Source organism: Rana temporaria, chromosome 1 (genome assembly GCF_905171775.1).
Source record: "Rana temporaria chromosome 1, aRanTem1.1, whole genome shotgun sequence".
NCBI classification, from domain to species: Eukaryota; Metazoa; Chordata; class Amphibia; order Anura; family Ranidae; genus Rana; species Rana temporaria.
Genome location: NC_053489.1, coordinates 500,703,493 through 500,991,850, shown reverse-complemented (window position 1 = coordinate 500,991,850; position 288,358 = coordinate 500,703,493). Strand labels below are relative to the sequence as shown.

Sequence of the window (288,358 nt, the reverse complement as noted above, 5' to 3'; positions counted from 1 at the left end):
GGCATCATGCCCACATAGGCGTTTTTGAGCTGCAAATGGCATAGGCGTTTTTGAGCTGTAAAAAAAACGCGGGACCAGGGCGTTCTGTGGCTCCAGCAATAGAGCTGTAAAAACGCCAGACATTAAAAAACGCTCAAAAATGCTACCGCATCGTTTTTAAAGCTCCAGCTCACAAAATTATATATATATATATATATATATATATATATATATATATATATATATATTTACAACATAAACATGGACAGGCGTTTTTAAGCTGTAAAAAAGGCTACAAAAAATGGCTGTAAAAACGCCAGTGGAAATGAAGCCTAATGCTTTTTTTGATGCATTTTGCATTTTGCAGAACGACAGGGAACATTTTTAACATGGTTTCCTATGGAACATGTTCACATCAATGCTTTTTTGTGCCTCTGCATTTTTGGAAAGGGTCAAGTACCGCGATTTTGCCGCGATTATGCCGCGATTTGCGTTTTCCCTTTTTTTTTTTACCTGTTTATAGCTGGTTGTTAAAGGAAATGTAAAAAAAATTAAAATTACTGGCAAAAAAAAACAAACGCAAATCGCGGTAAAATCATGGCAAAAAGCATTGCAAAAACGCTCAAAAGCAACATGCATAGGTGTGAATCGAGCCTTATGCCCCGTACACACCATCACTTTATGTGATGAAAAAAAACGACACTTTCTGTGAAGTAAAAAATGACGTTTTTGAAACTTCAATTTTCAAAGACGAAGTTGCCTACACACCATCGTTTTTCTCACAATGTTCTTGCAAAGTTCCACCACGTTTTACCATTGAAGTAGCTTCTGGGCATGCGTGGATGAAAAAACGTCTTAGAAAACGACGTTTTTTGCTACACACGGTCAATTTCTGTGAAGTAAAAAGTGCACTTTTGAAAAACGACACATAAAATTGAAGCATGCTTCAATTTTTTTTGGTCGTTTTTTACAAGACATAAAACGACGTTTCCCCCCACACACAGTCAATTAAAGTGACGTTTTTAAAAACGTCATTTTTTTTCATCACATAAAGTGATGGTGTGTACGCGGCATTAGCATGAGCTGTGACAACTGCAGAAGGGAGATGGAAGATAATAGGATCTGACACTCTAGGAAAAGTCGGATTACTATTTGCTTTGGAGAGTTTATTCATTTAGGAAACGGCAAGCAATTAAAAAAAAAAAAAAAACATGCATGCATCTGTTGCACAGGTTTTTTTAAAAAAAGAATCCAAATTAAAGACCCTAATCCAATGATAAAGTATTTTTTAGTGTACCACAAATAATGCCGCGTACACACAACCGTTTTTAATGTCCTAAAAAAAAAAAAAAGTTTTTCTCAACGTGATTCTTGCCTACACACAATCATGAAAAAAATGCTTGAGCAAAGCGCGGTGACGTACAACACGTACAACTGCACTATAAAGGGGAAGTTCCATTTTGATGGCGCCACTCTTGGGACTGCTTTTGCTGATTTTGTGTTAGTAAAAGTTTGGTGAGAGACGATTCACGTTTTTCAGTCTTCGCGCTTTTCGGTCTGTTACAGCGTGACGAATGTGCTATCTCCATTACAAACGCTAGTTTTACCAGAACGAGTGCTCCCGTCTCATAACTTGCTTCTGAGATTGCGCGTTTTTTTCCCGTCGTTAAAGTCTACACACGACCGTTTTTCACGACGTGAAAAATGACGAGAAAAATTAGAGCATGTTCTAAATTGCTCTGGAGCCTACACATGATTGTTTTTAATGAACAATTAAAAAAAAAATTCTCGTGATGAAAAACGGTCGTGTGTACGCGGCATTATGCCGCGTACACACCATCACTTTATGTGATGAAAAAAAATGACGTTTTTAAAAACGTCACTTTAATTGACTGTGTGTGGGGGAAAACGTCGTTTTATGTCTTGTAAAAAACGACCAAAAAAAATTGAAGCATGCTTCAATTTTATGTGTCGTTTTTCAAAAGTGCACTTTTTACTTCACAGAAAGTGTCGTTTTTTTTCATCACATAAAGTGATGGTGTGTACGGGGCATTAGAGTTTTACAGATTAATATCAATTTTTTTTTTTTTTTTTATTACATTCTTTCATTACATATACTTTTCTGCACACAAATATACACAGAGATGTAACACTTTGTCTGAGCCTACCATAAAGAGGAAGTAAAGTCTTCCTCTTTCATTGTACCTACAGGTAAGCTTTTTTGCCTTTGTCTTGCAGGTTGTTGTTTTTTGGAAATTGTTTTCGGAGGTTTAAAAGGGTTTTAAAGTCAGAAGGTTGTTTATCTTAATGCATTTTATGCATTACGATAACAAACTTTCTGTGTGCAGCAGCCCCCCTCTGCCCCCTAATACTTACCTGAGTCCCATCTCTGTCCAGTATTGTCCACGAGTGTCTCGGCCATCCGGGACTCTCCTTCCTGATTGGCTGAAACACAGCAGCAGCGCCATTGGCTCCTGCTGCTGTCAGCCAAATTCAGTTAGCCAATCAGGAGAGAGAGGGGGGCGGGGCCAAACCACAGCTCAGTTTCTGAATATACACATGGAGCTACAGCTCAACTTGGGTGCCCCCATAGCAAACTGCTTGCTGTGGGGGCACTTAACAGGAGGGAGGGGCCAGGCGCACAGAAGAGGGGGATCTGGCTTCTCTGTGCAAATCTGTTGCAACAGAGGAGGTAAGTATAACATGTTTGTTATTTAAAAAAAAAAATACGAGACTTTACAATCACTTTAACCACTTTAGCCCTGGAGGGATTTGACCCCTTAATGGCCAAAGCATTTTTTGCAATACAGCACTGTGTCGCTTTAACTGACAATTGTGCGGTCGTGCAACGTTGTACCCAAACAAAATTTACATCCTTTTTTCCCACAAATAGAGCTTTCTTTTGGTGGTATTTGATCACCTCTGCGGTTTTTATTTTTAGGAAGTCACCACTGTGGAAGGATCCACCACCATTAGAATATATGGAACGGAACATGTGGACCCCATTGGCTTATACCTAGTGGGTCTAAACAGGCAGTGGTGTTAAACACCTGGGGGCAGATCCACAAAAGGATTACGCCGGCGTATCTATTGATACGCCGGCATAATTTTAAAATTCCCGCGTCGTATCTTTGTTTTGTATCTACAAAACAAGATACGACAGCATCTCGGAGGGATCTTAAGGTGCGCCGTCGGATCTTAAGGTGCAATATTTCGGTGGCGTCGAATTCCGCGTCGAGTATGCAAATGAGCTAATTACGGCGATCCACGAACGTACGTCCGGCCGGCGCATTTTTTTATGTTGTTTTCGTTCGGCTTTTTCCGGCGTATAGTTAAAGCTGATATATGGTGGCGTACTCAATGTTAAGTATGGCCGTCGTTCCCGCATCTAATTTTGAATTTTTTACGTCGTTTGCGTAAGTCGTTCGTGAATAGGGATTTGCGTAGAATGACGTCACCATCGGAAGCATTGGCTTTTTCCGGGTTAATTTCGAGCATGCGCAATGGGATACCCCCACGGACGGTGCATGCGCAGTTAAAAAAAACGTTGTTTACGTCGGGTCACAACGTATTTACATAAAACACGCCCCCATCACAGAGATTTGAATGCCGCGCCATTACGCCGCCAAAGATACACTACGCCGCCGTAACTTACGGCGCGGATTCTTTGTGGATTTGAAAAAAAAAAGTAAGTTACGGCAGCGTAGTGTATCTTAGATATGCTACGCCCGACGCAAAATTACGCCGATGTACGTGGATCTGCCCCATAGACTTTTATTATTATTTGAGTCACTTTATATGAATATTACCATTATCAATAGATGTATGTGTGTGTTTCAACAACAGACACAGATTTTAACATTTCTCTGCACTATATAGTCCCAATTCATCAATATTGTGTTTATTGCATCATATACATTTTTCATATTTTTTATGTGTTTAGCGCTGCGCTGATTTTTATTTATTTCTATACACAAGTTGTCTTTTGTAGTGCTGGCTGCTTTCCATTTGGGATATTAGCGCAGTATTTTTTTATTTATTTATTCACTGGCCCCTGTATACACAACGCTAATCCTAACACCTTCAGGCATTTTCATACTTTGGGTCACTTCCCTAAATATCATTGGCCGCTTCAGGCAGCCATTCACCATTCTAGTCTTGCGGAACACTCAACATTTATTACAAGCTCCAATGGCCCTGGCGTTTGAGACATACAATTTTGTTCAGACAGAAAGGTCTTTCCAATGTGCCCAGTCACTAATACCACCCCCCCCCCCCAAACCTCATTATCAGAAGAACCTAAAGCCCCATACACACTATTAGATTTTCTGCAGATTTTTGTCTTCAGATTTACCAAAACCATATACTGCAAGGGCCTGCCTGATTGCATACAAATTGAAACTCTTATGCCGTGTACACACGATCAGGCTTTTGCCCGGCCGAATCACATCGGAATTCAGACGGAATTCCATTGGAGAAAAATAGAACATGTTCTCTATCTAAACTCCGATGGAGTTCATCGAAATTTCAGATGAAAAAACTCAGATGGGGCTACACACGATTGGAATATCGGATTGAAAAAGTCTGTCTGACTTTTTCCATTAGAAATTCCAATCGTGTGTACGCGGCATTAGGCCGGGTTCACACTTAGGTGAATTGAATGCGCGTTTTTTACCGCATTCAATTTGGCATAGCAGGAGAATGTGACTGGCTCCCTATGGAGCCGGTTCACATATCTCCGCAGCGGGTTCGGTGAGGTGTGCCAGAAAAACGTGTGCTTTTTTGATGCTTTCTAGGTTCGATTTAAGCCCAAAATTTAGGCTGAAATCGGACCCGAAGAGGTGAACCAGCACACACCGGACCCCTGCTGTGAGCCGCTGGCAGCGGCGGTGTGAACCTGGCATAAGAGCCGGTTCACACAGGGGTGACTCGTCAGGCGACTCAGCCGCCTGACATGTCGTGCTCCACTCTGTTCAATGGAGCCGTTCTAATAGGAGCGACTCAAGTCGCTCCGACTTAGAAAAAGGTTCTTGTACGACTTTGGGGGCGACTCGGGCCGACTTGCATTGACTTCAATACAGAAGTCATTTTGCAAGTCGCCTCTGAAGTCATCTTGAGATCGCCTTGCCGAGTCGCCCCCAAAGTTGTGCCGCCCCTGGTCTCAAGGTTTGACCTCATATTATATGGTTTTGGAAATCTGAAGACAAAAATCTGCAGAAAATCTAATAGTGTGTATGGGGTCTTAGTTTGGGGTTGAAGTGCTTAAAGCCTGGTACACACGGTTGGATTTTTCCCCCGGATAAAGCGTAGGACTTTTGTCCAAAAGGCGTTGGCCAGGAATTTGTCTTGCATACAAAACGGCACACAATTGTTGGCCAACAAACACAAAACAAGGTGGTTTTTCAGCTCTTTAGCGCCACCATTTGGGCAACTTCTGCTAATGTTGTGTTATGGTTAGCATTGCGTGTTTGTACTTTGAGGTTTTGTCAGACGGACTTGTGTACACTTGTGTACACACGATCGGATAATCCATCAACACACATTTGTTTGCAGAACATTTTAACCACTTCCTTACTGGGCACATTTACTCCTTCCTGACCAGGTGAAATTTCAGCTTGTGGCACTGCGTCACTTTAACTGACAATTGCGCGGTCGTGCGACGTGTCTCCCAAACATAATTGAAGTCCTTTTTTCCCCACAAATAGAGCTTTCTTTTGGTGGTATTTGATCGCCCCTGCGGTTTTTATTTTTTGCGATATAAACAAAAATAGAGCGACAATTAAAAAAACAAAACAATATTTTTTACTTGTTGCTGTAATAAATAGCCCAATTTTTTTAAAAAAACATTTTTTTTTCTCAGTCTAGGCGATACGTATTCTTCTACATATTTTTGGTAAAAAAAAAAAAAAAGCAAGAAGCGTCTGGTTGGCGCAAAAGTTATTGCGCTTACAAAATAAGGGACAGAATTATTATTATTTTTTATTATTTTTTTGTACTACTAATGGCGGCGATCAGCATTTTTTTCGTGACTGCGACATTATGGTGGACACATCGGACACTTTTGACACATTTTTGGCACCATTCACATTTATTCAGCGATCAGTGCTATAAATATGCAATAATTACTGTATAAATGTGACTGGCATTGAAGGGGTTAACACTAGGGGGTGAGGAAGGGGTTAAATTTGTACCCTGAATTGTGTTCTAACTGTAGGTGGAGGGGGGGTGACTGGGGGAGGTGACTGATCTGTGTCCCTATGTACAAGGGACACAGATCGGTCTCCTCTTTCCCCTGACAGGACATGGATCTCTGTGTTTACACACAGAGCTTCACGTCTTGTCCCTGTAGCCGCCGATCCCGAGTGCCTGGCGGACATCACGGCCGCCAGGCACGCGCATCGGCATCTCAGCGATGCGGCGGGTGCGCGCGCAGGCCGTAAAAACACGGCCAGTTAGAGAAGTAGAACCACCCTTGCGGCCGTATAAAGTCGTACGGCCGTCGGGTAGTGGTTAAAGCATGCTATCCAACATTTGTTGGCAGAAAATCCGACAACAATTGTCCGATGGAGCATACAAACGGTCGTATTTTCCGACAACAGCCTGTCATCGCGAATTTCCCGTCGTGTGTATGAGGCTTTACCATGGGCGTCCGCTGAAATTTTTTCAAGGGGGGGTGCTTCGGCAGCGGCAATACATAGTCACATTTAACCCCGTCTTCGACCACTAGCTGGGGTTTAAACCTCCCCCCCCCAGCAGCCGAATAGGATAGATGGTGTCAGTAGGGCAGTGGGCAGTGTTAGAAGGGCAGTGGATGGTGTCAGTCGTTTTTTATTTATTTTTTTACACATTTATTTATTTTTACATTTTTTAACAGTCTTGTTGGGGGGCTTTGGTGAAATATCAAGGGCTAAACAGACCCCTGATAGCTCACTTTCAAAAAATAGAAAGGGACTGAGTGTGAATTCTCCAGTTCATTTCTCTGAGGCATAAAACACATAGTAAATTGGAACAAATATACTCTCTGTGTACCAAACTTTGGCCGATTCCCTCAATCTCTGTGACTGGTCCCCTGCAGCTTCTGTGAAAGTTGTGACAGGCTGTGGTAGCACTCCATCATCCTCATTTTACCATACAGGGTTAATGTTCCTGTATGGTATGCAATGATGCTGAGACTTTGGGTTGAGGAGGAGAGCAGTGTGGCTGGAACATGGAAATATAGAAGTACAAGTGGTAATTTCCCCCCAGCAGTGCTAGGGTGGAATTTTCCCTTTCCTGGAGGTGGGCTGTACTCTGTATGTCTCTTTATACTTATGACAATGTCAGGAATATACTGGGACTTTTCAGGTTCTACATAGAAAGTATTCCACATTATTAAAAATAATAATTTTTGTTAAGATATGGTGTGAGGAATGCATCCATGTGGAGCCTGAAAAGTGCAGTCCACTCTGACTTCCAGGGGGGGGGGGGCAATTGACCCCCCTTGCCCTATGGAGCGGACGCCCATGGGCTTTACTTTGTAAGTAGAGGTCCTTGTTCCAACCACCCATTCTATCTAAATGTCTCCCCGATCGGTACAACTGCCTTTATTAGGCATGATTTAACTAAGACAAGAGACACCCATTACGCTTGTGCAAAACATCTCACTAAATATGCTCAGCCAACGGGGCCATCCGTCTCTATTACATTAAACTTTTACAGATCTGTGGAATGAAATGCACAGCAGTGAACAGGCAGAACAGAAGTCCATGGGAAGATCACCTTTTTTTTATAAACAACTTGTTTTTCCATTAACCTAAAATTCCCAGAGTTTTTAGAAATTATAAGAAAGTTTTAGAAGTTGAAAAGGTGTTTTATTAAGTGGGAGACAAGAGACAGACTAGAGCAAGTGCTGAATGTGCTGGAGAGATGGCACAGTGTGTGAGTAAGGTATAGTGTTTAACCTTTATTCAAGCTGATAGAGGATGATCTAGTATTCTATTATCCACACTGACACATGATTTATTGGGATAGTGCCTTTTCCAGCAAACTGTTTTAAACCATTATTTCCTCTGAAATATAAAGGCTTTTTTTTTTTTCTCCAACATACAGAAAGCGCGGTGGGTAAACATTTTTCAAGAAAAATTAGATGGCATCTGGAGAATTGTTTAGCACGTAAATTGCAGCTTGCAAATTTATCCAGGAAGATGGAAAATGTCTACTATGAATTACTCAGTTTTCTTTAATTGCTGGGCTAACCCTTTTTGGAGGCACGGTATAGTATCGTGGTTGTACTCTGATATCTTGCTTTTTCAGGTCAAACAGAGAACGCAATCAGTTTCTGCAATCAGGCTCTCTTTATCCAGGTAACGGCGCCGCTCAGACATCTCTCAAATATAATTGGATCCTGCTCGAGTCACATGGAGCTGCAAATTCAGAGATCAATGCACACTTTGGACCGGATCTTTCTGCTGGCGTAACGTATGTCATTTACGTTACGCCGCCGCAAGTTTTTCAGGCAAGTGCTCGGGTGACCACGTGTCCCGGATTGCCCGGGACAGTCCTGCATTTTGCAGGTCTGTCCCGGGCACCTTCATTCCAGGACAATACAATGTCCCAGAATGAAACTGACACAGACACCCCCCAAGCCAAACTAATGCCCCCAAAATAGGCCGCCACATCACTGCTTTACTCACTGACAGTACTTGTCCAGGAGGACAATGCCTGGAGGAGCACAGTCCCCGCCCCCTGCTTGTGATTGGAGAAATCATAAATCCCGCCTCTTGTGTCCAATCACTGTGCTGTGATTCGTTACAGCACAAGCTGATTTTTGGGAAGGGGGGATGTCCCTGAATTGTAGTTTGGAAATGTGGTCACCCTACACAAAGCACTTGCCTGTAAAGTTGAGGCGGCGTAGCGTAAAGCACCCGGCGGAATTCAAATTCGGCGGGTAGGGGGCGTGTATCGTTTAAATGAAGCGCGTCCCCGCACCAAACGAACTGCGCATGCGCCGTCCGCGACTGAATCCCAGTGCGCATGCTCCAAATCACGTCACTACTTGTCAATGAAAGCGGCGTGAGCGTAACTTACGCCCGGCTCAATTGTGAATCGACTTACGCAAACAACGTAAATTACGTCTGTCCCGACGTCCATACCTAACATTGGCTGCGCCTCACTATAGCAGGGGTAACGTTACGCTGGGGCGTAAGTCTTACGCAAACGACGTAAACAGATATGGCGGCCTGGCGTTCGTTTGTGAATCGGCGTATTTGCTCATTTGCATATTTAACCACTTAAGCCCCGGACCATTTTGTTGCTAAATGCCCAGGCCAGGTTTTGCGATTCCGCACTGCGTCGCTTTAACAGACAATTGCGCGGTCGTGCGACGTGGCTCCCAAACAAAATTGGCGTCCTTTTTTCCCCTTTTGGTGGTATTTGATCACCTCTGCGGTTTTTATTTTTTGCACTATAAACAAAAATAGAGCGACAATTTTGAAAAAAATTCAATATTTTTTACTTTTTGCTGTAATAAATATCCCCCAAAAAACATATATATTTTTTTTTTCCTCAGTTTAGGCCGATACTTATTCTTCTACCTATTTTTGGTAAAAAAAAATCGCAACTACTACTTACTACTATTGGCGGCGATCAGCGATTTTTTTCGTGACTGCGACATTATGGCGGACACTTCAGACAATTTTGACACATTTTTGGGACCATTGTCATTTTCACAGCAAAAAATGCATTTAAATTGCATTGTTTATTGTGAAAATGACAGTTGCAGTTTGGGAGTTAACCACAGGGGGCGCTGTAGGAGTTAGGGTTCACCTAGTGTGTGTTTACAACTGTAGGGGGGTGTGGCTGTAGGTCTGACGTCATCGATCGAGTCTCCCTATAAAAGGGATCACTCGATCGATGCAGCCGCCACAGTGAAGCACGGGGAAGCCGTGTTTACATACGGCTCTCCCCGTTCTTCAGCTCCGGGGAGCGATCGCGACGGAGCGGCTATAAACGAATAGCCGCGCCGTCATCCCGGATTGCTCCCTGAGGTAAGCCGCCCGCGTGCACGCAGTGGAGGGGGTCCCGATCGGACCCCCGACCCGCGGAAAGGCGGGGACGTATATATACGCCCATCTGCCTGTCCGTGCCATTTTGCGGACGTAAATAGTCGTGCGGTGGGCGTTAAGTGGTTAACAACGGGAACGCCACCTAGCGGCCAGCGTAAATATGCATCTAAGATACGACGGTGTAAGTGCCTTACGCCGTTCGCATCTTAGCAACATTTAAGCGTATCTCATTATGAGCATACGCTTAAATTTGCGCGGGCTCAGATTAGGACTTACGACGGTGTATCTAGTGATACGCCCGTCGTAAGTCTTTCTGAATCTGGCCCAGCATGTTGTGATCTGTCTGTGTATTACAATATCTGGGTAAAACAATAGCATAAGAGCCTTGATATTGATACATCTTCAATTGGGCCTATTGATTTTCATAGATAAAAACGAAAAATAAACTGCCTTTGGCAGCCACAACAGATTATTTTATTGGTCTCATATGTTTGACTGTTTTTATTTTATTGTTTCCTTATTACAGCTAGTCAAGATTACATTGTCTTATAGATAATAGCTTCTAAAAAACGAGAAGCAGGGAGGCTTTTGGAACAAAAACAGCCTTTTGACTATCAGTTCTATAGCACAGGGCCAGATTTAAACTGTAGGTATGTATGTACAGTAAACAGTGTACCCATGAGACTTAAAGGAGTTGTAAAGGAAAACATTTTTTTTGCTGAAATGACTGTTTACAGGGTATAGAGACAAAGGTCCAGATTCACAGAGACAGGCGCATCTTTAGTTAGGCGTAGCGCATCTCATATGCGCTACGCCAATGTAACGTAGAGAGGCAAGTACTGTATTCACAAAGCACTTGCTCCCATATGTACGCCGGCGTAGCGTAAATGGGCCGGCGTAAGCCCGCGTAATTCAAAGTAGCAAGGCAGTGGGAGTGTTGTATTCCAATGAATCCTGACCCCATGTGAATGCATGGCCGAACGAATGTTGCATGCGCACGCATGCTCAGAATCACGTCGCAAATACTCCCTACGATACAACGTCACAATGCGTACGACGTGAAACCTCACTTACGCCCAGCCCTTTTCACGTATGTCTTACGTAAACGACGTAAAAGCCGCCGGCAGTTCCGACGTCCATACCTTGCATAGACTGCGCCACCTATAGAGGTGTTTTATCTTTACGCCGGCGTATGTCTTACGGAAATGGCGTAGCTTACTGCGACGGGCGCAAGTAAGTTCGTGAATCGCGTATCCAGCTCATTTACATATTCGACGAGTAAATCAACGGAAGCGCCCCTTGCGGCCAGCGTAAATATGCACCCAAGATACAACGGCGTAGGAGACTTACGTCGGTCGTATCTTGGCCAAATTCAGGCGTATCTGGTTTCCAGAATACGCTTAAAGATACGACGGCGCACATTCGAACTTACGACAGCATATCTACTGATACGCCGTCGTAAGTTTCTGTGAATCTGGCCCATAATAGTTAACTGATTCCTTTTAAAAATAGATAAAAATCAATCATATAATGTACCTACAGTTTCAGTTTTGTTTTTGCATGTTTCCTGCTTCTCTGCTGCACAGAGCCAATACAGGGCAGTGATGGTTTGGAAAACGAAACTGATTGGTGTTGAGGGGTTTTAGACACACAGTAATCACACCTCCTTGATTAGTGACCACAGAGAGAAAGCTCCCATGACTTTTTTCATCAGGAAACAGACAACCAGGAAGTGTTCAGAACAGAGAAGGATTAGAGCAAAAACGAACAATGAGGACATGAAACCAGGACTGCAGTAAGATAAAGGAAGCTATTTAGCTAAAAAAAAAAATCCTTTAGTGTCCCTTTAAGGCCCGTACACACTATCGGATTTTCTGACGGGAATTGTGTGATGACAGGCTTGTAGCTGGCCTAGGGTGACCACGTGTCCCGGATTGCCTGGGACAGTCCCGCATTTTGCAGATCTGTCCCGGACACCTTCATTCCAGGACAATACAGTGTCCCGGAATTGAACTGACACAGCCACCCCCCAAGTCAAACTAATGCCCCCAAAAAAGGCCACCACATCACTGCTTTACTCACTGACAGTACTTGTCCAGGAGGACAATACCTGGAGGAGCACAGTCCCCGCCCCCTGCTTGTGATTGGAGAAATCATAAATCCTGCCTCTTGTATCCAATCACTGTGCTGTGATTCGTTACAGTACAAGCCGATTTTTGGGAAGGGGGGTGTCCCTGAATAGTAGTTTGGAAATGTGGTCACCCTAAGACCTGTCCTAGGTTAGGCTGACCAGACATCCCCGGTTTCCAGGGACAGTCCCTGGATTGAGGACACTGTCCCCGGACCAAGTCTGTCTATGGTTTTGTCCCCGGATTGGATTTGAACAGGGGCTGAAGCAATTTCAAAGACAGTCAGTGCAGAATTAAAAATTCTATATGACCAAATGTATATGATCACCTAACCATATATGGTCACCTGACCATCGTATCTACTATATGGCCAAAGGTATATGGTCAGCCTGACCATCAAACCTAAATTCTGAATTACACACCCCCTCTCCACCGTACCCATTAGCTTAGGGGGTGTATTTTTTTTCCATTATCTGTGCCCCTTTCTGATGATCATGTGCTGGTCGGAGCGGAGGGAATATTTCTTCAGTTTCGGGCGCATGCCCATTCAGCTCCGCTCACATGTTCTTCTGCCTTGGCTTTACTCCCAGCCAGCCGCCTGCCTGCTTATCTCCTTGCCTTCCTTGGCGGAGTGATCTTCCTCTGCTCCCTGCCCAGTAGTAGTCGGGGTCCGGAGAGTAAGACTTGACAGGCTGTGAGGTGGGGGGCAGAGAGTCGCTGATTGCCGCCGTCCCATAACAGGCCTAAACGTTCTCTCAAAGGTAATGGAAAAAGTAGTGGTACAACAGCTGCAACAGCATCTAGATACCCACAACCTACTTGATTCATTTCAATCGGGCTTCCGTCCTGGACACGGGATGGAAACAGCATTGCTCAAAATATGGGACGACGCTCTCGAGGCCGCAGACGAAGGAGAATCTTGTCTTCTGGTTCTGTTGGACCTAAGCGCAGCCTTCGACACCGTAGACCACAAGCTACTTTTGACTCGGCTAGCTGAAGTAGCCAAAGTCGCAGAAGGCGATTTATCTTGGTTCTCCTCTTTTTTGGACAACCGATCGCAAACAGTGAAGTTAGGACCTTTCACCTCTGAGAAACGCACATTATCGTACAGAGTCCCTCAAGGATCGCCTCTGTCGCCGGTGCTATTCAACATCTATCTTCATCCGCTTTTTGAAATCATCAGCAGCCAAAAACTGCTTTATCATTCATATGCAGATGACACGCAACTATATTTCCGCATTTGCAATAAAAAGGATCACCACCTCAATCTAGAGACATGCCTCTCTTTGATAGAGAACTGGATGACAAAGAGTTATCTTAAACTCAACGGAGCGAAAACAGAACTTCTCCTGTTTCACGCCAAGCGTATGAATCAACCTACAACAACTTGAACCCCCCGCCCATTCTGGGAAAAACCATCACCCCTAGCGCCAAAGTCAAAAGTCTCGGGGTCATCTTCGACTCCTACATGACAATGGATGCACAAATAGGGTCAGTAGTCAGCGGATCGCACCATCTGCTGCGCCTACTACGCAGACTTACTCCTTTCATTCCCAAAGAAGACATAGCAGTCGTGGTGGGAGCAATTGTAAACTCCAGACTGGATTATGCAAATGCCCTTTACCTCGGACTCCCCAAGTACCAAATCGCTCGTCTACAAGTCGTTCAAAATACGGCCGCTAGACTTGTGACTGGGAAAAAACCCTGGGAATCAATCTCACCTTCACTGAGAACCCTTCATTGGTTGCCAGTAAAAGACAGAATTGCTTTTAAAGCACTCTGTCTAACGCATAGATGTATCCATGGGAATGCTCCCCATTATCTATGCGAAAAAATAAAAGTTCATAATCCCAATCGCGTTTTGCGATCCACCAATCAAAATCTTCTTCAGATACCGAAAGCCAACTACAAGTCCAAAGGAGAAAGGAGATTCGCGGTCCAAGGTCCCAGACTATGGAACGCTTTACCAACCAGCATTCGGTTGGAGGAGAACCACTTGGCGTTCAGGAGAAAGATCAAAACTCATCTCTTTTGATATCAAAGGAGACAGGAACAACAAGCGCCCAGAGGCGATTAAGTTCGCATGTGCCGCGCTATATAAGTTTTCATTCATTCATTACTAGTAAAAAGGATTCATTTAAAAAATCTGGTCACCTTATCCTAGGTTGCTAATGTGACTTACATGTATATACAGATAGACCTGCTAATAACCTTAATACAGTTTATATGTTCATATGTGAGAGATAAAAGCAGAGTCTGACTATACAGTTTCCTTAACAAATTATTTTTGTGAATATTTTGTAAATTTTGTGACATGTTACCTGGAGATCCTGCCAAAAACAGCACTTCCTGTTGTAGGTTTACAACATTTAGGCCCCTTTCACACTGGGGCATTTTTCGAGCGTTATTCGAGAGTTATTCGAGCGTTATTCGAGCGAAGCCTCATCTGCAATCCTGTGCTGGTAAAGCACCGCTAAGACCCTTACGTTTTAGGCCCCTTTCACATTGAGGAGTTTTTCAGGCGGTACAGGCCGGAAAATAGCGCTGCTATCCCGCCTGAAAAACTCCTTTACTGCAGACTCAATGTGAAAGCCCGAGGGCTTTCACACTGAGGCTGGCGGGAGACAAAAAAATCTCCTGTCAGCAGCATCTTTGGAGCGGTGAGAGGAGCGGCATGTATACCGCTCCTTCACCGCTCCTTCCCATTGAAAACAATGGGAAACCGCGGCAATACCGCCCGCAATGCGCCTCTATAGAGGCGCATTGCGGGCGGTATTAACCCTTTATCGGCCGCTAGCGGGGGTTAATACCGCACCGCTAGCGGCCGAATCCCGCGGCAATCCCGGCGCTATTTTTAGCGGCGTTATACCGCCACCGCGGCTCCTGTCCCAGTCTAAAGGGGCCTTAGGGAATTTTTTCAGTGCCTCAGTGTGAAAGGGTAAGGCGTTTTTACAGCGCTTTCAATTCATTTCAATGGAGAGGGGCGTTTTGGAGTATTTTTTTCAGTGCCCAAAAGCTGCTCCAAAGATGCTGCTTGCAGGACTTTTCTCAACGCCCCGCCAGTGCAACGCCTCAGTGTGAAAGGGTAAGGCGTTTTTACGGCGCTTTCAATAATTTCAATGGAGAGGGGCGTTTTCGGAGCGTTTTTTTTCCGGGCCCAAAATCTGCTCCAAAGATGCTGCTTGCAGGACTCAGTGTGAAACGGTCCATTGAGATGCATGGAGAGCGTTTTATGAGTGTTTTAATAGCGCTATTGTTAACGCTAAAACGCTGTAAAAACGCTTCAGTGTGAAAGGGGTCTAAGCCACTAACTTACAATTAGCAGTAGTGTTGCCAGACTGCCATGCACACTTCTCCAGTCAATATGAGTGATCCATTTGATCTTTATATGAACGAGACACCTGAGCAGTGAAAGTCTTCTTCGGATTTTGTGTGCATTGCAAGCCCCCTTAAACTTTATTTTGAACACACTTTATTATCTTGACACAGTACAGTACAGTGTCAATCTTGACCATATGTTTGCGCAGCCTATTGCATTAGGGTGTGCACTCCAAACTTCAAACACATACTACCAATCACTCACTGTGTTCATTCACAAAGGGAAGGGGCAGGTCAATTACATATTTACAGACCCCCTTCTCCCACTCATTCGAAAACATCCCCCTTTGTGTGCCCACAGCAGCAGCCAATAGGAGAGAAGAGGAAGGAAGCCAGCAGCGCTGGAGGGGGAGGCAGGGCAGTAGGGGGAATCTGCGCTGCATGGGGTGATTAGGGTCCAGACACCCCTATGATCATGACATTAATAGTGCAGCAATCATGTACAATCTTGAATAGACATGAATTTCCAAAGCAGTTCACAATATGAACAAAGCTCAAAATATTTGTCATTAGTATGGTAGGTTAACCTCATGTTTCCGTGGGGACCTGGGTTGACATTATACTAATTGGATTGCGTTTAACATGTCAATAAACACTGTGGTGTGATGTGATTTTTTCAATGTTGCTAAGCATGAATTATGTTGAGAGGGTCTGTCTGTAGGTTGGCTTTATGGCAAAATCTATTTTATTAAACCTCTAAGGAATCCTTAGATAATGTGATCTTTGATGGTTTGTATTTTTTCACGACTGGGTGCATCTCTAGCAAAGATTGTGCTGCATATGGATAGCCTAAGAAGAGACCACAGCAGAGCATTCAGGAATGTGCAGAGTATGTGGACAAGGATGCAATTATGGTCCTTTTCACCCATTCTGCAGCACGCCCCCTTCCTGCCATCTTGAGTAGTGTTGCCACCATTTATTCAAGCCAAACCCGAACACTTTAGTGGTGCACAGCATTTCTTTTTTTTTTGTATACACTACACATATATTTTGTGATTAAATAACATTTCTAATCATATGGATTTAATCACAAGAGTACCCCTTTACATCTGAACTTGCAGAGTTCCCTTAAACGTGTCTGCTTGTACCTCGTACAGGCAGGCAGTTACACAATGACAGAAAGAATCAAATAACTACCTAGAGAGCTCAACATCGCCCTGATAGTTCATTGACACCTACAGGCCACAAAGGCTGTCAGTACTTGTAGTTTTTACATTCGCAGAACTCTATGAATGAATGATACAGCCAGGCAGGAGAAGCCCCACATGACTGTGTTTTTTTTAAACTGTGACAGCGAGCAGGGGGAGAAGATCCCCTGCTCGCTGACAAAATGCAGGGGCTGGTGCTTCTGTAACATGTTACCATGGGCGTAGGAACCGGGGGGGACGGGGGGACGCATCCCCCCCAGGAAATAATGCAGGGGGGACAGGTATGGTAAAATCCCCCCCAGGTTAGGAGGACTTGGTGCAGTCCGCCAATGAACACAAGCAATAACGTCACCGCGGGGGGGTTGGTGACGGCGCCAGGAGCCACGGCCGCCTGCTTACAATTTTCTTTTTCCCAGTGTACTCTCTCCGACCGTGTCACTCATCTGTCTTGGAGGCAGTCTGGGCTAGCTGACGTCAGTGACGTCACGGCCGCCGCCAATGCTTCTGGGAATTGTAGTCCGCAGCTGCGCACACAAGCTCTCTGCTCCCGGTGAATATAGTGAGTCTGGAGAGCAGCGCAGCCAGCAAGCCTAAGAGGAGGACCTGTCCTGAGCTGGCAGCTGCCATAGGCAAGTGAATCACTAAGAGCCATCTCACACTGGGGATCTAATCACTTGTAAAAACTTGCCAGCAGCAGGATAGCTTTGAAGGACACAGCAGAGAGAGAAAACTCATGCTTGCATGTGAGTATTCCTTCACTGGTGAATCAAGTTTTGTAGCATTTTTGTCAGCAAGGAAACATCTCGCTAACGAAGCAACACATACAAAGCAGATGTGTCCGAGTAAATCTGTAAATTATGATGTCTTGCTAACGGCAAGTTTGCTAGTGTGACATGGGACTCAGTAGTGAAGCAATTGTAAAGATAACAGCCCTGGAGAATGCACCCTAAAGCAAGTCAGTTGTTCAGGTTCCAAATTTCAATGTTCCCTTTAAAGAACATCTGCCATGAGGGTAGACACCAATCAGAAGCCTCTAAATAAAGCAACCACTCTGAATCAAAGGTCTGTATTAGTTCCTGGGCAGGGACAGCATACAAAATCATCATACAATATTGTCCTGCTGAGCTGGCAGCTGCCATAGGCCCATCGCTGAGGTGAGAGACCCTGACCCCCACATGATCATCCTATTTATTTTCCCTCCTGCTGGGGGCTGCTCATGACCTGTGGGTCCTGCTGGAAGCTAGCCATGGCCCATAGGCCATGACCAGCTCCCAGCAGGATCTGCAGTCAGCTCCCAGCAGGACCCACAGGTCCTCAGTCAGCTCCCAGCAGGACCCACAGGTCCTCAGTCAGCTCCCAGCAGGACCCACAGGTCCGCAGTCAGCTCCCAGCAGGACCCACAGGTCCTCAGTCAGCTCCCAGCAGGACCCACAGGTCCTCAGTCAGCTACCAGCAGGACCCACAGGTCCGCAGTCAGCTTCCAGCAGGACCCACAGGTCCGCAGTCAGCTCCCAGCAGGACCCACAGGTCCGCAGTCAGCTCCCAGCAGGACCCACAGGTCCGCAGTCAGCTCCCAGGAGCACCCACAGATCCGCAGCTAGCTCCCAGCAGGATCCACAGGCTGTAGGTCTTGCTGGGAACTGGCCACAGACCTATGGATCCTGTTGGCCACTGGAGTGGGCACTGATGAGCTGGATTTGGTGGGAACTGTTTGGTTGCATTTGATGGGCACTGATGGGGCTGCAATTGGTGGGCACTGGTAGGCTGTATTTGATGCATTGATATTATTATTATTATTATTATACAGGATTTATATAGTGCCAACAGTTTACGCAGCACTTTACAATATAAATCTTTATAATATTAATATTAGTATGATTTCCGCAGTCTCTGAACATCTCTGGTATCATGTCTGCAGTCTATGACCATCTCTTGTATCATGTCTGCAGTCTATGACCATCTCTGGTATCATGTCTGCAGTCTATGACCATCTCTGGTATTGTGCCTGCAGTCTCTGACCATCTCTGGTATCATGTCTGCAGTCTATGACCATCTCTGGTATCGTGCCTGCAGTCTATGACCATCTCTGGTATCATGTCTGCAGTCTATGACCATCTCTGGTATCGTGCCTGCAGTCTATGACCATCTCTGGTATCATGTCTGCAGTCTATGACCATCTCTGGTATTATGTCTGCAGTCTCTGACCATCTCTGGTATCATGTCTGCAGTCTATGACCATCTCTGGTATTATGTCTGCAGTCTCTGACCATCTCTGGTATCATGTCTGCAGTCTGTGACCATCTCTGGTATCATGTCTGCAGTCTCTGACCAACCTCGATTTGTATTATGTCTAAAGTCATTGGCCATCTCCTGTAGTATGTTTGCAGTCTGTGACCATCTCTTGTATCATGTCTGCAGTCTGTGACCATCTCTGGTATCATGTCTGCAGTCTGTGACCATCTCTGGTATCATGTCTGCAATCTGTGACCATCTCTGCATTCTCTGGTATCATGTCTGCAGTCTCTGACCAACCTCGATTTTTATTATGTCTAAAGTCATTGGCCATCTCCTGTAGTATGTTTGCAGTCTCTGGCCATCTCCTGTAGTATGTTTGCAGTCTCTGACCATCTCTTGTATCATGTCTGCAGTCTGTGACCATCTCTTGTATCATGTCTGCAGTCTGTGACCATCTCTTGTATCATGTCTGCAGTCTGTGACCATCTCTTGTATCATGTCTGCAGTCTCTGACCATCTCTGGTATCATGTCTGCAGTCTCTGACCAACCTCGATTTGTATTATGTCTAAAGTCATTGGCCATCTCCTGTAGTATGTTTGCAGTCTCTGGCCATCTCTTGTATCATGTCTACAGTCTGTGACCATCTCTTGTATCATGTCTGCAGTCTGTGACCATCTCTTGTATCATGTCTGCAGTCTCTGACCATCTCTTGTATCATGTCTGCAGTCTCTGACCATCTCTTGTTTCATGTCTGCAGTCTCTGACCATCTCTTGTACCATGTCTGCAGTCTCTGACCATCTCTTGTACCATGTCTGCAGTCTCTGATATCACGTTATAAACAACTCCCAGTTTACTGAATAAGAATATACCTGGCGAGTAAAAATGCTGTCCCCCCCAGATTTGTAAGGGTTCCTACACCAATGCATGTTACACCCCGATTATGGGTGTAACATAGGGTGACCAGACATCCCCAGTTTCAGGGGACAGTCCCCTGATTGAGGACACTGTCCCCGGACCAAGTCGGTCCCTGGTTTTGTCCCCAGATTGGATTTAATAGGGGGCAGGGGCAATTTCAAAGACAATCAGTACAGAATTAAATAAAAAAATTTGAATTACACACTCCCGCTCCGCCGTGCCTACTAGCATAGGGGGGTTGTATTTTTCCCATTATCTGTGCCCCTTTCTGATGATCATGTGCTGGTCGGAGCGGAGGAAATATTTCTTCAGTTTCGGGCACATGCCCATTCAGCTTCGCTCGCATGTTCTTCTGTTTTGGCTCAAATCCTGGCCAGCCACCTGCCTATCTCCTTGCCTTCCCTGGCGGAGTGATCTTCCTCCGCTCCCCATCCAGTAGTAGCCGGGGCCCGAAGAGTAAGACTTGAGAGGCTGTGAGGCGGGCGGCGACGGACAGAGAGTAGATGATTGTTGCCATTACTAGTAAAGAAAAAATATGTCCCCGGATTTCATTTAAAAAATCTGGTCACCTTAGTGTAACATGTAACATCTTACAAAAGGTGAACTTTTCTTTTAATCAGGGTTCCCATAGCCCTCCTTACATCAGAATCTGTAGACTTGAATGTAAAATGGAACTCTGATGTGAGGAGTGCTCTGGGAACCCTGATTTAAAAGAGGGCTCTAATGTAAGGGGGAACACTGTGGACTTTGGTATAAAGGGAACTCAGATGTAAGGGGGTCTCTGCTCACCAAACATCAGAGTCAAAACAGCACCCCTTACATCTGAGTCCCTTTTACATTAGTGTACACAGAGGCAGGAGAGAAAAGGGGAGGAGGACACTTCAGTTATCACGGAAGGGTGGGCTCACTCAGGTAGGAGGTTTAGGCAGTCTGCATATTTTCTGCACAATGTAGTTGCTTCTGGGCTTTCCAGAGGCACACACAGGAGGAGAGGGACAGTATGAGGAGGAGCAGATCCAGCTCTCTCTCTCTCCTCACCCATCCATGCGAGGGGGGGAGTGGGCTATCAGTGCTGATTCTGGGCAGTGTGAGAGAGACTGTACCAGACACTCTCTGCTTACACCTGCAGCCAGCAACCTAGCTGAGGAGCCACAGTCCAAACTCTTGCCCCACAGTGGCAGAACACCAGGGACCAGTCGCAAATGCAACATTTGCGACCCTGGTAGTTCCGCCACTGGTGTGTTTACTTCAACACTGTTGTTGAAATTTTTTAGACCAGATCAGGTTTAAAATAAATTAAAGCTCCTATCCATGCATCAGCCCTTTCCCCCTTAATGTTTCCCCTTTTTTCCAACTAATCATCATTTTACCAGCAACAGGAATACCGTATCCAAAGATGCAAAATTATAATCTTCCTTTATCAAAATAGGCAGTGGGAATATGTTTCATTTCTGATGTATTTCATGCTAGCCACATTGCTTTCTATTTTAATAAAGGAAGATGTATGGCTTCCTGTTGCTTGTATAATTGATTTCTTCAGTGGAGAGGAGCCAAGCCAGTACCTGAAAAATAATCATAGAGTATGGACTTTAACCCTACCTGGAGCAGCGTGTGGAATGTGTAAATGCAAAAAGTAAAAAAAAAGGTAAAAGCTCATGTAATATACTTAAAACACCTTATGGTCATGTCCTGGGTTTTCTTTTTTCTTCTGCAAAGGGGAGCTCATAATTGGTTGCCGGTGTCGCTGGCTTTATGATATAGATACTAGACATGTGCACACTGGAATGTTTTGTTTTTGAATTTTGGTTTAGTCCGAAAAATAAATTTATTTAGTTACTCCCGAAACTTGTTTTTATTTATTTTGTTTAAAAATGCATTTGTATGAAAATCCGAATTAAGGTCAAATCTGTCAATTGAAGTCTTATGGTGTCTGTCGAATGTCTCAAGAAGATTCGACGAAGCAATCGTACATTTCCAGTCGAATGCTCTGCCCTCAAGCTGTAGTAGAATTCTTATGTTGTATGACACTAGTAATAATTATATTTATTAATTATTATTACTAGTCAACCAACATTAGAATTCTTCTATAGCCTATGGGCAGAGGATTTGACCATAAATGTTCGCTCGCAGCGATCGTATGTTTTTAGCTGCTTCGTCGAATCTTCATGTCTCTATAATGTTGAATCTTTTCTCTCTATGTCGAATAATCTTGGACTAATAGGCCGCGTACACACGATAGGATCGCCAGAGGACAACAGTCTGAAGGACCGTTTTCATCAGTCCAAACCGATCGTGTGTAGGCCCCATAGGTTATTTAACCTTCGGTCAAAAAAATGAGAACTTGCTTTAAAATTGAACCGATGGACGCCTAACCGATAGGTCAAAACCGATCGCTAGTATGCAAAAGCATCGGTTAAAAACCCGTGCATGCTCAGAATCAACTCGACGCATGCTTGGAAGCATTGAACTTCTTTTTTTTCAGCACGTCGTTGTGTTTTACGTCACCGCGTTCTGACATGATCGGTTTTTTAACTGATGGTGTGTAGGCGCGACGGACCATCAGTCAGCTTCATCGGTTAACCGATGACAACGGTCCTTCGGACCGTTCCCATCGGATGGACTGATCGTGTGTACACGGCCTTAGAGTTAGGTTAGGCACATTCGACCGCAGATTCGATAGACATTGATCGCTATTGTCACCACCATGTCGAATCTTCTATCTATATCGAACTGTTGTCACAACAAAATGAAAATAAAGCATTTTTTATGTCGGATCTTTCGGAGTTTGGATTCTGCACGTTTGTTATCGTTTGTTAAAACAAACACGAAAATCCCCGAAATTCGGACAAAAATGCATTCGGACAAAAACAAATGCACATGTCTAATAGATACTTCAAATTGGCTGTTCAACAGCAGGGTGCTCTCAGGCTCCAGAAGACTGCACAGCAAGAAGACATCATTAAGAGGGAACTTCTTGAGCACTTGATCAAATGTCTTCAATGAGCAATGCACTCGGACAGTGGGCTCAGGTTAGTAAAAAAATACTTTTTTTTAAAGAGGTTGTGAATAGTTGGGAGTGGGGTGTGAAAGGGGTTTGTGTATGCCCAATAATGGTATTTAAGGTTAATGGGAGCTTTTTATACAAGTGGCTTAACAACCACTTTAAACATAAAAAGGTAACAGAAAGCTAGGCCTGCCTCACTGCAACAGGATACTAGGCATGTGCGCCGTCAATAAATTAGTTTTGTTTTGTTCTGTTCCGTTTCATATTAGACACAAATTCGTATTTCATAATTCGTATCCAAAATTAAATTTGGAATTTTTTTGTACGAAATATGAATTTACGTTAGATTCGTTAACTTTTCATCACAATTACGAACATTTGTTATGAATTTAAAAAGCAAAAAATACCTTTCTCAATATGGCAGTCGTTGACTCATTATGCTCATTATGAGGGGCTCCCACCATCCCTGTGCTGTGCTGACTTCCTCCTGGGGCTGTACCCCTACTGTGCTCATTATGCACATTATGCTCCTAACATTCCTGTGCTGTGCTGTGCTGTGCTGACTTCCTGGGTTTGTAGTAGCCTGTTAATTCGTATTTCGTAATTTCTGTCCGAAATTCAATTTGGATTCATACGAAATACAAAAGTTTGTTACGATCGTTAACTTCTCATAACAATTACGAACATTCGTTATGAAGGGCTCCCACCATCCCTGTGCTGTGCTGACTTCCTCCTGGGGCTGTACCCCTGCTGTGCTCATTATGAGGGGCTCCCACCATCTTTGTGCTGACTTCCTCCTGGGGCTGTTCCCCTGCTGTGCTCATTATGAGGGGCTCCCATCATCCACGTGCTGACTTCCTAGGTTTTTAACTTCATCATAACGAACAATCGTAATTATTATGACAATAATAAAACGATATTAACGAACATTCTTATTTTTTCCAATTCTGAATCTCCCATCAACTACCAGTACCAGTCTGAGCAGTCTCCCACTCCCAAAACGAAATTCGTCAACAAAATTTCGTATTTCGTATAATATTCGTAAGGATAGAAATTCATATTTCGAATGCTTCCGAATGTACGAATTTTCGGAAATTCGTAAGAATTTTCGATTCATACGAAACAAAACGCACATGTCTACAGGATACCATTATACAAGAGGTATAGCAATTAACTTGTAGAAAAAGAAAATATATTAGACAATATATGTATCATTTTATGTGCTCCCCTATTTTTTTCTATACGATCAAAGATACGGACAGTTATCCCATCCCGTGATTGGCAATATTGATGTAAACATGCTTTATGATATTCAAGGTTACATGTGTTTTTTTCTTCTTGTAACCACTATGGTCTCTATTGGACGTTATGTACCTTACTGTACATGATTATGTTGTTTTACGTCTATGTAATGTTCTGTTAAACCTAATAAAATTATTGGAAAATAAAGGTCCAATGAAGACTAATTGAAACAAAAATAATACACTTTAAATTTTAAAATTACATATATTAGCTTGCTTTGGAAAACTACTGGGGGAAAAAAACAAGCTCACTGCACGTGTACTGAATGTGTCCTCTTGCTAAAACCTAGCGATAACAAATTTTCTTTTCTTGCTAACATGACCTAAACTTTTTAATGATGTTCCTTTTATGTCATAGCAGCCCAGAAAGCACTAGCAGAAAAAGGTATCATGGCACCTTTTTCCTGAAAGGTTTGAACTTCTTAAGGCTTCTAGAGTTCTTCGTGTAACAAGTCACCAGCATCACAGCATTTATCTGAATTGCAAATCTGGAAGATAAAGAGTTTCATGATTTTTAATCACATACCATATTTGCTTTAATCAGTTTTATGCAAGTCAGGCTACTGAAAAGTGTTATTGTTCAGCATGTTAAAATCCTGAGACTATTGCCTTTCTTATTTCCCCTAGTCTTACATCATTAGGAGATTTTTTATTAGAAGTGCTGCCAAAATTAACCAGCTATAAATTGTAATTGGATGTTCACTCTGGACATGCCGTTCCGGTAGAAAATAACAGTCTTCATTAATGTGGTCTGTAATTCCAAAGATGCAATGTTATTCCTTAACAAGAATTTTAATGTAAGAGAGCAATACAAAACTGTAATGTATACTGTATTGAGGCTGAATTTTTTTCTGCTGGTAGATTTTAAACAGTGAAGGGGAATTAAGTATGTTCTCCCTGTGTAGGTTTTCTAAAGGCGCTCTACTTTCCTTCCACAACTCAATGTAAAAGCACTTTGGAGCCTTCTTAAAACAGATGGTATCTGCATGTTTTACATTTATCACAGATACATAGTTACATAGCTAGTCAGGTTGGAAAAAGATACAAGTCCATTTAGTTCAACCAAAAAAAAAAAAATCATACAATCCCATTTACACAATCCTTCACCCACAGTTGATCCAGAGGAAGGTGAAAACCCCCCAGAAAAGCATGATTCAATTTGCTACAGCAGGGGACAAAAATCCTTCCTGATCCCCCAAGAGTCAATCGGATATTCCCCGGATCAACTTTAATTATTAATGTTAGTACCCAGTTATATTAAGTACACCTAGAAAATAATCCAGGCCTTTTTTTAAAGCAATCTACTGAGCTGGCCAGAACCACCTTTGGAGGGAGTCTATTCCACACTTTTACAGCTCTTACTGTGAAACATTTCCGTATTTGGAGATTAAATCTCTTTTCCTCTAAACGTAAAGAGTGCCCCCTTGTCCTCAGTGATGACCTTAAAGGGAATAACTCAACCCCAAGTTCACTATATGGACCCTGTATGTATTTGTACATGTTGATCATGTCCTTTAATCTCCTCTTTTCAAGAGAGAATAAATACAGTTCCTCTAATATTTCCTCATAGTGGAGCTCCTCCATGACTTTTATCAGTTTGGTTCTCTGCACTTTCTCCAGTTCCCTGATATCCTTTTTGAGAACTGGTGTCCAAAACTGAATTACAAATTTCAGATGAGGTCTTACTAATGATTTGTACAGGGGCAAAATTATATGTCTCTCTCTCTCTGGAGTCAAAACCTCTCTAGAAAGGACTTTGCTCGCTTTGGAAACTGCAGCTTGGCACTGCATGCTATTATTAAGCTACAGTATAATCTACCAAAACCCTCAGATCCTTCTCCACTACCGACCCCCCCCCCCCCACAGTTGTACTCCCCCTAGTATGTATTATGCAGCATGCATATTCTTAACCCTCAAGTGCATAACTTCACACTTATCAACATTAAACCTCATTTGCCACATAGTCGCCCAATTAAACAGAGCATTGAGCTTGGCTTATAAGTTTGAGACATCCTGTAAGGACGTTATTCTGCCCATAGCTTGGTGTTATCTGCAAAGACTGAAACTATACTTTTAATCCCAGACCCCATATGATTTATAAATATAAGTAAGGGTCCCAACACTAAACCTTGGGGTACACCACTGATAACCTTAGACAATGCAGAGTAAGAGTCATTACCCACTACTCTCTGAATTCTGTCTTTTAGCTAGCTCATTATCCATTTACAAACTGATCTTTCCAAGCCTGTAGACTTTACCTTAGGCCTCGTACACACGACAGAGTTTCTCGGCAGAATTCGGCGAGAAACTCGGTCAGAGCCGGATTCTGCCGAGAAACTCTGTCATCTGTACACTTTTGGCCCGATGGAGCCGCCGAGGAACTCGTCGAGAAAATAGAGAACATGTTCTCTATTTTCTCGTTGTTCTATGGGAGAAGGCGGCCCGCCGAGCTCCTCGGCGGCTTCATCCCTGAACTCGACGAGGAACTCGATGTGTTTGGCACGTCGAGTTCCTCTGTCGTGTGTACGAGGCCTCACACATTAGCCTTACAAAAGGAAATAAGAGTTTATTCCTTATTTCAGAATAGTGGGCAGAACTATCCAAACAATTATTTTATGCCCCGGGCTGGCTGTACATTCAGAAGCAGTTGTTTACGGTACTGATGTATGAAAATTATGGCTTTTATGGAGAAGCAAGCAGATTGGGGGCCACCAAGAAGGTTATGGTGAGGTAGATTTTTTAAATCAGCTGTATGTAGTTTGGAATAAATGACACTATGGGGGTTATTTACAAAAGGCAAATCCACTTTGCACTACAAGTACAAACGACAAGTGCAAAGTGCATAGAAACCGGCAGATCATGCTGGAAATTTTCTATATTTGAATAGTTTTTTTTTGCCTTAGCTAAAAAAAGAGTAATAGAAAACAATAGTACTGGTTGCAAAATGATCCAACATACTAGACTGTGTAAGAAATTAATAGTGTAGCACCCTCCAGAGTGCTACTACTGGTAGTGTAGGTAAAATATACTTTAGCTCAGGGCTAAGCCTGAAGCCATGGAAACTGGGTCAGGGATCATTAAAGTTCAGGGCTGGGTGACTCATCCAGGTAGCTCCTTGGTGCCTCCCCCTGGTTCTAGAATGTTGGAGAATGTTCTAGAAATCAGTGAGCAGAGGCTATAAGGGTTGTCCTGCATATTTAGGGACATTTAACCAATCCCCAGGAACTAAGTAAGCCCTTAAATATTGGATGATTCATTCTGGTAGAAAAACGGGTGGAAGATGGAGATGCAGTGCTGAGGGAGACTGTCAGTGGCCCTTGAGGGACTCCTGCCAGGGAGGGGTTTTACCTTGGGTTGGGGCTCAGGTGGCTGGTCTGGAAGAATCCCACCACAGAAGAAGTTGGAGGAGGCTTTTCTGAGAGGCAGCGGAAGCAAGGAAGGACAGTGTGAGTACATCAGCACTGTGCAGGGACAGACAAGGGGAGAGACTGTCAGATGTAGCAAGTCTCTCTTGAAGACAGAGGTGTGCTTAAAGAGGAAGTATACACACTGAAAAAAAAATACACCCTGCAAGACAAAGGCATAATGAGCTAGTATGCATAGCATACTAGCTCATTATGAATTACTTGCCTGACATCGAAGCCCCAGCAGCGGTCCTCATTCCCCTCCTCCATCACCGCCATCTCTCCCAGAGTGTCTTCCGGGTATCGCAGCTTCGGCGCTGTGACTGGCTGAAGCCACGATGACGTCACGCAGGAGCCGCCAGTCATGGCATGATCGCCATTAGAAACGGCATGCTCAGTGTGCCTGCGCCGTTGTCTACGGCTTATGCGCTGTAGACATTGGTGCCTGTCTTTATTGCAAATATCTTCTAAACCGTGTAGGTTTAGAAGATATTACTTGCACCTACAGGTAAGCCTTAATCTAGGCTTACCTGTAGGTAAAAGTGGTCTGTAAGGGTTTACAACCACTTCACTGCACATGTGCTACTTTTCCTTCGGACTGAGAAGTTCCTAGCCTGTAAGAGGCTGCTAAGCTAACAAGAGACTGTTAGTTTCCAATAAAGAGTAAATCAAGCGGAGCTGTACAGAGGATGAAGTTATTGTGCAGGATGATCAAAAGGAGCTGTAAATAGGGAATAAGTTGTCCCTGGTTTTGTTACTGTCAAACTGGACATCCCAGAATTCCCCTAATTCCCATCCAAGTTGATATCCCCCCAAACAATAGCAAAAACAAAGCTCAAGGACTTATTTATGTGTCTGGATGCAAGAAGGAAATGCTTTGCAGCAGTGGGGAACCCTAAAAAATTGAAACTTCTACGGGGGTAGTGCTACAATAGTATATATTTTTGGAAGTATATGCAATTAATATATTTATATGTGATTAATAAGAGCTATAGGCTAAATTACGTACTGGATGTTTGTATGCATGCCACCTGGTCTATTATTTACAGGACCATCAACTGCCTCTCAAGAGCATGAAGGATTTCCTATTGCTGCCTTGATTAGTATGCTAAAGCCAACTGTTGCACATTATTATTAAGATGTCCACTTTGTCTCCAAGGCCGGGTAAGCTGGTTTGCTCAGTTATTAGGCCAGTGTTATCTCCTTAAGGGCACATGGCTTTGGTATGTTAAGCCAATCAACTGATTGTCCAAATGTCCATGTGTGATGTCAGGAGATAACTCCTAATAAACTTATACTTGCAAGAGAGGTAATGACTCAGAGATTGCAGTTAATATTAAATAGTTTATCATATCAAAGAGGGCTTGATAATGGTCGGCGATACACAGAGCAAATTCATTTCCGTCCCCGCTGGGAGATGACAGTGATTATTGGTAGCGGTTTTAGCAGCCGCTAATTATAACTATGGTTAAAACCATGCATCAAATGGAAAAAGAAAATATGGACAGCCGAAATCCAAAAAACCTTGATGGTTGTCTTTATTTAAAAAAGGAAAAATGCACTACAAGTCACAGCACACCACACGAGAGTAAAACATCTGACGCGTTTCGCGCTATAAATTAGTGCTTAATCATACCCTTGATCGATCAACTTTGTACATTCAGCCTGCCCATACACGGTTTGAATCTCAGTCGGTTCCTGCTGAACCAGCCGAGATTAGAATTCTGTATGGCCTGCCTTATCACCCAATAACTTTAATGAGAAAGAATTGAAGGTTAATTTTGGACCAATCAATGGGAAATGAGAGTAACTAGGTCAAAAACGGGAGCAAGAGAGGCACACTGAGGGAGACCTTACAGGGACAGATACACGGAGGTCAGGCCCATATGGGGAGCCTGAGAGAGGAGCCAGCCATTGTTCAATTTTTGATATGCTTTGCTGGCTAGAAATCTATCCAGTGTCTGATGGTTTGAGTGTAGTGTCTTTGGTTCTATAGGCATTTGTCCTCTATGGTGCAGGGGCTTTATTATTTGATAGTATCAAGTGTTGCTGTTAAAGGGGAAATCCACCCTACTACTAAAATCGCTACATCCACAGACATCCATGATATAAGCCTATCTAGTCCTATAAAGAAGAAATCAGTATACATACGTTTTTTGAAGCCGATACGGTCCGATCTTCGGCGGCGGAAGCTCTGCAGCGGACTCAGACGATAATGGCTGTGAAATAAATGGGAAGTGATGTCACCCATAGAGTTACTATGGGGCTTCCGTTGTTCGGTATGCCCTCTGCACCCACCTACACAGCAAAGCCGCAGCTGACAGCTCAGCATAGGATCAGTTGGATGGGCTTCAAAAACTATATTTTTTCTTTACAGGGTTAGGTAGTTTAGGGTTAGATCCTGGATGTCTGTAGATATAGAGAATTTAGTGTAAGGGTGAACTTATCCTTTAATCTTTGGATCTATGGGCCAGATTCACAAAAGAGATACGATGGCGTATCTCCTGATACGCCATCGTATCTCTGAGATACGATTGTCGTATCTATGCGGCTGATTCATAGTATCAGTTACGCATAGATAGTCCTAAGATCCGACAGGTGTAAGTGACTTACACCGTCGGATCTAAGGCTGCAATTCTAGGCCGGCCGCTAGGTGGCGATTCCATTGCGGTCGGTGTAGAATATGTAGAATATGCAAATGACTAGTTACGCCGATTCACGAACGTCCGCTTTGCCCGTCGCTCTAAATTTACGTTTCCGTAGAGATACGTCGCGTAAAACTAAGCATGCCCTCTAGGTGATCTAACCAATATTAAGTATGGCCGTCGTTCCCACGTCAAATTTTTAAATTTCACGTCGTTTGCGTAAGTCGTCCGTGAATGGCGCTGGGCGCCATTTACGTTAATGTCGAAACCAATAACGTCCTTGCGACGTCATTTAGCGCAATGCACGTCGGAAGATTTTAGGGACGGAGCATGCGCAGTACGTTCGGCGTGGGAACGCGCCTAATTTAAATGGTCCCAGCCCCATTTGAATTAGGCGGGCTTGCGCCGGGCGGATTTACGCTACGCCGCCGCAAGTTTACAGGTAAGTGCTTTGTGAATCAGGCACTTACGCTGTAAACTTGCGGCGGTGTAACGTAAATGGGATATGTTACGCCGCCGCAGCGTAACGCATTTGTATGTGAATCTGGCCCTATATACCTAAGGATTTAGGTATTTATTTTTGTAGCATATATCCTACTAGTTACTAGGCTGTTCATTGTGTATAATTCTATGTACAACATATACTTGTTCACCTACAGTTAGCGATGTGTGCTTCATTGCTCCCCTATTAAATGGTAAGAAGTGGTTGTTGATTCATAATTTAGTTAATATGTATTAAAGTGGATGTAAACCCCAAATGTTTTATTTATTTTTTTGATGTCACAATGTAGAGTAAAAGATTTCCTATCATCTGTGCCCAGTTTTGCTACACAGAGTTAATCCTGCTCTGAGCAATCCTCTTTTTTTGTTCAGTAAAATAAAACAGACTTATGCCGCGTACACACAATTGTTTTTCGGGTTCTAAAAAAATGATGTTTTTAAGGGTCTAGAAAAAAGCGACGTTTTTTTTCAACCCGATCGTTAAAACGGCCTTGCCTACACACGACCGTGAAAAAAAAAATGCTCTAGCAAAGCGCGGTGACGTACAACGGCACTATAAAGGGGAAGTTCCATGCGGATGGCGCCACCCTTTGGGCTGCTTTAGCTGATTTTGTGTTAGTAAAAGACGATTCGCGCTTTTCAGTCTGTTACTGCGTGATGAATGTGCTTACTCCATTACGAACGTTAGTTTTACCAGAACGAGCGCTCCTGTCTCATAACTTGCTTCTGAGCATGCGCGTTTTTTTCACATTGTTAAAGCCCATACAAATGATAAACAAGCGCGCAACCAAACCAAATTGTTAAGTGAGATTAACCAACTCAATATGTTGGTGCATATACAATGCAAAAAATAAATCAATGAAAAAAATGTTACCAAAGTAACAATATATGTTTGTACATATAAATGCACAAATAAACCAGTGAACAAAATGTTACCAAAGTAACTAAGTCTTAGATAACCACTGTGTAAAACAATATAATTATAAAGTCCCAAACATGAAATGAGGAAATTGTTAACAATAGGACACTTCTAGGGATTATTCCAATGATCGCTGTAATATTGGATGGAATATCTAGAAGAAGCCTGGATCTTATTTTCAGCCAAAAGAGTGTCATTTTACTGCCGCTTACCAGACTGGAAGGATCTCGGTTTAAGGAGATCTGTAGAGCGTGTGCATCAGCCTGCCGGCTCCGTTAACAGACCACTCTGTTCAGGGAGGTATGCTTCCGTCTTGCTATATGAGGGAAAAACACCTTCAGCTGTTCTTCAGACCGGATCACACAGGGAAAAACAGGCAAAATCCACTTGGCTTTACCAGGCACTAGATCTGAGAATGGTAACTCAGCAGGAAAAAAGCAATAGTCTTCATAGTGAAATATGTCCAAAATAGAGATTTATTTAACCACTTCCATACCGGGCCTATTTTGGCACTTCTCTCCTACATGCATAAATCATAATTTTTTTGTTAGAAAATTACTCAGAACCCCCAAACACTATATATGTTTTTTTAGCAGACACCCTAGGGCAGGGATATGCAATTAGCGGACCTCCAGCTGTTGCAGAACTACAAGTCCCATGAGGCATAGCAAGACTCTGACAGCCACAAGCATGACACCCAGAAGCAGAGGCATGATGGGAATTGTAGTTTTGCAACATCTGGAGGTCCGCTAATTGCATATCCCTGCCCTAGGGAATAAAATGCCGGCCATTGCAACTTTTTATCTCGCACAGTATTTGCGCAATAATTTTTCAAACGCCTTTTTTTGTGAATTAAAAAATAACAAAACAGTAAAGTTAGCCCAATTTTTTTGTATAATGTGAAAGATGAAGTTATGCAGAGTAAATAGATACCTAACATGTCACGCTTTAAAATTGCGCACACTCATGGAATGGCGCCAAACGTCAGTACTTAAAAATCTCCATAGGCCTTGCTTATTTATTTTTTTTACAAGTTACAAATTTAGAGTTACAGAGTAGATCTAGTGCTAGAATTGTTGCTGGCGCTCTAACGCACGCGGCGATACCTCACATGTGTGGTTTGAACGGCGTTTACATATGTGGGCGGGACTTACGTGTGTGTTCGCTTTTAAACGCGAGCTACAGGGCATAGGGGCGTTTAAAAAATGTTTTTATTATTTAATTTTTTATTTTACTCGATTTCTTTTATTTTCACACTTTTTTTGTCATTTTTTTTTATCACTTTTATTCCTATTACAAGGAATGTAAACATCCCTTGTAATAGGAATGTTTGTGACAGGCATGGGCGTCCGCTCCATAGGGCAAGGGGGGTCGTTTGCCCCCCCTGGAATCACCAGGGAGAGCCAGGAGCAGGGCCAAACTGGCCCTGGGGCCGATTTAAGCGGTGACTGCAGCGCTCCCCTCCCCTCTAGTTGTCCCTTATTTACAGTGCCTGTCCCTCTTCTGGAATCAAATCAATTTGTCCCTCATTCCAAAAGGTTCCTTTTTTAGACCTGAAATAAATATACTGTCAATATAGTGTAGTGTAAAGAGGTCCAGTGATGCAGGGTGCTGTGTAATGTAAAGGGGTCCAGTGGTGCAGGGGGCTGTGTAATGTAAAGGGGTCCAGTTGTGCAGGGTGCTGTGTACTGTAAAGGGGGCCAGTGATGCAGGGTGCTGTGTAATGTAGAGGGGGCCAGTGATGCAGGGTGCTGTGTACTGTAAAGGGGGCCAGTGATGCAGGGTGCTGTGTAATGTAGAGGGGGCCAGTGATGCAGGGTGCTGTGTAATGTACATTCACATGTACCTTTTTCATATTACATTCATATGTACCTTTGCTTGACTTAAAAATACTTAGTGTGGTGTGTGACCACCATAACTAAAATTAAATAAAAAATAAAATACAATAAAAATTTGTGGGTTAATAACTTCATGTGGATGTACTAGTATCGTTTATGCACCCCTACATCAAACTTTTTAAAAATTTGCTTTTTTTATAATTTTGTTTACTACTATGTATGTATACATGTGTATCTGTTGGGATGAGAAACATTCATATAAAAAAAAAAAAAAAAAATAGATAAAAACATATAAAAATATAAAAATAAAATAAAATAAAAATAAAAAAGGAAATATAATATATAAATATAAAAATTCCCCAGATACGCATGTACACAAGATATCTCTCTAATAGTTTTCCAAGAAACAGTTGATGTCCAGCTCTATATTCATTCCTTTTGACTTAAAAGTGTCTAATTTAAAAATCCAGTAGGTCTCATTTTTTGAAATTTCCCTTTTTAGGTTGCTGTTTCTCCAATTTTTTTCTATTTGGTCTATTGCATAAATCTTTAATTTGGTCGGATCTCGGTTATGCTTTTCCCTAAAGTGCATAGAAACGCTGTGGTATTTGAACCCCTTTCTAATGTGAATAAATTGTCCCTTGGGGATGGCCTGCTTCCATCCTCAATGGAAGCAGGCCATCCCCAAGGGACAATTTATTCGCATTAGGCAAAATTGTACCACCATTGAGGACTTCGTCACACAAACAGATACATTGATTGAGAGATTTATGGATAAGGGATATGAAAGAACCAAACTTGAGAAAACCAGAGACACAGTCGGACTAATGGACAGGGGCAACATACTGAAGAACAAGGGACGGAGGGACGAAAAGAAAAACGGCTTTTCCTTTATAACAGGGTTCAACACAGCGTACAAAAAACTTGAAGATATTATACATAAGTTCTGGCCAATAATCCTGGAGGATCCGCACTTGAGGGACATCGTACCCAGTAAGCCAAGATTCCTGTACAGAAGGGCGAAAAGAATCAGGCACACCATCGTAAGAAATGTCCCTGATCCCCCGAAAAAGATATCAACATTCCTAGACCAGAAGGGTTTTTTCAGATGTGGAAGGTGTAAACCTTTCCGCACAGTTAAGGGACCTAGGAAGACCATGGAATTTAAATCAAATACAACTAATGAAAAATATAAAATAAAGAAACTAATAACCTGCAGTAGCACTCATGTAACATACATGCTAGAGTGTGACTGCGGTTTACAGTACGTGGGCAGGACCACACGAAAGCTATCAATAAGACTAGGAGAACATATCCGAAACATTAGAAAGGCGTTCAAATACCACAGCATTTCTATGCACTTTAGGCAAAAGCATAACCGAGATCCGACCAAATTAAAGATTTATGCAATAGACCAAATGGAAAAAAAATTGGAGAAACAGCAACCTAAAAAGGGAAATTTCAAAAAATGAGACCTACTGGATTTTTAAATTAGACACTTTAAAGCCAAAAGGAATGTATATAGAGCTGGACATCAACTGTTTCTTGGAAAACTATTAGAGAGATATCTTGTGTACATGCGTATCTGGGGAATTTTTATATTTATATATTATATTTCGTTTTTTATTTTTATTTTTATTTTATTTTATTTTTATATTTTTATATTTTTTTTATCTATTTTTTATTTTTTATTTTTATTTTTACTTTATTTTTTATTTTCATTTTTATTTTATATGAATGTTTCTCATCCCAACAGATACACATGTATACATACATAGTAGTAAACAAAATTATAAAAAAAGCAAATTTTTAAAAAGTTTGATGTAGGGGTGCATAAACGATACTAGTACATCCACATGAAGTTATTAACCCACAAATTTTTATTGTATTTTATTTTATATTTTTTATTTAATTTTAGTTATGGTGGTCACACACCACACTAAGTATTTTTAAGTCAAGCAAAGGTACATATGAATGTAAGGTTTGTCCACAGTCACTTGCCATACCACAACAAAAATGACGCTGGCGACACTTCCTGTATTGGATGGACTAGAGCTGTAGTTTACCAGTTCCAAAATGGCGCCGGCGCCATTTCCGCTGCCGACGACGCCATTTCCGGCCATGAGTAATCAGGCTTGGACTACAGCTCTTGTTTACCATTTGTAAAATGGCGATAGTGGCACTTCCGGTTTTGATTAAATCACTTCCGGTCGCGAGTAGTCAGGCATAGACTACTGTAATGTAAAGGGGTCTAGAGCTGTGGGGTGCTGTGTAATGTAAAGGGGTCCAGAGCTGTGAGGTGCTGTGGGTCCAGAGGTGCAGTTGTGGAGAGGGGGTACACAGTAGTGACAAAGAGATATTGAAAGATGCAGGGGGCACAGTGGGGTGTTTTTACATTTTAACATGGGGGGGCGCTTTTAACCCCCGCTAGCGGTCAAAAAAAGGGTAATATGCAACTGTGTATCGCAGCTGTCGAAGCGCCCCCCTCTGAAAAAAATTCAGCGGACGCCCATGGTGACAGGTACTCTTTATGGAGAGATGCAGGGTCAATAAGACCCCACATCTCTCCTCCAGGCTGGAAAGCATTAGATCGTGAAAAAAAAATTCACCGTTCTAATGCTTTCAGCCGCGATTGCGGCTGTGTTTACATTCCAGGACCCGGGCGTGACGTCATAACATCGCGCCCGGGCCTCCGACGATCATAGAGATGACTGGTGACCATCTGGTCACCAGTCTACTCTATGGTTTCCATCGGACGCCGGCGGATCGTTTCTCCGGGTCTCCGATGGCAAAGGAGAGCCCGGAGAAGCACCGGATGGCGGCGGGAGGGGGAGTGTCCCCTCCCGCCGCCTATAAGAACAATCAAGCGGCGGAACCACCGCTATGATCGTTCTTATGGTGCAGGAATTCGCCGGCTGAAGAGATGGATATCTGAATGATGCCTGTAGCTGCAGGCATCATTCAGATATCCCCACTGAAAGTCCAGGACGTCATATGACGTCCTTGGGCGGGAAGTGGTTAAAAAAACACACTCAAGTGTCACAGCAAATAAAAATATGTAAATTGCACAGCAAGTGTCCACGACAGAATAGTAAAAATACAACACAACGTTAAAAAAATATATTGTCAATCAGCCAAGGATCAAACCTAAAGGCTGAATATTATGAGCGTGATGGCGTTAGGAAATAATGCTCCACCCGACGCGTTTTCCCAAAAATGGCTTCAACTGGGAACCGAGCCCACACATGACCATTTTTTACAACCTTAAAAACGACAACGTTAAAAGCGTTGTGAAAAAATAGAGCATGTTCGAAATTTTTAATGCCCATTTCTTAGATCGTGAAAAATGCTCTGGAGCCCACAGATAGTTTTTAATGACATTAAAAACAAACTTTATTTTTTAGAACCCGAAAAACGGTCGTGTGTACGCGGCATTACAGAGAAAAACCTTAGTCCGTTCCACCCCCTTGCTGTGAGTGACAGTTTATTTACATATCTCATGCACTAGCCTGGAGATAGGCATTATTTTTTAATTCCTACCCCCACTCCTTTTCTGAAGTCATGTGGTTACTTTTCTGGATTTTGACTGGATGTTAGTGATCGTAGCAGAATTCAGTGTGAGGTGAGTGTAGAGGTGGGAGGGGAGTCTACTGACATCACGACTCCACCCATCGAGCTCCAGACAACAGATCAACCCACAGAATCTGATGTTTTTCAGTTCTTATAACAGACAGAGGGGAAACATTTGACAGGTAAGGATACATGCAGGAGGCATCTATATCCTTATAGATCAGCACTATGGCAGTAGTTTAGAAAGGATGAGAGTGGGTTAACATCAGCGGTCAAGTCCTGGGGAAAAAAGTGTGGGAACTCTCACCCAGGATGCACTTCCCCGCCAAAAAAATAAAAAATGATACGCTCATATGCATAATTACTAAACCGCATGTTTTTTTGTTTTTTTTGATTCACTGTACCTTAGTAATCCTTTATGTTACTGGCCGCTTCCTGTATATGGAATCATCGGGTAGTGTGCGGGTATTCCGTCACTTTCTCAATGCTGCAATGTCTCCTGGGAGCTTTTGTCATTGTTCCCAGGAGCAAGCAAGTTCTTTCTAAATCCCGCGATAACTCGCGGCAGACCTCCGCAATGTCTCCTGGGGACAATGACAAAAGCTCCCAGGAGACATTGCGGCATTGAGGAAGTGACAGAATACCCGCACACTACCCGATGAATCCATATACAGGAAGCGGACAGTAAAATAAAGGATTACTAAGGTTCGCCTGCCCCTGACAGTGACTCGAGCTGGGCATCGCCGCTTAGTGAAGGATTGGCTCGGATGGCTCGGCTGCTCTTGGCTGCTTTAGTCCTGCAAAGGTAACTGCGTTCCTGCTGTGAAAAAAGTGCAGAGACTCCGTTCCCACGCGTTCCCGCAGGACTTGAGCCCTGGTTTACATCCACTTTAATGTCCATAATGATATTATTTGCTTAATCACCCGTATTTTGTTATAACTGTGAAAGAATCCTACCATGCAGAATCTAAGGACTGCTATAAGTATTCAGCACACTAGAAAAAGAAAGGCTGCTTCATTGTGCATAAGCACTTAAGAAAACAAAAACAATCAAAAGATAAAAAAAATAGAAACAGGGTGTCAAATGTTTAGTTAAATGTGTACCAGACCGTCATAAACTGCGCAGGTGATGAGCTTTTGCTACGGGGACTATTCATCTATAATTACACCTTCTCCTATCTCTGACATTCTACATTCTCACACCTCTGGATATAGACAAGCATCAAAACTCCTTTCATTTCTCTCGCCTTTCATTCACACATTATACCAGTGGTTAAGCAGATACAGGAGTCACTTACAAGTGTATAAAACTAAACAAAATGACTTTCTTACTTCACTTACGATTAAATTAGACATTTGTACATCTTGATGACAGGCATATATTAACATATCAGATTTTGACAACGCAAAGTGCACTCCATAATAAGGGAAAAACATAGCTGTTGGGTATTTTTGTTACATTACAAATTGGGCATCCTGTAGTGCCAAAGTAAGTAGCTTGAGCTTTTGCTATATTGTGCCCACTTCTGCCGGTTACATAGAGTATTTCCAGCAAGTTTAAACCACTTAAATCTGTGTTTATGTAACAGTGCAAAGGCGGCAATACTTTCCTATTGTAAGATGTAACTAGATTTTATTATCTGCAGGCATGCCTTGTTGGCTCTGTACCAAATGCCCTCTTACATTTGGTAACATGAAATCCAGATTATTAGGTCACTTCCAGCTTGTATATGAATTACTTGTCTCTGACAGGTTACATTGGAGGCTGTGTGTTTCTAATCTCATTCCAATAAACTTACAGATAGAGAGGTAGAGTGGCCTTTAATGATCTTATGCACGGGTGGGAAAATACAGACACTCATCGTTGATCTTTTTTCTGCCTTTATTATGAATCCCTACACACAATGAATCTGCTGGAAAACCAACACACCTAAAAATGTCAATCTCCTTGGTCTTCTGCTCCCCTCAGAGGTTCCTCCTGCTGACCTCCTTGTCCATACAGGACACAGTAATGACGTGCAGACTGTTGGGAATAATGAATGAGTGCAGTGGAGGACCAAGAAGATCGGCACTGGACACATCGTTTTCCTCATGGACTTTAACCACTTAAAGGGGTTGTAAAGGAATTTTTTTTTCCTAAATAGCTTCCTTTACCTTAGTGCAGTCCTCCTTCACTTACCTCATCCTTCCATTTTGCTTTTATTTCCTTATTTCTTCTGAGAAATCCTCACTTCCTGTTCTTCTGTCTGTAACTCCACACAGTGATGCAAGGCTTTCTCCCTGGTGTGAAGTGTCGTGCTCGCCCCCTCCTATGGACTACTGGAGAGTCAGCACACTCTCTACGTTGCAGATAGAGAAAGGAGCTGTGTGTTAGTGTACGTCCTGACTCTCCTGTAGTCCAAGGGAGAGGGAGGAGGCGAGCACGACACTCCACACCAGGGAGAAAGCCTTGCATTACTGTGTGGAGATACAGACAGAAGAACAGGAAGTGAGGATTTCTCAGAAGAAATAAGGACATTTAAAAGCAAAATCGAAGGATGAGGTAAGTGAAGGAGGACTGCACTAAGGTAAAGGAGGCTATTTATGAAAACAAAATGTACCTTTACAACCCCTTAAAGCAGAGGTTCACCCTCAAAATGAACTTTTTAGCTAACCTATCTCCAGCCTTAATAAAGGCTTGTAGCGTTGTCATTTTTTTTTTATCTGTACACTTACCTGTCTTTAGCCTCACTTCCGGGTCTTCTTCCTTGCGGGGAGTGGGCGTGTCGCTCCTTTTCCCTGACGGGGAGCTCTGCGCAATGTCTCCTGGGAGTGAGTGTTGATCCTCCCAGGAGACGATTGACGTGCGGGTAAAGCGCGTCACGCCTTCCGAAAATATCTGACGGGGACTCGGCTCTTTACGGCGCTATACGGCGCCTGCGCCTGCCGTGTAGAGCTGACTGCGCAGGCGCCGTAAAGTACCGAGTTCCATCTCAGGTATTTTCGGAAGGCGTGACGCGCTTTACCCACACGTCAATCATCTATGCCTCGTCTTAGGAATGCCTACTCCCCGGGGGAACAAGAACCCGGAAGCCGAGTGAAAAGAACGAGGAGAAAAACGAGAAAAACGAGAAAAAAAAATGTAAGTACAGCGGAAATAAAAAAATCCAGCATACTGTTGATGTCAGCAGTATGCTGGAAGTAACGGTATATAGATATTTTATAGTGAAGCCTTGCTTTAAGGACCGAGCCTGTTTTTTAAACTTGTTGTTTACAAGTTAAAATCATTTTTTGCTAGAAAATTACTTAGAAAAAAATATATAATGTTTGAGTGTTCTAACACCCTAGAGAATAAAATGGCGGTCTTTGCAATACATTTGAAAAAATGGAAAATATCTGCGCTAACTTAAAATACAAAAGAAAAAAGCCGCTAGCACAATATGTGGATCAAACAAGCAAAAAGATAAAAATTCAATAGTGCAGCGCTACAATGAAATAATAAAATGAAATAATGTCCAAATAAGTGTACTCTTCAAAGTGTTGAAACCGAAGAACCTCCACCAAGATTTCAGTGAGCAAATATGGAAACACACCACATCCTGTGTAGTCAAACTGCTTACCAGAAAGACATCATAATAGGCATGTAGGATTAAATAATGCAGGGGTCAATGACAATCACATCTCCAATCGGATGTATAGATGGAAGGTAATAATCCACAAAGCACACCAAGGATAAGGAAGCATCCAAAACTCATAAGGATCCAAAGATATATTGCGTTCATCAGCAAAGGGATAACCAAAAAAATGCAGAGAGGAAGCACAATAGTAAAGCCCGTAGGTATAAGCAGCACGCAATTTATTGTATTGTACAAACAAGACGAGAAAACAGGCATCAAAAAACATAGAAAGTTCCATGTATCATAGCGTACATGTGTCAGGCCAGCCTTACATGTTTCATCCAAGAAGGATATCATCAGAGGCATTGAGTTGCAGTACATTTTGTCACACCGTATTTGCGCATCGGTATAAGCGCACTTTTTTTGGTAAAAAAAAAAATCTTTTTTGAATTAAAAAATAAGACAACAGTAAAGTTGGCCCAGTTTTTTTTATACTGTGAAAGATGATGTTACGCCGAGTAAATTGATACCCAACATGTCACGCTTCAAAGTTGCGCCCGCTCGTGGAATGGCGACAAACTTTTATGCCGCGTACACACAACCATTTTTCATGTCATGGAAAAAAACAACGTGTTTCTCGACGTGATTCCTCTCAAGCCTGCCTTGCATACACACGATCGTGATAAAATGCTCGAGCAAAGCGCAGTGACGTACAAAACGTACGATGGCACTATAAAGGGTAAGTTCCATTCGAATGGTGCCACCCTTTGGGCTGATTATGCTAATTTCCGTCTTATAACTTGCTTATGAGCATGCACGTTTTTCCCGTCGTTAAAGCGTACACACGTCCATTTTTCACGGTGTGAAAAACGACGACGCGATAAACAACGAGAAAAATAGAGCATGTTCTAAATTTTTAATGGGCATTTTTCGAGAAAAATGCTCTGGAGCCTACACACAACCGTTTTTAACGACCAATTAAAAAAATTGAATTTTTCTCGTCATGAAAAACGGTCGTGTGTAAGCAGCATTACACTTAAAAATCTCCATATGGGTAATTTAAAAAATTCTACAGGTTGCATGTTTAGAGTTATAGAGAAGGTCTAGGGCTAGAAGTATTGCTCTCGCTCTAACGATCACGACGATACCTCGCATGTGTGGTTTGAACACCGTTTTTATATGTGGGCGGGACTTATGTATGCGTTCGCGTCTGCGAAAAATTACATTTTTTATAAAAAATTAAATGTAATTTTAAAAAAAATGTTGCTTTAAGAGCTATGGGCGGAAGTGCCCTTTTAATGTCGCTTCTGCCCTGCAATGGTATAATGATGGGTGGGGGCCATCTTCCCCTCACTCATCTCCATACCAAGCAGGAGAGCGGACCTGATTTTCGGCGGCTCCGGTAAGAGGTGGAGGGCACCGGAGAGCAGCGGGAAGGGGGGGGCCTATTCCGCCGCCAATAAAAGTGATCTTGCAGCAAATCTGAATTGTTATCTGAAAGCGGACCGCCCGCTGAAGAAGAGGATATTGGGGTTATGGTAGCTGCCATAACAACAGTATCTCTCTTCAAATAGTCGCTGTATAATGAAGGCGGTTCGTAAGTGGTTAAAGAAGAACTGCTCACATAATTTGTAATAAAAACATCTTTGCCATTCTGAAGCTTCCCTCCAACCACTTTGCATATTATTTTATATATACTGTGATTCTGTACTTGCCAAATATGCTGCAGAAATCTCCTTCCACTAAGTCTGGCTGCATCCATTTTAACTGTGGGCAGCTGAAGCTTCTGCCTGTTCACTTCCTGGATTTACACAGACACACACCTCCAGCTCTGCAGCTCTCATTGGCCCTCCTATGACTCATCTCCCTTCCCTTCCTGGCAAACTCTCACGAGAGTGAGAGTAAAAGCTGTGCTTGATGTCATAAGCCTAGGCTAATGACCAGACAAGAAACAGGAAGCAGGTTGTATAAGGTATTTACTGGCAGCAAAAAATTACTGAAGGTCCACTTTAACTGCTTGCTAACCACATAACTTAGTGATCCGGCACTTCCAGATAGGGGGCGAGCGCCGCCAGCGTCGCGACTGTGCTGTGATTAGACACAGCACAAGACGATGAGCGGGTGCCGGCCAGTGGAGGTCAGGCGGCAGTCACTGATCGGCGAGGAGAGACACAGGACAGAGCTTTGCCTATGTAAACAAGGCAAAGCTCAGTTCTGTCAGCAGGGATGTGATGGATTTTCTTTCCCTGTAAAAACAGCACCCATAGTACACAAAAACTCTGGTTAGGCACACATTTACCCCTTAGATGTTTAACCCCTTCCCAGCCAGTGTCATTAGTACAGCGACAGTTCATATTTTTAGCACTGATGTAAGACATTAGTATTAGTGTTTACTGGCTCCCACAAAGTGTCAAAAGTATCAGTTAGTGTCAAACTGGCCGCCGCAATATCACAGTCCCGCCATGAGTCGCTAATTGCTGCTATTACTAGTACGAGAGAGAGCTGTGCATGATGTCATAAACCTAGGCTATTGACCAGACAAGAAACAGGAAGTGGGCTGTATAAGGTATTTACTGGCAGACAAAAAAAATACTATCCAAAGTTAAAACAACAAGGGGAGAAGATTTAATAGATGGAAAGATGAAAAAATGACTGAAGTTCCGCTTTAACCACTTATGGACCTGCGTACGACTATATACGTCCTCTTTTTGAAGAGGGATATCTCGGTAACGGCAGCAGCTGCTGCCACAACCGAGATATCCATCTCTTCAGGCACCGGTCCTTTAAACGATAATGGTGGTCTCAGTGGCAGGTTCACCGCAAGATCACCGTTATCGGCGATGGGAGAGGGCCCCCCCTCCCGCCACTCTCCCGCGCCCTCCGCTGCTTACCGGAGCCGTCGGCAGCGTCTGAGGTGATCGGGTCCTGTCCGTGGCTTGTCATGTATTCGAGTGAGGGCATGATGGCCCCCACCCGTCTCCATAACATAGCAGAGCGGAAGTGGCGTCAAAACGTCAATTCCGCCCATACGTCTTAAAGAGACAATTTATTTTTGTAATTTTTTCAAATGATAATTTTATTTATTTTTTATTGCATTTTAGCCCAAATATGAGATCTGAGGTCTTTTTGACCCCAGATCTCATATTTAAGAGGACCTGTCATGCTTTATCCTATTATAAGGGATGTTTACATTCCTTATAATAGGAATAGAAGTGATCCAAATGTATAAAAATAAATAAAATCAAGTAAAATAAATAAAACATTTTATTTTATTTTTTAAAAGCGCCCCGTCCCGACAAGCTCAAATGCAGAAGCGAATGCATACATAAGTCCCGCCCATATATGAAAACAGTGTTAAAACCACACATGTGAGGTATTGCCACGATCGTTAGAGTGAGAGCAATAATTCTAGCCCTAGACCTCCTCTGTAACTCAAAACATGCAACCTGTAGAATTTTTTAAATGTCGCCTATGCAGATTTTTAAGGGTAAAAGTTTGACGCCATTCCACGAGCGGGCGCAATTTTGAAGCGTGACATGTTGGATAACAATTTACTCAGCGTAACATTTTCTTTCATAATCTAAAAAAAAATTGGGCTAACTTTATTGTTGTCTTATTTTTTTATTAAAAAAAGTGTTTTTTTTTTCCAAAAAAAGCGCACTTGTAAGACCGCTGCGCAAATACGGTGTGACAAAAAGTATTGCAATGGCCGCCATTTTATTCTCTAGGGTGTTAGAAATAAAATGTATAATGTTTGAGGGTTCTAAGTAATTTTCTAGCAAAAAAAAATGTTTTAACGTGTAAACACAGATTCTTAAAAACAGGCAAGGTCCTTAAGTGGTTAAGTGTAATCCAGCTGCAGTATACAACATACATACGCCTGGAGAATGTTACTTGTTGATCTGTAGAAGATATTTCAATGCCTCTGACTAATCATTTATGATGATTTGTCTAATGGCATGCTCACTGGCCAGCAATTAGAATAGTCTCATTGATAATCTGTCAGAGCTCAACAGCTCAGTACAATTAAAATTGCACTTACTGCATAGAGAATGTAGTAGAAAAACCACTTGATACATAAAATCTCTCATCATTAATAGCAACAGTATATTACAGTCTGTTGCCTAATGCAAAAGATCTTTAGACTGTAGAAAAATAGTATGTTTGCAGTCAAAACACATCTCAGCACATGATAACATATCTGCAGTTTGGGCCCTTACATGTATAAATGTATCCTGCTTATGCTTAATAACAGTTTACCAAAGTAATACTTACAGTGTCACAAGCTCACACGAGTAAAGGTCATAAACACACAGTTTCTTAAATTGGAACTATAGTAACTTTTCTGAGTTTATTCATATCAGATTTGCTGGGCAAAAAGCATTAACAATAATCCCCATATTTTGTCTAATAGGTTTATTTCCTGAGATCCTCAGCTCCATCTAGTGGCCATAATGCAATATTTAAAACACCCCAATCAGGAAGATGCCACAATAGGGCCATTAGATGGAGATGACAATCATATGAGATAAACATAATAGATATATGGGAATTATTTGTGATAAAAGTAAAAAAAATAAAAAACACCAAAAGCGCTGAAGTCCAGAGAATCAATGAAGGCAAAACAGCTGATGGCAAGATAGATATAAAAGCCAAAACAGTTCCATAATAATCCATCAATAGAGTATATGTATGGAAAGGAACCGTTAAGATCCTAATAGTGGGGGTTCAATCAGTAGGGTGTAACACAGGTTTAGCCGTGCTGCTCCATCAACCAGCGGGAAGTACTCCTATGAGACCACATGATAGACCTGAAGAAGGACGCCACGCCCTCTGAAACGTGTAGTCATAGCAACCATGAAGCGTCATTCATCAGCTGGGTTCTGAGGATCGCGTGCACGTGTCCTTGTGTGGAGTCTCTGGGCCAGATTCAGAAAGGACTTACGATGGCGCAGCGCCATGTACGCCGCCGTAAGTCCTAATCTGGCCCGTCGTATCTATGCGACTGATTCTTAGATTCTTGATAATCAGTTACGCATAGATGACCTTTATATCCGACAAGCGCTCTATCTCTTACGCCATCGGATCTAAACTGCAATTTTTTTTCCCCGCTAGGTGGCGCTTCCGTCGATTTCCGCGTCGAGTATGCAAATTAGCTAGATAAGCGAATTCACGAACGTACGTGCTGCCGACGCAGTAAAGTTACGATGTTTACGTTAGGCTTTTCCCGACGTATAGTTGCCCCTGCTATATGAGGCGCAGCCAATGTTAAGTATGGCCGTCGTTCCCGCGTCGAAATTTTAAAAAGTTACGTCGTTTGCGTAAGTCGTCCGTGAATGGGGCTGGACGTCATTGGACGTCAGAGGACCTGTCATTCTTTTTCCTATTATAAGGGATTTTTACATTTCTTGTAATAGGAATAAAAGTGATCCAAATTTTTATAAACTGTATAAAAATAATTTTATAAAGTACAATAAATAAGAATTTTTATTTATTTTTTAAAGCGCCCCGTCCCGACGAGCTCGAATGCAGAAGCGAATGCATACATAAGTCCCGCCCATATATGAAAACAGTGTTAAAAACCACACATGTGAGGTTCACGTCGAAACCAATGACGTCCTTGCGACGTCATTTGGAGCAATGCACACTGGGAAATTTTAGGGACGGCGCATGCGCAGTTCGTCCGGCGCAGGGACACGCTTCATTTAAATGATACACGCCCCCTACCCGCCAAATTTGAATTCCCCCGGGTGATTTACGCTACACCGACCGCAACTTTACAGGCAAGTGCTTTGTGAATAAAGCACTTGCCTGAAAAACTTGCGGCGGCGTAACGCAAATCGGATACGTTACGCTGCCGCACAGATACGCCAGCTGTACCTGAATCTGGCCCTCTCTGCGTTCCAGGATCCTCGCTGAGAGCGGGCGGCTCTCGTGCAGTTTATCGGTGGCTGCTCGTGGACTATTCAGACAGAGGTTATCCAGCTTGGATTTCTGGACTTAGGAGAGCAACCACAGCCTCGATGAATGCACGTCTTTATATCAACTTAATGTGAGTTTGCTACATTCATTTGTCTATATCTTTTTTTAATAAACATTGTCACACTAGGGCCAGGGTGCTCCTGTACTCTTGAATTATTTGTGATGGTTGTGTGAATGTTGGAATCAGTTGCACAGCAAATTTTAAAAAAATGGACCACTACGAGTCTGCATGTCGCAATATCCATCAACAGTATATACAGGCATACCCTGCTTTAAGTACACTCACTTTACATACACTCGCGAGTAAGGACAAACCTGCGAGTGTATGTAAAGTGCCTTACAAGTACTAGACGGACATTTTGCAGCCACAGTAGAAGGAGCTGAAGCTCCGAGAGCATACACCACCCTGTTCCAGTGTGCCCCTGACACCCCCTAAGACCTCAACTACAACTCTTGACACCCCCACTACAGTCCCTGACCCCCCACTACACCCTAGAAGTGAAAAAGGGTATTGTTTCACTTTAAGTACATTTTCGTTTTACATACATGCTCTGGTCCCGTTGTGTACTTAAAAGTGGGGTATGCCTGTATATGGTTTTTAAAGTTCTATCTTAGTCCTCAACCGCCTGAATACAGGGAGACATGTTTCAGCTTTCAGCTCTGTCACACTTTGAATGACAATTGCGCGGTCATGCTACAGTGTAACCATGTAAAATTGTTATCATTTTCTTCAGACAAATAGAGCTTTCTTTTGGTGGTATTTTTGTGTTTTTTATTTATTTCTAAAAAAAAAAAAAGAAGAAAAAAGACAGAAAAAAAATAAAGTTTTTCATAGGCCCCGTACACACGATAGAATCCATCCGCTGAAAAATCTCAGCGGATCGGTTTCAGCGGATAGATTCTATGGTGTGTACAATCCAGCGGATCTGTTTCCGCGGATTTTTATCCCCTGGGATGGAATTCAAGCGGATATAAATTTGAAGACATGCTTTCAAATCTATCCGCTTGAATCCATCCCAACGGATTGATCCGCTGGTCTGTACAGACTCACCGGATCAATCCGTCCGAAGGGATCCCCCGCATGCGTCGTAATGATTCGACGCATGCGTGGAATTCCTTATATGACAGCGTCGCGCTCGTCGCCGCGTCATTATCGCGGCGACGGCGCGACACGTCATCGCGAGGGGATTTCGGCGCGGATTTCGATCCTATGGTGAGTACACTCCATCGGATCCAAATCCACTGAAATCCTCTAGAGGATTTATCCGCGGAAACAGTCCGCTGGACCGTATCCGCGGATAAATCCTCTCGTGTGTACTAGGCCTTAGTTACTGTCAGTAAATTTTGTAAATAAGTAATTTTTCTCCTTCACTGATGGGTGCTGATGAGGCGGCACTGATGGGCACTGCTTGGCTACACTGATGGGTACTGATGAGGTGGCACTTATGGGCACTGATGAGGCGACACTTATGGGCACTGATGAGGAGGCACTAATATGCCACACTTATGGGCACTGATAGGTGGCACTGATATGTGGCACTGGTGGGCACAGATAGGCGGCACTGGTGGCATGGATAGGCGGCACTGATGGGCATTGATGGGTGGCATTGATGGGCAACAGTGATGGGAATTGATGGGTGGAATTGATAGGCAGCAGTGATGCACAGCACTGATAGCCAGCACTGACTGGCATCACTAATAGCCACTGATTGCTGGCACTTGTGGGCACTGATTGCTGGCACTTGTGGGCAATGGTGGGTACTGATTGCTGGCAGTGGTGGGCACTCATTGCTGTCGCTGGTGGGCACTAAATTGTAATCAGGGCACTGATGATCAGTGCCCTGATTACATACCTACATGTCCCCTGTGAGGAGATGCCGCTAATCGTCTCTCCTCTCCTCACACTCTGTCAGTGTGAGGCGAGGAGCTTCGATTACCGGCATCTCCGTGCTTACATGTGACCGGCTGTGATTGGACACAGGCGATCACATTGTTAAAGAGCAGAAAAGTGGAACCTGTCCTGGTAAACCCCTGTATGGTCTTGACCACCGTGCTACAGTTCAGTTTCAGGGTCTTGGCCATCTTTATGTAGAGCAACAATTATTTTTCTCAGATCCTCAGAGAGTTTTTAGCCATGAGGTTCCATGTTGAACTTCCAGTGACCAGTATGAGAGAGTGAGAGTGATAACAAGAAATGTAACACACCTGCTCCCCTTTTACACCTGAGACCTTATAACGCTAACGAGTCACATGACACCGGGGTGGGAAAATTGCTAATCGGCCCAATTTGGACATTTTCACTTAGGCGTGTACTCACTTTTGTTGCCAGCGGTTTAGACATTAATGGCTGTGTTTTTGTTATTTTGAGTGTACAGCACATGTACACTGTTATACAAGCTGTACACTAACTACTTTACATTGTAGCAAAGTGTAATTTCTTCAGTGTTGTCACGTGAAAAGATATAATACAATATTTACAAAAATGTGAGGGGTGTACTAACTTTTGTGAGATACTGTGTGTGTATATATATATATATATATATATATATATATATATATTTTTTTGTTTTTGTTTTTGTTTTTATATAGACACACACCTATTGTCGCTGGCATCGGGAGGTTGCGATTCTGTAAGAGTTCTCATACTGCACTGAGCAGTCCTATGAGACTGCAGGGCTCCTGACCCTCTGTCTGGACAGTGCTGATTGGCCTTGTGCTGATCACATGCACTCTCCCAAGAAAAAAACTCTCTAGCAATACGCAACAAACTGAGCATGTGCAGCTTGACTCCAAAGGCTCTTATCCAGACTTGTCCAGGGGGACAGTGGAAGGAGGGGAGGATCTGTGCATACAGGATCAAGCAGCCTTTTTACACAATTCGAAGGATTACCCTTTTAAGTTCCACAGTGAGCTTTACTGCATTTACAGACTGATTTTACTGTTGTGGGTTTAGTAACACTTTAAGTTCTACTCAAATGACTTTGCTTGCTTTTTCCCAGTTATCAGACTGCAACATTGTAACATTTAACCTTTATAGCAAGTCATAAGGTGACAGTCTGCAGAAGTGAGCTGCACTATGTGATGCCGCGTACGCACGATCATTTTTCGGCATTAAAAAAACGTTGTTTTTAAAAAATGTCATTTAAAATGATCGTGTGTGAGCTTTACATAATTTTCCAGGTTCTGAAAAACGACAAAAAAAAAAATTCGAACATGCTGCATTTTTTAACGATGTTTTAAACTATGTCGTTTTTTGGGTTGTAAAAAATGATTGTGTGTGGGCTAAAACGACGTAAAAAACCTGCGCATGCTCAGAAGCAAGTTATGAGATGGGAGCGCTCGTTCTGGTAAAACTACCGTTCCTAATGGAGTAAGCACATTCATCACGCTGTAACAGACAGAAAAGCGCAAATCGTCTTTTACTAACACGGAATCAACTAAAGCAGCCCCAAGGGTGGCGTCATCCGCATGAAACTTCCCCTTTAAAGTGCCATCGTACGTGTTGTACGTCACCGCGCTTTTCTAGAGCATTTGTTAAAAATGATGGTGTGTGGGCAACGTCGTTTTAATGATGAAGTGGGAAAAACATCGTTTTTTCTACATGCCGAAAACGTTGTTTTTTTTCATGCCGAAAAATAATCGCGTGTACGCGGCATTAGATATTCATGAACGCAGTCAAGAGCTGGAAAGCCATTGGGATTTACATGATTGTATCATTTCTGAGCTATCATCACAGGCCGGGAAGTAGATTCTGACCCTGATAATCCCTGCACAAAGATGGTGCTGGCCTTCTGAAGAGAGAAGCAGATGAAAGCATAATCAGGGGAAGTACTGTGATTTCTGTGAGAGGTAATACATATCTAAAAGTGTTACACTAACATATTACTTTGATCAAAGGGGTGTAGAACTTCCGCGCTAGGACTGGGTAGATGAGCTGCTGCCCCCTGTGTGGCCTCCTAGAGAGAGGCCGATTGGAGCTGAGGTAAGATAGGTATACAGGGTGGTGGCGCTGCTTGGGTGTGGTATTGGTGTGTCCTCATGTTTAATCCAACCAAACTGGTAGTAAGTGAGTGATAAAATGTTGGGCACCTGTGTGCGGTAGGCTCATATAAGGAGCCTCCAATTGTATTTGGTCCCCTTATAATGAGTATTGGTGATAATGAGAAAAAAAGGTTAAAGTGAGCCCTCCAATGGGCTTATAAGCAAAAATGGAGAGTGTAGACAGTGGTAGGCTGGGGGTGTGTGTATCTGGGGCAAGTCAGCCCACTGGCACTGGGTGTCCCTCCTAAGCCTCCACTGAGGTATAGAAGTGGAAAATGGTGAAAGTGGTAGACCACAATAATTGAAAAAATCACAATAGTGGAAAACAATATAAAAATAAAAATAAATTAAGGTAAAAGTGAAATATGAGTCCTCCTTATTGTGCACTGTTGTGAATCAACCTTGTGTGAATTGTAATGCAATAAAAAACCTGAAATTATGAGGAAAAAACTGTGAAAAAAAAGCAGCGAAAAAAATGCCACTCTCAGCTAATTAAACAAGTATGCAGTTCATATAAGCAGTGTTCCCTATAATTGGGTGACCAGTATTAGGGTCCCTCCAAGCTTTCAAGAAATATATGACAATCCCCAGTCTAATATATTAACAGTGGCTGATGCAGTATGTGACAGTATATGACAATCCCCAGTCCAGTATATTAACAGTGGCTGATGCAATTTATGAGGGATGACCAGCTTCTCATAACCAATTATTGACGGCCTCAATTCCCAACTGGAGACATCAAGCGAGATCCGTGTTTCCCCCACTTGGATCCCCACTCACCGGATAGTAGTCCCCACAAGGGGGTGTAGAGCCTTATGGGATCAGTGGGCCGTGTTGGTCGCTTACCAGCTGTTGCCAGGCGGGGTCCTCAGCAGGTCGCAGAGGTCTCGTTCAATGTTGCAGGTGATGAGCGTGAGAGGGGAAAAAAGCCCACATAGAGTACTAATCCCGGTACTCTAGGTATATTTATTTAAAAAACTTTGTCGTTCCAGAAAAGAATTGAAAAATAACCGAGCTGCAGCATGGTGGCCAAGACCATACAGCGATTTAACAGGACAGGTTTCACTCAGAACAGGCCTCGCCATGGTCAACCACAGAAGTTGAGTGCATGTGCTCAGTGTCAAATCCAGAGGTTGTCTTTGGGAAATACACGTACAGTATGAGTTCTGTCAGCATTGCTGTAGAGGTTAAAGGGGTGGGGGATCAGCCTGTCAGTGCAGACCATACGCCACACACTGCATCAAATTGATCGTTCCAGAAGGAAGTCTCTTCTAAAGATAATGCACAAGAAAGCCTGCAAACAGTTTTCTGAAGGCAAGCAGACTAAAGACATGGATTACTGGAACCATATCCTGTGGTCTGATGAGACCGAGATAAGCATATTTGGTTCAGATGGTGTCAAGCGTGTGTGGCGGTAACCAGGTGAGGAGTACAAAGACAAGTGTATCTTGCCTACAGTCAAGCATGGTGGTGGGAGTGTCATGGTCTGGAGCTTCATGAATGCTGCCAGCACTGGGGAACTACAGTTCATTGAGGGAACATGCCAAAATAAACTGTGACATATTGAAGTAGAGCATTATCTCCTCCCTTCAGAGACTGGGCCGCAGGGCAGTATTCCAACATGATAACAACCCCAAACACACCTCCAAGATGACCACTGCCTTGCTGAGGGTAAAGGTGATGGACTGGCCAAGCATGTCCCCAGACCTTACCATTATTTTGCACATGTGATTTTCTCAGTTTCACTGCCTTAGTAATTACCACAGCCATTTTATCTGAGGGAAATCCTGAAAACATGACCTGTTGGGGGTACTTGGGGACTGAGAAACATTGATATAGAGCATTATATCACAGTCTCCACAGGTCCCCTCCAAAATCCAGGTCTGTTTGTAAACATCGCCCAGGTCCCACATACTGATAAGGAAATTCAGAGCAACTGCATAGTGCTCACTTTATATTTATTGAACTCCAACTGTTAATATTGAGCTTTCATGTACCTAACATAATAACATAAAACTATGCCAAAAAATATTATCCAGTCCACAGTTGTTACCAGACCTATAGGCTCACTATGCAAGCCGCTTAGGGCCCCGCAAAGCTGCGAAGGGCCCCCCAAATTACTAGAGGCCCCGTCTGGTGAGAGGTCATTTTCGCCCCCTCACCCCGCTTCTCAACTCGCTGGCTGCATGGGAGAAGAGGTAAGAAGTCAGCACCCCCTGCTCCTCAATTTAATGTAAGATGTCATTTCCGACAGCAGAACACCCCCTACCCCCGCTTCTCAACTTTCTTTAATGTGACATGTCACTCTCGTCAGCGCCCCCCGCTTCTCATTTTTAATGTGCCATGTCATTTTGCTTAGGGCCCCAGGGAGGTCAGGATCGGCACTGCTCGGAATCCTCTGAAAAAAACAGCTAGCTCCAACATCAAGATGTCACAGATCTCTCTACCTGTTGCATCCTCCTAGACTTTCTCAAAGGTTTGAGCTAGGTATGTGTCTGAAGATTCCGAGTCTGGTAAAAACCATGGACTGGATAACATTGATTATTGTGTGCAAGTTTTACTATGTACATGTAAGTGCAATTTTAACAGTGTAGTTCAATAAATATACACTGAGCACTATGCAGTTTATTTGTATTTCCATATGAGTATTTGCAGGCGATGTTTACAAGTGAACTCAGATTTTTTTTATGACCATATGTTTGTTTTTATGTGAAGTTACACATATTGGGTAATATGTACTGTATTTGCTGGCGTATAAGACTACCTTTTACACTTAAAAAAACTGGCCAAAAATGCAGGTGTCGTCTTATACGCCGGGTCACCTGCTCGGATGCCTGCTGGATGTGCGGTAATACTGTATGTAGCTTCGGCTACATACCGTATATATCGCTTAGCCAATCCCGGTGAGCGATGTATTCAAATGAATACAGAGCCTTCTGGGATTGGAGTAACAACCTCTGGAGTACAGTAGCCAGATTGGATTGGCTTTGAGAGTCAGAGAGACGTGGGCTAATGATGTTACAGCCTTTGCCAATCCAAGCAGGCTTTGTATTCATTAATAGAATACATCGCTCGCTGTGATTGGCTCCAGCAAGATGGAAGAAAAATATGGCTCCAGAAGGAAGAAATATGAAGCGTCAGTAGCCTCGGAAGGGGGGCGTCTTAGACGGTGAGTACAGGCAAAAAATCTTAAAAAACTGTAAAATTAGGGGGTCGTCTTATACGCCGGCAAATACGGTATATTCAATTAAAAAACTAGCTTAAAGAGAAAGTAAACCCTGTTTCTTTTTTTTTATATATTATTATAGAACAATGTAATTACATGCCTTGCACATTAAACATAATTAAAAAACGTTTCGCAATTACCTTTTTTTACTTTTATAAAGTATATTTTCTTCCAGTTATTGGCAACTCCATCTTAGCTGGTGTTTTCTGTGTCTTGTGTGGACATCATTTCCTCTCTTTCTTTGTTCCCCTGCCTAATTCTTGCACATGCGCAATTGTGTGTAATCCAAGACTGTATCTTGATCACTGTTACTACGGCAATAAAGCTATGCTGTTCATAGCTGCCAATGACTTCCATAGAGGTATGGACGTCTCTGTGATGCCCTGGTTCACTCATCCTGTGTGACGTCTCATACAGTCACAAGGGGAGAACCAGGAAGCTGAGGAGGAAGGCACACTATCGCGGTGCTTTCGTGCTGTGCAATTTACTGGGGAAATGAATGAACCGGCATGCTGATATAACAGAAACGGCACACATAGCGTGCCGGTAATTATATGTCAGACTGCGCATGCATGATGTAATCAAACATTTCAGGACGGATTGTGAGAAGACTGTAAAAGTAAGTGGAGTTTCACAGGCACCGATCAGTAGCCTTATTAACCACTTGAGATCCGCGCTATAGACCAAAGACGTCCACAGCGCGGCTCTCAAGTGCTGAGTGGACGTCTTTGGACGTCTTTTTCTGTGCATTACCCCTGCGCGCCACTGGGGGGCGCGCAGCGGGTAAACACTGTGCCCAGGGCCGGATTTGCTCTCCCTGCCGCCCCAAGGCCAGGTTCCGCAATGCACCCCCTCCCCGCCAACCAAACTACCCCACCCCCCAAATCAACAGAGAATGGCAACCGGATGGCAGGGGCGGCACGGTTAGTTCAAATATTTTTTGTTTCTTTTTTTTTTACTTTTTAATCACTTTTTTATTTATTTTTATTTGTAGCTTGTCATTTACTCTTTCTTATTATTGTATAATTTTCTTATTATTTTTAATATTATTTTTCTCATTCTTTACTTTTTAATTACTTTTTTATTTTATTAATTTAATTATTATTTCTTAGTATTTCCCCCACACTACATTTAGTCCTGCTAGAAAGCAACTTACCGCCATCAACTGTATGTTCCGGGCGTTGGGGGACTCCATGCTGCTGCCGCCCCTTGGCACCCTGCCGCCCCGAGGCCTGGCCTTGGTGGCCTTGTGGGAAATTCGGGCCTGACTGTGCCGGCGCATCGCTGGGAAGCCGATGCGTGTACCTGGCGGCCGCGATGTCCGCCGGGTACACGCAATCGGCGGTGACAGCAGGGACGTGGAGCTCTGTATGTAAACACAGAGCTCCACGTCCTGTCAGGGAGAGAGGAGACCGATCTGTGTCCCTTGTACATAGGGACACAGCATCGGTTACCTCCCCCAGTCAGTCCCCTCCCCCCACACACCCAGGGAATACATTTAACCCCTTCCTCACCCCCTAGTGTTAACCCCTTCCCTGCCAGTCACATTTATACAGTAATTAGTGCATTTTTATAGCACTGATCGCTGTATAAATTTGAATGGTCCCAAATTTGTGTCAAAAGTGTCCGCAGATCGCCGCCATTACTAGTAAAAAATAAAAAAAATAAAAAAAAAATCATAAATCTATCCCCTATTTTGTAGGCGCTATAACTTTTGCGCAAACCGATCAAATTCGCTTATTGCGATTTTTTTTAACAAAAATATGTAGAAGAATACGTATCAGCCTAAACCGAGGAAAATTTTTTTTTTTTTTTTTAAATTGGGATATTATTATAACAAAAAGTTAAAAATATTGTTTTTTTCCAAATTTTCTGTCTTTTTTTGTTTATAGCGCAAAAAAATAAAAATTGCAGAGATTATCAAATACCACCAAAAGAAAGCTCTATTTGTGGGAAAAAAATGATAAAAATATAATTTGGGTACAGTGTTGTCATTCAAAATGTGTCAGCGCTGAAAGCTGAAAATTGGTCTGGGCACGAAGGGGGTTTAAGTGCCCAGTAATGAAGTGGTTAATGTAGATTGCAATGACCTAAAGTGTAACGTGAGAGTTTACAACCACTTTAAAGTGGATGTAAACCCTCTCCTATACCCAGTGAAGTGAACAGCCTCAGATGATACACAGAAATAAAACAAATCTCCCTACATACGTTTTACATGTATATCTGCTGTCCTCAGCTTTTTATATTCTTTAGAAAGTGCACATCGGGTTAGAATGTTTTCTTCCTGTTCCACTACTGGGTGTGGAGTCTTGGTATACACTGTGTGACAGCTGATTGGAGGAAAAGCACACACTCCTTCTCCACATAGGCAGAGGAATAAAGATACTTGCAGAGCTCTGTCCAGCTCTCTGCTAATCTATGTATAGCACCCTCCAGGGGAGGGCTGGCAGCCTTAGGCCTGGGGGGCAAGTCCAGTCAAGTGGCCCATAGAGCATGGAAAAGTGATGGATCGAGGAAAACAGTCTAAGATTTTTCATGATCACAAGAGTCCGCACAGAGGCCCCCCTTACATCAGAGTCCGCACAGAGGCCCCCCTTACATCAGAGTCCGCACAGAGGCCCCCCTTACATCAGAGTCCGCACAGAGGCCCCCCTTACATCAGAGTCCGCACAGAGGCCCCCCTTACATCAGAGTCCACACAGAGGCCCCTCTTACATCAGAGTCCGCACAGAGGCCCCCTTTACATCAGAGTCCACACAGAGGCCCCCCTTACATCAGAGTCCGCACAGAGGCTCCCCTTACATCAGAGTCCGCACAGAGGCCACCTTTACATCAGAGTCCGCACAGAGCCTCCCCTTACATCAGAGTCCGCACAGAGCCTCCCCTTACATCAGAGTCCCCACAGACCCCATATACATCAGAGTCCGCACAGACCCCATATACATCAGATCTGATGTAAGGGGTGTTCTGGGAAACTTGATTTATGGGTGCATGCTGTAGACTATTGTGTAAAGAGGGTCTCTGCTCACCAAAGCATGCCCACCCTCCCCTTTAACAAGGTCCACAGAGCACCCCTTTTTATACACTGGGAGGCAGGAGAGACTAGAGAGGGTGAGCTTTCCAGGATGGAGGCTGAGGCGCAGGCAGGCTGTCTGATGCTTTTTTGGGTTCCAACTTCCTGTCCAGTGCCCACACATGCCTGGTGAGTGTGGGCAGGGCCGACTCAGAAGGAGGAGGAGCAGATGAGCTCTATCTCTCCTCGTGTCTGTGCAGAGAGAGAAGGGGATGTCAGCGCTGGTGTGTGCTGAGGCTGAGCTATGTGTGAGACGAGACATAGCTCAGCTCTGCAGCCACCTACCTCGGAGCTGACGCAGGCACGGCTGCACAGTGGGAGGTGAGCAGCGGCCGTGACCTGTTAACAGAGCTCCAGCAGGCATATTCCTGCTCTGCAAAAACAGCATTTGGTAGTGGCGGCCGGTGGCTGTGCATAGTGTCACCAGCCCGGGGGGAGATTTCCACCCTGCCCCCCCTGCCAGCCCTCCCCTGGCACCCTCCCAGATACAAATTTCAGGCTGTTTTTTTCTTGGTTGCATGAGAACTTGTGAGAAGTTATCATGCTGATAACAGAAGAACAGGGCAGCATAAAGACACGGGACTTAGGGCTTTGGAGAGAGATAGGAAAACGTTACAGATATTTGTGCCTAGGTCTGATTTCATGAATCGGGTTTACATCCACTTCAATGAACACTGCACTATTTATCATAGATATACTGTATATTTTTGTGTTTTGTGATTTAGCTGCTCCTGGTTTATATCCAGTATATGCCATATTATATATGGTATATTATTTCTAGGGGTAGCAAGTGGATATTTTCTTTAATTTGAAATCATTTATATACAATAGCATAATCTTGCTTTATCTGGTAAATCAACTTCAGGATAGTAATTGTGTTAACCCTAAAGTGCCAGGAGGTTAAAAAATTAATTTTTGTTATAGATGGCTCCATACTGTCAATTGTGCATTTCCCATGAATTGTAAATGACCTAAGACTCAGCATATTGGATGCAACCACAAAAGGGGTTAACCTTGTCCACATTCTATATCTAGTATGCTTGAAACATCATTGTGCAAGGTAATGTAAGTAATGAACCTTTCATGTGAAATGATGTAGTGTCACAACTCATTTGCATCCCACTTAAATTGTAATTAAGATTCTCTGACAGTGTTGCTCATCGCCGAAAGAACATGTATAGCTGCTAAATGAATCCAGAATCCCTTTAGTTAACAGCGTGCAAGAAAAGCTAGGCAATTTTCACTTGCGAAAATCCCCTCTCAGGTGACAGTTAATCATTTTTTTTTTTTTTAAATCTTAATGTATAATTGTGGCATTGTTATGCCGTAAGCTCTGTGAGTGGCAAAATGCTATATTGCAATGATTTCTTGGATATAGAACAAAATAGGAGTTACTGCAAAAACGCACAATACAACAGAACATTCTGTTCAGCCGTCAGATTGAGGTGTGGTGTATCCAAATGAATAACTTAGTATTAACTGATTACAGCATGTACGTTGACTGGGGGATGAGTGATGTCTTCTCAAGTATTCATCAAAGCCATTCCATCATACCTAATAAAGTACCTCCGAGAACAGATCTTTTGGCATTTTTACTTTGTTGAATTTTGTTTTACACCTAGAAATTTGAAGAAAAAAAACACACCAGTGAAATGCATATTGTATATATTTTAACAATGACATCATAAAACAAGCTAAGTTTTAGTTATTCCTCATATGACTACAAAACATTGTCAATTTAGAAAACGTAACCTCTTTCCGTGGAGGAATCTGATGTGTCCGCTTGCCTTTAACTTCCAGATATGGAGACATTTCCCATTTTTGTTTATACATATGGCCACCGCTCCTCTTCAACGTGATAGGCAGTTCAGTTTTGGGCACCAGTTCTCAAAAAGGATATCAGGGAACTGGAGAAAGTGCAGAGAAGAGCAACCAAATTGATAAGAGGCATTGAAGAGCTGAGCTGTGAGGAAAGATTGAAGGAACTGAATTTATTCTCTCTTGAGAAGAGGAGATTAAAGGGGATGTGATCAAACTGTAAAAAAAAAAAATAAGGGGCCCATATAGTGAACTTGGTGTTGAGTTATTCACTTTAACCACTTAAGGACCGCCGCATGACTATATACGTCCTTAGTTTGAAGAGGGATATCTCGGTAATGGCAGCAGCTGCTGTCACAACCGATGAATTTATCTCTTCAGGCGGCGGTCCTGTAAATGATAATGGTGGTCTCTCGCCGCAAGATCACCATTATCGGCAGCGGGAGAGGGCCCCCCTCCCGCCGCTCTCCCGCGCCCTCCGCCGCTTACCGGAGCCGTCGGCAGAGGCGGAGGCGATCAGGTACTTTCTCGCGCTGGATATGGATACGAGTGAGGGCAAGATGCCCATACGTCTTAAGGGGACAATTTATTTTTGTAATTTTTTATAAAAGAAAAATTATTATTTATTTATTTTATTGCATTATAGTCTAAATATGAGATCTGAGGTATTTTACCAGATCTCATATTTAAGAGGACCTGTCATTCTTTTATCTATTACAAGGGATGTTTATATTCCTTGTAATAGGAATAAAAGTGACCCATTTTTTTTTTTAAACAGTGTAATTAATAGATAAAATCTAGTTAAAAAGTGCAATTTTGAAGCGTGACATGTTGGGTATCAATTCACTCGGCGTAACATTATCTTTCACAATATAAAAAAAAATTGGGCTAACTTTACTGTTGTCTTATTTTTTAATTAAAAATGTCACAAGCAGGGAAGGGCTTAATACTAGGGGGCGATCAAGGGGTTAACTGCTCCCTATCGTGTGCTCTAATTGTGGGGGGAGGGGACTCACTATAGGAGATGACAGATTGTGGTTCCCAGCTTGCAGGAACTCATGATCTGAATCACCTCTCCTCACAGAACAGGGATGTGTGTATTTACACACACACGTTCCTGTTCTGCCTCTCGTGCCCGCGATTGCTTGTGGCCGGCAGTCATTGTGACTGCCGGTCACGAGCATGGACACCCCCGCAGTGCGGCGGCATACAGTTACGAAGGAACCACGTACAGTTACGACGGTTCATGGGATTGTGCCGACCTGCCACAGTATAATGACAGTGGCAGGTCAGCAAGTGGTTAGAACTGCAAGTCAAGCCCTGTACCCCCCCCCACCGGGATTCCCAGCAGGGGGAAAACCAAGAACCTGCTCGGTAACTTTCCCCCTATACACACCAGTGGTTTTCCCCGTCGGGAAAACTGCGGTGAGAGCTTTGGCCGTGAATCCCGGCCTCTGTCTATAGCTGTAATCTGGTCTATCCCCACTGATAGCTGTCACCACGCCCCTTGGCTCAAAGGAGTCCCCAAGAGCCAGTACCTTAGGCTAAGGAGAAACTGCTCGGACCACCAGGAGTTTTTAGATCAAGCAGGGGTCCTCACGGAGCGTTTTTTTAGAGAAGGGGTACAGTGAGGGATCTTTAAAAGAAACCCTAGACCAGATTACAGCTATAGACAGAGGTGAACTATTACAGGAAAGAGAGCGAGTTGAAGGTAGCCAATATTTTGAGGGTGTGCCTTTCATTACCTCTTATTCCATCCAACACCGTTCCATTTCACATCTAATTCATAAGCATTGGCATATTGCCAGAAGTGATCCGGTGTTGAGGGAAATTCTGCCATCGAAACCTAAGGTGATCTTCAAAGGAGTACAGTCCCTTAGAAGTAAAATTTCCGTTAATGTAATCGATCCTCCCCTTAGAAGCGTGGGTTTTTATGATCAACTTAAAGGCTACTATAAATGCAAGAAGTGCCGAGTATGCGCTCTTAGTAGCAACCAGCAAAGATGTGTCACAACATTCATTTCTACAGTTACCCTGAAAGAGTTCAAGATCGTGCTGTGCATCACCTGTGCCTCTACGGGGGTGGTATATTTGGTACAATGCCCCTGCGGGCTACAATATGTAGGCCGGACCAATAGGTCCTTTCAAATAAGGGTAAATGAACACATCACGAATATCCTAGCAGGCTTTAGGAATCACTCTGTGTCCAATCATTACAGGCTCAAGCATCATAAGGACCCCTCCAATACCCTATTCCTTGGGATTGACAAGTATAAGGCGCATTGGAGGGGTAGTAATTTGGTTAGGGAAATTTCCAAAATGGAAATGGGTTGGATCCATCGTTTGAAATCATACAGCCCCCATGGCCTTAACATTGAAACTGACGTGAATGCTTTTATTAACAACGCCTGATGTGAACCGCTGGAAAGGGTCCTATGGGAACAGATGCAGGTTTTTTAGTTTCATGTTTTTGTTTTTTTAGTTTTATACTTACATTTAGGAGTTTCTCTTCTCTAATTTTATATAAAACAAATAATTCAAATAAAGTTTTCCATATAGGAACTTTATAGAGAATGAATAACATTTTTTACATATATAATTCACATTATTATTTTGTATAGAAATATATTTATTCATACTGAGCACATTTGTTTAGGTTTAATTTAAGGCCTATGAGCCTATCCCCCTTGGGGTTTTTGTTAAACCCGAAGGAGGGCCAAATATATATTTGTAAATTTAAATTTATTTTTCACATTGAGTACATTTATCTATGTCCAGTTTATAAAAATATAATAAAAATTTATTTTCCCGTTTTAGCGGGGATCTATTAATCACACGAATCACATAGTGCTTGTTTTAAGGCACCTTGTGATTTGTCTGTTTTCCTTATTAGTATTTTATACTACTATAAGGTCTTACATCACTTAGTTAATATGTAAAATAATTAGCACTTTATTAAATTTCATTTGGTAACTAGGGGGTTTCGTACCCTTTCTATATATATCTGATGAGTTTTATGTACTAAATTCTTTTTGTCAGGGCAGGAGGCCTTAGTGTCTCCTTGGCCCTTTAGTGTTTTAAATTGTTTTACCTTTCTCAAATAAGTTTCAATAATATCCACAAGATGGCCACACTGAGGTGAGGGGATTACTATCCTGTGCCGGATGTATAGACTTTTCCCTCAGCTCACCTGTCCGTTTTAGGATTTTATTTACCACATAATCAATACACCTTATTCTGAATTTTTGTTACCAACTCCCAGTGAGTAAAGCTCCACTCCGTTGTGAAAACAATTGTGGATGCTGTGTATCCTTAGTCCTGGCCGCGCTAGTCATGCGCGGCTGTATGGGCAAAATTTCCCTCAATAAAGATGGCGAGGTCTGTTCCCATGGATCGCCCTTTACATTGAGTGGCCGCTATATTATGGTGCCTCACTGCTGCTAGCCCTACCCCCATTGATAACGTCCAATAGGACGAAACGCGTCTGGAGGCAGCGTCAGTGACGTCACCACGCCTAGGAGGAGGGCTCCTCAAGCCGGCCGGCTTTTATCTGTTTGCTACATGCTGTTTTTTATCTACCTAAGTGTAAGTACACTATCGTTTTAATAAATTTGTTATACCTTACGGTATCACGCTATTGCGTCCCTCTCTGTTTCCCGATACATGCAATTTGGACCGCTCAATTGCCGCTGCTCTGCTGACGGGTTGTGTTTGCGTCTCAAACCGCAATCACTCATCATTTTCCATTTGAGGCTGTGTTCTGGTTGATATCCTCGGAGTGTCCTAGTCCAGGGGATTGAAAGGCCGTGGCTGGGCTATAGCCAATTGCATCAAAGGCTTGCCATCTGGTAAGCTGCTATATGTCTCTGGTGGTGGGATAACACAGACTGCATGCATGTCACCTGGTGCATTGAAAATTTGACCAGCTATTGTCCCTGCATGCAAATCAGCCTTGGATCCTTTCACCTGAATTATTTGTCTGATGCTGCTCGGAATTCATTACTCCTCTCATCTTTTATAGACTTTTTTAAACGTTAAAAAATAATTTGTTTTAATTTTTGGCGCGGCTTTTCTATATTGTAATCAGACAGATATGGACAACATTTTTCAACCCACCAAGTCCTTGTGTTTCTAGCAAAATCATATGTATCACAAAACAGTTTCTTTCTATGCATTTCTTTCCAGCATCATAAACTATTAAGCAAGTAAAAAAAAACGCATTTTGTGCACAAAGGCTCTCAAAGTATGAAGCGCTGACCTCTAATAATGTCCCCATCACTTTAGACAGTGCTACACGACAATATAATTTACGTTTGTCCAAAGCCAAAACCCCTTGCAGGCAAGGCTTATATTTTTCTACTGGTTTTCTGATCTCTTTAAACGAGCCAACATTACTGGATACTTCGGTTCAGAAGTTTTGTTTCTGCAGAGTTTTGTTCATCAGATTACAATAAAAGAAAAGGATTTCCTTTGACAAAAAGCTATAAAGTGATATGTCAAACGATCTTAGTTCCCTCATGAGCCAAAACATATTGGTAAGCTCTGTGTATCTCAGCTTCCAGTTATCTCCTCACTTCTGCATCTTGTCTGTGCCTTTTATTTTCCTGTCTACATCTCCTCCTGAGATTAAACTGTCAGACTTTTCACAAGTACATATGAAGTAGACATCAAGGCAAAAAGTGAGGTACATCAGCCCATTGCACAACAGGATATTTATTTACTGAATGGGTGTGAAATATGTCTGCTGATCAATACACAATACGTAGCTTGAAAGAAAGCTCTCACTTTGTAGAGTTTTTGTTGTTTTTGTGTAATGGTTTTATTATAAAGTACATCCTTTTAAGTATCGCTGGATTCATACAGTGTGCTGTGAAATTAATTAAAACAACCAGTACACTGGCCAGAAACTGTACCAAACAAAGTGCTTCTTTTTCATCTATAAAAGAAGACATTGGCCCGGATTCAGATAGGAGTTACGACGGCGTATCTCCGGATACGCCGTCGTAACTCTGAGTGTGCGGGGTCGTATCTATGCGCCTGATTCGTAGAATCAGTTACGCATAGATTTCCCTAAGATCCGACCGGCGTAAGTCTCTTACATCGTCGTATCTTAGGCTGCATATTTACGCTGGTCACTAGGTGGCGCTTCCGTAGATTTACGCAAGGAATATGCAAATTAGGTAGATATGCCGATTCAGAAATGTACGTCCGCCCGGCGCATTTTTTTACGTTGTTTACGTTAGGCTTTTTCCGGCGTAAAGTTACCCCTCATAAAGCAGGGGTAAGTCATTTTAAGTATGGACATCGGAAACGACCGAACAGCGTCGTTTGCGTAAGTCGTTCGCGAATAGGGCTGTACGTAAGTTTCGTTCACATCGAAAGCATTGGCTTTTTGCAGGTTAATTTGGAGCATGCGCACTGGGATACTTCACGGACGGCACATGCGCCGTTAGCCAAAAACGTAATTTATGTGGGGTCAGCCATCATTACCATACAACACGCCCACTGCATGGAGAATTTGAATTCCACGGGCTTACGCCGGACCACATACGCTACGCTGCCTTAACTTAGGGCGCAAGTTCTTTCTGAATACCGAACTTGCGCCCTAAGTTACGGCGGCATAACGTATCTGAGATACGTTACGCCCGCGGATAGATACACAATTGTATCTGAATCCGGGCCAGTGACAGTAATTCTGGCTTTACACCTGCCGAATTTAATTAGAAAATTATTGTTTTCTCTTTGAATATTTTATTATGTTTTCATAAAGCATATACAAATAATACCATTCACATAAGTACAATACAATGAAAATAATAAAATGCAGAAAAGCAGTTATAACTATGCTTCTCTCATGAAGTATATAGAACCAAATGTAAGGAGTATTCCATAAGCCCCGTACACACAATCGGAATTTCCGATGGAAAAAGTCAGACTGACCGATTGTGTGTATGCCCCATCGGAGTAATTCCATCGGAAATTCCGACCGTGTGTATGCCCCATCAGAGTAATTCCATTGGACATATTGAACATGACACATTGTTTGAGAACATGTTCTATTTTGCTCTGATGGAATTCCGTCGGAATTCTGTCGGAATTCCAATGTGAATTTGGTTAGACAAAGGTCCGATCCTGTGTACAGGGCATAAGTGTAATATTTCAGTTATCATAACATTTTAGTGATGTTATTCACAATAATAATAATAATTCACAATATTCTAGCTATCATCAATAACAATCATATATAATCAAGATAGGAGAATATAAAAGGTAATATTTAGTTATATTTAGAGAAAATGGAAGAAGATATCGTTTGCTCGATATTGCGGGTCAAAGTAACCTAAACTAGTTAGGATAAATTAATGTACTATTCCAGGGCCAAGTGCCTGCTAATTCACTTGGCGTTATCTGGAGATTAAGTTATATTCCTAACTATCTCAGATGACACTTGTTTTGATTGGTTAAACTTGTTTGTAAAAATAAATAAAGTAAAACTAAACCAGTTTGAGGTAAGGGAACGATAGAGTGGAGAATGAGGAATATTTCCAGAGAGGATATTTATAGGGCAAACTCCCTCATAGAGACAACAATGTTTTATCAAAACCCCGAGGTAGGAAATGCTCAAACCACGGTCTCCACAAGGCTTCATATTTGGATATATTGTCAAAAAAGATTGCTTCTGTTTTTGCATGAATCATGGATTGAGTAATCCTGTTTTTGACTGATAAAATACTTAGTGAGTCAGTTTTTCATGCTGTCACAATAGTCTGCTTTGCTGATGTGGTCACGAAGAGCATTCGTTTAAATTGACGATGTGATAGGGTGTGGGGGTTTACTGTTCAGGAGTACCGTAGCTAGATCAGGCAGTAGAATAGTGTTGAACATCGTGTTAAGGATTTGAAACACTTCCGACCAAAATGATTTGACTATTTTGCACTCCCATCATATATTCGCTTGTGTACCAGGGGTAAGGCAGCCTCGGAAGCAGTGGGAAAGTTATTGTGGAGAGAATTTCGAAAGTCTGGCAGGAACCAGGTACCACCTAGTGAGCACTTTGTAGTTTGTTTCAAGAGCCACTATATTCGGTGAGGCTGATTTGGTGGCTTGCCAGATTTGGGTCCAATTTATGTCGTCTGGTCGTTTTCAGAATGTTAGTTAGATACAGGGGATGAATCAACAATTGGTTTTGACCAAAGCTAGTGAAAAAATTCAAAGTACAAGGATGGAAAATTTCTACCACATCTAATAGAAAGGAAAACATTTCTAATCATTGTTTTCTCTACCGGACAAGAAAAATCATAACTAGTCCAATGTGCATACACTTGTCAAATTTAATATGGAAGCAGAAAATTTGTTGTCCAAAAATCGAAGTATTGACAATGGCCCAGATTCAGGTAGATTTGCCCATTACTTACACCTGAGCCGCTCAGCTGAATTTCTCTGCGCTGGAGCAATTTTGCCAAATTGCCACCTGATTCAGGAATCGTTTGTTCAGTTAATTTGCTCCTGTTTAAGGCAAAGCTGAGGGCGCAAGGCCGTGCAAGTCAAAGTGGGTGTGCCCCTATGTAAATGAGGAATTTTCGGCTCAGCAGAGGTTTGCGCCGGGCGCGCGCATGTGCAGTTATAGCGCTGCCGTCTGCGCATGCGTCAAACTGCGCCTAGCATAATTTCAGGGCAAATCCTGCTCAGCTGCTTGCACTGAGCAAATAAATAGGAGCAGACTTGCGCAGGTTCTTTGCTGAATTTCATCCTGCTTTTTCCAACCCCCCCTGAGCAAGGAAATTCAGCCCATTTGCAAGACATGGCACCTCCCAAAGGGACCAAAAAAAGGAAGGCCAACTTTGTGGCTGCGGAGATGGACATCCTGATTGCTGCACTCCAGCAGCATAAGGAAGTCCTATATGGTGCCCAGCGGGCAAACACCACCATTGCCCAAAGGAGGGCTATATATGAAGCCATTGCCCTGGACATCAATGCCCTGGGTAATGAAGTGCGTACCTGGGATGACATCCAGAAGAAATTAAATGATATGAGGCGCAGGGTCCGGGATAAACTGGCCCTTATCAGGAAACATACTGGTGGCACGGGAGGTGGGCCGCGATGTATGATCCGGCTCAATCAGGAGGAGCAGCTTATTGCACAAACGTTCGTGCAGGAGCAGGTGGAGGGACTTGAAGGGTACGACTCCACTGTTGGGAACTTGGGGACTGGTAAGTTATTTTTCTTTCATATCTGCTGTGCATCATGGGAGGGGGTACAAGTGAACATATTTGTGGGTAGAAGTGAAGATGTAAGTATTATTTTTCTTTCATATCTGCTGTGCATCATGGGAGGGGGTACAAGTGAACATGTGAGAAGTGTGTTGCACCAGCAAAATATTTCGTTTTGGTGTCATCCACAGGTGGTGATGAGGAAGAAGAAGCTGGGCCGTCTTCGGCTGCGGCTCGACCCAGCCCATCCAGACCAGAGCCAGGGGTCCAGTCAGGCCCCATGGACATTCTGGCTATGCTGGTCCAGGAGGAGATCATACCGGGGCCAAGTATGGAGGAGAAAGTGGTATTGGAGGAGGATACCTTTTTCCTCATCCAGGAGGACTCTGGCTCCCTCCAGGAGGAGACCACCATCCCTGACCAACCCACCACCCCCCCGCCCAGCACGTCATCCCCCTCCAGGGCAAGCCCCTCCAGGGCAAGCCCCTCCCTTGTGGACCCCTCCCCTTCTCCCTCTGTCCGTGGCCGAGCCTCTCCTCCCAGGAAGGCTCTGTCCAAAACGAGGCATATACCCTCCACCCTCCGTGACGGTCTGCTGGAGGAGCAGGCCCTACAGACCCGCCATATAGGGGCCATGGTGGGAGAGGTGCGTCGTCTGGCGGACAGCATGGCATCCACCTCCACCTCTATGCAGCATGCCCTCACCCTGCATGCGGACCGGGACAAACATGTCGCACAGAGCCTGGGGGAAATTAGTGGCAACTCTAAGGCCGTAGTCACCTGCTTGGTGGCTCAGGAGACCACACCAGCTTTGTTAAGCAGGATGACAGCTGCGGTGGAGGCCAATACCGCTGCTGTGCAGGCCAACACCGCTGCAGTGCAGGAGGAGGCGAGAGTTACCCGCCGGCATCAGCGGGATACCACCACCCGCCAAATGCGGATGTTGGCCCAGACCAACACCATCCTTGCCCGCCTGGCCAACGCCATGGAGGGCATGCAGCCACCACCTGCAAGGAGTGTGGAAGTAGGGGTTGATGCTCCTCCCCCCCCTCCATCCCCACCCCATGCCTCCTCTGCACCACGGAGATTGAGGAGCCGGAGCCGGGGCACCCTTGGCCCAAAGAAAAAAACAAAAAAATAATTTAATGTCTACATTTTTTTTCCCTAAAGAATATGATTTTTTTATTATTTTTATATATGCTCAGGATATGAGTTTCAATTTTTTTTATATGCTCAGGATATGAGTTTTTATATTTATTTGTAGTCCCTACACACGGTGAGGAGTGTATACTACAGTGTGACTGGTGTGTGAATGGGGGGGGGGTGGCACTCCTGCTGGAAAAGGGGTGTCACCCTCTGCCATGTGAAAGGTGTATGAATGGACAGCAACATAATTGTAACAACATAAGCGTTGCTGCTCCCTAATACCATGGGGTATTGTTGGGTCTAATCCAATTTGGGGTGCATGTGTCGTGTGTGTGCTAGGGACTACAGTGGTGTACATACATGCATTATACTTGTGACAAGATCAGGGTGTGTTTAATGTGCAAAGAGACGTTCCACAAGACCATTCCGGATTGCTCTTCCCTCAGAAGATCCGGTAGTGTTTCTTGGGGGGGGGGGTTGCGTGGTTCGGGGGTAAGGTCATTGCATAGCTCAATGTGCATGCCCCTTCTTAGAGCAAAATTGTGGAGAATACTACATGCCCCTACGATTTGGCATACAAAGTTGGGTGAATACAATAGGGTCCCCCCTGATTTATCCAGACATCTGAATCGAGATTTAAGAATGCCAAATGTGCGCTCCACCACCGCACGGGTACGTGCATGGGCTTCGTTAAATCTTTCCTCTCCTGGTGTTTGAGGGTTACGAAATGGGGTCATCATGTGACGTCCCAGGGCATATGCAGAGTCACCTGGAAGGGAAAAGACAGGAGAATGTTAGTCGTGCATGTGCCCCTTGTGATGTGTGCATCATGGGGGGAGGGGCAGTCATACCTGACACCCATGTCACTCACCAATCAGCCAGCTGTCTCCATACATGTTCTGGTCAAACTCAGTTGGGATGGGGCTGTGTCGGTAAATAAAACTGTCATGGCTTGACCCTGGGTGTTTGGCACGGACATGCCATATGAGGCCATGTGCATCCACAATCATCTGCACATTTATCGAATGCCAATGTTTCCTGTTGCAGTAGATATGCTCGAGGAGCCGGGGGGGGCGTAGTGCCACATGGGTACAATCTATTGCACCCACAGTGCGTGGAAATCTGGCTAATGCATAAAAATCACTGATTGCCTTCTGCCGCAGGTCAGCCATGGTTGGTTTGATAAATTGTGTGCCCATTCGTCTGAGTATTGCAGGGATCACTTGGTGCACACACCTGCTCATGCTGGATTGGGACATCCCCGCCACCACTCCACCTGTGCGCTGAAATGAGCCACTTGCCAAAAAATGAAGGGTTGCCACTACCTTCACCAGTGGCTGCACTGCCTGTCCCCGATGGGTCGGGCTGCTGATGTCATCCTGCAGGATTGTTACCAACTCAAGGATGACCTCAGGGCTAAAACGAAACATGCGATACACCTCAGTATCAGTCATCTGAAAAAGGTTGTAGCGCCCTCTGTAAATCCTCTCCCGTGCCCTCCTACGAGTCGGCTCAGTCAATAGAATATCAAGAACCATAGCTGCCCCTGGCATGTTGGTGCACAGATGTGAGGTCCCGAAAATGTGGGTGCTCTGCTTGTTCAGCTCGTCTGTCTAGGTGCTGCTGAAGTTGCGCGCTCCTTCAGATGACATTTGGCCATCTTTTGCTAACTTGCCCCTGCTTTGAGCAGAAGCAAGTTTGCCCAGGGAAAAAAGCTTGCGCGCTTCCAGCGCAAGATGCGCATCACACGCGCATGTTTCTGAATCATCGGCAGTACCTAATTTGCATATTCGCTGAGGGAATTCCATGAAGGCGCAACTTACACCCCGCGCAAAATTGCGCAGGAGCAGCTAGGCGGGAAAATGGCCGCATTTCAGGCTTAACTGGTTTACAGAATCAGCAGCAAATTTGCATGGGAGCAAATCAGTACTTGCGTGGCGCAAATCACACTTGCTCCCGCGCAAGTGCTTCTTGAATCTGGGCCAATGTACTTGAAAGAAAAGTCATTCAAAACCAGTCCATAAAGACACCATCAAATGGCCGAGTGAATGATTTTTATAATTGTTTGTCCAAAAGTTCGAACGAAACACTAGAGGTGTAAAGCCAGCATTACCTAGTTTTGTGGCATCCACACAATGGAGCAATATAATGTGCACTGAACTCAACATACTCTAGTTACAGGGGTACAACCACTTCCTAATCTTAAAGAGCTTTTAGCTCTTACAAAAGGCATTCCTTCTAAGAATTTAAAAACAAAATCTGGGACACACAAAGCCATACTCTGCTTCACGTGAACTCTGTTTTAATCTGGTCATATGTAGACAAGTCATCCTTGACATTCTCTGTTCTTTTCAGGGCCTCAAGGTCTAGATAATCCTGTTAGGAATAGAACAGTTAGGAGTGATGTGTAAAGGCCCGTACACATGATCGGATATTCCGACAACAATTAACCGACGGATATGTTTTGTCAGATAATCCGACCGTCTGTATGTTCCATCGGACAATTGTTGTCGGAATTTCCAACAACATGGCTGTGCATGCTCTCAAATTGTCAGACAACAAATGTGTTCCGTCCGATTATCTGACCGTGTGTACACAAATCCATTGGACTAAAATCCAAAGTATGCTCCGAACCAATGCTAACCATCAGACAACAATAGCAGAAGTTTCCCAAAGATTCTTGGTCCAAGGACCACGGCTCTGGAATGCCCTACCCACGACCATCCGCTTGGAAGAAAACCATCGGGTTTTTAGGAAAAAACTGAAGACACACCTCTTCTGAAAGACCAGTACAACTCTGGATGCCAAGCGCCTTGAGGCGATTAAGTTCGCATTTGTTGCGCTATATAAGTTTCTCACTCACTCACTCACTCAAAGAGTAGCGGTAAATAGCTGAAAAACCATGTGGTTTTGTGTTGGTGTATGTTGGCATTGTTTTGTTTCTCCCCTATGACCCCCCCCCCCCCCCCTCCAAACTTTTTTTTTTTGTTATTTCGCATTGTATTGTGGATTCTAAGTCTATCTGCAAAATCTATAAATAAACACCTTTTAAGAAAATGTTCTGCTGTCTGTATGCAGAACAAATTCACGGACAACACCCTTCGGACAAAAATCCACGGATTTGTCCGACAGAGTTCTGATCGTGTGTACGAAGCTTTAGATGTCTGGGTACTTTCGGTGAAAATCCTCTGTGAGCAAGGTTACCATACCACAATCCTCCCGATATATATACTGTATGTATGTCTTTAGGAGGCACCAGGTTGATATATGAGATGATTATTATGGCTTGTTTTATGGCATCTCTGTTTTGTAGGCCTGTAGGATTAAAAGCAAACAACTGGAAATAGCAACAACAACATGGAACATGTTTCTCTTTGCTTCTCTATGTTCTTTTCTTTGCTGAAGCTATACCGAAAACAATAACTTTCTCCATCCCTTGACTGCCATATATTTAAACCCAGCAACAGCAATTTTGTTCCTGTATAAGAACTTCTGTTGTGCTTAAATTTTTTTCTGTCTTCTCGCTTAATTTTGTATATTAAAGGGTTACTAAAGGAAAAAAAAATGTTCTTTAAAATAACAAACATGTTATACCTCCACTGTGCAGTTTGTTTTGCACAGAGTGGCCCAGATCCATGTCTTCTGGGGTCCCTCAGCGGCTGTCTCTGGTCCTCCCCACAAGGACTCATCACATTAATGCGAGAGAGCTCGCATGGTGATGAGTCCTTGCGGGCGCGCTCCCGTGATACAGCGAGCGGCCATAGCTGCTCACTGTATCACTCGGCCCCGCCCCTCGGCGCGCCGCATCACTGGATGTGATTGACAGCAGCACCAGCCAATGGCTGCGCTGCTCTCAATCCATCCGCTCTAGCCAATCAGCGGCCAGGCTGAGCGGCAAAAAGGATCTCGGGACCTAGTGCAGAACTTTCGAGGGGTCAGGTAAGTAAAAACGGGGGCTGGGGGGGGGGGGGGGCGGCATCATCAGATGTTTTTTCACCTTAATGCATAGATTGCATTAAGGTGAAATGTTTTTTTCCTTTACAACTCCTTTAAATGGTTTGATTCTCTCAGAAAATTTTTTTTTTTACAATGTTCTAGGTGGTCATCTAACCCCATGTGTGTAATTGCATAGTCACACCTTCCGATAACAGAGAGGCAATGCACATGAATAATGCTTACAACTGCAGTCCTTAAATGTGGTGGCTGCCTTTGGTTTCATATTTTGCAGGACTTGTTCCTTTATCTTCAACTGGTGATCCTGCCAGTAACTGCCAGACACTCTCTCACTGTACTACATCTATGGTGATGCAGCTGTATTCCTTTGGAACAGGAAGTGTGGTAGGAATACAGAACGCCACCCACTCTTCTCATCTCTGTAAAATGGGGGAGGTGTCCAATAGCACACAGAGGTGAATTAAGCAGGGCTGATAAGACAGCAGAGTGCATAGGACATGGAAGAGATATAACAAACCTTTTTCAGTGGTATATTTAACAACTTGAATCAATAACCTTTTTTCCCTAAATGCCCTTGGATGTTTTTTTTTTTTTTCTAATTTGGCAATGTCTCAGTTCTGAAACACTGCACCTTTTATTTTTTATAGTCTATTCAAATGTATTACAAATGGGTATTTTCATCACTGATCTGGCTCCAATTTGGTAGCAAATGTAACCACTTTCCACCGGCAGGGCGTACAAGGTTTCAGTGATTATTCCCGGATGATGCCTGCACCTACAGGCATCATCCCTATATCGATCTTTTCAGCCTGCGATTCTGTACAAGGCAGAAGTGATCTGAGTGGCTAATTAGCCACTCAATCACTTCTGCGGTTGTCGGAAATGGGTCCCTTCCACCGCTGCCTCTTCCGGGGTCTATAATCCCATCTCCCTGGGCGGTGTTCTGTCAAAAGAGCCAACTCATCAAAATCTCCAATTACGTCACTTACAGTTTCTCTCTCCAGTAACAGACAGTTCAGATTTTAATGACATGCCTCTTTTCACAGAACGCAGCCGGCATATACACTACGGTAGATGACGAGATGGCTGTTTTGGTACAAAAGCTAAGCAGTATAAAAGTTATTGCAACCTTGGAGGCGTCCATCTTGTTGGTTAGTAGTGGGTGAACAAACAGTACCCACTCATTATATTGCTTACTGTAGTATATATGGTGGGTGTGTTCTGTGTAAACAGGCACATTGTTAAATTCTGCAATTACTGGAGAGAAACGTAATTGGAGATTTTAACAAGTTGGCTCTTTTGACAGAACACCAGTGGCAATGGCTGCCCTGTGCAGAGAGAAAGGAACTGATGTTGTTTCCCTCTCTCTGTAACCCCCGGAAACTGGGAGCGACAAGTAGTTTGTCACTTTCTGTTCCGCCCCTTTGTTTACCTGGCCACCAACGGTCTGTGTAATCGGCTACATGGGAGACCAGAGGAGAGATTTCAATCTCTCCATAAAGAGGACCTGTCTCAGCCCATGCTATCACAAGGGATGTTGTTCATCCTTAGTCATAGCAATATTTTTTTTGGGGTATAAATTAAATAACTATATGTAAAATAACTTAAAAATGTAAGTGCCCCCATTTTAACACCCACCATTTTATTCTATATGGTCTCTGCTATATATATATATATATATATATATATATATATATATATATATATATGTATATAAAATATTTGAGAATTTTAAGTCATGTAGGAGCAAAATATAAGAAAGGGCCCTGATGGCAAGTAGTTAAATCTCTTTTTTTTTCTTTGTACTGGAAATAAATAGTAAAAAAAATGAAAAAAATATGAAAACTTGTATTTTCCTCTTATTTTTCCCAACACAACATGTAATTTTAACACCCCCTATATAATTACCACAAAATACAATCAACAGGTCTTCCGATTTAAATTATATTACATACATTAGTGTAGCTTTTATGTAGATGAATAGGATCAAAGTGAACACATTATTTCCCATGCAACGCTACACTGCAACGTATGAAGGGGAAAAAAAGTGCAAATTGTTGGCATAATATTAAGATATCGACGAGGGCACAAATTAGCATTTTTTGCAGATCTACATGTAGCACTACCCCTGAAGGAGCTGCTGGTTTGTTTTGAGTGGCATGTTACCTCTGTATCCCTGTCGTCTAGGGTACTTGATGAGAGTTGTAGTAAAGGGAATGTCCACACGGCAGGTGCCTTTCTTTGATCGTTTTTACCCGGCTGGGTAATAAAAGCAAACAGTGGAAAGTTGAAGGCATAGCAAATAGAAGACAGCAGACCGGGTGTAACTGCATACGGGGAAACAGTCCTGCTTCCAACAACACTTTACTTCGCCACTCCAGCAGGAGTGGGTGTAGCGCACCTGGACAGGCCTCTCTCACAAGCCTGGCAGCCAGAATGTCACTTGAACTCGGGATCAAGTCTCTGCCACAGACCCTCCCAAAAGAATGGAGACAATTATGGTCCAGAATCCTCTCTCAGTAGATTCAGCACCCGGATCTCCTTCAGGTAGTTTTTTGCAAGTTAGCGACTGACAGGCGACCAACATCCAGCCTGTCAGATCCTAGGTAGTCCCCAATGAATGGACTGACCCCTCCTGGAACACCAGCCTTGTGCTTGGTATCCTTCGGACAGGCTCCCAGGAACACTGCTACCCACGCACACCACGGCCAGGAGGGCCATATGTGGGGGTGTCGTGGAATTGAAGAAGAAGACCTTGAGGCAATGGCGTCTGCCCCCTTTATACCCCCTCCCAGCATGCACAGCGGGGCGACCCACCCTTGACTGGCCAACAAGAAGTGGTACTCAGAGCACTTGACCCCACTGCTGCCACCTGCCGTCCGGAGGGTGATCTGAGTCCCCGGACGAAAAGGTTAGCCCACAGTACAGCCAAGCTAGAGCAGAGACCCAAATTTAAACAATCAAACTAATTCAGAGCCAACTATTTCTCTGAATTCTCCCCCTAAATTTAACATAGCACCGGCTCTGAAAGTAGCCCGGCACTACATACAATTTCTAGAAATTTCAGTGATATTGTATTCACTTACGTGAACATCTAAAGCTTGTACCGTAAATGTCATTCCACAAATGTCATCCAGTTCATAAAATGTCATTGTTGGGACCTGGGGATGAAAATGTTTATTTATTTGTTCTATTTTTTTTACACTTTTTTTCCTCACGGGAGGTCTGGATCTGACCTGTGAAGGCCTTAACCAGAATCCCCATGCAGCAACAGATCTCTTCTAATAGAGATCTATTGCTGCCTGCATTCAGTCTGCAATAGATCTCTATTGCAAAGATCTATTGCTGGCCAGAGCTGCAACAGAGGAAGTGCTGTGATGTCACTCGTGAAGTCACATTTCTTCCAATGTAAACACAACGCAAAGCATTGTGTTCACAGCTGTCTCCTACATGGACTCCTATGGAGTGCCTTGTAGAAAGAACCAAAGCCTGATCATTTCAGCTCCTAGGCTTAGTTCTGGACCCTAGCTGCCACTGACAGATGTTGGTTCTAGTAGCAGAAACCATAAAGGCTAATGGTATGAAAAGCCACTGTCCCTATGCTGACTCCAGAGATAACCAGCCAGTTAGAATATTCAGAAGGAGTTCAGCAATGGCAGCCTCTGTGTTTCTATTCCGTGTTTCCTTTGATATGCTGATTATGCATAGTCCGAAGGTGCCCTCTTTTATCATTCATTTTATAATCCACTATTGATGTTACCTTCACTGTTCTGCAAAAATGTAATGTAGCCAGTCTGTGGAAAACCACCATGTACTGTACCCATGGACAAACAGCATGTTTCATCTTCTGCCGGCGAGGAAAATGCTACATTTGCAAATACTATAGCTCCATGTGTTATGTCCCATTTTAATATACATAACACAATTCCAAGATAAAATAACCAGCACACTTTAGATGACTTGAAAGAAGAAGAACATCTGTTCCCTGATGACATCACATAATCCATGGTGCAGTAAAATAGATAGCGGTAACACTTTGCCAGGGGCAATGTGTGGTTTAAATTATATTCTGCTTTTATTTTATTTTTTTAAGATCGTTCAATTCCCTGTTAGTTGTCCTTTAGCCCAATGTATATTAGATTATATCTGGAAAACTTAATCCAAACAAGAATCCATGGCATTTACATCTTTCACCTCTGAAACATGCATGCAGTGGACTGGAAATATATAATTTGAAAGTGAGAAAAAAAAAAAAGATCCATTCATCTCAGCATTGACAGCATCTATCCACCCTCCCTTTCTGAAGACTAAACTGTGCTGAGACATAATGCCGTTTACATTATACATTAATGCATATGGCCACCTACAGGATATTAGCAGCAGCATCCAGCAAATATTAAGTGCATTCTCCTGCTGCCAATTTACCAGCCCTACTGCTTCCTTCCAGTTTACATGACAGTGCCGGAAAAGAGGGAGGGTTACACCTTCAAATCGTAAAGGTAATCATCTCCACCGCACAAGCTGTCATTTCTGAGAGCACAAGCTAAGCACCATTACCTTGACTGAATGAAATGTATTCGGGGTAGTGACTGATATCTATAAATAAACAGCAGGTCATCTGCCATTCTAAGTGGCTTTGCATAAACCTTCCCTTCCTTTGGTTTATTATAACTTTCACTAAAATAAAATCACACCATCATACCCAGTATATCATGGCTGTATAGATATATTTATTCTAAGTATAGTTCTTTCAATGATATTTCAAATATATGTGTAACTGTAGGATTCACCTCAAGTAAATCATGATTTTGTTTTGCTAACGTTTAAAAAAAACTTGGTGCAATCACTGTAAAATCTGAGGGGTAGATCTAAAATGAGGGAAAGTTCTGCTGATTTTATCATCCAATCATGTGCAAGTTAAATGCTGTTTTTTATTATCCTTGCATGTCCCCCTCCGATCTACAGTGACTGCACTTCCAAGTGCACTTTCAGTGCAATTTCAAGTGCACTTTGCACTTGTAGTGCAAAGTGGATTTGCCTTTCGTAAATAACCCCCAATGCATATCATTTACTACTTAATCTCACAATGCAAGTCATTATGGCGGTCAACAATCTAAAAAAATCTGCTCCCTCTGTAGCTGATATCTATATTTCTTTATTTATTTATATATATATATATATATATATATATATATATATATATATATATATATATATATATATATATATATATATATATATTGTGACAGGAAGTCAGGTAAATATGTGGGTGTTGTCACAGACGGGACATACATGTCTGCCTTGTTTAGACAATACACCAATTGTTATTAGGCGTCTGCTGCAAAATGTAGCCAGAAAAGGTCTAAGGGCATTGGAAAACTTCAGCTGTTCAGAATGAGGCAATTAAGGCCTCTATAAGTAATCCAGAGGATTACCACTGATTTGCTGCATCCTGAGGCTTTCTGAGTGAAGGAGAGCAGTAGCTGAAAGTCTTCTGAGGAGGTGAGAGGTGATTGATTTTTCTGTGTGATAAAAATCAAAAAGAGACTATTGTTTTTCTGCTGTATGACCAGCAGTGTCTGCCCAGCACTAGGCTGTGCCAGACTCCCTAGATAGATTCCTGTGTGGTGAAGGTAGACGCCCCAAGTGGCCAGGGTTTATTTTATGTTTGATTTTGTTTATGCTGTTTGGATGCTTGCACTTGTTTCCAGCAAGATGGAAGAATAAACTAAAATCGTTGTTTTCAACCGTCTTCGACTGCCTGTCTGTATAGATTCAGTGTGTGGTGAACCCATCCAGGGGGTCACACACCCCGCTACCGAGCTAACCCCTTTTTATATATTGTAAGGGGTTAGCTCGGTAGCAGGGTGTGTGACCCCTTGGATGGGTTCACCACACACTGAATTTATACAGACAGGCAGTCGAAGACGGTTGAAAACAAAGATTTTGGTTTATTCTTCGATCTTGCTGGAAACAAGTGCAAGCATCCAAACAGCATAAACAAAATCAAACATAAAATAAACCCTAGCCACTTTGGGCGTCTACCTTCCACACAGGAACCTATCTATGGAGTCTAGCACAGCCTACTGCTGGGTAGACAGTGCTGGTCATACAGCAGAAAAACAATAGTCTTTTGATTTTTATCACACAGAAAAATCAATCCTCTCCTCACCTCCTCAGAAGACTTTCAGTACTGCTCTCTTTCACTCAGAAAGCCTCAGCATGCAGCAAATTAGTGGAAATCCTCTGGACTACTTATAGAAGCCTTAATTGCCTCATTCTGAACAGCTGAAATCTTCCAACGCTCTTAAACCTTTCTCTGGCTATTTCTGCAGCCGACACCTAAAAACAATTGGTGTATTGTCTAAACAAGGCAGAAATGTATGTCCCGTCTGTGACAACACCCACAGATTTACCTGACTTCCTGTCACAATATATATATATATATATATATATATATATATACTTTAGGAGCCACCAGCTGACACATTTTTTTGTGTGGCTACTGGCTTGCAATGTCAGCTCTCACTGGCAGGAATCAATCCCAATTTGGTAACCACTATAGTATGTATACAGGTGATACTCGAAAAAATGGAATATCATGCAAAAGTTCATTGTTTTCACTAATGCAACTTAAAAGGTGAAACTAATATATGAGATAGACGCATCCTGGTCTTCCATAACACCTCAGCAGTGCCACAGGCTGATAGCTTCCATGCCATGCTGCATTGAGGCAGTAATTGAACTGAGTACATATGCATGCTTCTACTTTTCAGAGGTCCGATATTGTTCTATGTACAATCCTTGTTTTATTGATTGCAAGTAATATGCTGAGATTGTGGATTTGGGGTTTTCATGAGTTGTAAGCCATAATCATCACAATTATGACGAATCACGGTTTGAACTATCTTGCTTTGCATGTAATGAGTCTATCTCATATATTAGTTTCACCTTTTATGTTGCATTAGTGAAATAAATGAACTTTTGCACATAATTCAAATTTTTCGAGTATCACCGTATAGTCTCCGTGCATATACCTACATGGACAAAAATTAAAACCAAACCACATTTTATGACTAAAATTGCAATAATGAATAATTATATAAAAGTGTCTGTGCTTAGTGCAAGAAAAGTGTCAGTGCTTTATATAAAAAAAACTGTCCAATGCACAATAACAAAGTGTTCAGTACTATGCCTCTTCCACACCAGTATTGGATCCACCTCTTTCTTCAGACAAACAATAACGATTGCTTTACTCTGTGCTTCAAACCCTACCTGATCCTTCATATCTACACCAGATCTCCAGGATCCTGTAGTTTCCAGGAATAAAACCATCCAGGCCCACCCCCAGTCGTTTGACAATTGTCTCATGCCCCAAACATGATAGAGAAAAGAGGAAAGTGGAAATCATTATTGAAATCATATGAAAAGGTGTATATCGGCATCACAGTGGTGTAGCAGGTAGCACTTCTGCCTAGTAGCACCAGAGTCACTGGTTTGAATCCCAATCTGCCTGGAGTTTGCATGTTCTCCCTGTGTCTGCGTAGGTTTCCTCCGGGTACCCCGGTTTTCTCCCACACTCCAAAGACGCTGGTGGGTTAATTGGAAGGATCCTGTCTAATTTGGCCTTTGTACTTTGCTACTTTGTACTTTGAGGTTCTTTACTCCATGACCCTAAACCTGTTAAATCAAATCCGGGTACTAGATTAATTACCCGCTTTTCTGGGCACCATCAACAAATTAGGACCATTCTTCAAAAACATTGGTATCTGCTTATGGGTGATGAAGTAGTGTCCAAACACCTCTGTTCTCACCCACAAATTACCTTTCGTAGGTCTAGTTCGCTCCGTGACAAGCTGGTCAGGAGTCACCACTCCAGCCGTACACCTACCCCTGTGAGTCTGCTCGGTACACGCCCATGCCACAAGTGTGCATTTTGCAGATACATATTTGCATCGGCCACATGTACACTTCCAAATGGACGAAAATACAAACCCTATTTTGCGGCAAACTGTCAATCAATAGGGGTTGTCTATATCATGCAGTGCTCGTGCAATGCATTTTATGTCGGCAAGACGAAGAGGCCGTTTTTCCACCGCATCAGGGACCATGTTGCCCTGGTGCGGAGGAAAAAGATGGAAACTCCCATCAGCAGACATATGGGACTGTTCCATAATTTTGACAGCACATGCATGCATTTTTTTGCATTGGAGCATGTCCCCCCAGGTGACCGAGGGGGTGACTACGATAAGCTACTATTGCAAAAAGAAGCGAAATGGATCCACCAACTAGCGGCTCTCAAACCCCCTGGTTTAAATGAGGGGTTCAGCTTCAAACCCTTCCTCTAAAAACAGTTTACCTCATTTTTCCTTTATTAATTTTCCATCTCTTCCTTGGTTTTCTCTCCCCCCTTTTCTCTTTTTTTCTCCCTTCCCCCTGCCTTTTCTCCTCCCCTGGGCGTTTCCCCCTCCTCCCTCGCCCTACCCTCCCCTCCCCCCCCCTTTGTCTTCCCTCCCCCCCCCTTTTTTCCCCCTCCTTGGCACCCCCTCTTCCCCCCCCCTTCCTTTCCCCCCCCCCCCCCCCTCCCTTTCCCCCCCCCTCACTTATTCTCCCTTTTTCCTTATTCTTCTTTCTCGTCCTTTGGTTAATATTGAGATTTGTTCATTGTTAAATCAGTCATTTTTATATTTAATGTATTATTTAATGTACACATGTATATACAGAGCAGACTTGCTAATATTCTTTGATCAAGATCATCCTTATTCTTTTTTATGGAGAAATATTTATATACATATTTATTCGTTATTTTTTATATATTTCTCCTTAGCTGACACAACAACCACAACAACTGTGTTCGCTTTATCTTTCTGCATACCCATATACTTATTTATGTTCTGCCAGGCCTGTATCTGTGATTGTTTTCACTGTTTCCTGTCCTACCATGCTGATGTCATACTGCTGTATGGGCACTAGGGGCGCACTTTTTACTATGGGGAATTAGGTCCGGTCCCTGCAGTTCATGTGATCCCTTTTGGTTTTGTGTTTGATGTTCTCTCTCTGTTTGGCTTCGTCCTTCTGCCACTGATGAGGATTTTAAGGTATCGCCTGGCCACCTCCACTTTGGCCTCCATCTACTATTGCCCCGCTGGCCCCCAAACTGTGGTCACTCTCTCTCTGCGCCGTTCACCGTCTGGTGTCGACGTAATGACATTCAGTGACCCATTCGAGTTTACTGTCCGTCTTTGCCAGGCTTCTATCCCTGTTCCAAGATGGCGTTCACTCCCAGCGCCGCTTTGTGACGTCATCCATCTGTCACAGGCGTCGGGTCTTTTTCACCGATAGTGGCGATCCCGGACAGGGGAGCTCCAGTTTTTTTCCCCCCGTCCTCCCCCTCTGAGTTCAGCACCAATCACTGCCCACCCTCTTAGCCCACCCCCAGCGGCGTCATCACACGCCGCTCGGGGATGTATATAAAGGGATCTTTCCTTCTGATCCATTCAACGGCTCTGCCTTGCAGGGTCACTAGACTGCCTTCTGTTGGTCTACTTTTACTCTCCAGCCAAATTGTTTCCAGCAATCAGGTATGTGTTGCACTATTTTTTGCTGCTTTCCATTTTTTGGACCCTTCATTACTTTTAAATCAACTAATTGTTATCGATTGATTCCTTCGGAGTATAACATATATTATATATATTTTTTTTTCCTTTTTGTTACCAGTCTTCTATATTGGGGATTTCTTCCTGCTTTTGACCAGTGGTTTTTAACCATTTATGTGCTGGACTCATTTATACATTGTTGCCAGTTTCTCTACCGGATCCCACCAACCTAAATAGGTATTTTTAAATAAATCCTTTCCAAATACTCATTATACATATATTGTATTTATTATCACTACCCTCTATGCAATACCCTGTAAGTACAGGGTCCTTGCAGAGATTTTTTTACGTATGTATACATATGTGTGTTTGTAAGTTTATGGACATACATGCTGTATACACCGTATAGTATCTTATGTATATTTAATTTTATCTATTTTCTCTTTTGTACTGCAGCAATTTTTTGACTAATCCATGTACGGACTGGTTCCAGTGTGGCTCTATGTCTACAGGCCAAATGTGGCTATTAACTATGGCTTTGTATGCGTAGTTTTTATTCTATCATTATTTGATGATCTTTGATCTTGCGTGGTAAGTCTGCTCTTGATCACTTCTACTCATATATGTTTTTTGTGATCTATGTATTATTCATGAATATTTGACATTATCCAATTGTTTTTTTCCCCCTTAACCTCTTATGATTGATCGTCATTATTTATTGTTCAAATTTCCTAATTGCTTGTCATTGTAACACTATTGACACGCCTACGATCTATATGTATGAATATTCATGTTGTTTTTTGTCTATCCCTTGTAGCCTCCCCTGTTTATATGCTCCTGATGAAGCTGTTAGCGAAACATGTCGGGCACTTTCTAACAGGTCTGGGCGTTGCTTGGTTTATCCAAGCCGCTATATGACTACAAGGATCAACACTGTCATGTTTCAATGTTATGAAATATTGTATTCTCTAATAAATTATATTTTTATTTATATCATTACTCTCTGATCTATTTATACTTTGACACCGTTTAAAGTCCCAGGGTTTGTTACCCGATCCCCTCATCCGAATCCTTCTTCATTTGTTACGGGATGTGGTGTCTCTTGATTTGACTCCCTATGCCTCATTCACTTTATTGGCCTTTGTACTTTATGTATGAATGTGAGTTAGGGACCTTAGATTGTAAGCTCCTTGAGGGAAGGGACTGATATGAATGTACAATATATATGTAAAATGCTGTGTAAATTGATAGTGCTATATAAGTACCTGTAATAAACAAATAAATGCCATTTACCCTTTACAAAACCAGCTCCACCCTCTGCTATGTGAGCCAGATTCCCTATATCAGACCTTGATTCTGGGTATCATGCCGCGTACACCCGGTCGTTTTTCGGCATGGAAAAAAACAACGTTTTTAAAAAACGTAATTTAAAATGATCGCGTGTGGGCTTCACATCGTTTTTCGGGTTCTGAAAAACGACAAAAAAAAAATTCTAACATGCTGCATTTTTTAACGTTGTTTTTTAAAATGTCGTTTTTCGGGTTGTAAAAAATGATCGTGTGTGGGCTAAAACGACGTTTTAAACCCACGCATGCCCAGAAGCGAGTTATGAGACGGGAGCGCTCGTTCTGGTAAAACTACCATTCATAATGGAGTAAGCACATTCATCACGCTGTAACAGACAAAAAAGCGCAAATCATCTTTTACTAACAAGGAATCAGCTAAAAGCAGCCCAATAGTGAATAGAACTTCCCCTTCAGAGTGCCGTCGTACGTGTTGTACGTCACCGCGCTTTGTTTATCATTTTTCAAAAACGACGGTGTGTGGGCAACATCGTTTTTAATGATGAAGTTGGAAAAAACTTTGTTTTTTGGACATGCTGAAAAACTTTGTTTTTTTTCATGCCGAAAAACGACCGTGTGTACGCAGCATAAGTGTCACTTTCTGGAGTATTGTGCTCCAAAAATCCATGCCGCCTATTTTGGTAGCATGTGCAGAAGATTGAGTTAGTTCGGACTACCTGGCACCCAGCTTGGGTGCCTCCATCAAGATTCAGCTTCACTATGGAACCAGGTATTATAGCATAGAATTGCACCCAAAAACTAGACAACACTAGCTTAGGTGCAAACTGGAACTGACTTTATTGTAAATTCACACAGAATATATACCACACAAAATCAGGTAAGAGCTTGATCACATTATCCTAAACAATGCAAACTGTAAACAGTACTATCATCAGTACATCTAACAGTACATCTAATGAACTGCTAACATAAACATGAACAGTAATCTAGATAAACAGTAAGCCTACATAAGTCTATGTGGCTCAGGTCAGTGCCCACCCAGACAGTTGGGCACTAAGTATTCAAGAAGACCCTGGGCTGTCCAAATCGTATTAACCAGCTTTCTCTTCACATCCATCTTCTCACTGTTTCAAGTTGGCAGAGACCATCATGGCTTCCTTGACTGTTAAATGTGGTAATTTCATCTTGTATTATATAACAGGACATCTTCCTGAATGCTTGTATCTCCCTTAAATGCCAGGGCCCATAGTCGGTAGGCCCATGCAGTCCCCTCCAAAAGCCCCTGTCCTGGTTGGGTCTGTCATAGTTATTATTAATGCCATTTTACAAAGTGGTGCTTCAAATGCACCAAATTCTAAAATAATTAAAATCATAGATTATGAAACTGGAGGTAATCTAGACCAAATCGAACTTGCGATACAGAGACAGGCAGTGTGCCTGTCTCTGTATGCGTTGTATAAGGTGGTATGTTTGTCACCGCTACTCCCTTCCCAGTCAGTGCTGTGCTGTCTATGTGATAGCTGCAGTGATGGGGAGAAATCTCAGCTACACAAAGGACAGAGTGTCCATAGTTATACGTTGGTCTCAGTGCGCCTTTACATATAGTGAGTGGACAAAATTTGTGTACCTGTTTATAACAGGTACATAAATCGGTCTTCCACACCAACATTTGTCCTGCAAAGGCTCGATGGAATTCTAAAGCGTGTCATAAACAATGTTTATAAATTCCCCTGAATGAGTCCTCAGTGGGATCTTGCACTTTTGGTGGCTGTATTTGCAGAAAAACAAAATAATGCAGCTGCCTCATCTGATGGCTGGTAAGCTGCAATTTATTACACTTTTGTCCTTGGGCTTAGACATACTTATATTATATGATAATGATTGGGTTTACATAGACTTTAACTCTCCAGCCCCTACTAAAAACTGACATATCAGTTTGGATGAAGTCACACTTTAAATAAGTACTTCTCTAAACTCTGTAGTGCAGGAATAAGAACAAGCGTTGAGAACCGTATCCAGCAATTAAGGCAAGAAGTGCTCTGTACGTGCTGGGCAGCCGGATGGCATTATCAAGAACGCCATCAGAAACAGGTATTTCTGTCAATATTTCAGTGAATGTGCCAAGTGCAATCCCAAGTGGAAGAAAGTTCATTTGTTTAACAGGTTTTATCACAAATAATTTGATGAGTTTTCCAAAATAAGAGATTAACTTATTTCCATGGTGACTGCATCTGCTAAACACAGGTAGTCAGAATTTTCTTTGACGTTTTGGGAACTTAAGGCTGTTAAGGAGTGTAAGTCAAAGAAGAGCTGTGAGACAGTCCCTTGAGCTATGAGAAAAAAAAAAGAAAGAAAGAAAAAAAAAAAACCTGTCTGACTCAAAGATATATGAACTTATTTTTCCAATCACATCCAGCATTATGCTTGTGTTTGTTGTGTATATGTGTGGGAAGCATCAAGAGGATTATGTAGGGGGGAAATGAAGGGGAAATCAAGTGCTTTTTATTTCCACTTGTACAGTAGGTTCCTGCTGTTTCTGGGAAAACAAAAAAAGAAAAAAGTAAAAAAGATCTACTTATAGCATTCTGAAGCTCCAACAACAGTAATCAGTTTTAGCCGGAGACTAGTATAAAAAGAAATGTTATAATTCTGATATACAGTAGAATAGCATTCTAGCTGTCAGACATGATTGCAGTCTTCTCTTCTTCTTGTCATTTGCAAATATATACTTACTTTTATTAAGTGGTCTTGCATAGCAAGAGCACTTATTGTTATCTCACATATATATTATTATTATTCTTATAGCCAAATTTGCCCCCCTAACTCCTCCCACAGTTTTTACACTACATAGACGAGTAATATATCGAATCGTGCGGATTGTTCCCGATCGGTGGGCTATTACTGTGTGGAAAATTTCGCCGAATCGTTCGCGAAATATTGTAATTTTTGCGGCAAAATTTTCCCATAGGAATGAATGGGGAGCGGTAGAGTGTGGGATTTCTAAAAATGAAAAATCATTACATGATTTGCAAACTGCGACCACACCCTCATTTTCAAGCCGACCTACACAAATCTTATATCAAAACGTTCAGCTATCCCTGCTGCCTCCACACGTGTTCACGGCTAAGTGATTGATCAAACCGTTTTCACAATATGATAATTTGTTTGCAACCTACGCCATCCATTATTTCAATGGAAGTCAATGGAGGTCAAAGTTTAGAAAACTAAAATCATCTTTGGAATTTGTAAACTGCGACTGTGCCTTCAATTTTATTATTTCAGAGACATACTATACATCAAAATGTAGGTCTGGGTCTTGTGATTCGTAAAATATAAAGATATTCGCTGTACGATTCATAGTTTTTAAAATACAACCATTTGAATAGGACAAGTATTTAAGAAAAATCCAGGATCTGAGTCTCTGCTTAGAGGCTGCATGCTTATGTTTACATTGGTTTCCTAGGAGACGCTGAGGTAATAAAAACTCCTCACGCACAGCTGTAAGGGGATTCTATAGCTCCTCCCACACAGTTGTGAGGTAGTTGTGAGGCGTTTTCTGTGAGGTAAATACCTTCATACACACAGTTGTGAGGTAGCTGTGAGGTGTTTTCTGTGAGGTGTTTTCTGTGAGGTAAATACCTTAATTTGAAGGACAAGTATTAAAAAAAAATTCCTCAATTTATGCTGTGTTTACAGAGAGCCTGCAAACCCAAAAATTGGTTTCCTAGGAGACGCTGAGGAGTTTAATAACACCTCACAAACAGCTGTGAGGTGAGTTGGCTCCTCCTACACAAGGCTGAGGGAACTTTCCTCTGCTTGCAAGGGTCTCAAACTGGTGGCCCTCCAGCTGTTGTAAAACTACAAGTCCCATCATGCCTCTGCCTGTGGGAGTCATGCTGGTAACTGTCATTCTTGCAATGCCTCATTGGACTTGTAGTTTTGCAACAGCTGGAGGGCCGCCAGTTTGAGACTCGAGTGTGTTTGCATATGTTTACATTGGTTTCCTAGGAGACGCTGAGGTAAAATCCTTCATACACACATCTGTGAGGGCTTTCTATAGCTCCTCCCACACACTGTGAGGTGATATGGCTCAGTTTTTTTTGGCTCTGCGTAACTTCTGCATGCTCTGCATATAGCAACCATACATAGCAACCAGTCCATAGAAACCAGTCCATAGCAACCAGACCATAGCAACCAGTCCATAGCAACCCTCCATAGCAACCAGTCCATAGCAACCAGTCCATAGCAACCAGTCCATAGCAACCGTCTATAGCAACCAGTCCATAGCAACCAATCCAGAGCAACCGTCAATACCAACCAGTCCATAGCAACCAGTCCATAGCAACCAGTCCATAGCAATCAATCCATAGCAACCAGTCCATAGCAACCAGTCCATAGCAACCAGTCCATAGCAACTGTCCATAGCAACCAGTCCATAGCAACCAGTCCATAGCAACCAGTCCATAGCAACCGGTCCATATCAACCAGTCCATAGCAACCAGTCCATAGCAACCAGTCCATAGCAACCAGTCCATAGCAACTGTCCATAGCAACCAGTCCATAGCAACCAGTCCATAGCAACCGGTCCATATCAACCAGTCCATAGCAACCGTCCATAGCAACCAGTCCATAGCAACCAGTCCATAGCAACCGTCCATAGAAACCAGTCCATAGCAACCAGTCCATAGCAACCACTCCATAGCAACCCATCCATAGCAACCGGTCCATAGCAACCGGTCCATAGCAACCGTCCATAGCAACCAGTCCATAGCAACCGTCCATAGGAACCCGTCCATAGCAACCAGACCATAGCAACCCTCCATAGCAACCAGTCCATAGCAACCGTCCATAGCAACCAGTCTCTAGCAACCACTCCATAGCAACCACTCCATAGCAACTGTCCATAGCAACCATTACATAGCAACCATCTATAGCAACCAGTCCATAGCAACCAGTCCATAGCAACCACTCCATAGCAACCACTCCATAGCAACCACTCCATAGCAACCGTCTATAGCAACCAGTCCATAGCAACCAGTCCATAGCAACCAATCCAGAGCAACCGTCAATACCAACCAGTCCATAGCAACCAGTCCATAGCAACCAGTCCATAGCAATCAATCCAGAGCAACCGTCCATAGCAACCAGTCCATAGCAACCAGTCCATAGCAACCAGTCCATAGCAACCAGTCCATATCAACTGTCCATAGCAACCAGTCCATAGCAACCCGTCCATAGCCATCAGTCCATAGAAACCAGTCCATAGCAACCCTCCATAGCAACCAGTCCATAGCAACCAGTCCATAGCAACCGTCCATAGCAACCAGTCCATAGCAACCAGTCCATAGCAACCACTCCATAGCAACCCATCCATAGCAACCGTCCATAGCAACCAGTCTCTAGCAACCAGTCCATAGCAACCACTCCATAGCAACCACTCCGTAGCAACCACTCCGTAGCAACCACTCCATAGCAACCAGTCCATAGCAACCAGTCCATAGCAACCCTCCATAGCAACCAGTTTTTGATGGGGCAAATAGGATGGTGCAGTTTTGATGGGGTAGTTTTTAATGGAGCAGTTTTTGATGGGGCAATGGACCGAACTGGCTCGACACACTGTTGGATCACATTTACATCTCCAGGGGCACCGTCTCCAGTCAGGAGTATTGGTGGAGGCAATTGTTTTTATAACATCCTTATTGAATCATTAATAGTGTCAGATGTATGTGACTACCGTATCTGCTAAATCTTATCCCTGCAGTTGCATCATTTTATTGCACCTCACACATTTCCCATTTCATCTGCAGTTACACATTTAGAATTGTAGCTCTTGCTTTCATGTGTAATAGTACCGGTACTTTGTGAAAAGAATGCCTTTAGGCTCCATGCACACTGAAGCTGATGAACTGCAGTTTATTGGCATTTTGGCTTTTTTTTTTTAACGCCCATAAACTAAACTCTATGTTAGCCTATGTGCCCATGCACACCTGGGCTTTTTTAATGTTAATGAGCTTTGGAGTTTATTGGCTTTTTTCTGAACGCCTGAAATTTGCATTCAAAGTGCCGTTTTTCGGCGGGCAAACCGCTAGAAACCGCAAAACGCGTTTTTTTTTAGTTTTTTTATCCATAAAAAAAAAGTAAAAAAAAAAAGCTACACTCAAAAACGCTGATTAAAGCTATTGCAAAAACACTAAAAAACTTTGAAAGGCTCCCTGCAAAGCTACTGGCGTTTTTTTATAGCTTTTATCAGCTTCAGTGCGCATGGAGCCTAAGGCCCCGTACACACGAGAGGATCTATCCGCTGGAATTTATCCGCGGACCGGTTTCAGCGGATAGATCCCCTGGTGTGTACGATCCAGCGGATATTTTTCCCGGCGATGGATTTCCAGCGGATCAAAATTTCTTAACATGCTAAGAAATCGATCCGCTGAAATCCAGTCCAGCGGATTGATCCGATGGTCTGTACAGACTCACCGGATCAATCCGTCCGAATCCATCCCTCGCATGCGTCGTAATGATTCGACGCATGCGTGGAAGTCCTTATATTACAGCGTCGCGCACGTCGCCGCATCATCATCGCGGCGATGGCGCGACACGTCACCGCGGAGGGAATTCCGCGAGGATTTTGATCTCATGGTTAGTACAACCATGAGATCAAAATCCGCCAGAGGATTTATCCGCGGAAACGGACCTCCGGACCGTTTCGGCGGATCGATCCTCTCGTGTGTACTAGGCATTAGTCTTGCAAGCAATCCCTGAAATCCATAAAGAGTATTGTAGACTCTTTTAATAAATCGGTCACACCATGCGTCGTCAGTGCTGGCAACAGATTAATGCTCCAGTCGGGAACCCTTATGCATTAATTTGTAGTAGGGGGTGGTTGACACTGTAGCCAGAGTGTCTATACCAGACACATTCTGTCTTCAGTGCAACTCTTGCTTATATTAATGCCACGTACACACGATCAGATATTCCCTCGGAAAAACCTTGGATGTTTTTTCCGATGGAATTCTGCTCAAGCTTGTCTGGCATACACTTGGTCACACAAAAGTTCTCGGAACTTTCGCCCGTCAAGAACGCAGTGACGTACAACACTACGACAAGCCGAGAAAATGAAGTTCAATGCTTCTGTGCATGCGTCAAATTGTTTCCGAACATGCGCCGGAATTTGTCGGAAGTGCTATAGACGATTGGATTTTCCGATAGGAATTTTTTAAGAATCAGAATCTTTTGTTGGCGGAAATTTCGACAGCAAAAGTCCGATGGAGCATACACACAGTCGGAATTTCCATTCAAAAGCTCACATCAGACTTTTGCTGTCGGAATTTCCGATCGTGTGTACGGGGCATCAGCAAAACAAACTCACAGACTTAGCATTAGTAATTTCCTCCCCTGTAACTGTGCCCCTCACACAACGAGGTGCAGTAGCTAAGGAGTTTTGTTGTAAGCTGTGTGGAGCCTGATTGAGAACTCTGAGACTAGGACCCCATCAGATTCACCTACCCTGTGACTGACAGAAAAAGGCAGTGGGTGGATTCCATAGCCGCTATTGGACTGAGATTGTTTGGTCTTTAGTTAGGACAAAAGTAGGAAGAAATAACTAAGCAAACCCAGTAAAAATGTGAGTACCACAACACCCCTACTCTGACACCCAACAATTAAGTTATGTTCTCAACTTAACCTAGATATGGACATAATAACCAAATGTATGGATAAGCCTACAGTTAAATGGACTGTTCCAGTTAATTCTTACAGTGTATAAATTTGTGAAGCACATATTTCAAATGAAATGTGTCTCTGTAATGTGTTTTTGAATCTGGTAAGAGAAACCAAAGTTTGGTTTGGCTGCTGAACATGCCATGCTCATACTTTTTGGGGTGTGTGTGGGTATGCCCAGTGTCCACAACTTGTGTAAATTACCCCAACATTTCATATTCCTGATGTCTGTCGTATCATGTACTTGTATCCTGCTGTCTTAGCATAGCTTCCTTTGTGTGAAATACCTGGTGATCCTTCGAGTACCCCTGCTTTCCTATTTCTAAATGAAGCACATCCATCACAGCATGGTTTCCTTTTTTGTATTCTACTTGGGAGCTCAGCCTGCCTGTATTTCAATGGACAGACTTGTGCTGACATGCCCCTCTACACGGCTAATTACTGGAAAGATTGGTGTACTGCTGCTTCTCTGCCTCCTGCTGACACGCCCCCATGCCCACCATCTGCTCTCTAAGCCCCTTAAAAAGGGTAAAAAGGTATTTAGAATTATATATATATTTCCACATTTTGTCATGTTACAACCAAAAAACGTAAATGAATTTTATTGGGGTTTTATGTGGTAGACCAACACAAGTGGCACATAATTGTGAAGTGGAAGGAAAATGATAAATGGTTTTCAAAATTGTTTACAAATACATATTTTAAAAGTGTGGCATGCATTTGTATTCAGCCCCCCCCCCCCCCCACCTGAGTCAATACTTTGTAGAACCACCTTTTGCTGAAAGTCTTTTTGTGGATGTCTCTAACAGCTTTGCACATCCAGCGAGTAAAATCTTTGCCCATTCTTTTTTGCAAAATAGCTCAAGCTCTGTCAGATTGGAAGGAGAGTGTCTGTGAGCAGCAATTTTCAAGTCTTGCCACAGATTCTCAATTGGATTTAGGTCTGGACTTTGACTTTGATCTAGACCATTCCATTGCAGCTCTGCCTGTATGTTTAGGGTTGTGTGTTTAGGGTGATGTGAAGTGTTGGTTTTTTGCCACACATAGCTTTTTGCTTTTAGGCCAAAAAGTTTAATTTTGGTCTCATCTAACCAGAGCACCTTCTTCCACATGTTTGCTGTGTCCCCCACATGACTTCTCGTAAACTGCAAACTGAACTTCTTTTGGCTTTCTTTCAACACTGGCTTTCTTCTTGCCACTCTTCCATAAAGGCCAGATTTGTGGAGTGCATGACTAATAGTTGTCCTGTGGACAGATTCTCCTACCTGAGCTGTGGATCTCTGCAGCTCCTCCAGAGTTACCATGGGCCTCTTGACTGCTTCTCTGATTAATGCTCTCCTTGCCTGGCCTGTCAGATTAGGTAGACGGCTATGTCTTGGTAGGTTTGCAGTTGTGCCATACTTTTTCCATTTTCAGATGATGGATTGAACAGTGCCCCATGCGATGTTTGAAACTTGGGATATTTTTTTTATAACGAAACCCTGCCCCATGCGATGTTTGAAACTTGGGATATTTTTTTTATAACGAAACCCTGCTTTAAACTTCTCCACAACTTTATCCCTGACCTGTTTAGTGTGTTCCTTGGCCTTTATTCCGTGCCCCATGCGATGTTTGAAACTTGGGATATTTTTTTTATAACGAAACCCTGCTTTAAACTTCTCCACAACTTTATCCCTGACCTGTTTAGTGTGTTCCTTGGCCTTTATGATTCTGTTTGTTCACTAAGGTTTTCTTATGCCTCGTACACACGGCCAGACTTTCCGAGAAAAAAAGTCAGACGGGCTTTTTTTCTTGGAAAGTCCGACCGTGTGTAGCCTCCATTGGAATTTTTTGGTCGGAAATCCGACGGACCTTAGATAGAGAATCTGTTCTCTTTTTGTCCGTCTGACTTCCGACCGTCTCACGGTGGACTTGTGCACAGTCAAAAGTCCAGCCGTGTGTACGAAGCATAACAAATCTCTGAGGACTTCACAGAGCAGCTGTATTTATACTGAGATTAAATTACACACAGATGGACTATTTACTAATTAGGTGACTTCTGAAGGCAAATGGTTCCACTGTATTTTAGTTAGGGGTATCTGAGTAAAGGGGACTGAATACAAATGCATGCTACACTTTTCAGATGTTTATTTGTAAAAAATGTAAAAAAAAACATAATTTTCCTTCCACTTCACAATTATGTGCCACTTTGTGTTAGTCTAACACATAAAATCACAATAAAACACATTTATGTTTTTTGGCTGTAACATGATAAAATGTGGAAAATGTTAATAGGTAAAAATACTTTTTCAAGGCACTGTAAACTGAATGGGTTGTTTTTGTGAGGATTCACAAGAAAGCGCTAATGTATCTGTAGGCATTGTACTAGGAAAAAAACTACAAAGATCACGGATTTGTAGCAGTGTACTTTATATGCCAGCTTTCCGGAACTTTTAAGGACAGAGAGTTAAGGAACATGATGGCATTACTCAGTAGAAGTGGGTGTAAAAAAAAAAACAGTATTTCGGCCTGATTACACAGAACATTGTGCAGCAGGCTAAGGTGGTTAGAGGTGACGAATAATGCTCACATTTATCAAAACACCACTTATATACTTTACCTTTCACCTTTTCTAAGTGATTTTTTTTTTTTTTTTACAGTATAACATTTTCTTTACAGGTTTTAAAATGAAATGTGTAAAATTGCTCAATAGCTTTAAAAAAAAGTGAAAACGTCCAAGTTATCGCTTTTATTCCCAGTTATGTATAGAGAGATGTCTGCTGCTATGGAGTCCACATCACAGAATTTATGTTTATATATTTCATGGAACAAGTAAAAGTAAAAACAACAGATCTGTTAAACTATGACATCGCTCTGGCAGTCAAATAAAAAGTATTGAAATGCTGAAAAGCTCATTTTATTAATACGCGGTATCAAAAGAGTTTTAGTAATGAAAAAGAATAAGCGATTTGCTAAATGCTAAATGCCAGAAGGAATTTATTTTTCTTCTAATTTGTCTTATTTTTATAGAGTGGAGACAGGGATGTTACAGGGGATAGAATCCCAGAGGCAAGACGAGGGCTGCTCCCATTCTTCTCCCATGATCCATTTCAGTTTGAATGCTTTGAAATATTCCAGACGATGACTGCAAATAAAAACAAATATCATTAAATTGAAAAAAAGATGAAAGCCTCACAGCTCTCTTTGTATTTGAATTTGATAGACTCGCATTGGATCTTAAGTGCTTTTTGTCTTTTTCTCTATGATGCCTATACAATACACCAAAAGACACAGCTACTTGATGCAATCGTTGGATAGCCAGATCTTCAACAGATTTCTACAAACTCATTACCTGCTCTGAAGTGCTGGCTATTTGGTACTTGATCCAGATATCCTCTTTTGAGATAGGAGACAATATACGTGCTCACATAATAATGAAACATGAGGTGGGGGAGAGGTGCTGGATATGAATCCTCTACATGTAAAAATGAAGTCCTTAGTGGAGCCACTAGGCTTGGGTTAGGTGGCTCTCCACCAAGTGCCTCTGATCTACTGATCCTGATCATATCTGATTTTCAAACAGTAAAATAATTAAAAACCCAGTGACTGTGACACGTTTGAGTCCTTAAATCTTTGAATTAGACTCAGAGGCGTCCCTAGGGGGGGCCAGAGGGGGCCCTGACCCCCCCAACATCATGTTGTGCCCCACCATGTGCCCCCCCAAAAAAATTTTTGTATTTTGCTCCCCGAGAGGGAGAGCGTCCCCAGTCAGCTCTGCGGGGGATTCCTCCCCCTCCCTGTGCTCGCCGACACTGCATAATGCGAGCGCTCACACAACCAGATATTCTAGCCTGGGCCGTGTTTAAGTGTGTGCACTGCAGACTGCAGTACACTGTAATCACTGAACTACATTATCTCCATCCCTTCTCTCCCCCCCATCTGTCTCCCTCCCCCTCTCCTGTTCTTTCAAAACATTCACAATTTACTTTCACTTTCAGTTAGGCAGGTAATATACGGTGCAAATTTCTTTCCTGCATCCACAGATTGCAGGAAAGAAACTTGCATGATTCCCCCATCAACAGACAGTGGTGACAGGGGAATATCCCTCCTGCCCAGCAATTGTATTCTCCCGACAAACAGTGATTATCACTAGTGACTATACAGCAACCACTAGTGATAATTATAAGAGAATCTGCTCATTAATGGTTCAAATCTCAGCCAGTTTCTGCTGAACCAGCTGAGATTTAAACTGTCTATGGCTGGTCTTAGCTCTTAGGCAGCCCATACATTGATTAGCACTGTGGAGTGTCGGCTTCCTGGCGTGATCAGGCATGTGGGATTTCAAACACACCCGAGCCCATCTCTATTGGTTGTAGACAGTTGAGCTCCCTGCAGGTTGCTTAGCAGCAGTGGACCATACTCTGACATGCTGATCGGGATGCAATCCAGGTGATGCTCTTAGTCAAATCCTAGTCATAAATATCAGTGATTTTATTGATCAAAGCCCACACTTTACAGGCATAGAGCCCACATGGCTGCTGATCATACGGTTGATTATATATATGTGGTTGTACTCTTGATGCTAATAAATACTGTGTTTATTAGATCTGACTGGGAGCATCACCTGGATCACATGCCGATCAGCATGTCAGCAGAGAAGGTTATACAGCATTACTGCTGCTAGGTGACCAGCTGAGGGCTCGGCTCTCTATAACCAATAGTGCCAGCCTTCCCCTGCATGCACCCATAATGTCACCAGCACTAGGTCCTAATAGACTGCCGCCGCTGCCAAGGAGACAGACGCCAGACCAGCGCTGTAAATAGCAGGACAGCTGGGGATCCCCACTGTGGCAGAACACCAGGGCCCGGTGGCAAGACAACCTTTGCAACCCTGATAGTTCTCCCACTGCTTTGGACCCTTATATTTTCTTGGTGTGCTGGTGACATATATCTCTTGTTTTCTGCCACCCTGGGGGGCCCCAGTATAGTAGGAAGGGAGCTCACTGCAGAACATGTGAAAGGACCCATAGTGGGATCGTAGTAAAGGGCCCCAGGGGATATATATATATATATATATATATATATATATATATATATATATATATATATATATATATATATAAGCATTTTATAGTTGGCCCCCCTACTTTTGTCCATGTCCCCCCATGTGCCCCCCCTAAATATGAAAGCTGGAGACGCCACTGAAAGACTTAAAGTGACTGTAAAGGCTCAGTTTTTTTCTATTAAAATAGCAAACATGTTATACTTATCTTCTCTCTGCACAATGGGTTTGCACAGAGCGGTCTGAACCTCCTCCTCTGGGGTCCTCTTGCCAGCGGTCTTGGTTCCTCCTCTGGCTCAATCCTTTGGCACCACCCCCTGCTCCCTTCACACAGATTTGTTTGACAGCAGCAGCCAATGATTCCCGCTGCCTTAGGCCTCATACACACGATAGGTTAACCAGAGGACAACGGTCTGAAGGACCGTTGTCCTAGGTTAACCTATGAAGCTGACTGATGGTCCGTCGTGCGTACACACCATCAGTTAAAAAAACGATCTGTAAGGACGCGGTGACGTAAAACACAACACCGTGCTGAAAAAAAACGAAGTTCAATGCTTCCAAGCATGCGTCGACTTGATTCTGAGCATGCGTGGATTTTTAACCGATGGTTGTGCATACTAACGATTGGTTTTGACCTATCGGTTAAATTTTAAAGCAAGTTTCAATTTTTTTGACCTAAGGTTAAATAACCTATGGGGCCTACACACGATCGGTTTGGACCGATGAAAACGGTCCTTCAGACCGTTGTCCTCTGGTTAACCTATCGTGTGTACGAGGCCTGAGTGTCCTGTGAGGTGACAGAGCAGTGCTGCTGCTCTAGTGCACAGAGTTGGATCAAGGTCGGACTCAACTTTTTTTTACCCCATTGCAGAGAATGCCAGTAGACTCCCAGCCCACCTCTACACTAACCTTGTCCACATGCATTTTCTCCTGTGTATTTCTTACACTGAACATCTGCTGATCTTGTGGATTATGCCCCATGATCACTAACATCCAGAAGAAAGGAGGGGAGAAGTACACAGAATGTCTATCTCACACTATTGCATGAGATATGTATATCACCTGTCACTCACAGCAAGGGGGAAGAACTGACCCCTATTTCTCTGTGTGTCAGTTTTAATCTTACTGAAAAAAGATAAGAGGATTTATCAGAGCTGGGTTAACTTTTTGTGGCACCGATGACCTGAAATCCTATACTGTACAAGGTACAAGCCTTAAAAAAATAAAAATAAAAAAAATAATTGGGTTTACATTTATTTTAAGCCTTCGTGACCACTTTAGGTCCTAAGGAGGGAAGAGAACTTTGGGTCCCTGAAAGGACTGGCTGTCTGTTGTTATTTCCATGGTCACTTACTTAACTAAGAAATCATTTTGGACTCTTGGATTGTTGGTTTGGCGCGCTTTATGGTTCAACAGTACGCAACTGTTCAAAATTGTAATCGCTTTATGGTGCAACAGTGCGCAACTGTTCAAAATTGTAATTTCATCATTTATGAGCTAGCAAAGAGACACATTCAGCAAACCAGGCCTAACCCTGCCCAGTCTGTCTTAAAACGTGGCCTGTGCAGGTTTGGTACCATGTTGTGTAGTCAAATAGTACATGAAACTCAATGAACAATCACTGGTATAAGTATAAGTGGTATAATGGCTATTAGGTCTTTTTACCCAGCTCTCATCTGACTCCACTGTTTTCTGTATCACTGATTCAACTATGTGCTAATTTTTTCAAAAATGCCAGAAAAGCGGGTGTGGCAAATGTCAATTTTAAATGAAACAGTGGGCCAAATTGAGTGGTAAATACAGTATCTTCAAAAAAAAATTTCATTACTACCTGTCCTTAAAGGGTAACTCCATTTTCATGGAAAAAAATATTGCATATCCCCACCCACTCTTATGCAGCGTACACACGATCGGTCAAACTGATGAGAACGGTCTGATGGACCGTTTTCATCGGTTAACCGATGAAGCTGACTGATGGTCAGTAGTGCCTACACACCATTGGTTAAAAAAACGATTGTGTCAGAACGCGGTGACGTAAAACACAACGACGTGCTGAAAAAAACAAAGTTCAATGCTTCCAAGCATGCGTCGAATTGATTCTGAGCATGCCTGGATTTTTAACAGATGGACGTGCCTACAAACGATCGGTTTTGTTCTATCGGTTAGGTATCAATCGGTTAAATTTAAAACAAGATTGCTTTTTTTTAACCTATGGATAAATAACCGATGGGGCCCACACACAATCGGTTTGGTCCGATGAAAACGGTCCATCAGACCATTCTCAAAGGTTTGATCAATCGTGTGTACGCGGAATTACCCTCTCTTGTCATAACTTTTAATTACTTGCCATCTCCCGTTTCGCCCTACCTCTCCCCTTCCTCTGCTCCCACCACTTCTACATATTTCCTTGTCCTCTTAAATATTGTCCAATCTTTCCAAAACCCTCCATTTCCTCTCCCCCACTACATCTCAGATATTCCATATTATAAGTATCTTCTAATTTTTTAAACCACTCTCCCATCGTAGGGCTTTCCAACTCTTGCCACCGTTGCGGTATTAAACTTTTGGCTGCGTTCATCAAATGTGGTGCCACTGTTTTAATATATTGTTTTGTTGACGTTTTCACCCCATGGAATAAACACCTCCAAGGCTCCTTCAGTATTTCAATATTAGTGATCTCTTTTATTATCTGCAACACCTCTCTCCAATATTTTTAGAATTATTGGGCATTCTCATCAATGTGGGCCATAGTTCCCACGGTGTTGCATCCCCGCCAGCAAAGCTGTGATACCCCATTTTGATATTTATGTGCTTTATCTGGAGTTACTGCATATACCAGTGCGATAGACATTTATAATTCATTTCAATGGTATTACTGTCTATTGCCGAACCATGTACCATTTTCAATATTTTCCTTAGATGTTGTTCTTTCCCTCGTTTTCCCAGTTCTTTTTCCCATTTTACTATGAACAGTGGTATTTCCAGCCCCTTCCTTCCCAACAGTATTTTTCATAGATCCGTGAGATCCCACTTGTGCTTGTTGCTGAACACAAATTCTCAAATGGCAATAGATCTTCCCTGGGATCTTATCGGTTGTGGCAGTGTTGTAACAAAATGCTACCGCCATTCATCTATAACCATCAAGTCTTCTCTGTGTCTTAGTTATTATTATTATCATACAGGATTTATATAGCGCCAACAGTTTGCGCAGCACTTCACAACTTTACAACTTCAGGGAAGGCAGTACAATTACAATACAATACAGGAGGAATCAGAAGGCCCTGATTCAGATCCATCCACCTTCTTCAATAAAGCCCTGCAAGTGCATCAGCTGACTGATAATTATAACGTCACTCCCATTCACATGGACACAGACAAACAGCTACTTCTTCAGAACAAAAGATAGGAATGTGCAACAAAGTTTGAAAAAGTTCTTGGAATGTACATAGATCACCCAGAGTGGAATATTTTTTTCTCAGCATAAGTGGAGTTACTATTTAAAGAGATACTAAACAAAAATTGTAATCCTCTTCTCCATGGTAACCGACTGCCTGGAGACTTCCCTGTCCACTGTTAAAGTGTTACTAAACCCAGAACCCTGCATTCACTATATCTGGTCTCCCACAGTACACAGAACATGAAAATGCAAGTATTTTAGTAAATATAAACTGCTAAATACGTTTTCTCATCAGCAGTATATAGCAGTCTTGTGACTTCTATCAGTGTATGGTTAAAGCTTGTTGGAGGAGTTTTAATTCTCTTCTGACTGAGTCTGCAGGGCCCCTGACCCTCTGTTTGGCATGTGCAAAGTGCCTCCAAGGCTCTGTTCTATCAGGAGATGGGTTGGGGACAGTGGAAGAAGGGGAGGATCAGAGAAGCTAGGATCAAACTGCCTATTTACACAAAGTGCAGGATTAACCCCTTAGGTTCCACGGTGAGTATAACAAGCATGTTTTACTGCATATATAGACTGATTTTACTGTTGTGTGTTTAGTAACACTTTAAATCATTCCTGTGATTATATTAGAAGATTAGAAGTTCAGGAAAGCAGTACTGAGAGAACTGGAGCCAGCAGAATTGAAAGTTTGAAACTGTAAGTGCTTGGGTAAGAATTTGTATCAAATAGCTTACTGGAGAACACTTAGGCCTAGATTCACGTAGGGCGGTGCAAGTGTAGGCGGGCGTAGCGTATCGTATTTACACTACGCTGCCGCAACTTAGAGAGGCAAGTGCTGTATTCATAATTGCGTAGCGTAAATGTGCCGGCGTAAGCGCGCCTAATTCAAATTGTGAAGAGGTGGGCGTGTTTTATGGTAATGAATCGTGACTAGACATGATTGACATTTTGAACGAACGGCGGGTAGGAAGGCTGCCGCTCCAGGTGAGCACACTAGAACAATCAATGTCCACTCAGAAACCAATGGGTGCAGGCAATGCACGGGATATGCAAAAGAGGAAAGATATGGACAGCCGCACTCCAATTTCTTAAAAAGACGTGCCCTTTATTGGGTAAAGGAAAAATGCACTACAGGTATCAGCACACAGTGGGAAAAACAGCTGACGCGTTTTGCATTGGATATCAATGCTTAGTCATAGCTACTAAGCTATGACTAAGCATTGATATCCAAGCCTCTCTAAGTTGCGGCGGCGTAGCGTAAATACGATACGCTACGCCCGCCCACACTTGCACCGCCCTACGTGAATCTAGGCCTAAGTGTTCTCCAGTAAACTATTTGATGTTTTTCCCACTGTGTGCTGATACCTGTAGTGCATTTTTCCTTTACCCAATAAAGGGCACGTCTTTTTAAGAAATTGGAGTGCGGCTGTCCATATCTTTCCTCTTTTGCATTGAACGAACGGCGCATGCACCGTCCGTGGACATATCCCAGTGCTCATGGGTCGGATAGAATGCCTAATATACGTCGAACACTGCCTATGACGTGAACGTAACTTACGGACAGCCCTATTCACGTACGACTTACGCAAACAACGTAAAAAGATACGATTGTTCCGACGTCCATACTTTGCATGGGCTGCGCCACCTAGAGACCTGCTTTATCTTTACGCCGGCGTATGTCTTACGTAAACGGCGTAACTAAATGCGACGGGCCCATGTACGTTCGTGAACCAGCGTATCTAGCTCATTTGCATATTCGACGCAGAAATCAATGGAAGCGCCACCTAGTGGCCAGCTTAAATATGCACCCAAGATACGACGGCATAGGAGACTTACGCCGCTCGTATCTTGGATAAATTGAAGCGTATCAGGTTTCCAGAATACGCTTAAATATACGCCGGCGCAAATTCGGACTTACGGCGGCGTATCTACTGATACGCCGTCGTAATTCTTTAAGAATCTGGCCCTTAGTTTTTTGTGCTCAATGTGTTAAACTAAAATATGCTGAGGGTTTAAAGTGATACTAAAGTCTTGTTTTGTGTTAGTTAAAAATAGCAAACATATTATACTTACCTGCTCCGTTGCAGTGGTTTTGCACATTGCTGCCCCTATCCTACCCTTCTCTTCTCCTCCTATCCTCCTCTTCAGTGCTCCAGGCCCCTCCCTCCCGTTGAGTGTCCCCACAGTAAGCAGCTTACTATGGGGACACCCGAGCCGAGCTACAGCTCCATGTGTCCATTCAGACATGGAGCTGCGGAATGGCCCCACCCCATTTCTCTCCCCATTTCTCTCTCTGGCTGACTGACTTCGATTGACAGCAGGGAGCCAATGGCGCCACGCTGATGTCTCAGCCAATGAGGAGGGGAGTCTCAAGACACTCGTGCAACATCGCTGGATCTAGATGGGGTCAGGTACGTATTGCATAAATTGTATTATGATAAAAAAACTTTTGCCTTTACAACCACTTTAATACTACTTTATTGACACTCTATTGCCAGGATGAGAAGGGTCAGTAAATCTTCCCAATTGATACACAGAGGACAATAAAACATGACATAAGTTTTAACCCTTCCCCTTTCTGAACACAACGTTTTGGATGGAATCGGGCATTACAACTATATTTCCATCATTATTCTTTGCCACCATTACAGGAAAAAACATTCAGGCCTCGTACACACGACAGAGTTTCTCGGCAGAATTCACCGAGAAACTCGGTCAAAACCCGGATTCTGCCGAGAAACTCTGTCGTCTGTACAGTTTTGGCTCGATGGAGCCGCCGAGGAACTCGACGAGAAAATAGAGAACATGTTCTCTATTTTCTCGTTGTCCGCGTTGTTCTATGGGAGAAGGCGGCCCGCCGAGCTCCTCGGCGGCTTCATCCCAAAACTCGACGAGGAACTCGACGTGCCAAGCACGTCGAGTTCCTCTGTCGTGTGTACGGGGCCTAAGACGTATTGTTAATGGGTTAATTCATTGTTGCAATGGGAATCTTTTTCATTCATAAAGGGGCACTAATTAGAGAGCCTATGAACCAGAAGAAACTGAGACCCTGGCACAGTTTTTGGAGTGCTGTATCTTGGGAAGGACAACATGATGAATGTAATTAACACATTACACTTACCTCCGGCAATCCTGTTCAATTATATTTTTAGAAGCTCTTGTAAAATAAATTGTTATCTTTTTTTGCATTTAGCATGGTGTATTAGCCAAGATGGTGTGTATAAGATGTTCTGTCTGGTTTTTAGTAAAACTGTTTTTAGAGTGCAGCACTGTACGAAGGTCTACTACTTCCAGGATTATGATTATCTTGTGCCATTGTCCATCCCGAAGTACACTAATAGCAGACTATGGCGGGTCACTTGCCAGCAGGTATTTCACCAAGATCAATGAGTATACCATCTAAGTAGAGTGATCCAGTGCTGGGACAAGATTATATGGTGCCCAGGGCAAAGATGGCAAACTGCGCCCCCCTCCCCCAACAATTGTCGTAATAGAGATCTGTGATGTGTACTGATTGGCCACCGGATGTGTTCTGTTATGCATGTTTTATGTTTGTGTTGTTTACTTGTTGGCATTCATATTATGCACTGAATCTTAGTTTGTGTGTTTTTGCAGACTGAGGGTCTCTTTGATACCCTCTATCTTTTAAATAAGATGCTATTTTGATATTGAATACATTTATAATACGTTTTTTTTTATATATACCCTAATATGCAATACTTTTTGTCACAAAATCATCCTTGTCTCTTGTTATTTGGATGAAATGATGATGTATTTGTAATATGCAACATGGGGGGGGTTAATGTATTGCCACTGGTCACTGATGCATTGGTCACTGACCAGTGGCAGTACATTAACTCTGACACTGGTGCCACCAATACAGCACAAAGGGGTTAATTAACTGCCACTGATCAGTCACAAATGCATTAGTGACCAGTGGCAATACAATAACCCCCTCCATGCTGCATATTACAGAAATGAAATACCATTGGTGAATGTTATTAACCTCCCCTCAGCCTCCTCCCCTCCCCCAATCGGGTTACATGGCAATCATTACCTGCCTACTTTTGTGCCATACACACTTTGTTGGTTCGTCCTCGGCTAATCTAGGTCGCAGCTTCGGCAGAAGCCCTCTACACTCTTCCCATCCCGCCTCCAGCCGTGAGTGATGTCACACCGCCAGGATGGGTATGGGCATACCTAGAGCATACCTAGAGCATTTGGCACCAAGGGCAAATCCTATATCTGGCACTCCCCATTTTTAAAATGTAAAAACACCCCACTGTGCCCCCTGCATACCTCTGCACCCCCAATATCTCTTTGTCACTACTGTGTACCCCCCTCCACAACTGCACCTCTGGACCCCTTTACATTAAAAGTCCCCCACAGGTCTGGACCCCTGCATATTACACCCCCCAACTCTGGATCCCAGCTTACTACCCCCCCCAGCACATTAACCCTTCCAACCTTACTTGGGCATGCATGCAGAGCTGGAGGAATGGCGCTGAACAGAAGGTGGGAACTTCTGGAGTTCATTTTTCATATTAACTAGGACCACCTAGCAACCAATCACCTGCTAGTTAACTTGAAAAGTTAAGTCCAGCAGTTCCTGTCCTCTATTCAGCGCTGCTCTCCGTCTCCCCCCCCTGCTGTGAGCGGCAGAGTGAATCTGGCGGTCGGCCCTAGGTGTCAATCACCCAGGTACAGCCACACATAGGCACCCCCACATCCTGGCACAGCTCGCCTCTCCCTTCCCTGGCTGTCACAGCGCCCCTGCCTGAGCCCGTCACCCCGCTGTCACTGCTTCAGCCACGGGGGGGAGGGGGGCACTGGTTTTGACACCCCCCCAATGTGTGGCAACCGGGGTGGACCACCCCCATTGGTACAGCACTAGAGACAGGACTGTGAAGTGCTGACAGGGAAGGGCAGGTGGTCTGTCTAGGCTTGTGCCCGGTGCAGGAGCGCACTTGGCACATCGTTAAAGGTACAGACTACAGTACAGCTATTAGCGGCTAGTGTGTACTGTAAAGCACACTGCCAGCACTTCACCTGCACCCCTCCCTCCAGCAAATTGTACCGCCCAGGGCATTCCCCCCTTCTACCCCCCCCCCCCAAATGTGTGATAATGTGTGATAATGAACCCTTTAATTAGTCCATGTAGAGCCGGCCCTGGAGGGATCCACCAGTGAAAAAGGAATGATCAGAACCAGCACCTTGGAGATCACTGTATCTACTATGTCAGAAAATCTGTGAGAACTAAAATAAAAATTAAAGGGTTCATTATCACACATTTGTTAAGCTCTACATGGACTAATAATCTCAAGTGATCCTTAACTACTTATGGACCGGGACAATTTTTCAGACGTATTACTTAATATTTTTATTTGCTAGAAAATTACTTAGAACCCTCAAACATTATATATAATTTTTCAGACACCCTAGAGAATAAAATGGTGGTTATTGCAATACTTTATGTCACACCGTATTTGCGCAGCGGTCTTACAATCACATTAACATTAACAACATTAAAATTAGCCCAAAATGTTTTATTGTGAAAGATAATGTTACGCTGAATAAATTGATATCCAACATGCCATGCTTCAAAATGCACCCGCTGGTGGAATGGCGACAAACTTTGACCCTAAAAATCTCCGAAGGCGACATTTAAAAATCTCTACAGGTTACCAGTTTTGAGGTACAAAGGGGTCTAGTGCTAGAATTATAGCTCTTGCTCTTGGTCTAACGATCGCGGAACCTCACATGCGTGGTTTGAACACCGTTTTAATATGCGGGTGCGACTTACATATGCGTTCACTTCTGCGCGTAAGCTCGGTGGGACAGGGTGCTTTGAATGTTTGTTTTTCTCTTATTTATTTAACTTTTTATTTTTTTATTTTTCACTGTCCTTTTAAAAACAAACATTTTGAGTCCCTTGTAATATAAAAAGCATGACAAGACCTTCTTAAATGTGAGATCTAGGGTTCAAAAAGACCTCAGATCTCACATTTACCCTAAAATGCAATAAAATAAATAAATAACAGTTCTCATTTTCTTATTTGTTTTTACAAAAAAAAAAAACTTTTAAGACCATTGTGTGGAAGTAACGTTTGACGTCGCTTCCGCTATCCAATGTTATGGAGCCGAGTGGGGGTCATCTTTCCCTCACTCTGCTCCAGTCCTGTCAGGGGGAAGGACGTGATGGTCTCCGCCGCAACCAACAGCTCTGGTAAGTGGCGGAGAAGACCGAAGCGTGGCGGAAGGGGGGGCTCCGGTATGCCGCAGAGACCACTTTCTCTGAAAGAGGATACCAGGGTTAGCTATCTGTGCTGCAGATTTCTACCTGTCTCTGCTCTGGAGAAATAACTGTTTGCTCTTCTATGACTTTTGAATACTGAATCTGAATAAGCGGCAAGGTCTACATTATTTTAGGAGTGATTAACCCTTTAGAAGTCTTACTAACTCCTCCCCTTTACAAATGTTTCTATGGCTATGACTCAAACACAGAGATGCTCCCCTAAGAAGTCTTCATCAGTGTCCCCCATCAGAGCCCCCCACAGCAGGTGTCCCCCAGCAGGTGTCCCCCATCAGAGCCTCCCACAGCAGGTGTCCCCCAGCAGGTGTCCCCCATCAGAGCCCCCCCACAGTAGGTGTCCCCATCAGAGCCCCCCACATCAGGTGTCCCCATAGATCAGTACCTGTCCAATAGATCCATGTAGCTAGGGAGCAGAAGCACATTACAGGGGGCGGGCATATGTGGCATCTTTGGTTACTAGGAGGGTGGCACTCGGAGAGCATTTCTGGGAAAGCACGGGATGATTGGCAGCAGCTCCGGCCAACCCAGAAGCCTATCATCACACTGCCTATGGGAGAAAAGCCGACACACGCAGAGGGGGCGGGGCAGACAGGAGACTGCTCCACGCACACCGGACAGAATTAATTAGTGGAGCCTAGCACCGGGAACGTGTTCTGGTACTAGGCTCCGTTGCGGTACCCAACCCGGATTCCGGGGACAGCGGGAGGCATGTGCTCTTGTCAGTTGCCAGCAGAGAGAGCAAGCAGGATGGGGAACCGCAGCACCCGCTACATGCGCTCCACCTCTGGACACAGACAAGGAGGAGGGAGGGGAGCACTTTGGAGCTTTGGCGCCCCCACCTCTGCGGCGCCAGGGTGCGGAGCACCCCGCAAACCCTGCATAGGATCTGCCCTGTGCTCAAATAAACCCAAACTGTTTTTTTGAACATGACAATGAGGTCGCTGTACTCCAATGGTTTCCACAGTCACCAGATCTCAATACAAAAGAGCACCTTTGGGATGTGGAGCCAATAAATCTACAGTATGTGGTGCCATCATGTCAATATGGACCAAGATCTCTGAGGAATGTATCCAACACCTTTATAAATCTATGCCACAAAGAATTAAGTGAGTTTTGAAGGCAAAAGGGGGTCCAACACGGTACTAGCAAGTTGTACCTAATAAAGTAGCCGGTGAGTGTATATCTACAGTGTTCTTCTTTTTTTTTTTTTTTGTGACCGGAGTTACCAGTTGCTATGATCAATCAATGTATGGTCGCCAATGTTGCTGGGGGTGGGGCATGATGTTGTTTTGGTGTTGTTTTAGGTGTGACTCAATATAGAAAAATATAGAAAAGAGTAACATGAGACAATCAAAGTTATGAATTTGTGCATAAACTTGAAAGCAGCAACATGAAATCTATTCACTGTATTCAGTATATAACGTACTGAAAATGCCACTTCGCTAAAAAATTGGTATATGAAGTGAATATTTTTTCTAGATTATCATTCATTTAGAGGATAATAGGGAGACTGTCTCTCTCACTGCAATCTAATGAGCCATAAATAAGACTTAGGATTTATATCATACTGTAAGTACACTTGTGTTTCTGGAGTACATATGCCTTTTTCAATCTGTATGTTTTATTAATTATATGATGAATGATGATAATCATATATAAGGAACATGAAGCATTCTGGTGGCATATGGAGTTGCATTATATGACAACAATATATGGTGAGTAATTAAAGTGGCAACAAACAATGGGCCAGATTCACGTAGCTCAGCGGATCTATAGATCCGCTCGTTCTACGTGAATTAAGATCCGCTCCCGCAAGTTTAGGAGGCAAGTGGCTAATTCACAAACCACTTACCTCCAAACTTGCGACGGCGGATCCTAAATCCCCCAGCGGAATTCAAATTCCGCGGCTAGGGGAGTGTCATATTTAAATCAGGCGCGCTCCCGCGCCGATTTAAATACGCATGCGTCGTCCGGGGAATTTCCCGGCGTGCATTGCTCCCACTGACGTCAATAGGACGTCAGTGGTTGCGACGTGATCTAGACTTGCGACGCGCGTGTTCGTGAATCGGCGTACGCAAACGACGTAGGAAATTTCAAAATCGACGCGGGAACGACGGCCATACTTAACAATACTTACCCCTGCTTTTAGCAGGGGTAAGTATACGACGGGTACCGCGCTACGGAAACGACGTAAGAACACCGCGTCGGGTCCGCGTACGGTCGTGAATTTCGCGTATCTCGCTGATTTACATATTATTCAGTGTAAATCAGCGGGAACGCCCCCGGCGCCATTTTTAATTCAAAAAAAAGATCCGACAGTGTAACACAGTGTGACACTGTCGGATCTCAGCCCTATCTATGCGTATCTGATTCTATGAATCAGGCGCATAGATAGGACCAGAAAAAATCCGAGATACGATGGTGTATCTGAGATACACCGTCGTATCTGCTTCGTGAATCTGGGCCAATATGTTTATTCCCCCCCAAAAATCAGTGCACATTCACCACTTAATGGCTCTTTCACCTTTATATTTATATATATATATATATATATATATATATATATATACATACACAGGGTGGGCCATTTATATGGATACACCAAAAACAAAAGTTGGATTCAAAATGGCCGACTTTAAAATGGCCACCATGGTCACCACCCATCTTGAAAAGTTTCCCCCCTTACATATACTAATGTGCCACAAACAGGAAGTTAATATCACCAACCATTCCCATTTTATTAAGGTGTATCCATATAAATGGCACACCCGGGTGGATCCATATAAATGGCCCACCCTGTGTATATATATATATATATATATATATATATATATATATATATATATATATATATATAAAATAAATGTTATTGTCATATGCTGTGCTCTATGAATATTATGAATCCTAGTCCTAGTCCATTTTGGGAGTGAGCAAAAAAAACAGCAGCAATAAAAAAAAAAAAAAAAAAGAATAAAGAGGAGGCTCAGAGCAAAATAAAGTACTGCATTTGCACTAATAATACATACTTAAATGGAATTTGTTTTTAACCAGAGTTTAGTTTAATAAAAGGATAAATTGCAGTGACAATATGCTAAGTACAGTGACCTGCAAAGCAAACTGGTTGCTGTGGGTTACTTTTCTTAAAAGACATGCATTTTATACTACCCTATTGATGAGGTTCAGCGATTACATGCTGCATCATATGTTATCTTTGCATTTAATGGTAGATTTAAAATGGAACTATAAGCAAAATAAAAAATACATATATAATACAGTCTGCCACTAGTATTACCACAGCAGTCTTTGTTTTTACAAAAATCTGTGTTGCTAGACATTATTTTACACTCGTACACCACACGCCAAGAAAAGCTAGACTCGTTTTTACTTGCGTGTACACATACGTGTGTATACGCATCTGTATTAAACAGCCTATCCTTGCATTTTTATGCTGGAATTTTCTGCCACCAATCTGATGTGCATACATCAATACAATGTGCTAGTCAGGGCTGCTGTTAGAAATCATGGGGCCCCGTACAGCCTACCTGGCAGGGCCCCCCCAATATATCAAGACCATATTTTCACTTAAAATACCCTAAAATCATTATTTTGTATTTGTTTTTTTACATAAAAAAAAATATGTTCACAGTGACGAGGGATCAGAAGCAGGCAGAACAGGAAGGGGAATCAGTTACAGGAACGATGCCCTGTGTCTCTCCCTGCAGCAGCTGAAAGCCGGCAGGAGGGGGAGAAACTGTCTTTCAGCTGCTGCAGAGAGCCGCACAGGGCATCCTTCTGTAACCACCCCTCTGCCGAACCGCACTAATTCCCCCTGCTGTTTGGGCTCCCCTGTGTGCCCAGGCCCCCTACAAGAGGGCTGGTGGTCCCCCCCTATCAGTGGCTCTGGTTCTAGTAACCAAATCCAATTAGACCTTTTTTGTGCTTGGTTAATTAGATTTGTGCAATGTGGTTTATCACTTCATATGGGGGACAATTTACAATTTACATATAAGCAGTATTAAACCCGAAAGCATTTATTTTATTACAGCTTACCAATTCTTGCATGTGATGATTGCATTTGTTTTCTATTTCCTTTTATTTTCATCTGGTGATCTAGCCAGCAGTCTGTTATTTTTCACAGCACCAACTCTCCAGCAGAACGTATCAGTTTATATGGATGAGAAAAAACACTTAAAGTGATGCTAAACCCAAGACCCTGCCTTCCCTATATCTGGTCTTCCACAGTACACAGAACATTCTTCTATCAGTGTTCGATTAAAGCTTGTAGGAGTAGTTTTTATTTTCCTATGATAGTTCAATGAGACTGCAGGACCCCTGCCCCTCTGTCTAGACGGTGCTGATTGGTCCTGTGCTGTTCACAAGCACTCTCCCAGGAAAAAAAAACTATCTAGCAATACACACCAAACTGAGCATGTGCAGCTTGTCCCCTGGACTCTGTTCTACCAGGAGATGAATTAGAGACAGGAGAAGATCAGAGAAGACAGGACCAAACAACCTTTTTACACAATGCAGAGGATTAACTGGGGTAGTGCCAATACTTTTTTTCAAGTACTCGCCGATACTGATTACGATACTTCTTTTTAATGTCATGTGACAGTGGCACATGTGTCAGTAGTTTATTTTTTTATTATTATAATGCTTTCTTTTTTTGCTGGGGGGGGGGGGGTATGTGTGTTTTTTGTTTTAATTTCTATTATTTTTTACAATTAATTAAATAAATAATTTTTTTTCAGCCATTTTTGGGGGGCTTTGGTGAGATATCAGGGGTCTTAACAGACCTCTGATATTTCCCCCCTTGAGACAGAGAAAGAGATGAGGATAGAGATTCCCCAGTCCCTTTCTTAGCAACCTTAGCTGCACTGAAAATGAATGGAGACAGCAACTCCTCTCCATTCATAAATTAAGACCTTGTAAAATACAGGCTACGATGTTTCAGTTATATGAATGGACAGAGTCAGTGATCACTGACTCTGTTCATTCGGAAAAGGAAGGAGGAGGACATGGAGGGGGACAGCAGAACAGAGGGGGACACAGAGGAAGAACGGGGGGGGGGGGACAGCAGAACGGAGGGGGACACGGAGAAAGAACAGAGGGGGACAGCAGAATGGAGGGGGACACAGAGGAAACACGGGGGGGGGCAGCAAAATGGAGGGAGACATGGAGGAAGAACGGAGGGGGACAGCAGAATGGAGGGGAACACAGAGGAAGAACAGAGGGGGACAGCAGGATGGAGGGGAACACGGAGGAAGAACGGAGGGGGACAGCAGAACAGAGGGGGACACAGAGGAAGAACAGAGGGGGACACAGAGGAAGAACAGAGGGGGACGCAGAGGAAGAACAGAGGGGGACGCAGAGGAAGAACAGAGGGGGACAGCAGAACGGAGGGGGACACAGAGGAAGAACAGAGGGGGACACAGAGGAAGAACAGAGGGGGACGCAGAGGAAGAACAGAGGGGGACGCAGAGGAAGAACAGAGGGGGACAGCAGAAAGGAGGGGGACACAGAGGAAGAACGGGGGGACAGAAGAACGAAGGAGGACACGAAGGAAGAACGGAGGGGGACTGGAGGAGGATGCAGGGACAGTCAGTGGTGATTGGTGCGTGGGGGAGTTACAAGCACTGATCACCGCTGTATAGATTTCACTAAAGCAGCTGAATGCTGCGGGGGGAGAAACGGCTTTATTGAAATCTATACAGCGGTGATCAGTGCTTGTAACTCCCCCACGCACCAATCACCACTGACTGTCCAGGTATCGGGTGAAGCATGGAAGCATTTGCCCGAGTACAAGTGCTCAGGCAAGTGCTCAGTATCGGTACCGATATTGGTATTGGGACAACCCTAGGATTACCCTCTTAGGTTCCACAGCGAGTATAACAAGCATGCTTTACTGCATATACACACTGATTTTACTGTTGTGGGTTTAGTAACACTTTAACACTGACAGGGGTCATTAAAATTACCAGCTTTTATTAATTCATGCAAAACCTTTATCCCAAAAGGTAAAAAAAATTGTTTGCTGTAACTGTTTATAAAGTGTGAGCTGGAGTTTGGCTTCAGTTTGTTAGTGGTTCTAATTCCAATAATACATTTAACACTCACCTCCCCCCAGACTAACACGGCTGCGGTCTGCTGTACCTCCTGTGCTCATTCCTCTAGAGTTGTGTCTGACTAATACAAGAGTTGTGTATTCTAATCAGCAGGTGAAAACAGAAGGAAAAAAGCCTAAGAAAAGAAAACCGATTCAGCCGCCACATCTGATTGGTAGGCTGCAATATAATATATTTTTCGTTTTGGGTTTAATACCTCTTTAAAGTGGAGTTCCATTTAAAAATGGAACGTCCGCTTAAAGTGTTGGTCACCCCTCTCACATGCCACATTTGGCATGTCATTTTTTTTTTGGGGGGGGGGGGGGGGGGGACTGGTACCCTGTTTTTTTGGGGACCCAACTCCCACTTCCTCCCCTGGCACCACGGCACCGGAAGGAAGATCACCTCTCCCCCCCGTTCCTCCAATCTTCTGGGACACTTCACAGGTCCCAGAAGATTGCCCGGCCATTCACAGCATTCAGTGTGGCTCGCGCAGTGCGCACTCGGCTGTGAAGCCACTGCCTGGCACTCACAGTTAGAATGCCGGCGCCAGGGAGAGAGGAGAGGGGCTTTGTGCGGCCGCATCGCTGGACCGTGGGACAAGTAAGTGTCTGATTATTAAAAGTCAGCAGCTACAAATTGCTTTTTGTAGCTGCTGACTTTTAAATTAGTGAAACGCCACTTTAAAGTGAAACTTTTTAGTGAAACTTTACTCTCTCAAACTAAATTTTTATTCCTTATGCAGCTAGCATTAGTAAATGGATAAAAAATTACCGTATTTGCCGGTGTATAAGGCGACCGGGCGTATAAGACGACCCCCTAATTTTACAGTTTTTTACGATTTTTTGCCTGTACTCACTATATAAGACGACCCCCCTTCCGAGGCTTCCAATGTTTCATATTTCTTCCTTCTGGAGCCATATTCTTCTTCATCCGTGCTGGAGCTGGAGCCAATCACAGCAAGCGATGTATTCCATTAATGAATAAAAAGCCTGCTTGGATTGGCAGAGGTTGTAACATCATCAGCCCACGCCTCTCTGACTCTCAAAGCCAATCCGAGCAGGCTACTGTATGTAGCCTGCTCAGATTGGCAGAGGTTGTTACTCCAATCCAAGCAGGCTCTGTATTCATTTGAATATGTCGCTCAATGGGATTGGCTAAGTGGTATATACTGTATGTAGCCGAAGCTACATACAGTATTACCGCACATCCAGCAGGCATCTGAGCAGCTGACCCGGCGTATAAGACGACCCCTGCTTTTTGGCCATTTTTTTTAAGTGTAAAAGGTAGTCTTATACGCTAGCAAATACAGTATATTGTTTTAAACCTTTCTTGTAACTTTCTTTAGTTCATTTCTGCATTTTCATGCCTAGACAAATGATGTCATACACCCCAGGAGTCTTCAGGAGGGGAGGAGGTGTTTTCTAAGCTAAGCACACCCTCCTGTCTGAGCTAAGGGTAGATGGATTCCAGGATGTAAATGCTACATGAATATTTTTCTATTACTCAAGATGGCCACAGCCATCTGAGGAGGGATGTTTTCTAAAGTAATTTCCCAGCAAAATGAAGCATGGAGACATGGATGGATGGGTGAGTTTGCTTTGAATATTAAAAATTAATGAAATAGTGTTTTTTGGTTTGTGGTGTTCAGATGCAGTGTAGTTCTGCTTTAAGTAATTTTCTATTACATAGTAGAATTGGGAGTGCTACATGGTGTTTATTAAAGGAGCTGTAAAGGAAAAAATGTTTTCACCTTAATGCAATCTATGCATTAAGGTGAAAAAACATCATTACCTGACCCACGCTCGGTCCCGGGATCCTCTTCCCCTTTCAGCATGGCCGCTGATTGGCTTGAGCGGATGGATTGAGAGCAGCGCAGCCATTGGCACAATCACATTGAGTGACGTGGCGCGCCGAGGGGCGGGGCCGAGTGATACAATGAGCGGCTATGGCCGCTCGCTGCATCACGGGAGCGCGCCTGCAAGAACTCATCACCATGCAAGCTCTCGCATGAATGTGGTGAGTTCTTGCAGGGAGGACCAGAGACAGCCGCCAAGGTACCCCAGAAGACGTGGATTGGGGCCATTCTGTGCAAAACGAACTGCACAGTGGAGGTAAGTATGACATGTTTGTTATTTTAAAGAAAAAAAAAAAGAAAGAAAAATAAAGTAACCCTTTAATATCCTTCTATGCTGTTTTGGATAAGGCCTGGATTTCACTGTAGTGGGGTGTTCTATACAGTGTATATATTGGATTCAAGGCCTCTATTTGTCAATATATGTACCCAAGGTTCACACAATTTTCAACCAAGATGTACACATTTTTCACTTAGGATTCTTTAAGAAAAATATGTGACTCTTGGGTGAAAGTTGTGTGAATCCTGGGTAAAAACATTGATAAATAGTTCCTTGGATGTTAATGTTATGCTGTATGGGCTAGATTCAGGTAGCCCTGCGTAACATTGTGCGGGCGTAACGTATCTCCGATAAATTAGGGCGCAAGTTCCGTATTCTTACGCCCTAAGTTACGGCGGCGTAACGTATGTGGGTCGGCGTAAGCCCGTCTAATTCAAATGGGGATGATGTGGGCGTGTTTTATTTAAATTATTGTTGACCCCGTGGATTTTAACGTTTTTTCCGAACGGCTGTTCGTGAAAGAATCCCAGTGCGCATGCTCGAAATTCCGCCGCAAATCGTCATTGCTTTCGACGTGAACGTAAATTACGTCCAGCCCTATTCGCGAACGACTTACGCAAACAACGTAAAAAATTCAAAATTCAACGCGGGAACGACGTCCATACTTAACATTGCGTACGCCTCATAGAAGCAGGAGCAACGTTACGCCGGAAAAAGCCTTACGCAAACATAGTAAAAAATTCCGCCGGGCGCACGTACGTTTGTGAACCGGCGTATCTAGGTCATTTGCATATTCTACGCCGAAAACAACAGAAGCGCCACCTAGCGGCCAGCGTAAATATGCACCCTAAGATACGACGGCGTAAGAGACTTACGCCAGTTGATCTTAGCCTAATTTTGGCGTATCTTGCTTTCTGAATACAGAAAGGAGATACGCCGGCACAGCTTTGATTTTACTCTGCGTATCTATAGATATGCCGGCGTAAATCCTTGCTGAATCTAGCCCTATATATTTAATGGCTCATAAGGCAAAACATGTGGTGCATTCCTTTTAATTCTTACTAAGCATATCCTTGTTTATGTTGCTTGCAGACACCTCCCAACCACCCCAGTTTTGTCAGGACAGTGTCATTTCTATGATCACAGGAGAGCTGAGCTTAGTGATAATAGGCCTAGTTTATTAATATCATAAGTACTGTAGAGCAGATTACATTTTCCTCGTTTTTTTTCTAAATAATAAAGTATATTCATACTTACAAATTAGGCCCTTGACCTTCACTTATTTCTTCTGGAGGAATTGGATATAAGGACTCATATACTCTGCCAATTCCAGAGCCATGGATAGCATAAGAATTCATCGCGTCAACTCCAGGAGGAAAATAGGACCAGGGGATAAGAGCCGTGCCGTGCCATTTCCCCCAGTCTGATGTGACATCTGCTGAAAATTCCAGCGGCAGCTCTGTCTAATAAAGTACAATATAATATTTAGTACAGTGTTTGCATCTAGCAGCTAAATACTAATTAATATGCAAACCGTTCTAACTGAAATAGAGTTCATAAAGCAGATCTAGCATGCAAAAATGATCAGTCTAAAAGTATAATCTTCATTACTTCGCAACTGTTTTATGCAGTTGAAATGTGAAAAACCATTGTTTGTGGTGTAAGGCCTCTTTCACACTGATCTTCTTTTGCTGCGCTAAAACGCAGCTGTATAGCGCCACAAAACGCAATAAAAATATTTCCCTTTAAATCCTATGGGACTCTTCACATTAATGCACTGCGGGTGCAGTGTGTTTGGAAAAGTATCGCATGCTGCATCTTTGGTGCCCTGTTTCAAAAATACATCAAATATGCACCGCCCATTGATTTCTATTGAAAATGCACCAAAAACAAACAAAAAATCAAAAATGTATGGAGATGGACATGCAGGGGTTAGGATGTTCAGTGCCAGAGATCCACTCACATAACTCATTTATAACCTATACAGGGGATATCGACTGGCTCACAACAACTATTCGTATGCTATAACGGTGGTGCGCTTCATCTCAACCCCAGAGAACCTCCAAACTGAGGCGTGGATCGATTGATTCTTTTTTTGCAGAGCGCTGGATGGCTCAGAGGGAGACATCCAAGCTAGCGCTGAAGCAGAGATAGGACCTGCAGAGCCACCTTCTACACATGCTGTCTCTCCCATCCCATCACCTAGACTTTCCTTTTGTATTGTTTTCCTATGCTTTTTAGGAAGCAAGCCATTTTGTCACCACGCAGCATACCTGCGGGTGATCTTAGTGATTCCTGAACTGACTTCTCATGGCTATGCCCAGGGTAGTTTTTTTACAATATTCTTGGTCTCTGTTCCACTAATAAGTGTAAAGCCTCGTACACACGACCGGTTTTCTCGGCAAAAACCAGCAAGAAAACTGCTTCTTGCCGAGATTACCATTCGTGTGTACGAGACATTCAGGTTTCTCGTCAGGAAATCTGGCCAGAATCTCAACGAGAAAAAAAGAGAACCTGCGCTCTTTTTTCTCGTCGAGATTCTTGTGTGCCTGTTTCCTAACGAGAAACCCGAGAGTGTGTATACTTACCTGTCGCCGTGGAAACCCGCGCATTCTCGAAATGACTTAGACGCATGCATAGGTAGGGTGAAGCAAGATGGTGGCGATGGCATCGAATGTGACGAGCACATGCTCGTCGTACGCAATGACATCACCGCGTTCTTACCTTTCAAGAGAACCGCGGTTCTTTTGAAACGAGAGTCTGTACACTCGGGCGGCAAGAGTTTCTTGCCAAGAATCTCTTCAGGGAAAACAATGTTTTTTTTCCTGACGAGATTCTTGCCGTGTGTACAGGGCCTAATAGGTTGTGTTTAGAATTGAAAAGGCTCAAAGCACAGGTAATCTTTCTGCAAGAGATGCACTTTACACTAGGGTGACCAGACATCTCTGGGACAGTCCCCGGATTGAGGAAACTGTCCCCGGACCAAGTTTTTCCTGGTTTTGTCCCCGGATTGGATTTGAACAGGGGCTGGGGCCATTTCAAAGACAGTCAGTGCAGAATAAAAAAAGAAAATCTGAATTACACACCTCCGCTTTGCCGCTCCTACTAGCTTAGGGGGGTGTATTTTTTCGATTATGTGTGCCCCTTTCTGATCATCATGTGCTGGTCAGAGTGGAGTGAATATTTCTTCTGTTTTGGGGGCATGTCCATTACGTGCCGCTTGCATGTTCTTCTGCCTTGGCTCAAGTCCGGGCCAGCCGCCTGCCTGCTTATCTCCTTGCCTTCCCTGGTGGAGTGATCTTCCTCCGCTCCCCACCCAGCAGTAGCCAGGGCCTGGAGAGTAATGCCGCGTACACACGACTGTTTTTCATGGTGTGAAAATTTTGATTTTTTTAAAATGTAATTAAAAACGATCGCGTGTAGGCTCCAGAGCATTATTTATGACGTGAAAAATGGCCATTAAAAATTAAGAACATGCTCTATTTTTTTGTGTTGTTTTTAACGTGAAAAATGGTCGTGTGTAGGCTTTAACGACGTAAAAATGGAGATAGCACATTCGTCACGCTGTAACAGACTGAAAAGCACGAAGACTGAAAAGCGTGAATCGTTTTTTGCCAAACTTTTACTAATACTAAATCAGAGAAAGCAGCCCCAAGGGTGGCGCCATCCGAATGGTACTTCCCCTTTAAAGTGGCGTAGTACGTGTTGTCACCGCGCTTTACTCAAGCATTTTTTTTTTTTTCACGATCGTGTGTAGGCAAGGCAGGCTTGACAAGAATCAGGTTGAAAAAAACTTTTTTCTAGACCATTAAAAACGGTCGTGTGTACGCAGCATAAGACTTGACAGGCTGTGAGGGGCAGAGAGTTGCTGATTGCCGCCATTACTAGTAAAAAATATATATATGTCCCCGGATTTCATTTAAAAAATCTGGTCACCTTACTTTACACACACGTCAATCCCAAAACTTCCAACCCATTTGTTTAAATAATTCTCCTGTGGCGAAATCTACAGGCACCCCAAAAGCAACCCATGAATCTTGCCCTTTTTTACCTTAGGAATATTATGCAGAACCCCCGGGCAGATATGTCTACCTTACAGCACTATAGCAGATCAGAAATACACATTTACCATCCTACAGTATATTTCCTGAATGCCCACCAACTCACTTTTATAGATTTGGTTCCTGAGTGCCTGGCTGACTTCCGAGAGGGTAGATTGATTCTTGGATTCTTCCTTGACACTTACCAGAAACACTCTAAAACACTACATTCTAATGCCTTCCTTCAACATTTCTGTAAAGGCTTACATCGCTTATTTCTGGTGGATTGCTGGAGGTTTACTCCATGCCTCAGAAAGGGATTATAGTTACGTGCAACAACATGTACAACAGAATATATCACCTTTACGTAAATCATCACACATTGGACTTGCTTTCTGACTCCACCACTGAATAAATCACCATCTCTGACCATGCTGCGATCACTGCTACTCTCCACCTACAACATTTGGTGGCCAAAACATTGCCATGTAGCTAAACAAAAACCTTCTACATAATATCTCTGTGGGGAAGGTTATTGACACTTTCACTCTTTTTGTGAGAACAGCACGGAGGAGGTTTGTTATGGTGTGACATGGGAGGGTGGGCTCCCTCTAGGCTTGCCTGCCCTCTGCCCATCCATTATAATGCATGCGCTTCCACTGTGGAGGCTCTCAAAGTTTAGAGTCAGGACTTCAGATAATATTGTGTAGAAAAAAATAAAATAATAATAAATACAAAAAAACCTCGATCAATTTTTGATCCAGGTCAGCCCCTGGGGGACCTTTGATGCCACCCACTGGTATAGGAGAGAATTTATGTGATAGCAATGTTATAATTTGTGAATTGGATGTGAGTCCTATTCAGCCGTTAACATTTCTGGCTTTAAATATCCAATTTATTAATACATGAGGTTTTTTTGGGATACTTGATGCCATTATCTTGGTGGCATTTTTCGGTGTTCCTACTTGTGGAGATGGATGTGAGCGCAAAATAGTTTATTTATGCTAAAGATCGTTTTTGGCGCTTATCCTTCTCCCATTTTTCTCATTAATTTTATACGTTTAGTGATTGGCAGTTGTTGATGTCCACTCTGCCAGAATTCATATGGCATATTGGGATCCATATAGTTGAGTTTCATACCCCATGTGGATCTTTGTGGGGTATTGCATAGAGACAGATTGACCAGAGTATGATTTGCTAATTTTCTTAATATAATTTTTTTTAATATGTATTTACTGTCTATGTTATACAACAGATACAGTGGTGTATGACAATGTCAGGGGGTTATATGTGAGAGTGCGGGGAGGCCCGTTTCATTTCTTGCCCTTCGTTTATGGTAAGATGTCTAAGGTTTAACCTTCTTAGACATATTTCCTTTCCATCAGTTAAGATGGCGCGGTTGCAGCTGTTTTGGGACTCACATCAAGGCTGCACCATTCCATCTGTTTAAATGCGGTGATTCAGAACGCCGCCTGTATACTGTGACCACGTCCCCATCGAGACGAAACATTGGTAGGCGACGTTCTGACGTCACCGCGTCAAGTGATCAGACCCGGAAGATACAGGCTGCATGTTCGGGGAGCCGGCCGGCTTGTCTTTTTATAAGCTTCATGTTTACAGATTTGATGTAAGTGTACATCTTTTTACTATTTAATAAATACTCAAGGATTTTACGCTATGCAAGTTCCCTCTTCTTTCCCCTATATCCCATTCTGGCATACTGTTTGAGGTAATCCATCAGTGTGATTGTCCCGCTCTGGAGATACGCTTCAAGGATACCATCAGTTCATGCTGTATATGATCTCCTTTAATTAAGAGATCATATATTTCCGGTAAGAGGCAGTATGTGATCGTGGTGGAGGTGCTTCTATCATCACTTTTTCTCAGGACGTTTGTGGATTATTTTTCACCTCCGGAGATCATTGAATGTGAACACATTTTTTTAGTTTTGGACTTTATGATGGATTATGGTTAACCCATAACTGTGCACTAGATCTTTTCTATATAATTTTGTTGTTCACAGTGTGTTCATTCTTGTCACTTTGTTTTCCATATTATTTGCTCTGGTTCCAGTGCATCTTATTAATAGGCACATTTAGCGCAAATTTTTTCTTTGTATATTTGGTTTGATGTTGTATAACATTTTTTAGTCGCAGCTTTTTCACATTTATTTTTGAACAAGCGCAGTATTTTTTCTATTACAGCCCCTGGGGCAACCTGACTTACAGCGTGACTATGCAAGGCGTTCTGCACATGACTTGTGCAGCGGCTTTCAAAATGACTTATGCAAGTCACCCTGAAGTCGTCCCAAAGTAGTACAGGAATCTTTTTCTAAGTCAAAGTGACTTGAGTCGCTCCTATTAGAACTGTTCCATAGTAAAGAACGGAGCACGACTTATCTAAAGGCTAAGTCATTTGACAAGTCGCCCCTGTGTGAACCGGCACTAAGTGTTTTGGTCAAGTTTAGGAGCAAAGGTCAAGGTCAGTGCCAGCAGTTGTTGGACAGTTTTTAATTAGTATTAGTGTAGTTGTCAGTGTGTTGTGGGTAGGATAAAAAAAGCAAAATGTGCCCTATTGTTTCTGGGTTGTACTATGGGTAACTACGCATAAGTGGTATTTCTGCGAAACTCAGGAGCAGGAACATTTATTTTGGCTTGTTCTTTGGTGGCAGGTTATGGTAGTAGCAAGAAATATACAGTGAAACTTAAAACAAAATGTTTTTTTTTTCCTTAGGTAATAAAAAATAAATCAGAAGATATCTATTAACCACCAAATAAAAGCCCAATTTGTCCTGAAAAAAAAAAAAGTATAATCCACCTGGATGTGCAATGTAGTTGTGATGATATGTACAGTTTTACTAACACATAAAAAAAATGTTTTATCCTTAGGCGTGAAGGTGTTAATAAAAAATTTTTGTAGATTACCATATGTCAAATAGAAGTACATTATATTAAATTGGCATGGCTCGTTAGTTCCTGGGGTAAAACTAAACTATCCAAATCAACATTAACTATTTATATTCCTTATGCTGCTAGCCTTAGTAAATAGATGGCGGTAGTTTTGGCATTAATCCCTCGGCAAACTATTTGTTAAAATTCTTACTCCAGTACCTTGGGTATTGTTATTACCATTGTTGTGCACAGTGTAGGAATACACAACTCTAGTACAGTACCTGCATGCAAGGGTGACTTCATAGGATACTGCAAGAAAGGACCAACCAGAAACAGGAAATCTGAGGCAGTGGTCATAGCACTAGGTTAAACTAGAACAAAGGCAAACATTAACATATGAAGAAACTGCATAACCAGTTAAGTAAATAAATCAGCTGCTGAAAGTGCTTTAAAAAGCTGAGAGCAATTTCTCTAATTCAAGGTCACCAGCCAAAGTAAATTCATGGTGGAAGAGACCAGAAGTCCTTAATATATGTGAATCAACTGCAGTACACACATGGGAGCGAACTCGATAAATAAAAATAGAACACAGTACCTCCTTAAAAAGCGAATTAACAAAAATTATGAATTATTCATATTCAGACTAAAAAGTAATTACACGGGCACCACAAGAACAACAGCCATTGTTAATATCTGAAAAAAGCAGTACAATGTCTTCATAGCCTGTATTCATTCCACATTGTGACAATAAATAGTAAATTATGAACAGTGAGTTGAAAAGTCACTAATAAAATAATTACTGTTCATGCGCAAAGGTTTCAAAGGTTTATTTAATCGATTCCTCAAAGCCTGGGCTGATAATTAGTGCCTAAATGGAAAGATCACATGCAGGAAACGTGGTGACCAGCAATTACTGAAAGGTTAACACTGAACTTGAGGTAATACATTTTTTCTCACCTTGTTTCTCAAGTATCTAGATGGTGAAAATATTAATGAAGCCATTTACATGTAACAATCAAGAAACTGAATTACGCAGGGATAGACTTCTGCTCAGTGACCCTGGACGTCATATTTAAAGTGTATTTCCCACAAGCACATATCGCTGTTATCAGAGAGTTCCCAAAATATATTTAGAGTATATGTAAAGCCAAATATTATTTTTAGTCTTAGGTGGATTATAGAAAAGTTCGAACCCCTAACACGTTATTTTTTGCAGTCTGTGTCTAGCTGGGGAAATTTCCTTCCACTTCAAGTCCTGGATATGCCAGAGGAAACAAATCTTCCCAAAGAGAATGGAATTCCCAACTTGTTGTCACAGGAACAGGTATCCCCAGTAAAGGAATTTCCCCCACCTACCGCTCTGATGACAACTACCTCACGTTCTACCTTGATGACAATGGTCAGGTAAAAGGGTAAATCTCCAAAGTAGGGACAGCAAAAAAAAAAACTTGACAAAGAGTTAAACCCTTCTCTACCAAAAACAATAAAAAAAAAAAAAAAAATGTATTAAACATTTTGGGGCAGATCCACGTACAGCGGCGCATTTATCCTCCGGGCGTAGCGTATCTAAGATACACTACGACGCCGTAACTTACTTTTTTTTTCAAATCCACAAAGAATCCGCGCCGTAAGTTACGGCGGCGTAGTGTATCTTTGGCGGCGTAATGGCGCGGCATTCAAATCTCTGTGATGGGGGCGTGTTTTATGTAAATACGTCGTGACCCGACGTAAACAACGTTTTTTTTAACTGCGCATGCGCCGTCCGTGGGGATATCCCAGTGCGCATGGTCGAAATTAACCCGGAACAAGCCAATGCTCCCGACGGTGACGTCATTCTACGCAAATCCCTATTCGCGAACGACTTACGCAAACGACGTAAAAAAATTCAAATTTCGACGCCGGAACGACGGCCATACTTAACATTGAGTATGCCTCATAACAGTAGCGTAGTGACGTAAAAAAATGCGACGGCCGGACGTACGTTTGTGGATCGCTGCAACTAGCTAATTTGCATACTCAACGCGGAATTCGACGGAAACACCACCTAGCGGCCGCCAAAAAATTGCATCTTAGATTCGACTGCGTACTAAGACGTACGCCTGTCGGATCGACCCGAGATGCCGTTGTACCTTGTTTTGAAGATACAAAACAAAGATACGACGCGGGAAATTTAAAATGACGCCGGCGTATCAATAGATACGCTGGCGTAATTATTTTGTGGATCTGCCCCACTAAGTACAGGTTTACATGTAAAAAAAGAAGATATTTATTTTGCATTATTTTACTTGGGGGGCGCAAAAAAACATCAAATGCCGCCACTGTGCGGGTGCCTATTAAACGCAGCCAATGTGCCAATCAAATGCCACCAGTTTGCCCCCTCAAATGCAGCCAGTTTGTCCCTCCAATTGCAGCCAGTTTGTAAATGTCACTTTTGCTTGTGTACATCCTACAGATATGCCGCTTCACAGGCTGGTTTGTATAGCATTCAAATTGTCTATGTTTAATGTTGCCATTTAAAGAGAAAGTAAACCCTGATGGGTTTTACTTCCTCTTTTTTCCCCTGCAAAGTAAAAGCATAATGGGCCAGTATGCATCGCAAATTAGCTAGATACGGCGATCCACGAACATACGTCCGCCCGGCGCATTTTTTTACGTAGTTTCCGTAAGGCTTTTTTCGGCGGATAGTTACCCCTGCTATATGAGGCGTATCCTATGTTAAGTATGGACGTCGTTCCCGTGTCGAATTTTGAAAATTTTACGTCGTTTGCGCAAGTCGTTCGCGAATAGGGCTTTGCGTAGAATGACGTTCACGTTGTAAGCATTGGCTTGTTGCGGGTTAATTTCGAGCATGCGCACTGGGATACCCCCACGGACGGCGCATGCGCCGTTCAGAAAAAACTTCATTTACGTCGGGTCAAGACGTATTACCATAAAACACGCCCCCATCTCATCCATTTGAATTGCGCGCCCTGTAACTTACGGAGGAAATTCTTTGAGAATACGGGAAATACGATGTAAGTTACGGCGGCGTAGTGTATCTGAGATACACTACGCCGGCCGTAAAGAAGCGCCGCGCTTCGTGGATCTGGCCCTAAGTGTTTATTTAATGTCTGTCTGGAGTTCAGCTTTAAGAGGTAATATTGTACAGCCCCTGATGTATGCAAATTGAGCCCGTGACCCCATTAGCTCAATCTAAATGTCAAAAAAACTGTTTCAATATGCCTGATGTACTAGAGATCACGTCCACTTTGTAAGACTGGCAAAAACATTGATGTACAGTGGAACCTTGGATTACGAGCATAATCCGTTCCAGGAGAATGCTTGTAATCCAAAGCACTTGCATATCAAAGCGAGTTTCCCCATAGACGTCAATGGAAACAATAATTATATAATATACAATAATAATTTGTTCCGCATTGACATCTATGGCAAGCAATACTGCATGTGGCCAGAGGTGGGGGGGTGCCGGAGAGCCTCGGAAATACTCGGGGACAGGTCAGCTGAAAGGTTTGGGAACGGAGTATTTCCGAGTAATAACGTCTCGGAACGTCTCTAAAACGGCACCCCCGCGCCTCTGGCCAAATGCGGTACTGCACACCCCATTAGCTTGAATTCTGCTCGTTTTGCGAGAAAACACTCACAAACCGAGTCAGATTTTTTTTTTTAAAGTTGCTCGTTATTCAAAACGCTTGTTAACCGGGTTACTCGTAAACCGAGGTTCCACTGTATCTACATTCTACATGCATGCAACATTATCACATACAGAAATTCTAGCCCTATTCATGTCATGTACCAGAGCCCATTGCAAAGTTAGGGAAGTGATTTATGTGATGATAAATATAAGGCCTCTTTGTGATTGTAGCAAGCACAGAAAATTTGGTAACTTCTATAGAACATTTCCCAATGCTAGATCACAATTTTCAAAGTTGCAGCATTCACACCTCTATGTAAAATATAGCATAGGTCAAAAGGTGTTTCTGTGTAGTTGCAGTTTTGCATTACGAATTGAACTTTCAGACTATACTTTTTCCGGCAGATGATGACAGTAATACTGCTAGGCTTATAATAAAAGATACAGCAGTCAGACATTATTTTTCAAATGCAGATCACTTTAAACTGATATCTGAATACCGATCCTCAAAGGAATGCTTAAATCTGCTTGAGAGCAAAAAAAATAAAATGATAATGCAGTTTGGCCGCCAGATGATAAGAACAAAAAAAAAACGTGATTGGATTTTTCAGAAACCGAGAGAAAGAAGCTGCTACTGGGAGCTTGTATTTAAAATGTATTCTGTAAGCATAGAAAAGTGTCACCTGTTAAAGCCCCCATAGATAACGCAATTTTCGGCTGATTTCTGCTTAATTCGAACTGTGGGTGGCCCTGCAAGTGCCACTAGGCTTAACAAAAGTCAATCTGAAATTCCACTGAGCCGGGTAGAAAAGTATTGACTTATCAATGACTGCATCCTGTCTGATGGAGTCACCTATTGACAGCGTCAATGTATACAAACAGGTGCTGCGGCTGCTTAAGTACAACATCCATGGCGAGGATTCATCCTTACAGAGTCTCATAGCTCTGTAAAAGCATAGCTTCCAATAGCTCAGGCTTAGTTTTATACAGTATGTCTTATTTGTTTTTAAAGTGAGCGGGGAAGGATTAGAACCTTTTCACCTTGTTATTGTTGTCTGTGCCCCATTTGGGAGATCCACTACCCCCTTGTTTCTAAATGACAACTGAAAAGCAAACAAAATACTTTATTTTACAGCTGTCCCAAAGGTGTTCTATTGGGTTCAGGACATGTTTGTTTTTTATTTATATTTTTTACCTTTACAAACCCTTTAACAGTGCTGACATCTTTGCCACCACATGGTTTGCATGTGGTGCCCATAGCTGTAAGTCCAGGACACCGTTTTTTTTTTTTTTTTCTAATGCTTTTAATAAATTTGGCTCTATTTTCAGTAAGCACTTGTTCCACACACTCCTGCCATATGCCTGAGTGCTAGTATGTGACACCTTTTTTGGTTGGTGCTACATCAAGAAAACTTCCTTAAAAGGACTGCTCTTGAGTGGTGAACCTGGTAATAGTCATTATGCCCATCTGCTTTTCACATGATGGATGGATGATGCTGTTGAGCCCAGTTTTCTGCCTATAATCTGTGCAGCATTGCTTTCTGATGAGGGCATTTGAATTGGTGGAGGGACATGTTTGTGAACCGCAGTTGAAGAGTCCTTACAAGACAAAACACATCACTTAGGATTGTTGACAGTATTTGAACTGTTATCGCTAAAGATTATTTATGGACTATTTTTGTATAGTTTAACACTTATACAAATTGGTTTATTTAGTGTGTACATATGTATCATCCAAGCACTGCACTTTTTTCATTTAGTTTTTCGACAAAAGTTTGGGCTTATTCACCTTTTGGTGCCAGCAGCTGTTTTATTTCCACAAAGTGCTGTTTTTTTTTTCTATACTTATTGCACCATGCTGTCTTAGTTGAAATCCAAAGTCCTCTGCCATGGATAGATTCAGGATAAGCATGAATCTATCCATTAGTCATATAGGGGGTGGTGCGGAGAGAGGGGGCAGCGCCCGGGCACCTCTAATGAACAGGTAGCTTCTATAATTGGAGGATGGCGTGGAAAGGGCAGACATAGCTGGCACTCTTGAAGGGTGCCTATGACAGTTCCAGTGACTGTATTAACCCCCCGCAGCACCGGAAGATTATCACTTTGGATTTCATCCAAGATGGCAGCCACTACCACAAGGAACACTTCTCTTTAAGGCTGGGATCACATTATTGCGAATTGGGTGTGGATTTCCCTGCATCCAATTCGCATAGCAGGAGATTGCGAATGGCTCTCTATGGAGCCGGTTCACACATCTCCTCAGTGGCTTCGGTGCGAATTGCACGGGAGCCCCGTGCGTCTTTTGGTCTGTTTCAGGTCCAAATTCAGCCCAAGGCTGAAATGGGACCTGAAACGGTGAATGGAGAGACACCAAGTTCCTGCTGTGAACCGGAGCATGTGAAATGTGTATTCCGACAAGAAAAGTCCGATGTGAGCTTTTGGTCGGAAATGCCGACTGTGTGTAGGCTCCATCTGAATTTTTCTGTCAGAATCTCATTTAAAACTAATATAGCAAATATAATTACCATGCAATGTATTTTGTATTTTATTTTTACTATACTTGCCTTTCAGTTTAAAGCCAATTATTTTTCTATAAAAAAACACATTGAAATCTCTCTTCCTGGTAACAGCTTACAGCCAGGAAATCCTCATTCTCTAAATTTAAATTTCCCTAATCCATTCTACTTTAGATATCTCTTTGGGAGGTCGGAATGTTTTTAGAAAGTTTTATAACAATTTCAATGAGATGGCAGTACAGAATTCTAGCACATAAAGACGTCTGGTGTTGGAATATATCATACAGCACAGTGTTAGGTAGATTGTCCTACTTTATGCTAATTCTCAATAAGCTACACTTCCGTGGCTGTGACCAGTATCTATAAAAAGAAAAATATTTGATTTCCTTCTAATAAATAGCATTTGCAATTACTAAGGGCTCCGTTCCACTTTGCCATACTGGTGAGTTGCATTAACACATGTGCGTTAATGTGCATTGCGTCAAGTCTGCTCATTCAAACGAATAGGCTGCCAATGCACCAGGAGGACAAAATGTAATTACAGTATTTACAGCTTCAGAATGCTGTCAATTTTGCTGGCTTATACTTGGTGAAAAAGATGACACATGCATCATCTTAGCAAAGTATTTCCCACGTTTGTGAGAAATGCTGTGCTATGCTGTTCTAATGCAATATGAGTAATCCTGCCACATGGGCTAAATATGTTTTTATACGTGTAGATGGGACTGGACCATTAAGTTTGTAGCACTGTGTTATAGTTGCCAAGACGTGGAGCCCAAAGCATGAGCTTGCATCATTTTTTATCTGCTTTATATTTTCCCAATGCATTCAGCAGCTGGTTTGGTCAATAAAGAAGATTGGCAGCTGAGCATATGGAGGGATTCCTAATGGCATAGAAATAAGCAGATCAAGTGCCAGGTGAGGGAGGTGATCCATTAAATGTTTTTCTATTTGAACAAATGTGTATATTTTATTATTTAGATACATACTTCATCATTTTTATTTATTTTTTATAAACTTTGGATCACATCTCTACACTATCGCTACTAGATAGTTCGGTCATTTCAACATTTACCCTGCTGATATGAACTTTTTTTTTGTTCAAACTCAATTTTTATTCAACCTTCACTGTGATCCTGATTCCCAGACAAATGAAAACTTGCCAAACTGCACAAAAACAACCGATTCTTTTCCTGAAATGGAACAAAAACTGCAGTTTCATTCAATTATATTCCAGTCTGCAAAACTGTAATCCCAAACCATTATTGACTGTTGAAGATATAAGCAGGATGATAGTAGAAGCCAGATAATCCAAGTATAATCTGTTAATCAGCACAGACATAACAGAGATTTATTAGTTTGGGCATTTCTACAGGAGGTGGAAAGGTCCAGCCACTACAACATATTTACCAACTGCTCATACAAGAATAAAATTGGGCCTATTAATTATTATATTTGACTTTGAGTCATTTTTTAATCCTCAGATAACCTATAATATACAATGAATTTGAGCATTATCTTTGCACTTTACCTGAACCATTAAGGCATATTAACAACAATTCAATATAAGAAAAGCATGATGTAAAAACATATAAATATTTACTACAAAAATAAAATCCATTGAATTATTTATTTTTTTTAACAGATACGTTTTCATTTATCAGCAAACTAGAAAAAGTAACACGGTACACAACACAATATTATACAGTGCAAAAAAAAGGTACAAAATTACAAGGTAGCAGTGGTCAGAAATAAAATCACATCTGCAAAGCTACGAATTTAGGGTAGATAGTTAAATCAATGACAATAGGGGCAATTAGGTACAGGTAACTCACCAGGGGAGAGAAGAGAGAGAAAAAAAAGGGGGTCGGGCGAAAGAGAACAAAACAGAAAAAGGGATAAAAAGGGGGGGACAGAGAGGGGGCAGGGGAAGGGAAAGGAGAAAAAAGAAACAGGAAGGGGGTCTAAGAGAAGGTGGATAAGGGAAAAGGCACCCAAATCAAATCGGCCTCCCACAAACAAAGCAGTACCACATCCGGTAACCAGCCTCCAGCATTAAACCGCCCTAATCCGGAATTGGCCATCTCCTCACCCATCTCCCCCACACCTTATCAAATTTCTGGGGACATTTCCGGCCCATATAGGTCAGCTTGTAAAGGGGCATACCTTATTCACCATTGACCTCCACTGTGAGATCGTCGGCGGGTCAGCCAATTTCCACTTACACAAAATTGCCTTTCTGGCATAAAAGGCAGAGTAGAAGACAAATAGCTGTTTATGTTTATTGGGCGTGACAGTGTCACAAACACCCAGCAGAAGGATTCTAGGATCCAGGTAAACCTGCAGCCCTCCAGTCTCATTAATCTCAGTCACCACTCCCCTCCAAAAATCTTGAATAATAGGGCAAGTCCGCACTACGTGTATAAAGGTACCCACCTCAGTCAGAATGAATGAATGAATGAATGAAAAACTTATAAAGCGCGGCGCATGCGAACTGAATCGCTTCTGGGCGCTAGTTGTTCGTGTCTCATGTCATCAAAAGAGCAGAGTTTTGATTCGTCTTCTGAAAGTCAGGTGGTTTTCCTCCAACCGAATGCTGGTTGGTAAAGCGTTCCATAGTCTAGGACCCTGAAAAGCAAACCTTCTTTCTCCTTTGGACTTGTATTTGGTTTTTGGTACCCTGACCAGATTTTGGTCGGTGGATCGCAGAACGCGATTCGAATTGTGAGGTTCTATCTTGTCGCAAAGATATTGCGGAGCCTTCCCATGGATGCACTTATGTGTCAGGCAGAGTGCTTTAAATGCAATTCTGTCTTTTACTGGCAGCCAGTGAAGGGTTCTCAACGAAGGTGAGATTGATTCCCATTTTTTTTTCCCAGTCACAAGTCTGGCGGCCGTATTCTGTACGACTTGCAGACGAGAGATTTGGTACTTTGGGAGTCCGAGGTAAAGGGCATTTGCATAGTCCAGTCTGGAATTCACGATTGTTCCCACCACGACTGCTACGTCTTCTTTGGGGATAAATGGAATAAGTCTGCGTAGTAGGCGCAACAGATGGTGCGCTCCGCTGACTACTGACCCTATTTGTGCGTCCATTGTCATAAAGGTGTCGAAGATGACCCCGAGACTTTTGACTTTGGAGCTAGGGGTGATGATTTGGCCCAGAATGGGCGGGGGTGTCCAGGTTGTTGCCAGTTGACTCTTTCGGCTGGCGTGAAACATAAGGAGTTCTGTTTTTGAACTGTTGAGTTTAAGATAACTCTTAGTCATCCAGTTTTCTATCAAAGAGAGACATTTCTCTAAACTGAGATGATGATCCTTTTTGTTGCAGATGCGAAAATACAGTTGCGTATCGTCTGCATAAGAGTGATAGAGTAGTTCTTGGCTACTGATAATATCAAAGAGAGGGCGAAGATAGATGTTGAAAAGCACCGGTGACAGGGGGGATCCTTGGGGGACTCCACATGACACCGTGCGCTTTTCCGACGTGAAACAACCCAATTTAACTGTTTGTGATCGGTTTTCAAGAAAGGAAGAAAACCATGGTAAATCACCTTCTGCGACTGTGGCTACCTCAGCCAGTCGCATCAGTAACAGTTTGTGGTCTACCGTGTCAAAGGCTGCGCTTAGGTCCAGCAGAACCAGGAGACAAGATTCTCCTTCGTCTGCGGCCTCGAGGGCATCGTCCCATATTTTGAGTAAGGCCGTTTCTGTCCCGTGTCCGGGACGGAAGCCTGATTGTAATGGATCCAGTAGATTGTGGGTATCTAGATGCTGTTGCAGCTGTTGTACCACTACTTTCTCCATTATCTTGGAGAGAACATTAAGGCCTGTTATGGGACGGCGGTGAGTTGGGTCCTTGGGATCCAGGTTAGGTTTTTTCAAGATGGGCTGGATTGTGCCCTCTTTCAACAGGGATGGCACTGTGCCTTCCTTAAATGACTGGTTTATAAGCTGTGTGATGGGTGGTGCCAGGATGTCGGCACATTCCTTCAGCAGTTTGGTGGGGATGATATCATTGGGCGATGTGCTGTTCCGCAAAGCACCAATGATATTTTTTGTGGTATCGATGGAGATCGGTTCCAGAGTGAACTTTGTTGATTGTAGAGCGTTTCTGTGGGTGTTTTGTGGTTGATTGACGGTGGGGTTGAGGGGGGTATTGTTTTGCATGATGCTTTCCCGGATTCTTTCAATTTTGTTGATGAAGAAATCCGATAGTTCATTGCAGAACTCTTGGGTGTCTGAGTTGGGGACTTCAAGACATCCTGGGTTCATGGTCTGGGTGACCATCTTGAAGAGTTCGCGGGGGCGGTTTAGGGCGCTGTTAATCGCCAAAGAAAAATGATGTTTCTTGGCTTTGAAGATTTCTTTATGATATCGTGTTGTTATTGCCTTGTAGATGATGAGGTTATCCTCTGCAGGACTTCTTTTCCAGGCGGCTTCCGCCCTTCTGCGCTCTTGCTTCAGAAGCGACAGCTGGTTGTTGAACCAGCCGGACTTTCTTTTTCGAATGCAGGCTTTGCGTTTCGGTGCTACTAAATCGGCTGACTGTAGCAGGGCTGCGTTTATGGCGTCCAGTGTATCTGCGGCTGTTTGATGTGGATGGATTGTTTTGATTCTGTTTCCCAAGGTAGATTTGAAGAGTTCCGAATGGAGCTTCTTCTGAGATCTAGCCCAGTGTATTGTCACCGGCTTGGGTGCTTTTATCACTGGGGGAATTTTGGAGATTATGAAATTAATTGCATGGTGGTCTGTCCATGGCAATGGTTCATTTTCTAAAATGCTTATTTTCAGATTTTGTCTGAAAATTAGGTCGAGTGTGTGACCTGAAGCATGTGTTGGCCCGCATATAAGTTGCTGTAGCCCTAATCCCTCCAGGTGATCAATGCAGGCGTCCGCAATGGGATCCTGTGCGGAGTTGGCCCACAGATTAAAGTCCCCGAGCAGCAAAAGGTGTTTGCTGTTAAGGGTATAAGTGGATATAAACTCCGTTAATGATGGCAAAAACTGCGATTTTGGCCCAGGTGGCCTATAGCAGAGGAGAATGTGAACAGTCTCCTGGGGGGAAGTTTGAAGTTGAAGAGTAAGGGTTTCCATGAATGGAAGAGGATTTTGAAGGGCTGGCTTAGTGATTGTAATGCGATTCTTGTGGATCACCGCCAGGCCTCCTCCTCTTTGCCCTATTCTGTTTTCCGTTATAATGCGATAGTTTTCTGGCACCAATTCTCCGAGAATGGTGTTGCAGTCGTCTGAGAGCCAGCTTTCTGTAATAAAGAGGCAGTCTAGATCGTTTTGTAGTAAGAAATCGTGGATTTCTAATCGGTGTTTTACTGCCGATCTTGTGTTGATCAAAGCACATGATATGTGCTCGAGCTGGGTTAAATAGTTAAAATTTTTGATGGTCGATCGTCGATCGAATCTCAAAAGTTGCTCTATTTTTAAGGCCTTTTTGGTGACGGCTGGTAATGCTGTTGCGAATTGTCTCAGACCCCGAATAGAGTGCGCAGAGTATCGCAGATTAGCCATTGTCGCCAGTCACATTGTCATCAGTCTTTCCTAATTGCGGCGGCCGCGAATGAGGCCTGGTCTGGCGCGGATGCGGGAAGAGCCGCGAGACGCCGGACGTGATGGGTGGAAGACTGTCCAAGTGAGCCGTCACTCGTTGAGTCTTCTCTCCCCGATTGGTCCAGAGGAAGGCGAAAAACCCCCGGCGTGCTGTGCCAATCTGCAGCGATCGGGGGAAAAAATTCCTTCCTGACCCCTTAACGGCGATCGGTGCAACCCTGGATCAATTGGCTAGGGGGGTGTGGTGGACCCTGCCTGGCTGCACTATCCCTGGGGAGAGCCGACTCGTTTGAGAGCGTCCTGCTCTCACTATCCCTGGGGTGAGCAGACTAAGATGAGAGCGTCTGCTGCACCGCTGAATCTATATAGCAAGAGTTCCAACTTTATTAGCTGCAAGCTTGTTCTGGATCAGTGATTGAAAAAAATAATGAAGACTCCTGTCTTACCTCCTGTTTCAAACTCCTGGTTTTTAACTCGCACTTTTGATCAAAGAATGCACTTCTGATCAGAGAGTCCACATGTGAAGCCACCATCAACTGGGAGCCAGCTCCTCTGGGAGCTTGTACAGCCACTTTAATACTCACCTGTGAAGACCAGTGTCAGACATTTGGGACACTGGTTCGAGCAGGAGGGATAGATCCTAGCCAGCTTTTGAGGGGTATAATAAGCCTTATGTAGAAACTTAAGCTGCATAAATCTATCCCTGGCTGAGATCATCAGCGGAATGTACTGCTGGATCCCTTCATCCCGGTCATCCGAGTATCCATTGAATTTATGACCGTTCCAAAAAAAATTCTTGTGTGCAAACACAACCAAAAGGTTAATTCGCAATATGAATATCCATTGTTAAAACGTGTCTTGAACAGGACGTGAAAGTGGTGTTTTAGAAAGAAACTTCAACCATATAACAGACAAGCCTCTTACCGGACAGACATGATCTCAGATTATAGAGATCTCACTTGCTCGAAGGTATATCTAAAAAAATAAGCAGCAGGAAGGAGACTCCGTCTTGTTCACTCCCGATCAGTGAAGTGATCCAACAATGTCAGATAGAGATGGTACTCGCCAAGTCCTCACTTCCAGCATATGTAGAGACAAAGGGAAACTCCACAGCGTAAAACGTTTGAAATAGGGTATATTATAAAAGCTCAGATTACACTTACATTTTATTAAAAAACAGCGTGACAAACACAATACTGTGTACAGCAGCATCAAAAGAAGAGGAATCTGCTGCTCCAGGTGTGTGCAATACCTTGATTGGAACCAAGTAGGAGTACTATCCCCGACCCGCCTCTGTAAACATTTTGAGAAAAAGAAGAAATGGCTGCACATCCAAAGTTTCCAAAAGTGCCTTTTATTGCAGATGGTCAAAATATACCAGGGACACCAGGTGCTAGTCATGTAGATGTGTTTCACACATCTGATCTGTGCTTAATCAGTTGGCGCTAACCTGCAGCCCACTGAATTGGCTCCACTGGGCGCTTTTATTCATAATTGGCGTCAGCTGGGAAAGGAGGCTCCTTTCCCAGTTAAAGCCTATTACGGAGCAAAGCGTCGGGTGGAGCCAATTTTGTGACATCATTCCGCACTGCAGAGTTTTACTTTGTCTCTAAACATGTTGGGAGTGAGGACTGGGTGAGTATCATCTATCTGACATTGTGGGATCACTTCACTGATCGGGAGTGGAACAGAGGGAGTTTCCTTAGAATCTCTATAATCTAAGATCATATTTGTCCGGTAAGAGGCGTGTATGTTATATGGTGGAAGTTTCTTTCCAAAACACCGCTTTCACGTTTTGTTCAAGACATGTTTTTAACTCCACATATTAATTTTGAGAATTAACCCTTTCATGTGTTTGAAGAAACATTTTCTGAACTGCCATAAATGTATTGGATCTTATTTTTGTAGTAAATATTTATATGTTTTTGTATCACGCTTTTCTAATATTGAATTGTTGTTAATATTTATCTGGATACACTGTTGATGTAATGTGGATACACATATTGTTATATTAGAGGAGTGCCCCAGTTTATTTTCCTTATTTTATGTTAAACCTGTGTTCAGACTTACTGGGTTGCAGCCTTCTTTATTGTCATGCCTCGTACACACGATCGATTTTTCCGTCGGAATTCTGCTCAAGCTGTCTTGCATACACCTGGACACACCAAATTCTGACCGCCAAAAACGCGGTTATGTACCAAACCACGATGAGCCTAGAAAAATTGAGTTCAATGCTTCCGAGCATGCATCAAATTGTTTCCGAGCATTCGTGTTTTTTTTCTCCGTCGGAATTCAATAAAGACGAACGGAATTTCTGATTTTTTTCTCCGTTGAAAAAAAAAAAAAGGGAACATGCTCTCTTTCTAAGTCAGTCTGAATTTCCGACAGAAAAAGTCAGATGGGACATGCACACGATCGGAAAATATCCGATGAAAAAAATTCCATCTGACTTTTTATATCGGAAATTCCGACCATGTGTACGCAGCATTAGTCACAAATTGTTCTAATTAATTACTTTTATTGGGAGGTAGTCTAATAAGCGCAGGATTTTTTATTATATACATTATTACAGTATATACATTGAGGCATATGCCAGCACTACCAAAAACATACATTTTAGAGTAAAAAAAAAAAAACAATTTTTTTATCACATATAATGCCTGCCCCTTCAAACACAGCCTAAAGGTAGAATTATGTATGATGGAAGCCTATAGTAAAACTGGCAATAGGTTCACTGGTTTTCTAAGCTCCATCCTAAAGAATGACAGTTTAAATCAATATCTAGCAGTACATACTAATGCTAATAATGGCAATCTGATAAATGTACTTGATCTGTAGATAGGTAGCATTATACTTGCTGCCAGGTTAAATAATTACACAACCAGACAGTATAGGGTTCTTATATGATCCATGTAATTCGCTGGGGTACTCGTTACACAGCTCACAAAACCTATGATACTTGTTAGACAACTGGCAAATCTAAGGTGACGGGAGTAAAAGTTTGCAAATATATATCAATAACTTATATAGAAAGGACTTGTAAACTAAGAATCCCCCAAAAAATTGAAAAAAGTCAAGACACTTGCATCAGTCTGTGTCTTTTAATAGGAATAAAACTTCACTACGGTCTGAAAGAGCTGTTTCCAAAGTCATATCGCATCTGGTACTAGGTTTCTTTGGTGGTTCTGTTATACTGCTGTCTAAATATAGTCCTTTGTCAAGGATAAGCAATCTGTTCCCTGGCTTCTCTTTAAAGGCCCGTCACTGCCTGCTCTGCATATGTCTGGCAGCTCTCATAAGTCTGTCAATCACCTATGGCATGGCATTTTAATGCCTACATCTGGTATCTGGTTTTAGAACTCCTAACTTGTCCCAGCATGTATGCTTATAAACCTGTATAATAATCTGTTTCAAGGAACGCATGGTTCCTTTTGACAAATTTTACTCTTACCAGCTCCATTAAATCTGGTACTCCTACATTGCAATCTCATTTGCTAGTCCTGTATTTCCAAGCCAAAAAAAGACTGAAGATCTGTATCACTAGTAAATAACTGAAAAATAGCAACGGTGTATGCAGACTGGAAAGCCAACACTCGGTGTGAAACTAAAAGTATGAGGGTCCCTTCATGCAGGGCACAAGCATAAATATTGCAAGCAAAATTAGTATACAGTATAAAAATTGTAAAATGTATTCATGAATATTTTTTTTACACACAAAAAAAAGAAACGATAACAAAACACGGGTCAGAACACCCAGAGCTTCTGGCCCAGATTCTGAAAGGGCTTACGACGGCACAACGCAATGTGCGCCGTCGTAAGTCCTAATCTGGGCCGTCGTATCTATGCGACTGATTCTTAGAATCAGTTACGCATAGACAACCATTAGATCCGACGGGCGTAAGGCTCTTACGTTGTCGGATCTTAAATGCAATTTTTTTTTCCGCCGCTAGGTGTCGCCTCCGTCGTTTTCCCGATCGAGTATGCAAATTAGCAACATACGCGAATTCCCGAACGTATGCGCGGTCGATGCAGTGAAGATACAATGTTTACGTTAGATTTGCGACGCGTAAAGTTGCCCCTGCTATATGAGGGGCAACCAATTTTAAGTATGGCCGTCGTTCCCGCGTCTAAATTTAAAAATTTACGTTGTTTGCGTAAATCGTCCGTGAATGGGGCTGGATATATCTATCTATATATCTATATATATAAATTTGTTTGTTTTTTAAAGAACATGGCAATCGTAAATTATGCACTGGACAGTCCAAGCAGGCTCGGGAGAAACAAACTCATAAAAAGTAGTAAAACATCTGCTAGTCTAAGCCACCAACCAAACTCGTGGTAGTTCCTAACATAGTGCCCCTTAATGGCAGCTATTGTACTTTTGCACTTTTTTAGTGCTCTGTCAGCAGTCTACCATTTCCCCCAGCAGCAGACTATCACAGCCAATGAGAGGTCCTGAGTACTAGCCAGCCTACATATAAAGAGGCCTGTGGACATATGAAACCAATTAAAGAGGCCTGGCTACCAGGTAAGTTGTGGACCTAGGAATGAGGGTTTGACCACCCAAAGCTTAACAAAGCCTCTGAGCTCCGGGATCCAGGACAGACTTTTCTCAGAAAACATAACACTTGTTTTTCCATATCAACCCCTCAGAATGTCTAGGTGAGAAACATAGGCGACACATATAAATCACACAATCTTGCCAGCCAGGGCCTCATCTACCTTCCCCCTCTACTGTAGGAAGAAGCACATTTTGCCAACGAACTGTGGATTCATGACAGTCCATCAGCATTTCTATGCTGGGTCCCTGGCCTTTGTTCTACATAATATTAAAAAGTCGTGCAGAGTCAGAAACCATCTTTTCACCTTTTCATTGTAACCTTTGTCTCAAGCCATCCACTGTAGTGGATGATTGTCTGTAATCAACCAGAACTGTCCACCCAAAATGTAAAAACTCAATGGCTCGACTGTCCATGGTCAGGTACTCCCTTTCCATTATTAAATAGTTACTCTCTGCATGGAGTTAGTATCTGACTGGAGTATACTACTGGATGTTTTCCCCAATAATTTCCCGGAAAACTGTTCCCAGGCCAACATCAGAGGCATCTGTTTGTACAAGAAATCTATAGTTGAAGTTAGGGATCGTGAACACTGGCCTCTTATCCAATACTGCCTTCAGCGTCTGAAAAGTTCTGTTTCAGCATTTTATATCACCATGGTGAATAAGTTCCCTTTGGTAAGATCAGTAATTGGAGCTCCTATAGTAGCAAAGTTAGGCACAAACTTATCCTACAGTTCCTAATAAGGCTCTTTTCTGTTTTTTACACTGGTTGGGGCCAACTTTGAGTCTTGTCGATTAACAGTTTTATGCCCCCTGTGCAATGCTGTAGCCCAAATCTTCCAGACCTATTGTGCATTTCTTTGCATTGGCCCAGATTCAGGTACGACTTGCGCGGGAGCAAGTGCGATTTGCGCCGCGCAAGTACGGATTTGCGCCCAGGCAAATTTGCGGGTGACCCAGAAAGCAAGCTAAGCCTGAAATGTGGCATTTTTGCACGGAGGCAGTTTCTCTGCCCCGGCGCAATTAAGGGGCAATTTTGCTCAGGGAGCAACTTGCGCTCTCATGGTTTTCCCTCAGCAAATATGCAAATGAGGAACTGCCACTGATTCATAAACTTGCGCGTGTGAGGCGCATTTTGCGCCCAAAGCGCGCAAGCTGTTTGGCCGGGGCAAATTTGCACTTTATAAAAGCAGGGGTAAGTTAGCAACAGATGGCCACAGGTCAGCTGGAGAGCAACTACAGCACTCCTCACCGTGTGTAGGGACTACAAACAAAAAAAAACAAAAAAACTTTGAGCATAAACTAAATATAGAAAAGCTCCTAATCTGAGCAAAAAAACAATATCCCCCCAAAAAAAAATATAAGCATAATCAAAATAAATAGAAAAAGCTCATTATATGAGCAGCAAGGGATAGGTAAAAAATACAAAAAATAAAAGGAAAATATTTTTTTTATTTTTGGACATCCTTGTGCCGAGGGAGCCCCGGCTCTGGCTCCTCAGTCTGCGTGGTTGAGCCTGTGGTGGGGATGGAGCCTGTGGTGGGGATGGAGCATGGGGTGGGGATGAATGGGGGAGGAGCATCAACCCCTACTTCCTCACTCCTGGCAGGTGGTGCCTGCATGCCCTCCATGGCGTTGGCCAGGCAGGTGAGCACGCTGTTGGTTTGGGCCAACATCCGCAGCTGCCGGGTGGTATTGGTCCTCTGCTGCCGCTGGGTTAATCTCCCCTCCTCCCGCACAGCAGCAGTGTTGGCCTCCACCGCACCTGCCAACCTGCTCACCTCCGCTGTTAGCAAAGCGATGGCGTCCTGCTGCTCGACCATGCAGGTGACCATGGCTCCACAGTTGGCACTGACTTCCTCCAAGCTCTCAGTATCTCGTATCCCCCGGTCAGCATGCAGGGTGAGGGCCTGCTGCATAGAGGAGGAGGAGGATGCCAGGCTGTCCGCCACCCGCCTCAAGTCTCCCACCATGTCCCCTATATGGCGGGTCTGCCGGGCCTGCTCCTCCTGCAGACCTTCACTGAGGCTGGAGGGTACACCCCTCGTTTTACATAGAGCCTTCCTTGGAGGAGAGGCTGGGGCACGAACTGAGGGAGAAGAAGGGGAGTGGGCCACACTGGAGGGAGGGACACTGGAGGGGGGGGGACACTGGAGGGGCTTGCCCTGGAGGGGGATGACGTTATGGTCGGGGGGTGGTGGGGAGGTCAGGGATGGTGGGATCCTCCTGGAGGTACACAGATTCATCCAGGTTGAGGATAATGGACTCCTCCACCACTTCCTCCTCCCTAAATGGACTATGGGCGATATCCTCCTCCACCAACATGCCCAGTATCTGCAGGGGGCCTGACTGGACCCCATGATGTTCTGGGGTTGGCGTACAGCTGACGATGGCCCAGCCTCATCATCAACATCTGTGGATGACACAAAAAAAATATGTTGCTGGAGCAACACACTTATCACATGTTCCCTTCTACCCCCTCCCATGATACACAGCAAATATGAGAAATAAAAACTTTTTACATCTTCCCCTCTACCCCCTGTGATAGTCCAGTTCCCTGTCCTGGTAATGGTCGCCCAGGACTCTCCAATAGGCAGGAATCTCCAATCCTGGGACCGGGTTTTGGAAAAAGCCAGGAGTCTGGCTGGTTGATTGAGCAGGTGGGTCCTGGGCTTATAGTAGAATCAAGACCAGTGTTCTGGACTCCACCCTCCCGAGGAGTCCAGGCAAGCAAGGGAGAAGCATGCATGTCTGCATGGTATAGACAGAGGACCCAGAGCTGTGGGCTGAGCAGCACAGAAGCTGAGAGAAGGTACAGTGATTGTACAGGTACTTTGGTACGTGGCCAAGAGGGCTGAAGTGTAAGCCTAGGGGGCTGTATTTCTGAAGAGAACCAGGTGGCTTGGCATTTTCGTTTGACCATTTCTTTATTGCTGTAGAAACTTGAAACCCCCTGCGTGGGAAAGTCTGGATGGACGTTTTTCTTTCTTTTAATAAAAGTGGGTCAACAAACCCTTAAAAAGCACAACTGGCGTGGACTCTGCTGCTTGTTACATCTTCCCTTCTACCCCCTCATATGTTCCCTTCTACCCCCTCCCATGATACACAGCAAATATGAGAAATAAAAACTTTTTACATCTTCCCTTCTACCCCCTCATATGTTCCCTTCTACCCCCTCCCATGATACACAGCAAATATGAGAAATAAAAACTTTTTACATCTTCCCTTCTACCCCCTCATATGTTCCCTTCTACCCCCTCCCATGATACACAGCAAATATGAGAAATAAAAACTTTTTACATCTTCCCTTCTACCCCCTCATATGTTCCCTTCTACCCCCTCCCATGATACACAGCAAATATGAGAAAAAAAACTTACCAGTCCCCAAGTCCCCAACAGTGGAGTCATAGCCTGGGAGTCCCTCCACCTGCTCCAGCGCTAAACTCTGTGCGATAACCTCCTCCTCTGGATTTAATCGTAAAGAGCAGACTGGTCCTCCTCCCGTGCCCCTGCTATGCTTTCTGATTAGGACAATTTTGGCCCTGACTCGACGACGCATGTCAGTAAATTTTTTTTGGATGTCCTCCCAGGACCTCTCCTCAATGCCCAGGGCATTTATGTCCAATGTAATAGCCTCATATATTGCCCTCCTTTGGGCTACGGTGGTATTCTTCCGCTCTGAACCAAAAAGAACGGCAGTATGGCGCGTCAGTGCCGCAAGCAGTATATCCATCTCAGCGGAGACAAAATTTGCTTTTCTTTTTTTTTCTTATCAGGAGGTGCCATCTCAGAAAAAAGGGCAAAATTACCTTGTTTAGGGGGGGGGGGGGGTGGAACAAGCAGGATGTAATTTTGCACAGGACCTGCGCAGGTCTGCCCCTATTTATTTGCTCAGTGCAAGCAGGTGGGCAAAATTTGCCCTGAAAATAGGCTCTTCACAGGTGTAACTAAAGGGCAAATCTACCTGAATCTGGGCCATTGTCTTTTAACATTTCTACTGAGAGAGTCTTCCGTATTCGCCAAGGTTTTAATAAGTTAACAAGATAATTTTGCAGAGGATTTCTCTTTCTTGCTGGTATACTTGGTAGTTGACATCATTGACTTTCTCTCTGATCTCATGGGGGCCCTTGCACTTTGCCAGAAAGGAGGAATATGATACTTCCCATAAGTATGAAAACAAGAAATTCCCAGTTTATTCTATCTTTACCAACCACCTTTTTTTAGAATACATTTAGGATTCTATTAAATCTTTCTACCAGTCCATCAGTTTGTGGGTGGTACATTGAGGTGCGTAGGTGAGACATTTTCTGCAACTGATGCAGCTCTTTGCTTAAAACTTGTCATGAAAGGGATTCCTTGATCTGATAAAATTTCCCTAGGAATACATGTATCAGAAAACATGTGGAACAGTTCTTTTGTTTTAGCCCTAAAGGACGGTTTCTGAGAAGGATTGCTTTAAGATAAGATACTTGATGGCAAAGTCACGGACTATCAATATGTGCTTGTGCCCCCCTGGCAGATTTCCACTGTGTCCTGACACAATCTATAGCAATCCCCTTTAATTATATTAAAGCATACCAGAGGAGAACAATATTTCTCAACTGCTTTGAAAATAATGGGCCAGAAAAAACAGTGCGCAATCTGCTTCTTGGTTGTTCTATCTCTAAATGACCACCCAACACATTAGAATGGGCCAGATCCAACACCATCCATGTATAAGACATAGAACCACCAGTTGCTATATAGCTTCTTCTCATTTATTCTTTAGGCAATAGAGTAAGTTGTGATATACAACAACATGGATGTATAAAAGGCTAACTTCTGCTTCTTGGAGTATACCAGTTATCACATTTACATTTTTTCATGAGCTACAATGGATCCTGCACAGTTCCAATATTTTCCCTGGCCACAGGTGCACCTGTTATATCTGCCACTGAGGCCATTTTCTCTGACTTCCCAATCATAATCTCTGTCCTGAATTTGTAAACTACCTATGATGTAGGGTTGTCAACATCCGTTCAAACTCATGCAAAATAGTGACATGTTTTCAGACACTTTATAACTGGTTACCTCCCACCCCCAAGCTCTATAATACACTATGTTGCAAGCTTTTAACCACACCCATGACATGCTTTACAGTTACCATAAGCATCTCGGCAGCACCATGTATATCTTCATTATGTATACAAAGTGATTTAATTTGATCTGAGTCATGGACCGGCTGGGGCCAATGTGATAAGGTTTCTAGAGCCTAATAATGCTTGCATCAGATGTCTTTCTATGGTGAGCCTCTCAGGTGTCTCAGTTCTGAGTGTACTGCAAACACTGACATACAGTATGCTTTCCTAGGTTACATTCTAGAGGCTCATGTATGGTCAAAATGGCCGTCACGCGTCCCAATCCTTGCTACCTTCTTGGACTTTATAGGCTTTCTAGGGTCATATTCTCATGTTAACAAGGGCTTTGTATTGGACGGCCATGGTAACCTTGAACCTGGCTAGGATTTACCATCTGAGTTTAACATACTTCTTAGCATCCTGAGGTTGCAAGTCAAAATAGGCCATTTGGGGCTGCCCCATTAACAAAGGGTAAAAGAACATCTGCCCACTGTTCATTGGGTAGCTTCTTACTGTCTGTGATTCTCTCAGATGCAGAAGTAGGCTTCAACATCATCCTCCAGGGACAATTTTCACAAAGTGCTTTGCACCAGGTTGAGATGTAGTGGCTCTTGTGCTACCATCTTCCACTCTGATAGAACCTGTATCTGCATCTGCTACTGTAGAAACAGGTTCATTTGCTAATGTCCTTTAAAGGAGGCCTGGTGGATATCAGTCAACTGTTGAATCTGTCTGGTGGTTAAAAGTTTCACCTCTTGTAGTAGCAAATTGCTCTGCTGCTAATTAACATTTGCCATTAAACTCTGTTTTACAAGCTCCTCAATTTTATTCAACGGTAGATGTCTGTCTTTTTAAAGCGCTAACTCCATCTAAGCACCAAGTTTAAAGGGGACAGGTTCAGCTGGTTTTGGCAATTATAAACTAAGCTTGAGACACCTAGAACATTTCGGTCAGGTGTGTCCTGAAATTTTACTCAGCAAGGCAGAAAACAAAGGGCTTTGTACAGTAAGTCTATACCAAAAAAATAATCAAAACATCTGACCATTCGAGACACTTACAGTACTAAACTCATGCTCTAACATGGTGCCTTGCAATGGGTTTCCTAAAACAAACAGGCTGGACTACAGCAACTATGTATAGCCATGCCTCTAATTATTTACTTTACTATTCTGAGAAAACAAAAAGTTGTTTTCTCCATATCAGTCACTAACTCTGGACCCCCTTACCAGGCATAGGGAGGGGCATGTGCCCCGGGTGCTGCATTGAAAGGAGCGCCATTGGTCTCATCCTATCTTCTCCCCCGCCGCTCCCCCTGTGCTCGATCTCCTTAACATAACAAGCGCTAAAGTTTCAGCAACAATTCATGTAAGCAGCATAGCACTTGTGGTGTTGAGGATATCAGGCACCAGGGGAGTGGCAGGGGGAGTGATCAGACTCTCACCTGCTGCAAAACTCATCCTGGGAGCCAGGGATTATTGATATTACGTGCAGTGCTAAATACCAAAACTAAAGTGAGAGGAGAAGAAAAAAATCCTCTGAAAAGTGAAATTTTTTTGTATCCCTCAGAAGGGTAAACCAATACCCTAAAAAGTTAGCTTAATAACCATTGTGAATACAAATACAATATTCAATGTAAATATGAAAAGCAAAAATCCTCTGAAAAGTGAAATGGCACGAAAATTTTGTCCGAAAAATAAATTTATTTAGTTACTTCCGAAATTCGTTTTTATTTATTTTGTTTCGTTAAAAAATGCATTCGTTCGAAAATCCAAATTAATTAAGGTCGAATCTGTCATTGAAGGCTTATGGTGTCCGTCGAATGTTCTAAGAAGATTCGACAGAGCAGCTAAACTGTACAACGCCGAAATAGTACATTTCCAGTCTAATGTACCGCCTACAAGCTATAGAGGAATTTTAATGTTGTATGACACTAGTAATAATTATATTTATAAATTATTATTACTAGTCAGCCAACATTCAAATTTTTCTATAGCCTATGGGCCGAGCATTTGACCGGAAATGTACGATTGCGGCATTTTAGCAGTTTAGCTGCTTGTTGAATCATCTTAGATCTTTCGACAGACACCATAAGCCTTCAATGACAGATTCGACAATTGTATGTTTTTCGCTGCTTCGTCTAATCTTTGTCGCTCATATCGAATGGTCTACCCCAACACTGTCTCTATAATGTCGAATATTTTCTCTCTATGTAGAATAATCTTGGACTAATAGAGTTAAGGTTAGGCACATTCAACTGCAGATTCGATAGACACAGATTGCTATTGTCACCGTCATGTCGAATCTTCTATCTATATCGAACTGTTGTAGCAACGAAAACGAAAATAAAGCATTTTTTTATGTCAGATCTTTTGGATTTCGGATTCTGCACGTTTGTTATCGTTTGTTAAAACAATAATGACTAAAACGAATGCACATGTCTACTCTTTGCCCCGGTTGAAAGAATAACTAGCTGTGCCACTGAGTATGCATATGTCATATCTGTGGGACCTCTGTGGAATTGGAGAATCACTGTAGTAGACACTGTTACTACACTGATCACTGTTGTCTTCTGGGTCCTGTGCTGAGTGGCTTCCCTGCTGCATAGTGAGCACAGAGGAAGTCCTTGAAGACAGCGGTGAATACTCTAGTAGCTATGACTTCTACAGTGATTCTCTATAGCAGTTCTACAGTTCTGACATACACTATATTTTTAAAAGTATTGGGACACATGTAATACCAAAACTGGGAAAGGCTCATGGGGATTGTGCCAATTACCGCCTGATCTCCTTGATCAACACGGATCTAAAAATATTAACTAAAGTGCTGGCTCTTAGATTAAACTATTTCCTCCCACACTATATTCATCCAGACCAGGTAGGCAGGATAATAATCCTAATTTCAGCTATCCAGTCTGACTGGGACTGTAAGGGACCAAGACAGGGAATGCTACTTTTGTTGGACATCCAGAAAGCGTTCGATTCCCTCTCCTGGGATTATTTATTTGACGTGCTACGTTGCTTTGGATTTGGAGAGCGCTTTCTGGCCCTCCTTCAAATGCTGTATGAAAACCTGACAGCTTCTTTAATGCTTAGGGGATACTCTTCCCAACCCCTTGCTATTAGGAGGGGAACTAGGCAGGGATGCCCATTGTCCCCGCTGTTATTTGCTCTAGCGATAGAGCCCCTGGCTATAAGGATTCGCTCCTGCCCGGATATCAGGGGCATTGCCTGTGGGGACGGTGAGCATAAATGCTTGCTCTTTGCGGGTGACCCTTTGCTGGCATTGTCTTCACCAATCACTTCCCTCCCCAATTTATATGCAATTTTACAACCGTTATCTAAAATCTCAGGTCTAAAAATCAACCACGGCAAATCCAGGATATTGAATCTTTCTCTGCAGAGTTCCACCCAGAAAACACTAGAACAGTCCTACCAATTTTTATGTGAGCCAGAGGCTCTTCCATATCTTGGGATACATTTGACCTCATCTATTCAAACGCTATATAGACTGAATTACTCTGCCCTGTTTAAACGGCTGACTGAGGACCTGGCCAGATGACAGATTCCCCCCCCCCCCCATCGTGGTTTGGCAGATTACACTCGATAAAAATGAACGTATTACCGAAGGTCCTATATTTGTTTCGCACCATACCTGTGTCATTAGTTTGAACTGATCTCCAAGCATTTCAACTAAAATTCTCCAGTTTATCTGGGGCGATAAAAAGCCTAGGGTGAACAAAGGTACAATGTACACTACAAAACGGAAAGGGGGACTTGGCCTGCCCGATCTACCAAAATATTTTTACTTGACCCAACTCTCTAGGTTTCACTCACAACAACCCCGAGCAATATGGATGACCATGGAATCTTATTCCCGTCGCCCTGAACCTATTTCACATATTATGTGGCTCCCAATGAAAGAGAGACCGATTATACTATGTCCTACTCTCTCCTTCTCGCTATAAATCTGGGATAGACTCTCAAGGACTCAGAAATTCAAGGTACCCCACAATCCACTAGCACCTCTATTGAGAAATAGGGAATTCTTCCCGGGCCTCACTCCCCCGCATTCAAATGGTGGACCAACAAGGGCTTAATACGGATAGCCGATCTTTGCCATCATAGAGGTATGCTATCCAAAAGATCTATGGTAGAAAAATATCAAATGCCATCCACTGAACGTTATAGATTTACCCAAATACACCATTATGTACAAACTATAGCTCGTAAGGGCGATCTAGCGACAATGACTCCCATGGAACAATTGTGTAAACAATATGATAAAATAAGAGGTCACATCTGCTATTTATACTTATCTTTTATTTTATTTTCTCCAACAAATAACATACAGTTAACATAAGGTGCTTCAACTAACAATGGCCCAGATTCAGCATAGTTTTGCGCTAAACTTACGGAGGCACAGGGCAACGATTTTGGGTAACTTATGGTTACACAGGCGCAATTGCTTCTTGAATCTGGGCCAATAATGAAAGTACATATTCCACATAATTTATCATACCTCAGGTCTTTATCTATACAGTCTTCACTCCTAACACTGCCTCTCTGCCTCCCACCCCCCCCCCTCCTTCTCCTCCATGAGCCTCTTTCCCTCTTCAGATCTAATAAACATATTCCATCCTGACCAAGTATCATTATACTGTGTCCTCCTGTTCTGCGCTGAATGCACCAAATCTTCCATTGCTCCTACCTCCTGAATCCTATTGAGCCAGCCTAACTATATATACTATCTTGATGTATGTCTCGACAAAACTGAACTATGTGCTCCAATGGGAACAAGATCTTCAGGAAACCCTTGATCTTGAGGAATGGCACACGATATCAATGACAGCATCTCGATCGCTCACCAATACCTCTATTATAGAGGCTAACTACAAGGCTTTATTGAGATGGTATATGGTAACGGCCAGACTGGCCACCTTTGTGGGATCCACTTATCATATATGGTGGACATGCCCCAAGGTCAGGAGATTTTGGATCAGGGTCTATAACTTTATATATACCCTCACCCAGATTAACTTGACAAAGTCTGCAAAACACACACTCCTGGGTGGCAGGGTAGATGAAGCCTCCAGACTCCAAAGACAGCTTCTTACATTTATGTTCATACTGTATCAGCTAAAATAACTATAGCCAGAAATTGGAGGTCAGCGGCCCTACCATTTGACCAGCTCAAACACAAAATGGCGTGGCTCATGATAAACAAAAGGTTAACAGCAATTGTACAAGATAAGATGAAGCTGTTTCACAAAGTATGGGACCCATGGATCAGGTACCTGACAAATGACCCCAGGACGATCACAAACTAGATTCATTCCTGCATGAAAAGTCACTGAGCGCGAAGCCATAATTTCCCCCCCTCCCTAATTTTCCTTCTTTGCTCTCCCCTCTGTATTTGTTTATCTCTTCTTTGTTCTACCCCTCCCCTCCCTTTTCTTTTAATGTTTATATGTTTAGTTTTAATTCTTGTTCCTTTTTTACCCTCTGCGAGACATTGTTAAATTGGGGTGTGGAGGGCTAGACTTCCCCGATGGAAGGATGGGGAGCTGGTGCTTCCTAAAAGGCGAGACATACTCTATGGCCTGTGATAGGGAGCATGCTTTAGGCCATGGATAAAGTAGTTCAGTGTATAGTGTAAGAATCTTGGTTGAAAATGGCCTGTACGCCATAAACATTTGAGCGAAGATATAATTCACATTAGGATATGACAATGGGCCATGCATGCAATGGAGGCTATGAAGTGGAGGCTTCCTTGAGTGTATTAAATGTTTGACTCCCTAACAACAATGTATGAAGCACAATGAAAAGCCAAGATTTTTGTTATTTGTACTGTAAAACTTGAATAAAAATAATTGAAACATAAAAGTTCAGGGACGCCTGTCTACACACACATGAACTTTAAAGGCATCCAAGTCTTAGTCCGTAGGGTTTAATATTGAGTTGGCCCACCCTTACAGCTTTACCACCTTCAACTCTTCTGGGAAGGCTGTCCACAAGGTTTAGGAGTGTGTCTATGAAAATGTTTGACCATTCTTCCAGAAGTGCATTTGTGAGATCAGGCACTGATGTTGGATGACAAGGCCTGGCTCACAGTCTCTGCTCTAATTCATCCCAAAGGTGTTCTATCGGGTTAAGGTCAGGATTATGTTCAGGCCAGTCAAGTTCCTCCACCCCAAACTTGCTCATCCATGTCTCTATGGACCTTGCTTTGTGCACTGGTCCAAATCATTTGATGGAGGGAGGATTAAGATGTGGGGTTGTGTTTCAGAAATTGGGCTTGGCCTCTCAGTTCCAGTGAACGAAATGGTTAAACATTCCCATAGATACACTCCCAAACCTTGTGAATAGCCTTCCCAGAAAAAGTTTAAGCTGTTATAGCTTCAAAGGGGGGGGCGACTCAATATTGAACCCTACGGACTAAGACTTGGGTGCCATTAAAGATGAAGTGGGGGGCTTGTTAATATCCTAGAGCTGGGCTTTAAAGTAGCAAAGCCAAAGTTAGATGTAGGTGTCATTATGTAACATTGGTGCTCACACGCACAAATACACAATAGCAAGAGCTAGTTGTTATTGTTTTTTTTTTTTCTTCTTCTTCTTCTTCTTCTTCTTCTTAGAGATTAAAAAATGAAAACACACCTGCAAAAAGTCACATAAACGGAAGTGACATTGATTGCTTGAAGTCATTTAGAGCAGGGTGCCTGCTTCTCTTCCTGAAGCCATAATATCAATGAGACACTTGGGATGAATTCAATGCCTCTGATAGGGAAATCTAATTCCACTGATCTAATCCTTTAACACAGCAATCAATCCTGAGGTTTGGTGGCCCTTATGTATTGAAGGATGAAGACAGCTTCAAATGAAAGTTTATTCATATTTTAATATCAAAGAAGACTCCCGTGATGGCTGCAATATGTCACCACACTTTCAATATAAACCTCATCACTGCATAAAATCTCTGACATAAAAAATAGATGTTAAGAAGACAGGCTGGCGTGGAAGGAAAATGTAAGGCTCTGTGCCTGTTCATTTTCTCCTCTGCTTTGTGCTTTTCAGGGCAAAAATTACTAATTCATGCATACATTTGATAAAAAAAAAAAAAATCAGAAAGTGTGCACAGGAAACCTACTTGTCCCAGTTAATAGCAACTGGAATTATAAGACGCTTAGCAGCTTATAAGACACTTTGGCATGGTAACCCCCCAAAAAATATTGTAAAACCTCCCTAATATTTTTTATAATCACTCTGTGCCCTTTCCTTTTTTTCATTATACTTCCTCTTAGAGAAATTATCTGGTAATCCTGTCAGTCACTCAAACATCCCTCTTTTCAATGGCAACAATCTGCGGGATCAAGGAGCCTCTGCAGCGTTGCCACCACAGTGCACAGGCTCCCCTTCTTCTAGCATTTATGGCTTACTGTGGGGTGAAATCCCCCTAGCTATCCAAACCACAGTCAGCAATGCTGCAGGGCAGATCAGATACCTTGACTAACAGCTTGATTCCACTCTACATGGCCTGGAGGATAGGGAATGAAAAAGCTGGACAGTGCAGAGGCGAAGAAAAAAAAGCATTTTTTTCTTTAAATATACTTTAATGAAAAAAAACACACAATTTATACCCCTGATATATATATTTTGTTATGCTGAGTAAATAGACACCTAACATGTCACGCTTTAAAATTGGGCATGCTCGTGGAATTGCAACAAAGTTCGGTACTTAATCTCCATAGACAATGCTTTTTTCTAAGAGTCTATCTGTTTAGTGTTACAGAGGAGGTCTAGCACTAGAATTATTGCTCTTGCTCTAGCGTTCCCAGCGATACCTCACATGTGCGGTGCGAACACTGTTTAAATATGTGTGCGTGACTTACAAATGCGTTCACTTCCGGACGCGAGCACGGAGGGATGGGAGCACTTTAATTTTTTTTGTATCACTTTAATTCCTATTACAAGGAATAAAGTAAATATCCCTTGTAATATAAATAAGGATGACGGGTCCTCTTTATGGAGAGATCTGGGGTAAAAAAAAACAAAAAAAAACTCTCATTTACCTGAAGAAACAAAGCAAAATTGTCTTATATCGGACGTGATGCTATGACATCACTCGAGTCCTCCAAAGCAAAAGAGGCTATCAGAGCTGATCTTGTCTCTGTTCGCCTCTGTGACTAGCCGGCCGCACCATCAGATAATTTTTTCGGGGAGGCCAATAAAAAGGGTAAACAAGAGAAACACCATCGAATGGCGGGGACGTCCCCTTCCACTACATATGAAATGATCTAGTGGCTAATGAGCTGCTCGGACCGCTTTCATGAGAAAGCCAGCCAGCTAGTAATGGAATTGCACAGAGCAGCCGCAAACCTCCTCTATTCAAGTCCCCCGCTGGTGCACCTGGCCCCTCTCCTTTGTTCAGTCTCCCCATGGGAAGCCACTTGACACAGACAGCTGGACTCACCTCCGCTCCCTTGTCACTGGCTTTGATTGACAGCAGTGGGAGCCATGCCAAACTGAGTCTTTGCCCTGGGTGAAAGAATGTCTAGCTTTGCCCCTGGCAAACAGGTATTGTCAGACCTCCTCTCCTACCAATTTATCATAGTATAATCATAGAGTGTTAATTGGCTTGGTGTTTTGAAACCTTTCCTTGATTCAGAATTGCACTTTGGTAATAGACTAGATCATTTAGCATTGTGTATTACATTTATAAAGACTTTGTTCTATGTACATGTTAAATCTTCATTAAGGCTGAAAAGGGATTTACCAAGGATCTAATCAATTAGACAAGCTGCCTAAAGTGCAAAGACACTTTTGCTGACAAATAAAAGCAATCCTTCCCTGTCAATTATACTGTACTTTGAAAGGTTTTTACAAAGTTAAAGTGGTTGTAATTCCTAAAAAAAAATGTTTCAGTAAGTGTATCGTAAAAATTACCCCCCCCCCCCCCCATACTTACTTGAGCCCGATCTCGATCCAGCGTTTTTCCCATAAAGAAGCAGCTCTCTCCTCTACTTTCCACTAAGGTTTTACTGAGAGGAAGCCAGCAAATAGCCTTTGGCTGAATTAATCATGTGACAAGGGAGTGAAGGTGGGACCGAGCCTTGCTGTGTGTGTCTATAGATGCAGGCAGTGCAGCTTAGGATCAAGCCTACAGGTGTGCCACAAAAAAATAGGTGGCTTCCTATAGTGGCATACCAAGATGAGGTGGAGTCAGGAGCGACAGTGGGGGGACCCCAGAATAGGAAGATTGCAATACCTAGGCACAGAGCAGGTAAGTATACAATGTTTATTATTTTAAAAGAAAAATAAACTGACTTTACAAATGCTTTAAAGTGGCATTAAACCCAAAACCAAAACATATTATATTCTGCAGCTTAACAATTCTTCCATGTGGTAGCTGCATCGGTTTTCCCTTTTTTGGGCTTTTTTACCTCTATTTTCACCTGGTGTTCTGGCCAGAGTAGATTTTTTTCCAACTTCCTTTAACAGACCAAGCTGTCCAGCAAACGTGACAGTTAGAGGGTTGAGACAAACCATTTAACACTGACAGGTGTGCTTACAATGGTCAGCTTTTATTTATTTTTGTGGAACTTTTATCCCAAAAGGAAAAAAATGAAACTTTTGCTGTAACTACTTAAAGAGTGTTATCTGGAGTTCATCTTTTATATGTTAGTCACTTATGTAACATCCATTTAAATTTACTAGTCCATCTAAGGGCCCCTTCACACGGGCGGATCAGTAATGATCCGCTCCGTGTGTCCGCAAAAGCTCAGCGGGGATCCTCCGTAAAATCCCTGCTGAGCTGGCAGCTGACAGGGCGGTCCCCTGTGGGGGATCGGATGAACACGGACCGTATGTCCGTGTTCATCCGATCCGATCCGGCAGACGGAAGAAAAATAGGATTTTCTTCTGTCCGAAAAATCGGATCTTTGCGGAGGCGGACGATTACGGGTGTCAGCGGATGGTCATCCGCTGACACCTGCAATCACATAGGGACCAATGTTTGTCCTGTTTTCATCCGCAACGGATGGATGAAAATGCAGACATACGGTCCGCACGTCTCAAAGGGCCCTAACACTACTCTTTGATGTCCACTGACAGTCGCTACCATCCCATCTGATCCTGTCTGCCAAAAACAGATAGATGGGGGACCTATTACCCAACCATCTGGTGGATCGGATCGGATGGCATCGGATGGAAACAGACAGGCGGTCTGTTTCCAATTGATTGCCCCATAGACAAGAGAGGGCCAAGTCTGTGTCCGCTCATCTGCCTGCTCAGTGGGGATTAACGGAGGCGGCCGTGTGAAAGGGGCATTTACTGGCCAGATCACCAGGTGAAAATAAAGAAAAGGAAGCCTATAAATTAGGCTCTCATAAAAGCAATAACATCCAATCTGCAATAGTGTGAACCAAGCCTTAAAGTGTATGTAAACCCAATTCATGAAATTTGAGCTGGGCACATATATCTGCAGTATTTTGTTATCTCTCTTCAAAGAGCTAAGTCCAGTAGCTCTCTCCTGAACCGTTCTTCTGTTATCAGCCTGATAAAAAATTCTTAGACACATTAGATAAAAGCAGCCTGAAATTTCTGTCAGGGGAGGTTGCTAAAATAGATTAGCAGGGAGCTGGCCCTGTTATAAAACACCTCTGAGAGTCTCTGCCTATGATGAGAGAGGGTGTGTGCCTTTCCTCCAATCAGCAATTTTAGCTATCTTGGCTGTATGCCCAGACATCACACTCTGTGTTAAAACAGGAAGAGAAAATTTCCTAACACGATCTGAACTTTCTAAACAGTCTATAAATGTGAAGACAGCAGATATGGATGTAAAACCTATGAAGGGAGATTTGGCTACATCTCTATGTATCATCTGAGGCTGTTCACTTCACTGGATTTATGGAGGGTTTACATCCACTTTAATATTTAATTGCCCTTTCAGGTCAAAGTAACAGGGTTTTCTTTAACCCTCCTCCAATCCCCAGCCACAAATAATTACAGCTCATTGATTCTCCCAATGCTTAGATCAGTCTATGGAGACATAAGGAGTATTTGCCAAGTATGGCCGATCGAAAAAAAGACAAGGCATCTATGTCCAGTCTTGGTATTGCACCTTATTCCTCTATCTATATCCTCTAGACATAATGAACATTTAACCCTTGCAGTGTACAAATAGATGAAATGGCATGGCCTATGGCAGCACATCTTACATAGCAGCTAGGTACCAATCAACATCTAATTGTTAGACCAACTTGTATTATACAAAATATAAAGGAGAACATTTTGGCTAATTTAATGCCTAGATTATATTTAAACTGTTCCTTGTGGGTTTAAAGTTACTGTCTTTTCATCTACGAGTACCTCCAGGCTATCTTTTACTTTATATTTCATTTTATTTGAAGTGTTTTGACAGGGTACTTGAAATGACCGCATTTTTATTTGAAATCTTTAGAAAAGACGGAACCAGATTCTTTCTAAAAAGTTATTTCATCTTTAGTTTACTGAAAAATAATATTACCACAAATGCAGTCCTCCATCTTCTCTGAAATCCAGTTTATAGATATATAGTAAATATATATAGAGAGATATACTATATATATACAGTGGATATAGAAAGTCTACACACCTCTGTTAAAATGTCGGTTTTCTGTGATGTAAAAAATGAGACCAAGTTAAATAATTTCAGAACTTTTTCCACCTTTAATGTGACCTAAAAACTGTGCAACTCAGTTGAAAAACAAACGGAAATCTTTTAGGTGGAGAGAAAAATGTGGGTGCATAAGTGTGCACACCCTCTTATAACTGGGGATGTAGCTGTGTGTAGATATATATACATATATTTAATGCGTGTGTAGTTTTCTATTTTTAGGCTTTTCTTTCACCTAGTGATCTGGCCAGTAAATCTGTTATTTTTCTGTAGCGATATGGACTGTCAGCAGAAAGCACCTAACCTTTCAGTGTTTCTAGACATCGCTTGTCCCTTTGGTAATCAATGACCACATATCTGTGTGTCCAACAAAGTGAATTATGGGACATATAGTTCTCCTTCAGACTATTACTATGCAACCATGTACCCTAAAGCCCTGTACACACGATCAGTCCATCCGATGAGAATGGACTGAAGGACCGTTTCATCGGTTAACCGATGAAGCTGACTGATGGTCTGATGTGCCTACACACCATCGGTAATTAACCGAACGCGTCAGAACGCGGACATGTAAACCACGTACGACGTCACTATAAAGGGGAAGGCGAAAGCCTTTGGCGCCACCCTTGCCTCTGCTTTTGCTAATTCCGTGTAACCGCGTGTTAGTGAAAGTTTGGTTAGAGCCGATTTGCACTTTTCAGTCTCCATGCTTTGCAGATCATATTCTCGGGTTCAGTTTGTTCTTGTGGGTTCGTATTTGGCATTCAGTGCTTGCGGTCGGGTCGTTTTTGTTTTGCAGAGCCTTCCTGTCCGCTCGTATCTGTTTTTCAAGTGCGTTCTTTACAGGTCTTGCTGGATTTGGGGTGCTTTCTGTTTCAAGTGCGTTCTGGCCAGCCGACTGGTTTGAAGCCATGTTGGAGGTGCGTTCTCATGCTCGAGTTTGTGCTGCGTATGGGCTGTCTACTGAGTTCATAATGTTGCTCGATCTTTGGCTGGGAACAGACGTTTTTTGGCAAAGTGACGCACATGGATGCACCCCCAAAGTATCATTTGTGGGAGACCCTAATAAATATGCTAGTTATGGGGAACACACAGGTGCTCCTGAGTCCAGATGTGTAAACAGCTGCTTATTATCACTATGTGAATGAATCCGGTTTGCCTTTCACATTCTAGTAAGGTTGAACAAACACATCATCTTGACAACAATGTTTATACACGTTGTTTTACGCCAAATAGGCATGACCACGTGTGCTTTTCCTGGATCTGCGGAAAACATCAGATTTTGGAGGAACGATGTTTACTACGAACGGAAAATACTACACTTTGCCAACTTGGAAACAGAAATTTGACCTCTTCAATAGTACAACCAGGCCAAACAAGCACATGGAGAAAAACACTTGTTGAAAAATAGTAACGTCAATTGCACCAAACACATGAAAATTACCTACTTTTGTCAATAATTTTCTTGATATTCCTATATTGTTCTGGCTCCCGCAATTTCAAGTCAGACCACCTTTTTCGGAGCTGCTTCTTGGACCCCTGGACCCCAAAATACACCCCAATTAGGGGTGTTGTATGGGCCATGATCTCCATCATAATCTTTCCTCCATAGTATGTCCACCATCTCCACCATCTCTTCAAGTGATATATTTGTAGCTTTGTAGCGTCTGGGCCTGGATCGTAACGTTCCCGCCTCCGGGCTTTCCTTGTCAGGACAGGGTATACCACGCCTCTGTGCCACCGCCATATTCTCATTTCACGATGGTTAGGGGCGTAGAATAGAGGAAAAGGTCTGTCATGGGCGGGCGAAGAGGGTGGCGTTTCACGCATGTGCGGGGTATATAAGGAGAACGACGTGACTACATTGGTTACGCGGAGTCCGGACGAGCGGAAGTGATGACCGGCAGAAACAACGGTAAATCTGAAAATGGGCCCAGCAGAGGCCTATAGACTTGAGTCATGGAATGGGGGGTTTATATGTTGATTGGACCCTTGAGCAACTTTTAATCTTGAGACCCCACATGCAATTTTGCTCTCCATCTGCTCGGAGACATCTCTAATATATATATGTGAGACTGCAAAACCTCTTTATTTTACTGTGTATCAGATCAGGCAAAGAATGTGATTGTTGGACAGAGGTAATTAAGCAGTGTATCATCTCATCAATGCTGAGGGGCATGATATCTACACATGAATGGTGCATTGATGAATGCTCTAATTACTTTTGCATGTTATTATGCCACTTATTTAGTGAAATGTAAACACAGGGTCTGCAGGTAAATCCTCATTTTACCCAACAATGGGGCAGAGCTGGGCAGCATTTTAGTGGCAGCAGGAGACACTGTGTTTGAAGGTCAAAAGATTGTGTTAAAAGATTCTTGCGATGGAAAAGCTGACCTAGTGTTTATATGTTTGTGTTTTTTCATTCTAGACAAAAAAAAATGCAAAAACTCAATGAAACCGACAACCTCACGAGGTTCATTAACAAGTACTGCGAATCCCCCTGTTTATGGGATGCAAAAAACCCCCATTACAAAAATCTGAATTTCAGAAAGCAACACTTGTCCAATTTGCCAAATACATGCAGACATGGATACCAGAGGTTACTTCCACCGTGATCCAGAACAAAGTCAATAACATCAGGAACACCTACAGGAAGAGATATCTACAAGTGCAGGCCTCTCGGAGGTCAGACGCAGCAGCAGATGATGTACAGGAGCCCAAGCTGTGGTACTACAAATACCTGCGGTTTCTGGATGATCAGTCTAAGGCCCGGGAATCACTTTTTAAGCCTTCCTTCCAGCGTGCCTTCCAGCGTGCCTTTTCACGGTTCCCCCCACCCTTGCAGAGTGTGCCCAGGAGCTGGCTGACATAGAGGAGCCAGATCTACGCATCTTCAGTGAGGTATAGTAGTTTACATCATATTTCTTGGCTGCAAATTATTGTTGGTTTAACAAGATGATTTTGTAACCAAAAAGGAAAGCTTGGAAACACAAACAAAAGTCGGGGGCAAAAAGAATTGTGTCAGGGATGCCAACTGCAGGGGTCAGAATGAGAGTCTGTTCAATTAAAAAAAATAAAAAATAAACAAACAGTCAAGAGCCTGAAAATGTGTGTGATTGATTTTGCTAAAAATTAAACCACGTCCCTTTTTTCTACACAGGAAGAGATGAGCCAGGAGGCGGCAGCTCCGGAAGGTGTCAGCCAGGAGGAGGAAGGGGTGAGTGGCAGCTAGGAGGAGGCTGGGCCGAGTGGCAGTCAGCTGGTGCCCAGGCCCAGCGGCAGCACTGTATCACAGGTGCCTCCCCTCCAAATGTGCCCACCTAGAAGAAAGAGGCGCTGGACCCAGGTGGAGGAGGAGTCCCTGCAGGTCATCAGGGAGGCATCTGCGATCATGCGGGCCCCCCTTAACCCAGTTGAGAGCTACAGCTCCTACCTTGCCCACGAGCTGCAAGCTTTGGGGGAGGGACATCGGGGCCTGGCCCAAGACATGATGGCATCTGTGATACAGTGGGCAAGAAGGGACCAGCTGACTAGGACCACAATATTGTGGGACCCGGCCGCAGCTCCTCCTCCTCCTGCTGCCACATTGTCACCACCCGCAAGGGGCCGTGGACGGGGCCGTGGAAGTAACGCTGTCAAGCAGCCTGGAAGGAAGGCAGTAAGGAAGACCAAAAAGTGATTCCCTGGCTTCAAGCTGATTTGGCCCCAAACTGAGGTTTTTGTAGTACCACAGCTTGGGGTCATGTATGACATCTGCTTCTGATTTCTGGGATTTGGGGAGCACATTGTGAGGGAGTCCTGATGTTGTTGCTTTTGTTTTGGATCATGGTGGAATGTGCCTTTGGTATCTAAAGTCTGCAGAAATTTGGCAGATTGGGCAAGTGTTGCCCTTCATGTTTTTGTTTTTTTAATTGCCAGAACAAATGGATATTTAATTTAAGTGAAATACTTGTCTATTGTGTTTTTCTGGGGAATAGCCATCAAACATTTCAGAAATACAATGTGTAATTAACAAAGGACACAACCTCCTTGAGGCGGGGTGAAAAAAAAACATTGGTGTGATAACTTGACAAAAAATAAATAATAATTTCACCAAAAAAAAAAAAAAAAACATTGGTGCGATAACTTGACAAAAAAAAAAAAAAAAAAAGAATTTCACCAAAATAAAAAAATAAAAAACATTGGTGTGATAACTTGACAAAAAAAAAGAATTTCACCAAAATAAAAAAACATTGGTGTGATAACTTGACCAAACAAAAAAAAGAATTTCACCAAAAAAAAAAAAAAAATATGTGTCCAAAAACTTATTTTGGAGATCTGGCTTTCTAAAAAAACATAATAAAAAATGAGATCACAAGCAAAAAAGAAAAGAAGTCAGTATGGGAGAACTCTGTCTAAATAGCATCAGCAAAACAACGTGTTTATTCTAGCAAGAGAACGAAGAAAAAAATGCGCTGCAATAAACGAGACACTAATTTTAAAAATCTAGAATGTGCCATGTCAAAAACGAACACGAGTTTTACAAGAACGAGCGCTCCCGTCCCCTCATTTAGTCTGAGCATGCGTGGACTTATAACCAATGGTCGTGCGTACTAACGATCGGTTTAGACCTATCGGTCAGGCATCCATTGGTCAAATTTTAAAGCAAGTTCTATTTTTTTGGACCGAAGGATAACTGACCGATGGGGCCCACACACAATCGGTTTGGAACGATGAAATGGTCCTTCAGTCTGTTTTCATCGGTTTTGACTGATCGTGTGTACGCGGCCTAAGACTACACATCCCAAGGTTCTCTGCGGTGACATGAAGGTTGCTGGGAGTGACCATAAAAGGAGCAAGAGGCCCGCGCAGAACTCTCTTCCTCCTGGTCCTGATGCAAGACCTCTCTGTGTAACAGGGAGAGAGAGGTCGCGGCCTACCACGCGGAGCCTTACTTCCAACCTGAGGCCTAAAGAGTCTAGCTCTGTTATCATCTGTTGGACATCCTGTCACTAACATTATTTGGATTGCCTGCCTGTCGGTGTGGGTGCGTGGGGCAAGTTTCACTTCAGAAGACTGAGACAGCGGATCCGCTGCCTGAGTGCTGCTAGACGTATTCCTGTACAGAAGACTTTGGAGCGATTAGGTCGTTGGTGAGAGGGCAAATTGCTCGACCCTTTATCTATTCATTGTCACTATTACAGAACACTGTGCACAGATATCTTTACCCCAAGAACACTTTACTGCATTGCTTGAACATTGTGCTCAGACGCCTTAGATCTTCACCACTAGGAACCTATTGCTTTATCTACAACCAAACGGATTACAGTTAACAAGCTCCATCTTGCTAGCGAAGAACATCAGATCTGCAACGTGGAAATCTTTTGCCATTACTTATAAGAAAGCCTATATATTACCTTCAGTAGACCTGCTCTTTCATTAGGATAGCATAGGCTGGCTAGATTACATCTTTCTCAAAATAGCCACATAAGTAGTTAACTGAAACCTCCGCTAGGAGGTGACTTTGGATCTAAATATAGTGTACATATATGTATATATGTACACTATATATGTATATAACATTGTTTGTTGCTGAACCATTGTTTGTGTCCTTGGGAGGAATTCGTTTGCTGAGTTGGTGCTGTTAAGCCAGCTCAGCAGATTTATTACCTCTGTTTGTGAAATAACTTCCTCTATCTGGCTCAAGTAAAATATTTCAGAACCTAATATTACTGAGTTGTTTGATTCTTGCTGCACAGTGTTACAAGGATGTCTGAACCCAGAGGGGTTGATTTACTAAAACTAGAGAGTGCAAAATCTGGTGCAGCTGTATGCATTAGGATAAAAAAAACCTCATGCAAGCATCTCCCCGCTCCAGCTCCCCTTTTTACCTACCTAAGCCTAATATCAATCCAGCAGAGTCTCTCTCAGCTCCCCCACTCCCCATTGGCTCAGGCACCGGAGCAGGAGCCATTGGCTCCCGCTGCTGTCAATCACAGTCAGTGAGGAGGTAGTGGGGGGCTATGCATACACAGGGCCAGTACGGGAGTGGCGACCCACGAGTGCCCCCTTAGCAAGCAGATTGCTATGGTGGGCACTCGTGGGGGGGACTGCCAGCCGGGGCCCCAGAAGAGAAGTATCGGGGTTGCTCTGTGCAAAGCCATCACACAGAGAAGTAAGTATGAGAACATGTTCGATATTTAAAAAAAAATGTCTGCCTTTAGAATCACTTTTTAAGTTTGGCTCTAATTTGTTAGTCAAGTCCAGTGGTCTCCAAACTGTGGCCCAGGGGCAAGATGCGGCCCTTTGTTTGCCTTTATCTGGCCCAGTGAGCACTATTCATCCCACAGTTACAAGAAACTACTCTGCCAACTGACACTAACAATGGGACACCATTTTTGCCACTGATACCAATAATGGGGCATTATTCTCCCCCCCTAATTACTCCCACTGATGCCAGGAAAATGTCCACTCCCGCTGGCCAGGGTCCAGCCTCCCTAAATCCAGGAGGACAATAAGCTGGATAGCTGCTTAGAAAGTTTGGAGACCCCTGGTCAAGTCCATCTAAATCTTCTGGTGAGTCTCACACTATCGACTACACAGACTGTGGTTTGGGACTTAAAGTGATTGTAGAGACTTGCAAAGGTTGTTTATCTTAATCTTTTATCTTAATGCATTCTATGTGTGCAGCAGCCCCTTATAACTTACCTGAGCCCATCTCTAACCAGCGATGTTGCAGGAGTGTCTCGGCTGCCCAGGACTCTCCTCCTCATTGGCTGAGTCAGCAGTGGAGCGCCATTGGACCCCACTGCTGTCAATCAAAGTCAGTGAGACAATGCAGAGAGAGAGGGGGTAAGGCCTAGCTGAGGCTCCTTGTCTGAATGGACACAGAGAGCTGTGGCTCAGCTCAGGTGCCCTCATAGCAATCTGCTTGCTGTAGGGCAGGGGTCTCCAAACTGCGGCCCGAGGACCAGATGTGGCCCTTTGCTAGCCTTAAACTGTCCCTTAGGGAACAATTCCTTCCACTGATATGAGGAACTATTCCTCCCACTGACACCAACAATGGGGCACTATATCTTCCACGGATACCAATGATGGGATACTATTCCTCCTACTAATAGGGGGAGTACTCCTCCTCCTATTGACCACCAACCCTGAGGCCATATTTATTCTCACTGATGCTGGGCCTGTGCCATTTTCTGCCCCTGCCGGCCACAATCCGGCCCTCCTAAAGTCTGGAGGGCAATAACATGGCCCTTTGTACGAAAAGTTTGGAGACCCCTGCTGTAGGGGTACTTATCAGAGAGGAGGAGCCAGAAGAGCTGAACAGGCACCTGAGAAAAGGAGGATCGGGGCTGCTCTGTGCAAAACCACTGCACAGAGCAGGTAAGTATGACATGTTTTTTTAATTTAATTTTTTTCCTAAAAATAACAAACAAGACTTTACAATTACTTTAAACACATGTAACTGTGGTGTTTCATGTTTACAAGATCCTACACTGGTCCCCTAGTGGAGCCCTGAGTTTTCCTTTGGGATTGGACTTTTTTTTTTTTCACACGACAACAGAACCATGAACATTTCTTTGGGTGTGAACTTTCATTTCTTTTACAGTATTGTTTGATTTTTATTGTACATGGTTTCACCTTTTCACGTTATGTTATTTATTGATGTTGATATTATTTATATACCGTAATTGTATCACTAGATTTCATTGTGAGTTTTATGGTTAGAGGTTTTTGTTTTATTATTTTCTCTGCACCTGAAACACACTGTGCAGCATTAACTCTGAGCACTGCATATTGCATATTGGGTAGCAATCATGCACGGAATCCAGGAAGAACACTGTGGCTTCAAATGCCCACACTGGAGATGGCCGCACTGTGCAGAAACTTCACAAAGTAAGTAAACAATGCTGCACAAATAGAAAACTGGGCATAGTTTAAAGCATACCTTTGTTACATTGCATGGGTATTCTAAAGGTATTTGTATCTTAAAAGTCATATTTCGGCCGGAACTCCGCTTTAATTACATTACCTTTATAGTATAGTACATACAGCTATATAAAGTAGGAGCTAGCTGTATGTGCTTGCAAAGTGCAGTTATCTATTTCTAAAGAAAAAAAATGATTCTTGGTAGCCACAAAACTTTTCTAATATGCCTTGAAAATCTCCTATTGTCAATCCAAGCATGCGCACAGATTATTATTCCTTGGTAACATCTTCTCATTGCTTGGTAAATAAAAAACTTGGAATGGAGAGGGGCGGAATATAAAACTCCCTCAGGTTTTTATTTATTTCTATGACTCTATTTGGGTGATTTTTCCTAATTTTCTGTTTCTTCTGAGACAACCGCAGGGAAATAGCTCGTCAACCAAAACTGTCAGGCGGACCTGAACGGGCCACCCGTGGGAAAGAGCCCTAAGGCTTCATGTACACAGGCGTTTTTACAATCTCTCCTGAACGATTTAACGTGACAGATAGTAACCCACGTTTTAAAACGTCCGTTTTGCCGCGTTTACATACCGCGTTTAGAAGCGTTTGGAGCTTGAAATGCCTCTAAACTCAGCGTCTGAACTGATTTCTTTGCTTTCCAAAAAAAGCCTTTGAACTCAACTGCCTAGAAATGACTATAAACGATCCTATGTACATGTACACATAATATAACATTGAATGAGTTCAGGGTCAGTTGAAAAAGGCATCCAACTGCCTCTGAACGTATGTTTAGCAGCAGCAGTGTACATGGGGTCTTAGGGGTATGTTTTTGTTTTTTGTCCCCTTTGGAGAGATTTCCCAACAGGAATTGAGGGAAGATCTCTCCAATAAGGATAGATACATGTGGTAATAAAAACCCGACAGAAGCTCTAATCCTTTTTCATTTGTATCCAATATGAAGTCAAATGTATCGAGTAGAGTTGGGCCTCTATATGGCCAAACTGTCACATGCATTGCTTACATACTGAAGGCTGATTTTATTATTTCTGGAGACATCATAAGAATTTTTTTATACATAAATTATTTGAGTTTCTCTAAAAACGGTGGGTTTACGTTATGTTGCCATTTTGGATAAAATTCATTAATAAACAGGTTTGTCTAAAGCAAAAACCAAAGCACTTTTTTATGTTTTAGTAATTTTGAAACTCCATCAGTGAAAATGCAGATTTCTGCCGTCCCAATTGGTCGCTCTCTGCTGGCTTAGCTGAGTAATAGCCACACCCCTCATCACATGTCCTCACACCGATTTGTATTGCAGAGGAGAGGGGGCGTGTCATACCAGTTCTGTTACACTTAAAAAAACTGGCCAAAAATCAGGGGTCGTCTTATACGCCGGGTCAGCTGCTCGGATGCCTACTGGATGTGCGGTAATACTGTATGTAGCTTCGGCAAAACATACAGTATATACCGCTTAGCCAATCCCAGTGAGCGATGTATTCAAATGAGTACAGAGCCTGCTCAGATTGGAGTAACAACCTCTGCCAATCCGAGCAGGCTACAGTAGCCTGCTCGGATTGGCTTTGAGAGTCAGAAAGGCGTGGGCTGACGATGTTACAGCCTCTGCCAATCCAAGCAGGCTTTGTATTCATTAATAGATTACATTGCTTGCCGAGATTGGCTCCAGCAAGAAAGGAAGAAAAATATGGCTCCAGAAGGAAGAAATATGAAGTGTCGGAAGCCTCGGAAGGGGGGGTCGTCTTATACGGTGAGTACAGGCAAGAAATCTTAAAAAACTGTAAAATTAGGGGGTCATCTTATACGCTCGGTCGCCTTATACACCGGGAAATATTGTACTGATTTCTGAGTGCATGGGGTCAAACTCTGGTTCCTACCAATCATATTTAGATGCACTGCTCCCTAGGGATCAAGAGAGAAGACTGAAAATGGAGGTTATAAATATCTATATGACTGCATATATATCTATATTTCTGTGACTTCAATTGAATTTTAAGCAAACATTCTAGCTGAATTTATGTGATTGGTTGACTACAAGTGAGTTAAATTCATCTTACTGCCAACTCTAAACAATAACATCTGTAACGAATGGGTGTTGGGTGTTTAGCAGCATTTGCACTGCATATTGATCAGCTATTTGCCCTAAACCTTCTGCCTAATCAAAAAAACAAAGTATTAATATTCTTCTGGGCAATGGGAAACGTTATTCCCACATATTAAAGAAATACTTTAGTTGGAGACAAGCTCCATTACATATCCTATAATATCGTATGCAGAATAAATTACTCCATTATTCAAAACATGATGTGGCCTGAGGGTGGACGGGAGGGGGGAGTTCAGATATTTAAAACAAGTCCTTGGATCTATGGAAAAAAAAATCTATATGATGTGTGTCAGGTTCACTATTTAGGTGGCTGTTTGATTAATTTGATTGAAGAAAATCCGTGAAACCAATTTGCAAGGGATTTGAAGATTTTGTAGTGTTATTCTAACAAATGGGCCATTATTAACAAGATATATGTGGCAGGGTGCAGCATAAATAATTAGAGAAATGTACCGTCTTCAGCAGCAAACAAAATGAAAATAAGGTACTGATATGTAATATGCCAAATGGCAGCACCACACAGACATCCAAATGTGATAATGAAAAATTATTCTGGATATTAATATCAATGCAATTAAAACTATGACCTTGAAAAGTTAGCCAACCTGTCAACAATATCACCTCCCTTCCTTTTCTCTGATAGTCTTGTTCCATATAATTCACGTATTCAGTCCCAACCTGCAGCTCTCAATAACATTATCTATGTATCTATTTCTGACTGTAAGGCATATCACAAAAAAGATACATGCACCATTTAATTAGCTCTATATCTGCAAAGAAAAAATATAAATCATTCGTCCTCTGGATGAGGCAAATGATATAGGCACAAAGGAATACATTCAGCTTTGCATGCAAGTATAGTAGCACATTATAGCAAGCAGGTGTGCAGAATAACTAAATTTAACATGAATTTGTGTAAAGCTTACAGAGCTGACATTAAGGCTTAAGTTTAGTTTAAATCGCAAACATAACAATCAATACAAGGGACATAAATTACATTTAGTATGATGTGTCCCTTGTACTGATTTTTTTGTTTAGGAGAATTGTTTTGTCTTTCCTACCAGGTTCGGCTACGGTTATACAACCAAATGTCTGTCAGGAGCTCTCATCAAGAGAGCCTTACTATGCCCACCCTATCTGCCCACTTTTCCATTCATAAAAGCTGTACTAGAGCATCTATGGATGGCACGGGATATCTGAATAGGGGACAGGTGGGTAATTGATAGCTCCTCCCCTCCGTATATGTGATTCGTATATACATTTTGAAATTTTGCACTGGATTTATAGCTCGGTTTGATTACAAAGTAAAAAGAAAAAAGGGCAGCTACTGGCATGGGTTAGCAGATACAAACCCAAAGTGCAGCGCTTATTACAAAAAACATAGGGACAGATCCAGAGAGAGAGTACTTTCAAATTACTCGCGTCGTATCTTTAGTTTGAATCCTCAAACCAAGATACGACAGCATCTGGGTTCGATCCGATAGGCGTACAGCTTCGTACGCCTTCGGATCATAGATGCAATACTTTGGCGTCCGCTGGGTGGAGTTCGCGTCGTTTTCAGCGTCGGGTATGCAAATGAGCTTTTTCCGACGATCCACGAACGTACGCGCGGCCGTCGCATTCTCTTCCGTCGTCTCTAGTCGGCTTTTTCCAGCGTATAGTTAAAGCTGCTATTTTGCGGTGTATAGATAGACTTGCCATGTTAAAGTATGGCCGTCGTTCCCGCGTCGAAATTTGAATATTTTTAATTTTTTGCGTAAGTCGTCCGTGAATAGGGATGGACGTAAGTCACGTCTAAGTTCAAATAATGACGTCGTTGCGACGTCAGTTCGCGCAAAGGAAAATTTCGAAACGGAGCATACGCAGTTCAATCGGCGCGCGGGGACGCGCTTCATTTAAATGAATCACGCCCCCTACCCGCTCAATTTGAAATCCGCCGCCAGAAATACACTACGCCGCCGTAACTTAAGGCGCAAATTCTTTGAGGATTCGAAGATCCGCCAGGTAAGGTACGGCGGCATAGCGTATCTCTGATACGCTGCGCCCATCTAATTCTCTGTGGATCTGGCCCATAATGTTTAATAAATTAGAAATCACAGACTTTTTTCTATATTTATTTTTATAAGAAAAAATCCAGGCTTGAGCGCTAGAAAAAATTACAATAAATAAAGAAAGTGTCCGCAAGTGTACACAAAGTTATTCCGATGATCAGAGAAGAAAAAAACACCCACAATTCCAGAAGTGCAAGGTCCCCGGAAATAAAAGTCACCCCAGAAGTCCAATGGAGATGAAAATGAGGTTGGGTACTTACTGGAACTATTTCACTTTCAAAGAAATAAAAAGCCAGTAGTGCTTTAGGGTATGAACTCCAAACAAATCCGTAATGGATGATGGAACAGCACTCAGATGCATGGCTCCACTTCAACAGTAACAGTTCACAACTAGATAAACCAAGTACAAAGGCACATAGGGCCAGATTCTCGTAGAATTGCGGCCGTGTAACATAACCTGTTTACGTTACACCGCCGCAAGTTTTCAGTGTAAGTGCCCGATCCACAAAGCACTTACCTGTAAACTTGCGGCGGTGTATCGTAAACACGTCCGGCGCAACCCGCCCAATTCAAATGGGGCGGGTACCATTTAAATTAGGCGCGCTCCCGCGCCGGACGTACTGCGCATGCTCAGTTTCGAAATTCCCGCCATGCTTTGCGCAATGTCACGTCATTTTTTAGAATGGCGACGTGCGTAGCGTCCATTCGTATTCCCGGACGTCTTATGCCAAAACGAAAAAAAAATTAAATTCGACCTGGGAACGACGGCCATACTTTAACATGGCTCGACTAAAGTTAAGCCATGTTAAAGCAGGTGTAAAATTGCGACGGGAAAAATTACTAGCGACGGGGGAAAAAACTTTGTGGATCGCCGTAAATCCTCATTTGCATACCCGACGCTGGAATACGACGCGAACTCCCCCCAGCGGCGGCCGAAGTATTGCATCCTAAGATCCGACGGTGTAAGTCAATTACACCTGTCGGATCTTAGGGCTATCTATGCGGAAATGATTCTATGAATCAGCCGCATAGATCCGACAAGAGATACGACGGTGTATCAGGAGATACGCCGTCGTATCTCCTCTGTGATTCTGGCCCTTAGTCATGATGCTTAGTTACTTTGTTGTGTGCCTTCAATTCTCTCTTACCTTTTTGTGGCTTATTCATATTCTCATATTATGCCAGCAATCTGGAGAAGTTAGAGGCGTTTGTTGTCCTTCAGAGGTAATTTGTTCACTTCCCTCCCTTGTGTCTTGATTTCTATTCCCCTCCTGTGAGACGCTCTTTACTGCGGGTTTTTAAGTATGAGTCAATAGCCCACCTCTTCTGACCGGTAGGCTGCCTCACCTCAGCACTGCTGTTCCCTATTTTCTAGACATGTGTCCGAATGCATTTTCGTCCGAATTTGGGGTATTTTCGTTATCGTTTTAACAAACAAAAACGAACATGCTGAATCCGAAATCCGAAAAATCCGACATAAAAAAATGCTTTATTTTCATTTTCATGGTACAACAGATCGATATAGATAGGAGATTTGACATGACGCTGATAATAACAATCTGTGTCTATCGAATCTGTGGTCGAATGTGCTATTAGTCCAAGATTATTCTACATAGAGAGGAAAGATTCGACATAGAGAGAAAAGATTTGACATTATAGAGACAGTGGGCCATATTCTGAGTAAGGATACGATGGAGTATCTCAGGATACTCCATCGTATCTCTCTTTTTTGGCCCGTGTATCTATGCGACTGATTCTTAGAATCATTTTCGCATAGATACACTTAAGATCCGCCATGTGTAAGTCACTTACACTGTCGGATCTTAAATGTAATTACGCCGGCCGCCGCTAGATGGTGTTTACGTTCAGGTCTCATTTGTTTATGCAAATGAGCCTGATACGCCGATTCCCGAACTAATTTGCATTGCGTAACCATCGCTAACGTCGTTTGCGTAAGCGTAAACTTACCCCTGCTATATGAGGGGTAAGTTTACGCAAGTCCCACGTAGGCCATGTTAAGTATGGCGTCGGGTCCGCGTCGTGTTTTTCCGTCGGCTACGTCGTTTCCCTAAGTCGTTCTTGAATACGACTTTACATCAATGACGCACACGTCGGCGTCATTGACGTTTTACGCCGAGAACTGGAGCATGCGCACTGGACTATTTTAAGCCTGGCGCATGCGCAGTTCGTTAGAATCGGGGGTGCGCTTAATTTAAATAGAAGCCGCCCCCTTGGAGATACGCGTGGCTACGCCGGGCCATTTACACTCCGCCACCCCAAACTACGGAGCAAGTGTTTGGGGAATACAGCACTTGCTCCTGTAGGTTGGGGCGGCAGAGTGTAAATGGCTTAGGTGCCGCCCGCGGGAAATCTAGGAGAATATGGCCCAGTGTTGGGGTAGACATGAACGGCAAAGATTAGACGAAGTAGCGAAAAACATACAAATGTTGAATCTGTCATTGAAGGCTTATGGTGTCTCTCGAAAGTTCTAAGAAGATTCGACAAGCAGCTGAACTGTATGACGCCGCGAACGTACATTTCCAGTCAAATGCTCGGCCCATAGGCTATAGAAGAATTCAAATGTTGGTTGACTAGTAATAATAATTTATAAATATAATTATTACTAGTCATACAACATTAGAATTCTACTATAGCTTGTAGGTGGAACCTTCGACCGGAAGTGTACGACTGCGGCTTTGTACAGTTTAGCTGCTCCGTCGAATGTTCTTAGAACATTCGACAGACGCCATAAGCCTTCAATGACAGATTCAACCTTAATTCGGATTTTCAGGCAAATGCATTTTTTTTACGAAACAAAATAAACAAAAACTAATTTCAGGAGTAACTAAATTTTTCAGACGAAAACGAAATTCCGAATCAAAATATTTCAGCGTGCACATGTCTACTATTTTCTTCTAATGCTCAAGCATGGATAATTTCTTGCAAATTACAGACTTTTTTCTATATTTATTTTTATACTTTCTGTGTGAAGGGTATGATTCATAGAAGCTGTAGTATGGCTTCTAGGAAAAGCAAAGTGGCACCATAAAATTATAGCTGTGGAAGGAAGGGGGCCAAAAGACAAAAGTTTCCTCTAAACCAAGAAGAATCAGCTCAAGGGATACATCATACTAAGGCTCCATGCCCTTAAAGGAGACTATAGTAGCCAAGTGTATAGAGTTATCCCAACTGACTCATATACAATTGACCAATTGTTTGTTCCACTGGGTATTCCATAAATTCCCTTACCCATCCAAGATCTATTCCCTCCATAAAACAACAAAACAAACAACTGGAATGTTTTTTGTCTCAAAAGTGACTGGGAAGTGAATGCCGGGCTGAGCAGGGTGACGGGTGGGCCACAACTTTCAGCAGCCCTCACGGGGGTACTGCTAGATTTAAGTGTGCAGCAAGTTTTCCAATTCTCATTCAGATCATTTTTCAGAGCTGTCTGACAGGTGGTTAGGAGACAACATCACATGCATTGCGCATGGTTGCAGGGTGTTTGCAGCACTTCCCCATTCACTTGAACGAGTCCCAATCAGCAGCGGTACTGCCTGCTGAATACAGCAGCAGCAATATTTTTCTCAGAAGACATGAAGCAAAGCATCATGACCATGGCAGGTGAACACCCTCATCTGCTGCATTTGTAGCTTAAATGGAGGGCGATCGGCAGCAATAAAATTGCAGCTCAACTATATGTTTTTATTGCATCCAAACCACAAGTTTAAATGAGCCCTAAGTGGGGCATATCCCCTCTGACCACCAATGTAAGGGAGCTCTACAATTATCACTTTCTTCTTAAGTTTAGTATCATTATGATTATTGATCCCTTCATGACAGATGATAAAACAAACTTTAACACCTAAACACAGTGTTCCAACTTTGACATGGGTTAGTAAAACAGCACATATCATTGCAACTAATTAGTATATACAGGTGGATTATAAGGGACAAATTTGGGTTTGATTTGGTGGTAAATTGTAATGGATATCAACTGATTTTATTTTATTATTAGAGCAGAGTTCCACCCAAAAATAGAACTTCCGCTTTTTAGAACCCTCCCCCCTCCGGTGTCATATCTGGCACCTTTCAGGGGGGAGGGGGGTGCAGATACCTGTCTAAGGTATTTGCACCCACTTCCGGGCATAGACTCCTGTGGGAGTCACGTCACTTCCCCCCCCCCCGCTGTCTCCTGGGAAACACACTGGTCCAAGGAGAGAGCGGGGACCAGTAAGGGCGGCCTCGGCTGCCGACATTGCGGGCGCACTGGACAGGTAAGTATCCATTTTTTTAAAGTCAGCAGCTGCAGTATTTGTAGCTGCTAGATTTTTAAAAAAAAGCTATATAAATGTATCTTTTCTCCATTCAAGAGGAATACAAAAACACAGAGGCGGGCTGTACAGTGATTGATCACTGCCAATCTATCACAGTAATACATTTAGGAAACAGGATTTTCACCTTTCAATCATTAGTACGAGACCTAAAGCTGTCACTGGCATTTTGGGCTGTGCAGGGAGTGCACTGTGCTGTATGGTCTCAGCAGAAACACATGTAGACATATACAGCACATGGCCCCCATGGCTGAGACCCACTAAAGGCAGAAGGTTTTTTATCTTAATGCATTCTATGCATTGAGATAAAAATCCTTCTGTGTGCAGCAGCCCCCCTAATACTTACCTGAGCCCAATCTCGATCCAGCAATCCTCGATCCTCCTCATTGGTGGAGACAGCAGCACGGGCCATTGGCTCCCGCTGCTGTCAAAGCCTGTCAGCCAATGAGAAGAGAAAAGGTGCGAGCCACGGATCCGTGTCTAAATAAACACAGGGATCTGTGGCTTGGCTCGGGTTCCCCCATAGCAAGCTGCTTGCTGTGGTGGCACTCAACAGGAGGGAGGGACCAGGAAAGCCGAGGAGGGACCCGAGAAGAGGACGATCTAGGCTGCTCTGTGAAAATCCACTGCACAGGACAGGTAAGTATAACATGTTTGTTATTTTTAATTTGAAAAAAAAAATAGACTTTAATATCACTTTATTGTTACTGTAAACAATTGTTGTTACATAGAGCATTCATGGGTGTCACATACACTAAGTACTGTACGTAACATTTCTTATTCTCTTATACATTGTTATGTCTCAACTTACTGCTAGTGCTAATTTAGCCTGAGCTGTAGACATAGTAGTTATTAGCAGGGGTTTTTTAGAGATGTGGAAGTATTATCAAGGGTCACTCCATATTCAAAAGGTTGGGAAAGGCTGAGCTTGAAGCTACTTTTTCAGGAACTGAAATGCAAATCAAAGCTCATATTCCAGTAAAATTATCTAAGGGGCACTTGGAACATACTGCTATTGGCCAAACGTAAAATCTTAGGCCTGTTTACAGAAGCCCTGAAGGTACCTACATACATATGTACACTAATCAGGAATTAACCCTCACACATTGGTCTTTCCATGCAATATACACATCTTCTGAAGGGTGTCCGTCTAAAAAGCTCATCTCGGGCAAAATGCTTAGCACCATAAAGCCTCGTACACACAATCAGTCCATCTGATGAGAACAGTCTGAAGGACCGTTGTCATCGGTTAACCGATGAAGCTGACTGATGGTCCGTCGCGCCCACACACCATCGGTTAAATAACCGATCGTGTCAGAACTCGGTGACGTAAAACACAATGACATGCTGAAAAAAATGAAGTTCAATGCTTCCAAGCATGCGTCGACTTGATTCTGAGAATGCGTGGATTTTTAACCGATGGTCGTGCCTACTAACGATCGGTTTTGACCTATCGGTTAGGAATCCATTGGTTAAATTTAAAGCAAGTTGGCTTTTTTTTAACCGATGGTTAAATAACCGATGGGGCCCACACACAATCGGTTTTGACCGATGGAAAAGGTCCATCAGACTGTTGTCCTCTGTTTAACCTATCGTGTGTACGAGGCCTTAGTAATTAACTTATCATGTTCTATTCCAACCAACTGATATTCCATAAGTCATGGCCTCATGCTTGTGTCTTTTTTATGTCCATATATTTTTTTTTCATTGTTTATCATATTGCTCAGAATAGTTGCAAGCAAACCAATCTGCCCATGCATGATTATGTTTAGTATGGTTAACGGTCTCTTGTTGTTGAATTTGGCTTATGAGCTGACAAAGCCCAAGGACCTCTGTGGTATAATATGCAAAATAAGAAAGAAAAAAGATTGTCCAGATGATATGAATAGCCCATTACGTTAATGTATTACTCATTTAGAAACAGCGCTTTGTTTCATTAGTAAAATCAGAGTGGAAGATTACAATTCTGCAGCATAAACATCATGCTTCCAGACACTCTGTGTTATCTGAAGGTAATTAACCTCTTTTTTTGGGATATACAGTGCAGTTAATGAATTACCCACAAAACCACATCAGTGTTGTAGGAAACACACAATTAGCACTTGGCGATGTGCTCCTGGCTTCAGCGGCACAAGGGATTAATATTTTTAATACCTTTCTTCCATATACTTAACAGTGCCTGTGCTATGAATTGCATATGAGTCTTGCAGTTTATAAATATGTGTGACCTGAATACATCTCATGACTGTTTTTTGCCCGTGGGAAGGAGGTGTTAAAAGTGAGCGCGGATGATCATTGTTTCACCCCATGAACGAGCAGCACACTGTGCTAATGTCCCTTTGAATTACCTCCCTCTAAGCAGCACTTATTCAGAGATGGCAGATCCCAGTTTTAGGGAACTAGTAGTTCACAAGTGATTATAAATCAGTCTTTCTTATGATATCCACAGTGTGATAATACCAGGTAGAGATGTCAGTACCAATGCGCTTCTTTTTTTTTCGTAAACATGATTTATTTCGATATATTTTTTTTTTATCTGTAACCATTTCAAATATTTGTATATTTCTGTATTCCTGTACTCACCATAAACGCATTTCCGATGCCAGAAAGTAACAGAACCAGATGCTGCCCATGCCTAAGATCAAAATGAATGCACAATTGTAAAAAACATATTAGGATAACCTGAAATGTTTACAGCAGTGAATGAAAATGCAGCAAAATGTAAGATTTCGGAGTGCACAATTTTACATTACAAAAGATTTTTCCAGCCTTCAACTCTCTAGTGCCCAGCGAAATGGAAGCCATTAAGGTTACAAACGTCAGGACTGGTCTGTGGTGTTTTAGCCATGAATGGCGATACCAAGAATGAAATAAATAATTATTTTATTATATAATTATGTTTTCAAGATTGTATTGTATTTATCTTTCCATTACCCCAATAGGAACCTATTGCCATTGCAACAATTTAGAAAGTCTCATGGATACAACTAACGAAAAACGTTCTCTCCTTAAAGTCTCCGTAAGGTGACATCATTCAAAATGACAGTACCATGACTTCCAGAATGGTATATTTTAAAAACCATGCCCACTGCAGGTAAATCCCACTGAAAATCTGCTTGGAAATAACACTTATCAAAAAGTGTGCTACTGGACCTTGTAGTCTAATTTGCTAAGAGAATTTGCCTAATTTCCATTGCTCAGCTCTACATATGTCCAAGTAGCAGTATCAAGCAGACCAAGGTAGGCCCTTCTCGCACTGGCAAGTAGACCTTTCTCTCACTGGCACCATTCTTTTCATGAAATCAAAGAAAAGCAGTCATACATGAGCTTATGCAAGAATCATAATGTTTAAGATAATTGTGTGACCATTCTCATACAAATAATTGCATTTACACCCTTACTTAGTGTTATTTGGTATTTTTGAGGGTGCTTTTTGTCAATTATAGTCAGGAGTGACTGAGGCGTGACAACTGTGGCCCCCTGAGGTATGGCAGATGTTGTCAATTGCCTGAATTTATTTATGTTCGGAGTGCGGTGTGTACAGCGGTGGGTATTATGTGCAGGAGAGGAGTGCGGTGTGAACAGCGGTGGGTATTATGTGCAGGAGAGGATTGTGGAGTGTACAGCTGGGATAGTAAAGTATGTGCAGGAGAGGAGTGCTGAGTTTATGGGGCAGTGGGTTGTATATGCAAAAGGGGAGTATGGACAGTGGCGGCCCGTCCATAGGGGGCACCCGGGCGCCGCCCCCCATCCCCCAGTCAGTAAAAAAAAAAAAAAATTTAAACCTGTGCCTTTAAAAAAAAAAAAATCCAAAAAAGGGCCTTACGGCGCTACATTGGAAGCCAAAATATGCTTTTGTGGCGTTCTCCATCGCGCCACTTGCTTCTGGCGCGATGGACAGTATTGTTATCGCCGAGCGGGTGAACACACTTTCAGTGTGCACCCGCTCGTCTCTGTGCTCGTTCCGACGTCACTGGAAAAACAGGAAGTGACGTCGGGACTGCTGGAGCTCAGTGCGCCCGACCGAGGAACAGGTAAGCTGAGCTATGCCTGCCATGATGTCGTATGGAACAACACCCCACACAACACCAGCTGCTAATACGAAGAGTTGGTGACATCATCCAACAACCCCCCCCCCGCTTATTTAACACGTTTTTTTTTTTATTCGACAGCCCCCCCCCCCCCCCCCCCCCCGGTTATTAAAAAAAACTTTTTTTATAATTCATTTACCCACTTATTAACAACACTTATTTTGTAAAAATTAATTACAGCACAAATAGCGGCCGGTAAAACTACCCCACCAGACCACCCCCCCCCCCCCCCCCCCAATTATTAAAAATTATTAAAAAAAAAAAATGCAGGGAAAATATCGGCCGTCAACACCACACCACCCCCCGCTTGCAAATTGTCCTGCGACTCGGGACTGGAAAGTTGCAGGATAAGTTGGACCCAATGATTTCCAATGAGAACTGTTCATATCTGTGCAACTTTAAAGTAGTCCCTGCATTACTTTTGTCCCACTTTGATGTGACTTGAGGTCCATAGACCTCCAGAATACATAGGCATTGCTTCAAGTCGCTGCAAAATCGCACCAAAGAATTGTGGCAGAATCTTGCGACTTTCAGGCTAATGCAGTCTGAAAGTTGCACAATTCTACTGCAATTTTGATGTGATTTAAAGCAATGCCTGTGTATTTTGGAGGTCTAAGGACCTCAAGTTGCATCAAAGTGGGACCAAAGTAATGCAGGGACTACTTTGAAGTCGCACAGATATGAACGGTTCTCATTGGAAATCATGGGGTACGACTTGTCATGCAACGTTTAAGTCCCAAGTCAAGTAATGCTTGCAGTCTCTGGTAATCTTGTGCAGTATGTCCACAGTCTCTGGTAATCTTGTGCAGTATGTCCGCAGTCTCTGGTAATCTTGTGCAGTATGTCCGCAGTCTCTGGTAATCTCCTTCAGTATGTCCGCAGTCTCTGGTAATCTCCTGCAGTATGTCCGCAGTCTCTGGTAATCCTGTGCAGTATGTCCGCAGTTTCTGATAATCTCCTGCAGTATGTCCGCAGTCTCTGTTAATCTTTTGCAGTATGTCCGCAGTTTCTGATAATCTCGTGCAATATGTCCGCAGTCTCTGATAATCTTGTGCAGTATGTCCGCAGTCTCTAGTAATCTCCTGCCCATTTCGAGTCCTTCATTACTAACAGTGTCATATTTTAGTTTGTTTGCACCGATCTGTAAGGCTGCGTTATATACCATGATTTGTGTTGCTGGGGCTGTATACTCTGTGCTGTGACGCTGAGCTGTATACTCCTGACATTGAGTGGAAGCAAGTGGAATACAGGGAGCGGAGCGGTGGATTCTATAAGGGGTGTGGCTTATGAGAAGTGGGAGGGACCAAATGTGGAAGGGTGGGGTATTGCGCCCCCCCATCCTAAAACTTCACCAGCCGCCACTGAGTATGGAGTGTATGCCAGTGGGTAGTATGTGCAGGTGAGGAGTGCAGAGTGTACAGCAGTGTGTAGTATGTGCAGGTGAGGAGTGCAGAGTGTACAGCAGTGGATAGTATGTGCAGGTGAGGAGTGCAGAGTGTACAGCAGTGGATAGTATGTGCAGGTGAGGAGTGCAGAATGTACAGCAGTGGGTAGTATGTGCAGGATCGTGTCAATAGGGTAGTGAACGGTGGCAGCAGTTCTGCATTTTTATTATTTTTTTAATTTTAAAAAAAGCTTTTTAGGGGCCATTGGATGGTGTCAGTAGGGCAATGAACAGTGCCAGAATTATTTTATTTTTACTATTTTATTTGTTATTATTTTTTACAATTTGATATATTCTTTTTATATTTTTTTAAGCAATGTAATGTAATTGATTTGTTCACACTGCTTTGGAGGGGGGGGGGGGGGGGTTGGGTGGAATGTTTGATGGTGTCAGTAGGGTTTTTTACACATTTATTTTTAGTATTTTTTTAATTGTTTTCTCACATTGCTTTGGGGGGTGGAGGGGGCAGTGGACATTGTCAGTAGCGCAGTGGATGGTTACAGTAGTTTTTTTTATTATTATTATTTATTCATTTATTTTACAAAATATATATATATATATTTTTTTACATTATTAAAAAAAAAATCTTCACAATGCTTTTGTGGAGGAGGTGGATGGGGCAGTGGACAGTGTCGGTAGGGCAGTGGACGGTGTCGGTAGGGCAATGGACTGTGTCAGTAGTTTTCTATAAAAAAAAGAAAATGTCACGTTGTTTTTATTATTATTATTATTATTTATTGCAATTCTTTTGTTTTTATTTTTATTTATCAGCCCTGTTGGGGGTTTTTGGTGAGATATCAGGGGTCAAACAGACCCCTGACATCTCCTCCTTTGAATGAACAGGAGAATGAACAGGAGACAGAGGCAACTATTCATTCATAAACTGAAACATCATAAACACAGTTTACGACACTTCATTTATGAATGGACAAGGTCAGTGATCACTAACTCTGTTCGTTCAGAATAGTAAAGGGCCAGTAAATGACATGTTTACTGGTCCCTTCCTCGGCTCTCCATCCTGAAAGCTTGTTGCCGGGGAAGAGGGGAGGCCGGAGAAGGACACATGGAGACAGCCGGGGTGATTTCCCTGTATACCTTTCAATTAAGCAGCTGACAGCCATAGGAATGAGAGGATGAGAAGTGGAGAGGAGGAGCTTCGCCTCCTCTCCCTCCCGTGGCTGTCAGCGGCTTAATTGAAAGGTATACAGGGAGATTGGTGACTGTAACTACCCGCACCGATCATCCTGACTGTCAGCCAGGTATGGCTTATTTATATGTGCAGGGTTGGTCAGAGCACAGTGGCAGTGGCACTATACGGGCACATTTAACACTTTATTCGTCCGCTAGCGGGGGTTAAAAGCACCCCGCTAGCGGCCAAATAGTTCCGCTAAAATGATGGTAAAGCACCTACCTACTAACTAGCGGCGTTTTACTGTAAAAGTAAAAGGGGTCAGGATGGACGCTTTCAGCCAGCGGGCACAGCTGTGACATCGAAGGCTTTGTTTTCAGGTAAGTGACACATAACGGGCTACTATGTGATTCATAGTAGCCCATTTTGCTTTACCTTTGCAGGAAAATAAAGAGGAAGTAAAACCCATCAGGGTTTGCTTCCTCTTTAACCCACAGGTTCAAACCCTTATTAACAATACCTAGGTTCAGGGCGGATTGGCAGGAACCCGAGCAGCTTGGACACGGGCTAAAACCCGGTGTTCCGTCGAATTAGGTGATCCATCAAAACTTGTAACGAAAGTGGTGTTCCGTCACGGCCATCTTGGTACATCCCACACTCAGCCGCAGTAAGCCTACAGTCTAAAGTCACCAAGCGGGCATCTTTTTACACCCACCGAATTCTTACAATTCACACTTATTTTTACCACTAAACTGAGCTTATATAGTGAAATATAGTATTTAGAAGTCTGTGGCACTGTTTTGATGTTGAATTTTTAAAGCAGTGGCAAACCTGCTGATTTCACACATTTGCTAATGTGACAGAACACTGCTTCTTTTAAAATTCAACATCAAAACAGTGTCAGGGACTAAATACTGTACTTGACCATATAAGCTCAGTTTAGTGGTAAAAATAAGTGTGAAATCCAGTATTTCGGTGGGCGTTAAAAGATGTCTGCTTGGCGACTTCAGACTGTAGGATTAGTGTGGGCGAGTGTGGGGTGTACCAAGATGGCCGCTACAAAATCTGAGGGGTTGCTTAATCTGATGGAACATCTGCGCTAGATTAATGTACACAAAACTGTGATAATAGCCCCTCCCTTCATTGGTTTCAGTAGTAGTGTCAGCAATACTCCCACCACCACCCTACCTTCTCTGGTATGCTTTGCAGTAGATGCAAAAATAACTATTTATTCACTGGTGTTCAGAGGGAGTAAAAATCACCAAACTCTATTGGTGTCCAGTGGTTACTTACCTGGAAAAAAAACACTCCTGTGCTGTTTTATCTATTTCACCCTTTCACTAAAGTCCAGACAGAACTATACTGTGCCTGTCAGGTGGGGTGATCTGTGCAGAGAACATTCCAGTACTCTGCATTCCATTATTACTCTGCATTGTGTGTACTAAGCTGAAGCTTCACAGGCCTTAAAAGAAACCCCTCAGAAAAATTGGGACTGTCCCATGAAAACATATCAGTTGGTAGATGCAGGGCTTTTTTTCTCAAACAATAGGTGCTGGAACTTTTTTTTTCTTTTAAGTGTATTTTGTGCGTGTACTCGAGAGAGGAGCTGGACTGCAGGAGTTGGGAGTAGGCAGGCCTCCCCCAGAGGCAATCTGCCGCCTTTCTCCATGCCCCGGGTGGCAATGACGGGTGTGTGAGGGGGTCCTCCCACACAGCCCGTCCTACCTGCTCCACTTTGAAGCCCAACGGGGCAGAGGGACTCTCTATAAGGGAGTGAGAGGATTTAGCCCGCTCAACCAGCCCCATTAGTCCTTCGCCTCTCTTTTTAGAGACCGCGTGGTCAAAGTGTGTGCATATTAACCCAATTTCGAGTGCGTGTAAGTGTGGTGGTTTTTGTGGGAGGGGGGTGGGCGTACTAAGGGCAGGCTTACCTCGCATAGCACACCCACCGGGAGCCGGGCTGAGACCACCAAACTCAATTCACATGTAGCCGAGACCGGGATCCGAACCCCTAGCTGCAGAGGTGAATGGCTTGTCAGTGCAGTGCCAATCGCGTTGAGCCACCGCAGCTCCCAGGTGCTGGAACTTAACCACAGCCCCACAAAACCCCTCCCCCTACACACGCCCTCCAAATCTCATCAAATAGTGGGTGTGGTCAGTCAAATTTCATGAAAACAGTAGGCGGGTCTTAAAGGGGCATTAAGTACCTGGATTACATTACATACAGAGTGCAGAGCTGTCACTTGTGAACACCAAAGGGTCTGAGCCAGAGGTGGTGGAACTGAGTTCCACCAAGTTCCCCCTGAAAAAAAGCCCTGGGAAGATGTAATACTTTTGCTGTAAACTTTAAATGAAGCAAAATACTATCATAATGCCAAAAGAAACATGAAATGTGACAACAAAAATGATTAAAAAGCTTTCATCTTTCAATCTAGGAATAACTCTTATGCCAAGAACTCGAAACTGGGCCTAGCCTCTCCTGAGGAATATGTGACTATAGTCTGATCAGATAAAAGTTGACATGTTGCATGAGTCAAAAAAATAAATATGTGATTTGGTGTAGGAAAAAGTGTGAACTGTCCAATGACAGATTGCCAAACATGTTTAGCAAACTCTCCAGAGGCCTAAAATGTCTTTTGTATGTTTTCCTTTTTGTTATGCATATCAGCCTGGAGATTTGCCAGGGGCTGCTGCTAAATAAATGAAGAGAAGCCAACCTTTTCACTCCGCATATTCCATATTTCACATAAACTAAAAAAACTGATATGAATGGACTGAATTGTTATCGGAGAGAAAGCAACAATCCTCTCTAGGGTCATATGAGAGTAGGTGAAGGTTCCATTTTAAAACAAATGCTCTAGCCATCTGACAAAGCATGCAGCTAGCAAATAAAAGAGTGTATGGCCATTTCATTATCCCAGCTGACAAAGCTGATGCACGTAATACCTGTAAAATTCATTAATGATTTCATTAGATAAATCATTATTATTTCCTGTTACTATCATTTTACTTCAGTTGTCTGCAGCTGAGCAGCAAAATCGTTTCAACTCAAGTTGCAAAAAAAAGAATTATTGTTATCACACAAATACGTCTTTTTATACGTCAAGCTTAAAGGGGTTGTAAAGGTTTGTTTTTTATTTTCTAATAGGTTGCTTTAAGCTAGTGCATTGTTGGTTCACTTACCGTATTTTCCGGCGTATAAGACGACCCAATAATTTTCCAGGAAAAATGTTGGTTTTGGGATATACTCACTGTATAAGACTACCCCCTTCTTACTAGTCTTTCTGGGAGCTAAGGGGGAAGCCAGAACCGCTGACAGAAACAGGCTTTTTCAAATCTCACTGTGCCATTACATTACATTCCTCACTGTGCCATTACATTACATGCCCCCACTGTGCCATCACTTGCCCCTCACTGTGCCATCAATTGCCCCTCACTGTGCCATCACTTGCCCCTCACTGTGCCATCACTTGCCCCTCTCTGTGCCTGAACTTGCCCCTCTCTGTGCCTAAACTTGCCCCTCTCTGTGCCTGAACTTGCCCCCTCTCTGTGCCTGAGCTTGCCCCCTCTCTGTGCCTGAGCTTGCCCCCACTGTGCCTGAACTTGCCCCCCAGTGCAATCACTGCAAACATTGCAATCACTCACTTTTTTTCTGAATAGACTTGCAGGCGGTGACAGTCTCCGTGCTGCGAGCGTCAATGATTTGAAAGCCGCGCCTTCTCTTCAGAGTGTTCTGTGATAGGCGGAACACAAATTTTCCCAGCAGCGCCTCTGTTCTGTGTTCCGCCTATCACAGACGTCTTCTCATCTCGTCCGAGGATGAGAAGGCATCTGTGATAGAAGGAACACAGAACAGAGGCGCTGCTGGGAAGATTTGTGTTCCGCCTATCACAGAACACTCTGAGGAGAAGGAGCATCTTTTAAATCATTGACGCTCGCAGCACGGAGACCGTCCCCGGCGTATAAGACGACCCCCGACTTTGGATGCATTTTTTTGCATCCAGAAAGTCGTCTTATACACCGGAAAATACGGTACCTTTTCCTTCGATTTCCCTTCAAAATGTTTTTTTTTCTTTGTTTGAATTTCTCACTTCCTGTTTCTCCTCAGTAAGCTTGCCCCCATTATCTGGCTGGGGGGTTAGTCAGCGTGCTCGCCCCCTCCCTTGGGACTATATCCCTGCGGGGAGACGCACAGCGTATGTAGTCCCAAGGCAGGGGGCGAGCACGCTGACTAACCCCCAGCCACAACGGCTCGGATGATGGGGGCAAGCTTACCAAGGAGAAACAGGAAGTGAGAAATTCAGACAGAAAAAAAAACATTTAGAAGAGAAATCGAAGGAAACGGTAAGTGAACCAACAATGCACTAGCTTAAAGGAACCTATTTAGAAAATAAAAAAGGAACCTTTACAACCCTTTTAATATTTAGCCACACGTCATCTTTGATCTCTGCTAAGGGAGGATTGAAGAGGAGACTGGCCGATCCGCCCTTTCAGTTAACCTCATGTGACCAAATGCCTAAGGTTTTGGCAAATTCACCAACACTGAATGGGCACACAGAGCAGCAGCTCAGCTCACTGCCCCCATAGAAAGCTGCTTGCTGTTGGGGAACTCGACAGGAGGGAGGGGCTAGAGGCGCCAGCGAGGGACCCGAAAAGAGAAGAATCTGGGCTGATCTGTGCAAAACCATTACAAAGAGAAGGTAAGTATATCATGTTTGTTATTTTTAAATGAAAAATAAGATTTTAGTATGACTTTAATTGAAAAAAAATCTCCTTTTATATTGTTAGTGCTGGCTGCCAACTAGAGCTCTTTTTTCAGGACTTCCTGGATTCCCTGCATGCTTTGCAGCTTCTCCTCTGCTGTTTACTTTCAATTTCTAAGGACTATATATCCCATGGTACCTTGCTGCTTGCAAGCAGTACTTCCTATACTAACTCTGCCTAATCACAGGGCATAGTGAATATGTGTCACAGAATTCAAGGAAGTAAATGTGTGGGAAACTTCACAAAGTAACTTTACAAACCTTAAGATTGTTCAGAGTAGGCTAGAAATAACAGAAATACAATGTGGAAATAAATATATATTTTTACAGTTTGACCATAGATACACTTTAAGTTAGCAGGAGTATGAGTAATACATGTAAAATGCATTATTGATGTGATTATATAAATCATCATTATTTCCCGCTGCTATCATTTTTCTGCCGCTGAGCAACAAAATCTTTTAACTCAAGCTGCAAAAATAGTAATTATTTTTATCACACAGATTTTTCATTTTCTACATCAAGTGTAATATTTTGTTTTGTTACTTACAGAATTTTCTTTTGACTTACCCCTGTTTTACAGCCATGGTCATTGAGATAAATGAAGAGTATAAGGCCCCGTACACACGACCAGTTTCCTCGGCAGAATTCAGCTTCCGACCGAGTTTCTGGCTGAATTCTGCCGAGAAACCCGGCCGTGTGTACACTTTCGGCCGAGGAAGCCGACGAGGACCTCGGCGAGGAAATAGAGAACATGTTCTCTATTTCCTCGTTGTTCTATGGGAGCTCTCGGCCCGCCGAGCTCCTCGGCGGCTTCAGGGCTGAACTGGCCGAGGAACTCGATGTGTTTGACACGTCGAGTTCCTCGGCCGTGTGTACGGGGCCTAAGAGGTGCTGGTCACATGCCTGAATGCCTACGCACAGTGGGGTTGATTTACTAAAACTGGAGAGTGCAAGATCTGGTGCAGCTCTGCATAGAAACCAAACCAATCAGCTTCCATTTTTTTTTGGGCAATGCCTAATTGAACAAGCTGAAGTTAGGAGTTAATTGGCTCCCATGCACAGCTGCACAAGATATTGCACTCTCCAGTTTTAGTAAATTTACCCCATGATCATCTTTGATCTCTGTTAACAAGGGAGCATTGAAAAGAAGACGGCTGATCCATCCTTTCAGCTCAGATCATGTGACCAAATGCCTAAGCTTTTGGTGAATTGAACAGCACTGCACAGCATTTTCTCTTGGAGAGGTAAGTAGGTAATGTTGCAAAGGTGAGTAGTAAAGTCTTTTCATTAATCCTTCTCCACACCCCACCCCCCCAGAACATACCCTCCTTTACGTCAACATTTGAATATGAATAATACCCAGGGCCGATCCTAGGCAGGGTGCACAGGGTGCTTTGCACCAAGGCGCCTGCAGAGGTGGGGGCTCCGAAGTGGCAGAGTTTTCCCCTCCCTCCTTCTCTCCTTGTTTGTGTCCATCCAGAACTAGTGTACTGAGCATAGGTGTGTGTCCGTCCAGAAATGATGTGTCTCTGACCATCTCCTGTACTATGTCTGCAGTCTCTGACCATCTCCTTTACTATGTCTGCAGTCTCTGACCATCTCCTGTATTATGTCTGCAGTCTCTGACCATCTCCTGTACTATGTCTGCAGTCTCTGACTGCCTCCTGTACTATGTCTGTGGTCTCTGACCATCTCCTGTATTATGTCTGCAGTCTCTGACCATCTCCTGTACTATGTCTGCAGTCTCTGACTGCCTCCTGTACTATGTCTGTGGTCTCTGACCATCTCCTGTATCATGTCTGCAGTCTCTGACCATCTCCTGTATCATGTCTGTAGTATGTCTGGGGGCTCTTTCTAACAGACTCTCTAACAGAAGACCTCTCTGTGTCCATCAGAGAGGCCCCCCTCCAGGTCCCAATAAAGTACTCTGCTTCTCTTCCTGTATTTTGTTTATTGTTAAGAGATCATGTAAGGATCCCAGGGTAATGAAGACTATGTGGGTGAGCATCTCTGTGGTTGAGTCATTGCCATAGAAACATTTGTAAAGGGGAGGAGTTAAAGGACCACGCCCATGTGGGGGCGCCAGAAATATGTCTGCACCCAGGTGCCTGTGACCCTAGGATCGGCCCTGATAATACCCGTAAAATGCATTATTCATTTATTTAGTGGTGCTATAATTTTACTGCCGCTGAGCAACAAAATCTTTTAATTCAAGTTGCAAAAATAATAATTATTGTTATCACGTTGACTAAATCTTTTATACATCAAGCCAAATGTTGTTCTGCCACAGAGCCCCCGGGATACATACCCTTTGACGGCTGCCATTCAAAAAAGCCTTGGTTCTTAAAGCGGATGTGCCATGGGAACAAAATATTAAAAGTCAGCAGCTACAAATACTGCAGCTGCTGACTTTTAATATTAGGACACTTACCTGTCCTGGAGTCCAGCGCCGATCGCAGCAGAGCACGAGCGATCGCTCGTCACTCTGCTGCTCCCCCCGCCATCCACGCTCAGGGAACCAGGAAGTGAAGCGCTGCGGCTTCACTGCCCGGTTCCCTACGGCGCATGCGCGAGTCGCGCTGCGCCCGCCGATTGGCTCACACGCTGTGTGCTGGGAGCCGAGTGTTCCCAGCACACAACGGGCGACAGACGGGATGTGACGGAATGCCCGTCTTTCGCCCGTATCGTGTGGCCGGAAGTGGGTGCAAATACCTGTCTTTAGACAGGTGTCTGCACCCCCCTCCCCCCTGAAAGGTGTCAAATGTGACACCGGAGGGGGGGAGGGTTCCGATCAGCGGGACTCCACTTTAGGGTGGAGGACCGCTTTAACTTTGTTTTGAAGCTAATTTGTAAGAGAATGCATGAAGGTAAAAAACCTTGAGCCTTTAGAAACACTTTAATATTTTATTTGTTTTTGTATTGGACATAAAAGGATTAATCTGTGGATATTTAAAATTAAAAAAAAAAGTTGTTTTACATAGTTTGTTTTGTTCAGAGGCATAACTAGAAACTTCAGGGCCCCGGTGCAAGAAACCATGAAGGGCCCCCCTGACCTCTGACCAGGGCTCTTCCCACTGATCCCGAGGGAGTATAACATGTTTGTTATTTTTATAGGAAAATAACCCTTACATACCATGTTTACCTGCAGGTAAGCCTATAATAAGGCTTACCTGTTGTGATGGGAGTCACTTAGGGGCACAGGGTGAATGAGAACCCCAGTCTGATCGGTGCTAGTCAGATTCAATGCTGTATAGATTGTATATATTGTGTGTATATTGTGTGATGGCTGTTGTGTACTATTTTCTGTGATGGGGTGGGGTGTGACTGTATTCTACTGTCTATTGTGGCTGGCTGCCTCAACTATGATGGGATGTGTAAGTGTCTTGCTGTGAGGAAAGAGGGGGGGGGAATTCTCCAGCAGCCCCCCTGCTAAGACTGTTTACTGATGAGAAGTTGGAACACACCTGACCTGTATCACCATTGCCATTGGACAGTTTATCCCGACCTGTTTCCCAAGGGTGAGGGGAGTATTTTGAAGTGAGATATCTGTTAACCACTTGCCGACCGCGCACCGTCGTTATACGTCCATAAGGTGGCTCGGCTGGGCGAGAGCACGTAATATGACGTCCTCCCAGCCGCCACTAGGGGGCGCGCGCGCCCTGCCGGATGCGCGCGCGCCCCCCGCTCGCCCCCGACTCCCGTGCGTGTGCCCGGCGGGCGCGATCGCCGCCGGGCACACGCGATCGCTCGGTACAGAGCGGGGACCGGGAGCTGTGTGTGTAAACACACAGCTCCCGGTCCTGTCAGCAGGGGAAATGCTGATCTTCGGTTCATACAATGTATGAACCGAGGATCAGTGTTTCCCCTAGTGAGGCCACCCCCCCCCCCCACAGTAAGAACACACCCAGGCATACTTAACCCCTTCCCCGCCCCCTAGTGTTAACCCCTTCACTGCCAGTGGCATTTTTATAGTAATCCAATTCATTTTTATAGCACTGATCGCTATAAAAATGCCAATGGTCCCAAAAATGTGTCAAAAGTGTCCGAAGTGTCCGCCATAATGTCGCAGTACCGAAAAAAAAATCGCTGATCGCCGCCATTACTAGTAAAAAAAATATAATAAAAATGACATAAAAATACCCCCTATTTTGTAAACGCTATAACTTTTGCGCAAACCAATCAATAAACGCTTATTGCGATTTTTTTTTACGAAAAATATGTAGAAGAAAACGTATCGGCCTAAACTAAGGAAAAAAAATGTTTTTTTATATATTTTTGGGGGATATTTATTATAGCAAAATGTAAAAAATATTAATTTTTTTCAAAATTGTCGCTCTATTTTTGTTTATAGCGCAAAAACTAAAAACCGCAAAGGTGATCAAATACCACCAAAAGACAGCTCTATTTGTGGGAAAAAAAGGACGCCAATTTTGTTTGGGAGCCACGTCGCACGACCGCGCAATTGTCTGTTAAAGCGACGCAGTCCCGAATCGCAAAAAGTACTCTGGTCTTTGGGCAGCAATATGGTCCGGGGGGTAAGTGGTTAACATGTGCTTGAATAAACTCTCAGTCCTGCTTGACCCTCAAAACAGAGCCTCGTCTCGTATTTGGGGGAGAATTATTCATATGGATTTCTTGTTCAGCTGGTTGGAGTGTTCGGTAGCTGCCTTTGTGTTTGGGAATGGAATGTCCTAAACGACTTTAACCCCTTTCATACTCGGGGTGTCATTACACCTGTAGGTACTGGAAACATCTCCTAAACTTGCACGGTTTAGGAGATATTTGCCATATGCGCTTGCACGCGCACTGAAGAAAGGGCACGATCGTACCGCTTCTACAAGGCCTGTGCCGTGACTGTCGGCCCAGGAGTGACTTCACGTGACTCCAGCCAGTCACAGAGCCAAAGTCCACGCCCCTGGAAGGAAGAGGGTTAAAGATGGACACAACCACCAGTGGGGACATTGCGGGCTTCAGTTGCAGGTAAGTGGCACATATTGGGCTACTATGCAATGCATAGTAGCCCATTATGCTTTACCTTTGCAGTGAAATAAAGAGAAAGGATAACCCATCAGGGTTTACTTCCTCTTTAAGCCTTGTACACACCACTTGTTTTTGACAGCTCAGATCAGTCGCTGTACTAACAATCCCCTGCCAGAACACTCCATTGGTTGAGAGCGCCGTCAGACCTTTTTCAGTCATGAGCCTTCGACAGAAGCCAGGCGACATTCGACCTTTGTGTATTAGGCTTTAGTCCCTGATACTAACGCTAACCCCCAAATCAATTACACTAAATTATACCAAATACCCAGTCATCTGGGCAAAAGCATTGAGCTTCCTAATTCGGCAACCAAACATACCAGCACTTCTATGTCACCACTCAAAGTTGAGTCCTGCCCCTTGGAACTCTATGGATGATGGTGCAGTATAAAAAAAAAAGAACTGACTTCTTACTCTTTGCCCGAGGAAACTTGAACACATATTTTTTATGGGGAATCCAAGTAGTTTTCCACTTGCTTGAGCGAAAGGCAACCTGCTAACATGTTATAGCAAAAGACAGAAAATCAAACAGAAGCCATTTATAGAGGACACATGATCAAGCCATTCAAAGGAGAGTGGTAAAGTTGGGAGCACATAGAGCAGTGTAGGTCGTACTCATAACCACTATCTTGTTCCCTAAAACATCAACATTTACAACGGTTGGCCGCTGAAGACATTGCGGCGTGTCGATAAAGAAGTGTGTATATGTCATTCAGAATCTTTCTCAGTAGCAAGATTTAAAGACTTCACGCTCGCTTGTACATCAGCCAACTAAAACATGTCTTAATCCAAATGCTTCCCTCTTGGCTGAGTTTCACTGACAGTGTAAAATAGAGCTATTTTTTCCCTGACTTACATTGACAAAGGGTCAGGGCTGTCAAAGCTTAACAGTTTCTAGAAACTCTGTACATTTGCAGTAAGTGTTGTACCTGCTCCATTGCTAAATGTCTATGGCGTTCACAGTTCAGTGCTGTCGGCTTTAAGTCATTGTTTTTTGTCGCTTAAAAATGATTTTATACAAAGACGGAAATATACTCACGGACACAGCTCTACTTCCAGATATTGAGTAGTCTGGCTGTTCAGGAAAAAAGATTCAACCACTGTGGAGAAATGGAAAAAAAAAAAGCAATTTTGTGAGGAGAAAAATTAAATGTTATTGGCTAGATAGAAGCTAAGTGATACATAGGAAGATGCCGGAGCTACCACCTTTTTTATTTTTATTTTTTTTTGCTATTGCATAAAGGAGCTATGAAGCCCAGAGATACATAGAGTTGTGTGTGTATATAAAGCCAGTCTCTGCTCGCTGTTCTGGAAAATGTAGTTGATGTAGATATTTTGCTCTTCCAGTAAGCGGCTTCCTGCTCAGGCTCCACATAGTAATGGTGACATCTTAGGTCACTAGAAATATTGACTTTTCCATCTGTCTCTGCCACTGGCTCCCATCAATAATATTTGGGAGGTAAATATGCCCCTTAACCAGGATAAATCTAGTACAAATAATGGCTTTAAAATGATGCATTGAAGCACAGACAAGATTTAAAAACCTGCGGTCAGCCTGCAGACCACAGCTCTGACAGTGCCCATGAATTCATACCAGAAGAACAATTATATGTGGTGACTGGTATTATAGTTCTGTATGGTGTACTTACTGAATGGTTATTACCATAAGGAACATTGTGTATATTCATTTAGACATTCTGTTACAATAAAAAAAAATGTATTTGCTGTATTCACAAATAAAGCCCTGCACACTGTATACAGGCCGTATCTTTCACCCAGTTATATTAAAAACAAAGGTATGGATTATCCAATAAAACTATTTTGTATTAATATTGCTTGCATCTATTTTATTCCATCAAAGGGAACTACAGTGGATTAAACATTTGCAACCTAGTAATTTTAAAAGTAAAATGTTACTAAACCCACAACAGTAAAACCAGTCTGTATGTGCAGTAAAGCACATACCCCTTTTATACCGTGAAAGGGGTTAATCCTCTGCCATGGGCGTCCGCTGAAATTTTTTCAGGGGGGGGCGCTTCGGCACTGGCGATACACAGTCGCATTTAACCCTTTCTTCGACCGCTAGCGGGGGTTAAAAGCGCCCCCCCCCACGTTGAAATATAAAAACATCCCACTGTGCCCCCTGCATCTTTCAATATCTCTTTATCACTGTGTACTCCCTCTCCACAACTGCATCACTGCACCACTTTACATTACACAGCACCCTGCGCCTCTCGACCCCTTACATTACACAGCACCCTGCACCTCTGGACCCCTTACATTACACAGCACCCTGCACCACTGGACCCCTTACATTACACAGCACCCTGCACCTCTGGACCCCTTACATTACACAGCACCCTGCACCACTGGACCCCTTACATTACACAGCACCCTGCACCACTGGACCCCTTACATTACACAGCACCCTGCACCACTGGACCCCTTACATTACACAGCACCCTGCATCCCTCAACCCCTTTACATTACACAGCACCCTGCACCAATTAACATTACACAGCACCCTGCATCCCTGGACCCCTTTACATTACACTGCACCCTGCACTGTGCAGGACATTAATACATGAGTAACCATAACCAGTGCAGGACATTTACCCCCCCCCCACCCCCACCATGCTGCATATTAAAAAAAATCACAGACAGTCATCACAGTTAATAATCTTCAGACTGCATCATTCCGTATGGCATGATGCTATACGGAATGCAGTCTAAAGATTTTTTTAATATGCAGCATGGCGGCGGGGGGGAGGGGGGTAAATGTCCTGCACTGACATTAATACATGAGTTACTATGATCACTGACCAGTGCACCCGGCTCCTGGCATTTTAAGGGTATATATACAAAGAAAAATGTGAAGGTTTTTGTTGCTTAAAGTGCTAGTTGTTTGGCTGTCTCTGGTGGCTTTGCAGCCAAGAAACTAGTATTTTCAGAAGGGAAGTCAGTAAAAGCAGGCTGGCTTTGCAGTGCAGTAATGCAACACACATTGGCACACTTTGCACATATTAATGTTTGCACTGAAATTTTTTTATTTTCCAATAATTTGTATTGAAAATTATTCATATCAAGTTTGCAAAGCAAAAGCACTGACATTTTTTTTAATGGCTCCCCAATGCACTAAAGGGACACACCTGCTGCATGGTTATACACTTTGATTTTTACTATATGAAATTGTGATTGTTATTATTCGATTAGTGAGCCATTTTACAAGTGTGTGTGTGTCACACACACACACACTTGTAAAATGGCTCACTAATCGAATAATAACAATCACAATTTCATATAGTAAAAATCAAAGTGTATAACCATGCAGCAGGTGTGTCCCTTTAGTGCATTGGGGAGCCATTAAAAAAATGTCAGTGCAAACATGTACAAAGTGTGCTAATGTGTGTTGGCATTACTGCACTGTCTGCAAAGCCAGCCTGCTTTTACGGACGTTCCTTCTGAAAATTAGCAAACAATTAGCGCTTTACAGACTGTCTGTGTCTGTGTGTTAGACTTGCCTCAATAGCGCGCGGGCTCCTCGTGGTACAGTTCTCTACGCTCCTCCCAGCCATCAGTATCACCGACGTGATCCCCTCCCGGCGTGAGTGACGTCACGCCACCAGGACGAGCACCAGGCTGGACTGCAAAGTTAGGGGGAGTGAGCGATCATTGGCTGGCCGGAAAACAAGGGGCGGGGAGCAGAAGGTAAACAAACATAGTCACAGACTGACTTGATATGCCGCGGACATGAGAGAGACAGTGACAATCGGCGGCGCTGGTTCGAGAGGCGGCCGCAGCTAAATCTAAATGTGTGTCACAGTGTCTTACTACTGATTCTAGGGGGGGGCAAACGCCCTGCCTTGCCCTATGGAGCGGACGCCCATGTCCTCTGCATTGGGTAAAAAGACTGTTTGATTCTGTCTCATCTGAACCTCAGCTTTTAGTCTATTTTCTTTCCAGGTTGAATGTTCTTTATCCATACAGAATAGAGTGAATCAGGATAATACCACATTATGGCCACTAGATGGAGCCAATTATTTATTGCCTATGACCATGAGCTCCAACCGATAGGAAAAGCACTACAGGTAGGACTAAGGCCTCGTACACACGACCGAGTTTCTCGGCAAAAACCAGCAAGAAACTTGCTGGGAGATATTTTTTTGTCGAGGAAACCGGTCGTGTGTACATTTTCGTTGAGGAAACTGTCGAGAAACTCGACGAGCCAAAAAGAGAGCAAGTTCTCTATTTCCTCGACGGGAATGGAGAAACTTGCCTTGTCGAGTTCCTCGACAGCCTAACAAGGAACTCGACGAGGAAAACGATGTGTTTCGCCCGTCGAGTTCCTCGGTCGTGTGTACGAGGCTTAAGCCTTTGGCAGGCCATGCCATGTGAATACCACTGGATGGACATGGTGAAGTTGCAAAAGGGTTAGTTACTAAACTGACCTCAACCATGGGTCATCATCCCTTTTGGGCTGACAAAAAGGGTAGTATATAGGCATGCTACTGTGCCATGCAAAACCTGTACTGATGTGTACAAATACTGCTGTGGGTACTTTGTTTTGCATGTCTAGCCGTTAGCCGTTAGTGGTACCGTCCGATCCTCTTGTCATCATGTCCTACTTGTAGGTGCCAAGAGATGCAGCTTGATTGTCAGAAAAGCTTGTACCTAAGCTCGTTTGTGAGTAGGACTATTGCTTGTATTCTATTTTTAATAAAACTTTTAAAACTTTTATATCTGATAATGCACTAGGTCGGTGTGCCCTCCTTCTTTTAATTTTAATTGTTTCTTTCTCCCAGTATGTAAAAGACTACTAGGGGTCTAGTTATACACAAAATGCACAGAACTTTCCTCTAAGATTTAACTTTTTTTTCTAAAAGGATTTAATTGAAATTTGTGTGAATCTTATAACTAGACACCTTAAAGTGTTAGTAAACCTAAAAACGTTTTTTACCCTAATGCATTGTTTGCATTAAAGTGGATGTTAACCCTCCATAACACCCAGTGAAGTAAACAGCCTCAGATGATACACAGGGATGAACCAAATCTCTCTACATAAGTTTTACATGTATATCTGCTGTCTTCACATTTATACACTGTTTAGAAAGTTCAGATCATGTTAGGAGATTTTCTCTTCTTATTTGACACAGAGTGTGATGTCTGGGCACACAGCCAAGATAGCTAACATTGCTGATTGGAGGAAAGGAACACACCCCCTCTCATCATAGGCAGAGACTCTGAGGCCCCGTACACACGACAGAGGAACTCGACGTGCTTGGCACGTCGAGTTCCTCGTCGAGTTTTGGGATGAAGCCGCCGAGGAGCTCGGCGGGCCGCCTTCTCCTATAGAACAACGAGGACAACGAGAAAATAGAGAACATGTTCTCTATTTTCTCGTCGAGTTCCTCGGCGGCTCCATCGAGCCAAAACTGTACAGACGACAGAGATTCTCGGCAGAATCCGGGTTTTGACCGAGTTTCTCGGTGAATTCTGCCGAGAAACTCTGTCGTGTGTACGAGGCCTCAGAGGTGTTTTGTAACAGGGCCAGCTCCCTGCTAATCGATTTTAGCAACCTCTCCTGACAGAAATGTCAGGCTGCTTTTATCTGATGTGTCCGAGAATTTGTCAGAAGTTATCAGGCTGATAAGAGAGGAATGGGTCAGAAGAGAGCTACGAGACTTAGCTCTTTGAAGAGAGATAACAAAATACTGCAGATATATGTGTCCAGCTCAAATTTCAAGAATTGGGTAAAGGTAATCCACTTTAAGGTAAAAAAACATTTCAGTCTCCCTGTGCCCCCCCCCCCCCCGTTCCCCTGTGTGAAGGGGAAGAGAGGGGAGAAGAGATCAGCGCTGAGCACGGCTGCATCTATTCTCCCCTCTTTTCCTCTTTACACAGCATTCGAGCAGAAGCAGGAGCCATTGGCTCTTGCTGCTGTCAATCAAATGTAGTGAAGAGGAAGTGGGGGGCGGGCCTAAGTCCTGCTGTGTAAATGTATTGAGCTCCTTAGACACACAGGTCGGGAGCGCACAGACTCTGCTCTCCCCATAGCCAGTGGCTGGCTATGGTAGTCCCAAGAAGAAAAGGAGGAGCCGAGATCGCCACCGGGGACCCGAAAAGAGGAGGATCGGGGCCGTTCTGAGCAAAACCACCTCAAAGAGCAGGTAAGTATAACATTTTTGTTATTTTTAAGACTTTAGTATCACTTTAAGTATGAAGCTACACGACTAAGCAAGAAACACACCTGTATCAATGGCTCTACCTGTGCTGAACTAAAATCACCGTTTATAAAGGACAATCAAAATGTTTAATAGTCTGGATTAATTCTATTCACCTTCATAGTCCCAGAGTCCATTAAAGGGGTTTCCAGGCTCCCCAGGGGGTGCACGAGGGTCATCAAAGAAAGGAGCATTTACTTCCAACAGCAGTCCATCTGGATGTGGCTTAAATGTGATCGTCACTGGGTCATGCAGCACTGGTTTGCTGTCCCATGTTGTAGTTATCTTGTACGTTTGCTGAAAAAAAAAAAAAAAATTGGCATTCAGGAAAAGACTAAATAAAATCACACCATAAGGGTATATTTTTACATATATATATATATATATATATATATATATATATATATATAAAAAAAAAAGCAGAGATATTTATCATACGAAACTCGTGAGAATGGGGGCAAAATCAAATATTTACTAATTTCCCTATGAAAGCAATACTTAAGGGAATCTTACCTGTTCTTCTTTGAAGGTTGAGTCTTCATGGTGCCTTTAAAAAAAAAAAAGCAATTTAGTATATAAAAATATAAAAAAAAATTAGCAGGGTCTTGTTACGATTGTTTTCATTTAACTTTCACCCAAGATTCAGACATTTGATTCCATTGGAAAAGTCTGTGACTCCTGAGTGAACGTACGAATCTTGGGTGAAAACATTATGGTGTACGTTTATTATACCGAGAAGATTTTCTCAGTTCAGTTCTCAGAGCAAAATGATATCCTCTACAGCAGTGGTTCTCAACCTGGGGGTCGGGACCCCCTCGGGGGTCAAATTATGATTTGCCAGGGGTCCCCATATCCTGGGCTGTTCTTTAAGCCCGCACCACTCTCCCTGCCTTTTTGTGGCCGCCCAACTGGGCTGTCCCTGGAGCCCGTGGCCTCCCACTCAGCCTCTTCGCAGCCACCCATTCAGTTCACGGCATGGGTGGGGGGGAAGAGGCTAGAGGTCAGCTGACTAGTGAGGAATGTGAAGTGGGAGGGGCTGGAGGAGACCCTATCCACTCAAGAGCACCTAATCCACTCATCCCACCAAGGAGTAAGAGAAGGAATAAAAATAAAGAATACATGGAAGGGAGAGGAAAAGAGGGGTGGAACAAAGAAAAAGGGAGAGAAAGAACAAGAAAGACAGATAGAGAGAGGGATGGGGAAAAAAACAAGACATTTGGATAGAGAGAGATAAAAGGGAAAGAAAGAAGAACAAAGAGAGTAGTACATCTGAAAATGTACCGTAAGGGGTTTTAATACTGTACAAGTGGAAGGGACTCAGGGAGAGCTAAATGTTTGTGGGTTAGGGGTGCAAATTACTTGTCTTGCCCCTGGCGCTGACAACCCACGATACGAAAATAATTTTACTGTTTGGGGTCCCCACAACTTGGGAAATTTTATCAAGGGGTCACGGCACTAGAAAGGTTGAGAACCACTGCTCTACAGCCTATTTATGAAGCTGAGAACTTCAGTTCTCAGAGGGAGATCAGAGGAGTGTGTGTGTGTGTGTGTGTGTGTGTGTATATGTGTATATATATATATATATATATATATATATATATACACACACACTCACAGTATCTCACAAATGTGAGTACACCCCTCACATTTATGTAAATATTTTATTATATCTTTTCATGTGACAGCACTGAAGAAATTATAGTTTGCTACAATGTAAAGTAGTGACTGTACAGCTTGTATAACAGTGTAAATTTGCTGTCCCCTCAAAATAACTCAACACACAGCAATTAATGTCTAAACTGCTGGCAACAAAAGTGAGTATACCCCTAAGTGAAAATGTCCAAATTGCGTCCAAAGTGTCAATATTTTGCGTGTCCACCATTATTTTCCAGCACTGCCTTAACCCTCTTGTGCATGGAGTTCACCAGAGCTTCACAGGTTGCCACTGGAGTCCTCTTCCACTCCTCCGTGATGACATCGTGGAGCTGGTGAATGTTAGGCCCCGTTCACACTGAGGTGGGGGCAGCAATGCGGTGGTAAAGCACTGATATTTTTAGCTGCACTTTACCGTCATTTTTACTGCGCTATATGGCCACTAGTGGAGCACTTAACCCCCCGCTAGCAGCCGAGAAAGGGTTAAGCACCGTAAAGCAGTATAGCCGTGGTGCCCATTGATTTCAATGGGCAGGAGCGGTGGAGGAGCGGTATACACACAGCTCCTCCACCGATCCAAAGATGCTGCTAGTAGGACTTTTTTTTACCGTCCTGCTAGCGCAGCACTCCAGTGTGACAGCCCTCGGGGCTTTCACACTGGAGAGACAGCAGTGGCTGTTTCGGGTCACTTTGCATGCGCTATTTTTAGTGTTATAGCGCTTGCTAAGCAACCCAGTATAAAAGGGGACTTAGAGACCTTGCACTCCTCCACCTTCCGTTTGAGAATGCCCCACAGATGCTTAATAGAGTTTAGGTCTCAGAGACATGCTTGGCCAGTCCATCACCTTTACCCTCAGCTTCTTAAGCAAGGTAGTGGTCATCTTGGAGGTGTGTTTGGGGTCGTTATCCTGTTGGAATACTACCCTGCAGCCCAGTCTCTGAAGGGAGGGGATCATGCTCTGCTTCAGTATGTCATAGTACTTGTTGGCATTCATGGTTCCCTCAATGAACTGTGGCTACCCAGTGCTGGCAGCACTCATGCAGCCCCCCAGACCATGACACTCCCACCACCGTGCTTGACTTAGGCAAGACACACTTGTCTTTGTACTCCTCACCTGGTTGCCACCACACACACTTGTCTTTGTACTCCTCATCTGGTTGCCGCCACACAGGCTTGACACCATCTGAACCAAATACGTTTATCTTGGTCTCAGACCACAGGACAAGATTCCAGTAATCCATGTCCTTAGTCTGCTTGTCTTTAGGAAACTGTTTACGGTCTTTCTTCTGCATCATCTTTAGAAGAGGCTTCCTTCTGGGATGACAGTAATGCCAATTTGATGCATTGTGTGGTGTATGGTCTGAGCACTGACAGGCTGACCCTCCACCCCTTCAACCTCTGCAGCAATGCTGGCAACGCTCATACGTCTATTTCCCAAAGACATTAATGGCTGTGTTGAGTTATTTTGAGGGGACAGCACATTTTACACTGTTATACAAGCTGTACACTCACTACTTTACATTGTGTCATTTCTTCAATGTTCTCACATGAAAAGATATAATAAAATATTTACAAAAATGTGAGGGGCGTACTCACTTTTGTGAGATACAGTGTGTGTGTGTATATCCACACAGATAGTGTATATATATATATATATATATATATATATATATATATATATATATATACAAATGAAATGACGAAAAGGTACTGTAGGGCTGTAGAACAAGTGTAATGATGTGGAGTATGTGTTGTGCACTATTAGTCTCTCTCGTCAGGTTGAAGAAATGCCTAATGCCGCGTACACACGATCGGGCTTCTGCCCGACCAAATGCACATTGAAATTCTGACGGAATTCCATCGGAGTAAAATAGAACATGTTCTATTTCTAAACTCTGATGGAATTCATTGGAAAAAAGTCCGATGGGGCACACACATGGTCGGAATTTCCGATGGAAAAAGTCTGTTTGACTTTTTTCATCTGAAAAAACAATTGTGTGTACGCGGCATAAGTGCTAGATATAGTCAGAAGGGAAAGGTTCACAATCAGTGATTACCACTAACCACTGATTATGGTGTGGGGTTGGGCTTTGGGATGAATTAGAGCAGAGACTGTGAGCCAGGCCTTCTCGTCCAATATCAGTGCCTGACCTCACAAATGTGCTTCTGGAAGAATGGTCAAACATTCACATAGACACACTCCTAAACCTTGTGGACAGCCTTCCCAGAAGAGTTGAAGCTGGTATAGCTGCAAAGGGCGAGCCAACACAATATCGATCCCTCAGGACTAAGACTGGGATGCCATTAAAGTTCATGTAAAGGCAGGTGTCCCAATACTTTTGACAATATTGTATATGTGTAATACATGTCAGTAAGCTAAGTCTATATGATCCAGTGCAATAGGCTACCGGCCCAAAATTCCTGCCCAGTGCCATACTGAATGGGGTAATCATGTTGTACCTTAGGTCTATCTCGTTTAGAAGATATATTTATACAATGCAAGAAGAGCCCAGAAACATCAGTTGCACAATGTTTCTATTGTTATTACAACCCCATGGGACTCTCAACCTACATGACTAAAAAAAATTAAAGCTTCCAATTTGTGAAAGCTGTAGTATAATGTCACATGCTTCAATCACATTACTTACATGCCGAAAGGCTATTTAGCTGACCCTTAATAGGACATAGTCTAAAGAGACATATTTTGTCTAGGTCAGTGATTCTCAACCTCTGAGCCATGGCCTAGACCAGGGATCCTCAAACTACGGCCCTCCAGCTGTTGCAGAACTACACATCCCATGAGGCATTGGAACACACTGACAATCACAGACATGACTAGGCATGATGGGAATTGTAGTTCCTGAACAACTGGAGGGCCATAGTTTGAAGACCCATGGCCTAGACTTCCCTCATTCCAGGCCTTCAGCTAGCTGCAGCTCTCCTAAACTTCCACAGTTCCTTTCCAGCTCCCATAGTGCCCTACAACCTCCCAAATTGGCCCACGGTGCCCCAAACCCCTTGGTAGCTATCATTGCCCCCAACCTCCTACAGTGCTACCCAGGGCCCTGCAGTTTCCAATACCTACTACAGAGCCCCCAGCCCCCACAGTGCCCCCAACCTCCAACAGTGCTCCATAGCTTCCACAGGGCCCTACAGCTTCCCACAGTGCTCCTGCAAAGCTTCCAGCCTCCTAGAGAGACCACAATCTCCACAGTTGCCCCCAACTCTCTCCCGAAACCTCATCCTCTACAGAGCCACCAAGTCTGTTATAGACCCCAAACTCCCTCCAGTACCCATATCCCCCCACAGTGACATCCACCCTGAGCCTTTTCAATGAGGCTCTGTATCCACAGATGCTAGAGAATGGCCCCTGTTTTGTAAAATAGTATAGTACATAAACAACTTCTTGCCTCTGTTAGAATGCATCTCACAGTGAAGTCCAGGGAAGGACTGAGTACCCAGGCAAACAGCTGGAGGGATCCTTGGGCTTGCACCACAGGCAAGCGGCTGGAGGAGTTTTAAGGCTGGAACCACCTGCAGGTGTAGCTTAAGGCATAGGACCACACCACTTAAAGCCCAGTACCTTGGTAGCAGCCCGTGCAGTACTCTTGGGCTTCAGCTCAGCTGCCTGTATGCCAGGTTTAGCTGTGGAAGTCTAAACTCCTGGCAGCAGATTGCAAACCCAGCCACCTCTGCTTAATCAGGTGTCTTCTCATTATGCTTCTGAGGGAGAGAAGGAGAGAAACTTATGTCGCCTGTGCATTTCCAGGAGTTCAGGGCCTCGTGGGAACCCAACATAAATCTAAAGCCCTGTACACACGGGCCAGAACCGTCATTTCAAGCATGCTCGGGGTTTCACGGCGACAGGTAAGTATACAGACGCTCGGGTTTCTCGGCAGGAAAACACAGCCGAGAATCACGACTAGAAAAAAAGATTAGGTTCTCTATTTTTCTCGTCGAGATTCTGGGCAGTTTTCTTGATGAGAAACCTCAAAGCCTCGTACACACGCACGGTTTACTTGGCAAGAAAGCTCTGCCAGCAGTTTTCTTGCTGGTTCTTGCCGAGAAAACCGTGCGTGTGTACGAGGCTTTAGCCTTGAAATGAGCCCAGTCTTTCTACTCAGCACTTTCTTTCCTTGTCTGGAATATGGTTTACTTAGGAAAATGCCTACTTGTGATGCTGGAACACACCATCCGCTTCTCACACAAAGAAAGTCTTGTAAAAAAAAATATCTGTAATACGTTGTTTCTTCATTTATTAGTCAGATTATATCTTATTTGAAGGTTTGACTGCAATGTGCGATGAGTGAGACAAACCCCCCCCCCCCCCCCCCAGAAAGTAGGTTACCCAGTTCATGTTGCTGGAGGTACACGCCTGTTGACTATCGCTCTGTGATGTGCTCTATGTGTGCTGTGTGTACATTAGATCTCAGTGAAATTTCTTATTTTAGTTCAGCTGCAGTTTGCTGAAATGCATTACTAGCTCACTGATTGGTTTCTCTTCCTGCCTGAAAAGACTCCGTTATCCAGTAGTGTAAACCATAGCAAGCAATCAGACTTCATCATTTAACTTGACTTTTGTCGTTTTTCTCATTTGACTGCAGCAAATTGAACCTTACTTGGTTGCTATGGTTTGATATATTTTGAACATTGGCTTTGCATTGTGCAAGGGCCTGTTAAGTGTTAAAGTGACACCTTATTCCATAAAAAAAATAATCCATATGTACCCACTACTTAATGGCCCTGTAATCTATTTTTTTTAAGAACATTGGTACTTATGGCTCATTTACATTTGTGGTGCCCGATTTGTGGTGGTACATTGTCCAGAGGGCATTTGACAGGTGGTGTGGGGTTGTTATGTTACCTCATCACTGCCTATTTTAACTCCAATAAATCTGTATACATTGCACACGGTCACGGTGCAACCTCATTAAAGAGGAGCTCCAGGCTGCAGACTTAAGATTAGGATACTTACCGGTCCAGGAATCCAGCGGTGTCTTCACCCCAGCCCCTTTTTTAATCAGCTATAGGGTGCTGCCGCCGCCATCTCCACTAAGGAAAACCAGCAGTGAAGCCTTGCGGCTTCACAGCCAGTTCCCTATTGCGCACGCACAAAGTGCGCTGCACTCTGTTAATGAGCCAGCTGCAGGGGAAGGAGGAGGGGGAACGAACTTCCAGCTGAGTTCACTGCGGCAAACTCAGCCGGAAGTGGGAGCAGATACCTCTCAAAACCAGGTACCCGCTTCCCCCAAAAGGTGCCAAATTTGGCGGGGGGGGAGGGGGCAGACAAGCGGAGCTTCCCCTTTTGGGTGGAGCTCCGCTTTAAGGTGAATGGGTCACGTTCGGAGGATGCTACTATGTCGGACTAAGACAGACGCTATAACTTTTGCGCAAACCAATAAATGCTTATTGCGATTTTTTTTTTTACCAAAAATATGTAGAAGAATACGTATGATCCTAAACTGAGGAAAAAAAAAGGTTTTTTATATATTTTTTTTAGGGGATATTTTTTTATAGCAAAAAATATTGAATTTTTTCCAAAATTGTTGCTCTATTTTTGTTTATAGCGCACAAACTAAAAACCGCAGAGGTGATCAAACACCACCAAAAGAAAGCTATATTTGTGGGGAAAAAAGCACATCAATTTTGTGTGGGAGCCACGTCGCACGGCCGCGCAATTGTCAGTTAAAGCGACGCAGTGCCGAATCGCAAAATGTGGCCTGGTCTTTGGCCAGTCAAATGGTCCGGGGCTTAAGTGGTTAAATTAACTGTATAAAAGAAAATTGACCTCTCAATAAAATTGTGCATGCATGTAGGAATGCTGTAAGGACATTGGAGTCTGTGGCCTCGTACACATGACCGTTTTCCTTGACAAAATCCATCAAGAAACTTGGTGGCAGAGCTTTTTTGTCGAGGAAAACAGTTGTGTGTATGTTTTTGGTCGAGAAAACTGACGTGGATCTCGAGTTCTCTTTTTTTTCGTCCGGAGTCTCAATTTCCTCGTCGGGCTGGTTTACGACGAGAAACACGTTCGTGTGTATGCTTAGAAACCCGCGCATGCTCAGAATAAAGTAATGGATGGGAGCGCACCTTCGGTAAAAGTAGCGTTTGTAATGGAGATAGCACATTTGTCACAGACTGAAAAGCGCGAATCGTCTCACCAAACTTTTACTTAACACGCAGTAACATGAGATTAGCAAAAGCAGCCCCAAGGGTGGCGCCAGTGGAATCAAACTTCCCCTTTATAGTGCGTCGTACGTGTTGTACGTCACCGCGTTTGAGAACAACGAGATTTTGTCTTGACAGTGTGTACGCAAGGAAAGCTTGTCAAGATTCTCGACAAGCCTGACAAGAACCTTGTAGTGGAAAACGATGTTTCATTTACGACGAGATTCCCGGCCGTGTGTACGAGGCTTTAGTGTCTTTGTGGCAAGGATTGATGTCATCTGTTTGCGTCCTTTATAAAGAGCTGCGAAATATATCAAAGCTCTCTAAATGAATACATAAAATAAAAGGAAATGAAATCCATCAGTCTGTGCCCTTCACTAATTTTGCCCTTCACTAAATCTACAATTTATGAAGGACTCTGGCTGAACATTTTAAATGAGCCTATTGCTGAGCGCCGCCATTTAGCCTCCTATCTACGTTTAAAGATAGATACTCCCTCGGAGTTGTCAAATTACACGCGATTTACCGTAAAGTCTAGATGGGAGAGTCTTCAAACTGTAAAATCCATTTCTTAAAGGGCCATAATTACTCAGCATGTGAAATGAGCTAGTTCTCAGCTTTAAATGTTTATTTCATGAAACTTTAATAAACTATCATAAAACCCAGGCTTGCCAGTTATTAAATGTAAACTATTCACGGCTGCAGATTAAAATGCCAGAGCTGGAAATCAGCCCTGTGGTAGTTGTCAATGGCTCATGTTTGTTTTCCTCAGAAATGTATCAGGTTGGTACATTTTGAGAAAAATGGCTGATGATAAAAAAAAAATATATCCAGGCTTCTTTATTAAAAAAAAAAAGAAGCCAATAGCCTGGTTGACTTGACAGTTCTGTGACATATACAAGTGATTTCTGTACTACTTCAGAAATTGCATTAATATGCAGCTGTTATAGGAAGTAATTTTTAAAATGCAAAAAAAAATAAAAGAAGAAGCCTTGCTTTTGATGATCTGCTTCCCCCATCTAGTGGCAGCGAGTGGTATTACCTGTCATTAATGGAAAATACACTAATGCTTGTACATAAAGCTGTCTACATCCTTCTTCAACATTATGAAGGAAAGGAAACAAAATGGAAATCACTTGTACTAAGAAGATTTGCATGTGAAAGGTACATGGGCACGTTTACGGAAAAGTGTTTAGTTAAACATTGCTGCGCCCTTTTTTTTCTGTGTTTTCTGTTCATTTTTTATTGTATCCGTCAGTATTCTGCCACAAGCGCTTGTTGGGAGATCACATTATCAGAAAGACGTTGCCAGGCAGCATCTTAGCGAAGCAACTTGTATGCTGTGAAGTGGAACAGTGCAAGTTAGCAAATGCTAAACATCAAGGTCTGTGTTGCAGAATTAAATACAATCCCACATTATACAATGACGCAGGCAAGTTTTTTTTTTTTCTCATTAAATGTCTTTTTCCCTTTTTTTTAAATCCTTCTGCAGCGACAACCCCCCCCCCCTCCCCCCCTGAAGGAAACGCTTATTTTGGGTTCTCTATTCTGCACCTCAACTCCAAGAACAACCTCATTCCCTCTGGCACACCCGGTTGAATAAAATCACTGCAAACACAAATAATAACACAAGAGAAATACCTTTCGCCTGGCTGTGGGGTATTGCCAAAAAAAATAAGCACACACATGTTTAGTGGTAAATATGCTTAAAGAGGAGTTCCACCTAAAAATGGAACTTCCTCTTAACCCACTCCTCGCCCCCTTACATGCCACATTTGGCATGTAATTTTTTGGGGGGGGGGGAGTGGGGGCTTCAGGAGAAGGGGACTTCCTGTCCCACTTCCTCCTTCCGCCGAGGGGCTGGAAAGGCGATTAGCTTAATCGCCTTTTCACAGCCCCTCCCTGTAGGCGAGCGCCTGTCCAATCGGACGGCGCCGCGCCGCTCGCGCATGCGCACTGCCGCTCGCGCATGCGCAGTGGGTGCCCGGCCGTGAAGCCGAAAGCTGTCACTGCCGGGTGCCCACACTAGGAATGAAGACGCCGAGGAGCGGAGCCCCGGCCGGCGCGTCGCTGGAGCCGTGGAGCAGGTAAGTGTCAGTTTATTAAAAGCCAGCAGCTACACTTTTTGTAGCTGCTTATATTTAGAATTACGATTGCCCTGGGGTGGTAATCAAACACCCCTTAGTATAGTATAGTATTTTTGTAGCTGCTGACTTTTAATAAACTTAAAAAAAGGTGGAAAACCCCTTTAATCTATTGATATGGATTAGTAACAGTTTAAACAGAATTTTACACAGCAAACAAATTAGAACACAGGCTGCTAAACAGGGTAAAGAAAAAAAAAAACGACACCCAAGTAGAAAAGAAAGAAATCTGATCTGATATTTTATATCATTAGCCAGACTAAATGTATCAATCAGTTAGCAATGGACAGTGTATAATAATTATATAATAATTTGTCCAGAATGAAAGCTCTATACTGTAACGGAAAGGGGTAGAATACCCCTTTAATTAGCAAGCGGGCTAGAGCCATAGGCGTGCACAGGGGGTGTGCACACCCTAAACACTATGGCCCGGATTCACAAAACACTTACGCAGACGTATCTCGAGAGTAACTATGCGCCGTCGTATCTGTGCGCCGTGCCCACAATCTGAGATACGCCTAAAAATAGGCTTCCTACGACCGACGTAACTTGCCTACGCCGTCGTATCGTGGGCGCATATTTACGCTGGGCGCTTTTTCCGCTCCTATTGATTTTCTATGCACATATGCAAATGAGGGAGGTACGCCGATTCACGAACATAGTTGCGCCCGGCGCATAATATACGTGGTTTGCGTAAGTCGTACGTCCGGCGTAAAGTTATTCCCCATATAGGAGGCGCAACTCATGCAAAGGTATGGACCAGGGAACACAAACCGTCGTATCTTTTGTCGTTTACGTAGTACGTGAATATGGCTAGGCGTAGGTTACGTTCATGTCGTAGGCAGTGATTCGACGTATCTTAGGCAGTTGTTTCGACGTGATTCTGAGCATGCGCACTGGGATGCGGCCAAGGGACGGCGCATGCGCCGTTCATTTTAAGTACTTCTATGGCGCTTGGCCCATCATTTGCATGGGGTCACGCCTCATTAGCATGGCTCACGCCCACTTCCACCTACGCTGGCTTACGCCGAGGAAACCCAGCGTATCTTTAAGAGCGAGTGGGAGCAAGTGATTTGTGAATCCAGTGCTTGCCTCTGTGCGCTGCGTCGGCGTAGCGTATATTAGATACGCTACGCCCGCATAAATATGCGCCAATGTATGTGAATCCGGGCCTATGTGTGGTGCTGATTCCCCCTACTGCCTGGGCTCCCCCCCCTCCCCATCAACCCAGTGGTACTGGCTTCCATAGGTGTGCACAGCCTATTGCATTAGGGTGTGCACCCCAAAGCTCCAACACATATGCGTTTGACATATTAACCAGCCTCTTCCCCACTCTCCATCCTGAAACAATGGGAGAAAGGCGGGAGCAAGGAAGCACACAGGGGGACCCGGGAAGCAGAAAGAAGAGAAACAGAGACAGAAGGGGTGGTATATATTGGTACTGATCCCCTGTATTTTCCTCCTGTGGAAGCTGTATGTGGATGAGAGGGAGAGGAGGAGAAGCCTGCTTTCAGCTGCTGCAGGAGGAAAATACAGATCTGTTCCACTAAATTACACCCACGCCGCTTTTCCTGTCCAGGTTCTGAGGGTCAGCAAGGAAGGATTGTGGTTCAATGGCGAGCAGGTGACAGGTTGCCAACCCCAGGATTAGGGTGTGCCCAGGCACAGCTGGCACACCACTTGCGCACGCCTATGCTGGCTTCCCTCTTCTCTTTTTCCCCCGGCTGCTGCAGAGATGTTTCAGGATGGACAGCGGGGGATGGGGCTAGTCAATTTGTCATTCCTTTTCTGATTGAACACAGCGAACCAGTGTTAATTGTGACATCAAATTTCGGTTTAGTTTTAGTTATAGTCTTTTGACTAAAATGCAATTTTAGTCATATTTTAGTCATCTGAATTGTTTTAGTTTTAGTCGCATTTTAGTCGACTAAAATCTCCAGCACATTTCTAAAGCGTTTAGTTAAATTGTAATGCATTATTTAACCACTTGCCGACCGGCCGCACGCCGATTTACGTTGGCAGAATGGCGGTGGCAGGCAAACGGGCGTACCTGTACGTCCCTTTGAATTTGCCGCCTAGAGGGAGCGCACCCGCCGCGGTCCCACGGAATCGATGTTCGCCGGTTGCCCGCGATCATAACACGGAGAGGCAGAATGGGGAGATGCCTGTGTAAACAAGGCCTTTCCCTGTGCTGCCTAGCAACATGACAGGGATCTACTGCTCACCATCATCGGGAGCAGTGATCTCTGTCATTTTGTAGTGAGACCATCCCCCCTACAGTTAGAACACATCCCTAGGACACACTTAACCCCTTGATCGCCCCCCTAGTGTTTAACCCCTTCTCTGCTAGTGTCAAAAGTGTCCGATGTGTCCGCCATAATTTTGCAGTCCCAAAAAAAAGCAGATTGCTGCCATTACTAGTAAAAAAATAATAATAATAATGAAAATGTGATAAATTTATCCCCTATTTTGTAGACGCTATAACTTTTGCGCAAACCAATCAATATACAATTATTGCAAATTTTTTAATTTTTTTACCAAAAATATGTAGCAGAATACATATCGGCCTAAACTGAGAAAGATTTTTTTTGTTTTAATATATAATTTTTTTTGGAGGATATTTATTATAGCAAAAAGTAAAAAATATAGCTTTTTTTCAAAATTGTCGCATTTTTTTTGTTTATAGCACAAAAAATAAAAACCGCAGAGGTGATCAAATACCACCAAAAGAAAACTCCATTTGCTGGAAAAAAAGGACGTAAATTTTGTTTGAGTGCAACGTCGCACGACCACGCAATTGTCAGTTAAATTGATGCAGTGCCGAATCGAAAAAAGTGCTTTGGTCAGGAAGGGGGTACATTTTTCCGGGCTGAAGTGGTTAAAGTGATACAACAAATATAAAAAAAAGTATGGGAAATTTTTTTTCTCTTCAATTATACTTACAAAGGTGGATGCTGCGTCTGTCCCCCAGCACCTTGTTTTTTTATATATATATATATATATATATTTTTGTGGATATTTATTATAGCAAAAAGTTAAAAATATATATTTTTTTTTCAAAATTATTGCTCTTTTTTTGTTTATAGCGCAAAAAATTAAAAGCGCAGAGGTGATCAAATACCACCAAAAGAAAGCTCTATTTGTGGAGAAAAAAATAATGTAAATTTTGTTTGGGTAGAACGTTGCACGACCGCGCAATTGTCAGCTAAAGCGACACAGTACAGAATCACAAAAAAGGCTCTGGTCAGGAAGGGGGTAAATCCTTCCGTGGCTGAAATGGTTAACCCTTTCATGCCTAAGCCTATTTCTGACGTTTGTTGCTTACAAGTTAAAATCCATATTTTTGGCTCGAAAATTACTTAGAACCCATCAACATTATATATATTTTTAGCAGAGAATCTGGAGAACAAAATGGCTATCGTTGCAATATTTTATGTCACGCTGTATTCGCGCAACGGTTTTTCAAATGCATTTTTTTGGGGGGAAAAATACACTTTCATGATTTAAAAAAAAACGAAACAGTAAAGTTAGCCCAATTTTTTTGTATAATGTGAAAGATGATGTTACGCCGAGTAAATAGATGCCTAACATGTCACGCTTTGAAGTTGCGCACACTCGTGGTACCAAAAAATCGCCACAGGCGGCGTTTTAAAAAAAATTAACGGTTACCAGATTAGAGCTACAGAGGAGGCCTTTTGCTAGAATTATTGCTCCCACTCTGACAATCGCTGTGATACCTCACATGTGTGATTTTAACACCGTTTACATATGCGGGCGCAACATACGTGTATGTTCTTTGTAACGTCTTTATAAATAAAACCAGGTTTCATAAACAAACAAAATATTGCTTTTTGACAAGCAGAAGTATAACTTTAAAATATATAAAAAAAAAAAAAAAAAAACGTAAACTTTATTGGCTGTAATGCCATTGCATATATTACCTGAATATATTACCAACATTAAATATTAAGAAAAAAATAAGAAAAGCCGTTTTTTTCTTTTAGCAGCTTAGTAGACGCCCCCTATATATTCTTATGTGGTAGCGCAGTGTTAAGTTTGACGTCAAATTTCTATTTAGTTTTAGTTATAGTCTTTTGACTAAAATGCCATTTTAGTTGTATTTTAGTCATCTCAATTGTTTACCTGTAGTCGTATTTTAGTAGACTAAAATAGTATTAATTTAGTCGACAAAAATATTTTAGTGAACAAAATTAACACTGCAGTGAACACACTCACTCACTGACTCCATTCATAACTGAAACATAGTAAACTGTGTATATCATGTTTCAGTTTGTGAATGAAAACAAAGCCACTCAGCACAGAGCACTTGTTCAGTCATTCACTATCCAGTGCAGCTGAGGCTGTAGAGAAAGGCATGTGTGTTTAAGCTTTCACACAGACAGAATTCTCACCGCTCCAGGTGAGCCTCGTGATGATCAGGGGTTGTTGAACCACCAGGGTGCTGGCAATGCGGTAATGGCAAAAAACAAAAGAACAAAAGCTGGACAGCCGCACTCCAAAATTTTCTTTAAAAGAGATGTCTTTATTTTCAACTGTGCATACAGTCACTGCAAGCCCACAAAAATCAGTATGGCCAACGTTTCGCACTGGCGTCAGTGCTAAGCCATGACTAAGCACTGACGCCAGTGCGAAACGTTGGCCATACTGATTTTTGTGGGCTTGCAGTGACTGTATGCACAGTTGAAAATAAAGACATCTCTTTTAAAGAAAATTTTGGAGTGCGGCTGTCCAGCTTTTGTTCTTTTGTTTTTTGTGTTTAAGCTTTGGGGTGCATAACCTAATGCAATAGGCTGCGCACTTCTATAGCTAGAGCTTTAGGGCAGCTACGATTAGAGGCAGTCTTTAGTCCTAAGTCTTCACCGGCTAATCGTTGGAGCTCGTTGGCGTGCATTGCGTTCGTCAATAAAGTCTGCAGGCAGTATTAGGACTATGGGATAGCAGGTTAAATAATTGCCTATAGCTTAGTCTATAGCAGCAGTAGCAACTAATGAGCACAAGGCCCTCTTACCAGACCCAGTGGCACAATAGTGATGATCCCTCTGGCTGGACGTTCACTCACTCTGGGCTGCCCTGAGTGGCTCCGGTCTGTAATGCAGTACCTGTGTATCCCCGCTAGTGGCTCAGTCTCTCCCTATCCACAGGTCACTGCTCTGCAGGGACTGATACAACGAGAGATGTATACTGGAAACAGCTCTGGCCTTCAGCTTCCCTTGGCAGTACAGCTTACCTCTGAACCTTCGTGTATTCCGCGGGACCGTCCAACAATTTGAAGTAAGTCCCGGTGTCCCTGTGGATCTGGGCTGAAGTCCAGCCCTGGGCTCCACTCAGTAGTGGTATCCTCAATGGGTGCAATGTGTGTTCTCACACGCAGCACCTATTTAGGATTCCTGGGAGAAGATCTGGCCGCATTCTCTGCTCCCCCTCTCCTCAATGCAGTCACCAGTCAACTGATGACATAATTTGCAGGCCTCTCAGTTCCACCACGGTCTTCGGGTCCTGATCCTGCCTCTTAGCGGCGCCTATGTCAGCTCTCTGCAGCTCCAATTCCGTGTGCCAGTGGCCCAATCCCATGTGCCAGTAGCCACGATGCCTGCTCTCAGCAAAAGTAACACATACAGATCCATGTTCCTCTGTCAGGAGCGATCGCGGGTGCTCGGTGGACGTTGCGGCCACCGGGCATGAACACCGGCTTATCAGTGACACGGCGCACGCGTGCCCCCTATACCGGCGGGAAGCGGAGGATGTCATATGACGCCCACCCAGGATGGGAGATCCCATCTGCGGACGTCATATGACAATTCGCTGGGAAGGAAGTGGTTAAAGTGATACTAAAGGCTATTTTTTTTTTTTACAATAGAAAGAGGTTGTATTAACCTGCTCAGTGCAACAATATTGCACAGAGTGATCACTTACCTGCTCTGCCAGCACTGTCCACCCCTTCTTCCTCTGAGTGTCTGCTTAGCAAGCTGGCTGCTAAGGGGGCCCTCTTGCTGTGTGTATCTGTAGACACTGAGGGGCAGATCCACAAAGATCTGCCCCGGCGCAGCGTATCTGAGATACGCTACGCCGCCGTAACTTACTTTTGTTTGCTTCGAATCCAGAAAGAATTTGCGCCGTAAGTTACGGCGGCGTAGTCTATCTCTCGCGGCGTAATGGCGCGAAATTCAAATCGGCGAGTAGGGGGCGTGTTTCATTTAAATGAAGCGCGTCCCCGCGCTGAACGAACTGCGCATGCGCCGTCCCTAAATTTCCCACCGTACATTGCGCTAAATGACGTCGCAAGGACGTCATTGTTTTGACATGGACGTAAATTACATCCATCCCAATTCACGGACGACTTTTGCAAACGAAAATTTTTTTTTAAAATTATACGCGGGAACGACGGCCATACTTAACATTGCGTACGCCACCAAATAGCAGCTTTAACTATACGCCGAAAAAAGCCGACTAGAGACGACGTAAAAGAATTCGACGGGCGCTCGTACGTTCGTGGATCGTCGGAAATAGCTAATTTGCATACTCGACGCGGAAAACGACGGGAACGCCATCCAGCGGACGCCGAAGTATTGCATCTAAGATCCGAAGACGTACGCCTGTCGGATCTAGCCCAGATGCCGTCGTATCTTGTTTTGAGGATTCAAAACAAAGATACGACGTGGGAAATTTGAAAGTACGCCGGCGTATCAGTAGATACGCCGGCGTACTCGCTTTGTGGATCTGCCCCACAGTGCCTGCAAACAATGGTCCCCCTCTCCCAACTTCAGCAGTTGCCTTTGGCTCCTTCTGTTCTCAGTCTCGGTGCTGCAGCCTAGGACAGTGCTGGATTGTTGAGAGGAGTCAGGTAAGTGTTTAGGGATGAAGGAGGAATAGTTAGTGGAGTGTTTTCACCTTAATGCAGAGAGTGTAAGTAAGAAAGTAATTCTGCTATCCCCTTTTGCTGTATGTGTGGTATACAAATTGATGTTTTCATCATTTTTTTTTTTTTATATACACATATTTGGAGGAAAATATAACCAGTACTTCCAAAACATAAATTATATGAGATATAAAAATATCTGTATCGTTTGGGGCTGTAAGTGTCACCTGGGGCCAATGACTGTAATGTGGACCTGCTAGCACTGAGAAGTTTATATCCTTTTATATTGTTTTATAAATTGACTTGATTAGGCATTTAATGCTCTTTACTAGATACATTTCACCCTGATTGTGTATGATTAATTTGTCTGTGCAGGAAAGAAAAAGCTTCCGTGACATATGATGTAAGCAGCGAATGACTCTCCGGAGACCAGCTGATAAGCTCTGTAAGAATAAACTCTTGTTATAACATGGCAAGTCAGGTATGATTGCTCTTCTGGCCTTTCATTTAACCACTATAATAAGCCTGAATCTATGACTGTCAGACAACAGCTTTAAGGTCTTATGGTACCTATACACATCTGTAGACCATTGCATGATGTGAATACGTTCAGTGCAATAAAGCAATACAACAGAAAATATATGGAATTCAAATGTGAACAAAGGATAACCTTGGAGGACAGGGATAGAAAATGTTTATGTCTTTTAAAAAAAATATAGTGGAATTCTTTTATGTGTAGAAAGCTTTTTTAAATGCTTTTAGAATCAAGCATTGCATCCATGCATGAGATTAAAACGGTGCACTCGTTAAATGCCTGGAACTAATAGATTGTATCATTTTACAAAAGTAGCAAAACATATATTGCTTTCCAAAGTTCCCCTACCCCATTGTCTACACTTGGCATTGTATTTCCTATAATAAATGCTTCCCATTCACTCTTTAGATACCAGCATTTCCAATAATAGTCTTTTATAGAACGGCAATGAAATGAATTACAGCACTGGTGTGGGCCAAAGTTTCACCGTTTCTTATATAGTTTCATATCTGTAGTAGGGAATCAGCACTATACCCGGAATATTTCATCAGAGGATTGCCACACACAAGAATGCAAATCTTCAGGTGTGAAGTGCAGGGCAAAGACATGACTTACCCCATAGCCAAGATTTTAAATGTATTCCCCTGGAACTGGCTGTGACTGGAGTGCTCGTGAGAAAAAGACCTGGGGTGCTGGGGTTGAGAAGTTAATGTAAAAAACTGGTTGTGATGCTTAATGCTGAACATCCTAGGAGTTGATTTACTAAAGGCAAATAGGCTGCAAACTTTGCAAGGGAAGTTTCCTAGAGCTTAGTGAACATGGGAAAATTCCACAATACCCAACCACATGCAGGAAAAAAAAATTTGCTTGCACATGATTGGATGATGGAAGTCAGCAGAGCTTTACCTCACTCACTAAGGTCTGAGGAAAATTCCCTTGTAAAGTCCAACTTGTCTGCCAAAGTGAACAACCTATTTGCCATTAGTAAAATAACCCCTGTACTACTATAGACATAGGGCCAGATTCTCTTAGAATCCGTGGCGGCATATCGTAAGCCATTTACACCACGCCGCCGCAATTTACTGGAGCAAGTGCCATATTCTCAGAGCACTTACTCCGTAATTTGCGGCGGCGTAGTGTAAATGGCCCGACGTAAGGCAGCGTAATTCAAAGGGGGCGGCTTGTATTTAAATTAAGCGCGCCCCTGCGCCGATCGAACTGCGCATGCGCCGGCCGTAAAAATAGCCCAGTGTGCATGCTCAGCTCACGACGGAAAACGTCAATGAAGCCGACGTGAGCGTCATTTACGTAAAGCCCTATTCGCGAACGACTTAGTAAAACGACATAAACGATGGAAAAAGACGACGCTGTCCAAACGCCATTCTTAACATGGCATACGACGGACCTTCGTAAACTTACCCCTCATATAGCAGAGGTAAGTTTACTCTTACGGAAACGACGACGAGGCGGTGCAAAAACGTTCCGGAATCGGCGTATCAGGCTCATTTGCATAGTCAAATGAGAAATCTTCGTAGACGCCATCTAGCGGCCAGCGTGGAATTACATCTAAGATCCGACGGTGTAAGTGACTTACGCCAGTCGGATCTACGCCGTATCTATGCGTAAATGATTCTAAGAATCACTCGCATAGATACCCGGGCTCAGAAACAGAGATACGACGGTGTATCTGGAGATACACCGTCGTATCTCTTTTGAGAATCTGGCCCATAGGATGCAGTTAGACACTGGGGCAGAATATGACCAACTAAGTCCATATACTGAATAGGATGTGTGATGAAACCTCCTGCGTCAGAATTAACCTAACAAAACTATAGTGACTGACCTGAAAAATCCAGCCTTCCCAATTACCGATAAGAGAGATTAGTGGCGATATTAATATGATCACATGTGAAGAGAGCTGAGCGCACAGTGAAATGACAATAGCAGTATGAGGTACTGCAGCAGGCACTCCCACCAGGGATGGATTGGCCATTGGGACTACAGGTAGTTTCCCGGTGGGCCGATGGCTCAGTGTGCCAGCTTCATTGACAGCGGCCTGGGAGTTTCTCACTTCTGCCTAATCTTGTCCCATAAGGGGGGGGCACCAAACTGATTCTTTGCCCCGGGAGAAATAATGTCTAGCTTCCCCACTGGTACTGCCTAAAGGAGTACCAGTACCAGCCGTTCTACTCTAATAAAGAAAAACGGCTAGTGGCTAGTGAAGGGGGAGAGGGGGCTTGGGTGGCCGGGGGGGGGGGTGCGGGAGTTGTCCGGCCGCTGTGGGAGAGACCTGTCAAAGTGGGCCAGTCTGGATAAAGTCCAGGGCCAAATTTTTGTCCCAGTCCAGCCCTAACTCCCACCATAGCGAAGCCATCTCTAGGACTGCTAGAAAGCAAAGAGCTTCCACTAGTTGAGTGGCAGTAGATTGTCTTGTGTGTGAATGCGTGTGAAAACTCATGTTACGGTGTGTGTTTCAACAGGCATACAGGGTGACTTAGGGGCATCTATTCTATCAGGATGCCCACTGTCTGCGGCTCCACTACTGCCCCTGTCGATTTGTGAGGAGAAGCTGGTTTGGGGTAAAGACTCTACTGTTTGGCCATCTGTGGAGTTGCTTGCGGTCCATTGTGCCCTCCTCTGTCCACCTCCCTTCCTCCTTCCCCCATCCCCAAAACCGAGAAGGTTATATTGCAGCTGGTCCCGGTATACTAGAGGGAGCCCATGGGGATATTATTTTGGATAGTAAAGGGGGCATGTTGCCATGGTGTTTTCACTTTGGCCAGGATATTCGTACCTACTTTTTAGGGAGTGCGACTGTGGCAGATCCATTCCTATGGGTGGGTGGGGCAGGATGAGAGGGGTGGGGCTTGCCAATCTATGGTCACCTGAGGTAGGGCCTTCTCTGCACATGTACACACACACACACATATATAACCGAGGACACACAGGAGAGAGTTATAACCACTTAGGGAGGTGGGGTTCACCGCTCCAGGGAAATCCCAAGTGCAATTGTGGATAAGTCCAGGTAGATGTGGGTGCTGGCAATGCACTAGGCAATGGAAAGTAGCAAAGTATCAAAAACAGCCGACACGTTTCAAACTTAGTTAGTGCTTATTCATGGCCATGGCTAAGTGTGAAACGCGTCGGCTGTTTTTGATTTCTGCTGTGCATTTGCGGTGTTTGCTTATGTTCCTTCAATAAAGACAACTCAAGAGTTCTTTGGTGTGCGGCCGTCCATCCGTCCTTTGCTACTTTCTATAACCACTTAGGCTTTGAGGAAAGGGGTACGCCCCAGAAACGCGTCAGCCATCCATATGTCTGTGGTTCCACTGGCAGGTGCCGTGAGGTCCAGTTCCTAGCTGTCTGAAAAGCTACTTAAGCTTTCTTTGGTAAGACCCTTGGCCATTGGCCCGGATTCACAAAGCACTTACGCCGACGTATCTCGAGATACGCCGCTTAAGTGTAAATATGCACCGTCGTATCCATGTGCCGTGCCCACAAACTGAGATACCCCTAAAAATAGGCTTCCTACGACCAACGTAACTTGCCTACGCCATCGTATCGTGGGCGCATATTTACGCTGGGCGCATTTGCCGCTCCCATTGATTTTCTATGCACATATGCAAATAAGGGTGATACGCTGATTCACGAACGTACTTGCGCCCGTCACATAATATACGCGGTTTGTTTACGTAGTACGTGAATAGGGCTGGGCGTAGGTTAAGTTCACGTCGTAGGCAGTGATCCGTCGTATCTTAGGGAGTAGTTCCGACGTGATTCTGAGCATGCGCACTGGAATACGTCCACGGGACGGCGCATGCGCCGTTCGTTTTATGGCACTTGGCCCATCATTTGCATGGGGTCACGCCTCATTAGCATGGCTCACGCCCACTTCCACATACGACGGCTTACACCGAGGGAACCCAGCGCAGTTTGGGAGGCAAGTGCTTTGTGAATTCGGTGCTTGCCTCTCTGCGCTACATCGGCGTAGCGTATATTAGATACGCTACGCCAGGATAAATATGCGCCAATGTCTGTGAATCCGGGCCATTGTTTTTATTCTGTTTTGAATAAAAATGTAAGTGGTAATGCACTAGGTCGGTGTGCCCTCCCTTCTTTTTCTCTAGCTATATGTACACCCTTTGTTCTGAGGAGGGCTGCAAGACTTTAGACTTTGCCGTGAGACTATACTACACTACCCGGGTTTGGCGAAACACCAGAGCGCAGGAGAATTTTGTTTCATTGTTTTGCAAACTCATGCTGCCATTGTTGGAACCAAGCAGACTATTTATGTAGTTACATATTTTCTAAGGTTAAAGACATCAGTCCATCCAGGTTAACCTTTGAGGGTGTATGTGTGTATATGTATATTTTAAAATTATTGACACACCCCGCTAACAACATCAACTGTGGAAGGGAATTCCACATCCTTAACACTCTAACAATAAAGAACCACTTATACAGTTTAAGGTTGAACTGCTTGGCTTTGTTGTCTTTCCCTTGACTCTCTTTAGTTCCAGCACATTCTTCCTGAGCATTGGTGAGCAGAATTGGATGGCATACTCAAGGGAAGGCCGAAACAGAGTTTTGTAAAGTGGTTGAAATACAGTATAGTTTTATCTCTTAGATGCCCTTTTTAAAGCGGTGGTTCCCCCTAAAACAAATTTCTAACAATACATTCGTAAGACCCGTTACACTGCGGGTAGGCTGGCTTTTGTTTTTGTTTTTTAGTACATACCTCGATCTCGCCGTTTCGTCCCTTGTCGGTGGGCGTTCCTAGTTGATTGTCGTTTCTCCGACAGGCGCATACTGCGCGTCACGACTTTCCGACAGAAGCCGAACGTCATTGCGCAGGCGCCGTATAGAGTCGGCTCTATACGGCGCCTGCGCAGCGACGTTCGGCTTCTTTCGGAAAGTCGTGACGTCACGTATGTGCCCGTCGGAGAAACGTCAATCAACTAGGAACGCCCACCGCCAAGGGACGAAACGGCGAGATCGAGGTATGTACTAAAAAACAAAAACAAAAGCCAGCCTACCCGCAGTGTAACGGGTCTTACGAATGTATTGTTAGAAATTTGTTTTAGGGGGAACCACCCCTTTAATGTACACTAATAGTCTGCCTTGCTAGCTGCAGCTTGGCATTCCATGCTATTGCTGAGTCGGTGATCTACTAGGATTATTTTCCCCAGATGTTCTCTCCTAGTGAGTACCTTGCATTCATATTTTTAGCCCCTAAGTGCATTACTTTACATTTTTTAATATTAAACCACATTTGCCCACGTATTTATTTTACTGAAATTTTCTTGTAGATTTGCTATATCTGTTGTGAAGTTAATGTCCTGCTTAGCTTTGTACCGTCAGTAAACACTGAGATATACCTATATATATATAAGCAAACCACAGAGAGAAACCCCAGCCATCAAACAGGCATTCTGGCAAATTTTAGCTTTACACAAAAATGCTGATACAATGTGTGGTGAAAGGAATGTGACTTAATAAATCAAAGCTTCTTCATACATTTTAGAACAGTGTTAACTTAGGCCAACCAACCCACAGAGGGAACCCCCAACCTACAAATTGGCCATGAAACCCACAGAAGGAAACTCCAAAATAGAAATTGACCAAACAACCCACAGAAGAAAACCCCAACCTACAAATTGGCCAACCAACCCACACATGGAACCCCTAACCTACAAATTGGCCAAACAACTCACAGAAGGAATCCCAACCTACAAATTGCCCAAGCAATCCACAGAGGGAAACCAAAACCTACAAATTGGAATGGCAATCCACAGAGGGAACCTCCAACCTACAAATTGGTCAAGCAACCCACAGAAAGAAACACCAGAATAGAAATTGGCCAAACAACCCACAAAAGAAAACCCCAACCTACAAATTGGCCAACCAACCCACACAGGGAAACCCCAACCAACCAATTGGCCAAACAACTCACAGAAGAAAACACCAACCTACAAATTGGGGAACCAACCCACACAGGGAACCCCCAACCTACAAATTGGCCAAACAACTCACAGAAGGAAACCCCAACCTACAAATTGGCCAAATTAATCCATAGAGGCAACCCCAACCTACAAATTGGCCAAGCAATCCACAGAGGGAACCCCAACCTACAAATTAGCCAAGCAATCCACAGAGGTAAACTCCAACCTAGAAACCGGCATCCCTTCTAATTCCAGCTTTACAAAAAATGCTGGTCCTGCTTTGAAACATGTTATTTTATCAGCTATTTTCTCAACTCAGTGCACTAGCTCTATGTACAATGCGGAGTGAAAGGAATGTGACCTAATAAATCAAAGCTTGCTGTTATCTTCCTCATACATTTTAAGGTAATATACAATCGCTACCTTGAAACAGGGTTAAAAAAACCTCCCATTTCCACAGGCAGGAACTGAAAGTGGTTAATGGGAACACTCAGCAGTAGAGCTATTGTCAGCACTGACATTCTGATATTTCAGATAACAGAACCATTAGCGAGAACTGCCTGAGCCTTGTGTACTGATGTAAATGGTGCTTCATCTCAGATCTGCTAGAGAGGCGAGGGGGAGAGTAGAAAATAAACATGCAATCCTGTTTGTGCAGCTACAGTACATTAATTAGCAGTATCTCTCCTCCAGGCAGAGTTTGTACAGGACAATACTGTGATTCCACTCTCCTTATGAGTGATATGATGCTCCTGAATCCCAAGTAGCATAGATATTTGCTAGAGACATTTACAGACCTGCCTTGTCTGATATAGGAGTGTGACACATGCATACTGATACAGTATGTACGCCCAGACTTGTCATCTTGCAAATACAGTTGACATGATAATTGGTAATTTTGCAAAATTAAAGTAAAAAAAAATACTTTGCTACATAAAATCACCATCTTTTTACACGTGAATATTGTATATATCTATAAGACTAGTAATATATATTTTATGACTGTTGTGCAATGCTGATGATTTGGGTTAGACTGACTGGTGATCTCAAATGTCTACTGCCCCTACAGATCAAACTAAAGCCAAATGCTGTTTGAATTTCACTCTGTGGGTGGCACTGTCAACCCCCTCCTGTCCAAAAGAACCAGGCATAAAACTGTTGGCCAAACAATGCAATGTAGTTGCTATAGGGGTATTCTGATAGCCGATGATGCCGGCTGTCGTTATACAATAGCTGCAGTGGGAGATTCATCCATCTGTGCCGAATAGCATAGATAGAGGAATCTGTAGAGGAATAGGCAGGCTAAAGGAAAAAAATAATAATAGTGTATAGCCAACTTTGACTATCCTAGCTATCGGACTGCGGGGCTCTACTAGCATGATTCACTTTTCCCAGAGAATCAATATTCTTCCTCCAAGATAAGGCCAACACCAAGGACACATCCTTAGTCTATAAACATACCTGCTGTGGTGAAATGAGAGCATGTGTTTATGAATAGTAATGAGTGAATGTTTAGATTTGCTTCCTCTATAACACGTTCCAGGGAATACTTCTATTGGGATCCCCTAGTCAACACATCACAATAGTTAATTTTCGTAAAGTTTAATCCGGATAACAGGAATTTATTTTTTTACTTTTTCAAAGATTTGCTTCCTCTATAACATGTTCCAGGGAATACTTCTATTGGGATCCCCTAGTCAACACACTGCAATAGTTAATTTTCGTAAAGTTTAAGCCCGATAACAGGAATACATTTTTTTACTTTTTCAATACATAATAAAAAGATTACAAAATATTTTTACAAATTTAGTGCGCAGTAGAGAAACATGTAATTAGAACAAGGGATATTTTCACTCACAACAGGTGGTGTATAACATTTATTATATTGGATGATATACAGTACATAATGACTATAAGTTGATATTGGTTATATGGAGTATTCCCGCGCTACCATAGGTATGTTGAAAAAAGTATGTCACAACTGCTGCAAAACACTAAGAGCCGGTTCACACAGGGGCGACCTGGGACCCGACTTGAAGTTGCCCCAAGTCGTCCCAAGTCGTGTGGTTGAGAAAATCAATGGAAGTTGTGACGGTATTAGAATATCCCCGTCAAGCATTCCCTTCTTCCCATAAAAGCAAATCACCCCAATATTCCACGAGGAGGAATATTCCTGGGATCACCCAATAAGCCACACATGAGTCAGAGCTTACTGCTGGAACAAGAGAGCTTTAATGGTACAACACACAGCTTATATGTCATTACAAAACTGTTACAATGACAATCTCCACCCCCCCTCACAGTGGGGGCTTCCATACAGATTATAGGCAGACACTTCGGAGCCGACCCAGTAAACACATTTCTTTAGATAATGACATCAGTGAAGGTAATTACTAGTTGTAACAGAATACGTTAGACAGCTTGGCCCCGCATATAGAAGAGGTAATTACCACAATGAAGCAATCAGAATAATTAACATGAGCCCCTTCTAATCACAGTAAACAGTAAACACAGGTCTTCTTCACACAACACAATAGATCAATTACCCTTTAACATAGGGCTGGCTGGGGGAGGGACATTAACATTTCAACAGCCTGTAACACATGAATCCTTTTTACCTCTAACACACACACACAGCATAACGAGCAGGGAGAATTTAAACTGAAGCATATCCTTCACAATGGCCCCCCTTTTTCTCCCTGCTCCGGCAACCCGGTTGGACCTTTCCTGGTCCAGTAGGGTTGACGGGTTCAGAGCTTTTAGTCCGACTCAGGTATGCCACCGGGTCATCAGATCACACGCCGGTCAGTCCCCAAGTCTTTGTGTGATCTGCAGAGTCACCAGAAGTCAGTGTGAAGACGGCGGATGGGTCTGTGCGCCGCCGTCTAGGTGTCCCGCTATGGGAGGGGGCAGGTTATGGCTCTGAAGTGACAATCACAGGAGATTCATAAAAATAAAAATTTATATTTGTTGAAATGCTGTAGCACTGGTGCTCAGAGTCCGGGGGGGGGGGGGGGTTGGATCAGTGCCCCATAGGGTCAGCCACCCCCTGCTCCCTCCGCAGCCGCCGGTTCTCCTCTTTGAGCTTCTCCAGCTCCATCTCCAGTTCATGGAGCTTGGGGGGGTCAGCCTGCTGTGTCCTCAGGCGGTTGTTCTCCTCCTTCAGACGGCTTATGCACTCCTCCAGCTCCATGTACTCATGGATCAGCTCCTGCTTGCTCATGTCCTGCAGGCTCTCCACGTGGTCCTTCATCATCAGGAACTGGGTGGTGGTGTAAGGGGCCACCGGTGGGCCCTTGGCGAACATCTCGGCCCGCATCTGGGACGCCCGCTGCGACTCCCTCTCCTCCAGTCGCTTCTTCTCCTCCCAGGTCAGCTTGTTATACGGCTTCCAGGACCTCTTCTTCTTCTTGGAGGGTAGCCGGCGGTGCCTCTTTCTGCCCAGCTCCCTCCAGGGCCCCTCCGGCTCATGGCTGTCGCCCATGACCAGCTGACAATGGTGTTCCTGTTGTCCGTAATAACAGATTGTACCATGAGGGCTTCGTAAGGGGTGCCCAATGGTTCTTCCTGACCCAGCTCCTGGGGATCCCAAGGCGAGTCTACACAATGGGCTGCTGCTGGTGGGCGGTACCCAGGTTGAGACCAATTTGACCTGGTGTTGTCGTTCAAGGGGCAATTCTGCTTGAAGTGACCCAGTTGTTTGCACCGGAAGCAGCGTCGTTCGTTGTCCTCCTGGTGTGGATAGCGAGGGCTAGATGTCACCGGTCTGTTAGGAGGTTGGTATCTAGCGGCTGGTGGGTGTGAGGGCGCCGTTGGTCGTGGAGGTTGTACCCATGGTGTGACCTGGTTTGTCTTGTGAGTATCCGCATATTCATCCGCCAACTTCGCGGCCTTTGGTAGAGTCATGGGCCTGCGATCTCTCACCCAGTCTTTGACATCCGTCTGGATGTGATTGTAAAATTGCTCCAGGAGCATTAGTTGCAAAATGTCCTCTGCGGTGGTGGCCTGGCTGCTGTTAACCCAGTTAGAGGCCGACAGGGATAACTGGCATGCCCATTCCGCGTAAGAGTCTTTCGTGGTTTTGCGTGAGTCCCTGAACTTCTGTCGGTGGGACTCTGGGGTTACTGCATAACGAGCCAGGAGCACTTCTTTAACCCGGGCGTAGCTATGGATATCCTGATCTGGCACGGTCCAAAAAGCATCAGAAGCTTTACCTGACAGTTTGCCTGACAATATTGAAACCCACTCTCTTCTAGCTATTCGGTGCAGGTTACATTGTCGCTCAAAATCTGCCAGGTAGTTATCAATTTCACAGTCCTTTTCATCAAAAGCTTTAAAAGCGCTAAACGGAATCTTCCTTGTGTCTGCCGTGTTGTACTCACTGTTTGGAGAATGTGCGGCTGCTTGTTGGACTGCTGCCAGTTTTAACTGTAGCTCTTCGTTTACTAACAGGTCCATCACTTTCAGCACCACATCCGCCGTTGGGTTCGGACCGAACCATGCTACCTTCTCTCTCATTAGCTTGTTGGCTGGTGATTCCTCTTCCTGAATCACTGGTGTCTCCATCTCTTGTACTGCTGGCGTTGCTGCAACCAAGTTCTCCTGGTCTAGCTCCATTAATTCTGCTATGATGACCCGCTTGGTTTTGTTGCTAGCAATCCTTCCACGAACTTCCAGTAGTTCTTCCAGTGTCTGCTTGGAATCCGGGTGTAAAGGAGAGTAGAAGGGAAAATCCCGCTGCTGCCAACCAATTGTGACGGTATTAGAATATCCCCGTCAAGCATTCCCTTCTTCCCATAAAAGCAAATCACCCCAATATTCCACGAGGAGGAATATTCCTGGGATCACCCAATAAGCCACACATGAGTCAGAGCTTACTGCTGGAACAAGAGAGCTTTAATGGTACAACACACAGCTTATATGTCATTACAAAACTGTTACAATGACAATCTCCGCCCCCCCTCACAGTGGGGGCTTCCATACAGATTATAGGCAGACACTTCGGAGCCGACCCTGTAAACACATTTCTTTAGATAATGACATCAGTGAAGGTAATTACTAGTTGTAACAGAATACATTATCTAGACAGCTTGGCCCTGCATATAGAAGAGGTAATTAACACAATGAAGCAATCAGAATAATTAACATGAGCCCCTTCTAATCACAGTAAACAGTAAACACAGGTCTTCTTCACACAACACAATAGATCAATTACCCTTTAACATAGGGCTGGCTGGGGGAGGGACATTAACATTTCAACAGCCTGTAACACATGAATCCTTTTTACCTCTAACACACACACAGCATAACGAGCAGGGAGAATTTAAACTGAAGCATATCCTTCACAGAAGTGAATGGAGCCGTCTTGATACACACTACTGAAGTCGCTCCGACTTCAGAAAAGGTTCCTGTACTACTTCATTCAGACTTGTGGGCAACTTGTAGGCAACTTGTACTCATTGATTTCAATGGAAGTTGCCTCAGAAGTCTGATCACTGTCTTAACTGAAGCAACTTTACAGGAAGAGAACATACATTTCTCAGGCAAATCCCTCCCTCCCCCAGATTGTTGATTGATTGGCCACTGGAAAGCCTCCTGTCCTGGAGGCGACTTGAAGTTGCCTTGTACTGTCCTGGAGGCAACTTGAAGTTGCCTGATGATTCATACTCAAGTCATGTCCAAGTTGCCTCCCAAAGTCGTGCTGGAAGTCGTGTTGCCCCTGTGTGAACCAAAAGGTGCATTTTTTTTATATACACATAAGTTGATATTATTAATCTATAACATATTGTGGAAGAAGAATGGCCATATAAAGGGTTTTTCCTGTTAATTTTTTGCACATATGCCTGTTAGAGGAATGGAGATACAAAACATTGCATTTTTTCATAACACACCTGTCCTCTGCAAATCCAAACTTTTTTTATTACAAGTATACTTATATAGCGCTGTCAATTTATGCAGTGCTTTTCATATATTGTGTACATTTACATCAGTCCCTACCCTCAAGGAGATAATAGTCTATAATCATAACTCACATTCAAACTAGGGCCAATTTAGACAAGAGCCAATTAACCTACCAGCATGTCTTTGGAGTGTGGAAGGAAACCAGAGTACCGAGAGGAAACCCATGCAGGCACTGGGAGAACATGCAAACTGTGTGCTGGTAATGCCATAGTTGGGATTTGAACCGACGACCCTGGTGCTGCTTGGAGGAAGTGCTAACCACTTACCTACTGTACAGCAGGCCCCCTTAAGTGCCTTAAATTCTCATAAATGCCTCCTTCACCACTCTGACCCATGCCTCAAAGAGCCTATGCTAATACAGACTTTCTTTAAAATTGATATTTGCAGTCGTCTTGGCATGTTTAATCCCCACATGACTGACCGCCCAACAGCAGTGCAGGAGGCCATGATAGAGTGTGCCCCATTTTCACAAGTAGCAGGGTTTTCAGTGGGGCTACAACATGGATCAGGAGGTAAACAGAAGCATTTATAGTGCTGGACGATGCCTGTTATTTTGTATGTGATTTGCTGATGCCAGGTTTGCTTTAAATGCCCACTTTGTGTAGGGATTACTTGTTCATTTTCATGCTGTTTACATTATGTATGACTAGCAATCAAAAGGTTAATAATACAATGCCCCTTAATGGTATTTCTTTAGAAGTTCTCTTATTGTAATTGCTTTTTTACTTGGATTAATATTTATCTGGATATCCAGCACTGATCAGACGCTGTGCAATGCTTGCGTATTATTAATACCTTAGCTGTGAGCCTGGATTGGTAATAGATTAGATGGGTTTATAGACTTACTTTGTACAATTTATTGCAACACATCGTAATGAGTTATGTGTCATCTCACATTATAAAGCTGGATTTTACTTTACTGTGCTGCCACATCTCACACATTACACTACAATAAACCTGCAAGCTGCATATTTGGGAGACACAGCTGGCTCACCAGGTAGGGAAGTCTATCCTAAGAGAAACATATTACCCCCTATGTTAGGATCAGAAAGCAGCGCTATGGAGGACAAATGGTTTTTAAAGGGTCTCTGTTTTCAAATGTAAAAAATAAATTGCTGTAGGAATTTTTTTTTAATGTCATTAAAAACGATCGTGAAAAATGGGCATTAAAAATTTAGAACATGCTCTATTTTTTCACGATGTTTTTCACGTCGTAAAAAATGGTCGCGTGTAGGCTTTAACGACATGAAAAAAAACATGCATGCTCAAAAGTTATGAGACGGGAGCGCTCGTTCTGGTAAAACTAGCGTTCGTAATGGAGATAGCACATTCGTCACACTGTAACAGACTGAAAAGCACGAAGACTGAAAAGTGCGAATCGTCTCTCACCCAACTTTTACTAACACAAAATCAGCAAAAGCAGCCCCAAGGGTGGCACCATCCGAATGGAACTTCCCCTTTATAGTGCCGTCGTACGCGTTATACGTCACCGCGCTTTGCTAAAGCATTTTTTTTCATGATCGTGTGTAGGCAAGGCAGGCTTGACAAGAATCGGGTTGAAAAAAAATTATTTTTTTCTAGACCATTAACAATGGTTGTGTGTATGCGGCATAAGGTGTGGGCACTTAGGGATGCATAGACCTACAGTAGCCTCTAAATACCTCCTGTCATGGTTGAATACTCAGCCACACTGACGGACAAACCCCCAACACTCCCGGGTATTATCGGAGCTGTAGGAAGTGCCCATCAGAACACAGAAAGATTCAGCTGTGACAGGAGAGTTTTTGGGAGACTGCTGTAGGTGTGCATGTGCCTCTAGGGGATCATACACATGAAGGGTACAGTAAAATCAGGAGGTTGAGGCGTGGCTTCACTGGCTTCCGATTGCCGTCCTAAAGTAGGAAATGTGGCTGTTCAGGGCAGTACCCATACTGCGGGCATGGCAAAAATGAAATGGCATGTCGCATTCACCAGGCGGTAGCACAGCCAAATGTGACTCACACAGTTGCAGAATGGTGGGCAGCATATTGAGAGTTCAAGCAGGCACTGAGAAAGTCACATATTGCCTCCTCACCACCTGTCAAAGCCATATGACAGATAGATTTTTCAGAGGGGCAACCGTTTAACCATACATAAAGTATAAAGAAGCCCTAAGGGGCAGATTCTCGTAGATCGGCGTAAATGTCGGCGGGCGTAACGTATCTCATTTACGTTACGCCGCCGCAAGTTTTACAGGCAAGTGCTTTATTCACAAAGCACTTGCGTGTAAAGTTGCGGCGGCGTAGCGTAAATCACCCGGCGCTAGCCCGCCTAATTCAAATTAGGCGGGTAGGGGGCGTGTAGTATTTAAATTAAGCGCGTTCCCGAGCCGAACGTACTGCGCATGCGCCGTCCGAAAATTATCCCAGGGTGCATTGCTCCAAATGACGTCGCAAGGACGTCATTGGTTTAGACGTGAACGTAAATGGCGTCCAGCCCCATTCACGAACGACTTACACAAACAATGTAAATTTATAAATTTTGACGCGGGAACGACGGCCATACTTAACATTGGTTGCCCCTCATATAGCAGGGGCAACTTTACGCCGGAAAAACCTAATGTAAACGTCGTAAATTCACTGCGTCGGCCGCGAGTATGTTCGGGAATTCACGTATCTAGCTAATTTGCATACTCGACGGGGAAAACGACGGAGGCGACAGCTAGCGGACAAAAAAAAAATTGCATTTAAGATCCGACGGCATAAGAGCCTTACGCCTGTCGGATCTAATGGTTATCTATGCGTAACTGATTCTAAGAATCAGTCGCATAGATACGACGGCCCAGATTAGGACTTACGACGGCGTACATGGCGTTGCACTGTCGTAAGCCCTTTGAGAATCTGGGCCTAAATGCCTGTACTTCTTTTTTTATTGTTTTTTTGTTTTTGTTTTTCATTTTTTCATGACAAATAGATATCAACAAAGTTACTAACAGCAGCAACATTTTCCTATTTTTCTCATTTTCATATACTCTACATATTCACGACCAGCAATAAACATGCTTTAAAACAAGCTATCAACGACCCCTGTAGCCCTAGAAATTCTGATTGGATATAAACCTGATTCTTGAAATTTGACCCACGCACATATATCTGTAGTGTTTTCTTATCTCTCTCCAAAACTCTGAGTCCCATGTCTTTCTGCTGTTTCGTTCTGATAAGCTCTCCGTCAACCAAGATAAAACCAGCCTGGAATTTGTGTGGAGAGCGGTTCCTATAAATATATTAGCAAAGACCTTGACTTGTCACAGCACAGCTCTACAAGTCTCTACCTATGTGAAGAGGGGGTGTGTGCGCCTTTCCTCCAATCAGCTGTCTTGGCTGTATGCCAAGAATCCACTCCCAGTGCTGAACAGAAAGAGAAAAACTCTAAGGCCCCATACACACGAGAGGATTTATCCGCGAATACGTTCCAGCGGAACGTTTCCGCGGATAAATCCTCTCGAGGATTTCAGCGGATTTCTCTGCGATGGAGTGTACTCACCATCGCATTGAAATCCGCGCCGAAATCCTCTGGCGATGACGTGTCGCGCCGTTACCGCGATTATGACGCGGCGACGTGCGCGACGCTGTCATATAAGGAATTCCATGCATGCGTCGAATCATTACGACGCATGCGGGGGATCCCTTCGGACGGATGGATCCGGTGAGTCTATACAGACCAGCGGATCCATCCGTTGGGATGGATTCCAGCAGATGGATTTGTTTAGCATGTCAGCGAATATTCGATCTGCTGGAATCCATCCCAGGGGAGATATATCCGCGGAAACAGATCCGCTGGAGTGTACACACCATAGGATCTATCCGCTGAAACCCATTCGCTGGGATTTTTCAGCGGATGGATTCTATCGTGTGTATGGGGCCTAACACAATGTTCACATTCTAAAGAATATAGAAAGCTGAAGACAGCAGATATGCATGTAAAACGTATGTAGGGAGTGTATGTCAAGCCATAATCTTTAAGTGAGGAAGGATTAGACCCCAGGATTTTTCAGGATTTTATGCTAGTCTCCTTATAAGTGGCCAGAGGCAGAAACATGAGAGGGGCAGAACCTCTCTTCTGTCGGGTAAGTAACCTCTGACCAAGATCGTTGATATGTCCCCACAGGTCGCCAGGTTACCAATATATTGGGGAAATAACCAATAACCACCAATATAAGGGAGCACTTCATCACTGACTACCAATGTAAGGGGGTGCTTTTGCACTGACCACCAATGTAAGGGGGTACTTCACCACTGGTCACCAAAGTAAGAGGATACTTCTGCACTGACCACCAATGTATGTGGACACCTCACCACATACCACCAATGTAAGGGGATGCTTCTGTAATGACTAACATTGTAAGGGGACACTTCAACACTGACCATCAATGTAAGGGGGTGCTTCTGCACTGAACACAATTGGAAAAGGATGATTAGGCACTGACCACTAAAGTAATGGGGTACTTCTCCACTGACCACAAGTGTAAGGGCATACTACACTAAAGACAAATGTGTCTTAATTTTTTCTGTATCCATTTTTATTAAATCTCATAATAGTTATTGTATATAAGGATGGGTTGAGAAAAATGTATCCACTTTGCATGTCATTTATGCAAACCTTCACCTTGTGATAGGCAACCTTGCTTACAAGAGGGAAGCTGAGGTGGGAGGGGACACAGCCAACCTTGACTTTTACAACATTTGCAAATACATTTAGCTGCATATACAGTATTGCATGATGTACTCATTGTTTTAACATATAGTTTTCACCAAAGATAACCTCTGGTTATGCAATTTTATTAATATGCTCAGTTTGAATTGTCCAGATTTTTGACAGGTTCACTTCATAAAATAAGCACACCCAGACATGATTTATCACCAGTGTCATAAAATATTCAACTTACCATTATGCTGAGCACTGGTGTCATAGCTGATTACTTTATGTTAGCCTTATGAGACTGAAATGACAACTGAAGGAATGAGGACATGCTATGGTGAGCAAGGAAAACACAATCTTCCCACGTGGCAGGAGACTTATTCTGTAATTATTTTACTTGTAGTTGTTCAGCAAGGAAGCTGATTGCAGCGTGTGGCAAAAAATAAGCCCCTTTAAATCTTTATAAAGAATATGGCTGTGATGATGTGGCTCCCCTGAATCATGAAAAGGTAAAAATCTCATCAAAATGCCCTTCAGGTAAATGCTACAATAAAACCTAAGTTCACTGTAAGTCCACGACAACCTACCTAAAATGGTAAATTACAGGCAAACAGAAAATGCATCAGTACACCTATATAATAAAATGTTATCCAGTCCTGTTTTTATCGTGTTTCTGCCTTCATCTTTTGAAAGAAATAAACAATTTGCTAATGGTTTCGGGCATGTAGCAGCAAATGTGACCTGCCTCAGACAACAACCTGTTTCAACAAGATCCGGACAACTAGTCATACCTACTTATCCTTAGCGTTACTTACAATTCTACTTCCTCCTCTGCTCTTCCTTTCTCTGTTGGGGTCCCCCAAGGTTCTGTTCTTTGGACCTTTCTTATTTTCAATCTATACCTCCTCCCTGGGTCAACCGATAGCCTCCCACTGCTTCCAATACCATCTCTACGCCGACGACACTCAAATCTATTTCTCTACACCTCAGCTCACTCCCTCTGTTTCCTCACGTATCACTAATTTACTATCAGATATATCAGTTTGGACGTCACACCACTTCCTCAAACTCAATCTATCCAAAACCGAACTTAAAATTTTTCCTCCCCCACGTGCCTTATCCCCTGATCTCTCTTTCAAAATCGATGGCATGACTATAAGCCCATCCCCACATGCCAAGGTTTTAGGTGTAGTCCTGAACTCTGAACTTTCCTTTAAGCCCCAAGTCCAATCACTGTCTTGCCGCCTCATCCTCCGCAACATCTACAAAATACGCCCCTTTCTAACCAATGACACAACAAAGCTCTTAATTCCCTCCCTGGTCATCTCTCACCTTGATTACTGCAACTCCCTCCTCATTGGCTTACCTCTGCATACTCTATCCCCCCTTCAGTACATCATGAATGCTGCTGCCAGACTCATCCACCTTACCAACCAAACTATCTCCGCTACTCCTCTCTGTCAATCCCTCCACTGTCTTCCGCTCACCCAACAAATTAAATTAAAAATACTAACCACTACCTACAAAGCCACCCACAACTCTGCCCCCAGCTACCCCACTGACCTAGTCTCAAAATACCAACCTAATTGTTTTTTTCCTCATTCTTCTCAAGACCTCCTGCTCTCTAGTTCTCTCATCATCTCCTCCCATGCTTGCCTCCAGGATTTTTCCAGAGCCTCTCCAAGCCTATGGAACACACCTAACAACTGTATTTTCATTTTGTGCTAGTGGGTGCTTGTGGGGTGTGTGTCATTGAATGTAGTTATACAGACAGTTACAGGCTGGCCTTGATGGGAAAGGGTTAACTGTGTCCAGATTATTTTCCCGGGCTTTCTGTGTCCTGCTCTTTGCTGCTAGCCACATAAATACTAGGGGAGGGCTTAGAGGACTCTCTCTCCCTTTCTCATTTGATTTACAGAGAAAGAACTTCTGTAGTCCTACTGTAGCACGTGTCTCCCTTCTCGGTCACCCTGCTGGGGGTCTCCCTGGACTAGGAATCTACCATCACTGGACTCTTGCTGAATGGATTTTGCTTCCCTGGAGGGTATGAATCTGGGCAGCGTCCATTAGGTATTTAGGGCTGGACTCAGGGCAGGACTTAGGGTGGTGGGAGCCCCTGGGCTTGAGTGTTGAAGGGGCCCCCTGGAGCCGAGAATTGGGGGAGGTCGAAGATGTTGAGCGAGGGGGGGGTCATAGTTGTTGAGCGGGGGGGCGCATTAAAGTTGTTGAGCGGGGGGGGCGGCGAATTGAAGTTGTTGAGCGGGGGGGGCATTAAAGTTGTTGAGCGGGGGGGGGCGCATTAAAGTTGTTGGGGGGGGTGCCTCTCACCTGTGCACAGAATGTGTCGGCTCTCTTCCCTTCAGCAGACATCCACACACCGCTCCGGTTCCTCCTGTTTTTTTTTTGCAGTTGTTAAGTGGGGGGGAGTGCCTCTCACCTGTGCCGACAGCCGGCCGGGGCCACAGACTGTCATTAGCCCGGCTGTCGGCTTTCTTCCCTTCAATAGCCACAGTCCTTCACACACAGCTCCGGTTCCTCCTGCTTCCGTGCTGCCTCCTCTTGCAGTGTGGGAAAATTAACCCTTTTGCGGGACTGCGGGAAGAAGCTGTCTGTGCGGGAAAGTCCCGCAGAATCCGTGCGTGTTGGGAGGTATGCGCAGGGCCGCCATCAGGAATTTTGGGGCCCCTTACTAGGGTTGCCACCTGTCCAGGAATCACCAGGCAAGTTCGGGTTTGGGATCTTGTGTCCAGGTTTCAGTCTGCCTGAAACCTGGACACATTATGTAGACTGGGCTGTGGCTCCCCAAGTAACTGAGGTAGTCACACAAAAATCTGTTTCCATTCGGGAGATGCGGGCCGCTGTCTGGGGGAAGGTTTGGCATCACTGAGGGGGAGCCATGATGTCAGCAAGAGCAGTTTGGCCACACCCACTGTTTGCCGCAGCGTGCTGCATTACCACTCTCCTTGAGGCACCCAAAGGTGTCCCAGGTCTTTTATAATCCTATTGTGTATACTACGAAAAAAATGTGTCCTGTGCCGCTAAAGTGTTCGGGTTTGGCTTGAAGAAAAGGTGGCAACTCTACCCCTTACACAGCTTAGGGCATGGGCCCCCTGGAGCAGAGAACCGGGGGGGGGTGCTCTCGCCTGAAATTGAGAAGCGGGGGGGGGCTGCCGAAAATTGAGAAAAATATATATACAGTATATATAAAACAAGGGGGTAGCCATCCAGGGCCCTGGGGACCTCTGGACCCTTTAATAAAAAGAAAAAAGAAACCTCTGGGCTCTTTAATAAAAAAAAAAAAAACATTTATAAAAAATACATAAAAAAAGGGAGGTTGCCATCTGGGGCCCTGGGGCCTCTGGGCCCCTCTGGGCCTTTGAATAAAAAAAAATAAAATAAACAAAAAAAAAAAAAAAAAACATTTATAAAAATAAATAAAAAAGGGGGGGGGTTGCCACATGGGGCCCTGTGGACCTCTGGGCCCTTTAATAATAATAATAATAATATATATATATATAACATTTTTTTAAAATAAAAAATATATATAAAAAGGGGGGTTGCCGTCCGGGGCCCGGGTGGGCCTCCCGGCCCCTGGGGACCTCTGGACCCCTAAAAAAAAGGGGGTTGCCACGGGGGCCCTTTAATAATAATAATAATAATAAAATATATATATTTTTATATATATATATAAAAAATATATAAAAAAAACATTTTTTAATAAATAAAAAAAAGGGGGTTGCCGTCCGGGGCCTCCGGGGCCCCTGGGGACCCCCAAAAAAAGGGGGTTGCCACGGGGGCCCTTTAATAATAATAATAATAATAATAAAATATATATATTTTTATATATATATATATATATATATATATATATATATATATATATAAAATATATATAAAAAAAAACATTTTTTTAATAAATAAAAAAGGGGGGGTTGCCGTCCGGGGGCCCCTGGGGACCTCTGGACCCCTAAAAAAGGGGGTTGCCACGGGGGCCCTTTAATAATAATAAAATATATATATTTTTATATATATATATAAAAAATATATTAAAAAAAATCATTTTTTTAATAAATAAAAAAGGGGGGTTGCCTCCGGACCCCTAAAAAAAAGGGGTTTGCCACGGGGGCCCTTTAATAATAATAATAAAAAATATATATTTTTATTTTATTTTTATATATATATAAAAAATATATAAAAAAAAAAAAAAATTTAATAAATAAAAAAGGGGGGTTGCCGTCGGGGCCCATGGGCTTGAGCCCAGTCAAGCCCAATGGTAAGTCCGGCCCTGGCTGGACTGTTAGGGTGTTGTTGAATTTTTAGTAAATCTGTTAACTGTTTCATGCCTTAGTCTGAAGGGGTGCATGGAGGAACATGCGGGGTACCCCATGCACAAACAGGGTACAAAGCAAAGCACTGTACAGTTCTACTTGACAAGTAATGCAGTTGCCATGGGTAAACAAGAACTGGTAGGAAGTGTATAGCAGCCGGTTATGAAGTGTGGTACCTAGAGTGTCTGACGGGTCCTCCGGTAGTAAGAGGGTCAGTGTTCTGTATTCCTCCCTAGCGGTCAGTTTCCGGTAGCAACTGGAACCAATCCCTTTTTACGGAGATTTGTGACCTAGTCACAGGAAGGAGTTAACAAGTGCATGCAAGGGGCCGCGCTAGGTGCAGGACCCCATTCTGTTACTGAGGGTGAGATGGCCGCTAGACTGTTGGAGCTGGTTTCCCTCATTAACCCCCCTGGCGGTAGTCTGGTTCGGGGTGGAATTTCAGGACCAAAAGCGGTAACCCCGAGCCAGACTCGGGATCGCCTCGCAGTGTCCACAGGCACAAGTTACTTACCTTGTTCCTGGATCCTGCAAATGCCGCCCCGCTATGTGATCGAGCGGAGGTCGGCGCCAAATCAAAAAAAGTAAATAAACACAATACATACAGTATACTGTAATCTTATAGATTACAGTACTGTATGTAAAAAATACACACCCCCCTTGTCCCTAGTGGTCTGCCCAGCGTCCTGCATGTACTTTTATATAATAAAAACTGTTCTGCCTGGAAACTGGAGATTGTCCATAGCAACCAAAAAGTGTCCCTTTATGTCAAAAATGGTTTTAGACCAGCTAAAAAACAGCCATAATAAATTAGAATCACTCGCAGAATTGAGCGATAGCGATTTGTGGGGAAATTCGTCATCAAACAATAAAAATAATGACAGCGACAATTCTGCAACTGAGCAAATTTCAGTGTTTTTGATTTGATTACATTATTGATTAATTTTTATTCTAATTACATTATTATTTGTTATAATTATTTATAGTTATTTATTAAATTATAATTTATGATTTTGTGTTTCAAACTTTATCATACCTGGGATGTCTACTAGACTCTTGTTTGGACAGATTTAAGTGAGTTATTCCTAAGAATTGCAGGCCTACAATATAAAATGCCAAATTTTCATGCAAAATAATTGTACCGCTTTCAGCACCTAAAACCAGAAAGAATCATACCGCCAGGGAGGTTAATGCAACATACATCAAGCAACAATGGGCTAGATTCAGTAACACTTACGACGGGCGTATCAGTAGATACGCCGTCGTAAGTCTGAATCCGCGCCGTCGCAACTTTAAGCATATGCTCAAACTGAGATACGCTTAAATGTTGCTAAGATACGACAGGCGAAAGTCTCCTAAGCTGTCATATCTTAGGGTGCATATTTACGCTGGCCGCTAGGTGGCGCTTCCGCTGATTTCCGCGTAGAATATGCAAATGAGCTAGATACGCTGATTCAGAAACGTACGTGCGCCCGGTGGATTTTTTTACGTCGTTTACGTAAGACTTTTTCCGGCGTAAAGTTATGCCTGCTATATGAGGCATAGCCAATGTTAAGTATGGACGTCGGGACAGCTTTGAATTTTACGTCGTTTGCATAAGTCGTTCGCGAATAGGGCTTAGCGTAAAATGCGAAAGCATTGACTATTTGCGACGTGATTAGGAGCATGCGCACTGGGATACGTTCACGCCATTTGTTAGAGACGTCATTTACATGGGGTCATGTTTTATTTACATAAAACACGCCCACCTCTTCAAAATTACAATTAGGCGCGCTTACGCCGGCAGATTTAAGCTATGCCGCCGTAACTTAGGGCGCAGGTTCTAGGTGAATACAGAACCTGCCTCGTTAAGTTACACGGCGTAGCGTATCTGAGATACGCTACGCCTGCACAAATTTACGGCGGGCTATCTGAATCTAGCCCAATGTGTAGGGACACGGCACAGCACAGAGGAACGCTGTACTTTCATTATTGCACACAGTGACACGGCTCATCTCTACATTGAGTAACTATCTTAATGTTGGATTCTCACATGACCACAGTCCCCACTTGGTCCCAGGCATTAATGAGCCTGTGCACAACGAAAGGTACCCCCACATGCAGGGTGATTGGCCCTGCCCAAAAGTATACACCGCATATTAGCACATTATGGCAGACTTCCCTTTTAAACAAAGCCCTCCTGCACTGTGCTGTCACCACTCTAGCTGGTCCCAGACGCTTCCATTTTCTTCTGGTTTTCCTTCTGAGTTTGCTCGCTGACAGGCAAGGAGAAGCATTTATGACAGGAGAGACCACTAGGGTCTCTTCTGTCATAAAAAACCCCCACCTGTCAGCGGTTTAAAAACATTTGAGTTGCTTTCTGCACTGCTGGGGATATTTCTTGTTTAGGCTACAGGCAGAGGATTAAGGAGTAAATACTTACCTCATTCCTCCTCACTCCAGCCGTGCTGCAACCAGTCCCCTGCAATTGTTCTCTAAGCATTCACACTGTGACCTCCTCAGTCTGCCATACAAGATTAATGTTACTGTATGGTACATGATAATGGTGTGGCTCCACCAAAAGAGCAGAGGAGGAGAGCACAGGAACCGGCTGGAGTGAGAGGTCAGGTAAGTGGAACAGCCTCTTCATCTCTCCCCTAGAAATAATAACCAATTACTGTACTGCTCTAGTGACAGTATGTAAAATCAAATGAAAAAAATAATAATAAAGTCACCGGTGTCCTTGATCACAGCCACACCAGTCAAATGATGACACAATGGTTGTGAACAGTATCTTTTATGGAGAGCTAATAAACCTTGAAGATTTTAAAGAGCAAGTAAGGAGTTGTGGATTGCTTTTTCTTAATACTATGCTTGCAGCTTGAAACTGCTTATCTTGCACCTGACTGCTTTGGTATGTCTCTTCATTTTATTTTGATGGTAGCCAGGGCCGCCATCAGGGGGGTAAGGCAGTACACCTGTAAGGGGCCCGGATGTAAGGAGCCCTTTTTTTTTGATCGTCAGCACTCAAAGCCCCCCCCCCCCCCCCCAGACCTCTATTTTTATTTGTCAGCACCCAAAGCCCCTCCTACCTTAAATCCCCCCGCTTCTCAACTTGCGACCCCCCGGTTCTCAATCAGCGGCGCCCCCCCCCCCCGCGCTTCTCAATTCGCAGCAGCCCATACCTGAAGCTACATAAAATTCCTGATCACCGCCACACCAGTTACAGTATCCTTGATCATTGCCACACCAGTTACAGTATCCCTGATCACCACCACACTTATTACAGTATCCCTGATCACCACCACACTTATTACAGTATCCCTGATCATCGCCACACCAGTTACAGTATCCCTGATCATCGCCACACCAGTTACAGTATCCGTGATCATCACCACACCAATTACAGTATCAGTGATCACCACCACACCAATTACAGTATCCCTGATCACCGCCATACCAGTTACAGTATTACTGATCACCGCCACACCAGTTACAGTATTACTGATCACCGCCACACCAGTTACAGTATCAGTGATCATCACCACACCAATTACAGTATTACTGATCACCGCCACACCAATTACAGTATCAGTGATCATCACCACACCAGTTACAGTATCAGTGATCACCACCACACCAATTACAGTATCCCTGATCACCGCCACACCAGTTACAATATCCCTGATCATCGCCACACCAGTTACAATATCCCTGATCATCGCCACACCAGTTACAGTATCAGTGATCATCGCCACACCAGTTACAGTATCCCTGATCATCGCCACACCAGTTACACTATCCCTGATCATCGCCACACCAGTTACAGTATCAGTGATCATCACCACACCAGTTACAGTATTACTGATCACCGCCACACCAGTTACAGTATCCCTGATTATCGCCACACCAGTTACAGTTTACCTGATCACCGCTACACCAGTTACAGTATCCCTTATCGCCACCACACCTATTACAGTGTCCCTTATCATCGCCACACCAGTTACAGTATCCCTGATCATCGCCACACCAGTTACAGTATCCCTGATTATTGCCACACCAGTTACAGTATCCCTGATTATTGCCACACCAGTTACAGTATCCCTGATTATTGCCACACCAGTTACAGTATCCCTGATTATTGCCACACCAGTTACAGTATCCCTGATCTTGGCCACACCAGTTACAGTATCCCTGATTATTGCCACACCAGTTACAGTATCCCTGATTATTGCCACACCAGTTACAGTATCCCTGATCTTGGCCACACCAGTTACAGTATCCCTTATTATTGCCACAGCAGTTACAGTATCCCTGATTTTTTTTTTGACCGCTAGGTGGCGCTTCCGTCAGATTCCCCGTCGAGTGTGCAAATTAGCTAGATACGCGAAATCCCGAACGTACGCGCGACCGACGCAGTAAAGTTATGACGTTTACATTAGGCTTTTCCCGGTGTAAAGTTGCCCCTGCTATATGAGGCGCAGCCAATGTTAAGTATGGCCATTGTTCCCGCGTCGAAATTTTAAAAAGTTACGTCGTTTGCGTAAGTCGTCCGTGAATGGGGCTGGACGTCATTTACGTTCACGTCGAAACCAATGACGTCCTTGCGACGTCATTTGGAGCAATGCACACTGGGATATTTTACGGACGGCGCATGCGCAGTTCATTCGGCGCAGGGACGCGCTTCATTTAAATGATACACGCCCCCTACCCGCCGAATTTGAATTCCGCGCGTGATTTACGCTACGCCACCGCAACTTTACAGGCAAGTGCTTTGTGAATAAAGCACTTGCCTGAAAAACTTGCGGCGGCGTAACGTAAATCGGATACGTTACGCCGCCGCAGAGATACGCCCAGTGGACAAGAATCTGGGCCAGTGTGTAAAGGTGGTAAAATACCAAAACGCATCAAAAACTGATCAGTGTGAAAAGGCCTAAAACAACAACCTTCCCTAATTAGAAACTGTTCCTGGTCGTCCTACGGCGGCACACAATGGGTTAAGCTTTCTTCTAACCCCTAAAGGAAGAAAGAGCTAAACTAGCAGTGAGACAAGTTAGATTAATTAATTAACCATAGTGGGACCACCTGTCCCCGCCCTATAAACTGCTCCCAAGAACACAGACACACGTATTTTTTTCTTTCTTCGTACCTGGAAGGAGATGAAGAAGACGTGAGGCAAGTGCTCACCCCCGGTGCTTCCGGGTTCTTGAGCTAAGGGGCGGCCGTATACCGGGTGCTATCTCCGGTCCCTCAGCCTGCACCCCGTCATCCTCCGGTTCGGCAGCAGTGGAAGTGTTCCCCGAGAGGCCGCCATACATTCCCCGTTCTGAGACGGCTACATGGATACCGGAGGTTTGTTTGCGCTCCACAGGCCGGAAACGTCGCAGTGGACCGCGCCCATTGATGACGCGCTTCCGGGAGTTCCGGAATTCACGCCCAGAGACTGGAGGGACGGAAAAGTAAGCGCCAGTGGGGGCCGGGTTTTTTACATATGACATACATTATTCTGATGTTGGGCATGATATTCGTTTATTTTAAACGGCGGATCTGAAATCTGGGGGTTTCCCATACGGCGGCCGTGTCACTTCCGGTCTGGGGTCCCACACTATTTCTGACCGGCAGGGATCTGCTATGGCTGCACTCAGCCTAGGCAGCAGATCCCTTGGCCGGTCAGAGGTAGGAGCGTGTTTGGGTTGCTTTTTGCAGGGTTTTTTCTGTTAAGACATCCAGTATGGGGGCTATGGCAGTCAAATTCTATAAAAGAGGGACTTTCTCTCTGTCTTGTTTTCCCAGATGGCGTCCTCTGGTATAGCCAAGAGAAAGTCCAAACACACCTTCTGCAACAAATGTGAGCAGCCCATGCCGGAATCTTATACAAGTGACACCTGTGTATCGTGTCTAAATCCGTCTGACAATGCCAATTCGTTTCTATCATGGTTTAAAGGGGAAATGTCCAATACATTTAAAGAAATTAAAGACTCTCTGGTGCCCAAGAAGAGGAAGAGAAGTTCCAGGGGTATTTCCCCCACTGCAACTATCTCCTCCGGGGAATGTAGTGCTTCCTCTTCCGATCCGGAAATACTATTTGAGGATCTAGATGACGATTTGTATTTATTACCCAAGGACAAAGTTCCTAAGCTACTGTCGGCAGTGAAGGACACTATAGAGTCATCCAAAGATGTGTCGGCTAGGCCGAAGAAAGACCAATTATATTACTTTCCTCAAGTCCCAGATATGAGATTTCCGTTTCACCCCATTCTTGCTGACTGGTTCAAAAAGCACTGGCCCAACCCTGACAAGAAAACCGATGCGGGAGCCCGCTTTAAAACTTCTTATAGGTTGGATTCTAAGGTTTCATCCGAGTGGGAAAATCCACCCAAGCTGGATCTGGCGGCTGCCCGGATGGTTAAAAAGTCGCTGTTTCCCTCTGACGAATCCTCCAAATTGTCCGACCCTTTAGAACGCAAGGCGGATAGCTTAGCTAAAAAGAGTTATCTAGCTGCAGCCTCCACCTCAAAAATTGCAGCTTCTTCAATCCCAGTAGCTAGAGCCCTAAGGGTCTGGCTGAGTCAATTATCTTTAGATATAGAAGAAGGGGTGTCTAGAGAATCTTTGCTAAAAGATGTTCACATGATGAAGTCTGCCGCCGAATTTTTATGTGACGCCCCGGTGGATGTTCTAAAGTTTTCATCCAGATCCCTCGCTTTATCCAATGCGACTAGAAGGGCGCTTTGGATAAAACAATGGACGGGTGACTTATCATCAAAGTTCAGCTTTGTTAACATGCCTTTTCACCCTTCATCCATGTTTGGCCCTCATTTGAAAGACATTCTCAAATCTTACAACGAGGAGAAGGCCGCTTCTTTTCCCGTGGAGAGGAAGAGGCCTAATAAACCGTTTTATGGAAGATCCAGATACTCCCCAAAGAAGAATTATTCTTTTCGGGGCAGAAGACCCTTCTATAAGAAAAAGCAGGATTCAACGGCGGCCAAAAAGCAGCCCTTCAACAAGCCCAAAGAAGCCTGACGCCATCAACGCCTCTCCTCCTGTGGGAGGCAGGCTGAGGTTTTTTTCTCAGGTCTGGCAAAAGACATCATCGGACTCCTGGGTGACGGACATCGTCTCCAGAGGGTACTCCCTAGAACTGAATTCTTTTCCTCCACAGAGATTCATGCTCAACAAGCCCTCCAACCCAGTAGTTCTAGAGTTAGTGGAGGATTTTATAAAAAAGCACGCTCTAGAAGAAGTTCCAGATCGAGAGAAATTCCAAGGTCTCTACTCCCCAATATTTCCAGTTCCCAAGGCCTCTGGAGGGTGGAGACTAGTAATAGACCTCTCTTTCCTAAACCAGTTTTTTGTAAAGCGCAAGTTCAGAATGGAGTCAATTCGGTCTGCCATTGCGAACATAGAGGAGGGAGACTTCCTAGCGTCAGTCGACCTTCAGGACGCATACTTGCACATCCCTATCCTAAGATCACACAGGAAGTATCTATGGTTAGCTCTGCTCTGCAACCACCAGATTCTCCATTATCAATTTACTTGCCTACCATTTGGCATCACCTCAGCACCTTGAGTCTTTACAAAAGTCGTGGTGGTCCTGACGGCAGCCCTTCGCCTACAAGGGATATATGTAACACCCTATCTAGACGATTGGCTAGTCAGGGCTCCCTCGGAAATTGTGTTAAGGCATCATCTTCTCGAGACCCTTCAAATGCTGGGCTCTCACGGGTTCATTGTGAACGTAAAGAAGTCCTCTCTGATCCCTACTCCAATCATTTCCTACCTCGGGTTCACAATAGACACCCTTCAGATGAAGCTGTTCCTTTCTCGTCAGAGGGCTTCCAATATCCAACAGGCAGTGCAGGATCTCCTGCAATCCAATCACTGCTCAGTAAGGAAGGCAATGAAGGTTCTAGGTATGATGACTTCGTCCCTGGAGGCTGTTCCATGGGCCAAGGCCCACTTCAGGATGCTTCAGAACTGCATTCTGTCCCAATGGGGCAGGAGCCGAGACTCTTTGGACAGGACTATCAACATTTCTCCTGTAGTGAGAAAGGATCTCATTTGGTGGATACACCCTCAACGCTTCCGGGGGGGCAGATCCCTCAGGACTCCGATTCAGACAGTCCTCACCTCGGATGCTTCAGGCTCAGCCTGGGGTGCTCATGTAGGGGACCATTGGGTACAAGAGGACTGGTCTCGGAGAGAGCTTCAGATGTCTTCGAACTTAAAAGAGCTTACTGCGATCAGGAAGGCACTCATTCATTTCAAGTCTGAAGTTCTCCACAAGTCAGTTCAAGTACAGTCAGACAACTTGGCGTCAGTCTTTTACCTGAACAAACAGGGAGGAACACGGAGCCCCTCCATGCAGAGGGAGTGTGCCCGCATCATGCTCTGGGCGGAGGAGAACCTGTTTTCCCTAACGGCCACTCACATCAGGGGTGTGGACAATGTGAGAGCGGATTGGCTCAGCAGAAACTCGATCTTGCCAGGGGAGTGGGAACTGAACCCTCAGGTTTTCAGGAAGATCACCTCCAAGTGGGGCTTGCCCGAAGTGGATGCTATGGCGAACTCCCAGAACAAAAAGCTCCCCCAGTTCTGCTCCCTTTCCAGTATGGGGGACCCGCTAGCGGTAGATGCTCTCTCGATAAGCTGGAGGAAACTTTTTGTCTATATCTTTCCCCCGACTCCGCTGATCCCGAAGGTGCTGCAGAAGATTTTGGGACGAGAAGGTGAGAGCAGTAGTAATCCTACCATTCTGGCCCAGGAGGGCATGGTTTCCGCTAGCCTTAAATATGGCAAGAAACCAGGTCTGGAAACTGCCCATCCAGAAGGACCTTCTTCTCCAAACGGGGATGCTACATCCGGGCCTCGAGAAACTCCAGCTTGCGGCATGGAATTTGAACTCAGATCCTTGACAGCTCAAGGCCTGTCGCAGGAGGTTATAGCTACCCTCCTGGCTTATAGGAAGCCTGCTACCTTGAAAGTCTACAGCAGAGTGTGGTCCCTCTACTCAGCCTGGTGCACCAGGACTTCATCCTCCCCTGAGCAGGTAGCATCTCTCTTACAATTTTTACAAGAGGGCTTCCAAAAGGGCCTAAAGCCGAACACCCTAAGGGTCCAGCTGTCGGCTATTAACTCCTGCCTAAACGGAATATTTTCAAAAACTCCTCTCGTCAGCAGATTTTTCAAGGCAATTAATAAAATAAGACCAGCCTTCCATAATCCGTTGCCAGCTTGGAGCTTGCCCTTTGTACTAAAAAGGTTAACGTCACCTCCCTTCGAGCCTCTGGAGAGTTCGTCCTTAAGGTTCCTCACTTTCAAGTGCACCTTTCTGGTAGCAATTACGTCCGCCAGGAGAATAAGTGAGCTCCAGGCCCTGTCGTCCAAGGAACCCTACCTCAGATTACTTTCGGACGCAGTAGTCCTAAGAACTATGCCGGGTTTCCTTCCCAAGGTTTCCACCTCCTCAAATATCAATCAGGAAATTGTGTTGCCTGTGTTTAAAGATGGATCTGAAGATGACCTACACCTTTTGGATGTAAAGAGAATCATCTCTGCTTATTTGCAGAGAACCTCGGAGTTCAGACAGTCTGAGGCCCTGTTTCTACAGTTCCAAGGGCCGAACAAGGGGAAAAAAGCAAGTAAATCTTCGCTGGCGAGGTGGATAAGAGACACTATCAAGCACTGTTACCTTTTGGAAGGCAAAGATTCCCCTCTTCTCCTAAAAGCTCACTCTACAAGATCTACAGCTGCGTCCTGGGCCGAGAAGTATCATATTCCAATGGACCAGATCTGTAAGGCGGCGACGTGGGCTTCACCGAACACCTTCATAAAGCACTACAGAATAGATGTAGTATCGTCCGAGGGATCGGCCTTTGGCTCGAGAGTGCTTCAGGCGGCCTTAAACCATTGATTCCCCCCCCTTTTTTCTTTTTTGCACTGCTTTGCAAATCCCATTGTGTGCCGCCGTAGGACGACCAGGAATAGGAAAATTTGTTCTTACCTGAAATTTTCTTTTCCTGTAGTCCGTAGGCGGCACAGCTTTCGCTCCCATTAAAATTACTCTATTGCTGCATAAAATATGTGTGTCTGCGTTCTTGGGAGCAGTTTATAGGGCGGGGACAGGTGGTCCCACTATGGTTAATTAATTAATCTAACTTGTCTCACTGCTAGTTTAGCTCTTTCTTCCTTTAGGGGTTAGAAGAAAGCTTAACCCATTGTGTGCCGCCTACGGACTACAGGAAAAGAACATTTCAGGTAAGAACAAATTTTCCTAATTCTTACTGTGATTTTCTAAATTTGTAGCCTTCAGTAGAACTACTGCAATGGCTAATTATCAGAACAGAACAAAAAAAAAAAAGGCGCATTAAACCTAGTGTTATGTGAATTTATTAGGGATTTGACATCAATTCTCTTTGGAATACAATAAAAAAGCAAATGGGCTTGATTTACTATTCTAATCATTATTCACTTAGCCAACTGAACCTGTGATCTCTTTTGTTAACGTCACGTCCAATAAGCTGTGTGTTTTGCACACCACCGCACATAGATAGATTGAACAGAGCATAAAGAAAAACACAGTTCAACAAACATGGTGTGAACAAGTTCTAAAAACTCTTGTGCAGTGAAATTAAAAAAAGAAGAAAAATTTCCATTGCACATAGCTTAATTGAGGTGAAAAATGTACTTTAGTAAATTAAAACAGTAATAAACTTACTCCTTAGATACAATAGCTGCATTCGTTTTCCTTTTTAGACTTATTTCCTTTATTTTCACCTGGTAATCCGGCCAGTAACATACTTCCTGCCTTAAACCCCTTTCAAAAAAAAAAAACTGACCCTGACCTTTACCCAAACACTAACCCTGCCACTGATCTAGATCGAACCTTGATCTAGGTATTTAAAATATATGGGCCGGATTCACAGACGACTTACGCCGACGTATCTATTGATACGCGGTGTAAGTTCCGTGATGCGCCGTCGTATCTATGTGCCCTATTCAGGGAACAAGATACGCCTGAATTTGGCCAAGATACGACCGATGTAAGTCTCCTACGCCGTCGTATCTTGGGTGCATATTTACGCTGGCCACTAGGGGCGCTTCTGTAGATTTATGCGTTGAATATGCAAATGACCTAGATACGCCAATTCACGAACGTACTTGCGCCCGTCGCATTCAGCTACGCCGTTTACGTAAGGCTAACGTCCGGCGTAAAGTTACCCCTGCTATATGAGGCGCAGGTAATGCAAAGTATGGACGTCGGAACAAGCGTATATTTTTACGTCGTTTACGTAAGTCGTACGTGAATGGGGCTGGGCGTAAGTTACGTTCACGTCGTATGAATGGAGCCGGCGTATCTTAGGGAGTATTTGCGATGTGATTCTGAGCATGCGCGCGCATGCGCCGTTCGTACGGCCATGCATTTACATGGGGTCACGATTCATTTTAATACAACATGCCCACTACCTGCCTACTTTGAATTACGCGGGCTTACGCCGGCCCATTTACTTTTCGCTGGCGCATATATGGGAGCAAGTGCTTTGTGAATACAGTACTTGCCTCTCAATGTTACGTCGGCATAGCGCATATGAGATGCGCTACGCCTAACTAAAGATACGCCCGTCTCTCTGAATCTGGCCCTAAATATATATTTTATTATTGTTATTCAATATTTTTTTTTTTTTTACACACTAATTTTTTTACTCTGCAAGGAGAGAGCTGATCGGTGCCGCTTGGAAATGCTTGGAAATACTCGGTTCCAGAGCCTTTCCTAGATTTTCCAAGTTCAGTCCAGCTGTCCTCGGGCCTTTCCGAGTGTTTCAGAGGTTCTCTGGCCCCCCCCCCACCTCTGGCCACATGCGGTATTGCATGCCATTGAAGTCAATGTGGAACAAATTATTTTAGTTTCTATTGACTTCTATGGGGAAACTCGCTTTGATATGAGAGTGCTTTGGATTACGAGCATTCTCCTGGAACGGATTATGCTCGTAATCTGAGGTTCCACTGTATTTGAGTGAGGTCAACGTGAAGGGATTAAAGTGTTACTAAACCCAGCAACCTGCATTCACTATATCTGGTCTTCCACAGTACACAGAACAAGGAAATTCAATTATTGTAGTAAATATAAACTGCTAAATACATTTTCTTATCAGCAGTATATAGCAGTCTTGTGACTTCTATCAGTATCTGGTTAAAGCTTGTAGGAGGGAGTTTCCATTCTACAGGACCCCTGACCCTCTGTCTGGACAGTGCTGATTGGCCCTGTGCTGATCACATGTACTCTTCCAAGAAAAAAAGAACTCTCTAGCAATACACACCAAACTTAGCATGTGTAGAGTGTCCCAAGGGCTCTGTTCTATCTGCAGATGGATTGGGGGCAGTGGGAGAAGGGGACGATCAGAGAAGACAGGATCAAACAGCCTTTTTTACACAATGCAGAGGATTTACCAATTAGGTTCCACAGTGAGTATAACAAGCATGCTTTACTGCATATACAGACTGATTTTACTGCTGTGGGTTTATCGAAACACTTTAAAAAACTAAAACAAATACAGCCACCACATCTAAGGCCTCATACACAGGACCGAGCAATTCGTCGTAAACGAGTTCCTTGTTAGGCTTGTCGAGAATCTTGACAATCTTTTTTTGCGTACACACTGTCAAGACAAAATCTCTTTGTTCTCAAACGCGGTGACGTACAACACCTACGACGGCACTATAAAGGGGAAGTTTGATCCACTGGCGCCACCCTTCTGAGCATGTGCGGGTTTCTAAGCATACACACAAACGTGTTTCTCGTCGAAAAACCAGTCTGACGAGGAACACGATGAGAAAATTGAGACTCCCGACGAGGAAAAAGAGAACTTGTTCTCTTTTTTTCTCATCGAGTTCCTCGACAGTTTTCTCAATGGAAAACATACACACGACCGTTTTCCTCGGCAAAAAAGCTCTGCCACCAAGTTTCTTGTGGATGGATTCTGTCGAGGAAAGCGGTTGTGTGTACGTGGCCTTATGCCGCGTACCCACGATCATTTTTCGGCATGAAAAAACGTTGTTTTTAAAAAATGTAATTTAAAATGATTGTGTGTGGGCTTCACATCATTTTTCGGGTTGTGAAAAACAATTTTTTTTTTTTCGAACATGCTGCATTTTTTAACGACATTTTAAACTATGCCGTTTTTCGGGTTGTAAAAAATGATCGTGTGTGGGCTAAAACGACGTTAAAACCTGCGTATGCTCAGAAGCAAGTTATGAGACGGGAGCGCTCGTTCTGGTAAAACTACCGTTCCTAATGGAGTAAGCACATTCATCACGCTGTAACAGACAGAAAAGCGCAAATCGTCTTTTACTAACACGGAATCAGCCAAAGCAGCCCCAAGGGTGGCGTCATCCGCATGGAACTTCCCCTTTATAGTGCCGTCGTAAGTGTTGTACGTCACCGCGCTTTGCTAGAGCATTTTTTTAAAACGATGGTGTGTGGGCAATGTCGTTTTAATGATGAAGTTGGAAAAACTTTGTTTTTTCTACATGCTGAAAAGAGTCGTTTTTTTTTCATGCCGAAAAATGATCGTGTGTACGCGGCATTAGACTTGATAAGCTGCAATATATTGTATTTTTTGCTTTTGGGTTTAACACCGCTTTAGCTCCTATAAATAGAAATACTTACTCAGAGTACTATGCTATGGATAAAACAGAATTGAACAACGATTACATGCTTGTAAGTGATGCATTGAAAATCCAGACACCGAAATTGTACATGGCAGTAGAGCCCATTAACATCCAGACTCCATTCTATACAATGCCTGAGAAAGCTGACAGCGACCAGGATAATCTCTGTACCATAGACTTCCTTTGGCACCTCAATTTTTCACTGCCTACAAAAATTAATCTGTTTATACTTGAGTCTATTCCTCGGTATAACAATGATGAATTAGCCAACAAGGCTAGATGACTTTCAAAATCCTATTTATCTTGACAAAATAACAATAAATTCAATTAGATGCAGGTAGTGATACCGAATTCAACTAATTGCCTGGCAACTGATTAAAGATGCCAGTGGCTCTTCTGACAATCCTAATGAAGAAATTTATAGCAACTGATTAATACCGCACTAAGAAGATGTTCAGGAGCAATTTGCAGTCAGATATTTCTGATTTAGGAAGCACGCCGATGACAGGAGGTCCTTCTGAGTAGTCTTTTTTTTTTATTACGATAAATTTGGAGGCATTTAGGCTGCTAGTTAATATTTAATCTAGGTATTTCAGCAAGAATAATCCTGGAAGAAATACAAGCTGGCTGAAAAACACGCAGTGTGCTGTATATATTTCATTTCTATTGCTTCTGCAAAGGCACAGCTACCAGATGAAGAAGAAGAAAAAAAAAAAAGAATAATGGTATAACAGTACTAAGACTCTGGGAGAAAATAAAAAGTAAATTGAACAAATCAAATTTAAGCTGTCATTGTAATAGAAGAGGTTAAAGTATAACTAAAGGCAACTCTTTTTTTTAGTTTTGGATAGAGTGCATAGGGAATAGAACCCCCCCATCGGGTGTTTTCTAATGTACCCCCATTCATCTTCTCCATTTCTACTGTTTACCTTTATCACCAGAGCTTTTTTATTCAGAGAATAGGTGCAGGTACTCCCTTCTTCCAAGCCACCCCTTGTCTCCGCCCCCTACCCACCCCTGAGCACTGTCCCTTGGTTCCACCCCCTACCCACCCCTGAGTACCATCCCTTGGTTCCACCCATACCCACCCCTGAGCACCGTCCCTTGGTTCCACCACCTACCCACTCCTCCCCTGAGCACTGTCCCTTGGTTCCACCCCCTACCCACCCCTGGTTCCACCCCCTACTCACCCCTGAGCACCATCCTTTGGTTCTACCCCCTACCCACCCCCGAGCACCATTCCTTGGTTCCACCCCCTACCCACCCCTGAGCACCGTCCCTTGGCTCCACCCCCTACCCACCACCCATTTTAGAGAAAAACTAAACCAAGTATACCATTTTGTGGTGCTAAGTAATTTGTATTTAATTTGTTAACCACTTGCCGCCCGCCAATGACAGATTAACGGCGGCAAAGTGGTTGTCTGATCCTGACTGGACGTCATATGACGCCCGGGGGCGCGCATCGCGGCGATCGTTGTTGCGGGGTGTCAGTCTGACACCCCGCAACACCGATCTAGGTAAAGTGTCTCTCACGGAGACACTTTACCACGTGATCAGCCGTGTCAAATCACGGCTGATCACGATGTAAACAGGAAGAGCCGTTGATGGCTCTTCCTCACTCGCGTCTGAAAGACGCGAGTAGAGGAGAGCCGATCGGCGGCTCTCCTGACAGGGGGGGTTCGTGCTGATTGTTTATCAGCGCAGCCCCCCCTCGGATCGCCCCCTCGGATCGCCAGGGAATTAAAAAAAATGGGAAAAATAAATAAAAATGGGCAAAAAAAAAATGGGCAAAAAAAATAAAAAATTGTAAAAAATATAAATAAAAAAAAAACAGAAAAAAAGATGCCAATCAGTGCCCACAAATGGGCACTGATTGGCAAAATGGAGTGCCACCCCTCAGTGTCCATCAGTGCCACCCCACAGTGTCCATCAGTGCCACCCCACAGTGCCAATCCGTGCCCAGTGCCCATCAGTGCCACCCATAAGTACCCATCAGTGCCACCCATATGTGCCGCCCATGAGTGCCCATATGTGCCGCCTATGAGTGCCCTTCAGTGCCGCCCATGAGTGCCCATCAGTGCCGCCCATGAGTGCCCATCAGTGCCGCCCATGAGTGCCCATCAGTGCCGCCTATGAGTGCCCATCAGTGCCGCATACCAGCGCCGCCTATCAGTGCCACCTCATCGGTGCCCATCAGTACTACCTTATCGGCGCCCATCAGTGCCACCTCATCGGTGCCCATCAGTGCCGCCATATCAGTGCCCGTAATTGAAGAATAAAACGTACTTATTTACAAAAAAAATTACAGAAAAAAATAAAAACTTTTTTTTTTTTCAAATTTTCAGTCTTTTTTTAGTTGTTGCGCAAAACAAAAAAATCGCAGAGGTGATCAAATACCACCAAAAGAAAGCTATATTTGTGGGGAAAAAAGGACGTAAATTTTGTTTGGGTACAGTGTAGCACGACCGCGCAATTGTCATTCAAAGTGCGACAGTGCTGAAAGCTGAAAATTGGCTTGGGCAGGAAGGTGCGTAAGTGCCCTGTATGGAAGTGGTTAAAGATAATATAAAAATCTGTAAAATAGATCCAAACAGCCAGCAACAATAACTCAAAAACATGTATAAAAAGACACCCAGGCAGACCAATAATTAAAGAGGAAGTAAACCCTCTGAAAGTTTTCCTAAAAAAAAAACTGCAAGAGAACCCTGCATAGCATACTAACTTATTATGAATTACTTACCTGAGATCGAATCCTCAGCAGTGACCATCGTTCCTCTCCTCCGCTACCGCCATGATACCCGGAGTGATTTCCGGGTATCGCTGCTCCGGCGCTGTGACTGGCCGGAGCAGCGATGACGTCACTCCCGCGCATGCGCATGGGAGCCGTCAGGGACGGCACGGTCCCATTCTTTGTTTGCACACTCTGTGAGCCTGCGCCGTTGTCTACGGCGCGTATGCACCGTAGACATCGGTGCAGTTTTTTCTGTAGATATCTCCTTAACCGTGTATTTCTTCACCTTGCACCCTGCACCTTAATCTAGGCTTACCTGTAAGGGTTTACAACCACTTTAATTAGTGCACAGAGTAGTCCAAAATGAGAACCGTATCCCAATGCCGAGGCCCCCACCTAAATTAACAGGTGTGGTTTCTTAACCGCTTGTGGCAGGTCGGCACGATCCCACAAACCATCGTAGCTGTAAGTCGTCTCCTTTAAACGGGATAGCAGGTAAGCACACTGCGGGGGTTCAGTTGCGCATGGCCGCCCGTCGTGATGACCGCCGGCCACTCGCGATTGCGGGCACGAGAGCCAGAACAGGGACGTGTGTGTGTGTGGACACACAAATTCCTGTTCTGTGAGGAGAGGAAAGGCAGATTGTGAGTTCCTTATAGCTAGGAACAGCGACCTGTCATCTCCTCTAGTCAGTCCCATCCTCCTACAGATACTGTAGAACACACATGAGGGAACACAGTTAACCCCTTGATTGCTCCTAGTCTCAACCCCTTCCCTGCCAGTGACATTTACACAGTAAACAGTGCATTTTTATATCACTGATCGCTGTACAATTGTCGGTGCTCCCAAAAATGTCAAAAGTGTCCAATGTGTCTGCCATAATGTTGCAGTCCCGATACAAATCACAGACCAATCAATATACACTTATTGTGATTCTTATTACCAAAAATATCTAGAACAATACATATCGGCCTAAACTGAGAAAGAAATTAGCTTTTTTTTAAAAAAAATGGGGATATTTATTAGAGCAAAAAGTACAAAATACCGGGTACTGTGTTTTTTTTCAAAATTGTCGCTCCTTTTTTTTTTTTATATCGCAAAAAAATAAAAACCGCAGAGATGATCAAATACCACCAAAAGAAAGCTCTATTTGTGGGGAAAAAAGGACGTCAATTAACGACCGTGCAATTGTCAGTTAAAGCGACGCTGTGCCGTATCGCAAAAAATGGCCTGGTCATTGAGCAGACAAATCTTCCAGGGCTGAAGTGGACTTAAAAAATCAACTGCATCAGTGGTAGTTTTTTGCATTAATTCATTTTAACCATATTCAGTCAAGTTGATTATTTAAGTCCATGGTGTTCCTTTATAAGGTTTCCTGGTGAGCTCTAATCCACATTTTTTTTTTGCATTATCTTAATCACTTCAGCCATGGAAGATTTGTCTCTAATCCCCATTTTTTTCAAGCTAGCAAAAATAGCCCCCCGAGCAATAATAGATCCCTCCAGCAACAATAGACCCCCAGAAACAATAGACCCCCTGCAACAAAATACCCCCCAACAACAGATCTGCCCCATAAATTATAGACCCCCAACAACAACAATAGATCTTACAATAGCCAGCAACATAAGATACCCGAGCAACAATAGACCCATCCCTCAACAATAGCCAGCATCAACGAACCCCCCAGCCCACCCCTTGCCATTAGATACATTCACATCTGGCACCCAGCGCTGGTAATTTTTTTTTTGTATTCCCCCGTCAAAAATGGTATGTAGCAGCACTGGGCCAAAACTGTGGGTTGGTCAGAGTGCATAAACAGTGGGAGGGGCTTAAGGGAGCAAATGTTTAACCTATTCGCGTCCGCGCTATAGCCGAATGACGGCTATAGAGCGGACCGGAATTGTTGGGAGGCCGGCCGTCAATAGAGGTCTTCCCGTGCTCGAGCGGCCTACAGGCCCCCTGTTAGGCACGTGTGGCTCGCTCTGTGATCAGCGTGTCTATGAGACGTGCTGGATCACAGATCAGAGTAAGGGGTCAGTCCCGATCAGTGCCAATCAGTGCCACCTATCAGTGCCCATCAGTGCTGCCCAGTGCCTCCCATCAGTGCTGCCCATCAGTGCCCCCTATCAGTAACACTTATCAGTGCCATCAGTACCAACTCTTATCAGTGCCATCTTATCTGTGCCCATCAGTGCCATCTTATCTGTACCCATCAGTGCCGCCTTATCTGTGCCCATCAGTACCGCCCTATCTGTGCCCATCAGTATCGCCTTATCTGTGCCCATCAGTGCCGCCTTATCTGTGCCCATCAGTGCAGCCTATCAGTGCCCACCAGTGCAGCCTATCAGTGCCGCCTCATCAGCGCATATCAATGAAGCAGAAAAATTACCTGTTTGCAAAATTTTATAACAACATTTTCCATCTTTTTTTGTTTGTTTAGCAAAAAATAAAAACCCCAGCAGTGATTAAATACCACCACAAGAAAGCTCTATTTGTGTGAAAAAAATTATAAAAATGTCATTTTGGTACAGTTGACGCAATTGTTGACGCAATTGTGCATCAGCGCTAAAAGCTGAAAATTGGTCTGGACAGGAGGGGGGTTTAAGTGCCCAGTAAGGAAGTGGTTAATGACTGTGCCACAAGCAAGTATGTAGCAGACAGTACAAACCTTAGTATACTCATTTTAATAAAAAAAAATATGTTCTATTGCATATCCTTTACTACATACAGCTAACCTTAAAGTGATAATAAAATCTTGCTTTTTGTTTTCTAAATAATATACATCCAGCCTGGATCCTCATCTCTTCAGGTCCCTCGCCAGCACTCCTGGCCCCTCCCTCTTTCTGCTTGCCCCCACAGCAAGCAGCTTGGGGCTGGGGGGGGGGGGGGGCTGATGCACAAAAACTTTTTTTTACCTTCATGCGTAGAAATATAACTGCTTGCGGCTTCACGCTGCGCTATTCGAATGGTCCCACAATCTTCTGGGACCTTGATATATAGATTCAGCGGTGCAGCAGACGCTCTCATCTTAGTCTGCTCACCTCAGGGATAGTGAGAGCAGGACGCTCTCAAACGAGTTGGCTCTCCCCAGGGATAGTGCAGCCAGGCAGGGTCCTCCCAGCTCTCGGCTGCTGCAGACACAGCACAAAAAAACAGGACTCCCACCCCCCTAGCCAATTGATCCAGGGTTGCACCGATCGCCGTTAAGGGGTCAGGAAGGAATTTTTTCCCCCGATCGCTGCAGATTGGCACAGCACGCCTGGGGTTTTTCGCCTTCCTCTGGACCAATCGGGGAGAGAAGACTCAACGAGTGACGGCTCACTTGGACAGTCTTCCACCCATCACCATATAAGACCCCCCAATCAACATTACTTCCCTGCGTTTTTTTCTGCGACCATGGGTTACCTAAAATACTCTGCAGAAACCATCCGGGAACTAAAACCATTTGCCTCTATACTCCCAGTTGTCACCAAAAAAGCTCTAAGGAATGAGCGACTGTTGAGAATCAATCGACGATCAACAGTCAAAAACTACGCGCAGGTACCCCAGCCCAAGCGCATAATATGCGCTTTGGTCAACACAAGATCGGCAGTAAAACACCGACAAGAAATCTATGATTTCATCCTTCAACACGATCGAGACTGCCTCTTCATCACAGAAAGCTGGCTGACAGCCGACTGCAACACCATTCTAGCAGAATTGGTGCCAGCAAATTATCGCATTCAAATGCAAAACAGAGTGGGGCAAAGAGGGGGGGGCCTGGCGGTGATCCACAAGACTCACCTCTCGATCACCAAACCAGTCCTTCAAAACTTGCTTCCATTCATGGAAACCCTCACTCTGCAGCTGCAAACAAATCCCCAAGATACGGTCCATATGCTACTTTGCTATAGACCACCAGGCCCAAAAACGCACCTTCTCACGTCATTGACTGAATTCATCTCCACATATACCCTAAACATCAAACACCTTTTGGTGCTTGGGGATTTCAACCTCTGGGCCAACTCCTCGCTGGACCCCGTAGCCGACGCCTGCATCGACCATCTGGAAGGATTAGGTCTGCAGCAACTTTTACAAGGCCCCACTCATGCCTCAGGCCATACGCTCAATCTCATTTTCAAACAAGATTTGGAAATTGACGTCCTGGGAAATGAGCCGCAACCATGGACCGATCACCATGCCATCAAATTCACAATCACCAACAATGCCAGCCCAAAAAAAAAGACAAAACCGGTGACAACTCACTGGACTAGATCTCAGAAGAAGCTCCACTCGGAACTCTTCAAAACAACACTAAGGAACAAAATAAAAACAACCCAACAAAAACAAACAGCCACAGAAACACTTGACGCCATCAACAAGGCGCTACTACAGTCAGCTGACTTAGTAGCACCAAAACGCAAAACTTGCATCTGGAAAAACAACTCCAGCTGGTTTAATGACCAGCTGACTTTGCTAAAGCAAGAGCGTAGAAGAGCAGAAGCTGCATGGAAAAGGTGCTCTTCAGATAAAAACCACACCATTTACAAGATAATAACAAAGAAATATCACAAAGAAATCTTCACGGCCAAAAAAAATCATTTCTCCAACATCATCGCAAATGCCCTTAACCGCCCCCGAGAACTCTTCAAGTTGGTCACTCAGACCATGAATCCAGCTTGTTTAGAGGCCCCCAATTCTGATTCACAAGAATTTTGCAACGAATTATCGGATTATTTCATTAATAAAATTGAAAAAATCCGTGAAAGTATTCAGCAAAATGGAACCGTCACCAACTCCCCCCCAAATAACAAACCTAATACCCACATAAATCCGTCGCAACCACCAAAGTTCACTCTAAAACCCATTTCCATCGATGCCACTAAAAACATCATCAGGACTCTGCGTAATAGCACAGCACCCAATGATATCATCCCCACTAAACTGCTGAAAGAAAGTGCCGATATACTGGCACCAGCTATCACGTAGCTCATTAACCAATCATTCAAGGAGGGCATGGTGCCCACCTTGCTAAAACAAGGAACAATAAAACCAATTCTAAAAAAAAACTACCCTCGACCCCAAAGACCCAAACAACCGGAGGCCCATAACAGCTCTAAATGTCTTCTCCAAGGTAATGGAGAAAGTAGTTGTACAACAGCTGCAACTGCATTTAGACACCCATAAATTACTCGATCAGTTTCAATCAGGCTTCCGTCCGGGTCACAGAACAGAAACGGCGCTGCTTAAAATATGGGATGACGCTCTAGAGGCCGCAGACGAAGGAGAATCTTGTCTCCTGATACTGCTGGACCTAAGCCCGGCTTTTGACACTGTAGACCACGGACTACTACTGGCTAGGCTAGCTGAAGTAGCCGGAGTCGCTGAATGTGTTTTACCCTGGTTCTCCTCCTTCTTGGAAAACCGATCACAAATAGTGAAACTGGGGTCTTTCACTTCTGAAAAACGTACGGTGTCATGCGGAGTCCCTCAGGGATCTCCCTTATCGCCCGTATTGTTTAATATCTATCTTCGCCCTCTCTTTGAAATCATCAGTAACCAGAAGATACACAACTGTATTTCCGCATCTGCAACAAAAAGGATCATTCTCTTGGACTAGAGAAATGCCTCACTCTAATAGATAACTGGATGACAAACAGTTATCTTAAACTCAATGGTTCGAAAACAGAACTTCTCCTGTTTCACGCTAACCGGAAAAATCACCCCGCGTCAACATGGACTCCCCCACCCATTCTGGGTAAAACTATCACCCCTAGCACCAAAGTCAAAAGTCTCTGAGTCATTTTCGATACCTACATGACAATGGATGCACAAATAGGGTCAGTAGTCTGCGGATCCCACCATCTGCTGCGCCTACTACGCAGACTCACGCCCTTTATCCCGAAAGAGGACATTGCAGTCGTGGTGGGAACAATCATCAATTCCAGACTCGACTACGCAAATGCCCTCTATCTAGGACTCCCCAAATACCAAATCACTTGTCTGCATGTCGTTCAAATTACGGCCGCTCGACTAGTGACTGGGAAAAAACCATGGGAATCAATCTCACCTTCACTGAGATCCCTTCATTGGTTGCCAGTAAAAGACAGAATCACTTTCAAGGCACTCTGTCTAATACATAAGTGTATTCAAGGCAACGCCCCCCAATACCTATGCGAAAAAATAAAAGCCCATAACCCCAATCGCATTCTGCGATCCACCAATCAAAACCTCCTCCAGATACCCAAAGCCAGATACAAGTCCAAAGGAGATCGAAGATTTGCAGTCCAGGGACCTCGCCTGTGGAATGCACTACCAACCACCATCCGACTGGAGTCGGACCACTTGGCCTTCAGGAGAAAGATTAAAACCCATCTCTTCTGAGGTCAAGGGGTTCCTTACCCATGAAATGCATACAGCGCCCAGAGGCGATTCAGTTCGCATGTGTTGCGCTTTACAAGTCTCTCTCTCTCTCTCTCTCTCTCTCTCTCTCTCTCTCTCTCTCTCTCTCTGTGATGTGTCCCAGAGGGCTGCAGGCAGGGGTGGAGGAGAACATACACTCTGATTGCCTATGTGATCCAAGCGGAAGTGGTAGCTGGTAGCTGTCAAAACCAGGTACCTGCTACCTCCCCAAAAACAATATGTGCCAAATGTGTCTAAAGAGGGAGGTGGGGCGGGGGGAGAGTAACTTTGCCTTTTGAGTAAAGGTCTGCTTTAACCACTTAAGCCCCGGACCATTTTGTAGCTAAAGGACCAGGCCACTTTTTGCAATTCGGCACTGCGTCGCTTTAACTGACAATTGCGCGGTCATGCGACGTGGCAACCAAACAAAATTGGCGTCCTTTTTTCCCCACAAATAGAGCTTTCTTTTGGTGGTATTTAATCACCTCTGCGTTTTTTATTTTTTGCGCTATAAACAAAAATAGAGCGACAATTTTGAAAAAAAATCTATATTTTTTACTTTTTGCTCTAATAAATATCCCCCAAAAATATATAAAAAAAATATTTTTTCCTCAGTTTAGGCCGATACGTATTCTTACGTTAAAAAATTGCAATAAGCGTTTATTGATCGGTTTGCGCAAAAGTTATATCGTCTACAACATAGGGGATAGTTTTATAGCATTTTTATTAATATTTTTTTTGTTTTTTACTAGTATTGGCAGCGATCTGCGATTTTTATCGTGACTGCGACATTATGGCGGACACATCGGACGCTTTTGACACATTTTTGGGACCATTGTAATTTTTACAGCGATCAGTGCTATAAAAATGCACTGATTACTGTGAAAATGACACTGGCAGTGAGGTGGCACTTTGGGGGTTAAGTGTTCCCTAAGGCGTGAATCTTACTGTAGGGGGGTGTGGCTTGCTGTGACACGTCACTGATCGTGTTCCCAATGACAAGGAACACGATCAGAGACAGTGTCAGCTAGGCAGAACGGGGAGATGTTATGTTTACACTAACATCTCCCTGTTCTATGTCTCCGTGAGACGATCGCGGGTATGCCCGCTGCGATCGAGTCCGCGGGCACGCTCACGGAGATCGCAACAACCGCGTCTTAAAAGGGGCGTACAGGTACGTCTTTTTGCCTGCCTGTGCCATGCTGCAGACGTATATCTGCGTGCGGCGAAGGCTTAAAGTGTAGATGACACAATCATGTAAATCTTGGTGCCTGTGCAATTTTTGGTGTGTTTCTTTCTTCTCGGTCAGTGACTTGCTACAGCACTACATTTTTACAGTATGAATACTGCTAGAGAACACTGCCTGCAGTAGGCAGATGACATAATCTGAGCCTAGGCAAAGCTTAAGGTCTTATTTTCCATTGTGCTAGAAGCAGCCTTTCTGAAAAAACATACTATTGCTGCATAATATGACATAATAGAAATGTATGTATGCAGACCTGTACTGATTTATCTATATTAATGTCAGAAGACTTACATAAATAAGACAAAACACCTGGTAAGCATTCATACAGGGCCAAATAGCCATGGTTCATAACCCATATCTGCATTCTGCATACAATATGCAGTTAAAAAAAGGTACTTTATGGTTACCTAGCTGAGTATCTGTTGTGGTTGCTCTTTATCTGAATAATGATTATTGCTGCCCACCCCGTTTAATAATAAGACTCATTGGCCCGGATTCACAAAGCACTTGCGCCAACGTATCTCGAGATACGCCGCGTACGTGCAAATGCGCCGTCGTATCTATGCGCCGGACTCAGAAACTAAGATACGCCTGAAAATAGGCTTCATCCGACCGACGTAACTTGCCTACGCCGGCGTAGAGTGGGCGCATATTTACGCTGGACGTATTTGGCGCTCCCATTGATTTTCTATTCACATATGCAAATAAGGGAGATACGCCGTTTCACGAACGTCCGTCCGTCAGACGCAGTGCGCGTAAAGTCATACGTCCGGCGTAAAGTTAAGCCCCATAAAGGAGGTGTAACTCAGCAGCATCCATGCAAAGGGCTGCACCAGGGAACACAAGCTGACGTATTTTACGACGTTTACGTAGGACCTGAATATGACTAGGCGTAGGTTACGTTCACGCCATAGGCAGTGATCCGACGTATCTTAGGCAGTTGTTCCGACGTGATTGTGAGCAGGCGCACTGTGTTGCGCCCACAGGACGGTGCATGCGCAGTTGGCGATACGTATCTGTCTGGCGCTCGGCCCATCATTTGCATGGGGTCACGCCTCATTAGCATGGCTCACGCCCACTTCCACTTACGCCGACCTACGCCTTGGAAACCCAGTGCAGATTTGGAAGCACTGGCTTTGTGAATTCAGTGCTTGCCTCTCTGCGCTGCGTCGGCGTAGCGTAAAGGAGATATGCTACGGCGGCATAAATATGCGCCAGTGTCTGTGAATCCGGGCCATTTTGTTTTCATTCTCAGCTTCTAAACTGGTACAGTCTCCTGAGAAATGACCCTGGACTGGATTTTTGTTTTACAACTGTGTACGCTGATGCTGTGCAGAACTTGGCAAGCCGTGGTCTGACCTGGCTCATACAAACCACTGATTTTATAAATTATATGATACCCTCAAAGCTATTAGGTTACCCATACCTCCCAACATTTTGAGATAGGAATGATGCTATAGGTAAAAAGAGAGAAGGCTTCCAATAGTGCAGACGTTATAAAAATGTATTGTAAAATGCACAATAGCAGCGAAAAAAACTCTCTAAATAGAGTTGCAGACAATTTCCTTGCAAGGATGTTCCGTTCGCGTCAGTACATGGGTTGCCGTTTCGCGCATGCGCAGTGCAAAAAAAGTGACGTATTTTTATAACGTGTGCACTATTGGAAGCCTTCTCTCTTTTTTCCTATACCATTTGGCTTCACTAAATTTTCAAAATCTGGATCACCATCGCTTCTCTTGTGCTGGAACACCTGTCACTGGAGCACCTGAGTGATTGCACTGACCATGGGGATAGATAAAGGATCATTCCTGGAGGTCTCCACAGGACACCATTCACGATCATCTGTATCTCTGCAGAGCCTGTATTGACCCCCCTGAGAAGGGCGGTCACAGGCTAGCTGGTAAGCCTCCCCTTACATTCACTGGTGGTGGGTCTTCACATATTTTGGAATAACATTGGAGTAACCCAGGATTACATCTTTCTCGCGGGAATATTTCCCTTATGAACTTCATTCACCTTTATTGGACACTATTTTTGTTATAATTATTTTTGAATCATTTTGGCAACATGTGACTTTTTTCAGCGCTACACATTTTTTATCCACATTTGTTTTTTGCTGTGTATCTAGCTTTTGTGTTTAGCAGCAGAACCTTTCACTAGTTTCTATTAATTTATTTTCCTTTATTCACCTAGCGCACATTTTTCCTTCCTTTTACCTATTCCTTTATATTAGCTTTTAAAATGTACAAATGCAACAATTTAGAAATTCGATGAAAGGTTTAGCACTGGGAAACACTTTTTGAAAGATAAAAAGTGCATTTTATATTCAACTAAATGGATCAGACCAAAATGAGGGACAAATGGGGAGGAATGAGGGACATTGCTGCAAATCAGGGACAGTCCCTCAAAATCAGGTAAGTTTGGAGCTATGGGTTACCAGAGTTTTATATGTATATAGAAATATTAAAGTACTGTATATCTATAGCCAACTTATTTTTTTAGCTTTTCGATAAACTGTGTAGCACAGATAACAGGTACCGTATTCACATGTCTCATTCTGTGACATATCCCACAAATAAGAGGATTATTCCTAAGTGGTTGGGGCAAGGAAAATCATTGCTTTATGCCTCTGAATTGCCACAGTCTCACAGAATCAGGAAACAGTCCAGCATTGTTTTTTGTTTTTATTGAGGGGATACAACTTGAATGGGGAGTAGGGGTATTAAGGGATGGCTATTTGACTTCAGACAATTTTCCTATATACAGTCTATCAGCACACTTGCTTGCACAACACCACTGGCACCAGGGCCGGATTTCCTAACAAGGCCAACAAGGCCAGGCCTCGGGGCGGCACTGTATGCAGGGGCGGCGCTGCACGGCGGAGGAGACAAGTAATTTTTCGGGCCGTGTGGCGGAGAGAGATTACATCTTCTCTCATTGCCCGCACTGCTGTTCCAGCTTCCGCCCTTACTTACAGGCTGCGCGACACAGAAGCGAGAGAATGGCGTCATCTCTCACCGCCCGCCCTCACTGTCATCTCTCACTCGAGTCTCACGGTTCACCTGCAGCTAGTTTCCCCGCATGGGAGAGGAGAGGCTGACAGCGTAGTACCTGGCTGCAAGTACTCTGCAATGCTGGGGGGGGGGGGGGGCTTGATTTTGCATGCAATTAGTGACAAACTGGTACTTTTTAGGTGGCAGCAAGGTAACTGTGACAATCCCCATTCTGCTAGCAGGCAATGTGGCAAGTGACATTCCCATCTAGTGGCAGGCAGCAAGGCAAGTGACATCCCCATCTGGTGGCAGGCAGCGTGGCAAGTGACATCCCCATCTGGTGGCAGGCAGCGTGACAAGTGACATTCCCATCTTGTGGCAGGCAGCGTGGCAAGTGACATTCCCATCTGGTGGCAGGCAGCATGGCAAGTGACATTCCCATCTGGTGGCAGGCAGCAAGGCAAGTGACATCCCCATCTGCTGGCAGGCAGCGTGGCAAGTGACATTCCCATCTGGTGGCAGGCAGCGTGGCAAGTGACATTCCCATGTGGTGGCAGGTAGCGTGGCAAGTGACATTCCCATCTGGTGGCAGGTAGCGTGGCAAGTGACATTCCCATCTGGTGGCAGGCAGCAAGGCAAGTGACATCCCCATCTGCTGGCAGGCAGCGTGGCAAGTGACATTCCCATCTGGTGGCAGGCAGCGTGGCAAGTGACATTCCCATCTGGTGGCAGGTAGCGTGGCAAGTGACATTCCCATCTGGTGGCAGGTAGCGTGGCAAGTGACATTCCCATCTGGTGGCAGGTAGCGTGGCAAGTGACATTCCCATCTGGTGGCAGGCAGCGTGGCAAGTGACATTCCCATCTGGTGGCAGGCAGCGTGGCAAGTGACATTCCCATCTGGTGGCAGGCAATGTGGCAAGTGACATTCCCATCTGGTGACAAGCGACAGTGGCAAGTGACACGCTTAGGGCTCCCACTCATTCTGCTTTATGGTGAGTTGAACTATTTCATTTTATATTGCAATGTAATGCTAGAAATGATGCATTTCAATAATCCTGACACCATAACAACCATGGTGCTGGAATGATTGAAGCACTAACACCAGTCATTGTCTGCGAAAAATCGTTTACCCCCCCCCCCCCCCGCACGTCCCCCCCCCCCATGTGATGGTGGGGGGCGGTATTGAAGGACCCGGCCTCGGGGCGGCAAAGGGAGTAAATCCGGGCCTGACTGGCACACCTGACAAAGAGATGATCCTGACACGGTACTCAGTCAGATCTTAGAGCAACAACCTGTTATAGGAAGGAACCCGAGGCCTCTTTGAATGTGTCCCAAAAGTCAGTGTCCAGCTTCTATTCCTGCGGGTACTGATCCCTCCACAACCTCTTCAAGCACTACCAGCCCACCTCACTAGCCCTCCTGGGTACTACTCCACAGTTTTCCCAGACTGCTCACTTACCAGCCCACCCGGCTGATTCCTCAGGAGACATTCTGGATGTGCTGACCTCTCCCGCGGTCCTCACATTTCCTCCCGTGCATCCAGGAAAGGATTCCTCCGTGTGTTGTGACTGTTTTGGATCATTATAAGAAGCCATTCCTTGACTTTTCATTGACCACAATTTTACTTGAGCCACATTGTGCTTTTTACAGACATAACCAATGTCCATCCATTGGTAGTGTCAGAAAATAAAAATATATATAATTATTTGGTTTCTTATTCTGACTAATAATTGAGGCAATATGCTGCATGATCATTAAAACTATTACATCTAAAATGGTTTTAAAATAGTGAAAGGAAACTGACAGGCCCCAATGTGCAGGTGTGAATTTAATACTTAAACATTCAGCATTCTAAGTAATGCTCCTTTTATAACTTCCATTTGTCATCCTGAATCTCGCCGTTGCATTTAGCATTGATCTCATTACCTATGCAGGTACGGCACTCGGGATGTATGAAACGTGGTGTTAACTAAGAATCCTGACACAAATTTATTAGCTAGAACCGTTTTCCTACCTCATGCATGACAGATGTTTTGACCTGTTTAAAGCGGAGAATGTGAAAAATGTATGATGAAGCTCTCTGCACCTTATAGAGATGCAAAGTAAACTCATTTATATTCACATTCCAAGTGTTTTAAGAGGGAAATAGAGTATTGTTTATTTTACTTATTGAACAATAAAATATATGAGCGTAATTTACAGGAAAGTAAAAGGTTCTGCTTAACCGTTCTGCTGACTGGGCTGTCCTTCTTGCCCTTCATAAATCTGCCACACAAAAATGTTCAGAATATATTAAAAATGATAAAAAAAAAAACTATTAGGCATTATTAGGGTGTAATGAAAAACTTTTAACCACTTAAGACCCGGACCATTATGCGGGTAAAGGACCTGGCCCCTTTTTGCGATTCGGCACTACGTCGCTTTAACTGACAATTGCGCGGTTGCGCAACGTGGCTCCCAACAAAATTTGCGTCCTTTTTTTCACAAAAATAGAGCTTTCTTTTGGTGGTATTTTATCGCGTCTGTGTTTTTTTATTTATTTTTTGCGCTATAAACAAAAATAGAGTGACAATTTTGAAAAAAAAACAATATTTTTTACTTTTTGCTATAATAAATATCCCCCAAAAAAATAAAAAAATAAAAAAAAATTCTCAGTTAAGGCGGATACCTATTCCTCTACATATTTTTGGTAAAAAATTGCAATAAGCGTTTATTGATTGGTTTGCGCAAAGGTTATAGCGTTTACAAAATAGGGGATAGTTTTACGGCATTTTTATTAATTATTTTTTACTAGCAATGGCGGCGATCAGTGTTTTTTTTCGTTACTGCGACAATATGGCGGACACATCGGACACTTTTGACACATTTTTGGGACCATTGTCATTTTCAGAGCGAAAAGTGCTATAAAAATGCACTGATTACTGTGAAAATTGCACTGGCAGTGAAGGGGTTAAACAGGAGGGGGCGCTGTAGGGGTTAAGTGTGCCCTAAGGGAGTGTTCTTACTTTGGGGGGGGCGTGGCTGTGCGTGTGACGTCACTGATCATTGTTCCCTAACACAGGGAACAGATGATCAGTGACAGCCACACTAGGAAGAACGGGGAAAGGTTTGTTTACACTTACCTCTCCCCGTTCTTCAGCTCTGTGACCCGATCGCAGGCGCGCTCACGGAGAACAGGACTTACAGGACCTGGGCTCTTAAAGGTGACGTACAGGTATGTGCCTGTGCCCAGCCGTGCCCTTCTGCCGACGTATATCGGCGTGAAGGGGTCCTTAAGTGGTTAAAGTGATTATGGTCCTTCCTAGAGAGAGTCCCACTTTCTCCTGTCCTTGTACCTATTGTCACCAGGACTAAAATTGATAACTCAATGACCCCAATCGATTTATCTCTGCAATTTATTTATTTTTTTAGACTAGAGCATTAGTAATGCATTATATCTATTGCGAAATGTTGAGAGCTGCACTGAGATTTCTCTGAAAATAGATGGGATATCTAGTGGTGATATCATATAATAGATATAATAGATATAATATAATAGATATCACCACTAGGACACTCTTTGAGAACAGATGCGTGAAAGAGCCAGAATCAAGGGGAGGAATCACGGAATTATACTCTATGTTTAACAGTCGGGGCACCAAACCCTTCTACCAAACGGCATGGGAGGAGGACCTAGAGGAGATAATTGAGGAGGAAGGGGGTTTGGACCAAATGGTCAACCATGGTGCACAAAGGTATACTAAACACCTCATTGATGGAGGCGAACTATAAAGTGTTATCGCGTTGGTACCTTGTTCCTACAAAGCTGGCAAAAATCTACCCTGGTTCTTCCCCCCTATGCTTTAGGGGATGCGGACAGGAAGGAGATATATACCATGTCTGGTGGTCTTGCCCAAGGGTCCAACGGTTCTGGATTAGAATGTTCAACTTAATCTACTCAGTGACTGGACAAAATATACCTAGAAGGGCCAAAACAGGATTGTTTGGTGATCTCCCTGAAGTGATCCCCAGACCTATGCGTACTCTTATATTCTTCATTCTTTTACCGGCTAAAATATCCTTTGCACGTGCTTGGAAATTGCCTGTAATCAATATTGCCATGGTGAAACACAAGATATCATGGATCGTGATCAATGAAAAACTGACTAATATTCGACAAGATAAACAAACTAGGTTTTAAAAAGTGTGGAATCCCTGGATCGCTTATCTCCAGGCTCCTTGAGAGCGTGGCAGGTTCGTGGGACGGGACCCGGAGTGAGGGGACACACCCAGCTCTGCTCTTTTCTGATTTTCTTCCACCCCCTTTTTTTTCATCCCCCCTTCTTTTTCCTCTTTATTTCTTCTTTTCTCACCTTCTTTATTCTTGAATTGTCTTGCTATCAGCTCTGTCATGTCATGTGGCAAATATTCTGTTAGATTGCTGCCAGGAGATAGTAAAGTCTCCCCAACTTTTGCTACATTCTTGGTTATTATGTTTTAGTGATGTTTACTCAGTTGGGAACACTGGGCCAGATCCACAAAAGAGATACGCAGGCGTATCTGCTGATACGCCGTCGTATCCCTGTTTCTATCTATGCGGCTGATTCATAGAATCAGTTACGCATAGATATTCCTAAGATCCGGCAGGTGTAATAGTTTTACACTGTCGGATCTTAGGATGCAGTACCGCGGCCGCCGCTGGGGGCATTTCTCGTCGAAATTCACGTCGGGTATGCAAATTAGCACTTACGGAGATCCACAAAGCTTTTTCCCTTTGTTATTTCTCCGTAAGTGTTAGTTTGCCGTCGCAAAATTAGGGCTGCTTTTACAAAGTGTAAACTTAGTACACCATGTAAAAGTATACCCTTCTATCCCGCGTCACTGTCAATTTAAAAAAAAAAAAAAAAATTTCCCGCCGCAACTCTTTTTTTTTCTTTTACACCCGTCGCGATTCTCAAAACTCGGCGCAACGTAAATCCGCGCAAAGCACGTCGGGAAAATAGCGTCGGGAGCATGCGCAGTATGTCCGGCGCGGGAGCGCGCCTAATTTAAATGGGACTCGCCCCATTAGATTGGGCCCGCCTTGCGCCGGACAGATTTAAGTTACACCGCTGCAAATTTCTAGGTAAGTGCTTTGTGGATCGGGCACTTAGGTAGAAATTTTGCGGCGGTGTAACTTAAATCGGAACATTTAAGCTGCGCTCGCTGGCTGTGGATCTGGCCCAAAGATCTTATCAGATGCTGCATCCCTGATGTATCTATTTCATGACAATTGTTTGAACGTGAACGTCTGTATGATGACTCAAACTTGTAACAAAAACCGCTGACACAAAAAAGTGGGGTGTGTTGCCTCCCCTCCCCGGCTCCCCCTTGGCACAGTTTGCTCCCGGAGGGAGTGTCACTGGGACGGCACCTCCTCTGTTACATTTAGTGTGTAATTTCGTTTATATGGTTCACCTATGTCTATGACTCTGTTATATGCCTCTACTCAAATGATTATTCTCACAATGTCTCATTGTATGACAGATCCTGTTTTATTGTACCTTTTTTCCCCTTGTTGTGTTGTTTTTATGAAAATCTTCAATAAAAACATTGAAACAGAAAATAGATGGGAACTCGTTTCCCAATGCTTCAGGTGGACGCGGCATAATAGACCCAGAAATGGATATAGGGGTTGATTTACTAAAACTGTAAGGTGTAAATTCTGGTGCAGCTGTGCATAAAAAAAAAAAAAACTTGGAAGCTGATTGTTGTTTCTGTTATAAAATTTGGTAAATAAGTACGTTTTCTCCTTCACTGATGGGCACTGATAAGGTGGCACCGATGAGGTGGCACTAATGAGGTGGCACTGATGATGGGCACTGATAGGCAGCACTGATGTGCACTGATAGGCGGCACTGATGGGCACTCATGGGTGGCACTGATATGTAGCACTGATGGGCACTCATGGGTGGCACTGGTGGACACTGATAGGTTGGGATGAAGGAAAAAAGCTGGGACAGCCGCACTCCAAAAAAACTCCTCCTTTAATTAAAAATCACAAAATACATGCCACAGCAAAAAACAGCACAACAAAAGAAAAGCTGACGTTTCGCACTATGCCTTAGTGCTTCTTCATAGCTAGTGTGTAAACAGAAAAATGAGTGAATATATACCTTACAACCCAATGAGTGGGAGGGGGCTCTGGAAACAATTAAGTTTCTCATGTGGACTATGGCTCATGCAAATTCATAGTGAATAGTGAACATTGGATAAAATGATGTGTTGACCCAATAGAGAAGTGGGGTGCAGAAAAATGTGAAAGAGAGTGTAGGAGTATGTGTAAGTGTGAAGAAATATATTTGAGTGTTAGGCCTCGTACACACGGCCGAGGAACTCGACGTGCCAAACACATCGAGTTCCTCGGCCAGTTCAGCACTGAAGCCGCCGAGGAGCTCGGCGGGACGAGAGCTCCCATAGAACAACGAGGAAATAGAGAACATGTTCTCTATTTCCTCGCCGAGCTCCTCGTCGGCTTCCTCGGCCGAAAGTGTACACACGGACAGTTTCCTCGGCAGAATTCAGCCAGAAACTCGGTCGGAAGCTGAATTCTGCCGAGGAAACTGGTCGTGTGTACGGGGCCTAAGAGAAGTGAATTAAAGTGGACAGGAAATGGAATGATATGTGTAAAGCATGTATAACTTGTATAAGTAACAAATAAAATGAAATGAAGAAAACAAAAAATATGATATGAATTGAAGTGCGATAGAGTAAAGTGAAATTAATTAAAAAAAGAAGAAAGAAAAACAAATAAAAAGTGAAATTTCACTTTTTATTTGTTTTTCTTTCTTCTTTTTTAATTCATTTCACTTTACTCTATCGCATGCTGCACTGCTGGGTGCTTATGGGTGGCACTGATAGGCGGCACTTCTGGGCACTGATACACAGCACTATTAGATAGAACTTATAGGCATTACTGATGTCACTGGCACTGGCAGGCATTGCTGATAAGCACTGATTGCCGTCTGCCTGGGCACTGATTGGCAGCTGACTGGTGGTCCAGGGTGGCATACCTTTTTGGGTATCTTCGTAGGCATCCCTGGTGGTCTGGTGGCATACCTGGTTGTCCTGGGTGGGCATCTGCGGGGGGGCTGTGCTGATTAACAATCAGCACAGACACTCCTGTCAGGAGAGCCGCTGATTGGCTCTTCTCTACTCGTGTCTGTCAAACGCAAGTGAGAAAAAGCCGATCAACGACTCTTCCTGTTTACATCGTGATCAGCCATGATTGGACACGGCTGATCAAGTGGTAAAGAGTCTTCGTCGGAGTTGCGGTGTGTCAGGCTGACACGCCGCAACAACAATCGCCGCGATGCACGCCCCCACGGGCACGCGGAGGCTGTTATCCTGCTGGATGTCATATGACGCCCAGTCAGGATAACGGAACCACCGCCGGGCCTCCAATCTGCTATAGGCAGGGCGGGAAGTGGTTAAACAAGCTGAAGTTAGAAGCTGATTGGCTACCATGCATAGCTGCACCAGATTTTGCACTCTCCAGTTTTAGTAAATCAACCCTATAGAGTCTGAGTGGTTACAGCTGCAATGCAACCTGGCCGCATACAATAATAAGTACAGAAACACACAAAGAGCTTTGGGTATCCCCCTACAAAATACTCAATAAATCCAAATTCAAAAATAAATTAATAAAAAAAAAAAATACCTTTATTCAAACGACTGGTCTCCATATACCTAATCCCCAATATAAAAAAATTAAAGCAATGATCATTTGCCACATTCCCTCAAAGAAACCAGTAGAATTGTAAGCTTAGTAATGTTTGCGATCAAAGAAAAATTCTAATATATATTTGTATTTTTTATATATCAAACTATGTATGCATAGTGCCCAACTTTCTGAGATGGGAATGAGGGACACCTATTAGCAAAAGCATTTAGGCATAAGACACACCCCTGCCATGCCCCCTTAAAGAAGAATTGTACAACAATGATTGGTTAAACATACAAGTGCTTTTTTAACCATTACTATTCCATTAAATTGGCTTTTGGAATTTATAGATGAAGCAATTTAGAAATTGAATGAATGGTTTAGCACTGTAAAACACTTTTTGATATATAAGTATTGCATTTGTTGTGCAACTATATAGATCAGGCCAAAATGAGGGACAAATGAGGAGGAAAGAGGGACAGAGGGACAAAATCAGGGACAGTTGAGAGCTATGTGCATGCATCATATAAGCTGCAACTGTGGTGCTCAGCCTGTGGCCAGTATTTATTGTACTGCCCTTGGGCCACAGCAGTCAGTAGCAGGAGCTTTCCTATGAAAGAGGCTCTCTCTCTCTATATATATATATATATATAGATAGATATATACATATACTGTACTGAAGATACAATATATGTACATATATATACACATATATACAGTATATATATTGTACAGTATGTATGCACACTCACCTGACACTTTATTAGGTACACCTTGCTAGTACCCAGGTTGGACTCCCTTTTGCTTTCAGAACTGCCTTAAAGGAACACTAAAGGTTTGTTTTTTTATTAGATCAATTGATTTCTGTAAGCTAGAGCATTTAAATATCACTTACCTCGTTTTTCCTTTTGACCTCCAAAATACAGTAATCCAGGTTTGAAAATGCCATTTCCTGTCTCTCCTCTTCTTGCTTTCCACCAGCATCTGAGCCGTTTAGCATGGTGGAAAGCAGAATGTGCTCACCCCCTCCCTATGACTACAGCCCTGCGTGAAGATGCTCTATTATCCCTCACAGGCATGGAGGCTAAGCCTAATGGGAACTGTAGTTCCCATTAGGCCGTGATGTAGCAAGAATGAATGGGCACCGCAAACCAGGAAGTCAGTGAGAATAATGATTCAGGAGTGACGGAGGTGAATAAAACAGCTCGATTTCAACAGGTATCAAACTAGTTCTAATGCAAAACATTACTTTTTACTTTATCAGCTACTGTCAGACTTTAATTTAAGAGGAAAATATTTTTGTCTTTACAACCCCTTTAATTCTTTGTGGCATAGATTTATTTTGGAGACATTCCTCAGAGATTTTGGTCCACATTGACATGATAGCATCACGCAGTTGCTGCAGATTTGTCGGCTGCACATCCATGATGCAAATCTCCCATTCCACCACATCTCAAAGATGCTCTATTGGATTGAGATCTGGTGACTGTGGAGACCATTGGAGTACAGTGACCTCATCGTTATGTTCAAGAAACCAGTTTGAGGTGATTTGGGCTTTGTGACATGGTGCATTATCCTGCTAGAAGTAGCATTCAGAAGATGGGTACACTGTAGTCATAAAGGGATGGACATGGTCAGCAAGAATACAATACTACAGGTAGGATGTGGTGTTTAATTAATGCTCAATTGGTACTAAGGGGCCCAAAGTGTGCTAAGAAAATATCCACCACACCATTACACCACCAACAGCAGCCTGAACCGTTGATACAAGGCAGGATGGATCCATGTTTTTGTGTTGTTTATGCCAAATTCTGATCCTGCCATCTGAATGTCGCAGCTGACATTGAGACTCATCAGACCAGGCAATGTTTTTCCAATCTTCTATTGTCCAGATTATTGTAGCCTTGGTTTCCCGTTCTTAGCTGACAGGAGTGGCAACCAGTGTTGTCTTCTACTGCTATAGCCCATATGCTTCAAGGTTCGATGTATTGTGTGTCCAGACGTGGTATTCTGCATACCTCGGTTCTAATGAGTGGTTATTTGAGTTACTCTTGCCTTTCTATCATCTCAAACCAGTCTGCCCATTCTCCTCTGACCCCTGACATCAGCAAGGCATTTTATCCACACAACTGCCGCTCACTGGACCTTTTCTCTTTTTTTGGACCGTTCTCTGTAAACCTTAGAGATAGTTGTGTGTGAAAATCCCAGTTGATCAGCATTTTTTTAAATACTCAGACCAGCCTGTGTGGTGCCAACAACCATGCCATGTTCAAAGTCACTTAAATCCCCTTTCTTCCCCATTCTGATGCTCAAGTCGTCTTCACCACATTTAGATGCCTAAATGCATTGAGCAATGCATGTGATTGGCTGATAAGCAATTTGTGTTACCAAGCAATTTAAAAGGTCTACCTAATAAAGTGGCAGGTGAGTGTATATATACACAGTAGCACCACCATTCACATAAGAAAACTTTGATAACTGCTGGTATATAATAAAGTTTCTGAATTGGCATTAGTATCAGAAGATTATATTATTGAGGACCAAGCTCAGGAAATGTACAGAGCTTATTTATTGGTCACTGATGCTAAGGCCTAGTACACACGAGGCATTTTTGGCGAGAAAAACAGTCGTGTGTATGTTTTTCGTCGAGAAAACTGTTGTGGATCTCGACGAGAAAAAAAGAGAACAAGTTCTCTTTTTTCTCGCCGGGAGTCTCAATTTCCTCGTTGTGTTTCTCGTCGGGCTGGTTTACGATGAGAAACACATTCGTGTGTATGCTTAGAAACCCACACATGCTCAGAATAAAGTATAAGACGGGAGCGCACCTTCGGTAAAAGTAGGGTTTGTAATGGAGATAGCACATTCGTCACGCTGTAACAGACTGAAAAGCGCGAATCATCTCTCACCAAACTTTTACTTAAAACGCAGTAACATGAGATTAGCAAAAGCAGCCCCAAGGGTGGCGCCAGTGGAATTGAACTTCCCCTTTATAGTGCCGTCGTACGTGTTGTACGTCACCGCGTTTGAGAACGACAAGATTTTGTCTTGACAGTGTGTATGCAAGGAAAGCTTGACAAGATTCTCGACAAGCCTGACAAGAAACTCGTCGTTTCTTTTACGACGAGATTCTCGGTCGTGTGTACGAGGCCTGACACTGCCCCTATTAATGCTTTTATTCCCATTAGGCTTTTGGTAAATCCTATCGTTTCCAGATTGCTAGCTCAGGCATTAGCAGAAATGTTTGGAGTTGTTGAGATCAGAACATACTTCATTTTAAACATCCCTCAGGCACCAGCCTTATACAAATAACAAAGCCTAAAGTCTACCAACACTCAAGTGAATGTAGTACTCTTTTACAAAGTAGATTTTCCTAAACAAACGATATAATACACTTTGCTAAATACCTGATGTTAAATGAGTCAAGAGCGAAGCACTCGACGATAAGGCTTAAAATAAGCAGAGCTTTCATTTTCTAATAGCTTCACAGGTTCCTACTCAATGAAAGTGGATCTTATATTTATACCCAATGTGCTTTGTTATAGCCAAGCAACTGTTAAAATATTCAGCTCCTTCCAACAGAAGAAGTGATTAATAACACATATACCCTTGAGTATTTTCAGAATTGATAGCTGCTGGAAGTGGTGGACAGGGCAGGCCAATCACAAGGGTTCAAATATTAAAGCCTTTTGGCTGCAAAAGCTGAGCAAATGTAGCATGAAAACATAACTGCACAGCTCTAAACATGACCCTTCAATGCTTTCAAATGCATTGCTAGTTGACTTTTAAAAAGCCTTAAGCACCTCTCATAATAACATAAATAAATGTACAGAATTAAATAGGTGGATTTACCCCTTGTTTTCTTTGGGATCGACCCTTTAAGCTGATAGTGATATGAAGATATGAAAATTTAAAGTGTAATTATATTCTTAGGGGCATTCGAAGAAACAGAAGTATTGATCAGTTTTACTGGATTTAATGCATTTTATAGGAACTTGTTTTAAAGGTTTTAGAGGCAAAGAACAAAGGGTGAAAAGAATACAAAATACCATGTTATGCTATAACAATGTAGTACAACTAATCCCTCACTCCAGACCAGGGCCAAATAAAGGGCAACTGATTCCCATGTCCCCCCCTTCTTTGCTTAACTGACAAAAATCTGACTTACAAACGACTCCTACTTACAAACGGAGGGAGACGACAGGAAGTGAGAGGAAATCTACCCCTAGGAAATGGAAATTCACTTCTGTAAAGCCCTGTACGCACGGCCGGGATACTCGTCAGGAAAAAACGTAATTTTTTCTGACGAGATTCCTGGCAAGATTCTCTTGCCGGCCGAGTGTACACACGTACGATTCAAAAGAACCGCCATTCTTTTGAATGGCACGAACGCGGTGACGTCATCGACTACGACAAGCATGCGCTCGTCACATTCAATGCTGTCGCCGCCATCTTGCTTCACCCTACCTATGCCTTGGAAGCTACCGCGCATGCGTCAAAGTCATTTCGAGCATGCACGGATTTCTATGGAGGCAGGTAAGTATACAGACGCTCGGGTTTCTCGGCAGAAAAACACTGCCGAGAATCACGACGAGAAAATAGAGAGCAGGTTCTCTATTTTTCTTGTCGAGATTCTGGGTAGTTTTCCCGATGAGAAACCTCAAAGCCTCGTACACACGCATGGTTTACTCGGCAATGAAGCTCTGCCAGCAGTTTTCTTGCTGTTTCTGCCCGAGAAAACTGTGCGTGTGTACGAGGCTTAAGAGTTATTATGGGAAAAAGGTAACTCCACTGATGCTTTATCACCAATCCTTGTTTCCACAACAAGCCAAATTTTTCAAAATCCAATTGTCATTGGGACAGAAAGTGAGGTGAAATCTTCTGAACAAGGGCACAGACAGCAAAACAAATGTTACAGGGATGTTAACCCTTCCCTATGATATCCAAAAAGTTTAAAAAACATTTTTGGCTGGAGAAACATTTACAAAAATTTACCTTTTCAGAATTACAAACAGATTCAACTTAAGAACAAATATACAGACCCTATCTTGTTTGTACCCCGGGGACCGCCTGTATGATATAAGCATGCCATCCCTTCTGTTATATAACATTATGTGCCCCTGTGCCTGTGCTGTATAAAAAAGATGATTTCTACATATATCAGAGCATCTCCTGGCTCACCTGACCCCTCGGATCTCTCCTCTCCCCAGCTGATACAGGGACGGGCCGAGAACTCCCGCTGACGTCAGCCGGGAGGAGGGGAGGAGAGAGAGCCGAGGAGTCATGTGAGCACTGGGAGACACTCTGATATAGGTACACATTTGCATCTTTTTGTACAGAACAGAAACAGGGACACATAATGTTATTTAACAGAGGGGATGGCATGATCATAGTATAGATTTGATTGCAGCAGGAGGGAAGGTTCGTGGAGTGGATGGAGCTGACAGGCAGGGAGGGGAGAGGGGAGGGGGACAGAGGAGGACACAGGAGAGCAGAAAGAAGAGCTGCAGATGTCGGAGGCACGTAAACTGACCACGGTGTCAGGGCTCAGCAGCCATAATGAACCGTGGTCAGTTTACAGAGGGCAGGGCAGGGCAGAACCAGACAGGATCAGACAGGTATTAAAAATAATATTTTTTGAAAGACGAAGATAGATGAGCCCCATAGAAGTCTTTGGTTCTGTAATGCACAGGGGTGGCAAAAAGGGAAAAGACATTTGGCAAGGTATGAAAATAAACAAAAGGGGATGAAGCAGTGAGATCTAAGTATACATCCATTGCGAGACAAGGTGGGATCATTTAGCTTAGGGTAAAGAGGCAGAAAGGATGAGTGCACTTTGTTTTAGGCCTGGTTCACATGGGCTGAAATCACACTAGATTGAACCAAAAGTAGTGCATACACCTCATCGGAACACATGGTACTGTAGTACTATGCAATCCAGTGCAGGCGTTTGTTATCTGCATTTAGAGAGTCGTTAGGAATACATTGACACCTACATCAGCTTGCACACCTAGAGCTTTTTGAACATGGTGCGAGAAGCACACACAGCAGGCAGAGTAGCAGAATCAGGCAGGCCTCAGTAGCATGTGCTCACAAGTCAAATAAAACCAAAGAATTTTCAAGATCAACTTACCAACCAGCATGCGACCAACCAAATTAACCTGTCTGACAGTATGCATTAAAAACAGGGGTTTAGTTGTACACATTTTCAAATACATGCCAAAAGCCCCGTACACACGGTCTGGTTTTTGGCCAACCAACTTCAAAATCCGGCACTTTTCAAATTTCTCCGACCGTGTGTACGTTCCATCGGACCAACTTTTTTGGCTTAAATCGGACAAAAAGTTGGGTCTGTGAACGGACCAACTTTCTGTTCCGAAAAGTCCGATTGTGCAAAGTGCGACCGTGTGTACAGAAAACAATCGGACTTTACAAAAAAATCTAAATGCGCATGCCCCGAAATAAAGAGCACCCGGAAGCCATCTGTCTAGTAAAACTAGCGTTCGTATTCGAAAATGCTCATTCGTCACGCGGCAAGTTTCGAAATCTCAAATAGCAGCGCATATTCTTTTTTTCTTTAGAATGTCCTAATATGTACATCTGCTCAACTGGTGATACGGACGGATTAAAAACAAATGTATTTACTTTGGATTAGTGTATTTTCTGGATATGAATCCAGCCTTTTTTTTGTTATTTCTTTGAAATTCCAAACCACAAAATATCCACAATTCTTTATGCTGGGCAAAGTAATAACTACTCTATTCGTGTCCATTCAATTTTAACAAAGGGCCTGCCTACTCACAAACTGACATTTGACTTTCCACACATAATCCACAAGTTTTTAGCATCATCCTTTTATTTTGCAAAAAATGGGAAAAAGAATAACAGATCCAAATACAAAACAACAGGAAGGCAGCAATTGAAGAACTGGTTGACTTGGCAAAGCCTCTGTACCCCAGGGCATACATAAATTAGGTTAGAATCTCCAAACTTGGGGACCTGAGCATGAACTTAAATATAAGGAGCCCAAGAAGATTGTGGTCTCCAAAAGATGGGGAGCAGCAGCAGCAGACATATACTGTATGTGCCCAGGCTGTGGTACTTCAACAGGCTGATATTTCTGCATACCAAACTGAACCACGGCCAACACTCTCCACACTTCACACCTCATCAGCTGAGGCCTTATATTTTTTAACACTCCCACCACAATACAAAAAACAATAATAGATTAAAACTAAAGATTTTATGCCATTATTCGAGCATTTTTTGTTAAGCCAAACCTAAAAATACATACTCAACTACAAATAATAAAAAAAAAAATTCAAAATCATATATATTTCAATATAAATTAGTATCCCCTAAAATCGGGGCTCTGAGTTGGCCACTGACCCCCATGCTGCTGTGGTGGGTTGGCTTGCTGGGGTGGGTTGGCTTGCTGGGGTGGGTGGGCTTGCTGGGGTGGGTAGGTTGGCTGGGGTGGGTAGGTTGGCTGGTGTGGGTAGGCTGGCTGGTGTGGGTAGGTTGGCTGGTGTGGGTAGGCTGGGTGTGCTTGGAAGCTTGTCTGGGGTTGGTAGGCTGTCTGTTGTTGGTAGGCCTGTTGTACATTGGCTGGAGGTGTGTGTTCGAAATCACAGACATGTGAAATAGGGGTTAGCTCCCGTTTCCTGGCCTTGCTAAGGAGCTGGACCATGATCCCCTCACATAGCTCCCTTTGATCGGCATCAATTTCCCGTAGTTTGTTTGCTATAAAACAGCCAAACCCTTCTGCACTATCGGGTGCTGTGGTGATGACCGATGTGGCCCTACTCAGAAATTCAGCCGTGGGATCATCCAGATGTTGCCTCTTCTTGGCCCTTTTCCTAGGAGGGTTCAGTGTAGGGATTCTACATTGTGTGGACTGTCTGCTGGGCCCAGCCTCTTCTTGGCTGGCAACGTCCTGTGTCTGAAAAAGGAGCATCATTTTTTTTTCTTGCCATCATAACAACACATTAACATCATAGTATATCTGAATGCACATATTTTCAGGAATACTATACCTGTGTCAAGCTGAGCTCCTCCTCCTCCTCCTCCTCCTCCTCCTCCTCCTGAGTTGGTTCAGCCTCAGTATCTGTGGCCTCTGCTGATGCGGATGCAAGTGTGGACAGATGTTTTCGTGGCTCAGTTTGGTCCTTTAAAAACATCAGGCTGCTGACGTACCATAGCTTGGGCACATACACATCATCTGCTGCAGCTCCCGATCTTTTTGAACACTCAATCTTCTTGAGCTCCCTCAGAAAAGTGCTCCTCAGGCTCCCAATTTTTGCTTTTATTTGGGTCTCGTTGGCCCTGGGGTACACAGTCTTTGCTTCTGCCACCAGTTCATCAATTGCTGCCTGCCTTTTATTTTTATTGGAGTAGTCTTTATTGGTGACCTGCCACAGACATGTGTGTGATCTATAGAGATCAATAAAAGCAGTGATGAAGGCTTTTGAATTAAGCTTTCCACCCTTTGCTTTCGGCATTTTTTGGATGAGATATCTGCAATAAAGGATACAATACAACCAATAAGTGCTTGCTGTAACTTCCTAACCTGCTTATACAATCTCTGTTTGCTCTAAGCTAAATCATGCAGTAACCACTAGTGTCCCAATGTATTCACCTACCTTCGTTCCGCGTATACCTTCGGCTGCACGTAGAGTCGTTCCGTTAGGTTCGTGCATGCGTCCGTGACATCGAGCGCTCGTTCTTGATTTATATAGCCTACGCATGCGTGAAGCTTCGCTCTACGTGCGTCATGACGCTGGGGCGGGACCACAATCCTTTTTCTTCATGCGACATTCTGGGATGTGTGAGGGAGAATGTGATGGCGGAACCCACGAAAACGAATAGGCCCCGCAGTGGAGGCGTTTATAGAAAACACAAGGCCACCCCCATGAGCAAGGGGAGATGGTGGAGATGGTTCGCATCTTTGAGAAGTACGATTATGATTGTAAACTCGAAAATTATGATAGGCCCAACAGCCATAAAGACTGGGTTCTGGAGAAGGTCCTCGCGGTATTGGAAGGAGATTATGGTATCCAACGAACGAAAGACCAAATCCGCAAACGATGGTCAGATTTGAAGCACAGAGAGCAAGAAAATTTAGAAGCCATTCACTGCACCATTATCAAAAGAAGTAAGTACATGTAATTATAGAATTATTTGTCTGTACATTATAGATGGATGAAATTTAATGAGTTATTTTTCTGGTGGGGCCTACAGAAGAAGTTAATGGAACTTTAAAAGCAGTTCATTACAATTGTAAAGTTTTTATTATGTCTTGGCTACTTTTGTCAAATCCTTAATATACTGTATTCTAATTTTTTCAACAGGACAAAGGCACAGAGAAAGACACAACAGGGGACAAAGGGAGGCTTCCCTTGGCCGGGCTCCAACAGGGGAGAGAACAGGGGAGACAACAGACCCCAAATCTGCCCCAAAACGTAAGTTAATAAAAATGCTTATGTGCTTTTGCCAGTGACAGGGGTGTTTAGAGATAGGACAAACGCCATGGTGTCAGGAATGAACTTAAGGGGTACATTACACTTTATGTTAGATGCGTGGCTCATCACTGACCATTAATGACACATTTGCTGGGTAGACATGGGTAGAGGAGAGGCCCTGGGGATCAGAGTCACACAGAGTCACGCCTGCTAGATTTCACATCATATAAACCATATTGCCATAGCAAACAAGAGTGATGGGTGTCATCTGCCTGAGTTGTTTAATGTGGCCTATATATAGACATGTCTTCATACATTTTATATGACATCATACTCCTGTTCCCTAGCATTGCGTTTATTGTAATAATGCATAGTGTAGTGCACTAGTGTGGTGCAAACTGGTTCACCAGGGCAAGGTTGGTGGACTTTAAAAGCAGCACATGTGATTATGTTAATATAATGTAATTTTGGTGAGGATTCATAGATGATTTATTCTTTCATTTTAGAGGATTGTGAGTGTGCTCAACACCAACCTTTGCAGGATTTGGAGGATAGTGCTGGACCCAGCAAAGAGCCACCAGTCGACAGCACATCCCCAGACACCAGATATGCTGAGGGTGAAGGAGTGCAAGAAATGCAAGATGAGCCTTCGGAGGTTTTTGTTTGCCCCAGTAAGTTTTTGGAACATGTGCCTTGCAAAATCAACACCTGTTTCTTTTTTCTAGGTCCACACCACACACGCCTACACCACAATAGCAAATTATTTAGTGTATTCAACATTTCAGCATGTAGAAGGGAGAGGTGGCAGTGGTGTTTAGGTAGATGCATGTGAAGACGCATGGATATGCACCTGGCCCAAGATTTACAGAGTATTATCTGTAGTGTGTACATTCACTAGTAGTGTAGGTGTATTATGAAGATGAAAAAGGTTGTTAGGACTAATTGAGTGTCTAGGTTTAGGTAAGTATTTCCTGAAAATAGACCCCATTGTTAATTTTTCATTTTTTTGGGATTGCCTCAGTCACTTGACCATCAAACACATGAAAATTTTTTGTCTTTTTCCAAGGCCACCAACTACCAGGATGCACTATTGGTCGGATCAGTGCTGATATGCTGCAGGCAATGACAGAGCTGGAAAATCTCAAGGAGGCTGCCACTGGTGTTCAGAGACGAATCCGGGATTATTACGACCTGTTAGCAAAATTTTAGTTGTTTTCTATCGTTGTTTTCTAATTACAAATGTTCCCTCGTGTTCAAGGTTTTATCATGGAAATATTTGTAATTAGCCTTGTTTGCACATGCTCAGTTTGTGATAATTCCAAGAATTTGCACTAATTCTATTTGCACTACGCACATTTTTGAAAATGTGTCTTTTTTCGCCAAAAAAAAAAAGTTTTAATGGTTGGTCATTACCACAAAATGACTATCTTTATGTGTGATTTCAGGGTCTCAGCTGAGTGTTTATCCACTCTTCTTCTCCTGGTGCCTACAAATGTCATTTTGTAATTTTTTAAGGGCTTGACCTTAAAATCAGACAAAAATGCACATATAGAAATGCCCAATGTATCGAGGACCAAAGTGGAACAACTTATCATTCTGACCCTGGGATTGCACCAGGAGAAGGAGAGTTGCTAAAGACTGTGCTAAGGGTCAGTTCACATCAGACGCAGTTCCATTCATTTTGGTGTGCATTTTTGTATGCGACAAAAATGCAGGCACAGGGTTTGACATGCACTCCATTATGGTTCCGGTCGGCTCTAGCTCACAACATGGTAGTCCGTTTCCGGTGATAAGGATAACTACATGTTGTGAGCTACAGCCAACCACAACCCACGGAGCGCATGGAGACCACTGTGCATGCATTTTTGCCACACCCAAAAATGGAACACAGAATGAACAAAAGTGCATCTGGACAGACATTTACATTTGTAAATTTGTTTTTGTTGCGTGAAGAAAGCTGAAAATGGATACATTTCTTCAAAAAAAACTTGACAATGTCTAGGGCTGAGTTTGAAAAGATGCATGTTTAGCATTTAACCCAAAAAATACACAATTGTGTTATTCCTGAACTACCAATGTTTTTTGATTTTGTAAACTGCCAAAAAGTGACATTGGATTGTGCAGGATTGAACAATTATATTTTTTCAAACATTTTGTGGCTTATTATTTATCTGATCACTACTACCAGTATATTTGCATATGGAAAAGGGGTGTAGCAGAAACAAAAGGCATAATAATAATACACATAGCTGTTTGTAACTTTAGAAAGGCTAATTCAACATTTGCTTGGTTCAAAATATTTTATGGTAATCACAGCAACATTTCATTAATCAGTAAAATAATAGTAATAAACACACATAACAGCATCTTGAAAACTAATTTTTGGTTTTCAAAAGGAACATCAGAAAGGTTCACAAAAAACTAAAGGACATCTTGCTGCCAAGGCACTGCCCCTCTACCCACAAAATAGTCCATATATTGCTCCCGCACCAGACGGGCATTCTGGGAGGAGACAGCAGGTCTAGTTTGTTGCAGGGCTGGCATCACTGCATCTTCAGCTGGACGTCCACCTGAGGGGTCATCAGTATGCCCGGAACCTATGTAGTTAGCAGCATTCCTCCCTAGAAAATTATGGAGGATGCAGCAGCACAAAACCACATGATTTATTTTGTATTCCGCCAAGTGAATGGCAGTCAGAAAAAGCCTAAAACGACATGACAAAATGCCAAAGGCGTTTTCAACCACCCTTCTGGCACGAGATAGTCTATAGTTATATATCCGTTGCTCACGAGTGAGGTTCCTCATTGGAAAGGGCTTCAAAAGATGTTCCCCAAGAGCAAACGCCTCATCTGCCACAAATACAAAGTTGAGGCCCTCCACGTTGTCCTGCGCAGGTGGCAAATGTAAGGTGCCAGACGTAAGACGCTGATAGAATTCGGTATGAGCCATGACACCTCCATCAGAATGACGACCATTCATACCGACATCAACATATAAAAACTCATAATTTGCTGAAACAATAGCAAGCAGAGCTATGCTGTTAAAGCCCTTATAATTATAAAAATAAGAGCCTGAGGCCGGTGGAGGAACAATTCGGACATGTTTGGCATCAATGGCACCCACACAGTTGGGAAAATTCCACTGATTGGCAAACTGGGCTGCAACATCCTGCCATTCCTCAGGGTTTGAAGGAAACTGTGGAGTGAAGCAAAGAAAAATTAGTTAATACGTGAGCACAAAATATTATCAGCATTTTGAAAACATACATTATAGGGGCAAGAGAACACTAAAATATATCCAAACATTTGTGGAATAACAATTAACAAGCAGAGCAAATAATATGCTTCCTGACTCCCTCTGGTGGCAGATTAACTACATTTTGGGTAGATAATGTTGAATGCTTAAAGCTTGGCAAGTGGTAAGAACTCTCTCCTTTTCCATGGGACCAATATGGTGAACCAAGGAAGGATCAGGTTGCAACCGACTTGGGTTTTTGTGACTGTCACACCAGAGGGTAGACAATAACATAATATATACAAATAAGACAAAGTACTAATAAAATATTTTGGAGAAATCATGAAGTGTATCAAATGTGAAAACAAAGAAAACAACTTACCCGAATATAGTCCTTCTGCAGGACTTGAATAATGGCACAGCAAGTGTCCGGAATTATGTGTCCCAGAGCCTGGGGAGAGATCCCAGTGGTGAACTTGATGTCCTGGAGACTTCTTCCTGTCGCCAAGTATCGCAAAGTGGCTATGAGCCGTTGCTCTGCAGGAATAGCAGGCCTCATACAGGTGTCCTTCTTGCTAATATATGGGGACAGCAAGTTTAGAAGACGCTGGAAGCAGGCGTCTGACATCCGAAGATAGTTCCGAAAATCATTCGGATTATTTTCTTGCAGCTCCCTCAGCAATGACATATGTGAAAATTGGTCCCGATGAAGCAACCAATTTTTGGTCCAAACAGTCCTCCTCTTCCTGGTCCTGGTCCGGGCTTGAGCAATAGCCAGAACTCCAAGACCATAAACAGCCCGTTCTCTCGCTGGATTCCGCAACATCTCGTTATCGAGCGAACGCACGCAAAGTAACGAGCAAAAAGGCACGAAAATGGAAATCGGGAAAGCACTCACACGAAACGTCAACTAACTATATAGTAGCTGATGGAACGCAACGCGGGACGTACGAAAATTGAACTTCCTCTTTGAATCGCATGGCCGTACGTTAAAACGTCACTACGTTCGTGTTGGTTGACGAAAAAGTCAGAGTGTGTGTATGCTATGGGTGTGATCGGACAAATCAATTAAGTCAAAAATCCAAGGGAAATTTTGTTGGATGTCCGACCGTGTGTACGAACCTTAAGCTGCAGGCCCCGCCAAGGCACCCCGTATCCTGCAGTGTCCCCACAGTGGGAGCACATTCTGATGGATAGATGAAGGGCAAATGACTGGAGGGAGCCCAACCCTCCTTAACCACTTCCGGACCGCCGCATGTACATTTACGTCAGCAGAATGGCACGGACGGGCACATCAACGTACCTGTACGTGCCTGCCTAGACGTGGGTCCCCCCGTACATGCGGCGGTTCCCGTGGCTTCAGGAGCGATCCGGGACGAGGGCGCGGCTATTAGTTTCTAGCCGCCCCCTCGCGATCGCTCTCCGGAGCTGAAGAACGGGGAGAGCCATATGTAAACACGGCTTCCCCGTGCTTCACTGTGGCGACTGCATCAATCGAGTGATCCCTTTTATAGTGAGACTCGATCGATGACGTCAGACCTACAGCCACACCCCCCTACAGTTGTAAACACACACTAGGTGAACCCTAACTCCTACAGCGTCCCCTGTGGTTAACACCCAAACTGCAACTGTCATTTTCACAATAAACAATGCAATTTAAATGCATTTTTTGCTGTGAAAATGACAATGGTCCCAAAAATGTGTCAAAATTGTCCGAAGTGTCCGCCATAATGTCGCAGTCATGAAAATAATCGCTGATCGCCACCATTAGTAGTAAAAAAAAAATAATAATAAAACTATCCCCTATTTTGTAAACGCTATAAATTTTGCGCAAACCAATCGATAAACGCTTATTGCGATTTTTTTTACCAAAAATAGGTAGAAGTATACGTATCGGCCTAAACTGAGGATTTTTTATATATGTTTTTGGGGGATATTTATTATAGCAAAAAATAAAAAATATTGAATTTTTTTCAAAAATGTCGCTCTATTTTTGTTTATAGCGCAAAAAATAAAAACCGCAGAGGTGATCAAATACCACCAACAGAAAGCTCTATTTGTGGGGAAAAAAGGACGCCAATTTTGTTTAGGAGCCACGTCGCACGACCGCGCAATTGTCTGTTAAAGCGACGCAGTGCCGAATCGTAAAAACCCCTTGGGTCATTTAGCAGCATATTGGTCCGGTCCTTAAGTGGTTAAAGGTGCAGGAACACGCCAGACACCCAGTACATTTTTGTCAGCAATACAAAAAAAGGTCACTGCCCCCACCTATAACTGGTCTTCACAGCAAGGAGCACTGGACTTCATAGCACCCAGCTTGGTAAGGAGGCACACAGAGGACAGAGGAGCAGAAAGCACCAGCAGCGGGTGACTGCCAAAGAGGAGGTAAGGCATCGCTCCGAACAGGTAAGTATAACATCTTTTTTATTTTAATTAAAAAAATTACCTTTAAAGTGTATTTAAGCCCTAATAATAAACGTCTCCAATTTTCCCCCTTTAAGTCTGTTAAACATACCACCAAGAGTTTTGTTGTATCAGTTCAATTAGTGCACAAATTCCCGTTGATTACAATTTTGTTATGACTTCTTTGCTGTCTGCCTGTGCTACATTGTTATCAGTTATCATTGTCCCTAGCTCTCTTTGTGGAGCACAAAACATCTAACCTCTATGTTATGGAGGTGAGGAAAGCAGATATTGTTCTGTAGTCCTAACACACTTCCTGCCTTAAAGCCTGAAAAAAAAGAAAACAAATGCATTAACCACATTCAAGGGCTGGCAAGCTGTAACATATTACATTTTTGTTCTTCAGTTTAAACATTCCCTGAGCAAAACTGGCTTCACATTATAAACACCTGAGCTGATAAACAGCCAACAATATGATTTCAGGCTTTGTGCTGCTTTCATTGCATTGCACTGAAAATGTTGTTTTCTTTACAGATACTGGAACGTTTACATTATTTGTGAATGTCCTTATAGTTTTAGGTACAGTGTTTTGTTTTCAAGATGAACTGTTCTTCATGATATACAGACAGATCTCCCACATGGGCTACAGAACAGCCCAAAGGTCAGTGGTGCACCTGATCGGAATCCTAACATCAGTGACCATGGGAACAAATCAATTTAACTCCTTACACCTCAGGCAATGACATTTTATTGTGAAAGACTGCGACGGCAAAATGTATATCACAGTGCACAATATCAATGTCACACAAGGACAAAAAAAAAAACATAATAATGGCAACTAGATATCCAATTTCAACCTGCAATGAACAATAAAAAGTCAAGTACATGAAAAACTGGCATTTATGGCCCATTTGCAGTCCATTTTTTTGACCTCCAATCTGCAAAGCTCATAAACCTATACTGTATTTAATGTTTTTTTTTTACTCTTATGCTGTTTACTTGGTCAATGGCTCTTGTACAAAAAACAGCTTATATGACTATTGAAGTGTATGATTATTAAAGAAAATCTCCAGAAATATGCAGTACATACTGTGATAATATGCCAAGATAATATAATGAACAAAAATGTTTTACAAAATCTCAGAATGTTTGACATTAAATAAAATAAAAATGGACATGTGGAAAAGTCAGTATTCATATCGGGAATTGGCATTTTTTGGCTGCAATTGATATTTTCTTTGGCCAAACTGAAGTGAAATGTGAGTCAAGGAACCTAAATGCAAAAAACAAAGGATATTTTCATTGGCTGTAGGAACAGGACAGAGAAGTTACAATTCCAAATCACTGTTCCTGTTGAGCCCATACCCATACCTAGACATATCCAAAAGCCCTCCACATTGCCATGGCCTTGAGCACGTGTGTGGCCCAACTAGCGTTGCCACCTCTTCCCTTTAAACCCAAACACATATGAATTACAGAGGTTCTGTGGCTGATTAAAAGGGCTGTAAAGGATATATATATATTTTTTTAAATAACAATCATGTTATACTTACCTCCACTGTGCAGCTCGTTTTGCACAGAGTGACCCCGAACCTGGTCTTCTGGGGTCCCTCGGCGGCTGTCTCAGGTCCTCCCCGCAAGAACTAACCCCCTTAATGGAAGCTCTCTCCCATGGGGGTTAGTTCTTGCGGGTGCGCTCCTGTGAGCTGGAGGCCATAGCGGCTCACTGTATCACTTGGCCCCGCCCCCAGTGCCCTGTGTCATTGGATGTGATTGACAGCAGCGCGAGACAATGGCTGCGCTGCTATCAATCCATCCACTCTAGCCAATCAACGGCCAGACAGAGTGGAGAAGAAAACGTCAGGGGCGAGCGCAACAGGTGAACTGGCTCAGGTAAGTAAAATGGGGGGGGGGGGGGGCTGGGGGGAAGTAACTGTCAGTTATTTTTTCACCTTAATGCATAGGATGCATTAAAGTGGAGTTCCACCCATAAATATAACATTACATCAGTAGTTTTAAAAAAATTTCATTAGTCCTTTAAGAATTTTTTTTTTTAGATGCCTTCAAAGTGTTGTTGCTAGGCAGAATAGTTAATCTTCCCACTTCCTGCACCTAGGTGCTTAAGCTTCCTAACCTACACCGCACAGACTCCTGGGAATGTAGTGGGTGTAACTTTCCAGGAGTCTGTGCACTCCCCAGTCTTGAAGAATCATGTGACTTGGACAGTACAGGTGCTGAAACCTGATCTGAAAGCTATTACACTGCTTGTGCAGCACTGAGCATGTGCGAGATCCAGGAAGTCATACAGTCTGGCTTTATGATGCCCACACTTAAGATGGCCCCAGTCAATTTCTATTTTATAAAGTGTCTAAATGCTGTAACAACCTAACAAAACAGACCTTAGTTTACAGACTAACTTTACTAGAATACATTAAGCTTGTGTATTACAGGGGTATTTATATTTAAAAAGTGAAATTGTGGCCGGAACTCCGCTTTAAGGTGAAAAAACATGAACCTTTACAACCCCTTTAAGGTGGTAATGAAACTCAATTGGTGCCTTATCTGCATTAAATTAGACTCAGAACCTGTGTAATTCATGTGTTTGGGTTTAAAGGGATGAGGTGGCAACCCTAGGCTCAACTGCCATAAACTTTTGTGAGTTGGATTATCTAACTGCAGAAGGTATTGAAGTATGCATGTAAGTGGCAAGGGGAATTTATAAGTTTAACTAAGCAAATAGCTTTGGCTAAAGGTTGGCTCTAAAGCTGGACTTTGGACAGATATGAAAAACACCAACTAACGTAGCTTCATAATGGTAAATTTTGTTTTATCTAAGCCCAAAAAACAACAACAATGGCCCAGATTCACAGAGAGCAGGGCGCACATTACGCCACCGTAGAGTAACCACTGTACGCTACGCCAACGCAGCGCAGAGAGACAAGCATTGCATTCAGCAAGCCAGTGCTCCCAACGCTGCGCCAGCGTGGCGTTGGTTTAGAAGGCGCACGTCGGCGTAGGTGGAAGTGGGCGTGAACCCATGCAAATGATGGGCGGAGCGCCAGACAGGTACGTATCACGAACTGGGCATGCGCTGTGACGTGGACGCACCCCTATGCGCCTGCTCACAACCACGCTGGCAAAACTGCCTAAGCTACGCCGGATCACTGCGTACGCCGTGAACATAACGTACGCCCAGCCAGACACACGTCCAACCCACAATACGCCGGCTTGTGTATCCTGGTGCAGACCTGAGCATGTCTGTTGCTGGGTTGCACCTCCTTTATGCGGAATAACTTTACGCCGGACGTACAACTTACGCGCATTTCGCGTAGCATGCGCCGGGCACACGCACGTTTGTGAATCGCCGTATTTCCCTCATTTGCATGTTTGAATGGCTAATCAATGGGAGCGGCACCATGCTCCCAGCCTAAATGTGCGCCCACTCGACGCCGGCGTAAGCAAGATACGTCGGCGGGGTGTAGCCTGTTTTTAGGCGCATATTAGTTTGTGGGTCTGGTGCACAGATACGACAGCGCACATTTGCACTTACGTCGGCGTAACTTGTTATACGTCGGCGTAAGTGCTTTGTGAATCTGGGCCAATGTCACATATTGAAGCTTACCAATCCTTACATGTGGTGGCATTAGTTTTATTTTTTATGCCTTTTTTCCCTTTTATTTTTACCGTGTGTCCAGTCAGTAAAATGCTTCCTGTCTAAGGGTAGCTATGGGCGGGGGAAGCCTTCCCTGCCGGGAGAAGACAGTGATAATCGCAAGAGAATCCAGCAGGCTGGTTGTATCGATCGATTGATCAACTTGGTACATTCAGCCTGCCCATTAACGGTTTGAATGTCGGCTGATTCCCACTGAACCAGCCGAGAATAAAACCGTATATGGCCGGTCTAACTCCAGCTAAACCATTTAAGCCCGTTACAGTACCAGGTTGTTTTTTTTTGAGACAAAGGTTTCAACTATTTGAATAAACCCTGACCATTGTATGTACCCCTTGCCAGTGTTCCATGGTTTGGCTTAATCTTCTAACTTCCACCCTTACTGCGCAGCTTTGGTTGTTAAAGGAAGTTGAAAATAACAGACTAGGCCCTTTTCACACATGCGGACCATTTTTCCAATTCTCATATATCCGATTTTTGTTCAGTTAAAAAAAACGGAATTCATGGAAATTTATGTAAATGGAGAAACGGTCGGTTTTTGCATCCGTTTTTGAATTAGTAGTGGATGTAAAAAACTGATGAGAAACTGATGAGCAGGTGAAGGATGAAAAACATAACTGAACTGTCATGAACGGTCCGCATGTGTGAAAGGGACCTTGCTGTAGCATAAAGTATATGTAAACCCTCACTTTGTAAAACAACCCATTCAGTTTAAAATAGAAATGAAAGGCAAACTATTTGTGTGTGTGTATATATGTATATATGTGTATATATATAAATACACAAACATTATAAATACCTTTTTGTCCCATTCTTTAAAAGTGATCACATCAGCTGCCTAAGGAACTCAGAGAGCTGGGGGAAGAGAAACATCAGCACACTGATCTTCCCAGTGAACGGCTGTGCATGGGGGTGTGTGTCAGCACAAGTCTGTTCATTGGAGGAGAGCAGGCTGAGTTCCTATAAGAGCTAGAGAACTGAAAACGCTGTGCTCTCCCTCTTAGTGCGGTCAGTTTTTTTTAATAGGAAAGCAGAGTGACTGACAGAAGCACCAGGGGTTTCACATAAAGTAAGCAATACAAAGAGAACGGGATACTTTTTTTATACAAGTACATGGTACAGTAGGCACATATCAGGAATATGGAAGTGGATCGACATATTCTTTAACACAGAGTACAGCTACAGAGCATGCTGGGACTGTGATGTCATAAGAGGCCTATATAAATCGCCGCGCACTGCACACCCGGCATTACAGCGGGAGGGAGCATCGAGTCAACATCAGAAGAAAAGAAGAAGGCGGCAAAGAAGACCGGGCTGGCCGTCGATAGTAAGAGAGCTTCAAAGAAGATAGCGGCGGCCAGCCCCAAAGAAGGCACCAGAGAGCGAGCGGGAGAAGAACCGGGGAGCGCCAAGACGACACCGGAGATGGTAGAAGACCCCCTGGAGAGCAGAAAAGACCCCCCCGGAGAGCGGAGAAGACCCCCCGGAGAGCAGAGAAGACCCCCCGGAGAGCGGAGAAGACCCCCGGAGCTGACTAATAAATTATTTTAAAACCTTGTGTTGTGTGTTTACTTTATTGACACTTTTCCTCCAGGTGAATGGGTAGGGGTACCCCATACTCATTCACCTAGGGTGGGGGCCGGTATCTGGGGACCCCCTTATTAAAGGGGGCTCCCAGATTCCCGATAAGCCCCCCGCCCTCAGACCCCGACAACCAACGGCCAGGGTTGTCGGGAAGAGGCCCTGTCCTTATCAACATGGGGACAGGGTGCTTTGGGGTGGACCCACCCCCCCATGTTGAGGGCATGCGGCCTGGTACGGCTCAGGAGGTGGGGGGGCGCTCGCTCGTCCGCACTCTTTTCCTGACCGGCCGGGAGGCGTGCTTGGATACGGGTCTGGTATGGATTGTGGGGGAACCCCCATGCTATTTTTTTCGGCGTAGGGTTTCTCCTTACAATCCATACCAGACCTAAGGGCCTGGTATGCCCCTGGGGGAGAACCCATGCCGTTATTTTATTTAAAATTTGGCGTGGAGTTCCCCCTCATGATTCATACCAAACGCCGCGGCTAGAATTGGCGGGGATCCGACTATATCGCGCTCACTGGAATGTGCTTTTCCTATTCCAGCGAGTGTGAGATGTTAGCGCGATGCCGTCGTGCTGGAAACACATTCTTGGCGACAGGTACTGTAGCAGCCTGAGAGCCAATAAGTATTTATGACAATGCACATTTGCAGGCCATGAATATGCAGATGGGACTGAAGAGAAGTGTAGTAGTGACTGCATCTGTATTCTATTGTTCCTTTGTTATTCACACAGCAGGTCAGATGTGTGTGTTACTTAAAAAGTAGTGGAGGTAGAGGACCTGGCTGTGCTTTTTGGCAAGGATACCTGGATCACAAAACTGACTGCACAGAATTGCAAATTATTTACAGATATGACATTTCCCATGAATTTATTTCAACTTTGTATTCAGATGCTTGATAAGAATTCAGCTTTAACAAAATAGCCAAGCAAGCACGTGTCTGGAAAATAATCCACACTTATAGACCCAACGCATCTATCACTCATTGAAATATTTTAATAAAATATGGCGTTTTGTCTTCAGCTTTTCAAATCTTCATCTACAGGTTAATTGTCAAATCAGGCACAAATATATTTATGTATTAATAGAAACAGAATTACTATGCACATACATGAATGCAAAAATCAAATTAAATACAGCATATTTGTGCCTGCTACAGAGACAGATGTGAATGTAGAAAAGACAGCACCTGATCAAACATTGCTGATTGATTTGACACACACATTAGGTTATCATTCAAGGTAAGTGAAGTGATGCTGTGCCCACATGACATTCAGATACTATCAGTGCATATTGCTGACATTTTAGAATAATTTCATTTATTTTAATGTATGTGCAACTCTAAAATATGTGTTATTTTGAAGTTTAACTGCAGGCAACACATACATGTGAACAATTTGATTTGACTCAAAATCTTATAATTTTACTCGGCCAAAGAGAGGTAGGGGCGAGGAATTGGACACGAACCTCCAACCTAAACAAATCGATGTCCTTAGCTCAGTCTGCTGCCTTAGGTTCGGCGGATCTCCACAATACAGGGGCCCCGTCTAAGAAGCAGAGGTCACCCAAATTGAATAATCCATTTATAATGGAGTCAGAAGGAGTGCCAAACAAATGTTTCTTGGTGTCCAAATGGATTTATTTGATTCCACAAGAGACCAAACAGAAAACAATCAGCAACCCACGCATTTCCGACCCCGAGTGAAGATCTTGGATACATCAATCAATCCAGAACAATATTCAGTGTGTGAATGCCGCTTTGTCACCAACACCAGCATTTACACGCCTAGGGTCCATGCAAACTGGGCTTAAAAATTGCTGCTTCTATAGGAGATTTGCATTTTGCCTGTGGAAGCAGCTCAATGTTATCCTATGTGTCCATGCACGTTAGAACGTTTACAGGCATTCATTATATTACCAAAACTATTGGGACACCTGCCTTTACGCACACATGAACTTTCTCAGCTTCCCTGTCTTAGTCAGTAGGGTTCAATATTGAGTTGGCCTATCCTTTACAGCTATAACAGTTTCAACTCTTCAGGGAAGGCTATCCACAAGGTGTAGGAGTGTCTATGGGAATGTTTGACCATTCTTCCAGAAGCGCATTTGTGAGGTCAGACACTGATGTGAATAAGAACGCCTGGTCCCCAGTCTCAGCTCTGATTCATCCCAATGGTGTTCTAACGGGTTGAGGTCAGGACTTTGCCAGTCACGGTCCTCCACCCAAAACTTGCTCATTCATGTCTTAATGGACCTTTCTTTGCGCAGTGGTGTGCAGTCATATTGGAACAGGAAGGGGTCA

The 288,358-nt window shown here is 43.5% G+C and overlaps 1 protein-coding gene across 1 annotated transcript; it reads right to left on the bottom strand.

Annotated features, from left to right (window-relative positions):
- Positions 1-93,553: 93,553 nt before the first annotated feature.
- Positions 93,554-269,191, bottom strand: LOC120918952 (UPF0462 protein C4orf33 homolog). The gene is made up of 7 exons (XM_040330870.1): positions 269,112-269,191; positions 193,253-193,286; positions 192,856-193,036; positions 187,558-187,618; positions 172,635-172,686; positions 114,921-115,126; positions 93,554-93,797 (listed from the first exon to the last, which is right to left on the bottom strand). The coding sequence occupies exons 1-7, from the start codon at positions 269,174-269,176 to the stop codon at positions 93,677-93,679; spliced, it is 720 nt and encodes a 239-aa protein (XP_040186804.1). The 5' UTR covers positions 269,177-269,191; the 3' UTR covers positions 93,554-93,676.
- Positions 269,192-288,358: the final 19,167 nt, after the last annotated feature.

Bases quoted from the DNA above. Each gene is read 5' to 3' on its own strand.
- LOC120918952 (XM_040330870.1), bottom strand. From the start codon at position 269,176: ATGAAAGCTCTGCTTATTTTAAGCCTTATCGTCGAGTGCTTCGCTCTT. The intron at 193,037-193,252 runs GTAAGATTCCCT...TTTTTTTTTCAG, and splicing joins CAACCTTCAAAGAAGAACAG to CAAACGTACAAGATAACTAC. The intron at 172,687-187,557 runs GTGAGTATATTT...TTTTGATCTTAG, and splicing joins CTGGAAGTAGAGCTGTGTCC to GCATGGGCAGCATCTGGTTC.